This window comes from Lithobates pipiens, unplaced genomic scaffold (genome assembly GCF_037356315.1).
Source record: "Lithobates pipiens isolate NorthernLeopardFrog02 unplaced genomic scaffold, aLitPip1_a1.2 Scaffold_22, whole genome shotgun sequence".
Classification (NCBI taxonomy): domain Eukaryota; kingdom Metazoa; phylum Chordata; class Amphibia; order Anura; family Ranidae; genus Lithobates; species Lithobates pipiens.
In genome coordinates, this window is record NW_027507784.1 from 166,945,896 (window position 1) to 167,234,253 (window position 288,358).

The 288,358-nt window shown below is 42.9% G+C and overlaps 3 protein-coding genes across 6 annotated transcripts; 1 reads left to right on the forward strand and 2 right to left on the reverse strand.

Moving 5' to 3' along the window:
* Positions 1 to 4,887: 4,887 nt before the first annotated feature.
* CARF (calcium responsive transcription factor) lies at positions 4,888 to 93,795 on the reverse strand. Of its 3 annotated transcripts, none has more exons than XM_077448581.1 (15): positions 93,706 to 93,795; positions 87,779 to 87,897; positions 85,301 to 85,414; positions 78,896 to 78,992; positions 70,066 to 70,171; positions 66,179 to 66,263; positions 59,483 to 59,672; positions 46,947 to 47,055; positions 34,091 to 34,234; positions 29,230 to 29,460; positions 28,180 to 28,342; positions 24,267 to 24,342; positions 10,652 to 10,755; positions 9,543 to 10,023; positions 4,888 to 7,900 (listed from the first exon to the last, which is right to left on the reverse strand). In XM_077448581.1, the coding sequence occupies exons 2-15, from the start codon at positions 87,884 to 87,886 to the stop codon at positions 7,782 to 7,784; spliced, it is 2,127 nt and encodes a 708-aa protein (XP_077304707.1). In that variant the 5' UTR covers positions 87,887 to 87,897; positions 93,706 to 93,795; the 3' UTR covers positions 4,888 to 7,781. The 3 variants fall into 3 exon arrangements, with proteins under 3 accessions (XP_077304707.1, XP_077304705.1, XP_077304706.1); XM_077448579.1 differs by having other exon boundaries at positions 28,171 to 28,342; XM_077448580.1 differs by lacking the exon at positions 93,706 to 93,795 and adding an exon at positions 89,834 to 91,362 and having other exon boundaries at positions 28,171 to 28,342.
* Positions 93,796 to 94,103: 308 nt separating this feature from the next.
* Positions 94,104 to 135,938, forward strand: WDR12 (WD repeat domain 12). Its single transcript, XM_077448582.1, has 13 exons — positions 94,104 to 94,294; positions 95,660 to 95,754; positions 95,849 to 95,943; positions 102,027 to 102,133; positions 102,225 to 102,340; positions 102,462 to 102,616; positions 115,035 to 115,080; positions 118,619 to 118,704; positions 118,901 to 119,041; positions 128,457 to 128,562; positions 132,413 to 132,545; positions 133,449 to 133,521; positions 135,686 to 135,938. The coding sequence occupies exons 1-13, from the start codon at positions 94,254 to 94,256 to the stop codon at positions 135,761 to 135,763; spliced, it is 1,272 nt and encodes a 423-aa protein (XP_077304708.1). The 5' UTR covers positions 94,104 to 94,253; the 3' UTR covers positions 135,764 to 135,938.
* A 35,519-nt stretch (positions 135,939 to 171,457) lies between these two features.
* On the reverse strand, positions 171,458 to 251,569 carry MPP4 (MAGUK p55 scaffold protein 4). Of its 2 annotated transcripts, XM_077448583.1 has the most exons (23): positions 251,431 to 251,569; positions 236,646 to 236,755; positions 232,280 to 232,401; positions 231,307 to 231,384; positions 228,524 to 228,604; positions 228,269 to 228,400; positions 216,303 to 216,384; positions 215,949 to 216,034; positions 212,402 to 212,473; positions 211,119 to 211,292; positions 210,772 to 210,968; positions 210,556 to 210,620; positions 204,521 to 204,538; positions 204,346 to 204,384; positions 201,336 to 201,356; positions 198,746 to 198,760; positions 190,129 to 190,167; positions 186,642 to 186,812; positions 182,532 to 182,612; positions 178,970 to 179,063; positions 173,885 to 173,993; positions 173,568 to 173,702; positions 171,458 to 172,679 (listed from the first exon to the last, which is right to left on the reverse strand). In XM_077448583.1, exons 2-23 carry the CDS (start codon positions 236,725 to 236,727, stop codon positions 172,494 to 172,496), a joined length of 2,079 nt encoding a protein of 692 aa, XP_077304709.1. In that variant the 5' UTR covers positions 236,728 to 236,755; positions 251,431 to 251,569; the 3' UTR covers positions 171,458 to 172,493. The 2 variants fall into 2 exon arrangements, with proteins under 2 accessions (XP_077304709.1, XP_077304710.1); XM_077448584.1 differs by lacking the exon at positions 211,119 to 211,292.
* Positions 251,570 to 288,358: the final 36,789 nt, after the last annotated feature.

Here is a 288,358-nt window from a genome sequence, read left to right on the forward strand (position 1 = left end):
TGTATATTGAGCCATTGGTGACCCTGCAAGCATCACTCAACTTGACAAAAATCAATCAAAAAATTGAGCAGGTGGAAAATTAGCCAAACAGTGGCTGCATCAGATGCAGTCAACGTTCGACGATGCAGTTATATTCAGGCAGCCAACAGAAATACAAAAGCCATGTGTGATCAAGCCAATAAAAGTGCCAAACAAAAGCCTTTGAATCCAAAATTCTTTTATTGGAAAGATCCAAATCCAAAAATATTGCCCCATGACAACAAAGTGTTGTGGACTATCTTGGTACCCAGGGATTTGGACACGGTAGATACAAAAATATAAAATTTATTAAAGAAAAGACATCACTAAAAACCATTAAGTGCAACAGTACATAGAATAATTATTGCATACAGTTGCAGGTGGTTCAGAAAAGAACAGGTAAACCCCACTGGTAAATGGGGAGTAAAGATGTAGGTCCAGCCGTAATCCTCTACATGTTTTGTGACACAAGATGCTTCTTCAGGAGGAACTGTAAACATCTATAGAAAAACAGTCTCATAGTTACATAATCACAAATATTAAAAACAATACCAGACGGCACAATTAGAGTCACCCTAAAAAAAAAGGAGGGAGGATGGGGGAAAAAAAAGGGGAGGGAAGAAGGGGAAGGGGGGCAGGGTTGGAAAGGAAGGGAGGAAAAAAAAAGGGGGGAGGGAAGGGGGAAAAGTATAGGAAGGGAGGGAGGGGAGGAAGAGGAAGGGAAGAAAGCGGGGAAAAAAAAACAGGAAAAACATTGATCCAATCAAAAAACTAACCCACCCAACAGATAGCATGTAAGTAGTGTAAAACCTGGGGGTCAAGGCAGGAATCAAACCACAGCCATATTCCAAAGGCACAGGCAGGTAGACTTGTATGTAAGAAGCGATGTTCAGTGAGTCGGCATGGCAGTTATAGGTCCCCTGAAGCAGTTAGGCCAAAGAAACAAGTATGGCAAGTACATATGAAGATATGAACCGTTGGTCCACATCATAGGCCACATAAAATATCAGCAGGTGCCCAAGCCAGTGGCTTCCTGTCATAAAAACACAGGTGCCACTGGCTGATCTAAGTGGCAGCCGGAGCGATCACGCATTGGGATGACAAAGCTGAACAAATCCATCTTACCTTGAGATGCATGTGAAAGAGTCTATCCCCAAGTGGCAGCCATCTGAATGAGGGCCGCCCAGAGCACCCTATTAGAGCCTCCAAACCGGCCCAGGCCAAGACGCACCGTCTGACATCACCGGGTCCATCTCGCCCACTGTGCATGCGCAAGATGCGTACACGTGTGAGCCTCACATGCAGAACACCTAAAGGCCGTCATCAAAAGAAGAAGGGGAGGACAATCACAGATTGGGGGCCCTCTTCTTAATGGAGAGATGCATGTCCACCACTGGGAGTGTAACACCTCAGGCCGCTGTTAATCCCATGGCAAGTCATGCCTGACAATGTGATATGCAACACAAGGAAACAATTTAAACAAATATTGAGGCAGTGTGTGTGTCAGTACAGAGACCCCAGTGTTGATTACATCCCGGTCGAGGACATGGCACACCCATATGCCAAAAGTTAAACATAAATTATTGATAATGAAACTGATTAGTCTCCAGTCATAATCTCACCACAGAGATCACAAATGATTTCATATGGATCCTAAAATTGAAAGAAAAGTATTTATGGAATATGTCGTTAAACCCAAACACAATCAAAGCTCATCATAATTGTCAACGGCACAGATAAGTGGTAAACTGCCACTTTACCTGTTCTTTTCTGAACCACCTATAACTGTATGCAATAATCATTCTATGTACTGTTGTACTTAATGGTTTTTATTGATGCCTTTTCTTTAATAAATTTATATTTGTGTATCTACCTTGTCCAAATCCCTGGGTACCGAGATAGTCCACAACACTTTGTTGTCGTAGGGAAATATTTTGGGAGTAGCCCCTGACACACCCCTTTCCACTATCCTAACGTTAAGGATGATGGTACCCGCCCCTACTTTCTTAACTACCTAAATTGAGGCATTATTCTACAAATTCTTTTATTGAATAAACCAGTAACAACAAAAAGCAAAAGGCAGCAAACATTTTGGAGCCAAAAAATCACCTTCGTTTTGGCTTAAGAGAAATATCAGAGTGTTTAAAAGACTTAAAGTAGAACTCTAGGCAAAACTTTTTTTTTTGGATAGAGTAAGGGAGGGTTATAACCCTTTTCACCATCTGTGTCCTATTGCAGAGATTTGCCTTCACTTCCTGTCTAATAGCCAAACAGGTGGTGGGAGAAAGTACCTCCAAAATCTCATTGGTTAGCCCAAAAATGATCCTCTGTGTGTTAGTCTGATCTTGGTTTCACATTTTGAATAATGGATCAAAACACCTAGTTTAAGAGCTAAGTTCTGATCTTTTGAGCTACACCCCACCCTCTGTTCAGTGAGACTGCATCAGAGACTGCATCAGTGGACCCTTATTAAGGCTGGGTTCACACTGCATCATGGAGCAGCTAACAGCAGGGGTCTGTTGCGTCCCTGTTCACTGTTTCAGGTCCGATTTCAGCCCGATTTTTTGTCCGAATTCAGACCTGAAACGGACCAGAAAGCACACAGGACTCCTGTGCAATTCGCACTGGAGCTGCTCCAGAGATATATGAACCTGCTCCATAGAGAGTCGGTCACGATCTCCTGACAGGCAAATTGGAAGTAGGGAAACCCGCATTCAATTCACAATAGTGTGAACCCAGCCTTAAAAGTTGTCTGGGTCTGTGTGAGGGCAGTACTTAACACCAAAGTAAGGGAAGCTGAGCTTTTAGAGAAGCAGAGCAAGAGCCGAGAGGAGCAAGAATTAAAAAAGGAATCAAAATAATATCAAGTCTGGTAACATCCACAGATAATACAAAGTAAGCTTGCAAACACAGTTTGCAAAACAAGGTGATAACCAGTTTAGCCAGTTCCTCTAGAGAAATTCTTCACATAACAGTTAAGATAATGAATTCTACAAGTAAGTTAATATCTAGCCTGTGCTATTAAAGTTATAGGCCACACTTCTCCAGACATTGCAGATGGCTGGCTACGTACTTAAAGAGGAGCTACAGTCTCCAATTGAAAATGTAACTAAAAACACATTCTGGAGTCTTACAAAGCACCTCATCTACTTTGCCTGCTGTCTGATATGTGTGTGCAATTTTTTTTACATTTTTACTTAGCCAAATTGAGAGGGAGCTTCTTGTGAATTTCTGGCAGCGACCATTGCTTGTGTAAGCATCTGAACCCGGCGTCCATATACTTCCTTGTTTTTGAGCAGCTGGCTACCCAGCACACACCTCCTGTTCTCACCCATACGCATAAAAATATACTATGAGGTGCACATAATGTGAGCCAGAAACAGAGGATGCCCATTGGCTCCTGGGATTGAGGACACCGATATTCCATAAGTCAATGGGACATTGTTGATGATGTAAATGCAGAAGTGGCGGCAATTTTAAAAGAAAAAAGGTACTTAAAAAAAAAAAAATTATAATAAAGCAATATCAAAACAGTAAATACTGAGGTATGAGCAATTAAATGGGACAAACTTGAAACTCTGCTTTAAAGAAACACTGCCATGGACATATTGACCTAAAGAAAGTATGCACCAAGATAGGTCAGAAATTCTGATCAGTACACTTGTTCCAGGTTAGAAACACAGAAAGAATGAACTTATTGAATAAGCATAACCATGCCTTTTCAGGAAAAAAAAAAAAGAGGCTAGCAATGGCAGCACATATTTTTCTCTCAGGCCATGTTTCCATTCAAGGTTTTAAGTTGTACACATTGTTCAAGATAACTGCTAAAGAAAATTTAGAAAGATTTGAAAGGGATGGCCAGATACTACAAAAATTATTGCATGAAGCCCATATTGGAAGGATAGATTCTAGTTTATCTAAGCCTTTATTATATAGATGGGAACATGTTTCCACTACTAGAGGGATTGGCCACTCACCTTCCACTTAAGTCTTGTATGACCCCTTTCAATAAAACTAACCAAATGTGCATTTTCCAGGCATACCATTAAGTCTATTATTTTTCAACATACCGTATTTATCGGCGTATAACATGCACTTTTTTCCCTTTAAAATCAGGGGAAAATTGCGGGTGCGTGTTATACGCCGATCCACCATTTTGGAGCCTCTGGGTGGCTTTTAGCCGCCTTCGGCCCTTCTCGGCAGCTTTCGCCCGCTTTCGGCTTCTCAGTGGGTTTTGGCCCTTCTTGGTGGCCGAAAACTGCATAGAACAGCCGAAAGCTGACGAGAAGGGCCGAAAGCTACCGAGCGCCTACGAGATACACAGGACATCTCGGCGGCACCATTTTTAAAAATAAAAGCTGAAAATAAAACTGACAAGGGGACAAGGCTGCAATGATGGACAAGGCTGCGTGACAAGGTTGCATATGACACTGACAAGGCTTCAGATGGACACTGATAAGGCTGCATTGATGAGCATTTAAATGTACGTTTTTTTTCCTTAAACTTCCCTCCTAAAAGTTTTTTTTTCTTAAAATTCCCTCCTAAACTTGGGGTGCGTGTTATACGCCGATAAATACGGTAACCTGTCTCAAGTATTTTTCACTGCTTTCAGGTAAAACATTAAAAACATACTTATACATTTTTATAAATATGTTAAAACAAATGTAACACAAAAAAGTTACTTTTTCCTGCCTTATACGCAGACAATCTTTGCGCTAGTATAAAGTGGCAAACTTTTTTTTATAATCTAATATCCTATTATTAAACAAGTGCTATCTTACATTCACAGAAATTGTTAAATGTACATAACCCTCAAGAATGAAGGGAATAGGAGAGAAGAATGTGGCGGTATGAAAATATAGACTGATGTCTTATTTTAAAAATTTATTTTTTTAACAGGCAGGTTTAAACAAGGGATCGTGGACATAACACCTAACCTGACTCACAGTGAAATGATAGAGTTATAGAACTTTCCTGAATGCTAAACTTTAGAAAAAGAGTAACTTACATTTTCCATGCAGTTCATTTATATTAAATCGCCATTTATGGATGAGGTTAAAGTGTCCCCTGTGCTAAACAGACAAGTGACTAAGACAATTCCTGTTATATCACTGGTACTCAAACCCACTGAGCAAGTCTCTTTGCCATATCAACAAAATTGTATAATAATATAAACAAATAATTTGGACACGTAACTGAATTTATCCCCCTCATTGGTGATCTCGAACACACTGTTAAAGTGGTTCTAAAGGCTCAAGGTTTTTTTACCTTAATGCATTAAGGTAAAAAAAAAAAAACCTTCTGGGCCCGGCCCCCCTTACACTTACTGAAGCCCCATCTTAATCTAGCAATATGCACGAGAGCAGCAGCTATCGCAGGTCTCTCTCTCCTCATTGGCTTCTGTTGCTTGTAGTCACAGCCAGTGAGCCAATGAGGAGAGAGTGTGAGGTGGGGCCAAGTCATGCTGTGTGTGTGAAAGGAGACAGAGAGCGCAGCTTGCTCGAGTGTCCCCATAGCAAGACACTTGCTATTGGGGTCACTCGGCAGGGTGGAGGAGCCAGGACTGCAGATGAGGGACCCAAAAAGAAGAATGTGGGCTGCTCTGTGCAAATCCATTACACAGACCGGCAAGCATAACACGTTTGCTAATTTTTTAGTCTTTCCTTTAGAATCACTTTAACTAGACATGTTTTGTAATTTTTGCCTTCATATTGCAAGAACAAAACTATATTAACATCCGCAAAATAAAAAACGTATCCACCTGGTTTGTGTACTTGTATTGTTTGTGTATCCTTCCCTTTCAAACATTTAATTCACAAATGTAAACCTATCCTGTTATGGCAATGCTATAACTGCCCTCAGGCACGCCATGGACTGTGAAGGTTTACTGAGCAACACAAACAGAAAACCTGATCCAAACAATAATTATTAGCTTTAACATTCTTCTGGATATCATGTGGCATTTAATAAATAATACAGTTCAACTGAACTTTCAGTTAAATATAGTTAAATATATTCCAGGTGCATATAAACACTTGGAATATATTTAACCTGGAAAAGGTGTTTAACGTTTTACCCATTTGTTTTCTTTTTTTCAGCCTGAGTATAAAAGCCTGTCCCCTGCCAGCTTGCTGCAGAGTAGGACTCTTGCTATTGTGGGAAAGCAGTAGTCTTTCTGCAGAGGTATGATACGCCCCCTATGGTGTCACCTAGAACTCTGCAGTCATCAAACCTCATGCTTCTTGCTAATTGGGGAGATTTGTCTGTGACTTAAGCCCAGTACACATGGGCCGAATGTAGGGAGACAACGGGCGGTTAAAAAAACGGCCAACATTCGGCTTGTGTGTATGTCGGTCTGTCCGACAGAAGTCGGCCCGTTCCACCGGCTTATGTCCGACGTGCATGCTGGAAACCAGTTTCTGCCCGATTCCCGATCAGCGATCTCAGCCAATGGCAGAGAGTGCTGATTGGAGTGTACTGGTGGGAAGGGGTCATTCCTCTGTCACAACACAACAGCTCAGTGAGGGAGATCATTGAACTAATCTCTCATGGTTAGTACAGCAGCTCCAACCAGAGCCAACAGTTTTTTTTTTCGTTCAAGCATGTGGTTGAATAGTGTGTATCCGGCTTTAGCAGGGGGCACGTCTGGACCTCTGCAAAGAGATTTTGCTTCTCTGAAGAGAGCAATGGTCGGACACTGCAGCATTCATGCAGAGAACAAGCTTTTCTACTGTGGTAGTGGCTGTTTTTTTACACCTTTTCCTTAGATAAACATGGATTGTATTTAAACAATTTAAATTAAACATTTTAATAGGCTTTAACATTAACTAGCATTAACCTTCTACCATTCACACAAGGATACAAATTAAAATTAAACTGCAGTATAAACAGTAATGTCATCATATTAAGAAATGGGTTAGTAAAATTGACTTGATTTTCACAATGAGCTTTTCTACTTTCATCAAGAATGAAACCTTGTCAAGTGAAGTTAGTTGGAGTAATGGCAACCCCTTGCAAAGTCTTAGGTTCACTTCACCAGAAAGCCTGAACTGGTTTGGTATTTTATTCCAGCACAAGGCCTTAGAAACCCATTGACATCGAGGTATTTGTAGCTGCCCTAAAGCACAATAACTCTTTTTCGCTTGGTCTTACCGGTCTTTACCTTGTTGTATGGCTGCAGACTTCCTGTCAACCTCATCACTTGTTTATGTGATACAAGTACTTGTATGTGTCCGTATAAAAACGATGCAACACAATTCTCAAGGGGATATAATAATAATAATAGTAATACAAAGTATACAGAGACCATTAGGGCAATTGTAGTCCATGGGATGTTCATTATGGCATGCTCTAACCAGACATATACTGTGATAGTCCTGCCCTCAAATGTGTAGAATATACAATATGATGCAATTGCCTGTACATTAGGGGTTCACATATTAGTCCAGAACACCCATTTATGTTACCATTGTGTTTGCTTCAAATAATTTAAGAACATCCAATATTTGCACCAATGTCCTATGACTAAAAAGACATAAAGCACCCAGTGCCTGTACAGATATCCTGGTTTAAACCCTTCATTTCTAGAAGCATTTTTTAGCAGAAATGATGTGCATTGATATAAGCAAAATATCCAAATTTTGGATCAGTATTGACTATTGTCCATATGTTTCCTCTCAATATGAGAGTTATTAAATTCTACTGCAGAAAATGCATTACAAGTAATAAGAAAAAGAGATCATGTCATATTTTTTTTTTTTTGCTCAAGCAGAGTCTTGACAATCCATAGTTTCAACTACATCTTCATGTGACTGTGCTTCAGGTTGCTCTTTCCTAGCTTCAATTTGCTCCGTACAAAATGCATCAACTGGACTGACTTCAACTACAAAAAAAAAAAAGAAAAGAAAAAAAAAAAAAAAAAACAGAAAAGAAGCAATCAATCCATGTCTCCTAGGAAGATGAACTCAAAATAATCCCTGAATTTATAATACTGTCAGTAAAACACTGGTTGAAAATGGAAATACAGGAAGATTATACTATCAAACTATAAGGTTTGTGAACACGGGTGGCTTTTATAGTCATTACATGTGCCTAGTGTAATTTCTCTGCACTTTCTGAAGCTGTGCTATTTACAGCCTGACATACCAGTGAATGGCTGTACATGGACCTGCTTTTGTGCATTGGAGTTTGGTTGCACGTGTCCAATGTATTTTCTGAACCCAGAACTTTCAGGTGCAGAGCTTTTTAGAGCATGACCGTGTACATCCATTTATTTGTATGGCAGACTGTACACAGCATGTCCAGCTTCCGATGGAAATTACACTAGGTATATGATATGCCTATAAAAGCCCTGTGCTAACGTGGATGAAATCTGTGATTCCTAGTTGGAACTGTCCCCAGACTTACTTCAAGACTAAATTATTTTATTCACTTTAGGTCATTAAATAAATATTTCTTTTGGTATTTTTGTAAACTGAAAGTGACAAATGTTTTACCTTTTACCATAATTGTCTGTGACCAGACCTTTCTCTTCTGTTTTCACCAATGTAACACTATTAATGTTTACATATTATTATATCTCCATTTTCTTTTTACTGCGACTCCTCTTAGGGGTATTTATAATGATATTTCCATTGTATTATGGTTTGTAATAAAACTTTTCATTGGAAAAAATAAATAAAAATAAAAGCGTGACCATGAACCCATACGATACTGCAAAGGACCATATTTGTGAAGCTTCAGTGCAAATACTGAGTATATGACTCGTCAGTGTTTTTATTGAGTATTCAGGGTAAGAAGAAGCAGCAAAACTTTATTCCTTGGACCAAGAGAAAGTAGCATGTAATGCATAATAAAGAAAGGTAACAATGATAACTACATGGTACTCTTAAAATGCACTTGGGACATGGTCACAGCTACAGATTTAGGTGCAATGATCATCCGGTTATCCTGTTATGCATACATGCACATCCAGGTGCATGGCCCACCTCCCTTTGTACAGGTGTTTTCTATCTGAGGTCTGGCTTTAGTTATCATCCTAAGCAGTAAAATGCTAGTAAAACATGAAAAGTATCTTGTGGGGTTCCAGTGGCGAGCACAACTGCCTAAGGTATGGTGGAAGGTAGGAGCGCAGATTATTTTGTTTATATATGATCAATATAAACCCAATATAAATGCCCACCTAAAAAGAACTGAAGTGAGGTAGAATTCCCCTGTAACCCTTCATTAATGCAAGATATAGTTATAGCACTTTCTATGCACAAATCGCTGCTCAGAATCCCATGATGGTCGATTTTGCCTAGACACTTGGCCATCTGATTTCTTCCATACGCCACAATCAGAGTTCAGGCAGTCTATGGATTCATGCCTATAACCTTTTTATGATTTTATTGTGCGACTTGGATAGAGTAGCAAAGGAGTCCAATTTTGTTAAAGCTCTACTTTTAAGTTGGAACTGCACAAGCAATAAATAAGTGGCTCTACTAGTGTTATCCTAAGGTGTACTATAAAAAAAATACACTCACCAATTGTTGGCTGGTTGTCTATAATCCTGATAGGAATTGGGTGTATCTCCCCCAGTAGGATCTGGTGCACCTCTCCCGACATGCCAGAAGCATCCTCCACAGTCACTAGCTGTCCCATACTCACTATGTTGTGACCAGATGCAGGCAAAGTAGTGACAGAAGACATAGAGGAGTCACATGGTTGACTGTGTAAGTGACTTAGCACAAGTGGCTGATTACTTGCTTCAGCATTCAAGAGAGTTGATGGGCTTACTGTGATAAGGGAAGTAGTTCCATCAGCAGATGTGAATGTCTGAGGCTGGTGATTTAATGTAATAAGTGCTGTTGTCCCATCAGAAGATGTATATGATGGAGTTTCAGTGTTCACTGTAATTAGAGCTGTTGTTTCATCAGGAGAGGCAAATGTGGAAGATGGCCGATTCACTGCAATGAGGGCAGTAGTTCCATCAGAAGATGTGAAAGAGGGCTGAAGCTGAAGTCCCTTGAGAAAACAACAAGCCATGCACAAGCATTACTGAAATGAGTCAATCATATGTATTTAAGACATTTTAAAGAAGGTTGCTACTTCCTACCCTTTTCATTTTATGATGCTGATCTAATTTGTATAAATAAATGTCGTATGCCCTAATGACATTATCAGATATCACAGTACTAGTGAACAAAATCCATGAAAGAAATCGTTAATCTAATTTTTAATGGCACACGGCCTGAAAATAAATCCTCTAATTCAAGCCTCTACAGATAAATTGATGATGTTAATGTGTTTAAAGAAAGATCTTGAAATCGGGCAACCTTTTCATTCTGTGGATCGGAGGAGGAAGGTTTCAGCTAACGCAGGAGCCATCAGCGCAGGGTCACATCCTATTGACTATAAGTAATGTCCTTTACACTGATTTTTGTTTTTTCATCTGTGACTAAACTTAGGCTTTCTTTTTTAGTCCAAGGACTGAATACATAGTCTTAGCATAAAAATTATTCATCTCATTGCCGTGTTTGATTCTGAATATATTGCTTTGAGTATTCAATAAAATATTCAAGATAAGCAGGTTTTATCTGGTTCTATTCATGTTGTTGTACTTCTTTAAAACACTTTTGTAAAATTCACGAACCTGTAGCTGTGCAAATATTTTTGGTTGAAGAGAGGTAAGTGAGGAGATCAGCTGAGCTGTATCTTGACAGAGGTCTTCATTGGGCGAATTCTCCTCTTCTTGCTCTGTGAAACAGCAAAACATTTACAAAGTTATATGTATCATTGATGAGCTTGCATTACTGATGTTTACGGGGAGGGGCTGGGGAGAATTTGTTCTTAGAGCCATTCTAAAGCAGATGTATCAGTTTTTGGCAGATAAAGGACAGGGTTTTATTCTGTAAGACTCTTGTGTCTCTTAGGAACTCCAGTGGTTATATTGCTAGGTCTGTAACCATGTTGCAGCAACTACAATAGAATCCCATGTTTCCTGTTAAATTTCTAATGCATTTAAAACTACACAGAATGCAACAGGTGGATTGGGGAAAAAAAAAAATTTGTACTCACTATAAGGACCCCTTGTCAACAGACTATTGTTCGCTTCAAGTGTGTTTTGCATCCCCATACAAGTCTATAGAAATGCAAAACCTGCTTGAAGGAAGTTAAAGTAATTATAAAGGAAAACATTAATACAAAAAAACATAAAACAAACATCTCTATACTTGCCTGCTCTGTGCCATGTAATCATTGTATCTAATAACCTACTTCTACCAGACTGAGGGTGGCTACTTTTTTTTTCAAACTCCCCAAACTCATTAAAATGCAGTGGCAAAACAGTCAAGTCACCTCTATAGATGCAATCCTCAATCTTAAGTGCATCCCTGACTGATTTTATCAGATTCTTCTGAAGCAGAGTTCAGGTGGTTGCCTACCAACACTCCCAGGGGAGGTATGTTTTACATCTGAATTCTCAATAGGCCCCACCCATACCCTGAGTATTTTTTCTCCTCTGAGCACTCAGAACACAGGAGGGGGTGGGCATCTATTGCCTAACGTTGAGATACAGCAAAATAGTGCAGGGGTGATAATGGCCCTAGGATCACTGAAGCTGGCATGGGGAACCAGAGGATAGGGAGGATGTTGATGAGACTGAGGACCGCTTACAGAAATTGCAAAAATTTGTTTTTGTACTTGGCATAAAATTCATTTCTTGCAGTTCATGAACTCAGAGGGTGTTGTGTACTGCTGCCTATAGGAGGTGGTCTCTTGAAAGCCATGAGAACTAAATTTAGATCCTATGGAGTCACGGGGGAACAAAGAGGCAACATGGTTTCCTTCTGAGGATTGAAGTACATCACTGCCTGCACCACAGCCAGATAGCCAGTAGTTTTAGGATGTTGATCAGGAGTCAAGATTCCACCAATGTCCAAATCCCTGAACAGACGGGGTGTACATGACTTCTCCGTAGCCTGACAGGCTGGTATCCGTCATGATGATCTTCCACAAGATCGGAATAAAGGGCTTCCTTGACTCCAGAGCAGGATTCCCAAGCCAAAAGGTCAGGGACAACCAGGTCCTTAGTGCCAAGGACTGGATTAACTTGCTCCACTGTGTAAAGATGTTGTGTTGTAGGGATCTGTAGTGGAACTGGGTAAATAGGAATCAAAAGAGGCTACCCATCAGCACCAGCAATCTCATGCACAAGCAAAGAGTTGTGTGACTCCTGGACTGAAGATTCTGAGTCTGGGAGCAGTTTGTAGTTTCTCCAGGGGAAGAAAAACCCTGGGTTGAGCTTTAACTTGGATAAGATCCAGATTTCTAGTCAGTGAGTCAGTTCTAGTGCCGACTTCTGAAAGTTCAGGGCCCAATGCAACCTTCGCAGTGTCTAGATGATTCGAGCTACACTATCTGCCAGAATCTGGGCGTGCAGTGAGGCCAGCACAAGAGTCAACACCTTGTGAAACTGAAAATGTTGGGGACCCACAGTAAAACAAAGTAATCACTGATGGCCTTGGAAAATTAGGGACATGCAGGTACGCATCCTTGATGTTCACAGGCTAGAAAAGTCTCCCTGACAGAGAGAGGCTATGAAAAACCTGGTGGATTGCATGTGGAATTTCTGGGCCTGAATTAAGGCATTTCAGATTTTGAGATCCAACATGTGGTGGATGCCTTCTTTTGATTTGAGCACTGAGAACATGTTGGAGTAAAACCCCTGGATGTAGACTGAATCCTTAACTGGATTACATATAGTGTGCTAAAAGAATGTCTATCAAACAATTGGCATGTGAAATAAGATTTTTTACACTCACCATAAAGTTATTTTCTTTGAAGGATACAGCAGAGATCCTGAATCTCTGATCACTGGGCCACCTTCAGGAGTATATTTCTAGGCAGAAAAAAAAAAAGCAAAGCCTAGGGGTGGCTCCTAAAGTTAGCCCAACCCTCCAACTTATAGAGGCAGCTAAGTTGGACACAAAGCAGTACATAGAGCAGTGATGGCGAACCTTGGCACTCCAGATGTTTTGCAACTACATTTCCCATGATGCTCATGCACTCTGCAGTGTAGCCGAGCATCCTGGGAAATGTAGTTCCAAAACACCTAGGGTGCCAAGGTTTGCCATCACTGACATAGAGCAACAGGTCACAGGCATAATAACCAAAAGGTTGGTTACTCTGTCCCTTAATGAACGCAGAGAAAATCATTTTACGGCAAGTACAAAAATAATTATATTTTTCTCTTCTGTTCACTGATTGACACAGCGAAGAACTTGAATCACTGACTATTGGACCCTGCCAAACCAGTATCTACCAAAGGGTGGGGAAATCTAAAGCCACTGCCCTAAAGCAGAAACAGTACAATGAAACCTGATGAGGAAACCTGACTCATGAGCTGCAAATAGGATATGGAACCTCCCCATATGAAAGGTCCCCTGATCGAGTAATGCACATAAGCCAATTCCAAAAAAGTAAATGGCTGGCAGGCTTCCTCTAGAAAACTTGGAGAGAGACAGACTAACAAACGAAAGCAGAGGCTGTGAAGCAAGCTCAAAAAGTTTAACTACATTTAGATATTAGAAAGAATAGCTTACTAGCGCACTGAAACCGGACAGAAGAACAATGTTCTGGTTGAGAAGAAAATATATAACGAAACTCCCCTATGAAGGAAGAAGGCTTTGGGCTGCAACCCCAAGTGAAAGCACCAGGAAAACAACCTTATGAGCAAACTGAAATTATCCAACAGGTCCAAAAAGCGGAAGAACTTCACAAAGCAAACTAAGCTGCAAAAAGCTGTATAGGGGAAGCTACATAGGACACACTCTATAAAAATTTAAATCAGGGAAAGGGAGGCTAGTGATTTTCGGAGCAAAATCATAAATGCAGAGAATTATCCCTTGATGGTACGCAGGTCCAAACTTAGATGCAGACCTGATTGCATAACTAAAAAGGTCAGGTTTTGTTCCATGGAGCATTTTCTGGGGTGACAGCTACTATCCCTGCCAAAATCATGTCGTCCATGTGTGAAGGTAGACCTTAAGGGAAGTAGACTACATAACTGTTAGCAGTGGAGAATCCCCAAAGCAGACAAAGAGTTGCAAGGGAGGAAAGATGTAAATCAAAAGAGACAAGTTGTCCAACATGGCACTGAGCCTAGAAGAAGGTCCACATCAGGTCCACATCAGATGTCTCCCACCACCTCCAGGTTTAGGGCCCATTCCCTCAAAGACAAGCTCTGACAACATAGCAGTCTTGCATACTTGTCAAGCTCTGTAATTTGACTGGCGGACAAGGCTCTAATGCAAAGTCTTTCCAGGACAGAATCTCATTCTACAACCATCTGTGACTATGAACAGGTGTGGCAGAATTTAAGTAGACTCTAATGGTCCAACCTATGTCCAAAAAATGAAAGTCTTACTAAACTCACAACAGTAAAAACAGTCTGTATATACAGTAAAGCACTCGTTATGCTCACTGTGGAACCTAAGGGGTTAATCCTGTGCATTGTGTAAAAAGACTGTTTCTGATCCTACCCTTCTTTTACTGTCCCCAATCCATCTCCTGACAGTACAGCACTCCTTGGGGGCACTCTGCACATGCTCAGTTTGGTGTATATTGCTAGACTGTTTTTTCTTGGGAGGGTGTATGCGATCGTCAGAGAGCCAATCAGCACTGTCCAGACATAAGGTCAGGGGTCTTGCAGCCTCGTAGGACAGTCAGAGTAGAATGAAATATCCTCCTACAAGCTTTAACCAGACACTGATAGACGTCATAAGACTGCTGTATATGGCTAATGAGAAAAGGTATTTAGCAGTTTATATAAAAAAAAAATAATAATAATTAAATAAAACATAAAACGTTTTATTAAATGTTAGCACAAGTAGTACATACAGCACATGGCAGTGAAAAAAAAACAATTATAAAGCAAAATACAATAAACAGCTTCAGAAGGCACAAAAAGTCCAGCATAAGAGCATGTTACTAATATACTTTGGTCAATTCCGGCCAGCACAGCCTACACACAATCAACATGGAGTGAACATTAATAGGTTAAATGTTCAACACATCTACCATCAGGGTAGTTAAACTAGAGACCATTATTGAATATGAACCAGATCTCTTATTAACGCAGAGTTTGAGAAGTGAAAAGAAGAGGGAGTGGGTCAGGGAGGAAAATTGAGTGAGCAGAAGGCGAGAAGAGGTAAGGATTGGCAAAAGGAAGGAGGAGAATCTAGGTGGGGGTGGGGAACAAGGGGGAAAGGGGGAGAGGGAGAGAGGAAAAGGCACCAGAAGTATCAGGTTCTCAAACTCCATCCTAATCGTTTTGTCCATATGCATCTATCCAGGTAGACCACATCTTGTCAAATTTCCGAGGACAGTTCCTACTTTCATTGGCGATTTTGTATAGGGGGAGCACTGAATTAATGGTCTTTTTGTCCAGGCATGTACCGTGAAGGGTGCAGGAGACTGGCACTGCAGAAGGATCTCCTGTCTAACATAGAAACAGGCATAACTAAGAAAAGTTTAGTGTATCTATTCACCTCCAAATGGCTCAACAGGAGAAAAAGTGGGTCAGGACATAACGGGATATCACACAATTGACTCAGTATTTGGGATAACGATTCCCGGAAGGGAGTAATGACATGACAAGACCAAACCATATGCAAAAAAGTACCAGTGGAGACTGCACACCTCCTACACATCAGGTCAGCCTGGGGGTAAATGCTAGCGAGACATTCAGGAGTGTAATAGACACTGTATAGGAGCTTAAGCTCGTATAAACAGATTTGGTATCATAGGCCAGGGACAAGCAAAGATAAAGGGAGGACAGGGGCTTTTAGATCACTCGGGGAAGCAAGACAGCGTTCAATCAGGTCAGGATGGGTTCAGGAAATTGCATTCCAAGTGCATGGTTCAATTGCCAATATCTAAACCCCATGCATCTTGGCAGGGAATGCTCCTGAATCAAGCCAGCAAAGGGCACTACCCCCCTCAAACTAGCAATAACATACTTTAATGTCAGCACCCCATAATGCAGCCACAGCTGCAGATCCAGTATCAAATAAAGAGGGTCCACAGAAAGCAATTAAGGGATGGGTCAACAATGGTATAATTGTACAAAAGATAAGGATTTATTGATGAATCACACAAATAAATGGAAAAAGTCCAACCAATTTGGTACAACGACCGTACTGATGGACCTCGTGCCTACAAAGTACACAGTGACCAAAAAAAAAATGACTGCAGTAATAGACAACATTGCCATTAAAACCCGGATGACCCTGAATCCCCCACTACCCGCACCAGGAAAGTTCTTATATCCAACATGTGGACAAAAGATGGTGCTACACTTTAACCTGCTCCTTTTGGGGAAACCCCCAGTATTGACTCCACCCTTAGATTATTTGATTAGTCCTTAGGACAAATCCCTTTGTCCATTTGAAAAGGCTTATGCTAGTATAACAGCAACAGGTGGTGGAAAGCAAATGGTTTGGAAGTTCATGACAAACCTGCCTATAATTTGGTTGGAGAAAAATTTCTAACGTTTATCAAATGACAGGTTCCAGCAAAAGTAGGCATCCTTGAATTATTGCTCAGACACAACGAAGGCAGCAATATCAATTCTACACCGATTGATATTAACAGTGTATATCTTTATAGAGAGCTGCCCATTGATCGTGGTGACAGTATGAAGTACAAAGCGTTCAACACAGTTCAAGTTTCAGTCTTTAAATGATCACCAGAGTGACACCCTATAGGGAAGTGGCATATACAAAAAGTTCGTCCTACATGGGCACTTATCCCTCCTGTATTCGGCCAATTATACTGCAGTTACTGCCATTCAATGTATCTTCTATAGGGGCGATCATATAGTGTGGTTGTGAAGCCGCTTTACTGAGTTCCTGCCGCTTGCAACGAGTGGTGGAAAAGGAATGGTTTGGGAGTTCATAACATCCTTGCCTGTAGTTCGGCTGGAGAGAAATTTTTTCTTTTTTCCAATTGTTTAACTCCGCAAATCACAGGTGCCGACGGAAATACTCAGTGTTGAATCATTGCCCTATCACAGCAAAGGCAGCAATGTCATTTCTACACTGATTGATATTAACAGTATATATCTGTGTAGAGGGCTGCATATTGATCGTGGTGGGCAGAATAAGAGTACAAAATGTTCACGGTTCAGATTTCAGTCTTTGATTTATCGCCAAAATGACAGAGGCGATCGTGTAGTATGGCTGTGGGACCACTTTACTAAGTTTCCACCACTTGCAGAGGCTGAACTCGGGGATTGTTTCCTCCATGTGGTTAATGCATAGGGCTTCCTGGTTCAAGTGTCTGGAGTACTGCAGAGAACACAGCTACGGTGGCTGGGATGAACCACTCAAGAGTGCGGAAGTAGGCTTATCCAAAGTATATTAATGAAAAATCAACTTCCATTCATGGATGAAGAGCCATAGTGGGGTGCGGGGAGAGGGGTGCAGCGCCAGAAACGTTGACGTGCTTCATGCACTAAACCGTACACTTCGCACTTGGAGGGTTTTCCGTATACACCGAGCTTGATCCCACACATGCAGAGGTACCTGCAAAGATCCTGTCACGGACAGATGCGCCCTTGGGCCTCTCAAAACTAGATTACTCAGGGCCACATATGAGCCCAATACGGCCGCCTCCAGTGTCACCGCTGTATTATGTCTACGCTGGTAGGACCACCACTGGACTGTTACCAGCACAGCTGACTCAATAATACAGCTGGAAGTTGTGCAAAGCCAGACCACCCTGTGATAAGGGCATGTGCAAGGTTGGTTTGGCCAACTGAGGGGTTCGCCCAGCCCAGACAAAAAGACACTACCAATCCGTCTAGCCCCCAAAAAAATGATTTGGGTAGGACACCTAGGGTATTGAGGAAAAAAATACAGAAATTTCAGTAGGTAGATCATTTTCAATAAATATAGCTGACCAGTGGGGGTCAGAGGGAGCGTCTACCAGGAGGTACATTTGCATGCAAACTGGGAAATGAGAGGGGATATGTTATTCTCAAAGTAGTTAGTCACATTAGCCCCCACCCAAATCCTCAGGTAGGTAAACCCGTCCACCCAGCGTAACCAAGTTTGACTAGTGACACGAGGGACAGAGGGGTGCAGTAGAAAAAGTACCGACTTGTCCCAATGAATGTGAATCCCTGAAAAATTACCGAAACGATCGATTATAGCAAGAGCCGCACAAAGAGACAAGGTCGCATCCGCCAGATACAGCAGAGCGTCTTTGGCGTGCAAGGAGAGCTAGCTATTCCACTACAGAGCCCATGGGAACACCCCGCACAGCAGAATCTGCACGAAGAAGGATAGCCAGAGGTTCCATCTCCAGCGCAAAAAAGTCCTTGTGCATCACCCTGCCCAATGGAAAGAATTCTGATAGAGTGTCATTCATTCTGATTCTAGCTCTAGGGTGGTCAAACAGCAAGCACAACGAAGATAAAAAACAGGGACTGAAGCCAAAGCCAAATCAGAACTGCCCAGATGTATTCCCACTCATTTCAATCAAATGCTTTTTCAGCATCTAAGGATGCCACTACCCCAGATGGTCCAGAGCAGCACAGGCCATGTGCGTGTGAAGACGTTGGATGTTAATATTTGTGCTGATGTACCAGCGATGTAATCACTGTTTTGAGGTGGCTGGCTTAAACTTTAGCATTTAACAATGAGATGGGGCGATACAATGAGCACAGATCTAGTTCCTTCCCTGGCTTTGGGAGCACAACAATCACAGCTTTGCTCAGTCAGGAAGCAAAGCAGACTTTGTCACTCCTGCAAACAGGGAATGGAGGCGAGGGCGCAACTCCTCAGCATACGATTTGTAGAATTCTACAAGAAGCCCGTCAGGGCCAGGAGTCTTACCCGACTGAAGTGCACCCAGTGCCCTTTGCACCTCCTTCAAGGTAATAGGCGAATCCAACCTGTCCCTGTAGGCTGAGGTAAGGACAGGAAAGTCTATCTCAACTAGGTAGGACTGAAGGTCCTCAGCAACATAGGTTACACAAATGTTATATAAGGATTGGTAATACGTTGCAAAGCATGCATTGATCTCCATGGGATCAGTTAGTATTGTGCCTGGAGAGTCACGAATTTGAGGGATACTGGCAGTAGCTATTTGTTCTTTGGCCAACCAGGCTAGTAGCTTCCCATTTCTCTCACCTTGTTCAAAAAGTTGCTGTGATTGATGTAAAAGTTTATTTTTTGTCAGGGAGGTGCAAAGTAGTAGTATGTTCCTAGCAAGGGACTACAATTTCTGATCATCTCAGGGATCTCATTTATACATATTGCCGCTCCTGCACAGTGGCGGCAGCTTCTTCCTGGGTTAAGTCAGCTTTCCTAGATTTGCTGACCCGACCAATAACTGAGGCATACTGTCCCCTGGTAGAAGCCTTAAAGGCGCCCCACACACAAAGTTGGAGGCAGATCCCACATTAGCAACCCAGAAATCAGCAAGATGTCTCAAAGTTGGAGTCCACCTCGGCATCAGTGACCCAAAATCTGGAGAGTCTCCACAAGCAGATTGAGGGACGTCACTTGGAATTGTAATAGGGGTGCATGATCAGAAATCCCCCACGGCAGTATGAAAACCTCCACAACCCTAGGCAGGACAGCCCCCCTACAAAGGCAAAATCAATGCGAGAAAACATTTTGTGAGAGTAATAGGATGTCTCTGCCTCCAAACGCCAGCCAGCCCAAATGCCTCTGCCCATGGCCAGGAGATCATCATTGGATTGGCCTTTCGAGGACAACCTATCCATACCTGGGTCAGGGACCATATTAAAATTGCCCATATTTAGAAGGTTATCTATTGCATGTTAAGCTACCAACGTCACCAACCTATGCAGAAACCTGACTAAGGCAGGGGTACGTAAACACTTACAATAGTAGTTTCAAAGAACTCAATCGACACATGCATTATGACATAATATCTATTCAGGTCTGGGTCAAGATGCAACAGTTTAAATGGTAAAGAATTCCTAACTAGAATACTCACACCTCAAGCAAAGTTAAAATATGTGGAGTGGTAATGATAGCCGACCCATGGGTTTTTAAGGTGCAGGGTTCTGCTGCCAAGAAGATTTGTTTCCTGAAGTATGCATACATGTGGGTTGTAAGCCCTCAAAAATTGGAATACCAGGGAGCGTTTAATTGAGGAAAGCCAGGCCCCTTGTATTCCAAGAGAGTTTGTTTCCAATTCCAAGAGTTTGTACTCAGAGGACTGCCCTAAAGTAATGACTGAGTACATCCAAATAGACCAACAGCAGCCCCAAGTAGAAAACAAATAAACTGACGATAATGTGTCAAAAAGAAAAGGTTCGAAGCATTAAGGTGGATGTAAACCTAATTCATGAAATTTGAGCTGGGCACATATAACTAGTGTTTTCTTCTCTCTCTCCAAAGCACTGAGTCCTGTGTGTTTCTTCTGTCCTGTAGCTCTATTTTCAGCCTGATAACTTCTGACAACTTCTGACAAGTTCTGACACAAGAGATGAAAGCAGCCTGAAGTTTGTGTCCTGGGAGGTTGCTATAGATAGATTAGCAGAGTGCTGCTTGATTCAGAACAGAGCTCTACACATTACTTCCTTCCCTCCAAACAGCTGTCTTGGCTGTATGCCAATAAACCACTCCCAGTGCTGAACAGGGAGAAAAAAATAATCTGTAACACAATGTGCACTTTCTAAAGAATATATAAGGATGAAGGCAGCAGATATACAAGTAAAATTTATGTGGGGAGATTTGTTTCATCCCTGTGTATCATCTGAGGCTGTTCACTTCACTGGGTACATGTGAGGGTTTACAGTCCCTTTAAGTATACCATGAGCTGCACAAGAGCTAACCCATAGCAAACAAATCCCCCACTCTCCCCCCCCCACCCTGCCCACCCCCGCAGAATTGAGGAAGGCTTCCATCCCAAACCAACGGGCACACAGGTCACTGAAAGGGGGTGCAATGAGCCATGATGCGCAAACTATAGTACCCTCAGGAAATAAGTCACCAAAGTTGTTCTGGCTGATAAATGTGGTGGAAGTCTCCTGGAAAACCGGGGGCACATTACTTAACGTTGCAGTTAAACATAACTTAGAGAACAGGAGAAACCTCCAACTAGGAAACAAGAAGTCTGAGCAATCTAGGCCAGAAGGCCATGGCAGCCTGAGAGCATCCAGAGAGAGAGTTAGCGAAGGTAATACAAATACGGTAGGCCCAGAATCTCTCAACAAGGTTCAGCAGGGTTTAACATGAGAACAGCAGCAGAAGACCACATCCTGGTCCCTAAAGTGTAGCAGTTTAAATATAAATGTGTGGGGTGGAGAGCCCTTGCCAGGGAGAAGTTAGCTTGTGGGAGAAGCGATTGCAGCAAGGTTTCTGTGAAGAAAGTCGCATCCGCGCCCCCCCCGAACCCCCTGGGAGCCCAATCTTATGCAGATTATTTTAATGATTTCGGTTCTTGCCATATTCTGCTCTTGCTTCCAGATGCTTAACTTGTGGAGGTCTGCACGGTGGTCATGCAGAACGTCTTCCAGGAAGGACACACCGATCAAACTCCATGACCCGTTCCTGAAATCGATTCATGTCCCTGCATATCAATCTGATCTCAGTGTGTAAATGGTCAATTCTGGCTGTCAGGGCTACTTGACAGCCGATGATGGCTTACATAAGTGAGTCTAATTTGGCAAAATCTGAAGCAGGCGCCTCGGGATAGTTGGTCAAGTTGCCTTTTGGCAGGCTGTAGAGTAGGATGCCTGGTCCTCAGTACTCACAGGATCGTTGAGCTGGACCGATGCTTCTCCCTCTGGTCATCATCCGCACGGGTGGCACTGATGTGGGGAGCTGGCACTCCAAGTTTAAGGCAGTTTGCACCAATATAGGAAGCAGGATAAGGGCTGGAATCGAGAGCCTCAAGACTACATGTCTGCTCTTAGTGCCATCTCAGACATGACCCCCCCTTAGCAGTTTATATTTACTAAAATTATTGCATTTTCATGTTCTATGTACTGTGGGAGATCAGATATAGTGAATGCAGAGTCCTGGGTTTAGTAACACTTGAAGAGTTACTTCCTTAGGGTGGGAAGGATTTGGACTAGGAGAATGTAAAACGATGTCTTAATTTAAATGAAAACACTAAGGTCTAGTGGGGGAACCACCCAAGATGGATGAAGGCATGAACCAAGGAAAGTGAGAAGTCAAAGGGCACTGGAAGAGTACAGCCAAGGGAGAAATCTGATGCTTCACTATACATAGGGCCATATGGTGGTCCACATCCTGTTGAAGGCCAAAATATGAGCTACGGAAAACCTGTGGAGCTGAAACTAAAGCGATTTTGCTTCATGTGCAACAGGCCTTTCAGGTATGATAATAAATAAAACAAGAGGTGGACTTTGCGAGACTGAAGCTTTGTGGAGTTGACAGCAGAATAAAGGCCCTGTCCTTCAGCACCTGGCTTTCGTCAGCCATGCCAATAAAGCCAACAACTGTAAAGCATGGTGGAAGAGTGGCCCTTGGGAGAAGGTCTGGGTGTAGCGGAAGACACCATGTTATGTTGGCAACGAATCAGACAATTTCCGAGAGCCAGGTGTGCAGTGGCCAGCCAGAATCACCTGAATGCCCTCCCACTCTATTTTTTCACAAGAGTCGGGGGGGGTAGAAACTTTAGAGGAGGTAAGGCATAAATCATAGATTACCTGCCTCACGGAGCTACCAGTGTGTTTAATACATTAGTGCATGGATCTCTTGTCCTGGCCACGAACCTGGAAACGTTTTGATTGAGTCTGGGTGGCAGGAGGTCAACAGCCAACGTGTCCCTGTTGAGACAAAGTTGGCTGAAAGATGTCTAGGTGGAGGGCCACTTCCCTAGTCCAGATGATGACGAATGAGATAATCTACCTGAAACGCCAAGGATGTGAACAGAAAACAAGGCCGAGACATGAAGTTCTGCCAAATCCACCTCCATCGCAGCTGCTGAGCTCTTTGTACTCTTCAAGGCAACTAAAGTAAGCCACAACCAAGTCAATGACTGACCTGCCCCTGATTGGGCAACCCTCAAGAAGAATCCTCCAATAAGAGCGAGAGATTAATGTTCTGAAATTCAGGGCGTTTTAATGGAGAGCCTGATCTCCTACTGGGCTTATTGGCCCTGAACTGACAGCTGACCCAGCAATTTCCCTCCAGCCAGATCAGGTTGACATTCATTATGATGATCTTCTAATAAGAAGGAAGGACTTTTTCAAGGTAGCAAAAGGGAAGAATGAATCCACCAAGACAGGGACACCTTTGTCAGGTGAAAAACAAATAGTCCTGTCCATTGACTCTGGAACCTTGTTTTACTTTTCCAGAATCTCCAACTGCAGAGCTCTGGTGTGATGTTGCACATAAGCAATCGCTTTGAACAAAGTGAACATGAGGCCTGAAACCCTCATGCACCCCAATAATAAACATAAAAACAACAATTTATACTGTGCACTTCTGCTAAAGCTTTAAAACTGGTTAGAACACTTATCTTGCATTTTAGTTCAGTTCTGTAGTAGCCTTTAAACCAGGGGTGTCCAACCTGCGGCCTAAGATGGCTATGAATGCGGCCCAATCAAAATTGTAAACTTACTTAAAGACATGGATTTTTGGGTATTTTCTTTCGTAAAAATGCATTTATACTTAGCGAACATATGCGGCCAAAGAAAAATTGGATAGTGGCTCTTTACTGGACTATTATAACTTTTATCTTCTTTAAAAAAAAATATATCACACTCTTCACAATAGTGCTATTCATATCATCAGTTTTCAGCAGCATCTATCTTTGTGAGCAACTATTTTCAAGCACTGGAAGGGCAAAATTAGAACCAAAATATCTGATGAGCACATTGAGAATTCACTGAGAATTGCTACTACATCCAAATTAAATACTGATGCGTTTATCAAAAACCATGAAATATATGGCACTAGTTTTATGTTGCCGTCTTTTATTTTTATAAAGAAATAAATAAAAATTAAGTTTTATTACTCAGGTACATTATCTATATCAATGATTGTTACCCTCTACCAGACTTTTTCTGCTCATGCGCTATCATTGTTAGTGTACTTTATGTGTGGCCCAAAAACGTTCCTCTTCTTTCAGTGCGGCCCAGGAAGTTCAAAAGGTTGGACACCCCTGCTCTAAACAATACTGGGGGAAGGAACTGATGTGAATACGATGTCAGTGCTATGTAATAAATGAAAGATAAGAAAATAAACATTTACCTTCTTGAGATGCCGCTTCAAATGTAACTGTAACCATTTCGTTGAGAACACTGCCATTATCAGAGTTCCACTGCAACTAAACAAATATATAAATATATTTTAATACTAGAAAAAACATCACAACATCACATTTCAATAGAGGTCTGTTCACTGCAGCAGCATTGCAAAAAATGGTTAGAAATGGCAAGCTGTGGTGTGAACTGACAGGACAGAAAGCAAAGTATTTTGCCTTGTCAAAAGATAAATAAGATTGCGCTATGGACAAATTCCACCCGTTCGCCACACAGGCAAGGGGAAAAAAGAATATATATATAATGTAATATAGTGAAATAAAGATAAATTAAAGATAAATTAAAGAATGAACTTAAGGGGTTAAAGCTGCCTGTGCTTGAGACCTGTCCCTAAGAATAGGAATAGGTTAGAAATCTAAAATATAAATTAAGCTTTGGCGCTAAAACCTTTTTGTGCACTGTGAATACTAAAATCATATATAAGTGTGAGATGATCTATTATCTCTGCTGGTGCTCTGGAGAATATTAAAACAAATTGCGGTGGAAACCTCTTAAAACCACTGTATACGTGATATTAAAATGCGTGAAAAAAGAAAAGAGGATGTATGTCTGTTGATTTACACCTCAAAGAATGCACATATATATTGGAAAAGTGGTGAATCAATCACATAAAAACAATTTAGAATACTACTGTGCTCGATAAACATACATAAACCAATATCTGAAAAATCCTATGCAAATATGTTCAAAGTGATAATCAAAAAGCGTTTTGTGAAAGTACCCAAAAAAAAAAATAATAATAATAGTGACAAAAAATCTTATAATGTCCAACGGAAATTTTCAAAGTCGCATCAACTAGTTGCTGGAAAAACGCATGGAACTTTCATCAAATGAGGAAGGTAGAGTAAAGTGACTAGTGCAGAAGGGTTAAATACATTCCTCTCCGGTGCGCCACTCTGTGTTAGGCAAAAGGTATGTATATGTGCTCACCAGACAAAAAACCCTCAATGGGTTAATCGAGCAGCCACAGTATGAGCCACTGTGCAGCTTTCTTTGGGCTCTGCTTCTGCTATGCTGGGGAGATGCTTTACACTTTTCCTTCCACAAGTAGTCCGTTTAGCAATTATGCATGAAGGGAAACAGAAGTACAAACATAGTGCAATACTGTTGTTTGAACGTTTTTTTGTTTATTAAGAAGTCAGGTTACTCACAATATCCAAAGAGACAAAATCGCTTTCAAATTAGCCGCGCCGGCGTTGCTGCTTGTATGCCAGTGTAAGGTGCACGTTCTAGGCCACGCCCTACGCGTTTCGTCAGAGCGACGTCATCTGGAGCCATGACGTCGCTCTGACGAAACGCGTAGGGCGTGGCCTAGAACGTGCACCTTACACTGGCATACAAGCAGCAACGCCGGCGCGGCTAATTTGAAAGCGATTTTGTCTCTTTGGATATTGTGAGTAACCTGACTTCTTAATAAACAAAAAAACGTTCAAACAACAGTATTGCACTATGTTTGTACTTCTGTTTCCCTTCATGCATAATTGCTAAACGGACTACTTGTGGAAGGAAAAGTGTAAAGCATCTCCCCAGCATAGCAGAAGCAGAGCCCAAAGAAAGCTGCACAGTGGCTCATACTGTGGCTGCTCGATTAACCCATTGAGGGTTTTTTGTCTGGTGAGCACATATACATACCTTTTGCCTAACACAGAGTGGCGCACCGGAGAGGAATGTATTTAACCCTTCTGCACTAGTCACTTTACTCTACCTTCCTCATTTGATGAAAGTTCCATGCGTTTTTCCAGCAACTAGTTGATGCGACTTTGAAAATTTCCGTTGGACATTATAAGATTTTTTGTCACTATTATTATTATTTTTTTTTTTGGGTACTTTCACAAAACGCTTTTTGATTATCACTTTGAACATATTTGCATAGGATTTTTCAGATATTGGTTTATGTATGTTTATCGAGCACAGTAGTATTCTAAATTGTTTTTATGTGATTGATTCACCACTTTTCCAATATATATGTGCATTCTTTGAGGTGTAAATCAACAGACATACATCCTCTTTTCTTTTTTCACGCATTTTAATATCACGTATACAGTGGTTTTAAGAGGTTTCCACCGCAATTTGTTTTAATATTCTCCAGAGCACCAGCAGAGATAATAGATCATCTCACACTTATATATGATTTTAGTATTCACAGTGCACAAAAAGGTTTTAGCGCCAAAGCTTAATTTATATTTTAGATTTTGCCTTGTCCATGCGTTAGGGATGTGCTGGAAATAGCTGCCAGCATTTCCCAACTGCATCTGGTGTGAATGGGCCCTTAAAGCGGTAGTAAACCACACCTATTTTTTTTTCTTCTTTTAACAGGAGCTTCCATCTTCACCTGGTCTTCCTTCCGGGTTTGTGTCCTCTGGCTGTCTGATTGCCCACGCAGCGAAGACATCACTCCTGTGATGTCACTCACCGGACATCACCGGCTACATGCAGTGTAAATGTCTTCTAAACCGTGCAGGAGGAGATATTCACTGTACCCACTACTGTCCTACCATATAGAAGATATACATTGTACCTACAGATAAGCCTTATTATAGGCTTAACAGTAGATCACTTTAGGCCTCATGCACACTGGACGTGAAAATAACATAAAAACGTCAGTAGCTTTGCAGTGAGTTTTTCAACTTTTTTTTAAAGTTTTTGTAATAGCATGGAAAAGATTTGGGGGGAGGTTAGGGACTTTCAGGAGGCCATGGCCTGGTGAGGTCATGTATTTCCATCCCTAGGGACTCGTTTTTGCAATAGCATTTTTATTTATTTATTTTTTTTAACAATGGATCAAAAACGTTAAAAAATGCTGGTAAGTGACATTTTTGAGCGTTTACCAATGTTTATCAGCTTTTAAGCATTTTTACAGCTGAAAAACATCTCTCAGAACCGACTAGTTTTTTTGTTTTGTTTTTACTGCTCAAAAACCTTACTGCCCAAAACTGCTGATAACAGCCTATGTGTGCATGGACACATAGGATAACATGGAGAGTTTACGGACTGTAGAAAAAAACATTTACTGCCAAATACAGCTGTTGTAAAAACGTCCAAAAATGTCCAGTGTGCATGAAGCAAGAAGAAAATGTGTATATTGTATTCTTTGTATCCTAAGCTTTGTGATTTGTTTTTTCTTGGAGCTAAAACATTATTAATCCGATTTCTAATAAATAAATTTGTTCTAAAATCTCTGCATATAGCAGGGAAAGGCTGAAATGAATTTTCTATTTTTGCCCTCTGTGTCCCATTGGGGAGATTTCACTTTGCTTCCTGTCATGTAGTCACAACAGGAAGTAAAGGAAATCCTCATTTAGAGGAATGTCATGGGAACAAGCTTTTACATTGGAAAATTTTGAATTTTACTTCACTTTCAGATAAGGTGACAACAGTCAGTGGTACAAACAGAAAAGTTGTATTTCACCACAGAGAAAAAAGACAGCAATACGTAACTGAAAGCAGTTTCCTATGTTAGCAAAAATGAAACATTTTGGATTTAGATAGACTTTAAGACCTGTATTCCAGGCAACTTTTCACTACCTATGTACTATTCTGCTGCAACATCCACATTTTTTACACCTACTTTGGTCTCTCTTCTCAACATCAAAATTACACCCAGGCATGAATTGCACATCACTTGCATAGAATATGCTAGGAAAAGGTTATGTACAAAATTCAGTACTAGCTGTAAAATAGCTGGAAGACTTTTGTTGAATTCTGTTGTACAACAGCTCTATACACATATCAGTATTTTTGTGTGTCTGATCAGCCAGTAGATTAGTAACAGCACAGCACTTATCAGCGAATAACTTCCTTAAAAACCTCATGTACATGACCTCAACAGTCACCTCTCTCACCGATCCTGGAACAGTCTCCTGATCGTAGATGAGATCGCCATTCCCCAGGGCTTTCTGTGCCTCATGGATCTGGTTCTTTAGATCATTCACAGTTGGGAAGTAAGACAGGTTATGCCGTTCAGGAATTTCATCAGGTTTAAAAAGCTCTCGCTCCACATATTTTCTAATCAGTCAAGGGAAAAAAAAAACAATTAACAGCCAAACTCTGTTACAATTTTTTTTTATGTTTTAGTGGTTGATAATCCTGCTTTTGAGCAGCAGGGTTGTATATATTTATATTTTCATAAGAAAATGTGCTACACATGAGATAACCTATTTGGCAAAAAAATATGAATACTTGCTTTTTGTGCTTTGATTTTTGATACACAAATCAGAATATCCATATGAAATTTTGTAATGCATTTGGGAATTAAAAAAAATGGAAATATCTGAGTAAGATGACACTGCATGCAAGAGGTACCAATGTATCCAAAGTTGTGGCAAAAATGTAATGTGGACCTGAACTCAAAAAGTGAAGGTTTGCTATAGGGAACATTTAGAAATGTTCATTGTCCCTGAGCAGTACCCTGGAAAACATACACTTTGTTTTGAATGTCTCTGAAAAAATAGCAGAGCATTTCCTGGTATATGAGGGTGCCTAAGTACTTCTGTGACTACAGTTTTATAGGTGTGCATCCGCAGTGTGAGATCCAAGGCACTGCTGCCTCTGACTGCAAGGCTCGGATTTGTAGTGATATTTGGTAGTGTCCTTACTGTGCTGCTCATCTCGCTAAAAGCACTAACATGAGAAAGAAAAAATCTGCCTCTGCCAAGATGGCTGCCACCACACAGAGGCCTAGTGTAGAGGAAGCCAAAATTAGTAAGTAATAGAGAAAGAAAATTATGCATTTCAAGCAATAACAGATTGGAATAGCACCAATTGATGTATCTGATAATATCAGTGGGCTACCTGGGCTTCAAATATTTAAAAAAAAAATAGGAATACCAAATGTCCTTACACAGAGGGGGATTATTTGGTTTACTTCATGATCAGGGATTTTTTTTTTTTACCTTAACTGTTTCCTCACAGCATAAACCTCATCAAACCCTTTGGACACAAGCTCCCGAATTTTTTCTGTTATGCAGGGGTGCAGCCGAGAGGGTAGAGCAGTGTTCTCATCACAGACCACTTCCTCTTCTTCCTCATTAGATGGTTGAAATGAGGTAGGTGATGGCGAGAAACAGCCTGCATCTAGACTGTGATACTGATGCGCTTCCTGGTCAGGTAACTGCACATACCATCTGTGATAATCCATCAAAAGAGAGAATTAGTCATGCATACATATCATGAGTAAGAGCTATATGTTGAACACACAAGTGTGCAAAAGCACAGTGTTACCTTGGACAGTCTTAAAACTGCAGTATATAAACTAAAATTTTGTAAGCAGACAGTAAGGAAGTGATTTACATTAACAGGGAGCATAAATGAAAAAAAAAAAAAAATATTATAATTATATATATATATATATATATATATATATATATATATATATATATATATATATATCAGGATAAATGTTACTTGGAAAATCAATTTGCTAACATAACAAAGGTAGTGATTTCAGATCGCAGGCTTGCTTCCTGTTTTGGTAACCTCTGTCTCTGCAGTAAACCTTTCCTTATTATCCAAGACTAAAAAGTTTGGCTGGAGTTAGGCTTTAACATCATTTCAAATGAAAATAGAAGTTAAAGTTGATGTAACCCCCCAAAAAATAAAAAAATAAATTATGTCATAATGTAGAGTATAAGATTTCCGATCAGTTGAGCCCAGTCTTGCCACAAAGAGTTAATCCAGCTCTGAGCAATCCTCTTTTATTGTTCAGGGAGATAAATCTTGACAAACAGAGAACAACTTTGTCAAATCCTCCCCCTTGCTGTGAGTGGCAGGTGATTTACATATCTCATGCACTAGCCTAAGAGACATGCACTATTTTTTAATTCACTCCCACTCCTTTCTTCTGCTGCTCTGCCAGAATTGGATGTTCCACACCTCAGCATGATTGGGCATGGTGAAGTCATGTGGTTACTTTCCTGTCTTTTCACTGGATGTTAGAGATCATAGCAGAAGTTCAGTCTAAGAAATACACAGGAGAATATGCATATTGACAAGGGGAGTGTAGAGGTGGGCGGGGAGTCTATTGACATCACAACTCCACCCACCGAGCTCCAGACAGACCCACCCACAGACTATGCAGTTTTTCGGGTCTCATAACAGACAGAGGGGAGACATTTGACAGGTAAAAATACATGCAGGATGCATGCATATTCTTATAGATAACCCCTATGGTAGTAGTTTAGAAAGGATGACATTGGGTTTACATCCACTTTAAGATAGTTAAATATTTTTGGTCATGCCCTGTTAACCACCCGTCCTCAGAAAGGTTTACCCCCCTTCATTGCTAGGCCATTTTTTCTGATACAGCACTACGTTACTTTAACTGATAATTGCGTGGACGTGTGACACTACCCAAATAAAATTGAAGTCCTTTTTTCCTGACAATCAGAGATTTCTTTTGATTGTGTTTTTATTTTTGGTGCTATAAACAAAAAACTGTCAATTTTGGAAAAAAAAAACAATATTTTTTGCTTTCTGCTATAAAACACATCCAATAAAAAAATAAAAAAATATATAAAATTTCTTGTGAAATTTAGGCCAATATGTATTCTGCTACATATTTTTGTCAAAAAAAAATCCCAATAAGTGTATATTGAATGGTTTGTGCAAAAGTTATAGTGTCTACAAACTGTGGGATATTTCTATTTATTTTCTATTACTAGTAATGGCAGGGATCAGCATCTTATAGAGGGACTATGATATTGCGGCAGATAGTTGGACACCAACTGACACTTTTTGGGGACCCGCGACACTGATACAGTGATCATTGCTAAAAAAAAAATATGCTCTGTTTCTGTACTAATAACACTGGCTGGGAAGGGGTTAAAATCAGGGGCGATCAAATGGTAACTGTGTGCCTAGCTAGTGTTTTAGTGTAGTGTGGGAGGTGCTTTAACTAGGGGAAGGCATGTATTTATGTCCCTGCTTTGCAGTAACACAGGGTCCATGCCTTTGCTACTGACAGAACTGTGATCTGCCTTGTTTACATATGCAGACCGCTGTTCTCCCTCTGTACCGAAAGATCAGCGGGTGCCAGTGGACATAGAGTCCGCGTTACCCACCTATCAGCTCCCGCTGTGTATAATCACAGTGGGAACGGGCCGGCGGCGGTGCGCATGTGCACTCCCTACCCGGAAGTGTCGGATTCCCCTACCGTATATGTAAGTTATATGGTCGGCAAGTGGTTAAAACATAGAATAATACCAACAATAAAGCAATGAGGTGCTTTTTTTTTTTAAACTATGAAAAATAAATAAAATAAAGTAAAATAAAGAAAAAAAAAAAAAACAAGCTTGCGCGCAGAAGCGAACACATACGTGAGTAGCGCCTGCATATGAAAATGGTAGTCAAACCACACATGTGAGGTATCGCCGCAATCGTTAGAGCGAGAGCAATAATTCTAGCCCTAGACCTCCTCTAAGTCAAAACAAGCAACCTGTAGAATTTTTTAAACGTCGCCTATGGAGTGTTAAGGGTAAAAGTTCCACGAGCGGGCGCAATTTTGAAGCATGACATATTGGGTATCAATTTACTGGGCCTAACATTATCTTTCACAATATAAACAAATTGGGCTAACTTTACTGTTGTCTTATTTTTTTCAAAAAAGTGAATTTTTTCCCCACAAAGTGCGCTTGTAAGACCACTGCGCAAATACGGTGTGTCAAAAAGTATTGCAATGACCGCCATTTTATTCTCTAGGGTGTTAGAAAAAAAATATTTGGGGGGTCTAAGTAATTTTCTATCAAAAAAATGTTTTTTAACTTGTAAACACCGAGTCTGAAAAAGAGGCCTGGTCTTTAAGTGGTTAAAGAATACAACGGGTAGCTGTGAGTGAAGCTTGAGAAGTCCAGCAGGTAGATGGGAGCTAAGCTTGAGGATCTACAGTGTGATACTGTGAGCTGAGCTCGAGGATCTACAGTGGGATACTGCAAGTGAAGTTGTTGCTATAGGAGGCAGCAGTTGCTGTTAAGAGAAATAAAACTCTCTTTGTTAATTTTTAAAAGTGACTGGCGCCCATCTTTCCTCCTTGCACAACACCCACCATGCCTAGTAATCTGCACCCTGAGGAGGAATGTCAGTTCTCCCTGACTCTGGGGGTCACCACTAGGCTTCTGGGGGCCGGGGAGACCGCTACATGTGTATATTAAAAAAATATATTCAATATATATATATATATATATATATATATATATATATATATATATATATTAGAATAAACTAGTGTAAGTGCCTGAATTTAACTTGGTATTAGCCCCTTGCAATTCACCGTACAGCAGAGGTCAGGTTGGAAGAGAAAGAAGCAGCACAAGGAGCTGATCAGGTGCTCTGCAGTGCCTATTGTATGTGCGAATGAGAAGCATGTTGATAGGAGTGACAGGTAGATGAACTCATCAGTCTGTTGCTGCTTCTTCACTGTCCAATCAGAGGCTAGAGAATGCACAAGACCTAGCTGTATAACTTAAAATCAGGTATCCAGGCTGTTTGTGTTGTCTGACAGGGCTGTGTAAATCCCAGGAACCATTGGACAGAAATACAAATTTTTGGCAGGTAAAAATAACACTCATATCGAGTATTTTATCTGGGAATTTACTCATTTGCATAGAGTCTGGCTTTAAATGCCTTGTCATCTTTTACATATGCTACCTTTTCACATAAAAGAAATTAGAATGATAGTCTGCTATACAGAAGAGGATTCCACAGATCTGCTCAGGGCCATGGATAAGGGGGTACCATCAGTCCACCTGTATGGGGCCCAGGCCAGCACCCTGCCTGGGTGAATCAGATGTGGGCAGGGAGGGTGATCGGCACGGTGGGGGGGTTGGGGAATTACTGTAACCGACCCCCTGTATGGCAGCAGCTAAAAGCTGTATTTTTCCTCTCTCCCTCCCCTTGTCAGCTGCTGCAGAGCCATACGGGGGATAGGTTCCAGCAATTGCCCCCCTGACACAGATTACTCTCCGTGTACACCATATGTTTCCCTATACTGCCCAAGTCCCCCTTTGTGCCCCCACCCTGCAATGCTGTTGGCTTCCCTTCTCTCCTTCTCACCCACAGCTGCAAGCACAGAATAGGATCCTTCAGGATGGAGAGTGAGGGAAGGGTCCGGTAAATATGTCACATTTACTGGCCCTTCCCTTTCCTGACCAAACACAATAAGTGATCGGTACTGATCACTCACTGTGTTCATTATTAACTGAAGCATAATAAACCATGTTTATTTGGGGGGGGGGGGAATCCTGTCAGGTTGGCTGTACGGGGCCTCGTGGTTTCTAACAGCAGCCCTAGTTCTTGTAAAAATTTTAGGAGCCATTATTGTGACAAGTTGGTATTTAAATTGATACGGTCACATTCTTATTGACATGTTCCACTGCTCTAGGGTTAAATGGACCCTATCTATATCTTAGGTGAAAGTTAGGGAAGCTAAATTAGGAGTTGCAGTCAGAGTTCACTGGACATATGATGTTTAAAACCAAAATGTAAAGAGGGTCTCTACAGCACTAACATGCAAGTTAACAGCAAAAAGACTCAAGCACAAAGAAAAATGCTCATAAATACACACGCTAACAAATGTTTAATGAACCAATGAAACACACCATCGTTCTGGAAAATAATGTTCAAGACTTTATCCACCAGGAATTCAATGTTACTCTAGAATTAAAATATCTAGATACCTGTACAAACACCTACATAGTTTAGTACATTTGGGACACTATATGCAAACAGCCTACACCAAAAATGGCAAAAATATATTCTTACCTTAAAATACCTTCTGTACTCTCCAAATCCTTTTTTAGTAAGTTGAAAGCTTTTTCTTGCTCCATCTTAATCAGTTTTTTATCAATCTTCGGATCTGTAGGAACTCTGTATTTTGGAAACTTCTTTACCTTTTTTATGTATATCCTTAAGGAATAAAAAGAAAAACTGGTTTTGATGTGCTAGAAAATCTTAAGGAGTCATACTTTCAGCTTAAATAGCAGCTTTAGGTGTTGACTTACAGTGACTTTGCCTCATTTATTATTCATGTTAAAGTGGTTATAAAGGCTTACTTTTTTTTACGTTTTGACGGCGGACCTCAACGGGCGCTCCATGCTAGTCTATGGAGCGACCGATATCAGCGGTGACATGTCTGCTGACATCCGACCTGGTCTGATCCGCTAAAAGCAGACGGATGGCCCTATGTTCAGATCTGCCGCTGGCCGATCGGATCAGGTGAGATCTGAAGAAAACAGACATGCTGTCCGTTTTCATCTGATTTCTCCATAGAAACCAGTGGTGCTCGACAAGCCCATCTCCACTCAGTGAGCAGAGAGGGACCTTTCATTCGCTGGCTCAGCGGAGATCAACGGAGAGATCTCTCGCTGAGCTGGCGAACAGATGCAGACTCTGTGGAAACAGATCCGCCTCGTGAGAATGAGGTCTTATGCATTCTATGCACAAAGGTAAAAAACTATCTCTGTGCAGCAGCCCCCCCAAATCCCTCCTTAAATACTTACCTGAGCCTGATCTTCCTCCAGCACTGTGCACAAGAGCTTCGGCTTCCCGCTGACTCTCTCTTCCCATTGACTGAGACAGCAGTGGGAGCCATTGGCTCCCACAGCCAGTGAGCCAATGAGGAGAGAGAGGGGCAGGGCCAAGCCGTGGCTCTGTGTGTAAATGTACATTCCGGGCAATGGCTGGGGAGCAAGTCTGCCTGGGTGCTCTCATAGAAAGCTGCTTTGTTATGGTGGCACTTGGCAGAAGGGAGGGCCCAGGAGTGCCAGCAGGGGACCCGAGGAGGGTCAGGGCTGCTCTGTGCAAAACCATTGCACAGAGCATGCAAGTAGGACATGTTTATTATTTTCATGTAAAAAAAAATCAAAAGCTTTAATATCACTTTAAAGCAATTCTTTGTTAATATAAATGTTCGGGAGCCAAGGGATTTCGGAAGTCAAGACACAGACAGACACAGTCCTCCTCTGCTGCTGTGCCTCTGACACTATAAACAAACGGAGTGGCAGCTGCCTGCTGATGCTGGGACTTAGGTGCTTGCTGCAGAGAGAAGAGAGTAGGAACACCAGTGCCCAGGCACCCTAGGCAGCAGGGTGCCCTAGTTTGCCTAGTGGTAGCACCAGCCATGTGGACACTTATATGAAGGGGAAACTGATGTGAAGTGGGGAACTGATGTGAAGTGGGGAACTGATGTGAAGTGGGGAACTGATGTGAAGTGGGGAACTGATGTGAAGTGGGGAACTGATGTGAAGTGGGGAACTGTGATGTGCGGGGGACTGAGGACACTAATGTAAAAACGGGATTGTGATATAAAATGAGGGCAATGTGATAGAAAGGATATTAGATATCGCACAAACACGCGATTCGGACCACTGCTGAAAAAAAATAAAAAAATAAAAGAGGATTGGACCACCATGAATTTTAACCACTTTCAGACCGGACCATTTTGCTGGTAAATGACCAGAGGTCTTTTTACACTTTGGCACTGCGCTGCTTTAACTGGTAATTGCGCGGTCATGCAATGTTGTACCCAAACAAAATTTGCGTCCTTTTCTTCCCACAAATAGAGCTTTCTTTTGATGGTATTTGATTGCCTCTGCGATTTTTATTTTTTGCGATATAAACGTAAAAAGACCGCAAATTTTGAAAAAAAATGATATTTTCTACTTTTTGTTATTAGAAAAATCCAATAAACTCAATTTTAGTCATACATTTAGGCCAAAATGTATTCAGCCACATGTCTTTGGTAAAAAAAAAGTCAATAATTGTATATTTATTGGTTTGCGCAAAAGTTGTCACATCTACAAACTAAGGTACGTTTTCTGGAATTTACGCAGCTTTTAGTTTACGACTGCCTATCTCATTTCTTGAGGTGCTAAAATGACAGGGCAGTACAAAACCCCCCCAAATGACCCCATTTTGGAAAGTAGACCCCCTAAGGAAATTGATAAGAGGCATGTTGAGCCCATTGAATATTTTATTTTTTTGCCTCAAGCGATTGAATAATGACAAAAAAAAAATTTTTTTTTTTTTTTTACACAAAGTTGTCACTAAATGATATATTGCTCACACATGCTATGGGCGTATGTGAAATGACACCCCAAAATAAATTCTGCTGCTTCTCCTGAGTACGGGGATACCACATATGTGGGACTTTTTGGGAGCCTAGCCGCGTACAGGGCCCCGAAAACCAAGCACCGCCTTCAGGCTTTCTAAGGGCGTAAATTTTTGATTTCACGCCTCACTACCTATTACAGTTTTGAAGGCCATAAAATGCCAAGATGGCACAAAACCCCCACAAATGACCCCATTTTAGAAAGTAGACACCCCAAGCTATTTGCTGAGAGGCATGTTGAGTCCATGGAATATTTTATATTTTGCCACAAGTTGCGGGAAAATTACAAACTTTTTTTTTTTTTTTTTTTTTTCACAAAGTTGTCACTAAATGATATATTGCTCATGCATGCCATGGGCATATGTGAAATGACACCCCAAAATAAATTCTGCTGCTTCTCCTGAGTACGGGGATACCACATATGTGGGACTTTTTGGGAGCCTAGCCGCGTACGGGGCCCCGAAAACCAAGCACCGCCTTCAGGCTTTCTAAGGGCGTAATTTTTTGAGTTCACTTCTCACTACCTATTACAGTTTTGAAGGCCATAAAATGCCAAGATGGCACAAAACCCCCACAAATGACCCCATTTTAGAAAGTAGACACCCCAAGCTATTTGCTGAGAGGCATGTTGAGTCCATGGAATATTTTATATTTTGCCACAAGTTGCGGGAAAATTACAAACTTTTTTTTTTTTTCACAAAGTTGTCACTAAATGATATATTGCTCACACATGCCATGGGCATATGTGAAATGACACCCCAAAATAAATTCTGCTGCTTCTCCTGAGTACGGGGATACCACATATGTGGGACTTTTTGGGAGCCTAGCCGCGTACGGGGCCCCAAAAACCAAGCACCGCCTTCAGGCTTTCTAAGGGCGTTACAGTTTTGAAGGCCATAAAATGCCAAGATGGCACAAACCCCCCCCCCCAAATGACCCCATTTTAGAAAGTAGACACCCCTAAATTTAGGGGTACACTAGTGAGACTAGGTAATAAATGGCGGGTGCCCTGAAACTATAAAAAAATAACTAACCAACCAGCGTCACCTGTAACAGTTATATGGTGATCACTGGTGAAAGGGTTAACTAGGGGGCAATCAGGGGGCTTTATGCGGTAGTATATGGGGGTCCCTGGCGCTATAAAAAGCTGCGGCGAACCTAAATACCTACCTGCCTAACTAGCGTCACCTGTGACACTAATACAGCGATCAGAAAAACGATCGCTTATTAGGCTGGGTTCACACTGGAGCGATGCGGGAACGCCACGAATGCGCGGCGGGTTCCCGCATCGCATGCCTCCCGGCGGCAGTTCACACTGCCCTATGCGAACTGCTGGGAGTGTCAGTGAAATGTTAATGACACCCCCAGATCAGTTCGCATATCGCAGTGCGATCTGCAAACTTGGATCGCATGGTGTGAACACCCATGCGATCCGATTCTGCTGCGGACCAAAAAAAGGGTCCCGTGCGAGTTTGCGGCGGGTGCGGCGGGTGCGACACGAATTCAGCCATACTATCTGTATAGCTGAACTCGAATCGCACAGAGATCGGATGTGATTTGCACTGCAGTGCGGTGCGAATCACATCCGTTCTCATAAACCGCTGCAATGTGAACCCAGCCTTAGTGACACTGGCGACGGGGGGTGATCACGGGGTTAAACCTTTATTGGGGGGGTTAGGGGGGTACCTTAGAACTAAAGGGGGCTAACCCTAACTGCCCTAACAGTTATTAGTCACAAATGACACCTGCCGGGTGATCAGGGGGTTAAACCTTTATTAGGTAATAAATGGCGGGTGCCCTGAAACTATAAAAAAATAACTAACCAACCAGCGTCACCTGTAACAGTTATATGGTGATCACTGGTGAAAGGGTTAACTAGGGGGCAATCAGGGGGCTTTATGCGGTAGTATATGGGGGTCCCTAGCGCTATAAAAAGCTGCGGCGAACCTAAATACCTACCTGCCTAACTAGCGTCACCTGTGACACTAATACGGCGATCAGAAAAATGATCGCTTATTAGGCTGGGTTCACACTGGAGCGATGCGGAAACGCCGCGAATCCGCGGCGGGTTCCCGCATCGCATGCCTCCCGGCGGCAGTTCACACTGCCCTATGCGAACTGCTGGGAGTGTCAGTGAAATGTTACTGACACCCCCAGATCAGTTCGCATATCGCAGTGCGATCTGCAAACTCGGATCGCATGGTGTGAACACCCATGCGATCCGATTCTGCTGCGGGCCAAAAAAAGGGTCCCGTGCGAATTTGCGGCGGGTGCGGCGGGTGTGGCGGGTGCGGCGGGTGCGGCGAATGGCTGAACTCGAATCGCACAGAGATCGGATGTGATTTGCACTGCAGTGCGGTGCGAATCACATTCGTTCTCATAAACCGCTGCAATGTGAACCCAGCCTTAGTGACACTGGCGACGGGGGGTGATCACGGGGTTAAACCTTTATTGGGGGGGTTAGGGGGGTACATTAGAACTAAAGGGGGCTAACCCTAACTGCCCTAACAGTTATTACAGTCACAAATGACACCAATGCAAAAAAAAAAAAAAATAAAAAAAAAATGACATTGGTGTCACTGTGACTGGGGGGCAGGGGTAATTGGGGGGGTGATCGGGGGGTAAAGGGGGGGTGTGAGTGTGCCTGGCATGTTCTACTGTGTGTGGGATGTGTTGGTGCAACTCACTGATCCGCTCTCCTCCGTGTCGGAACGAAAAATACCGACACGGAGGAGAGAATACATCACTTCCTCTCCTGTGTTTACATTACAGGAGAGGAAGTGATGTCACCGGGGATTTCCATTCGTCGGGAGCGATCGCGAGGGGGTGGCCATGAATGAATGGCCGTCCCCTCGTCCGGGATCGCTCCCGAACGAAAACCGACCGCCGCAGGCACCGGGCGGGGGCCCGATCGGGCCCCCGACCCGCGGGAGGCAAATCACGTACATGTATGTGCTTATGCCTGCCCGTGCCATTCTGCCGACGTACATCGGCGTGCGGCGGTCGGCAAGTGGTTAATATAATAACCCTGGTCTAGGCCCATGCAGAGCAGAGCAATGAGGATCATCAGAATGTCCTCCATCTTGAACCTGCAAAGCAGAAGAGGAAGAAGATTCAGAGGGGGAAGGGCATGGATTAGGGTGTTGATACCAATAAGTCACCAGAGCATTCACTGCTTGTGCTAGAGGATATCTATACCTGGAGACAATTATGGTAGAAATACTAATGCGCAAACAAAAAATATTATATTAAGAGTGAGTGGCTGCCAACACGAAAGAGTCTTCCCACACAACTATAAAATTGATAACTAAATAAATGTGGAGCTTACTCAATAATCGAGTAAGCGCCATATTTATTTCGTTATCAATATACCTGGAGACAAACCTGTCCAATTTCTTGTTATATCTGAAGGCCAGGAGGTCCACATCATCATACCCTCGCCTGTGCCACAGGTTTTGGAGCATCTCAAAGTATAGGGACCACTTCCCTGGGTGTAGACATTAAGGAAATCTGCCAGCCAATCGTCTATGCCTAAGATGTACATGGAGACAAGACTGGAACTTGAAGTTCTGCCCAGGACCTCTGGTTCCTCCCTGATGGTTGACGTATGCCAGCACCATGGTGCTATTTGACTGAATTTGGATTGGTTGATCCTTCAAAAGGATGGTTCAATGCTGCAGGGGCAGCCAAATCGCCTGAAAATCCAGGATGTTGACTGGGAGATGAGACTGACAATCACCAAGGCCCCTGACCAAAAGTGTGCCGAGGACTCCTCTCCAGCCCAACAGTCTGGCATTAGTTATAAGGATCTTACAAAAGAGACAGACTTCCCTAAACTTCTCTGGCACCAGAGCTGGATTCCAGAGCCACCAAATCAGGTACAATCTAGTCCTTAGTGCCACACAAAGAGGTCTGTTCGAGAACTGTGCTGACTCATCCCACAATGACAGAATGTTGCTTTGTGAAGGTCTAGAGTGAAACTGGGCAAACTAAACTGCTAAAAAAAGGTTACCATCAGATTCAAGACTCATGCAAAAGTGATTATACTTTAAGCCCCCACTTATCTAAGGCGGTGGAGGCAGTAGGCTCCCTACTTCTAACAAGAACTATAACTGTAAAATGCACAATTAATAACTGCTTGTAAATTGTACCTTGCACCAGACTGAAGGATATTTGTTGTAACCCCTTATTGGGGCGAGACCTGCCTTTTGCCTCTATGCTATGTAATTTTTATCAATCTCTTTCTATTAGTGTGTGTAAGTTGAAATACTTCATAAGCTTTATTCAAGTCCAAATGAAAAGACCAGCCAGAAAAACTCCCAAGGCTCGATAGATTCTCAGGGAAACATCATGAAGGAGAAAGTAGAGGGAGCAAGCAGAACCCCTAACATAGAGAGGCTAGGTAGCACCAAGTGTACCTTACAACCCAAACAGTGTATCACCACACCCTGCCAGAAGCATGAGCAGAAATCCTTCCACCAGCCAACAAGACTGAGAAGTCAAAGCCTTTTCAGCAGAAGAACCAGAGTGGTCAGCAGAAACACAGGTGATAGTTTCCATGGGAGGACTCCCAAACTTTCTTTGAGGAGAAGATTCTGTATTACTCAGCAGATGTGTTACAGAGGCCAGTTCAATACACTGACGTATGCAAGGTTAAACTGGTGAGACCGGAACATCCTGTCCTGGGGAACTAGAGGAAATTTCCGGGTCTGGAGATATATGTTACAAAAAAATATTCTCAGGGTCATAGGAAAGCACTACTCCAACCCCCTATCCAGAGTCAGCAAAGTAGCATCCAAAACAGATTAATCCAAAGGGATCATTCGGTTTTTTCTCTTCTTAAGCCCAGACACTCTGATGCTGAAGGATAGCCCACAAAAGAAGGGGAGACCAAAATATAAGGGAAATCCCTAGACACCCCCTCAGCCCCAAAGTGGGAGGAGGGAAAGGGTAATATCCATGACAAGTAGGGAAGAGAGTTTTTGATCATCAGAAAGGGATGTTTATGTTGAAAGCCTGAAACCCCTTTCCCTCTGGTGAACCAAATGCCCAAAAGAGGTCATCTTTAGGTGAGGTTTGCAGGCATAAGTTAGGAGGAACTCGGATGAGAGTTCAGAAAAAAAATCCTCTTCAGAGGGAGTCCGAGTGTTATACAATGGGGATGCCAGGAACAAATACTATGATGGAAGAAAGGAGAGCTGCTTATAGCAGGCACTTATGGGGAATGCTGAATAGGCAGAACCTCATCAGTAAAAGAGCCAGTTAGAGCTACTTCCTGTCAACCTTTTAGGTCAAATGATCCATTGGAAGATGGATAGGACTAATAGGTTGTAATGGTGGGGTTAAGGAGGGGGTTCAAGGTCAAGAAGGGATATACATAGTTATATAGTTAGTCAGGTTGAAAAAAGACACAAGTACATCTAGTTCAACCACAAAAAATAAAATAAAATAATAATAACAATAATAATATCATACAATCCCATATACCCAATTCTATACCCCCAGTTGATCCAGAGGAAGGAAAAAAAAAACAGCAGAGCATGATCCAATTTGCTAAAGCAGGGGAAAAAATTCCTTCCCGATTCCCCCGAGAGGCAATCGGATTTTCCCCGGATCAACTTTACCTATAAATGTTAGTACCCAGTTATATTATGAACACTTAAGAAATAATCCAGGCCAGGCCTAAAGCAATCCACTGAGCTGGCCAGAACCACCTCTGCAGTCTATTCCACATTTTCACAGCTCTTACTGTGAAGAGACGTTTCCGTATTTGGAGATGAAATCTCTTCTCCTCTAGACGTAAAGAGTGCCCCCTTGTCCTCTTTGTTGACTGTAAAGTGAATAACTCGACACCAAGTTCACTATATATACCCCTTATATAAATATATTTGTACATGTTGATCATATCCCCCCTTAATCTCCTCTTATCAAGAGTGAATAAATTCAGTTCCTTTAATCTTTCCTCATAGCCGAGTTCCTCCATGCCTCTCATCAATTTGGTTGCCCTTCTCTGCACTTTATCCAGTTCCCCGATATCCTTTTTGAGAACTGGTGCCTAAAACTGAACTGCATATTCCAGATGAGCTCTTACTAATGATTTGTACAGGGGCAAAATTATATCTCTCTCTCTGGAGTCCATACCTCTCTTAATACAGGAAAGGACTTTGCTCGCTTTGGAAACCGCAGCTTGGCATTGCATGCTATTATTGAGCTTATGACCTACCAAAACCCCCAGATCCTTCTCCACTATGGATTCCCTAGTTGTACCCCCCCTCCCCAAAATGTATGATGCATGCATATTCTTAGCCTCCAAGTGCATAACTTTACATTTCTCAACATTAAACCTCATCTGTCACATAGTCGCCCAATCAGACAGAGCATTGAGGTTGGCTTGTAAATTGCAGACATCCTGTAAGGACGTTATTCCACTGCATAGCTTGGTGTCATCTGCAAAGATGGAAATGTTACTTTTGATCCCAGACCCAATATCATTTATAAAAATATTAAAAAGTAAAGGGTCCCAGCAATGAACCTTGGGGTACACCACTGATAACCTTAGGCCATTCAGAGTAAGAATCATTAGCCACTACTCTCTGAATTCTGTCTGTCTTTTAGCCAGTTTTCTATCCATTTACAAACTGATATTTCCAAACCTGTAGACTTTACCTTATACATGAGCCGTGTGTGCGGAACTGTATTGAACGCTTTTGCAAAATCCAAGTATACCACGTCCACCGCCACCCAAGGTTTTACTTACCACCTCATAAAAAAGAAATCAGGTTTGTCTGACAACTTCTGTCTTTCATGAATCCATGCTGTCTGTTGCTAAAAATATGCTTAAAATATTTTTTTCCTGCAAGAACTCGTCTATGTGGTCTTTTATTAATCCCTCCAGTATCTTCCCATCTATAGAAGTTAAACTAACAGGTATATAGTTACTTGGTAAAGACGTTGTTCCCTTTTTAAATATAGGCACCACATTGGCCCTGCACCAATCCAGTGGTACTATTCCTGTCATTAATGAGTCCCTAAAAATGAGATACAATGGCTTTGAAATTACAGAGCTCAATTCTTTTAGGAATCCGTGGGTGGATGCCATCAGGTCCAGGTGCTTTATCCACCTTTATTCTGTCCAAATATTTCTGGGTCATATCACTTTTGAGCCATTGTGGATTTGGGGCTGTGTCACTACCACCCCCATTATGGACATGAGCTCCCCCATGCTCCTTTGTATACACAGAGCTAAAGAAAGTATTTAATAAGTTAGCCTTCTCTTTGTCCCCAGTAACCCACTCTAGATTATTTTGTAAAGGGCCTACATGCTCAGACTTGACCTTTTTACTATTAATATATTTGAAGAATTTTTGGAGGTTTGTCCTACTATCTTTTGCAATCTGTCTTTCATTTTGAATTTTTGCATCCTTGATTTCCTTTTTACATATTCGGTTATATTCTTTGTAACATTTAAATGACACTAGTGTTCCTTCATTTTTATATTTTTTAAAAGCTCTTTTTTTACTTTGGCCATGAGCCACATAGGTTTTATTTTTAGCCTTTTAAACTTATTGCCCATAGGAATATACTTTGCAGTGAGATCACAAACAGTCTTTTTGAAGAATTCCCATTTCTGTTCTGTGCCCATTGATGCCAATATTCTCTCCCAGTCTAGGTCCTGGAGAGCAGCCCTCGTCCTTGGAAAATTTGCGGTCTTGAAATTAAGTGTTTTTTATCTTTCCCGTATGTGATTTTTGCTTACAGCTAACATCAAATGAAATCATGTTATGGTCACTGCTACCCAGGTGTTCCTTTATCTGAACATTAGTAATACGTTCTGCATGGTTTGAGATTACCAGTTCCAACAGAGCATCATTCCTAGTTGGGGCCATAAAATTTTCCTGTAATAGGTTTATACATTTTTGCCCTTTAACTGTCCCAGCAGTGCCATTACTCCAGTCATTGCGTAGTCTATAACAAACTCCAATAATTAACTTTGAACTACGCACATCTGTATGCAGTTCCACCCATAATGCTTCAGACTCATCACACTCTCCGTCCACCAGGTCCTCTTTCTCACTCGCTTTGAGATCACTTCTCACCTACAGACAGACCCCTCCACCTTTCCTTTTTATATAGTTCTTGACAGTAAGCGCCTGCCAAGGGAGGAACCAGATTGTGAAGAACAAAGTATCCCAAAACCAAAATGGGAAAATATTTGCAGATTGCTAATCCTTTTTGGGATTTGAAAGGATCAGAGACAAATTCTGCCAGCAATGGAGCCAGGGCGCCCTTAAAACCTCTACAGCAGGTTGCTTGGATTCCATATTCTTGCAAGCATTGGCTCCCTCTGGGAATAACAGATAAAAGTCTCTGGAATCACTAGGAGGGTATAGGCTGAGGTCACCAGTGACAGCAGGAAAGTCCTCTATGTATCTTAAGGAAGACATGTTCCACCCACCCAGCAGTAAAGCAACTAGAACCAGAGTGAGGCAAGGCCTTAATATTTACAGACCTACAGTAAGTAGCAGGTGCCGGCAAGGGTTTCAGATGATCAGGGAAGTTCACAGAGTGAAGAGAGCATGGACTTTATAGGCATAAATAAAACTTTTATATAGATTTTTTACTTTAGGCTCCACAATCCAGCCGGACATACTATACCCATGGCAGTACAATACTGACCCCCATGAAGGCAGGGCTATTCACTTCTATCTTCCTCCCATCTGGCTACTTCAAATCCTGTTGCACCCTATTTTGAAGTTTGTTCATGTCTCCTTTAACTTTCATAACCCTTGTATGATATCTTCCTGGATTACACATATTATGGACCACCTATTTGGAAAGCTCACTTTTATAACCTTTAATACATCCATTGATGTCTGCTATCTGCGCCCCCATATCTACTCTTGATTTGCCTGGTACCCCATTGTGCTCGTGTCTGCATAACCATACTGCCTTACTGGCGCTTCACGACCACCAATTTTATATGACTATCTCCTGAAGAAGCACGTCTGATGCGCAAAACTAGTCAAACGAGCATACATCGAACCACCACTGAACAGTTATTTCACACCTTGAGCTGACTGAGCTGATCCCCACAGTAATTGTGTTAGGATACATCTATCCAGGTTGTTTACTGTGTTATTGTACTATACGATGCTAGTGGGGTATCAAGCATTCTAAAGGAGATCATTAACTTTTGTTTATAGCTTAGCTCTTTCTGTATCCAGTATACACTACCAATCATTGGCTAGTGGGATTTTTAATCCACTATTCATGATGTTATGTGTTTTTATAATTGTCTAATATATTATATGTTTTGCTAAAGTCGGGAGTGCGCCATAGATGTGGTTCCATTGGCTCCTGTAGGGCCAAGGAGCTTCCCCAATACAGGAACTGGGGACAGAATACAAAACAACTATAGCCCTTAAAAAGACTTAAAAAGAAAACACAAAGCAAACCCGATAAGTGCTGATATTCGCAGCACTGTAATGCCCCATACACACGGTCGGATTTTCCGACGGAAAATGTTTGATGGGAGCCTTAAGGTCGGAAATTCCAACAGTGTGTAGGCTCCATCTGACATTTTCCATTGGAATTCCTGACACACAAAATTTGAGATCTGGATCTTTAAATTCACAGACAACAAAATCTGTTGTCGGAAATTCCGATCGTGTGTATACAATTCCAACGCACAGTTCCACGAAGAACCGCACTGGCTATTGAACTTCAATTTCCTTGGCTCGTCGCAAGTCACTGCGTTCTTGACGTTCGGAATTTCCAACAACATTGTGTGACCCTGTGTATGCAAGACAAGTTTGAGCCAACATCCGTCAGAAAAAATCCCATGGATTTTGTTGTCGGAATGTCCGATCTTGTGTACGCGGCATTAGAGTTTTACATATGAAGGTGTATTTATTTATTTATTTATTTTTATTTTTTGCCACGTCAGCGAATCTTCACCTGAGACTATGAATCAACTTAACGTTCATTATTGTCTCTTAAAATTAATCTTCACATCATTGTGGCTGTTTTCTTATTACTTTAGAATTCATATTCTTAAAACTATTCTTGCATCTTACTCCCCATTTTTCACTAAAGTTATACTACCCCCCCCCCCCCCTCCTCCCATTATCCCCATGTCAGTAGTGTCCCTTCTCCTAATAACCTAGTCTTTATGGTCTTAATTGTGCGGAGTAACTCCAGTCTCGCTTAAATTGTTTCCAACCTCTCCATTTTTTTTAAAACGTTACCCTTTCCTCTTCTTCTCTCAGACTCAGGCTTTCCATATTATATATTTCCTCAACCGCATCTATACATATGAAGGTTTAAAAACACCTTTTTTACTGCTCCATTGATGTACTTCAAGTTTAATATGACGCTAGGACAACATAGAACTGGTCATTAAAAGCACTTTTAGTTTATGAAAACTGCTTTGGGTCTACAGTTCTCACCTCCAGCTGGGAAGGGAGTTTTATGTCTCAGCAAAAAGATATTTAGATGAGAAGCACCCACCTTGCAGGACATGTTGCTTTGTATGATTGGTCTCCCTCCCCACTTCTCTTGGGCTGTGAACCTTTTCTTCTTGGCCCATACTGACATTCCATCACAATTGCTCTGCTTCCTATAATAGCCAAATTAAGATTTTATTATAAGAAGAAAAAGTCTGTATATCTTTCAGATTTCTGATGCATGCACATCAAAGGATGAAAACAACAAGCAAGAACAAAAATAGGCTGGCAACTTTTGCACATGAAGGACATATTTTGCTAAAATATTGTGATTTTAGAATTTCAAACTGATTTTCCCATATAGCCCTGCTAAGCAATAATGACAAAAGCCAGGATAATATTTAAAATAAGTACATATGTTTAAGTTTAATACAAATAAAATAGCTCCAGATCTTTTTATTTAAATGTGTTCTGATGGTGCCAGTGAGCAATGCTAAATAAAAGTGCAGCAGCTTTGGGCACACTAGCAACATTGCAAGTTCGGTCTCCAGCTTCTAACAAAAGTATTATGTTTGTTTTCAAGCTGGACCAATGTACAGTGCATTGAAAAAGTAATCAGACCTCTTGAAATTTTCCACATTTTGTCATGTTACAATCAAAAACATGAATGTGTTTTTTTGGGATTTTATGCGACCAAAACAAAGTGGCACATAATTGTGAAGTGAAAGGAAAATGATAAATGGTTTTCCAAATAAAATATCTGAAAAGTGTGGCGTTCATTTGTATTTAGCCCCCTTTACTCTTATTCTCCTAACTAAAATCTAGTGGAACCAATTGCCTTCAGAAAGCACCTAATTAGTAAATAGAGTTGACCTGGGTGTGTAATTTCATCTCAGTATAAATACAGCTGCTCTGTGAAGCCCTCAGAGGTTTGTTAGAGAACCTCCGTGAACAAACAGCATCATGAAGGCCAAGGAACACAGCAGACAGGTCAGGAATAAATTAAGTGTTAATAGTGTCGTGAAGACTGAATAGTGCAAATAAATATATTCATCAAATATTGTGTTTTATAGTGTGTGTCAGTCAAAAAATAATAATGTTAAGCCATAACCATATACAGTAGTTCACAAAGTGTAGTCCATAATACAAGTGTATATTCAACTTAAATAATATAAAATATAGAATAGTTTGTTCCTCCAGTGGCAATATATCAAATACAGTGTTCTCCCATGAAAGTGCCGTTATCGTGCATATATAAAACCAAACGGTGCGATTTAAATGTCTCCTGCCACCACTATGCTCTCGGAACTCGCACCTTAAAAAGGCAATAATCAATCTGATTTGGCTGTTTTAGGTGTTCCTGGAATCTCTAGGTAATGCTAGGTAGTGGTTCCTTTAAGGTTCGATATCTCCCATGGTAACTGGCCAGGGTTTGGCTCACTGGCTGTGGGAGCCAATGTCTCTCACTGCTGTCTCAGCCAATGGGAATGGAGAGTGCGTGGGAAGCCGAAGCTCTTGTGCACAGCGCTGGAGGAAGATCAGGCTCAGGTAAGTACTAGGGGGGGCTGCTGCACAGAGATAGTTTTTTTACCTTTGTACATAGAATGCATAAGGCCTCATTCTCACGAGGTGTATCTGCTTCCATGGAGTCCGCATCTGTTCGCCAGCTCAGTGGGAGATCTCTCCGTTGATCTCTGCTGAGCTGGCGAATGACAGGTCCCTCTGCGCTCACTGAGCGGTGGGGGGGGGGGCTCTTTTTTTCAATGCGTTTTATCTATGTTGCCGAGACTCGACAAATCATTACACACAATTTTTCCTTTAGAAATTTCATTTTGCTGTGGTACTGTTCTAAACACTGGAAAAATGTGTCACTTTACAGGCATATTATAGACACTCTATTTAAAAGGCATATTTCATTTTAATGTTTCACTTTAAGCATAAAAAAAAAAAATTACGTTTTGAAATTTTTTTTTGCATTGATACATGTCCCCTGGGGCAGGACCCAGGTCCCCAAACACTTTTTATGACAATAACTTGCATATAAGCCTTTAAAATGGACACTTGATTTTTCATGTTCTTGACCCATAGACTTTAACGGTGTTCTGGCGGCTTTTGAATTTTCCCTGAACACCGCATATTGTTTGGTGTTCACCAGAACATCCAAACAACCAAAGTTTGGGCTGAATTTATGCTCGGGCTTAACCGTTCGCCCATCCCTAGTTCTCAGTACAGGTCTCTGACGTAACTGGTTTTTAGGACCCCAGACGTCCTAACAATCAACGACGCCAGGTGTGTAGTGCCCCCAGCATCAGATGAGGTTAGCGATAAGACTTCCTCTGTCCAGACCTGCAGCCTGCTTTGCTGATCTGAGTTAGAAGGGTATAGGAACTGGGGCTCATCTGGGGTATAAAGGTGCAGGAACTGGGCCTTCTCTAAGGTCTAAAAGTACAAAGATTGGAGCTGGTCTAATATCTGAAGGTGCAGGAATTGGGGCTGATCTGAGGTGTAAAGATGCAGGAATTATAGCTGCTTTTAGGTCTGAAGGTGCAGGATATGGAGCTGATCTGAGGTGTGAACATGCAGGAATTGAGGCTGATCTGAAGTGTGATATAGGGCAGGAACTAAGGCAGATCTTAAAGTGGATGTAAACCCTCTCCTATACACAGCGAAGTGAAAAGCCTCAGATGATACACAGAGATTAAACAAATCTCCCTACATAAGTTTTATTTTTATATCTGCTGTGTTCAGCTTTATACATGGTTTAGAAAGTGAACCGCCCTTCCACATAGGCAGAGGAGCGAAGATACAGTGCATCCAGAAAGTATTCACAGCACTTCACTTTTTCCACATTTTGTTACGTTACAGCCTTATTCCAAAATGGATTAAAAAATCGGGAGTCCGCCGTTTTTTTTTTTTTTTTAAAGCCAGCAGCTACAAATACTGCAGCTGGTGACTTTTAAAATAATGACACTTACCCGCCCAGCGTGCCCGCGATGTCGGCACCGGAAGCCCGTCTCTCGGGTGCTGCCGCCGCCATCTTGGGTATGGGAATCAGGAAGTGAAGCCTTTCGGCTTCATTTCCCGGTTCCCTACTGCGCATGCGCGAGTCGCGCTGCGCAATAAGGATGGTCCCCGCTGTCTCTGGGATCCGTGTGTTTCCCAGCAGGCAGCGGGGGACCTTCGGAAAGGGGCGTAGATTCTGCAGAAAGGGGCGTACCTTCTGCAGAATCTACGCCGGAAGTGGGTGCAGATACCTGTACTGTAGAGGTACCTGCACCCCCCTCCCCCCTGAAAGGTGCCAATTGTGGCGTCGGAGGGGGGGGAGGGTTCCAATAAACGGAAGGTCCACTTTAGGGTGGACCTCCGCTTTAAATTAATTATTTTCCTCAAAATTCTACAAACAATACCCCATGACGGCAATGTGAAAGAAGTTTGTTTGAAACCTTTGTAAAGATATTAAAAATGAAAAAAGAAAAAAAATCACATGTACATAAGTATTTACACAGACTTTGCTCAATACTTTGTTGAAGCACCTTTGGCACCAATTATAGCCTCAAGTCTTTTTGAGTATGATGCTACAAGCTTGGCACACCTATTTTTGGGCAGTTTCTCCCATTCTTCTTTACGGGACCTCTTAAGCTCCATCAGGTTGGATGGGGAGCATAGGTGCAAAGCCATTTTCAGATCTCTCCAGAAATGTTCAATTTGGTTTTAAGTGTCACTAAACCTAAAAAGGTTTTGTGCCTTAATGCATTGTTTCCTGAAGGGGAAGAGATGGGAGAAGAAATCAGCGCTGTGCAGGGCTGCATCCTTTCCCCCTTACTTCCTCTTTACACAGCATTCAAGCAGTAGCAGGAGCCATTGGCTCTTGCTGCCATCAATCAGCTGCAGTGAGGAGGAGGTGGGGGCGGGCCCAAGTCCCTATGTGTAAGTCTATGGAGCGTGGCTCCGTAGACACCCGGATCAGAAACGCAGGAACTATTGCTCTCCCCATAGCCAGCGGCTGGCTATGGTGGTTCCTCAAAAGAAGCCAAGATCAGCGTTGGGGTCCCCAGTAGAGGAAAATCCACACTATGCAATTCCACAGTCTGGGCCACTCAAGGACATTCACAGAGTTGTCCTGTGGCCACTCCTTTGTCATCTTGGACGTGTGCTTAGGGTCGTTGTCTTGTTGGAAGATGAACCTTCACCCCATTCTAAGGCCCAGAGTGCTCTGGAGCAGGTTTTCATAAAGGATGTCTCTGTGCATTGCTGCAATCTTCTCTACCTCAACCCTGACTAGTCTTCCAGTTCAGTCTCCCAGTTCCTGCCACTGATAAACATACCAACAGCATGAGGCTGCCACCACCATGCTTCACTGTAAGGATGGTATTGGTCAGGTGATGAGTGGTGCCTGGTTTCCTCCAGACATGACACTTGCCATTCAGGCCAGAGTTCAATCTGTGTTTCATCAGACCAAAGAATTTTGTTTCTCATGGTCTGGGAGTCCTTCAGGTGCCTTGTGGCAAACTCCAGATGGGCTGTCATGTGCCTTTTACTGAGGAGTAGCTTCTGCCTGGCCACTCTACCATACAGGCCTTATTGGTGGAATGCTGCAGGGATGTTGTTTTTCTGGAAGGTCCTCTTTTCTCCACAGAGAAATGCTGGAGCTCTGTCAGAGTGACCATTGGGTTCTTGTTCACCTCCTAAGGCCCTTCTGCCCCGATCGCTCAGTTTGGTCAGGCGGCCCACTCTAGGAAGAGTCCTGGTGGTTCAAAACTTTTTCCATTTACGGTAGGAGGCCACTGTGCTCATTGGGACCTTCAATGCTACAGAAATTTTTCTGTACCCTTCCCCAGATCTGTGCCTCGATACAATCCTGTCTCAGAGGTCTACAGACATTTCCTTGGACTTCATGGGTTGGTTTATCCTCTGACAACTGTGGGACCTTATATAGACAGGTGTGTGCCTTTCCAAATCATGCCCAATCAACTGAATTTACCACAGATTCCATACAGGACTCCAATCAAGTTGCGGAAACATCTCAAGGATGGTCAATGGAAACAGGATGCACCTGAGCTCAATGTTGAGTGTCATGGCAAAGGCTGTGAATACTTATGTACATGCGATTTTTTTTTTTAAATAAATTTGCAAAGACTTCAAACAAACTTCTTTCATGTTGTCATTATAGGGTATTGTTTGTAGAATTTTGAGGAAAAAGTAAGTTATTACCCGTTAACTTAATTTCCAGGAATCTTCCAGTGTGGCCTTATAAGAGTGGCTCCTCCCACCTAGCACAGGAAACACAAATCCACATTAGTATAAAATGACAGGTACTATGCATGGTCCCTCAGTAATAACAAATAACCAAAGGCCTATAACATACACCCCTAATAATCATCATCACAAATACATAATCATAGGGTGGGAACAGTGCTGTCCTGGAAGATTCCTGGAAATCAAGTTAACAGGTAATAACTTAGTTTTCCCATATCATCTTCCAGGACGGCCTTATGAGATCGACATCATAGAAATAATACCTGTTAGGGAGGGACTATTGCCTGTAGCACTTTTCTCCCAAAGGCCTGGTCGGTAGATGAAAGAAGTTCCAGATGGCAGTGTCTTACAAAAGTCTGAAAACTCGACCAGGTGGCTTGCTTTGCAGATCTGGACCGGGGTAGCCCCTGCTTCCTTTGCCCAGGAAATGGCCAAAGCTCTGGTGGAATGCGCTTTGGAGTTGTTTTTGGTGCTTGCAGGCCTTCTATGGAATAGGCTTCCTCAAAAGCGTATCTCATTCACCTATTCATAGTGGTTTTTGAGGCTCCTTGTAATTTTCTGGAATCATACAAACAGATTTGGTACAGATCTTCATTGTTTTGTTCTTTCTATGTAGCATAACAGGCATCTCCTGACATTCAATTTGTGAAAATGTTTTTTTTAAATTGCGTGCTTGCCCGCAGAAAGACGTAATTACTGTGTCCTGAGACCTGTGGAAATTGGTGGATACTTTTGGTAGGAAACCTGGATCCATGGACAAAATGATTTTCGGAAAAAATGAGGCAATAAGGTTCAGCATTGGATAATGCTTGTAATTCGCTAACCCTCCTGGCTGACACCAAGGCTCCCAGGAGTACTGTTTTGTATGTTAGGAGTTTTATAGAGCTTTCTTCTAGGGGTTCAAATGGTTCATGTATAAAACTCTGCAGTACTGCCGATAGATCCCAATGGGAAAATCTCCTTTGTTGAGGAGGCCTTTTCCTAGAGACTGCCTTGATGAACATTTCTATCAAAGTGTTGTCTGCTAATCTCACATCTAAATAGTTGCCGCCACTTGCAGTTTAAAGAGTATTGGGCGCAAGGCCTAAATTGTGTACCGTCCTGTAAAAAAATAAAAGTACGACTGGGATCATGGAACTGAAGATCCTGCTTTTATCCTTTCGCCAGTTGCAGAATTTCTTCCAAATTTTGGAGTAAATTAGATTATTGAACCTTTTCCTACTATCTCATATAGTACAAATCCCATTCTTTGGCAATTGTTCCTCAGAAGCCAAGCGGTCAGAGAAAACTGGCCCGGTAGGAGATGAAACAATTTCCCTGTACTAGTAAATACTCCCCCAGTGGAAGTTTCCAGGGGTCTGCGATCAAGAGATTCTGAAGAGCAGGAAACCATGCTCACTTCGGCCAGAACCGAGCGGTCATTATGACCTTTGCTTTTGTCGTTTGGATCTTCAATAAGACTTTCGGAATGAGCCTGAAAGGGGGAGGGGTGGGGGGGGTAAGCATACAATAGCTTCCCTGACCAGAGGTGGGTGAAAGCATCCAACCCTAAACTGCTCGGATTCCTGTTTTTTCGAGAAGGGTGTCCCTACTTTCCCGTTTTTTGAAAAAGCAAAAAAGGTCCATCTCTGGATTTGAGAGAATAGCGAGAACACATCTTGGTTTAGACTCCATTCTGTGTGTTCGATCTGTTCTCTGCTTAGAAAATCTGCTAATGAATTTAACTTCCCCTTGATGTATATTGCTGCAAGGGAAAGAACAATCTCCTCTGCCCACGCAAATAATAACTCTGCTATTTCTCAGAGAATTGTTGAGAACGTGCCACCTTGTTTGTTGATCTAGGATACTGCAGCGATATTGTCTTTCCTTTATAATGCATGCAAAGTTTCTTAGTGCTTCCCAAATGGCCCTCAGTTCTCTTGCATAAGAAGACTTCTTGGCCCTGAACTGATCCCATTTTCCTTGCGCTGTCTGGTGGTCCATGTGAGCTCCCCAGCCCCATGCGCTTGTGTCTGTTGTAATTCTTAAGGAGTCTACCTGTGTCCAGCAGCGCCCCAGCATCAGATTTTTTTTTTGCAGCCACCACTGTAAGGATTCCTTTACTTGACTCAGTAGTTCCACCAGATTGTTCAGTGACTGTTGGTGGCTGTCCCATACTGACAACATGAACCCCTGAAGAGCTCTCATGCGAGACTGGGCCAAGTCACTGCTGGAATCGCAGCTGTCATCAATCCCAATAACCTCATTATCTTCCTGATGGATGTTGTGGGGATCAGCATGAGCCTGTCAGTTTCTGTCATCAGCATCACTCTTTTTTCTCTTGGCAAAAAGATTTTTGCCACAAGGGAATCCACTATGTATCCCAGAAAAGTAACTCTTTGTGCTGGGAGAAAATTAGATTTTTCTATATTCAAAATTCCCCCCAGATTCTGAAGGTGGTTTTGCGTTATGTTTAAAGACCTTTCCAATTCCACCGTCCTTTTTGCGAACAAGATTAGGTCATCCAGGTAAGATCCCCTCTGTCCTTAAAGACTGAAGCGCTTCTGCTAACACCTTTGTGAATATTTTCAGAGCTGATGCTAGTTCGAAAGATAAGGCGTTAAACTGGAAGTAATTTGTCTGTTTTGGGCCTTTTACTGCAAACCCCCTCTGCTTTCTCTTTATGAAAGGAGGACTCCTTGATCTGTCATTTCTTGGAAAAGGTCTGTCATGGCAGCCGCCATGTCTGCATTTCTTGGTATATGGGTTACAAAAAAAAGTGTTCTGGGGGGACCCAACTTCTATGAGGTAACCTCTGGCGATTAGGTCTAAAACGTATGAATTGCTTGAGGTGGCTTGCCACTGAGATAGGAAGGCCCCCAGCCTCCCTCCTATCTTGCAAAGGGAGTCATTACCATTTTTCTTTAGGCTGTGTGTGGTTAAACAGAAACCCCCCTTTTCCCTTTTGTTTTCTATTTTGCCATGGCTTTTTCTGAGCTTGCTTGCGACCCTCCTTCAGACCCATTTTCCTGAAAGGCCAAAACCATTTTTGTATTGCTGTTTTTTTGGGACGGAAATCCTTGTTTCTTGTCCGACGAACGTTTCAATACAGAATCTAAATCTTCTCCAAAGATTAAGGAATTTCTAAATGAGACTCTTTCTTCCTTGAGTTCTCCCTCTTCATGGCTAGATTCCTCACTGGACCCTTTTTCCATCTCCTCCAGCATCCCCTGCCCCCCCCCTCTACAGTTGCAGGTATGGGAATCAGAGTTGCTGAGGTAGAACCAAAAGTACTGTGTATAGCAGTATCTGGAGGTCCTGAATCTTGAAGAGAGCATCTGAAGGATTCAAATGTTTTAATAATTTCTGTCTTCATTGTGTCTAGAAATTCCTTGAAAATAGAGCTAGTTTCTTTTTTGGCTAAAGCGTCTATGCAGTCCTGACATAACAATTACTTCCATGAGGATGACAACTTATGTTTACAAGAGGTGCATCTCTTTTTAGGGCCTTCAGCAGGCCCTGCTCCATCTTTATCTTCCCAACTCTTCCCCTAGGGAGGCACAAAAAAGATAAAGGAGCCATTTAAGAGAGCTGACAAGTGTAAGAAAAAAACACTAAGAATAAGGAAGGAAAACAAAAACCACCAGTGTCTGCTACCTGACATTGACCAGGAAAGAAAGCAAAAAACACCCCACTCAAGCGCCCCTCTACCGAGAGGCAGGTAAGGATGAGATGATGCAAAGCCATCACTGTCCTACCTTTGGGCTTGGATTCTCCTGCATCCCTCAATCCTCCTCCTCTGCAGCAGTTACCTCCATGATGCCCTGCAGGGAACAATAAGCACAGGTTCCTTAAGTAGGCTGGCTTGCCCAGTTTAGCCCACGTCCTCCCTGAGGATCCTGGCCTGGCATTAGTAGATTGGCATGCCTAGGCAATCCGTATCCCCCCTTCTGTCCCGCTGGAGAGCTCCAGGACTCAATTCCGGCGTTTCCCCTCTCCAAGATGGCTGCCGGGCATCCCCACTGCATCACTTCAGGCAGAAACAACACCCAGACTGACCTCAGCATGTCTCCGTCAGCTTCCTCAGACTGAATCGATCTGGAAGGAAGCCATGGCCAACTGCCCAGTACTCGTGGTGGCAGGGGGCAATGGAGTAACAGGTTAGTGCACTGCACCACATCACACAGGGATAGGGTTTAGCCTCCTACCTTGGCTGCCCTTTAGGACTAAAAAAATAAAGAAGGGAGAGAGGGTCCCCAGCCTCCCTTGGATTATACCCAGGGGAGCCCAGACTATTCCATTTGTATATTCAGGAAAACCTGCTCCAGGGAACAGACTTGCAGCCTTGAAGGGCACTGCCATCTAGCACAAAGGCCTGACAGAAAAAAAGAAACCAAAAAGTTGGTTAACCTGTCTAGCCGGAATAAACACAGTAACTGAGGGACCATGCATAATACCTGTCATTTTATACTAATGTGGATTTGTTTAATGTGCTAGGTGGGAGGAGCCACTCTCTAAGGCATCCTGGAAAATGACCTGGTAAAGAATGAATAAATCCATTTTGGAATAAGGCTGTAACATAACAAAATGTGGAAAAAGTGAAGCGCTGTGAATACTTTCTGGATGTACTGTATTTGCAGAGCTGTCCTGTGAATGGACCAGCTCTCTGCTAATCTATATATAGCACCCACCCGACACAAACTTTCCAGCTGCTTTTAACTCCCATCTCTGAGAACTTGTCAGAAGTTATCCTGCTGATAACAGAAGAAAACAGCATGAACACATGGGACTTAGGGACTTTTAGAGATAAGTAAACACTACAGATATATGGGCCCAGGTTAGATTTCACAAATCTGGTTTCCATCCATTTTAAGGTGCAGGACTCTAGGCTGATCTAAGGGTGCAGGAAATTGGGCTGATCTAGGGGTAGGAGTTGGGGCTGGTCTGAGGTCAATATAAACATGCTTTCTGTGTGCACCAGTAAAATAATATAATATTAAGTAATGAGTTAAAGCTGTAGTAAACACTACTTGGACACTTGTACCTACAAGTAAGCGTATAATAAAGCTTACCTGAAGGTACAATGAATATCTAAGTATGCACCATTTAGGAGATATTCACAAATTTCTGCAGGCGGTGATGTCACAGGCACATGCGCACTGCACTCTAAATTGAGGATATGCTGAGAAATACAGGCAGATAATTATCCATCATGCCATACCATCAGGGAGGCGTGTGATTGGCCCCAAATTTATTCTGCAGCAGGACAACAGTCCCTAACACACAGCCAATGTCATTAAGAGCCATCTTCAGTGTATAGAACAACAAGTCCTGGAAGTGATAGTTGGGCCCTCACAGTGCCCTGATCTCAACATCTTCAAATCTGCCTGGGATTACATGAAGAGACAGAATGATCTAAAGCAGCCTACATCCAAAGATCTGTGGTTAGTTCTCCAAGAGGCCTAAAACAACCTACCCGCCAGTTCCTTTAAAAACTGTGTGCACAAGCACTGTGTGCACCTAGAACTGATACTGGTTTGAAGCCAAAGGGTAGTCACAACAAATACTGATTTGGATCTTTTTTTCTGTTCATTTACTTTCCATTTTGTTAATGGATAACAATAAATGATTAAACACTTCTATTTCTGATAGCAATTTTAATTTACACAACATTTTTCACACCTGCCAAAAACCTTTTCACAGTACTGTATTTTAACCACTACAATACAGGGCACTTTCACCCCCTTCCTTCCCAGCCCAATTTTCAGCTTTCAGCGCTCTAGCGCTTTCAGTGACAATTGCGCGGTCATGCTACACTGTACCCAAATTAAATTGTTATCATTTTGTTCGCACAAATAGAGCTTTATTTTGGTGGTATTTATTCACGACTCCGTTTTTTTTTTGCGATATAAGCGCAAAAAAAGCGGAAATTTGGGAAAAAAACAATATTTTCTTTTTTCTATTTGAAAAGAAATCCAATAAAATCAAATTTTGTCATAAATTTAAGCCAAAATGTATTCTGCTACATGTTTTTGGTAAAAAAAATTCCGTTAAGTGTATAATAATTGGTTTGTGTGATCACGGACATATGTACGCAAATGATCATGTACATATGTGTGCAGGTGATCACGTACATATGTGTGCAGATAATCATTGGGACATGTGATTTTAGTGGGACATATGTGGGGGACATGTTTTTATTATTAGGGACATGTGTTTTTATTATTTGGGGACATGTATGTTTTGGGACATGTGTGTTTTGGGGACATATGTGGGGACTGTGTTTGTACTGTGTGGTGTGTTGTGTGTTGACACTACACTGATGATCAGTGAGTAAAAAGCTGTGAAAAGCAGCCCATACTCACTGATCATCAGCCGGCTGCAGCGATCCGCTCTCCTCTCCTCTGCGATGACTTCCGTGTGAGGAGAGGAGAGCCGATTGCCTAGCAACCGGCTGTTTGTTTACATCACATGACGGCCGTGATTGGACACGGCCGTCATGTGATCAGGAGGGCCAATCACAGAGCCCTCCTGCCGATCTGAGATGTGCCGTGTCCGGGTGACACGAGCACATCGGGATCGCGCCGCTGCGCGGGCGCGCGCGATCCCGCTACTCCTGAAGGACGTTCCTGAACGTCCTATCAGGAGCAGGCGGCTCCCACCCGGCCGTATATATACATTGGCCGGGTGGGAAGTGGTTAACTATATGTATTTAGCGACCTGCCTTCCAGGTTAGTTTAAGTGCATAAGGCCCCTTTCGCATGGGACGGATCAGTAATGATCCACCCTGTGATGATCCGCTTGCTCAGCGGGGATCGCTCCGTTGTCCCCGCTGAGCCGGCGGCAGACAGGGCGGTCTCTGCACACTGTGCAGGGACCGCCCTATCAGCTCTCCGCTCCCCTCTATGGGGATAGGATGAGCACGGACCGTCTGTCCGTGTTCATCCGATCCGCTCTGCAGACGGATAGAAAAATAGGATTTTCCTCCCTCTGCAGAATCGGACAATTGCGGAGGCGGACAATAGCGGGTGTCTGCGGATGTTCATCTGCAGACACCCGCTATCCCATAGGAATACATGTATGTCCGTATTTTATCTGCAAACGGATGGATGAAATACGAACATACTGTCCGCATGTGTGAAAGGGGCCTTACTTTTCTAAATGAACAGCTACATTAGAAAAGGATTATGAACCTGATTACCCAAGAAACCCACAAGAGGGTTATGAGCTATAGTGGAAGGTATGCATTTATTAAATACTCTCCTGTATGTCATTTATTACCATGTCAGATCACAATAGTTATGTACAATCATTACACCAGGAGACAATTATTATTTTACCTTAATCATAACATACTGGTTTTACCTGCATTTACAAATGGGATTCCATCGTAAGGAACATATTGTGATTTCCACATTAAGCGAGTGGCAGGTTTCGCTGGGCTTGGAGATTGGCGTGTTCCCCAAACACTCATTGTTTGCTGCTTATGTAGGCCTAAAATGTTCATGAGCTCAGCCTCGCTCAAACAGTACCCACGGTAAGAGTCTCCAATTTTCTGTAAATATAATAAAGAATGCTTATAAACCAAAATATTCTGTTTTTGTTTTTGCTTAGTTTGTCATAACCAAAGTAAATCGAACTTGCCTGACCACCAATATTTGATCACCAAGCACTTTCAATGAGTGCTCACTAAACTTTATAATCTGTGCATTTGTTCCTGGTCAGTGACTCAGAATGTATTGAATCCAGAGACAGCCAGGCAACTAATATTCTTACAAGGAGGGCAGCAAAAGCACACATTTATCTCAGTACAGGTTTCCTTGGCATTGTCAAAAATTCTGTGTTTACCAATGAGGCCGATTTCTTTTTGTCTATATTTACATGGGCTTCAAGCCATATTAAAGCTTTTTTTTTTTTTCAAGTAACAAACATAATATACTCAACCGATCTGTGCAATGGTTTTACACTAAGCAGCCCTGATCCTCTTTCTCTGAGCTCCTCCAATCTTTGCGGTGGTATCTTCCTCAAGAGTCACCCCCGCTTCCCTGCTGGGTCCCTAGGTTGGCACTCCAGATGCTTTTCAAGCTTCACTCCTGCTGGCCTGCTCGGCCCCTGACTAGACTCACAAGGCTGCTCTGCAAGCGTCACCTCTGCTGGCTGAGTCCCTGACTTGATCACTGCCTGAAGTTCCCAGATTCTCCACCGTGCCCGTTCAGTGAGAATGCTGCTCCAGTACTTGCTTCAGTTACTCACTGTGGCCCCTGGTAATAAGGTGATTGCTCCCTTAGTGGCGACCGCTTCCATTCTATCTCCGACCACTGACAGGTTCTCTGACTGGCAGAACTGTCACTTCTGGTTGGACTGCTTCTGAATAGGCCCTCAGACAGCCTAGCAGCCAGATGCCCCCATGATAGGCCCAATCTCCGGCCTAGCAGCCCGGGGCACACAACAGCCATCCATATAGCCATCCAGGTGGCACAGAACATAGATTACCTGACTCCGCCTGAAAATACATGCTGTCCCAGCAAGGCCAAGGGATTAAAAAAAACCCTGCCCATTGGCTGAGAGAGCCCACATACCCATAACCTGACCTTCGGTTGCCCTTCTCATATCTAGTACCACCAAGTACCCGGCCACCTAGTGGTAGAACAGAAATGTGCAACAAGGCCAAAGAAATCAATAGATCTCTATCAACAAGGATAACTACTCCTGGCAAGTAAATTTGTGAGGATCTCCCTGCCTAAACCCCAGGGTGCTACATCACTGTAAGATTTGCCATTAGTTACTTGTTTTAATGACTGTACAGTAAGTCACTGTATAATTTCAAATGATGACAATGAACTACAAGCTTCATAAAAGAACTCAGAAATATGTCATCACTATGTACAGCAAATGTATGCAACAGAAATTGTCATATGAGGCGAAGTTATGACTGTCTTTATGGGAGTCCACATCAGACTGAACTTGTGGTTTAAAAAAAAAAAAAAAAAGGCGGCTTGAAAGCACTGCACCAGCAGATCGCTGATGCCATATAGGTCTTCTGCACACTGTCAGTGTATCGGCTTAACCGTACATCCTGTACAGGTAAGCAGACACTCCCTGATAGGAAAACGCAATAAACTAAGCGCTCCACAGCACTGTACATTGCTGCATTTATCTTTCCCTCGATCCAGACTAGTCTCCCAGTTCCTGCCGCTGAAAAACATCCCCACAGCTGATGCTGCTACCACCATGCTACACTGTAGGGATGGTATTGGCCAGATGAGTGGTGCCTGCTTTCCTCCAGACATGATGCTTGCCATTCAGGCCAAAGATTTCAATCTTTGTTTCATTAGACCAGAGAATTTTGTTTCTCATGTTCTGAGAGTTCTTCAGGTGCCTTTTGGCAAACTCCAAGCAGGCTTTCATGTGTCTTTTACTGATACAGGCCTGATTGGTAGAGTGCTGCAGAGATAGTTGTTCTTTTGGAAAGTTCTCTATTAACAGAGAAATGCTGGAGCTCTGCCAGAGTGACTATCGTGTTCTTGGTCACCTCCCTGACTAAGGCCCTTCTCCCCCGATCGCTCAGTTTGCCTGGGTGGCCCGCTCTAGGAAGAGTCCTGGTGGTTCCAAACTTCTTCCATTTACAGATGATGAAGGCCACTGTGCTCATTGGGACCTTCAATGCTACAGACATTTTTCTGTACCCTTCGCCGAATCTGTGCCTCAATACCTCTTGTCTCAGAGGTCTACAGACAATTCCTTGGACTTCATGGCTTTTTTTTTTTTTTTTTAAACAGTTAATCATACAGTACATCAGGGGTTGCATTCAACAATTATAGGTTAACAAACACAGATTCATTTCAGTAGCATTACAGATATCACTTCCCCCTTATTGTGCCATTCAGGTCATCAACCCTACACTTTATTGCCATATACGTGCTTTCCCCCCCTTTTTTTTTCCATCCAAGAAATAGAAAACAACCAAAGACCCGGGATGTCAGCTTTCAAAGGTTAAGTTTAATAAGAGACACAAGAAATTTAGCCAGTCTACAGTGAAAGGAGCAGGTCAGCCACGTTCCCCCAGCCTTGAATTACATAGCAGCAACAAATCTTACCCATCTAAAGGTCTATGCCCCTTCCTCCTCCAGTGTATTCTCCGAGTCCACCCACCGGTTCACATGCATTGTTAAGAGCTCGTTCACACAGGGGCCACTCAGTATCCGACTTCATGTCGCCCCTAGTCGCGCTACATGTAAAAATCAATGAAAGCCGTCTTAATGCACACTACTGAAGTCGCTTTGACTTCACAAAAGATTCCTTTACTACTTCTAGGCGACTGGTACCCATTGATTTCAATGTAAGTCGCCTCCAAGTCGGATCTCCATCTATATTGAGGCGACCATGTCGCCTCTTATCAGCTCTCGAGAGGGAACTCCATGCCAAATTTGAAATAAAAAACCGGCATGGGTCCCCCCCCCCAAAATCCATACCAGACCCTTATCCAAGCACGCAGCCTGGCCGGTCAGGAAGGGGGTGGGGACGAGCAAGCACGTGCACCCCCCCGGACCATACCAGGCCGCGTGCCCTCAACATGGGGGGGTTGGTGCTTTGGGGAAGGGGGCGCCCTGCGGCCCCCCCCACCACAAAGCACCTTGTCCCCATATTGATGAGGACAAGGGCCTCTTCCCGACAACCCTGGCCATTGGTTGTCAGGGTCTGTGGGGGGCTTATCGGAATTCGGGAGCCCCCTTTAATAAGGGGCCCCCAGATCCCGGCCCCCCACCCTATGTGAATGAGTAAGGGGTACATCGTACCCCTACCCATTCACCTGGGGAAAAAGGGTCAATAAAAAAAAAAAACACAACACAAGTTTTTAAAGTAATTTATTAATCAATAAATGGCCTCTTCTCCCACTCTCCAGCGTCATCTCCCGGGCTCCTTCGCGGTCTTCTTGGAGCTCTTTTACTAGCGGAGGAGCCCGGTCTCCTCCGTCCTCCTTCCCTCTTCTTCCGATGTTGACACGGCGCTTTCTTCCACTGTACTGGCTTGTGCGTCGTGCGCGGTAACTTATATAGGTATAGGGCGTGGTCGACTTATATAGGTATAGGGCGTGGTAAGCACGCCTTATACCTATATAAGTCACAGCGCATGTCGCACAAGCCAGTACAGCGGAAGAGAGCGCCGTGTCAACATCGGAAGAAGAGATAAGCTAGTAAAAGAGCTCCAAGAAGACAGCAGAGGAGCCCGGGAGAAGACGCCAGAGAGCGGGAGACGAGTGGGTAGGGGTACAATGTACCCCTTACTCATTCACATAGGGTGGGGGGGGGCGGGATCTGGGGGCCCCCTTATTAAAGGGGGCTCCCGGATTCCGATAAGCCCCCCGCCCGCAGACCCGACAACCAACGGCCAGGGTTGTCGGGAAGAGGCCCTTGTCCTCATCAATATGGGGACAAGGTGCTTTGGGGTGGGAGGGCCACAGGGCGGCCCCCTTCCCCAAAGCACCAACCCCCCCCATGTTGAGGGCACATGGCCTGGTGCGGTCCAGGGGGGTGTGGGGGGGCGCTCGCTCGTCCCCACCCCCTTCCTGACCGCCCAGGCTGTGTGCTTGGATAAGGGTCTGGTATGTACTTTGGGGGGACCCCCATGCCGTTTTTTCGGGGTATGGGGGGTTCCCCTTAAAGTCCATACCAGACCTAAGGGCCTGGTATGCTCCCAGAGGGGGAACCCATGCCTGTTTTTATTTAAAATTTGGCATGGAGTTCCCCCTCGAGAGCTCATTATTCTCTGATTGGCCATGGCCAAAGTCGCCTGGCCTGGGGCGACTTAAAGTCGGGTTGACAAGTAGTGTCCAAGTTGCCTCCAAAAGTCACGTTGGAAGTCGTGTTACCCCTGTGTGAACCGACTCTAACTGTGGGACCCTATATAGACAGGTGTGTGCCTTAACAAATCATGTCCACTCAACTGAATTTACCACAGGTGGACTCCAATCAAGGATGATCAGTGGAAACATGATGCGCCTGAGCTCAATTTTGAATTTCACAACAAAGGCAGTGAATACTTATGTACATGTGATATTTTATTTATTTTTTATTTTTACTAAATTTGCAAAGATTTAAAACAAATTTCTTTCACATTGTCATTATGGTATTGTTTGTAGAATTTTCAGGAAAATAATGAATTTACTCCATTTTGGAATAAGGCTGTAACAAAACAAAATGTGGAAAAAGTGAAGCTACATGAATACATTTCGGATACACTGTAAGGCCTCATATGCACACCAAAGCTGAGAAACTGACGTTAAAAGCTAGTACCAACGCCAACTTGATTTTAGCAGCGTTTTGCATTGGCGTCAATGCGCGTTTAGCCAAGTTTCTCTGCCTCTATTCAAAATCAATGGTTCCCTATGGGAGCCCATTGATTTGAACAGAAGTCACAACAGAAGTCGGATCATGATAAGACTTGTGTGCTGAGGATCTTGAAGGGGAACCCCCCAAATGAAAATGATGAGCAAGCCATACCAGGCCACATGCCCTCAAAATGGAGGGGTGGGTGCTTTGGGGCACCCCAAAACACCTTGTCCCAATGTTGATGAGGACAAAGGCCTCTTTCAGACAACCCTGGCTGGTAGTTTTCAGGGTCTGCGGGGGGCATATTGGAATCTGGAAGCCCCCTTTAACAAGGGGGCCCCCCACCCTATGTGAATGAGTATGGGGTACATTGTACCCCTACCCAATTCATCTAAAAAAAGTGTCAAAAATAAACACAGTACACAAGTATTTTATTAAGGCAGCTCTGGCATCTCTTCCGATTTCTTCTAACTCTGTCGGTCCCGCTCTTGTCACCGCTGTCTTCTCACTCTTTTGCTGGGTCTTCGCCGCTGCCTCTGTTCTTCTTCTTCCGATGTTGACTCAACATGATCTCCCAGTGTAATCCCGGGTCCGCTGTGTGCAATGACTTATATTGGCATGGGGTGGGGCCACATCATCTGGAGGCCCCGCCCCCTTGTGACTTCATTGCCTGGGGCATGATGAAGCAGTGTCACAAGGGGGTGCGGGGCCTCCGGATGACGTCAGCGGGTGGCCCCGCCTCATGCCAATATTCTTTCATAAGTCATTGCACACGGCGGACCCAGAATTACACAGGGAGATTGTGTCGAGTCAACTTCGGAAGAAGAACAGAGGGAGAAGACAGCAGCGAAGACCTGGCAATAGAGCAAAAAGACAGCGCAGAGAGGAGAAGAACCGGAGAGGGAGAAGGACCAGCAGAGGGAGAAGACATCGCCCTTCAAGATCCTCAGCACACAAGTCGCACCGCGACTATAAAAAGTGAACTTATTCTTTAAGGCTTATGCCGCCTTGGTTGCAGCATCTCCCTGCACAGGCCCATTCCTGGCCTCTAGTTAGGGGTTCTCCTGACACCCCAGGACTCTCTCCTAGTTGTCTCAGCTTTCTTAGTCTTCCAGACTCTCTCAACTGTGCCAACTCCCTCAGTCCAACGTGCCTGGAAACTCTCCCACATGGAGTACTGTCTCTTGAGTATTTCGCTTCTATCTCTAGACAGGAACCACCACCTGTATTCAGACGGGAGCCCACCTCCATCCTGGCTGGAGCCCTGAACTATTCCCAGTCCTTCATTATAAGGGCTCTGTGCACCTGGATTCACACCCTGCTGGTCTGTAACAAGATTTGAACACTGAGATTTCCTCTTCCCAGGATACTTTGAAATCTCCAAACTACAGAGCCCAATCCGGGAATACCAAAATCCGGAGAAAGCTGTCAAAACTGTTTTCTCCGCTCATAAACGTTACTCTGAAATCCTGCACTCTGCATACGTGCCAACCCTGTGTCCTTTTTCCAACTAATTCAATAGTGGCAGGGCTTCACACTGTCACAATAAATGCACATAGATTACTTATTAATTGGGAAAGAAAAGACATCAGAGCGCAAATCACTGAAGAAAAAAATCAAATTCAGAAACTGGCATGGACAAGCCATTAAGCTGTACTATGTTGGTCTACACTGAGCTTCTATCCAAATTGCAACTGAGGGTAAGGTGTGGCTTGATTGAATTTTATCTCACCTCACAGCTCCTGAGACGTCGTGCCCAAGCGGGAATGTTAAGAGGAAGAGGTTGAAGAGGTTTCTGAAAGGGTTCAACAGTCCATCTACAAAAGGACAGTTCAAAAGATTAAAATTGTTCCACACGATCATTATAGTGCTTAAAACCAGGACCTCTTAATAGGTCTTCCCAATAGCAGAATTATTAATTGTATCCAGTTACGATGAGACAAACATACATTTTAGGGTTTTAGCCATTCTATACTCTATAATGGACATATGCAGTGTGTATTTGGAAACAAATATTTGAAAATACTGTAAAGGGATTGGTGTTCTACGACCTCTAATTCAAAAAAGTTGGGGTGCTGTGTAAAATCTACATAAAAACAGAATGCAATTTCAAATCTCATAAACCCATATGTATTCACAATAGAAAATATGTTTTTAGTGAGAAAATGCACCATTTAAAAAAAAAAAATAAAGCTAATTTTGAAATTGATGGCAGCAACACATCTCAAAATTTGGAACAGGGCAACAAAACGCAGGCAAAGTAAGTGGTAGTGCTAGTAGTTTTGCAACCAATTAGGTTATTTGGCAACAGGTCAGTAACATGATTGGGTATAAAAAGAGCATCTTAGAAAGTCAGAGTGTCTCGAAAGGAAAAATGAGCAGAGGTACACCAATTTGTAAAGAGCTGTATCTAATAGTCAAACAGTTTCAGAATAAAGTTCCTCAATGTAAACTTGCAAAGACTTTAAATATATTATCATCTTCAGTACATATCAAACGAGTCTGAGAATCTGGAGAAATCTCTGTGTGCAAGGGACAAGGCCGAAACACAGTATTGGATGCCCATGATCTTCATGCCATCAGAAGGCACTTAAGGACCGGGCCTATTTTTCAGACTTGGTGTTTACAAGTTAAAATATGTTTTTTGCTCGAAAATTACTCTCAAACATTATATATTTTTTTCACCCTAGAGAATAAATTTGCGGTTGTTGCAATACTTTAGGTCACACTGTATTTGTACAGCGGTCTTATAAGCTCAATATATTTGGAAAAAATAAACTTTTTTTTAATTAAAAAAATAAGACAACAGTAATTTTAGCCCAATTTTTTTTTTATATTGTGAAAGATAATGTTACGCCGAGTAAATTGATACCCAACATGTCACGCTTCAAAATTGCACCCGCTCCTGGAATGGCGACAAACTTTGACCCTTAAAAATCTCCATAGGTTACGTTCAAAAATTTCTACAGGTTACTAGTTTTGAGTTACAGAGGAGGACTAGTCCTAGAATTATTGCTCTCACTCTAAAGATTGCGGCAATACCTCACGTGTGTGCTTTGAACACCGTATTCATATGCAGGCGCGACTTATGTATGCGGTTGCTTCTGCGTGCGAGCTTGGCGGGATGGGGTGCTTCGTATTTTACTTTTTATTTATTTTGACACTGTCCTTTTAAATAAAAATAATAATTTGGGTCACTTTTATTCTGTGGGGACCAATGTGAGTGTGCAATGTACAGGGATAGGGACAATTGTGGACACTCACTCAGGTTGAACTGGATGGACTGGTGTCTTTATTCAACCTTACTAACTATGAAAACTATGAACTATGAAACTATTCCTATTAAAAGGAATGTAAACATCCTTTGTAATAGAAAAAAAGTATGACAGGACCTCTTAAATATGAGATCTGGGGTCAAAAATACCTCAGATCTAACATTTATACTAAAATATAATAGTAATAATAATAAAAAAATAAAATAAAACGAACACACACGAAATGTCTTTTTTTTTTGTGAAAAAAAAAAAAAAAAAATCTAAATTTCCCCTTTAAGACCACTGGGCGGAAGTGACTTTTGATGTAGCTTCTGCCATCCGATGGTGTGGAGCCGAGCGGGGGCCATCTTTCCCTTCACGGGCTGGATGCCAAGTGAGGGAGAGGACCCAATTGTCTCCACTGCTACCAACGGTTTTGGTAAGCGGTGGAGACCTCTGGAATGAGGCGGGGGGCCCTCTTCCACCCTCGATAAAAAGCTGCTGCCATAACAACGGTATTCCACTTCAAACAGCCGACCCACAACTGCGGCGGGCGATCCTTAAGTAGTCCTAAAAATAGGCACAATTCTGTGATGGAGAGCACAGCATGGGATGAGGAATATTTCCAAACATCGCTGTTTGTGAACACAGTTCACTGTGCCATCCAAAAAACTTTAGAAGTTAAAGCTTATCATGCAAAGAAGAAGCCATTTATTAAAATGCTTAAAAAAAAATAAAAATAAAAAAAAAAAGGAAAAAAATACAAAACTAAATAAAAAAAACAAAAAAAAAACACTGTCCATCTTCCCTGGGCCAAAGTTCATTTAAAATGGTCTGTTGCAAAGTGGAAAAATGCTCTGTGGCCAGACTTTATTTTTTGGCAACCATGGGCACCATGTCCCCTGGACTAAAGAGCAGAGGGGCCTTTCTGCTTGTTTTCAACGCTCAGTTCAAAAATCTCTGATGGCATGAGGGTACATTAGTGCGTATGGAACGAGCAAGCTTGCACATCCAGAAAAGTACAATCAATGCTGAAAGATATATCCAGGTTTTGGAGCAGAAAATTCTCCTATCTTTTTGGGGAAGGCCTTGCATATTTCAGCAGGACAATGCTAAACCACATACTGCATTCTATGACAACAGCACGGCTTTGTAGTAGAAGAGTCCAGGTGCTTAGCTGGCCTGCTTGCTGTCCAGAGCTTTCACAAACTTAAAATATTTAGCACATCTTGAAACGAAAATTACAACAATGAAAATCCAGGACTGTTGAGCAGTTAGAATCCCCTATCAGGCAAGAAAGAGACAACATTCTTCTTCCAAAATTCCAGCAACTGGTGTTTAGAGTGTTAAAAGATGAGGGGTTGCTAAACCGTGGTAAACATGAACCTGTCCATACATTTTTTAAGATACGTTACTGCCACCAATTTTAAAATGACCTTATTTTTTCCTTAAAGTGGTACTTAACTTTGTTATATAATTTTCTTTTTGGGGTCCCCAGGTGGGTTATGTCATAATGTGCTAGTATGCACAGCATCTTAGTACATTGTGGCAGACTTACCTGTCAAATTGGGCCCTCCAGCTTTGCAGTGGGATTGATCCAGTGGGCCCTTGGCGCTTCCATATGCAATGTGATAAGGCAACCGGTTTAAATGAATGGGCTGCCAACGCACCAGACACCACCCCCCCCCCCCCCCCCCCACCTCCAAAAAAAGTGACTATTTTTGCAAAGCAGTGCACCACAATACATGGTAGTGCATTAAGATGTGCTGCAACACACATGTTCCCTTAGTGCATTAGAGTGCCACTAAAAATGGTGCTGCATGTGATCGCCATCAATGTGAATGGGCCCTAAATGTTACCATTTTCCATACAAGACTGCCTTAATGCTTTTCTGTAAAGGATATCATTATTGTCATCTGGTTATGAAAACTGCATCAGAAACCACACTTTTTATTGGGCTGTATATGCAAGGCCAAGATATGCACCTACACCCACACAATCTTGTGTGTACAACTTGATTCTAACCTTTACAGACGATATTTGGGAAATAGTGTAATATTCTAGGCATGCGTTATTTTCTATAACAATAATTAATTATCTTATGGCTAATAGAGATTGTTATTGCTTACTAAATCGAGCAAATTAAAAAGGATCTGTTGCTACCCATACCAACCAATGAGAAGCTTACTTTAATGTTCCAATCAGCAAATAATGAACTGCTTTGATTGACTTGTTAGTTTCCGTTAGGCTCAAACATACTAAATCCTATGGCAATATTATATGGAGGCCGATGGAGTTAAAATATAAAAAGCCTATGGTGCAGCAGCTGCAAGACCAACAAATAAGTAAACAAAAAAAAGTATACCTGGTGGGTGACTTATTATGCACAGTAAGTGAAGTGTTGGAGTGGATAATAAAGCTGCTGGTTTCAGTTTGCAGGTCATCACTGGCCTGGCCATGCTCTGCAGATTCTTTAAAAGGTGAAGAAAATAAACATAGTACATTCAATTTTCTTTACTTTTTTTTATATATAAACTTTATTTTTCCTTATCATTTGTACAAACAAAGAAAAAGAGAAAATAAAAGAAAAAAGGAGAAACATTCCAAAAAGAAACAAAAATACAATACATAAACCTCTACAAAAATACAAATTTTAACCTAGACTACACTACATATAGCTGCTATATGGCCTCGTGTACACTGCTGCTGGTAAATGGGTGTTTAGGAGTAGTTGGGTGTTTTTTTCCGCTGCCCCTGAACTCTCCTCTATGCTATCTTATCAGTACATGTACACAGGGTCGTTTATAGGCATTTCTAGGCAGTGGAGTTAGGAAGCATTTTTTGGAATGCAAAAAAACGCATTCAGGATGGATGTTCAGAGGTATTCGAAACGCCAAATGCCTGTAACAGTTTGTAAACGCGATAACTCGCGTTTTGGCAGCCGCATTTTGTTTACAAGCGTTTTTTCATTTTCAGCTATTTGAAAAAAAAAAAAAAAAAAAAACGTACCCCCTTCCTGACCAGAGCGATTCGGCACTGCGTCGCTTTAACTGACAATTGCGCGGTCGTGCGATATTGTACCCAAACAAAATTGACATCTTTTTTTCCCACAAATAGAGCTTTCTTTTGGTGGTAGTTAATCAACCCTGTGGTTTTTATTTTAAAGGGCAACGTACAGGTACATGATTTTGCCTACGTCTATCGTCGTGAGGCGGTCGGGAAGTGGTTAAAGTGGAGTTCCACCCAAAAGTGGATCACCCCCTCGTTTGTCTCCTCTCCCCCACAATTGCCACCTTTCGAGGGGAGGGGGTACAGGTATCCTGTTCCCACTTCCAGGAGTCCACGACATCACCGCGGGTCTCCCTCCTCCTCCCCCTGTTGCTGGCCAGTAGGAGAGAGGAGCGGGGCCTCACGCATGCGCAGTAGGGTTTTTGGTGTGAAGCGGTAAGGCTACACTGCCAGGTTCCCTTAGCCACAATGGAAACATCAGCTGCGGCGCCGACATCGCTGGACTCCTATTATTAAAAGCCAGCAGCTGCAGCATGTGTAGCTGCTGGTTTTTAATTTTTTAAATTTTTTTGTAGGCGGACCTCCGCTTTAATGCTGGCTGAAATCGGGACATTTCTGAAATATTAATTGAAAGGTTTGAGTAAAATGACAAGAGTCAGTAATCAGGGGGTACTGTTAACCCCTTAAGCTCCAGACCATTTGGCTGGCCAAAGACCAGACCATTTTTTGCGATTCGGCACTTCGTCGCTTTAACTGACAATTGCGCTGTCATGCAACGTGGCTCCAAACTAAATTGACGTCCTTTTTTTCCCACAAATAGAGCTTTCTTTTGGTGGTGTTTGATCACCTCTGCGCTTTTTATTTTTTGCGCTATAAACAAAAGAAAAGCTATAATTGTGAAAAAAAAACACATTATTTTTAACTTTTTGCTATAATAAATATCTCCAAAATATATATATAAAAAAACTTTTTTTTCCCCCTCAGTTTAGGCCGATACATATTCTTCTACATATTTTTGGTAAAAAAAAAAATGCAATAAGCGTATATTGATTGGTTTGCGCAAAAGTTATAGCATCTACAAAATAGGGGATAGTTTTATGGCATTTTTATTAATAATTTTTTTTTTTTTTTTTTTTTTTTTTTTTTTTACTAGTAATGGCTGCGATAATCGATTTTTTATCATGACTGCGACATTATGGCGGACACGTCAGACAATTTTGACACATTTTTCGGACCACTGGCATTAATACAGCGATCAGTGCGATTAAAATTGCATTGATTACTGTAAAAATGTCACTGGCAATGGGTTAACACTAGGGGGAGTGAAGGGGTTAATATGTATCCTAGGGAGTGTTCTAACTGAAGGGGGAATGGGACTGTGCAGGGAAACTAACAGATCGCTGTTCATACTCTGTATGAACAGACGATCTGTCAGTTCACTGCTCAGAGAACCGGAAACAGTGTGTTTACACACACAGCTCCCGATTCTCCATGTGCCCAAGTGCCCCCTAGTGGCCGTTTATGCTACAGACGGCGATTTGCACAGCCGAGTCATCCTGCTGCAGTAAAACTGCAGCGGCTGATCAGCTAGCGGTTAAAGCTTACTATCCTGGAGGCAACTAGCTCATATATCAGATAAATTAGTAAGCGTAAAACGTAAGAAAAAAACAATATGGGTCACTAAAGAGGTAAGTAGGATAGTAAAAGGAGAAAAAAAAAAAAATCAGGATATAGGAGATGCAAAGAAACAGGAAATGTAGCTGCTAGAGAAGTGTATACAAATAGGCAAAAGGAAGGCCAAACACATTATCAGTGCTGCCAAAGCACAGAAAAAGAGTAACAGATGGCTAAGGCCTCTTTCACACGAACGATCCGTTCAGGTCCGCCTGTCAGTTTTTTAGGCGGACCTGAACGGATGCTCCATAGAGGTCTATGGAGCGTCGGACGCCAGCGGCGACATGTCCGCTGACATCCGACACGCTCGGATCTGAAAAAGTGTGACGGAGGAAAAACCAACTTTTCCATCCGTCTGAGGATCGGATGATCCGATCCCCCATAGGGGAGAGCGGCGCTCTGGCAGGTCCATCTCTGCACAGCGTGCAGAGGCGGACCTGTCATCTTCCTGCTCAGCGGGGATCGACGGAGCAATCCCCCACTGAGCAGAGCGTGCTCCGTACACTGACTCGTCCGTGTGAAGGAGCCCTAAGTCTTAAGAAAGGAGATAAAACCTTTTTTTAGGTACATCAGCGATGGATAAAATACTATGGGATCACTAAAATGAAAACTGGGCACAACACTTATGCTGAGGGAGACTTGGATGTAGCAAATCATTTAAACAATTACTTCTGTTTGTTCTTCTCAGAAATAAATTGCACTAACAATAACAAGTTGGGGAATCATATTGGTTCTAGTAATAGATGGTTCATTTTCAGGATTTTTGGAGACAGAGGTAGCAGGGAAATTGGCTCAGTTAAAGCCTAATAAAGCAAGAGGCTCTGATGGTATTCATCCCAGAGTTCAGAGAACTTCAAGATATAGTTGTTGGACCATTAGCAGATATTTTTATTCAATATCTTCTAACAGGTTCCCCATAACTGCTGGGCAGCTAATATTGCACCTATTCACAAGAAGGGCAGAAAGGTAGAAGCTGGCAATACAGGCCAGTGAGTTTAACATCTTTTAGGCTGGGTTCACACTGCTGCGGGGGGAGATCCGGATGTGATTCTCACCGCAAATCACATCCGATCTCCGTAGCGATGCGAGTTCAGCCATACAGATAGTATGGCTGAATTCGCAGCGCTCCCGCAGCAAACTCGCACGGGACCCTTTTTTTGGTCCGCAACAGAATCGGATCGCATGGGGGTTCACACCATGCGATCCGATTCCTGTGCGAGTCGGCAGATCGCACTGCGATATGCGGACGGATCTGGGGGTGTCATTAACATATCATTGACACTCCCAGCCGTCCGCATAGGGCAGTGTGAACTGCCGGCGGGAGTAATGCGATGCGGGAAAACGCCGTGGATTCGCGGCGTTCCCGCATCGCAGCAGTGTGAACCCGGCCTTATAGTCATGTTAAGGCAGCGATTCTCAACTCCTGTCCTCAGGACCCACTAACAGGCCAGGTCTGCAAGATAACTGAAATACAGCACAGGTGATATCATTTGCTGCTTAGTGATTGCAGTATTCTGGTCTGCAATACTTAAAATTTGGCCTGTTAGTGAGTCCTCAGGACAGGAGTTGAGAACCACTGTGTTAAGGGAATCACTCCTAAAAAACGGAATCCTTGATCACTTAAAAGCACACAACTTGAAGGACACAAAGCAGCATGGCTTTACTAAGGGCAAATCATGTCAGGCTAATTTGATTTACATTTTTTACTATATCACTAATGTTTTGAACCATGGCGGTGCTGTGGACATATCTTGATTTCAGAAAAGCATTTGACACAGTTCTACATGTTGATACAATAAAAAAAAGTTGGAAGAGATAGGGCTTAACCATTGGGTGGTTCAGTGTATATGAAGTTGGCTAAAGGATAGTTACCAGAGTGTGGTTGTAAATGGGTTCACTCACAACAGAGACCAGTCACTAGTGGTGTACCACAAGGCTCTGTACTGGGTCCTCTTCTATTTAACCACCTCAATACCAGGCACTTAAACACCTCCCTGAGCTTTCTTTTGGTGGCATTTGATCACCTCTACGGTTTTGATTTTTTGCTAAACAAATAAAAAAAGACCGAAAATTTTGAAAAAAAAATTTTTTTGTTTCAGTTTCAAAACTTTGTAAATAAGTACGTTTTTCCTTCACTGATGGGCACTGATAAAGTGGCACCAATGAAGTGGCACTGATGAGGTGGCATTGATGGGCACTGATATGTGGCACTGATGGGCAACACGGATGGACACTGATAGGTGGCACAAATTGGCACTCATAGCTGGCACAGATTGGCATGGATAGGCGGCACGGGTGGACACTGATAGGCGGCACGGGTGGACACTGATAGGCGGCACGGGTGGACACTGATAGGCGGCACGGGTGGACACTGATAGGCGGCACGGGTGGACACTGATAGGCGGCACGGGTGGACACTGATAGGTGGCACGGGTGGACACTGATAGGCGCCCAGTTCTCAATGTAGAGGTGCCAGGGGACAGATGTTGCATCCACCTAGGTAAGTATGATGGGGGGAAAAAAACAAAACATACTTCTCTTTTAATCTACAGTATATGGAAGTGATATAACTAAATGTTTGTTGGGCAAGGTATGTATTTTTGCCGATACAAAAGTGTGTAATAGGGTTGATATCCCTGAAGGTGTCTGTAACATGGAACATGATTTATCATTGCTGGAAGATTGGTCAAAGCAGTTCAATGTTTCTAAATGTAAAATAATGGGGGTACAGTGTTGGCCGGCACTACAGAGAAAAAAAAGATTTGGGGGTACTTATTTCAGACGATGCAGTGTGACCAGGCAGTGGTAAAAGCGAATAGAGTTATAGAATTCTAGGATGCATCACTAGAGGGATCACCAGCAGGAGGAAGGAGGCTCTAATTCCTCTATATAAATCATTAGTAAGATCTCATTTAGAATACTGTGTCCGGTTCTGGTGACCTCACTTACAGAAAGATACTGATAAGATAGAACAAGTCCAAAAACAAGTAACAAAATGGTGAAAGGTCTGGGGGATAAAACCTCAGGAGAGACTTCAGGAACTTAATATGTACAGTCTGAAGGAAAGAAAGGAAAGGGGAGACCTGATTGAAACCCCCAAAAAGTACACACCCAAGAAAATAAAACCGTGGCAGTTTCAATTTTTAGATGTTACACAATATTACCTCAAAGGTCAAGAAAATGCAAACTTTCAGTAAAAAATACACTAAAGTTACTTTTAGGGCACACAAATGCAATAAAGTATCCAGTTTTTGGTAAAATATAAAAGATGGGGTTGCCCCAAGTAAATAGATACCAAACATGTCAAACCTAAAATTGTGTGTGCCTGTGAAATGGTGACAGACTTCAGTATCCTATATTTTTCATACGCAACACTTTAACTGGCTCCCATCTGGTCATAGTACATGAATGGCCGGACAGGAGGAGCACTGATGCAGGTGGATGTACCCATATGTCTTCCTGCATCACTCGCTCTGGGATTGGCGACGATGTGCGCAACATGAACAGTAGTAAACAAATGTTGTCATTGTTTACTTCTGTGTGAGCTCTGTGATTGGTGACAGCGATCACATGGTACCAAGGCCAATCACAGCGACCCTGTATCATGTGATAGCTGTGACCAATAACAGCATCACACTAGTACACAAGGTTTCATGAATGAAGTCTTGGTCCATACATCATTCGGAGCTGGCAGCAAAAGGGTTAAATATACTGGGGGGGTTAAGGGGTTAAGGTTCTTGAGGGCAGTATTTTCAATATGAAGCCAAGATCAAGAACACAGGGACATGACTTCAAAATTAGCAGGAGGAAAGTTTAAAACGAATCTTAGAAAGTATTATTTTACCCACGTCTTGTACCTAACCTCTTACACCTTTTGATTTTACTTCTCTCTGTCTTCTCTTATCTAAACATTTTTCTTTCCCTTTACGCTTATTTTCTCTCCTTTCTCTTCCACATGCTGGTTTAACTCCTAAGCCATTGTTGGTCCTGTGTGAATTCTTTACTGTATAAAATCGGTGCAGGGCCCAGTAGAGGTTTACAGAATCTAACAGGTTGCTGTTAACTACTTGATACCACTTGAACAAATGTGATATTGTCTTCCTTTTTGTTTTTTCTTTCTTCTGACGATTGTGTCCTTGCTATTCCTAAAGTGTTTAGGTCTTATATTATCTATGGCTCAGCTACCTAACTAAATAATAGGAGGTGACCTATAGGTTGCATGTTATTTTCTGACACGTTTCTGTAACCAGTAACGTATGCTGAGACAGACCAAAGAATGGTTGTTGTACTGTATTGTTCTTTCATGTTATTTTTGATAACTTTACTAAATATCATTGAACAGAGAAAGTATTATTTTGCCAAAACAGTAGTTGATGCTTGGAACAGACTTCCAGCTGAGGTCAGTCAACAGTATGTGGCTTCAAACGTTTGGGACAAACATAGATCTATACTCCGACAACAAAGTTAACAAACAGAAAAAACAAAAAACAATACAAATGTATAAGGCTGTGGTAGAGGAGGGGTGTGTCCTTTCCTTCCACTCAGATCTCAGATTACACTCTGCTCCCTGATCTATGCTGTGCAGTGTGTTACATCAGATCTCTCCCTCCTACAGCTGAGAAATGCTGTCTAAATTTCATACTTTGAATGGCTGTAGTAGATGGAGAGCTGCAGATAAACATGTACAACCTGTTTATGAGGATTTGTTTCATTTTTGTGTGTCACCTAAGGCTAGTCACTTTAGTGGGAATTTGTAAGGGTTTACAACCACTATATATATATAAAATTATGAATGATGACACAATGATTTCATATATAACACTTGCAGCCAGGAAGTGCAAGTAAATGCAGGTTCTGCATAAGGCTGAAAGAATACTATCCAGTTCATAGCCTCTGTGATGAACATACCTAAAAGCAGAATATGAATTTACACAGTGTCAAATGAAGTGAGGAACACAACCCTTCCTTTCTGCTAGTAAAGAGAGTGCCTTTCTGGATTTGTAATCCTTTGGAGCATTCAATAGATGCTGGGACAGCATTAGGATTTCTTATTAGAAGATAACAGAAGTAACCCGTATCAAATATTTGTCTGTAAAATAAAGGTTTAGCGCAAAATATTCCCTTTAACCGCTTCAGCCCCCGGAAGGATTTGGCTCGTGATTGTGGCACGGAGAGATGCCTATGTAAACAAGGCATTTCCCTGTTCTGCCTAGCAACATGACAGGGATCTACTGCTCCCAAGGATCGGGAGCAGCGATCTGTCATGTTCTTGTGAGCCCATCCCCCTTACAGTTAGGACATACACTGAGGGAACACACTTAACCCCTTGATCGCCCCCTAGTGTTTAACCCCTTCCCTGCCAGTAACATTTACACAGTAATCAGTGCATTTTTATAGCACTGATCGCTGTATAAATGTCAATGGACCCAAAATTGTGTAAAAAGTGTCTGATCTGTCCGCCGCAATGTTGCAGTCACGATAAAAATCACCGCCATTACTAATAACAAAAAATGCATAATAAAAATGCCATAAATCTATCCCTTATTTTGTAGACGCAATAACTTTTGCTCAAACAAATCAATATACGCTTATTTTATTTATTTTTTACACCAAAAATATGTAGAAGAATACATATTGGCCTAAACTGAGGAAGAAATTCATTTTCTATTTATTTTTTTCCCCACAAATAGAGCTTTCTTTTGGTGGTATTTGAACACCTCTGCAGTTTTTATTTTTTGCACTATACACAAAAATTTAAAATAAAAAAAAGAAGAAGAAGAGCGACAATTTTGGAAAAAACAAAAAATAATTTGCTATAATATAAAAATTTTCATCAGTTTAGGCCAATGTGTATTCTACATATTTTTAGTAAATCAGCATAATCTGCGATTTGTAGCGGGACTGTGACATTGCGGCGAACACCTTTGGCACGTTTTTGGGACCGGTGACATTTATACAGCGATCAGTACTATAAAAATGCACAGATTACTGTATAAATTCCATTGGCAGGGAAAGGGTTAAAACTAGGGGCGATCAAGGGGTTAAGTGTGTCCTAGTGAGGTGTTTGACTGTGGTGGAAGTGGACTGGCAGGGAGTACAGAGAGATCGCTGTTCCTGATTACTAGGAACAGACAATCACACTGTACTCTCTTGACAGAACGGGGATCTGTTTGTGTACATTGACAGATCTCTGTTCTGCCTCTCTGTGGGGAAATTGCAGGTGGCCGGCGGACATCGAGGCCATGAGCATTGGCTCCACTGAGCACAATATATCTTAAATGAACCGCCATACCGGTGCGTTGATTCGTACAATAGAGCCGACCTGCCACCGTATGTCAGTGTAAATGGTTAAAGAGCATATATGCTTTATTAAAGCAAGCACTGAAATGAAAGAAAGGTTTAGCAGGACAAAATAGTAAAAGTATATCACTCTTTAAAAGGTATGGCTGGTGAATGTTCCAAATCTGCATTATAATGGTAATATCTTCATTATAAGGGCATCTGTATCTCACCGTTATCCTGAGGAATAATCAGCTGGGCTGTTCCAGACTGGCTAGAAGGAATGACATGGAATACCTGTCCATTTTCTGATTCACTGGTCAAGATCATCTGTAGGAAGCAATGAGAATAGTATAAATGTCTGCTTTTATTAGACCTTTAACCACTTCCCACCCGGCCAATGCATATATACGGCCGGGTGGGAGCCATCTACTTCTGATAGGACGTTCAGGAACGTCCTTCAGAAGTAGCGGGATCGCGTGCGCGCGTGCCCGCGCAGCGGCGCGATCCCGATGTGCTCGTGTCACCCGGACACGGCACATCTCAGATCGGCAGGAGGGCTCTGTGATTGGCCCTCCTGATCACATGACGGCTGTGTCCAATCATGGCCGTCATGTGATGTAAACAAACAGCCGGTTGCTAGGCAATCGGCTCTCCTCTCCTCACACGGAAGTCATCGCTGAGGAGAGGAGAGCAGAACGCTGCAGCCGGCTGATGATCAGTGAGTATGGGCTGTTTTTTACAGCTTTTTACTCACTGATCATCAGTCTAGTGTCAACACACAACACAGTGTAAACACAGTCCCCACAAATGTCCCCAAAACACACATGTCCCCAAAACATACATGTCCCCAAATAATAAAAACACATGTCCCTAATAATAAAAACATGTCCCCCACATATGTCCCACTAAAATCACATGTCCCAATGATTATCTGCACACATATGTACGTGATCACCTGCACACATATATACATGATCATTTGCGTACATATGTCCGTGATCACACAAACCAATTATTATACATTTAACGGAATTTTTTTTACCATAAACATGTAGCAGAATACATTTTGGCTTAAATTTATGACAAAATTTGATTTTATTGGATTTCTTTTAAAATAGAAAAAAGAAAATATTGCTTTTTTTCCAAATTTCCGCTTTTTTTGCGCTTATATCGCAAAAAATAAAAACCGGAGTCGTGAATAAATAACACCAAAATAAAGCTCTACTTGTGCGAACAAAATGATAACATTTTCATTTGGGTACAGTGTAGCATGACCGCGCAATTGTCACTGAAAGCGCTAGAGCAATGAAAGCTGAAAATTGGGCTGGGAAGGAAGGGGGCGAAAGTGCCCTGTATTGTAGTGGTTAAAAAACATCACATTTGGTAACATAAATAAAACAGTTATGAGAGAATTAAGGAGGCTACCACTGCCAACCCCTCCTACTGAAAATGCTAGACATCCAACTATAATGCCGACCTTCTTGTTTCATTACTTTGAGGCACTGACCCAAAACAGGTATGATCTGCTTTATGCAGGCCATACATGGTCGAATTTCAAACAAATTTTCTTTTCAAAATCAGAAAATTCAGGGTTTTTTGTGATCCCACCATTGATTTTCGAAATTCGGCCGACCAAGCCTTCAATTTCACCTCATGTTGCTACAGAAAAGAATTTACGTGGCCGGGAATCTTCTTTTCTCTCCGTAAATTTTCTTTTCTTATTACATTTCTTGCACGATTCTCCCATCATTGATTAGAAAATTGTTTGTTTTCAAAAAATTTCCAACATGTCCGATTCCTAAAATTTGATTTCCACACGAAAATCGGCTGTTGCTGCAGCCCACTAATGGTGCAAAATTCATATGAAAATTCTTAGATACGATTTTCGAAAGAAAATTCTTTTGAAATTCAAACCGTGTATGGCCGGCATTAGATTTACCAAAACCTCATAATAGGAGGATACACCATCTATTCAATCACTCTGTATCAAATCAGACAGGTCTTTGCACTACATTGTTGATGGTAGACCTGAAGGAGATTGCACAATCAAATTGTATTGTATAGTGAGCTTTACGGAACACAGGACATACTTCTCCTGTTTTCAATACTACAGTTCTATCCACATAGGCTACTTCTGATCGACTAGCTACTGCACACTCTGCAAAATAACGATTTATGCAAGATGAAAGCAAGGTAGAAAAAAATAGAAACATTGATGCCTGTGTATTTAGTGAAAACATTGTTTACTGATTGCATTTAAAAACATTGGTGGTAGTGATCTCCTAGAGTAGGAGGGCAGATGACGCAGGGTGTGCATTAAGGAGGTCGGCTGGTGACCTACTTTCTGTGTCTTAACAGTTTACGCGTCCAGGGGCCATACGGACAGTGAGGTGAGGGCTGTGTAGGATAAATAGAAAGTGTTTTAATTTCTGCAATATTGGTACATAGTGGAGCTTGAATCTCTATATAAAAAATAAAAAAAAGTGAACTTGGCCTTTAACCACTTAAGGACCGCCGCATGTAGATATACGTCGGCAGAGTGGCATGTACGGGCACAAGCACGTACCTGTATGTGCTTGCCTTCCTGCGGGAGGGGGGTCTGATCGGACCCCCTCCTGCTGGCTGCGGTGGTCCGTTTTGCTTCAGGAGCGATCTGGGATGAGGGGATGGCCGTTGGTTTCTGGCCATCCCCTCTCGATAGCTCATGGCAAATGAGAAGCTTCCCTCGCCTGTGTAGTGTAAACACAGGCAGGGAGGAAGTGATGTCACTCTCCTCTGGGTGGTCTTTTTGACCGGACTGCGAGGAGAGGACATAGTAACTGTGCACCAACACTACACTGACACGTAGGTACACATAGGCACACAAATTATCCCCCGATCTCCCCCAGCCCCCCCTCCCCTCCCAGTCACAGTGTCACTGATTGCAGTGATCATTTATTTACAGATCACTGCATTTAGTGTCAGTTGTGACAGTAAAAAGTGTCAGGGCAGTTAGTGTTAGGTCCAGGGTAGCCCCCTACTCCCCCCCCCCCCCCCAATAAAGGCTTAACCCCCTGATTGCCCCTAGAGTTAACCCTTTCATCCCCTTTTGCCAGTGTCACTAAGCGATCATTTTTCTGATCGCTGCATTAGTGTCACTGGTGCCGCTAGGTATCTAGCTATTTTTTTTAGGTTCACCACCAGGTTTTTATAGCATTTGGTACCCCCATATACTACCCAATAAAGGTTTTAACCCCCTGGTTGCCCCTAGAGTTAACCCTTTCACCAGTGATCACCGTATAAGTGTCACTGGTGATGCTGGATAGCCAGTTAGTTATTTAGGTTCCCCGTCAGGTTTTTATATAGCGCCAGGGACCCCCATATACTACCTAATAAAGATTTTAACCACCTGATTGCCCCTAGTTAACCCTTTCACCAGTGATCACCGTATAAGTGTTACGGGTTACTCTGGTTAGTTAGTTTGCTTTTTATAGCATCAGGGTACCCACCATTTATTACCCAATAAAGGTTTAACCCCCTGATCACCCGGCGGGTGATAACAAATAGGTTTTAGGGTCAGGGTCTGCGTCGCCCCAGGCAGCGCTAGGTTAGTGCCAGTACCGCTAACACCCACGCGCAAAGCATACATCTCCCGTAGTGGTATAGTTTCTGAACAGATCAATATCTGATCTAATCAGATCTATACTAGCGTCCCCAGCAGTTTAGGGTTCCAAAAAAACGCATTGTTAGCGGGATCAGCCCAGATATCTGCTAGCACCTGCTTTTTGCACCTCCGCCCAGCCAACCCAAGTGCAGTTTAGATCAATCACTGTCACTTACAAAAATACTAAACACATAACTGCAGCGTTCGCAGAGTCAGGCCTGATCCCTGCGATCGCTAACAGTTTTTTTTGGTAGAGTTTTATATTTAAATCCTGAAGGCGGTGCTTGGTTTTCAGGGTCCCGTACGCAGCTAGGCTCCCAAAAAGTCCCCCACATGTGGTATCCCCGTACTCGGAAGAAGCAGCAGAATTTATTTTGGGGTGTAATTTCACTTATGCCCATAGCATGTGTGAGCAATATATCATTTAGTGACAACTTTGTGCAAAAAAAAAAAGTTTGTAATATTCCCGCAACTTGTGGCAAAATATAAAATATTTCATGGACTCAACATGCCTCTCAGTAAATAGCTTGGGGTGTCTACTTTCAAAAATGGGGTCATTTGGGGGGGGGGGGGGTTGTGCTATTTTGGCATTTTATGGCCTTCGAAACTGTGATAGGTAGCGAGGAGTGAAATCAACAATTTGCACCATTAGAAATCCTGAAGGCAGTGATTGGTTTTCGGGGTGCCGTACGCGGCTAGGCTCCCAAAAAGTACTCAGAAGGAGCAGAGTATATATTCCACATATAACTATGGCATGTGTGAGCAATATATCATTTAGTGACAACTTTTTGTAAACTTTTTTTTTTTTTGTCATTATTCAATCACTTGGGACAAAAAAAAATATTCAATGGGCTCAACATGCCCCTCAGCAATTTCCTTGGGGTGTCTGCTTTCCAAAATGGGGTCATTTGTGGGGGGGGGGGGGGGGGGTTGTACTGCCCTGCCATTTTAGTACCTCAAGAAATTAAGCAGTCATAAGTTAAAAGCTGTGTAAATTCCAGAAAATGTACTCTAGTTTGTAGACGCTATAACTTTTGCGCAAACCAATAAATATACGCTTATTGACATTTCTTTTACTAAAGACATGTGGCTGAATACATTTTGGCCTAAATGTATGACTAAAATTTAGTTTATTCGATTCTTCTTATAACAAAAAGTAGAAAATATATATATATTTTTTTTTTTCAAAATTTTCAGTCTTTTTCCTTTTATATCGTAAAAAATTTAAATTGCAGAGGCAATCAAATACCATCAAAAGAAAGCTCTATTTGTGGGAAGAAAATGACGCAAATTTTGTTTGGGTACAACACTGCATGACCGCGCAATTACCAGTTAAAGCAGTGCAGTGCGAAATTGTAAAAAGACCTCTGGTCCTTAGGCTGACAATTGGTCCGGGGCTTAAGTGGTTAAGCAGTAGACCGACCCTACATACTGCAGATCTACTTGTGTAATGTACAAATGTTTTTATTGAAAGCGGACCTTCAGTAATTTTTTTCAACTTTCCAACTATTAAGTCTTCTGTGCTTGTTATTTTTTTCTGCCAGTAAATACCTTATAAAGCCCACTTCCTGTGTGTCTGGTAAAAAGCCTAGTCTTATGACATCATGCACAGCTTTCTCTCTCTCCTGAGAGTTTTCCAGGAAAGAAGAGGGGATGGAGCCATAAGAGGGCCAATGAGAGCTGCAGAGCTGGAGGTGTGTGTCTGTAAATCTAGGAAGTAAACAGGCAGCTGCCCACAGTTAAAATGGATGCAGCTAGACTTAGTGGAGGGAGATTTCTGTTGAATATTTGGTACATACATATACATACACACACACACACATATATATATATATATATATATATATATATATATATATATATGCAAAGTGGTTGGAGGGAAGTTTCAGAATGGTAAAAATGTTTTTTATTACAAATTATGTGAGCAAACTGCAGTTCCTCTTATGTGTTAAAATTTTTACTTGCAACTCTTGAATCTCTGCTGACAGAACAAAAGAAAGGAAGTCCTGTATTGTACAATCCCAAAGGCAGTAATGATGGCCTTCCTACATGCATAGATTAGCAGATGTGCAGGATAGATGAGAAAAAGTTAAAGCGGTATTGAACCCAAAAAATATAATATATTGGAGCTTGCCAATCATTAGATGTGGGGGCTGATTTCATTTTAATTTTTTTATGCTTTTTAACCCGATGTTATGGCCAGTAAGGTTGTATTTACACAGCAACGCAGGGCTGCCAGAGCGATTCTCTGTTGCTGGCTGTGTTAGGGGGCAGTGTAGTGCATAATCCAGCGCATCACACGGCTCTGCTTTTGTCTTTTCTTGCACAAACTGTATTTGAAGTGTAAAAAACATACACAATATTAGTGGCAATGTACAATGTGCTGTGTTTCTGTACATTGCTCTGTGATTCGGCACAGCGTGCTGCAATAAAATGCAGCATATCTGCATTTTAACAAAGCCCTAGGCCGTGTTGCAGTGTGAATGGGACACATAGGAAACAAATGGCATCTTTGGACAGCAGAATTGTCAGTCTGGGGTAGGGAAGTTTTAGATGTACTAGCAGATTTAAATAAACTAACGTCAAACTCCAGCTCACACTGCAATCGTATAGTTACAGCGTTTTGTTTCCTTTTTGGGATAAAGGTTTTACACAAATAAAAGCAGATCATTGTAAGCACCCCTTGTCAGTGATTAATGGTTTGTTTCAACACCCTGATACATTTACAGGAGAGCTTGTTCTGTGGAGAAACAACAGACAAATCCCCAATGAAAATAAATGAAGAAAGCCTAAAAAAGAAAATGAATGCAGCCATCACATCTAAGAATTGGTAAATGACAATATAAAAAATGTTTGGCTTTGAATTTAATACCACTTTAATTCACAGGTCTTGCCATTTGTTTCTGAAGACTGCAGGCCCCAGTTTTTTTTACAAATGCAACATATAAACTGAAACATGTTACTGCTTTACTCTCACCTAATGAAAGCTTACCATTTGAGAGCTATTGCCAGGGAGTGCCTGGATCTCATAGTGAATGGCATGCCCATTTTGATCTACAAGGTGGTACTGTTCAGCAAGGGCTGATATATGGTGGTGGGCACTGTCCTGAAATAAAGGAAACACAAACAATTAAGTGTACACATTATCCCAAATAACAAGGACAATACTTAGGCTCTTATGCATACAATGTATATGATAGAATATTGTCTTTTTTTTCTTATCATGTTTTGCTCTTTAATCCCAACAGCAACTAAGGCTGGCCATAGACCGAGAAAATTTCTTTCCTGCGACCACAGACAGTGTTGACATGGGAATCCCTCCTGCAAAGGCACTGTGTTCTCCCTGTGGCAGGGCAGGGCAAGCTGTCCCCTCTGGGAGAACACAGTGATTATTGCTATCTGCTATAACAGCCGCTAGCCATAATTGCATGTACAATCTGGCAGGCTGGTTGTACCCAAGTTGATCGATCGATCAACTTGAGTACATTCAGCCTGCCCATACACAGTTTAAATCTTGGCCGGTTCCGGCTGAACCGCCCGAGATTCAAACCATCTATGGCCAGCTTAATACCAAAATGATAATGAAACATGCAGGCTATGGCATTTTATAATTTATTAAATACCACACGGGGTATTTTATTTTAAAAGGAAGAGAAGTGTATCAAACATTTTCAAAGCAATCGTACAATAGGTAATGCACACATATCCGGCACAAATGCAAAAATAAAGCCTTCAGGGTAAACATGGCTTGGTATGCAATATTAATATCCAAATTACACAAAGTAAATGATGAAATGCAGCATAAATAAACAGCTTCAGTCAGTCAGATAAGTGCATGGAATATGTCACAGGATTCTGATTAGCATGAGGTCCAGATGTGACAAACCAGGCATAGCCAACCAGTTGTCCCACACCTTTGCAAATTTAGTGGGACATCCTCTATGTTGGAAGATAGCACGCTCAAAGAGTAGCGTGTAAACCATACGTTGGACCCATTCCCAATGGGAGGGTGGTCAGACTTCCAATATTCCACTATAAGCTTCCTAGGCTTGAACATGGCCCCTAGAAATAGCCGCTTTGGTCTGTTCTGTTGACTGGTATTGTTCTAGTACACCTAGTAGGCAGGATTCAGGGTTTTACTTGACATCAGTAGAAAAGACTGAATTTATGGACTCTAACACTCATCCAGTATCTATGACATTTTGAGCAGTGCCAGAGAATTTGGATGAGGTCGCCATGGTCCCTGCAGCATTTACTACAAACAGGCGTCTCCAGAAGTCCCATCTTTAGCAGGAGTATAATGGGCCTAAAGTAAACTATATAGCGGAGTCTTTGTGACACATATAGAGAACATTTCTGTAGGTCCTCTTATTAGGCACCTACATCTTTCTCCCACATTCACAGGGGCATTTTAAAATATTTAATGAAGTGAAATGCTTGCCAAACATTTATTTTCTATGTTTTGGATAGAAAAAAAAAAAAATGTCTGCCACCTTTTAAAATGTTTATAAAGGCAAAACTTTTTTCTTTAATTTTGCGTTATAAACCTCAAGTGCTGTCGTTGTCCCTGCGGGCAAGATTCACCCTTCTATTTGTCCTGCTGATTACTGTCACTGAGAAGAAAGTGACAGGAAATCACAAATTGTTGAAAAAATATCCCCAGTGAGACACAGACAACTAAAAATAGTGTGACAGAGGTTTTAATTCCTCCTTACTCTATCCCAGGGGTCTCCAAACTTCTCAAACAAAGGGCCACTTTATTGTCCTTCAGACTTTAGGAGGGCCGGAATTTGTGGCCAGTAGGGGCAGAAAATGTCACGGGCTCCGCATCATCTCCATTCTCCTCCCCTCTATTGATACAAGAGTATTTAGCTAGTTGTTCATCTTCCATTTGCAGATACACCACGTGCTTTCTCCTGATGAGCGTCACCAAGCCACGAAACGTGTCGAGCTAACAACTGACATATACCAATATATTACAGCTCTAACACTCTCTATTATTTATATATTCATACCATCATATTATGTGACAGGGACCAGTAAGGTCACAGACAATGCAGATGTGACCTTGCAACTGTGACATATGGTGGGCTCTGTAACGCTATCATGTTACCCATTTTTAACCATGTTATTACCAGTTACCACTGTTTTAGGAACTGATGCCACGTTTAATGTGTAATGCTATTTGTATGTATATGGAAATTATGTGTGTAATATTTACGGAATATTAAATATCTAAATTTCCACCATTGTATTAATTTCAACCACATGCTTCGTTCAAAGTCCCTCCCTCCTGCTCCTAATTTTAACAATATCATTGCCAGGGATGGAGGCACACGACCTTACCAGGCCATGGCCTCATTTAAAGCCCCAATGTTTCCCCTCTCCCTTTTCCCCAATTTTTGCTATCCAAAAAAAAATTGGTTGGAGTTCTACTTTAATCTTATTCCAATGAATATAAGTTACTGACCTCAGCTTCCAGTTCTGTTTCCTCTGCCGGAGTGTCTGCATTGGTGCAGGTGATAAGCAGCTCTGTAGGGTGTGTCACTGTGTCATATTCCAATCCACTGCTCTCCATTTCCAGGTCGTCTGGAACAAAGGATAATATATGATCAATCAATATATAATTCTTTATTTTCACATCATTCTCAATTAGTATTGGGCTGTTAGTGATTACATGTATGAGGCCCAACATGGGTGCCTGGTGATTAGCTGCCAGCACCAGCCCCATTGAAAGCAATGGAAGGCTGACAGCTCTGAAAGCTGTTTGTGTCCAGGGCTGCTCATTTCCAGGTATTCACTCCTTCAGCAATTACATACAAACCACTGATCAGCTGCAGGAGCTGTAATCCTCTCATTGCTTTTAATGTTGCTTCTGCCTACAGCTAATTGCTGGAAACCCCTGCTGTGTCTCAAAGCTGCAGTATGCGATCCAAGGCACTGTGCTTCTGATTGTCAGTCTTATGAGATGTGGTGGTGTCACTACTGTGTTGCTCGCTAAGAATGAGCTCAAGTCCAGGTTGAATTCAACTCAACCCAAACCCAATTCAGCCTGAACCAATAGGAAACTGTCACATGACTGCAAGCCACCTGCCCAGTCAGCTGTAGCTGTGGAATTACTTGCCTCAAAGTTGTGCTTAACAAAGGTGCAGGGATGCTGGTGACATCAATGACCTAATATTGCCACATGGCCATATTTGGTCAATTATAGTGTCCAAATATAGATACGTGGCTATATCTGGTCAACTAGATTGTCCATTTTTGGCCATATTAGGTCAATTATTTTACCAGTATCCCCATCTCTTTGTTGCAAGGTGGAAAATTCCAATGGCATAAGTGGCAGTTTTCCTGAGTTCACCCTTAGTGAGCAACGCAGTAGTGACTTCACCAAATTGGCCCAAACCTTTGCTTATCCTTTTGCTCACTGTTATCCTTGCTGGAGCTCTGACATAAACAAATCCTTGCCTTTACCAAGATAGCCACTTCCACACAGAAACACAGTGAAGAGCAAGGCATGGTAAGTCATTAATACAATACTGATGATTAGTCCTTTGTCCTCTCCCTGTCCAGTTCTACTTTAAATATATATCAACTTTAAACAGAACTGTGGCCTGCTAGGCTGTTGGAAAGATTCGGTCTCAGGAGGAGCGAAACCAAATTAATTTTGCCTAGGACAAAAATAACTCCACTTTTGCTCCGTTTGCTCCACTATGTCCTTTGGATACTGATTCTGCGTGGGAGTGGCTGGTTTGTGACTGGGAGTGATCAATTGGTGTTGGGATGAGAAAAGTTAGAGTGTTTGTGTCCCTTTGGAAGTACTTAACCTTTGTAGAGAATTTTACCAAAACTGACATTTCAATTTCTGGGGATGCCTAAAATTTGAATTGTATCTTAATGCAGATTTCTTGAAAAATCAGTGAGCCAATCACTGAAGCAGGATATTATATTTCTGGGGTCGTCCTGTAGACCAACTGTTCACAGAACACCTTCAGGTTGCCATACTGCATTGAATTTTTCAGCGGCTGCAGATTGAAGAGCTAAGGTAAATATTTAACAATAAATGTAAATTATGACTTGTGTAGTATTTGCATATTCTATTTATTTATTTTTTCTACAAAAGTGGCCTTACCCTTTATGGATGACCCTGGGTGGGGACATTATGAATGTAGCTGTACTAGACTAGTAACAGATGTGCCTATAAAAAGAGCATTTATTGGAGTGCGTTTTATTTTATTTTTTCCATCTGTACATTTCAATAGAGAGCAAACACAGGCTTTTTCAGCCAGCACTCTGCTTGTCCGTTGATGATGGCGAGAGGCATAATTCTGGAGCGGTGCCATGGATTTGGGATGTCTTAATCAGCAGTTATCCTTCATTCTAAACTAATAGCAAGTAAATGCTACTTAGTTGCTTTAGGTTACTTATCTTTCCCCTCCTATATATAGGCAATGTGTTTATGTATGTGTCACATCTATTGTAAGTATACAAGCAGTCTTAGAGCAGACAAAGGAATTGGGTTGTATACCTGTTACTGTCTAAAGGCATGTGTCAGCTGGATGTCATATGTTACCTAAATGGAAGATGAACAAGGAAAACATTTGAAGAGGTTATGAAAAACTAAAAAGAATGGAAGGATGGCTTCTCTAAATTACAGGTCCACTGGTAGTATTTCTGCATGTTTTCCACACAGTATGCCGTTCCGTGGTGTCTGTGGGATTCAGGATGTAATTTGGATTGCCATATTTAGAAGAAGTTTGCTTCTTTTTTAGACATAATTAGCCAGAAATGTCTGCAGGGAATTTACTAAACTGGAGAAGACAAACCCTGGAGCATCTGTACATAGTAACCAATGAGCTTCTAGTCTCAGGTTGTCCAGCTAAAGTGGCCCTGTATCTATTTTTCATGAAACAGTTTCTGGTGCCCTGCACACACGGTCGGACATTCCGACCACAAAATCGGTTGGATTTTAGACGAAACTTGTGTTGCATACACACGGTCGGACAAAGTTGTCGAAAAATCTGATCGTTCGGAACGAGGTGACGTATGTTGCAAACAACGGGATTACGTAGAGGCTATTAGCCAAAAGCTTTGGTCTCGTAATTTAATCTGAGCATGCGTGGCACTTTGTCCGTCGGAATTCTCTACAAACGATCGGAAAAAGACCGATCGGATTTTGTTGACGGAAAATTTTAGATCCAGCTCTCAAACTTTTTCTGTCGGAATTTCCAACAACATAATCCGATCTGACCTTTTCCTTCGGAATTTCCGACCGTGTGTACAGGGCATTAGTGTTTTTCTGCCTCCTTGTAAAGTTTTCCATGAGCTCCTGGAACTCTCCTTTTCCCCCCTTAAACAAGCAGTGCCACGCAAATTGTGGTCATATGCATTCTACACATCCCATAGTCCATCTTGGGAGAAAGCAAGGGAGGGGGCTATACTCCTGCTTACAGTGGGACCATATAGAACAATTGTAGCCACCCTCTAACAGGAAGGCAGATCACAGCAAAAAAATAAGAAATTTGGAAGTTTGAAGGAGGCTGAAAGCCATAGGAAACACTTTTTTGGGGTTAGAAAAACATATTTGAATAGAATCTATTTTTTAAACCAGCGTTTAATGTCACGTTTAAGTTTTAGAAATAAAAGCTAGAAGCTGATTGGTTGTCAAGTGCAGATTTTGTCTGCTCCAGGTCTTAGTAAGTTCCTTCACTAGTTTATTCTGCCTTTCTCTGGATTCAAAGAGCAGCAACTCTTTAAAGTGATTGTTAACTCACTTATAGAAAATCATCCTATCTGCGCTCTAATATATCAATAAACGTGCCTGCGTTATGTAAAAAATATGCTTATCTGTATCATTATCATGGTGGCGCCCCTCACTTTTCAGCAAACCATATTGGTCGACCTCTAATTACTAGTATAAGAATTTTTTATTTTTTTTATTTCAGGATCTATTCAATAGTTTGGAGCTGCTATAAGGTTTTCGTAAACCAATCAATATACGCTTATTGGGATTTTTTTGTAAAAAAAAAACATGTAGCAGATTACATATTGGCCTAAATTTAGGACGTTTGATTTAAAAAAAAAAAATGGATAGGTTTAATAGCAGAAAGTAAAAAAAATTATTTCCCCCCCCAAAAAATAAATTTTTTTGTTTATATAAAAAAAAAAAAAAAAAAAAAAAAAACAGAGAGGTGATCAAATGTCACCAAAAGAAAGCTCTATTTGTGAGGAAAAAATTACAAATTTTGAGTGGTTAATGCCACTTTAATGTCTATAGGGAAATCCACCTTCCCTATTTGTCCCAAGAACCGTTATCACTGAGGGTTTGGCCCCGCTTACACCAGTGCGACTTGTAATGTGATTTGGACTTGTCAAATCACATAACTACTTAAGCCCCGGATCATTTTGCAGGCCAAAGACCAGAGCACTTTTTGCGATTTGGCACTGCGTCGCTTTAACTGACAATTGCATGGTTGTGCGGCATGGCTCCCAAACAAAATTGGCGTCCTTTTTTTCCCCACAAATAGAGCTTTCTTTTGGTGGTATTTGATCACCCCATGCGGTTTTTATTTTTTGCGCTATAAATAAAAAAAGCGACAATTTTGAAAAAAACACTAGTAAGAAGAGCCGGCAACACTGTAATCCTTGAAGTGTCGTTTATTGGTACATCAGAGTGATGTACCTTTCTTCTTTTCCAATTAAAAAAAAAAAAAAAAAAAAAAAACGCATTATTTTTTACATTTTGCTATAATAAATATCCCCCAAAAATATATAAAAAAACATTTTTTTTTCTTCAGTTTAGGCCGATACGTATTCTTCTACATATTTTTGTTAAAAAATAATCGCAATAAGCGATTATTGATTGGTTTGCGCAAAAGTTATAGCGTTTACAAAAAAAGAGGATAGTTTTATGGCATTTTTATTAATATTTTTTTTCGTTACTGCAACATTATGGTGGACACATCGGACATTTTTGGGACCAGTGTCATTTATACAGCAATCAGTGCTATACAAATGCACTGATTCCTGTGTAAATGACACGGCTAGCTGTTTTTGACACATCACTGATCTCTGCTCTAATCACAGGAAGCGGAGATCAGTGACACTGTCACTAGGAAGAACAGGGAGATGCTTGTTTACATTAGCATCTCCCTGTAGGACGATTGTGGGTATCCCCGCGGCGATCGAGTCTGTGGGACCTGCGATTGGACTCATGGCGGTCCCGACCGGTGCGCACGCGATGGCACGACGGCAAATTTAAAGGGACGTACCTGTACACCCATTTGCCTGTCCGTGCCATTCCGCCAACGTATATCGGCGTGCGCCAGTCGCCATGTGGTTAACAAGTTGCACCCTATTGTTGGCAATGGAACTGTTCAAATTGGTGTGATGCCGGCTTCTCCTGCACTATTTTTGGCGATTTTAGGTGTGACTTGCTTAGACATCTGTGCATGAAGTCTCACGGATGTCTGCCAAGTCACACCTGAACATGTGGCTTTGAAATCTTGCAACTTCAAGCAAAGCCACACAATTTCTAAGTCGGATTTGAATACTGTAGCTGCTGACTTTTAATATTAGGACAGTCTCCTTCCAAGAATCCAGCAGTGTCTTCACCGGAGCCAATATTTCTGTTGGCTATCAGGTACTGCAAAACATGATGCGTCTCTATTTGGGTTGGCTTTGGGGGGGAGGAGAAGGGGTCTCAGCAAGAAATTTGCCACATGTACCCATTCCCCCTAAAAAGGTGTCAAATGTGGCAGCAGGGAGAAGTCAGATAAATGGAGCTTCCCCTTTTGGGTGGAGCTCTGCTTTAAATGAAATTGTAGGCAGTTTCTAAACCAGGAACAGAGGGGAAACCTTCCAATGGGGACACTAGCAGTTGTGACTACCAAGGATTTTCCATCACTTCCTGTTTTGGTTATGAGACAGGAAGTGATGAGTAATCTCCCCAATGGGGTTCAGATAGCAACAAAATCACAGGGTTACCCATGCCTTACTCTATCCAAAATATAGAAATAGCTTGGGCTTCACTGCTACTTTAGGAGTAATCTATTGCGGTCAGATCTGTTCAGATTGTTACCCATGTGGCACAGTGGCCATAAATGCAAGTTTATTAACACGAGATGAGGAAGTCTCCATGCAGCGAGTGTCTGACTGATTTCCATGTAGAAGGCAAAGGACTTCCTGGCCACCCAGCACACACCCTACACCCAGTCCCATAAGCATCCCTTGCACCCAGCACACCGCCATGTTTGATGACTACTGAACAATAACACATGTACACCGACGACCCCCACACAGCACTCAGGCCGACCTCCACCCGGCCCCACAGCGATATAAAGGGGGAGGGGAGTCATCCAGTCACCCAAGGAGAAAAAATTCAAAACGAGTCTACTCAACCTCGTCTTGGCTTTCGCAGGCACCACCATGGAGACCAGGACACGCCCGCATGCGTAGAAGGAGCAGAGCCAGGCGGCGCCTTCACTTCCGGCCGCCATATCGCCGTGGAACGCAATCCGGAAGTATGTGTCAGCTGGGCTGTAACACACAATGCAACCCCAAAAAACAAAGGAAAGGCTCCACATGGGGCTTTACAACATGTTTATTTATGTATATTTTTCATTATGGGTGTTCTTTAAATCTGAAGTTGAATTAAACTAGTTGAACATTTTACGTGCTAAAATATGTTACTAACGATACAAGAAGTTAGTGCCTACAATGGTAATCCTGTGTAATATATATAATCCTAGCTAAACGCAAAAGGAAAATTTGGTGATGCAGGATGTTCGTGTTGTGGTCCTTTAAGGTCAGACCAGACGAGTTGCTGCAGATCGATGTTTTCGGCTGACAGGCATGCTCCGTGTAACACGTGGTTGACTGCAGCTGTCTGATCGAGCAGGAGGAGGAAAGATCTATAGCCGCTGCTTGATCATTTGGAATTCCCGGCAATGGCGCAGATCCAGGCTCGATTCTTCACCCAGAATAAGAAGTGAGTTCGGAATTTGTGTACATTTATTATGACATTTTATATGAATGTGTGTCACGGCCCAGGTACATGGATGCTGCTACTGATACGTTTTTTTCCTTTTCGTTCCAAGATCCGATAACAAAAAAATAAAAGTTTATATGGAAGAGAGTCCATTTAAAGATGTTTTCTGAGCTTAATGTATTTATTTTATTATATTCTGTAAGCGATGCAACCCACTTGAGCACTGTTTTTGTAATCATTGGGCTGTGTAGGTTTAAAGTAAACCATTTTGGAGGGTGTATGAAGGGAACCCTGTCAGTTTTTGCCACCTGGGTCCCGTTGGGGAGACTTTCCTTCACTTCCTGTTCAAAGCAAAAACAGGAAGTGAGAGAATTCCTCCCAAGTGACGAAGGCGTTCATCACCAAAACTATTGTCCCCATTGGTAGATTTCACATCTGTTCTGGTGACAACTTGCAAAATGTGTGATTTTTTTTCTCTTGCGTTTGTTGATAACCATGACAAATAGAGGGCAAATCTGCCTGACAGGGAAACGTACAACATTTAATGTGGAACCCAAAGGTGGAACTTCTGCTTATCCACATAGCACCCCCCACATCCGGTGCCACAATTGGCAGCTTTCGTGGGGGGAGAAACAGGTACCGGTCTTTGTCATGGAAACCATTCCCCACTTCCAAGAGGTAGGGCACCATCTCTCAGAAGTACGGCCCCTCTGCTGCCGGACCAATTAGAAATTGCAGCGTGCTTCGCGCATGCACAGTAGGGAACCAGCTGTGAAGCTAAAAGGCTTCACTGCTGGGTTCCCTGAACTGGAATGGTGGCGGATGCATTTGACAGCAGATCCAAAGATCGGTTTGGGTGCCAACATCGTGGGCTCCCTAGACAGGTAAGTGTCCATATATTAAAAGTCAGCAGCTACAGTATTGGTTCAGGTGGTGTCAAGCATGAGGATGGGAGTGTCATGGTCTGGGCCGCAGGGCAATAGTCCAACATAACGACCCCAAACACCCCTCCAAGGCAACCCCTGCCTTGCTAAAGAAGGTGATGAACTTGCCAAGCATGTCAAACCCTATTGAGCATCTGTGGGGCATCCTCAAATGGAAGTTATTTTGAGGAGACAGCAAATTTACACAGTTATACAAACTGTACACTCCCTTTACATTGTAGCAAAGTGTAATTTCTTCAGTGTTGTCACATGAAAAGATATCGCAAAATATTTACAAAAATGTCGAGTGTACTCTTGTGAGATACTGTGTGTGTGTGTGTGTGTGTATGTATGTATATGTGTAAAATATATTATACTTTTTTTTTTTTTTTTTCTCTTTTGCAATAAACTGATATTGTTATCCTCTCTCCTTTTATTTTAGGTATGAAATCGATGATGTCCCATTTTCTATTCCAGCTTCCTCTGAGATTATAGACCTAAGCAATGTTGTCAATAAAGTACTTGAAAGCAAAAATGGTATGTTATGCTTCACCTTTTTGATTTATCAAATTTGAGATAACTTGTAAGCATATTGTATATCAATAATGATTTATCTGTTGTGCTGTTACAGAAGATCACAAACATGTGGAGTTTGACTTCCTGGTCAAGAGCCAATTCTTGCGGCTCCCACTTATCAAGCATATGGATTCAGAGGGCATGTCTACAGTGAGTAATTGCATCCTAGTCTTGATATGGGTTGAGTGTACTTACAAATAGAATTTTAGGGCAATCTTGTTGTTCAGCTTGCTTGTGAACACTGATGCTTGAAAGTTATGGCTTTCGCTTGTAGACACCACTGTAGTCTGTAGAATGTTGTCTTCATCTGTTTAATACTGTAATCGTATGATAGTTAAGGTTGAACTGGATGGACTTGTGTCTTTTTTCAACCTGGCTAACTATGTAACTATGTATTATAGTGTTAAAAAAGTAATTGCACCGGGACAAATGCTGCATTCATGTAGTGTACTGTTTTTGTCTTTCCCATGTTTTTGTCTTTCCCATGTGTGATTGTATAAGGTTCCACTTATACTTAAGTGGTAGATCTTACATTACCAGTTCAGCCCCGGAAGGATTTGCCCCCTTAATGACCAGGCCATTTTTTTGCAATACGGCACTGCATAGTTTTAATTCACAATTGCGCGGTCTACATATTTTTGTTAAAAAAAAATCGCAATAGGCGTATATTGATTGTAGACACGACAACTTTTGCGTAAACCAAACTACCGGCTAGGTTTAGAGAAGTTTATTTGTTTTTTTAAATAATTTTTGCCAGTAATGGTGGGGCTGTGACATTGCCGCGGACAAGTCTGACCGCAATTAACACTTTTTGGGGACCAGTGACATTATTACATTGATCAGTAAAAATGACACTGACAGGTAAGGGGTTAACACTAGGGAGCGATCAAGGGGTTAGGTGTGTTCTAAATGTAGATTGGATGGGCTACTAGGAACATGATGGAGATCGCTATTCCTGATCACTAAGAACAAAATATCTCTGACATGTCATTAGGCAGAACATGAAATAACCTTGTTAACATAGGCTATTCCCCAAAAAAGAAAAAAGAAAGGGCCAAAAAGGGGCTGGGGAATCGCCAACCCCTGGGACTTTTAGGGTATCAAAACATTAACAAAAGGTTAAAATAATATAACTTTATTAATATTATGCAAAAAGATTTTTTTTTTTGTTGGATATAGATTAAACATTCATAAAAACAATAATTTTGCCTATTGGTGCATGAACAGGCGTGTTAACAAAATTGACCAAGATTTCAATTAACCATACAGGAAAAATGAAGAGGAGAGCTGCAATCATTCAACATGTTTCGCCCGGATTGGGCTTCTTCAGGAAAATTATTTGAGCAGCCAGAGAATTGGCACAAAGTTGCGAGAGACTCCATGTGTCAGTAACCAATTTTCATAATATCAGTTAGAAAAGTTGAAGTACAGCATGGGATCTGTATTCGCTCATAGTTGAGGTAAAAAAATTAGGAGAAATATATGTCGCTTATTTTGGGTCTGGGTAATTTCATTGAATCAATAGGGTTAGCAAAAAAGTTCTGAAAAGCTTCAGTGATATGTCAGGATCATCCAAGAAAAAGGATGTTTTTAGTAGCAGATTTGAGAATTAATACTTTTTATTGCAAAGGGGTTCACATAAAAAATAAACGTTCAGTCCCATCAATTGCCAGGTTGGTGGTCTAGCTGTGCACTAGGGGTTGGTAAATAACGTTGAGGGCCCTAGGAGAGTTTAATCTTTTTCTCATCGCAGGAAAAAGTGTTGGGAAAGTCCAAGCATTCAAATCCACCAAGTCAGAGGAAATGTCCCTCCTGCAAGAACCCCCTTAGAGATTCATGGCAGAAGGCAATGTGCAGGTCCTGTATTAAGGACTTGGTTGAAGCGGAAACTGCCCAGCAATACAAGGACTTGTTCTCTTCAGTGAAGAAATATACAAGCTCACTGAGTTCAGTCAAGTCCGTGCTGGTACAGAGCCCGGTAGTCCAGGTTGAGCCCCAGCATCCACCATCCAGCCCAACGGCATCCTCTTCCAAAGCAGTGAAGGTTGTGGACTCAGGGCATGAGGCAGCAAGTACTCTTCCCTCCCTCAGGGATTCAGAGGAGGAGGAGGAAGACGATAGCTTAGCCTCTAGGTACAAGCGATCTTTGGAGGAAGTGGACGACCTTTTGAGAGCGATCTACGCTACCCTCGAAATCCAGGAGGAGAAGGTGCAACTGTCGGTTAATGATAAAATGTACCAGGGACTGGATGACACCAAACGGAGTATTCCCAGTCCCATAGAATCCTCTTGGAGACCGGAAAGGAATAAAAGGACTCTGAGTGAGGCCCCTTCTTTTCCAAGACCCTTAGAAGGTTTCCCTTCGAGGATGAGGAGTCCGATGTATGGAATAAGAAGCCACGGGTAGATGCTGCATTCTTGCAGGTATCCTGACGCACAGACCTAGCATTCAAGGACATGGGGGTGCTGAAGGATGCAATGGATAAAAGAGCAGACTCCCTCCTGAAAAAACGCATGGGATTCCACATCAGCCAGGCTCAAACCCGCTATGGCTGCCACGGTTGTCGCAAGGAACCTTGAATGCTGGGTAGAGAAGTTGAAAAGCCACGTAGAGGCAAGCATATCACGGAAAAAACTTTTGGAGTCCTTTCCATTGATACTGAAGGCAATAAAGTACATGACTGATGCATCTGCTGAATCAGTTAAGATGTGAGCAAGATTGTCAGTGCTGGTTAATTCAGCCAGATGTGCTGTCTGGCTAAAATCTTGGTCTGGTTAAGCTGTACGGCTTGCCCTCCTCATCCTCGGGAAGAGCAGGTGTTCTCTTCAGATCTGCCCCAGACCAGCCCCCTAAAAACAAATGACTTTTACCCCAGTAGGGGGAAGATTGTCTGTCTGCCTTTCACCTACAGTGGAATAAAACAACTACAAGCCTGTTTGTGAAAAACGTCATCTCCAAGGGATGCAGTCTGGAGTTATCAGAGACACCCCCGAGCAGATTCTATGTTATGGCCCTGCCAAGGGATCAGGAAAAAGCTTCTGCAATGATGAACCTGCTGCAGGATCTGATTCAACAATAAGTGATTATCCATGTTCCAAAAAGTCAGGAAGGCCGAGGCTCCTATTCCCATATCTTCCTGGTAAAGAAACCTTCAGGGAAGTATCTGTTGATTCTGAACTTAAAGATCCTGACCAGATTGATCAGCTACAAACATTTCAGGATGGACACGATCTATTCAATCATGAAATTACTGACTACAGACTGTTTCATGGCATCCCTAGATCTAAGGGACACCTATTTACATGTCCCCATAACTCCAGGTTTTTCAATGCTTTCTACGCCTGGCCCTCAATTTGGGGAACTCAGTCTGGTACCTCCAATTCAGAGCTCTGCCATTTGGACTTTCGTCCTCCCCCTTACTCTTTACAAAGATAATGGCGGAACCTCTGAAGCTGAGAGGGATTTCAGTCATCCCATATCTGGACGACCTGTTTTTTTTTTTTGTTTTTTGCAGACTCCAAAGAACAAGTCTTGACAAATCTCCAGGTGTCTCAGCTCAAGGACTTGGGGTGGCTCTTGAATCTCGAAAAAGCAAATCTAGAGCCCACACAGGAGATGAAGTTCTTAGGCTATACCATAAACTCTGTGCTTCAAAAAGTTTTTCTGCCACAGGAGAAGAGGAAGTAGATCCAATCTGCGGTGAGACAGGTTCAGACGAAGCCTTCTCACGGCATTGTTGCCTGTTATTCAGTGGGCCAGATTACATTCTAAGCCCCTCCCAGATGAATAGCTTATAAAGATGGTCACACCAGCAGCTGCTAGAAAAACCGATCAAATTTACTTCAAACGTAAAGCGGGCACTCTGGAAGTAGAGGAATTCAACCAACCTGGCAAAAGGTCTTTCCCCTAGACAAACGTCTAGCAGATGCGAGCTCTTGGCTGGGGAGCCCATCTGGATGGTCAAACCTCTCAGGGGACCTGGTCCAAAGCGGAAGCCCCAAAGTCCTCAAATTGGCGGGAACTGAAGATGATCTTTCTCGGTCTCCTATCCTTTCAACATGTAGTAAGGGGACAACACATTCAGACCTACTAAGCAGGAGACTGGTAGAAGCAGAGTGGAGCCTGAACCAAGAAGTTTTCTTGATGATCTCTGAAGCTTGGGGACAACCTCAAATAGATCTGTTCACCAGCCAACACAACTCGCAAGTACACAAGTTCTTTCTCCACTGAGAAGACCAGGCAGGCATAGATGCTCTCGCTCCTCTGTGGCATTACCAGTTGTGCTACGCGCCCCCCCCTTTCCCCTGATACCACTAGTTCTAAGGAAATTCAGGGAGGAAAATAGCAATCTGATCCTGGTCACTCCCTTCTGGCCAAAAAGGCCCTGGTTCGTGACACTACCAAACCTGGCCACAGAACCTCCATGGAAGCTGCTGCCCATGAAGGACCTGCTAACGGGGTCGGTGAACCGTCCAGAAGCAGACCAACTACATCTAACTGCTTGGTTTCTGAGGAAGACTTCCTGAAAGCCAAGGGACTGTCGGATACATTTAGTGAAGACCCTACTTTCCAGTAGAATAGAGGTAACTCGGGCCATATACCTGAAAGTTTGGGGGAAAAAAAATGATTTCCTGGTGCACTTCTAAGGGCCTCCAGGTCAAAAGTTTAGTGTCAGTCTTAAAATTTCTCCATGATGGAATGGAGAAGGGGCCGGCACCCAGAAAACCCAGGTGGTGGCTTTTTTTTTTTTTTTTTTTTGGGTACTTGCACAAAGTAGGCCAGTAGCCCTCAGTTTTTTTTTTTTGTTTGTTTGTTTTTTTCCAGTTGGGATTTGTCTGTTTTATAGGGTCTCGCGGGAGCTCTGTTTGATCCCTTTACAGGAAGCATCCTTACAGAACTTGGTTCTTAAAAAAACTTCTGGTAGCCATCACGTCTGCAAGAAGAGTCAGCGAGCTTCTGGCCCTGGCAGTCATCCCTTTTTTCTGAAGTTCTTTTCAGACAGATTAATTCTTCGAAAAGACCCAGCGTTCCTACCCGAGGTTTCTTCGACCTTTCACCCCTCACAAATAGTCCTGCCCACTTTCTCTTCAGCTCCTGCCAATTCAGGAGAAGAAGCTTTTCACACACTGGACGGGAGGAGATGTTTGTTACACTTTCTAACAGTCATTAAGAATTCAGTAGGTCGAACGCTCTTTGTGATTATTTTCAGGCTCGCGTAAAGGGGAGAGCTTCCAAAAGCGTGCTGGGCAGATGGCTTAGATTGGCAATCACGGAGACCTACAAGGCCAAGGGAGAATTGCCTCTCGGGTATTGCTGCTTATTCTACGAGATCATCTGCAGTTTCCTGGGCTGAAAGGGCCAGTGCTACGCCTGAACAAATTTGCAAGGCTATCACTTGGTCCAATTACTCAACATTTCTCCGACTTTATAGGTTGGACTTGCCTTTAAACTAAAATGATATAGCAGAGTTTACTACCGCTTTAAGAAAAGACCAGCAGTTAGACCACTATGACCTTGTTCTGCTTTTTTTTACAAATGTTATTGCTTTACCAGCACAGATCAATGATCTCAATGTAAAACTGGTCCTTTCCTGAAGCCTGGGGTTTTGAGGATGAGCAAAGAAGCAGACTTATTAATTTATTTATTTTTAATCCTTACAGAACTCGGATAGGTTTTTTTTTTTTGTGGTAGGGAGAGGGTTTTTAAGTAGTTCTAGGGGCAGAAAGTGGTGTGTGTCAAGCCCACCGGTGTGGGGGGCGGGGCCAAGCCATGCTCTGTGTGTCTATGGACACACAGAGCTGGCTTGGGAGCGAGCTCACACAAGTGCCCCATAGCAAGTGGTTTCAAGCCAGGAGCACTGGTGGGGGACCCCAGAAGAGGATTGGGGCTCCTCTGTGCATTGCACAGTGCAGGTGTGTTTTATTTTAAAAAAAATAAAGCGATTGTAAAGGATTACACTTTAAGTTATGCACACGAAAGTTGCTTGCAACTACAAATGAGGAAGCCTATCTGTAGTGAATACAATTAGGATATGATATTGCTATATTTGCCCACTGTTTTTAAAGAAGTCAGAGATGATCAATTCGCAAATATTTAACACAAGGATATGGCTCTTTATTTCAGCCATGTAACTGACAATTTTTAAATCTCAGCGGACTCTGCTAAAAACAAAACAAAAAAAACAACCCTTTTCCTGGTACTTCATATTAATTTTAATTTTCTTTCACAATAGGAAGATGTTGTTGAAATTGAATATGTAGAAAAGATCACGGCCCCCCAACCTGAAGAATGCATGCTTCATGATGATTGGGTCAGCTCTATTGCTGGAAGTGAAGAGTGGTATGTCAGTTTATCATCTCTTTTCAATGGTTATGTATAGTGACATTTCACTATATCTCATATACATTGATTCTGTTTTTTTACTGTTTAGGATTCTAACTGGCTCATATGACAAGACCAGTAGGATTTGGTCAGTAGAGGGAAAGCCACTTATGACAATTGCAGGCCACAGTGAAGTTGTGAAGGATGTGGCTTGGATCAAAAAAGGTATTTTTCTATTTATTATTAGATGAGCTATTCAATTAGACTTAACCTGTGCACACATTTGTGGTTTTATCACACTTTTTTAGTTCTTTAGATGAACTTGACAGTTATTTGTATTTGACAGATGGCCTGACCTGCTTGCTTCTGAGTGCTTCAATGGACCAGACCATACTCCTATGGGAATGGAATGCAGAGCGGAACAAAGTGAAGGCGCTTCATTGCTGCCGAGGTCATGCTGGTAGTGTAGACTCCATAGCTGTGGATGGATCAGGAACCAAGGTGTGTGTTATTAGTGTTTTTAATCTTGGATTGTCTGGTTCTGTTTCATTTTTGTGTGTGTGTCTTCTATATTATAAACTTTACATATACCCTAGATAACTAAAATTTCACTGCTTCTGCATTTTTAAAGTGAATGTATGATACCTAGGTTCTGCCCATTTGTCATCACTGTAAAAATGTAGGTAAGCTTTATGACTCTACAGATTATGTGTACTGCTGGTCAACTTTTTTAAAATGCCCTATTTTCTATTGAATCCTAAACCGTTTAAGTCTAGTGAGTACTGAACCTAAATTGGTGCAATAACATGTAAAACAATTGAGAGGCCAAAAAAAAAAACCAAAGAATTTAGAACACCAAGGATGGATAGTTGCACCAAAAAAATCTTCCAATACAACTTTTATATGTACATTTTATGTCTTTTGTGCATGTTCTTTACCAGTGAAAGCCTTCCTTGTGTAGACCATCAAGAGCTCAGACTGTTGCTTGGTACTGCTATTTTGGATGTGACGTCGGAACCCTTTCAGGCTCACAGCTGACACGCTAGTATTTCCCTATACTCCTTCCCCCTAAAAGGTAATACAGGGAGAAGCAGAGGTGCTTCCAGGCACAGATTATTTAGACCTTTCCATAGAGGACTTATAAGTAATGCAGAGAGTTATGGGGTTAGGAAAAAAGCAGCAGAGTTTACAGGTCAGGAATAAGTTTATGGATAAGGTCAGAAGTAGGTTAATAACAGATTGCACCTTGTTCGTCAGTCCCAGGGGCCAGTAGAATCTTCTCAGGAGCTGGGCAGTATAAACTATGCAATGTGAAGGCCTCAACTTCTCATGGTGTGCACTGCAAGTGCCATCAATCCCAAAATGGCGCAGCTGGAGCGGTCTTTGAAAGTACTTTTTTTTTGTTTTATAAATAATAATAATCTTTTGCATGGGGAAGAAAATTTGTATTTATTAATTTCTTGGCGCCTGTAAAGCATGGTGCTATGCAGGTCTCCAGCAGATCTGATAGTGAATCTGCTCCCCCCTCGTACTTTCAAAAGGGCAAGCAGATACAATCTGACAGGAAGTGAGAATGAACAACTACGACGCTCCACGGTAGTTCATTGAAAACCTATAAGCCGACAGCTGCAAAGGCTGTCGGACCTTGTAGTTTTTCTATTAACCAAACACTGAATGGATGCTGCAGCCGGATGGGCGGAGCCCCACACGGGCGCCTTCGTTGCAGAATGTGACAGCTAGCTTTGGGGGGGACAAGATCTCCCCCCCCCACTAGCTTTCAGAATGGGGGGCCAGTGCATCTATAACGTGTTACACCCTGAATGTGGGTATAACATGTTACAAAAGGTGATCCTTTAATCTTTGTGGCACCGTGTGTGTGGTGTGGTGGTTTTTTTTTTTTTTTTTTTTTTTTTTTTGTTTTTTTTTTGCAGTGGAAGTAAATTATATCATAAATATTGAGGGCCTGTTTCAATGTAATTGCTGCGTTGTATTAACTTACGTGTGGCTTAAAACAACTAATTTATTTGAATAAGCTATCAAACAAAATGCAGCCAAAGTTGGACCTGTGCCATTTTTATTAGATACCCCACACTGCAATGCATGTGCATTGGGGGTGCATCAAATTAGTGTGTTTGGGTGCTATAGAAAATGAATGGTGCTGAAATGGACCACACTATAGTATCTGCATGTTAAAATGTGGGTTATTGTATTAAATAGATTTTCATGGGTCCACTGCCATGAACACTGTTGCAAACAACTTCTACAGGTATTCCAAGTTTTGCTGCTTTGATTATTTACAAAGCCTCTGGAGTTGTTTTGCTAAAACTGAAGAGTGCAAAATCTGGTGCAGCTCTGCATATAACCCAAATTTTCTGTCAAAGGTTAATTGAACAAGCTGAAGTTAGAAGCTGATTGGCTACCATATCCAGCTGCATCAGATTTTTCATTCTCCAGTTTCAGTAACTCCATCCCACTGTCTGTATAAAATCAATGTTGTAACAAACTGTTTGTAGACACTGTGTCGCAGTATTAAGTGGGCAATATTGCACTACAGGGAGTAGTGTGTGTGTGTGTGTGTGTGTGTGTGTGTGTATATATGTGTATATGTATAATAATCTCTCAAGTGCCAAAGAAAAACAGAGACAAACTCTTGATTTCTTCAGCCCCCCCCCCCCTCAAATGTTTGCCTGTACCTCTTTTTAGAGGAATTGCAAATGAAACCAAGGTGTTGGTGAATTCAGTTTCCTACACCATTAAAGGGCACCTTGTTTAGCTGGTCTAACTACAAAATGTACCTATTGAACTGAGGCACTTCCATCTTCACCCGGTCTTCATTCTGGGCATGCGCGTGGGAGCCACCGTTTACAACATGGGTATGCCGTTCTTTCAGAGTGTATGTGCCGGCAATGTCATTGGCTGCATATACAGTAAATATCTCCTAAACTGTGCTTGTTTAGGAGTTATTTCTCTAGTCGTCTGTCCAGGACAGCACTAGAGAGATGGGCTCCACCTGCAGAGGCAGGAAACGCATCATAGATCTTTAAAGGGCGGGTTCCGTCCTTTCCCCTTCAGTCTTTGTGTTTACTCCACCGGAGGAGGAGGCTGGATTGGAGCTCTCCTTCCCGTGAAACTGGGAGAGCCCATGAGAGAAGGGGAAGGAGGTCTGTGTACCTGGGCTTCAGGATGGCGAACATCTGGGATCCCCCGGTCAGGCTGAGCCCAGATGTGAACCTCCTAGGTAGCCCGGGGAGGGCTGGCGTTTCCTGCCTGATGATCGGATTCAGATTTGGCGTAGGTCAGACGGGTGGGGGCTGGGGGCAGGCACAGGCAGCGAGTTCCAGCCTGTGGACCGTAGGAGGAGGGCGGGGACTTCCGGCAAACCACTTCCAGGTCGCGCGGCGAGCATGGTGGGGGGAACCAGGGCAGCTTATTTATAAAGTGCCCTCCACAAGACACTGTGCTGCACCTCAGGAAAGCCGTCAGGCAACTTCCGAACGGATGGATGCCGTGGATTGTGGACCCGAACCAGCTCAGGTAGGCAAACACAAGGGTGTCTTGTACCTACAGGGGTGGGGGCGGGGCGGGGCGGGGCGGTGATGGACTGGTTGGTGCAAAGGCGTTTGGAAATAGTCAATTTTTTTGTCCCCCTTCCCCTCCCTATTTAAACAGGATCCGAACTAACCTGTCTTGCGAATCCTGTTAGTGGCTGGTGGCGTGCACATAGGTGTTTGGTGAAGGCATCCTATTGTGTTAAGGTTACACTGATATTATCTTGTCTGATTCCCTTCCTTGTCTTCTCTCCTGCTCTTGTCTTAGGCTCTGCCCAAAGAACCAGAGAGGTCAGGGGGGGGTAGAAGAAATGTCCATCGTGTATGAACAAATTTAATGAGGGATGGGTTAAGCCCCTCTGTAAACCCTGAATAGATAAAATGGTCTATAAGGGGGCTATGGGGTCCTATAAGGAACTGATTTCTGGGCTACAGAAAGAAATGCAGTCCATCAAGACAATGCTAGCGAACCTTGAGACCCCAAAACCAGCCGCAATTCCCCCTGCTTCCACCCCAGAGCAGGGTGACAATTCGGGGGAAGATTCTCTGGATGGCCTAAGTGAGGCGGCATCATCCAGAGATATTCTGATTCAAGGGACAAGCTCTCACTCGAGAAGGTTAATGCCTTATTGGGGGTTATTTATGAGACGCTCAAATTTAAAGAGCAGGTCTCTGTCCTTGCATGACTGGATGTATCAAACCCTGAAAGAAGATTCAGCCAGGGTTTTCCTGGTTCACGGCGCACTGGTGGACTCTATTAAAAAAGAGTGGATGGAACCAGAGAAAAAACTATTTTCCCAAGTGTTCTTCCAGGACAGCCCTTGAGAGATGGAGCTCCTCCCATCGACACAGGAAACACATTGCCACAGTTCAAAAGGCGGTCCCTCAGGTCCCTGGTCAGTCATTTGTGTTTCCTCCGTCGGAGGAACATGTTGCCAGGAACCTGGAGGCCCCTCTCAGGGGCTGCCTGAGAACCTGCAAGCCTAAGGGACCGGGTCCTGGTTTATGGCTGCAGTTTGGGTCCATACCTTTTTTTCTTTGGCTCGGGTACCGTCCAGCTGAACCGGAGCAGACCCGTTACCCTCCTCTTTCCAGTGCCGAGGTGGCCAGGGGCAGAATGACGCCGGTTTCCCCCAGGAGTGGTGAGTGGAACCTTCCATCTTCCCTCCTCGTTGCAGGGGGTCGGAGACGCCGAGCGTTCACTTCCGGCGGAACCGCGTCATCACTGCGTGCCGAGACTTCCGGTTCCGGGTCTCTAAGGGTACAAGGAGGAGAGGGAGAGCCAGTGCTGTGCCTGTAAAGCCCGACCAGCGTCCAGCTATACCGGATTAGCGGCGGGATTCGGAGCGTCAGAGGGGGACCATGGAGGCTATTCCCCAGGATACTCCGGCGGAGACAGGCACCAGCCAAACCCAGGTAGGCTGCTGGGCATGCTATTACTCTGGTGGAGTGGTGGTGTTTGTAGGCTGGGCCCTGTAGTACCCCACGGTGGCGGTTTACTCACAGTGAGGTTGTTTGTTAGTGGTGATTCTAAGAGGGACATGGTGCTGACGCTAAGAAATCCTTTGTCTTCTTATTTTCAGGCTAAAGAGATGCCAAGGGAAGACAAGACAGGCCGCAAAAAGTGTCCTAATTGTGGGAATAGGTTGTCCTCTGGCTCTAACAAAGCCCTATGCAAGCAATGCATTGCAAGCTTGCTTAAATCTGAGGCAGATTCCCCTTTAGCAAGTTTTTGGGCTCCTTTAAAGAGGAAATGGCGTCGACCTTTAAGTCCCTCCGGGAGTTAATCACTGACGTGGGATCAGCTGCAGCTGCCTCCACGAGTAAAACAACTATAATCTCATCACCATGCCTTACAACACCCAGCTCAGGGGAGCCCCGTATGGTCAGGGAGCCTAGCCCCACGTTGATTAGCCCCGAATCCTCTGACACTGACTCGGGTCAGGAAGAGGATCAAGCAGCATCTAAAGCCTCAAAATATAGATTATCTCTCGAGGAAGTAGATGAGCTAATGGGGGCTATCTATGATACGCTGGAAATTGAGGAGGAAGAAACTCAGTTATCCAGACATGATCAAATGTATGAGGCTCTGGGGAAAAAGAAAGCAAGGGTTTTTCCTATACATAAGGTGCTTTCTGACCTTGTCCTTAAGGAGTGGTCTGAACCAGACAAGAAGGTTTTCTTTCCTAAATCCCTTAAGAGAAGGTTCCCTTTTGATGAGAGCCCAGAGGCGGTCTGGAATAAAAATCCAAAACTAGACGCCCCTCTGTCCAAAATCTCAAAGCAGGCTGATCTGGCCTTTGGGGTTCCTGTGGGAGGAAGATTAAGCAAATTTCTTCCTCAATGGGAAGAGACAACCTCGAACGAGTTTGTCTTAAACATAATAAAAAGGGGTCATGCGCTGGAATTTCACAGCAACCCTCCTTCCAAGTTTCTGGTGACAAAGCTTCCAAGTCACTCAGAAAAGGCCAGGGCCTTACCTTTACTAATAGGGGAAATGGTAGATCAAGAAGTATTGACACCAGTCCCTATTCAGGAACAAGGGGACGGTTTTTACTCGCACATCTTTGTGGTAAGAAAACCGTCAGGGAGATTCAGACTAATTATGAACCTCCGTCCACTGAATCGCTCCATCCGTTACAAGAGATTTCGGATGGAGTCCATTTATTCCATAAAGAATCTCCTGCAGAAAGAGACATTTATGGCAACCCTGGACCTAAGGGATGCTTATCTGCACATTCCAATAAGGGAGGAATGCCAGAAATTCCTTCGGATGGCAGTGCAGATAGACACAAAGGTTTACCACTTTCAGTGCAGAGCACTTCCCTTCGGTCTATCATCCTCTCCGAGAATCTTTACCAAGGTTCTCGGAGAGGCTTTAGTTCCTCTGAGGCTTCAATCAGTCTCAATTATCCCCTACCTAGACGATCTGCTCCTAACAGCCCACTCAGAGAGTCGTCTTTCTCAGGACCTAGAATTGACTCAACTCAGTCTGAGTCGATTAGGGTGGATTGTCAGTCAGGAGAAATCCAAGACAACCCAAACACAGGAGATCCTGTATCTGGGGTACTGGATCAAGTCTGTAGATCAGAAAATTATACTGCCGGAAGAAAAGATTTTGAATCTGTGGCAGAGAATATCTTTTCTTCAATGCAGCCCCAAGTGTACGGTGAGGGAAGTAATGTCGGTCTTAGGTCTTATGACGGCAGCCATTCCAGCCGTACAATGGGCCAGGTTCCATCAAAGAGAACTTCAGGGTTTTCTGTTAGAACAATTAAAAGGCAGAGATCTGGAGGAGGAGGTATCGATCCCCTCAAGGGTAAAACGCTCCCTCTGGTGGTGGAAGGACAGGGAGAACCTAAACAAAGGGGTTCATTGGGTCCTTCCTATCACTTCAACACTAACAACGGATGCGAGCAGTTGGGGCTGGGGAGCCCACCTAGGCTCAAGCTGGGTCCAGGACAAGTGGACCCCGGAGGAGAAATGTTTCTCTTCCAATTGGAAAGAACTAACAGCAATCCTGAGAGCTGTTCTAGCTTTCCACCCCGCAATACAGGGTCACCATCTACAAGTCCGTTCAGACAATACGACGGCTGTAGCATACATAAACAAACAAGGAGGAACCAGAAGTCCTCGTTTGATGTTGGTAGCCAGACGCATTCTCCAGTGGGCAGAAGCCAATCTGGAATCCATTTCTGCAGTTCACCTGAAAGGGGAGTTGAACAACAAGGCGGACTTCTTGAGTCGACAGAGGATTTCGAACCAAGAATGGTCCTTACACCCAGAGGCATTCAATCTCATAACAGCTCACTGGGGAGAACCAGAGGTAGACCTTTTTGCGAGCAGGAAAAATGCAAAGGTTCCCAATTTTTTCTCGCTAAACCCAGGAGATCAACCCCTGGCGGTAGATGCCTTGCAAACTCCATGGACTTTCAGTCTGGCGTATGCATTTCCCCCTCTTCATCTCATTCCGAGGGTCCTAGCAAGATTCCTCAAGGAAAAAACCTGTTTGATTCTAGTAGCACCTTTTTTGGCCCAGGAGACCGTGGTTCACAACGTTGCTACAATTGACAGACTGTCCGCCTCTAAGACTTCCCTACAGACAGGACCTCCTGTCGCAGGGACCTCTTTACCATCCGCAGGTCGCCACACTGAAGCTGTCAGCGTGGTTACTGAGGAGGAAATCTTAAGGAGTAAGGGCCTGTCAGACGAGGTAATTGCGACCTTACTACAGAGTCGCAAACCAGTCACGAGAGCTATTTACAAAAAAGTCTGGAAAAAATTCAATAGCTGGCTGAATGGCCGGGACATAAATACGGCTAATATTCTACAGTTTTTACAGGAAGGTGTAAACAAGGGTTTAACCCTAAGTACTATTAAAGTACAGATAGCTGCCTTAAGTGTATACCTAGATGAACGCTTACAGGAAAATCCTTTTGTCGCTAGATTCTGTAAGGCAGTCGCTAGACGCAAGCCAGTCAGAATCACAAAAGTCCCATCCTGGGATTTAGCAGTTGTGCTAAAAGCTTTCTTGGGGTCACCCTTTGAGCCTATCTCAGAGGCCTCCCTAAGGCTTATTACCTTTAAGACAGTTCTCCTGGTGGCAATCACTTCAGCCCGTAGGGTCAGTGAAATCCAAGCACTTTCCATCAGGGAACCATTCCTACAGATCCTAGAAGACAGAGTCATTCTAAAGACAGACCCTGGGTTCTTACCAAAGGTAGCATCTAGTTTCCATAGGTCCCAAGATATTGTCCTCCCTTCATTTTGTCAAAATGCAGCAAATGAGAAAGAGGAACGTTTTCATTTATTGGATGTGAGGAGGTGTATTCTAGAATATCTTAAAATAACAAATCCATTCAGAATCTCAGACTCCCTTTTTGTCCTTTTTTCCGGACAGCGTAGGGGACAGAAAGCTTCAAAAGTAACCATAGCTAGATGGATTAGGCTAGCTATAACAGAGGGGTATAAGGCCTTGAATAGAGATCCTCCTGAGGGTGTTAAAGCTCACTCAACAAGAGCGTTGTCTGCATCCTGGGCAGAAAGAGCTGGTGCCACCCCGGAGCAGGTATGTAAAGCAGCCACATGGTCAAGCTTTTCCACCTTTACAAGGCATTACCGACTGGACTTAATGTCTAGTCAGGATCAGGCCTTTGGGAGGAAAGTCCTCCAGGCCGTGGTCCCCCCTAATCTGGTAAGTACTTGGGGATCCTCTCAAGGGCTGTCCTGGAAGAACACTTGGGAAAACTGGAGTTAGTACTTACCGGTAACTCCTTTTCCGGTGGTCTTCCAGGACAGCACGATCCCACCCTTTATTTGATTGTAGTGATGTACTAATGTTATTACCTGTTATGGTTTATATGTTTTTCAGTTCCATCCTTCGGTTCTTGGTGAATGACTGACCAGGGACCTGAGGGACCGCCTTTTGAACTGTGGCAATGTGTTTCCTGTGTCGATGGGAGGAGCTCCATCTCTCAAGGGCTGTCCTGGAAGACCACCGGAAAAGGAGTTACCGGTAAGTACTAACTCCAGTTTTTTCCCAAAAGTATGAAGAGGAGACTTCCCTTCAGTGAGGATCCCACCTGCGTCTGGAACAAAGTACCTAAGGTAGACGCAGCCTTCTCCCAGTGTGCAAAATCAACAGACCTCGCCTATGAGGACATGGGTGCCCTCAGGGAACCCATGGACAAAAGAATGGAGGTGCTGTTAAAAAGGTCATGGGAAGTAGCCATGACCAATTTAAAACCTGCAATGGCCACAACAATAGTGGCTCGCAACCTGTAGGTCTGGCTAGAGCAATTGCACGGGCATTTAGAAAGTGGGACCTCTAGGAAGGAAATCTTGGGTTCCCTTTCTATGCTGCACAAAGCAGCAGGTTACATGGCAGACGCATTTGCAGAGTCGGTTAAGCTTTCAGCAAGGACAACTGCTCTGGTGAATTCGTCTTGCAGGGTACTATGGCTAAAATCCTGGTCAGGGGACCCAGCTTCAAAGGTGAGGCTATGTGGTATCCCCTTTTGAAGGAGACCTGTTTGGGCAGGATCTAGAAAAGGTTCTGGATCGTACTGCGGACAAGAAGGCCTTCCCTGTTAAAACTAAAAAGGCACCAGGAAAATGATTTTTTTTTCGTCCCCAAAGGCAGGGACAGTTGCAAGGACAGACTCATTAGGATTCGTGTGCATTTATATATTGCATCCATATACTTAGTGAATTATTAATTTCACCTGTTTTTGTAGTTTTTTTTTATTTTTATTTTTTTACATAATTTTTTACTCACCTTTGCACATTTCTCCACATGTGTGTCTTATAGGATTGGTTTTACTACCATCTTTCTAAATATAGCTTTAGATTCTTACACTAATTGATTTACTAGCGCTACACTAATTTCTGCCTAAAACTAAAAAGGCACCAGGAAAATGCGCTTTTTTTTTCGTCCCCAAAGGCAGGGATAGTCGCAAGGACAGACCGCTAAAGGGTCAACTCCTAAGAAACAGTGGATGGGGGGGGGGGGGGGAACGGGCAATCTGTTTTCCTCTTCTAAGAAAACCACTAAGTCCCAGTGACTTGGTTCCCGTGGGGGGAAGATTGGGGCAGCTCCTCCCACAGTGGGAAAGAATTGGCCCAAATTCTTTATATCCTGAGGATAATCAGGGTTATCAAATACAGTTCAAGCACACTCCGCCTACGAGGATGTGTGTGACCAAACCTCCCAAAGATCCTCAGAAGGTGACGGCCTTGCTGTTGCAAATTGGCGATTTTGTAGACCAGAGGGTTCTAGTTCCAGTGCCAAGACAGGAGGTAAACCACAGTTTCTACTCACATGTGTTTTGTAGTGAGGAAACTGTCGGGCAAATTCCAGTTAATTTAGAATTTTAAGGTTACTAAACGAGTGGGTAACATACTGTAAAAATAGTTTCCATCTGGAATTTTTTGTAAGGACAATCCTTCCCCCATCTCCCTCCAGGTTGTTTCATGGCCTCCCTCGATCTGAGGGATGCCTTCCTGCACGTCCCCATTCACGAGGACTCTCAAAAATATTTGAGAATAGCGATTCAGTGGGGAAGGCAGACCTGACACTTTCAGTTCAGAGCCCTGCCATTCGGCCTATCATCCTCCCCCAGGATATTTTACAAAAGTTCTGGCGGAAACATTGGCTCCCCTGAGGCTGAAAGGAATCGCCGTCGTACTGTACTTGGACGACCTTTTATTCTTCGTCTCCTCAAAACTCCAACTTCAGGGAGACCTGAGGGTTATATCCACAGCTAGATGTATTAGCGAGCTTCAGGCACTTTCTATAAAAGAGGCATTTTTGAAGACAGGCTGGTGCTACGCACAGACTCTGGATTTTTGCCCACAGTGGTGACAAAATTCCATAGAACCCAGGAAATTATTTTGCCTTCATTCTGTGGGTCCCCCACCAATCCAAGGTAGAATTCCACCAACTGGATGTGAGAGCCTGTGTCTTACAGTATCTGGAGATGTCGAAAAGCATTAGGAAATCCAATGCACTTTTTGTTTTGCATGCGAGTAAAAAACCGGGGTCCCAAGCTTCAAAGAACACAATTGAAAGATGGATCAAACAGGCCTATTGTGGAAGCTTACAAAATTATGAAAATGGAATCACTCCACACGGGCACTATCGGCCTCCTGGGCAGAGCAAGCTGGAGCGACACCAGAACAAATCTGTTGAGCAGCATGGTCAAACTACTCGACTTTCATGAAGCACTATAGATGGGACCTTATCTCAGCGCAAGACCAAGCATTTGGGAGAAAGGTCTTCCAAGCATGCGCCGTAGACAGCGGTGCCTGTCATTTGTAAATAACTGTGTAGGTTTGAGATATTTCTTGGACCTTAATCTAGGCTTACCTGTAAGTCAAAGTGGTCTGTAAAGGGTTTACAACCACTTTAAGAAGGCATATGTGCACCTCGTATAAAGGCAAATGCACCAAAAAGAAAGCTGCACTTACCCTATGTACATCAACGTGTAAACAATAATATCTCAACTTGGTGTAATAATATCAATAAACTGAATTATGGTGTCCTGTGTTTTTTAAACCTACAGTGCACGGAAAATTTGATATTATTGATGCACATAGGGTAAGCTCAGCTTTCTTTTTGGTACACTGTCTACTACCTTGAGTCAAACATTTAGATACATTTTTCAAAAAATTCTTTCTTTCTTTTTTTTTTTTCTCAGGGTTTTTTTATTTATTTATTTTTTTTTTTATTTGTACTGTGTTTTTTCTGTTTTTCAGTAAAATTTGGGGAAAAGGAAATGTTCTAAAAATTTTGACCAGCCATCTGTGTACAGTAATCTTTTTAAATTTGCAATGATTTTCATTTAACAATACACATTTAATACATGGCTTACCTGTGACACTAATGTCGGAAAACATTTTATGATATTTCCGAAAAGGGCAAAACTGAATGAAACGTCAGAGAAAATCCTCTGAACAAATATGTTAGTGGTTGTAAACCCTTACAAACCACTTTTGACCTACAGGTAAGCCTAGATTAAGGCTTACCTGTAGGTCCAAGCAATATCTCCTAAACCTATATGGTTTAGGAGATATTTGCTCGAAAACGGGCACCGCTGTCTACGGCGCATGCGCCGTAGACAGGGGCGCGCAGGCGCACTGAGCGCGGCATTCTCCGCGACGGAGCTGCCGCGCGTGTCGGCTCCCGTGCGCATGCGCGGGAGTGACGTCATCGCGGCTTCGCCGAATGACAGCGGCACAGCTGCGAGACCCCACCAAGAAGATGGATGCGGCAGACTACAGGGAACAGCGGCGACTGCGCTGTCTCCTGTGTCAGGTAAGTGACACATAATGGGCTACTATGCGATGCATAGTAGTCCATTATGCTTTGCCTTTGCAGGGAATGAAAGAGGAAGTAAACCCATCAGGGTTTACTTCCTCTTTAAGAATGAGTTGATGCTCAGCAGACACCTTGAGAACATGTGAAAAGTAGCCTTGAGCGCCGCCTTGTGGCTGAAAATTGAAATGTAAAAATGTAATATTCATGAACAACTTGCACACAAAATTATATAGTCGTCCTATACAAAAGCACTATACATATTGCTATGTAGGTTAAGTAAACCTTTCCTCAGAGAATCAAAGGCTCCCTTTGCTACCTCTCTGGCTTCAATACTTAAGTTTCTAACCCAGTACAAATATGCTGATAAGGCATACTTTAATTTACTCCTTACTTTTCTAACATGCTTATGCTAGTGTCTTGGAAAGTAATTGAAGTCAGTGGATCAGTATTATAGCCAAATAAGTAGCATTTTTCAGGAGGCGATCAGGTTTTAGGAAGTAAAATTGCATGTTGCATTTCAGCACAGGCATGTGGCTAATTTTGTTTGTTTTAGTTTTGCAGTGGTTCATGGGACAAGATGCTGAAGATTTGGTCAGCAGGTTAGTATAACCCATTTTCTGTCATTTAACAAGCTTATAATGAACTCCTGACATACCAAGAGACCATTAAAGGAAACTTTATTTTTTTTGATGGAACACTGTAGACTGTCATTGGTTACCTGTAAGAGTGCTGATGGTGATTTGTATGGCTTTACTTACCCAATACCGCCATTCAGGGTGAAGTACAAACTGCATACCTGTTCAAGTTATTAAACCATTGGAGCAACTTGACAGTTGGGCAACTATAATTTTCAGAACAAGATATCAGAATTGGTGACCTACAAGGTTTTCTAGTATTCCTTGTAATTAATATATTAAAAACGTAATGTTTTTACTAAGTTTGAGTTTCTTGCATGTTGTCTTTTTGATGCTATAGTCTGCTACAGGAATTTGTGTGTGGGGGGTGAGTGAGTGTGTTTTGTTTGTTTGTTTTTTTTTTTTTTTGTTTTTTTTCCCCCTCCGTACCATGCTTGCTATGTTGCTTCCTTTATTTATCTTTGCTGCACTATTTGGTTACCCATTGTGTAGTAGCCTGTATGTACCCTGCTAATGGTTAGTTACTTGCAGACTTTGCCTCATCTTCTTTTTTTACTCACTGCTCAAAAAATAAAAAAAACTTTCCTTCAAGGCTTCAAAAAGATAGTTTTCCCATAAAGCCTATTCGAATGCAAAACTTACTTGTAGCAGGTCAAAAGCCTAAAGTCTTAATGATCACAAAAGCATGTCAAACTGATGCCATTGACGCAAGCACAAGCCCATTGTCACAGGGCCTTGTTCATTTGGCTGTTTATGTGGAAATTAAAGTGGATATAAGACTCATATCTGGTACAGCAGAGTATGTAATTTCATCTGTGCACAGTCTTGCAACGAAGAGTTAATTCAGCTCTGAGCAATCCTCATATCTATCTTCAGTAAGATAAAAATGGACACAAAGAGAAATAGGTGTCTGTTTCTTCCCCCTTGCTGTGATTGACAGGTGATTTCCTCATCTCATTCACTAGTGTGAGAGGCATTCTGTGTACTTCACATCCCCCTCCTTTGTTCTCCAGCTCTCCCGGGATTGGCTGCTCTATACCTCAGCATGATTGGGCATGCTGCAGTCATGTGGTGACTTTCCTGAGTTTTGACTGAATGTTAGTGATTATGGGGCATAATCCACAAGACCAGCAGAAGTTCAGTGTAAGAAATATTGATGCCTGTCCAAGGGGAGTGTAGAGATGACACCACTGATTACTGCCTTCATCTTCCACTTCATCTGCTTTGTTGTCTTCTTCTCCTTTCTAAATGTATGGCAAATGCAAGAGTCACATTGGTAAAAACACATACTGTATGACTTAAACGGTTTCTTTGATTAGTACAGTAGTGCCCTGCCCCGAGATGGACTTTTCCCACCCTTTCCATCCCTTTACTACAGATTTGATTCATATTTTGACCCCCTCGTTTTGTTTTTGTTAAGTTTTATGAAAGTTTAACTTGGGGAAAATAACACATTGTGTGGATTAATTTGTTATATCGTAGAGTAAGACTGCCGTTTAGGGGGTACAACAACGTCCATCGAGTGACACTTTCATCAAGTTGATCTGGATTGTGTTTTTTATTTCTTCTTTCTTCTTATTGGACCTGTTCATACTGCCTGGCCTGTCAGCTGCGTTGCATGAGATGTTGCTCTGAAGTCCTGTTTTTAGAATGTCTTGTCTTACATAATTCCTTTTTTAAAGCCCCTTTTTTCACACAGGCTGTCCAGTCAGGTCCACCTGTCATTTTTTTTCAGGTGGACCTGATCGGATCCAACAGTCTCTCTTCTATGGAGCTGCGGATGTCAGCAGACACGCATTCGGTGACGCCCGCCGCCATCCGATCTGATCCTGTCTGCCAAAAACAGACGGCTGGGGGTCCTATTTCCCATCCATCCGGTGGATCGGATGGTAACGGACAGGCTTTTTGTTTCCATCAGATTGCCCCATAAAGGAGAGCGGGACTGCATTGCGGAGCGGACTCAGTCCTATCATCCGCCTGCTCAGCGGGGATCAGCATAGAGATCCCCCACTGAGCAAGGGAGGTGCCTGTGTGAAAAGGGAACTTGCACCGAAAATTTATGTCCGGAGTGTTAGCACCTGTATTGTAATTCCACGGGCTAAATTTAAAAAAAATTGGTGTGTATGTGTGTGTGTGTGTGTGTGTGTGTGTGTGTGTGTGTGTGTGTGTGTGTGTGTGTGTGTGTGTGTATATATGTATGTATGTATGTATGTGTGTGTGTGTGTGTGTGTGTGTGTGTGTGTGTGTATATGTATATATGTATATGTATGTGTATATGTATATGTATGTGTGTGTATATATATATATATATATATATATATATATATATATATATATATATATATATATATATATATATATAATTTGGGTTCTCTAAATGCTTATGTAGCACTGACCCCCGAAGGAGCTGCTGATTTTGTTGGGCGGCTTACCATGCTACCTTCTTGACCTCATGTATGTCTAGGGGTTTCCTGAGGTTGATGGCCCAGAGAGTTGTAGAAACTGACACTGTATCCAATGGATTTTTATTCGCAGAAAGAATAGACAAAACCGTTTCTCAATGAGGGTTAGAGGGTTTTAGGTCGAAAAATTCAGGTACTCTTGGAACTAATCAAAATAGGAAGCCTCTCGCTATAGAAATCCAGAGAGCAGCCACTCGCAACTGGATCCTCACTGCTACCGGATAGACCTCCTCTCGCTAGGCCTAGCAGCCAATAGTGTTCAGATAAAACAAAGCCTCTGCCACAGACTTGCATATAGAACGTTGGAATAAAGTCTCTACCACAGACTTGTAGAACACTTGTAGTAAACTGAAGGATGTAGTCAAATATTAGAGAGCCCTCATACGGTACCAGTATCTTGCAGCCAGTCTGGCGATACCCCACGAATGTCGATTCGCTTGGTGTCTTTCAACTAAGCCTCCAGGCTCTTTCTGAGAAGCCAGCCTTCAGCGCGGCCTTCTCCCGAAGAGTCCTCCCCTGATTGCTTCCTCAGTTGCTGGGCCTCTCCACAGATGAGACAGCATCGGACCACCTCCAAATCCTCCCTCCAGTTACTTTGCCTTGGGCTTGCCAGCCCTGAGACTCGGAATTGGATGGATCCACACCCCAGGCCATGAGAGCCATGGGGGCTGGTCAGGAGGACCAGGACCAAACAGACAAAGGTCTTCTGGACCGGAACCCCGACGCACGTGATCTCAGTACCTTAAGTACCCTCTCGCAGGATGACGCTCCCACTGGGCTGGCTCCGAGAAAGAATGGCAATCGATGCGCTTGGCCAAACTGCGTTCTCACACTTGCCAGAAGTGACAGCAACACCCGTGGCCAAGCAGAACCCAGTTCAATCCAGCTAGACTGGTACTGAAACCATAATTTGGTATAAATGACCCCAAAACCAAACTGCGGTTCTAGGAACTTTAAATGGAGAAAAACACAGTGCATGCTCTTCAGGAGCCGACGCTACACTTACATATTCATTATTTTTATTTTTTTATAAATTACAGTGCCTACAGATGAAGAAGATGAAGCAGAGGACAACCCAAACCGTCCAAGAAAGAAGCAAAAAACTGAACAGCTTGGCCTAACAAGAGTAGGTTTATAGTGGGCAGTAATTCTAAGCGGGGAATAATGTGTTGAAAAATATAAAGTCTGTATGGATGCAATATCTTTTTGTTTTGTGCCTTTTTAAAGAGGAAAAAAAAATGTAAGGAATAATATTTTCTGAGGAAATGGACGTTTTGGTATTTATGAAACTTTTGTCACTAATCTGGGCACATTTCTTTCAGACTCCCATAGTTACCCTCTCTGGTCACAATGAAGCTGTTTCCTCTGTGTTATGGTCTGATGCTGATGAGATCTGCACTGCGTCATGGGATCACACGATGAAGGTTTGGGATGTTGAAGCTGGAGAGGCCAAAGCCACGCTGGTAAGAACAAACAGGAAGCTGCTTTAATTTCAACAGTAGCAGTAACAGTATAGACATTTTGTCATTGTTTCTTGTGGAGTCATGGAACAATTATTAGAGCTGTTTTCTAAAATAAAAAGTCCTTTGTCTTACAATTAAAGCAGCACTCCACCTAAAAGGAGGAAGCACTGCTTTTTTGCTATTTCCGGATGACCTTACCGTGGCAAGGTCCCCCGAAAGTTCGCCCTGCCACCAGTCTATTCTCAAAGCACAACATGCTGTGCATGCGCAGTAGGGAACCGTTTTTTTGCCATACAGGAAATGGCGGCAGCAGCACCTGAGAGGCGTTTGAAAAATCGGCTGGGGTGCCAACATTGCAGGATACCTGGACAGGTAAGTGTCTTAATATTAAAAGTCAGCAACTACAGTGTTTGTTGCTGCTGACTTAAAATTTTTTGATGTGGGGTGGGGGGGGGGGGTGCGGAGGGCCTGGGGCTCTGCTTTAACCCCAGCAGGATTTGGCCCCTTAATGGCCAGGCCATTTTTTGCAAAACGGCACTGCGTCACTTTAATTGATTGTGCGTCGTGCGACGACGTACCCACACAAAATTGACATCCTTCATTTCCAACAAATAGAGCTTTCTTTTGGTGGTATTTGATCACCTCTGCGGTTGTTTGATTTTTTGCACTATAAACAAAATATATATATATATATATATATATATATATATATATATATATATATATATATATATATATATATATATATATATAAAATATTATTACTTTTTGGGGACCAATGACATTATTCAGTGATAAAAAAAGTGATTGTAAAAACGATACTGGCAGCAGGGAAGGGGGTTAATACTGATAAGGGACTATATAAAAGATTTTAATAATGAGAACGATATCTTTAGCAGTAATCAGCATGGATTCATGAAGAATTGTTCTTGCCAAACCAATCTATTTAGCCTTCTATGAGGAGGTGAGTTGCCATCCAGATAAAAGGAAGGCCCATGGACGTAGTGTATCTGGATTTTGTAAAAGCATTTGACACCGTTCCCCCGCAAACGTTTACTGTACAAAATAAAGTCCATTGGCACGGACCATAGGGTCAGTACATGGATTGAAAACTGGCTACAAGGGCAAGTTCAGATGGTGGTGATAAATGGGGAGTACTTGGAATGGTCAGGGGTGGGTAGTGGGGTCCCCTAGGGTTCTGTGCTGGGACCAGGCCAGTTTAATTTATTCATAAACAACCTGGAGGATGGGGTAAACGGTTCAATCTCTGTATTTGTGGACGATACCAAGCTAAGCAAGACAATAACTTCAATGCAGGATGTGGAAACCTTGTAGGAAGACCTGAACAAATTAATGGGGTGGACAACTGCATGGCAAACGAGGTTCAATGTAGAAAAATTTTAAAATAATGCTTTTGGGTGGCAAAAATATGAATGCAATATACTCACTAGGGGGAGAACCTCTGGGGGGAATCTAGGATGGAAAAGGACCTGCGGGTCCTAGTAAATAGGCTCAGCAATGCTATGCAATGCCAAGCAGCTGCAAGCAAAGCCAAACTGAAAATTGGCATGCTTTAAAAAGGGGATTAACTCCAGAGACAAAACTAAATAATTCTCCCAATCTACAGAACTCTGGTACAGCGGCACCTGGAGTATGCTGTCCAGTTCTGGGCACTGGTCCTTGGGAATGGTGTACTGGAACTGGAGAGAGTCTAGAGAAAGGCAACAAAACTAATAAAGGGACTGGAGGACCTTCGTTATGAGGAAAGGTTGCAAGCACTGAACTTGTTCTCTCTGGAAAAGAGACGCTTGAGGGGGATATGATTTCAATGTACAAATACCGTACTGGTGACCCCACAATAGGGATAAAACTTTTCAGCGAAAGGGAATTTAATAAGAAACTTATATTCGGGGACTTTAATTTGGCCCCTAGGGATGATCTTGATAGCCTACACTCAAGATGTAGGCCCTCATTGGACCTGCAGCAGTGGGTTACCATGTTTGCACTAACCGATGTGTGGCGGCATTATCACCTTCATGACCTGGAGTACACATGCCACTCGGCTTCCCACAGGGCCCTCTCCCGAATTGACTTGGTTTATGCTTCTGCCGGGGCGCTTGTGTGGATGCAGGAGGTTCGACATTTGCCCAGGGGCATCTCTGACCACTCCCCGCTGTGCCTGGCTGTATCTCTAGATAGACCTACCGGACTGAGACTGTGGCGCTTATTGTGTTTCTGGCCAACGGATGACAGATTAAAGGATTCCATGACTGAGGCGCTCTGTCAGTATTGGACTAATCAGGGGGAGTCGGCACCTGTGCCGAGTGCCTGGGATGCCTTTAAGGCCTGGACGAAAGGGGCTTTTATTTCCCATATTTCTCACACGCAGAGGGAGGCTGAGCGGTCCTTGCGGGAGGAGGAGGCTGGGGGGCGCGAGGCGGCCTACATTCTGGACCCCAGTGACTCCAACTACCTGGCTTGGCAGAGAGCGCTGAGGGAACTTTCGTTGTATAATGTGGAGCAGACTAAAAAAAATCCATGCTGCACGCTAGACAACGGATATTTGAATTTGGTGATGGAAATGGGCGGTTGCTTGCTTGGTTGGCGAAGGGTCAGCTTGGGTCCACGCATATAGCTCAGATTTGAAATGCCAGTGGGGAACTGCTGTCCTCCCCAGCGGATATGAACCTACGGTTTCTGGAATACTTTAGAGGGGTATATGCCTCCCGCACTGGATTTGGTACAGAGGAGTTATGGAACTATCTGCGGCGGATCCCTTTCCCTATGTTGTCTCATGCGGACAGGGATATGTTAGATGGTGAAATCACATTGGAGGAGGTGCAGGCTGCGATTGGGGCCCTTCAGTCGGGTAAAAAATCCAGGCATGGATGGGCTGCCCTCCGAATTTTATGTACAAAATGTGGCGCTCCTTGCACCTAAACTCACTGCTTTGTTCGCTTGATTTGGGGCGGCTTGGGCCCTCCCTGAATCTATGGAGGAAGCAGTCATTGTCCTTATTCCCAAGCCAGGTAAGGACCCACAGGAGTGCTCTTCCTATAGTCCCATTTCTCTACTAAACGTAGACTTCAAAATTCTAGCAAAAGTTTTAGCCACTTGCCTTACGTCAGTCATTGCCACATTGATTCATGCCGACCAGACTGGCTTCATGCCTGGTAAAGGTACGGCTTTTTCTTAACTTGTCTATCACACATGACAATAGTGGCTCTAGGGTGGTGGCGTCTCTCGACGCAGAAAAGGCGTTTGACTCTGGAGTGGGGATACCTCTGGGAGGTACTCCGTCGTTTTGGGTTTGGCCCTGGGTTTCTGCGTTTGTTGCAACTGCTTTATCAGGTGCCCAAGGCTAGGGTGCGCACCAACGATAGACTCTCGGATTTGTTCCCGCTCCACAGAGGCACGCGCCAGGGATGTCCCTTGTCCCCTGGGCTGTTTGCCTTGGCAATAGAGCCCTTGGCAATTTGGGTTAGGGAGTCCCCGAGAGTACAGGGGCTGGTGGTGGGTGGAGTGGAAGAGAAGATTTCGCTATATGCGGACGATGCTCTGCTCTATTTGAGTGATGCTGGACCCTCGTTGGCAGCTGCCCTGCGAATATTTGATCAATTTGGAGCCCACTCGGTTATTCGTATAAATTGGTCTAAATCTATTCTACTCCCTGTGGATGGTGGGGACTGTGGTGAACCGACCTCTGGACCATTGTAATGGGTGTCCTCTTAAGTATTTGGGAGTGCTGGTGTCCAGAGACCCCGCCCAATACTGCCGTCTCAATGTATACCTCCTCCTCCGCTTTAAGGACTGGTTTCGTTCATGGTCTGGGCTGCCACTGAATCTGTTGGGTCGCGTTAAAATCTTTAAGATGATGGTGCTGCCCAAACTTAACTATATTTTTAGGAATAGTCCGGTGTGGGTCCCGGCCTCCTTTTTCCGCAAACTGGATGGTTACCTTACCTCCTTTTTGTGGAATGGCGCAACTCCACGCTTGGCTAGGGCTACGCTACGCCTCCCTACACATTTGGCGGCACTTGCCCTCCCTGATGTGCGGGTTTTACTGGGTAGCAATGTTAGTTACAGCTTATTGGTGGCTTGAAGGGAGTCGCTCTAATGCTGCGGTGTGTGTGTGGAGGCAGCACAGGTGGGCGGGAGACGGGACCTTCAGGATTTGGTATATAGGGGGGGGTAAGGGCGTATTCGGATCTCCCCATCCCAACGAAGGCCACATTGAAGGCGTGGGTTGTGGCTAGGCGTAGGTTCTCGGGCGACGAACGGTGGTCTCCGGCTCAGCCACTTTGGGATAACCCCAACCTACCTCATTTTCGTACGATTCCGGACCATCGGGTTTGGGTTAGATACGGGATACGGACCCTTAGGGACATCATGCCTACAGGTACACTGCTGACGTACGCACAACTAGCTGGGAGGCATGGTCTCCCGGGGTGGATGTACTTTCGCTACATACAACTGCGCCATGCGGTTAGGGCCCAGTTCCCGGTTCCCCCCCTGCTCCAATTAGACCCTGTGGAGGACCTCCTATCTGATAGTGCCTTGCGGAAGCCCCTCTCGGCCTTGTATAACACCCTTTTGCCTAAGGACATACCCAGAATGTATAGGTTGTGGGAGGAGTGGCGAAGTGACATCTTGACACTTGTTAGGGAAGATTGGGAAGAATGTTTAAATCATGGACCCAGGGTAATGATAGCAGCGGGAGATAAGCTGATTCAGATTAAATTTCTTCATAGAGTATATTTTACTCTGGTTAGACTGTCGAAAATGTATGCTGGCAGAGACCCACACTGCCCCCGCTGTAGAACACATCTTGGCACATTTCTTCACATGTTCTGGGAGGGGATCTTTGAGCATATGAATGTCCGTATGGATCTGTCGGTCCCCGGAACGCCAGAACTTGCTCTTTGGGGAATACAGGAGGACACTCGGAGACCGCACCACAGCAGGATACTCATCTCTATACTTTTTTTTTTCTACGCTAAAAGGGAGATCCTACTAAGATGGACATCCCCTGTTCCGCCTAGGGTGTCTGCATGGGAGGATAGAATAAATACTGTGTTACCCATCTACAAGTTAACATATATGAGTAGGGGATGTCCTTGGAAGTTTGACAAGGTGTGGTCCCCCTGGACTGGGTTTGCCCCTGGATAGTAGACTGGGAGAGATGTGCTGTCCTGCTTCCCCCTCCCCCCCCCCCCCCCCCCACTCTTTTTTTTTTTTTTTTTCTCGTTTCCCTTGCTGCCTTTCGTTTCTTCTCCCTCTTCTTCTTCTACCCCCCCCCCCCCCCCCCTCTCCTCTTCTCGTTTTTTCCCTCTTCCCCCTTCTATTCTCTTCTCTTTTGCTCTTCTCCCCCCCCCCCCCTTTTTTTTTTTTTTCTCTCCTCCCCTTCCCCCCCTGGTGGGCTGTATCACTGCAATTGGTATCCTTTATGCCGCGTACACACGAGCGGACTGTATGGCGTACTTAGTCCGTTGAAACACATTTCAGCGGACAATCCGCTCGTGTGTGGGCTTCAGCTGACTTTTTCAGCGTGCAGTCCGGCTTACTAAGAATTTCCGTTTTTTCGAAATTCTGTCCGTCCTACTCGCATTTCGGCGGACAATCCGGCCGTGTGTATGCCAGTCCGCCGTACTTTTGAAATGAGCGGACTTTTCCCGCTCGGAGAAAAGTCCGCTCATTTCGAGCGGGTCTCCAGGTAGGCGGGGCCCGCGAAGGAGACGTCGCTGGCCCCGCCGCCTGGTATGGACTTAAAGGGGAACCCCAACGCCGAAAAAAATCGGCGTTAGGGTCCCCCCCCCAAGTCCACAACAGACCCTTGTCCGAGCACGCTACCCGGCCGGCCAGGAAAGTGGGGGCGAGCGAGCGCCCCCCCTCCTGAGCCGTACCAGGCCGCGTGCCCTCAACATGGGGGGGGTGCCTTGGGGAAGCACCTTGTCCCCATGTTGATGAGGACAAGGGCCTCTTCCCGACAACCCTGGCCGTTGGTTGTTGGGGTCTGCGGGCGGGGGGCTTATCGGAATCCGGGAGCCCCCTTTAATAAGAAGAAGAGGGAGAAGAAACGAAAGGCAGCAAGGGAAACGAGAAAAAAAAAAAAAAAAAGAGAGTGGGGGGGGGGGGGAGGGGGAAGCAGGACAGCACATCTCTCCCAGTCTACTATCCAGGGGCAAACCCAGTCCAGGGGGACCACACCTTGTCAAACTTCCAAGGACATCCCCTACTCATATATGTTAACTTGTAGATGGGTAACACAGTATTTATTCTATCCTCCCATGCAGACACCCTAGGCGGAACAGGGGATGTCCATCTTAGTAGGATCTCCCTTTTAGCGTAGAAAAAAAAAAAGTATAGAGATGAGTATCCTGCTGTGGTGCGGTCTCCGAGTGTCCTCCTGTATTCCCCAAAGAGCAAGTTCTGGCGTTCTGGGGACCGACAGATCCATACGGACATTCATATGCTCAGTGCGTCCCTGGCATTGTGGCCGGAGAGAGCGTCGAGTCAACATCTCCTGGAGGAGGAGAAGGAGAAGGAGGAGAAGAAGGAGAAGAACGGAAGGCGGCGACAGAAGACCGGGCCACCGCCTGTAAAAGAGCTATAAGAAGGCGCGGTGGCCCGGCAGAAGAACCGAAGAGGGGGACAAGACCCCCGAAGTCGGGAGAAGAGGCCAGCGGCGAGGAAGAAAGCCAGACTCCTCCGCTAGCAAAAGAGCTACAAGAAGATAGCGGAGGAGTCCGGCGAGAAGACCCCCGAAGACGGAAGACCCCCGGAGCTGTGCAATAAAGTATTTTATCTCGTGTGTTGTGTGTTTTTTTTTTTTTTTTTTTTTTTTTTACAGGTGAATGGGTAGGGGTACATTGTACCCCATACTCATTCACATAGGGTGGGGGGGGGGCCGGTATCCGGGGGCCCCCTTATTAAAGGGGGCTCCCGGATTCCGATAAGCCCCCCCCCCCGCCCGCAGACCCCGACAACCAACGGACAGGGTTGTCGGGAAGAGGCCCTTGTCCTCATCAGCATGGGGACAAGGTGCTTTGGGGTGGGGGGGGCCGCGCGGCCCCCCCCTTCCCCAAGGCACCCCCCATGTTGAGGGCACACGGTCTGGTACGGCTCAGGAGGGGGGGCGCTCGCTCGCCCCCCTTTCCTGGCCGGCCGGGTAGCGTGCTCGGACAAGGGTCTGCTGTGGACTTGGGGGGGACCCCCACGCCGTTTTTTTTTTTTTTTTTTTTTTTGGCGTTGGGGTTCCCCTTTAAGTCCATACCAGGCGGCGGGGCCAGCGACGTCTCCTTCGCGGGCCCCGCCTACCTGGAGACCCGCTCGAAATGAGCGGACTTTTCTCCGCGTGTGTGGGCGAGTCCGTTCATTTCAAAAGTAGGGCGGATAGTACGGCGGACTTAGTACGCCGTATTAGTCCGCTCAAAAAGTGCCGTGTGTGGACAAGTAGCCCGTTCGGAAAGTCCGACGGACAGTCTGGCGGAAAGTACGCCAGACTAAGTACGCCATACAGTCCGCTCGTGTGTACGCGGCATTAGATTACTTATCTTCATGTTTCACTATGGTTGCTATACGGGCCTTGTACAATGTTAACTGTATACCTTGTATGTAGATTTTGTATTATGTTACTGTTCAATAAAGCACTCCTGATTCTTAAAAAAAAAAAAGACACTTGGCCATTTACTAAAATTAGAAGAAAAGTGGTTTAACATTAAACTGTGTAGAGGGTTCTTTACTGTAAGAGTGGTTAAGTGTGTTCTAACTGTAGAGGGGATGGGCTTACTGGGACATGATAGATCACTGGGAACAGAAGATCTGTCATAACAAATCTGCTTGTTAACACTGGCAGATCCCCGTTCTGCCTCTTTACTAGGCGATCACCGGTCACTGGCGGACATAGAGCCCGCCCGACCTGCGGGCACGCTTTGGCATCGAGAGCTCACTGCCCGCAACTGCACAAGCTGCCGTACAGGTACGGTGATTCGCGCAGGAGAGCCAACCGGCTGCAGTATATCTGCATGAGCTGGTTGGCTAGTGGTTAAAATTGTCCTGTCAACTTTTTTAGCACCGGTGTACCTGTTTTTAAGTTGCAGGTGGAACGTGAAATAATGATGATTGTATGCTTTTAAAGCAAAACTCCAGCCAAATATAATAAAAAATTGATGAATTGCACATTAATATCTTAAAGTAATTTTGGTTGCAATACTTTCTCCCAAGATGTCCCTGCAGTAATTTTCCACTGCTAAAGGTCGTTAGTCGTCCTGGTTAAATCATGGCCACCATCATTTAACCCATTTTCTCTGAGCTTCAGTTGTCAAGGACCTACCCCAGCCTGTGACCTTGATTTAACTTTTTATATCTGTCTTTTTACTTTTTGCTCCTATCGGCATGTTCCTTGTCAGCACATGAACTGATTGACTCCTTGTGCTGCTTTTTTCTTGTCATACTCAAGCTCTGCTGTAAAGTAGAATCCAAGGTGATATAAGTGGGCCGCGGTTACGTGTCTGAATGGACACAGGGAGCTTTGGCTCGGGTCAGGTGCCCCCATAGCAAGCTGCTTGCTGTGGGGGCACTCAACAAGAGGGAGGGGCTAGGAGCACCAAAGAGGGACCCAACAAGAGGAGGATCTGGTCTGCTCTGTGCAAAACCATTACACCGGGGAAGGTAAGTATAACGTGTTTGTTATTTTTAACTGAAAATAAAGACTTTAAAATCACTTTAATGAATACAGAGCTAAGTTCTTTAAAAAATTTTGGCCATTCCTAATCCTTAGTAAATAGTGTAAAATGTATACAAACTAAACACTGTCTGCATCCCCAGGGCCCTTTTTTTTTTTTTTTTTTTTTTTTTGTGTGTGCCTTCTCATACCATAAAGGTACTGTCCACCATCCTGATTTGCCACAATAAAGTTCTGAAATAACCTGTACTTTCTGTATTGGCCATAGACATGTGCTGCCTGCCACAAGGAACTGCAGCTACATAAGGCATTGTGTTTGCATAGAATCTTCATATGTAGCACAACAGGCCTCACTGTTAAGGTTGGAGCAAGCATCTTGTGGTACCTGGACCGCTGCTGCAGATGTACCCCCCCCCCCCCCCCCCCCCAGTGTCTCTGCACGGAGAACCAAGCCACCGAACACCGCCGATGGCTTGTTTATCACTCTTCCCTGAGAAGAGCAATGCAACCAAATTTGCAGCACAATGCAGAAAATCGGCCGATATAGCAGTCGACCTCTAGTTAGAACCAATTTTGGGCTGTCTGCAGAAAAAAGTATAGAAGGGGAAATTTTCCAGTGCTGTTCCTTATTCCCAAGAAAATTTGTTTTTTATTTTTTAGTTAGCTTTTTAGACTTTTGGTACAGGAAAGTACAATTAAAGTACCATTTGTAATCTATATTCTATCTTCCAGACAGGAAATAAGGTGTTTAACTGCATCTCTTACTCGCCACTGTGTAGACGCCTTGCATCTGGAAGTACTGACAGACATATCCGACTTTGGGATCCACGGACTAAAGGTAAGCAGCCACAAAATGGGGGAAAGATTTATGTGGTATTTGTATATTATTTTTTTTATTTTTTTATGGCGTGATCAGCAGCTCTTTTTTTTGTTTTTTGTTTTTTTTCGGGACTGCAACATTATAGCGAACAGATCGGACACTTTTGATAAGTTTTTGGGACCATTGACCATTTTATACAGTGATCAGGGCTATAAACATGCATTGTGTAGAGGTCACTGGCAGGGAAGGGCTAACACTAGGGAGCGATCAAGGGGTTGGGGTTGTTCCCTAGTTTGTGTTCTAACTGTGGGGGGGAGCGGACTGACTGGAGGAAATGACAGATCGTTGTTCCTAGCTAGTAGGATCTCGTGATCTGTCTGTCCTCTCCTCCTCACAGAACAGGGATTTGTGTGCTTCCGTGTCCTGCTGCGTCCATTGACACAGACAGCAGGGCTTGGGGCCCCACCTCCCTTTTGCCACGTCATTGGATTTGATTGACAACAGAGGGAGCCAATGGCTGTGTTGCTATCAATCTATCCAATCAGGACCCACAACACCAGCTGGAGCTTTTGTGCTCGTCCCTGTCGCTGGACCGGGTTCAGGTAAGTAAAAGGGGGGGGCTCTGGGTGGCAGCATCAGCACAGGAGGTTTTTCACCTTAATGCATAGGGTTTAGAACCCCTTTTTAAGCATTTCTCTAGAATTTCGAAACTGGAGTAAAATTCTAATGAGATGTTGTTTATGGTATTAAGGTTTTTGTACATGCAATACAGACAGATTTAGCCGTTGTGATATATAACATCTTTATAAATCCATGTTTCATTACAAGAATATTGCTTTTTTGACAAACAGAAGTGCAACTTTAAAATATATTTAAAAAAAAAATCCGTTGCTGTTCTTTCATGCTGCTATATTGTGCTGTTAAGTGTTATAAGACCGCAAAACTTGCTAAGCAAATTGCTCATATCTATACACACTCTCTATGAACCTGTATCCATCTGCAAAATTATATTCAAAAGTGGTGTAGCGCTCCCTAATGCTAATGTTGGTATTCCTTTAAATCTGCGTCGCAATTTTCGAAATCAACATATTGTATACATCCTAAAAAAAACCAATGTGTTCTTTGGTATGAATTTGCTTGCATATGCTCAATCTTTCGTAAAAAACAGGCTTATGTTCACATATCCAAATGACTGCTTCCTTAATTAGTGTTCACCACTAGAGGTGCGCATCTTCACTGGTCTCACGATTCGATCAGATGTCACGATGCATCACGATTACTAAAAAATATCTATATGCTTAATTTAAAATATACAAATTAAAGTGGGGTTCCACCCTAAAGTGGAACTTCTGGTCAATGGAACCCTCCCCCCCTCCGGTGTCACAGTTGGCACCTTTCAAAGGGGGGTGCAGATACCTGTCGAAGACTGGAATTTGCACCTACTTCCCGGCAAAGACTCCTACGGGAGTCTATGCCTCTTCCTGTCCCGGCGCTCTGTCTGCTGGGACACACACGGGTCCCAGAGACAGCGCGGACCATTCCTATTGCACTGCCCGACTGACGCATGCGCAGTAGGGAACCGGGAAGTGAAGCCGCAACACTTCATTTCCTAAATCCCTCACCTAGAATGGCGGCAGCAGCCGAGAGACGATCGATCGGCCTCGGCTGCCGACATCGCTGGATCCTGTGACAGGTGAGTGTCCATTTATTAAAAGTCAGCAGCTGCAGTATTTGTAGCTGCTGGCTTTTAATATATATATATATTTTTTTTTTACAGTGAAATCCCTCTTTAACAGCGCTTATACTGACTACACAATATTCATCTGGATGTTATTCCATAAAGGGCAACTATAATTAATCAAACACTGATCAGATGATTCACTAATTAATTGAAGCACTGTGTCCTGCAGAGCTGCAGTTCATTCAGACATTGTCCAATAGTCCAACTATAAAACCAAAAAGAATAAACGAATTCTGCGTAGATGGTGAAGAAACAACACCCTTTGTCTTATTAGTAGTCCAAAGAAGAGGTGTGCAGAGAAGATATAAACGTCAGATCCCCCAGTGATGACATTCGCATGCTCCTCTAAACGCTACACCGTCACCATTCCACCTCGTGAGAGCCCCTTAGTGCTTCTGCTTACCAGAAGTTTTAATACACAGCACCTTTTTTAAGATGCCTTTCCAAACTGCCTCTCCAAATGCTTTTGACACTGTTTGGTGGGCACTTCAAAACTCCATATTGGGAACAAGGCAATGATGCGATAAATACCACGTAAAAATACAAGGGCATAGTTTTATACCTTTTTTTTTATTATATAGACAATTCCCCCCCCCCCCCCCAAATAAAATGCAGCCTACAAGGATAAAAACAAAGTCAAATATCACCAATTTGCGCCAAGCTCACCATTCGTCAGAATTCTTCCAAACAGACTGCCGGGATGTGTCTCTCTGATGGTTTGTGTGGTCACGATTTAACGCGTTTCGTGATTACGTCTTCAGGGGGCAGCATCATGATTGCTGCCCATGGTTTTCCTCAAAAAATGTAAGCAGTCAGAATCGTTCAATGCATACCCCCCCCCCCCCCCCAAACCTCAGCTGTGGTGTAGCAGGCCCTGGTTGGGACAGAGGGAATGCTGGACCTTGTAGTCCCCACAGTTGTAGTGTGTAAGGCCTTAGTCAGGACAGAGGAGAAATGCTGGGCCTTGTAGTCTCCCCAGTTGTATAGCAGGCCCTGGACAGCATACAAAGGGAAGGCTGAGCATTTTTTGCGCGCGTTTTTAGTAGGCCCTGATTAGGAGAGGAGGATTGCTGGGACCTGTAATAGTGTAGAAGGCCTTGGTTAAGATAGTGGGAATGCTGGAACCTGTAGCCCAGCCCCAGTTGCAGTGTTGTAGGCCCTGGTAAGGACAGAAAAGGAATGCTGGGCCTTGTAGTCAACTCAGTTGCAGTGTAGTAGACCCTCCTAGGAATGATGGGACTGCAGACATGATACAAGAGATCAATGCAGCCTCGCCAGTGTCCGCCAACTGCAGCTTGGCCTGTGGCCATCAGATGCAGCAGCCCGCCAGTGCCCATGAGATGCAGCCTGCCAGTGCCTGGTAGCGCAATCTCACGCTGTGTGTCAGAGCTGGATCTGAATCGCTGTGCAGCCACTGTCACAATGTCCCGCCTCCTATGATACAAGGTACAATGATTCCTGGCATTGGATCAGTGTGCAGTCTATCACAAGAGGCAGTCTAGGAGGCAGGACATCGTTACAGCGGCTGCCTGTCGATTCAGATCTGACACACAGAGTGAGATCGCGGTACCAGGCACCGGGGAGGCTGCATCTAATGACACTTGTGAGAAGAGGGGGGACTCTGACAGGAGTGTGCTAGGATGCTACATGTGCGGAACCCAGCAGGTGACCCTGTCCCTTTTTCAGCTCCATTATTGGTACTTTGATGTTTTCTGCTGGAATTTTTCTTTTCCGGATGATATGTTTGAGCTCACCACTACTTTCAGTTGTTATTGACCATTCTTCAGAAGCGTCTAATTTTTCACGTTTGTTCTTGGTGATGCATTTCCCTTTCATGGTGGCGAGAGTTGCATATCTCTCGCTTGCTGTCTTGGAAGACTCTTGAAAATGGTTACTGGGAATTTTACTTTAGCATGTGTTCTTTTAAGCTTTTCTTTTTAATACTTTATACAAATCCGGCCCCAAAAAACATAAACACATGATTTAAGAAACGGATAATATAAGCTGTGTGATTCGTTTATATGAAGATGTGTAGACCTTTGTGAAATAGGACTCGGTAGTGTGCCTATAAAGACATGATGCAGAGAATATTGACAGTGGCTCATCTATATAGTTTTCTTTTTGCAGATGGTTCTCTGGTTTTGCTCTCTCTGACATCACACACAGGGTGGGTCACTGCAGTAAAATGGTCACCAACTAATGAACAGCAACTCGTGTCTGGATCTCTTGATAACATAGTGAAACTTTGGGACACAAGAAGGTATGTTTGTATGTTTGTATGTGTGTTTGTTTGTTTGGGGGGAGGGGTGTTTGCTATACGGGGAGTCAAGCAGCCAACCTAAGAGAAGTGATGTATTACACCCTGTGGTGGTAACCAGTCAGTAGTATTTTACATGTTTGCGAAAACAATGGGTAGCTGTAGATAAACTAATTATGGATGCATGGCTGTAGTTGCATAACTTCCCTTACAAAGTCGTGTGACACCATTTCGGAACGCTAAAAGATGCCTGGGACTGACCTCCCTGTACATGACCACTGGCTGCCATGATAACGAGGTCTGCATGGAGCTGCGAGGAGGAGTGGTGAATCTTGCTGCTTACAAACACGTGTTGTCAGTATTAATAGCCAGGAACAGGACAGCCTTAGGACATTCTAAAGGGATAGATATGAGAGAGAGAGATGTATGAACTATAGTTCAATAGCCCATATACAGCCAACAATAACCAATGGTGGATGTCGGCCCCAGTACATAAAAGGGGAAATGTTGAGGCGCACCGAGGTTTTGTGACACCCAGATTTTTTTTTTTTTTAAGTCATACACCGTAATGAAAATCTGTGTGGTGTTTTTTTATTTTTTATTTTTTTTTTCCATTACTGTGTATGACTTTTTCAAAAAAATATCTGACTGTCAAAGCCCCGGTGCGATGCTCCTCACCATTTTCCCATTCCTTTATGGACTACATTGTACATAAAAGGGGCTGTTTTTTGTGTAGACATGCTTGAACAGTGATGTTGAGAGACTCCGCTGTTTTTCAAAAGGGATGTCTCAATGATGTATAACTGATATATTTGTTTTTTCGTGATATTGAAAATCCATTTACTATTGTTTTCTACAGAATCCTATTTAAAAAAAAAAGATAAATTCCCTATCTTGTTCTTTTAGTTGTAAAGCTCCACTTTATGATCTAGCTGCTCATGAAGATAAAGTTCTTAGTGTCGACTGGACAGAAACTGGGGTAAGATCAGTGCACGCTTTTTAAATTCCTTTTAGTTCATTTTCCTGTACAGTCCTTTCAGCCTTTAAAAAAAATAAATAAATTTAATTTAGTTTTAGGACTCTGTTAATGGGCGAGTAAACCTGTCCTCCGTGCAGAGCTGCAGGCAGATGTGTGTGCATCAACCTCGAATCTGCATGCAGAAAGTCCATAAAATGGATGCACGTACAGAAGCAGCACAGACCTAATCTTGTGTAGAAGTTTGACATGCGGACAAGAACAGGTGCACGGATCAGAATGCACAGCCTTTCAAACTTAGACATGTGACTGTGTCCCTGAAGCCACTTTGCGTGTATTCACTTTTTTGGGTTGCCTGCATGTAGCTACAAGGTGGATGCACATGCATCTGCCAGTGGTTCTGCTTGGAGGACAGGCTTAATCACACACTGAATGAGCCCTTATTGTAAATTTTCGGAAGAAAAGCTTGTTTGTTTGTTTTTTTTATGTTTGGAAATAATACATTTTAAAATTAACCTGTGCACACAATGAACAGTTAGCCCTGACACATTTTTAATGAACAGTAAATTATCCTTACTGACCTCTGTAGCTGTAGGCACAGTGGAAATTCAACCTCAAGTTTACAGCAGAAGCACTTAAAGTGGTAAACCCTTACAAACCACTTTTTTACTACAGGTAAGCCTATAATGAGGCTTACCTGTAGCTACCATGGATATCTCCTAAACCTGCATGGTTTAGGTGATATCCCCTGTATCAGCATTTGCCGACCTCAACAGCACATACGCACTGAAGCTGCTTCAGCTGACATGCTGTTACCGGCAGCTCCCACACACATGCGTGGGAGTGCAGTCATTGCGGCTCCGGCTAATCGCAGCGCCGGAGCCTGCGATACCCGGAAATAACTCTGGGAGACGTGTTGCCCTGCAGTGTGCCCAGAGCGCTGCGTGGGCTTCGATCTAGGGTTAGTATTTCATAATAAGCTAGTATGCAATGCATACTAGCTCATTATGCCTTTATCTTGCAGGTGTGTGGCTTTTTTTTGTATTTTTTTTTTTTTTTTCTGGGTTTACAACCACTTTAAATTGTAGCTTATCCCCCTTTCCTTTGACGGCCTTCTTTGCTGATGCTGTAAGCTCTTCAGCCTGGGACTGGAGCACCTCTTTTTAGAGTGTGAGGATTTTTCAGGATGAATTGCTTCACAGTAACTGCAGCTACAGATCATTTATTAAAATGATTGTAAAGGTTTGAATTTATTTTTTTTTAAATGAAAATAACACGTTATACTTGGGTTTTGCACACAGAAGCCTCGATCCTCCCCTTCTAGGGTGCTCCTGACTCCTCCCCTTCATCGTGTGCCCCCCCCCCCTCTTGTGTCACTGGATTTGATTGACAGCAATGGGAGCCAATACCTCCTGCTGCTATCAATCTATTCAATGAGGACAGTGGCTGGAGCCATTGGGCTTGTGCTCTGGGTTCCTTAATACATAGACTGCATTAAGGTGAAAAACCTTGAGACTTTATAATCACTTTTAAAAAAAAAAATGGGTAAATACACTAATGTTTATAGCCTGGCCACTGGTTAATTTCAATAATTGCAGAAATAAACAGAACTGCGTTGCTGGCAGTAATGACAGATAGTAAAAACATTGCTTTCTATATACTTTTGTATTAAAGGGATTGTAAAGTGAATTTTTTTTTATTTTAAAAAAATAACAAACATGTTATACTTACCTCCACTGTGCAGCTGGTTTTGCACAGAGTGGCCCCAAACCTGCTCTTCTGGGGTCCTTCGGCGGCTGTCTCTGCTTCCTCCCGCAGGTGCTTCTCACATTCATGCGAGCTCCCTCACATGGTGAGACGCATCTGCGGGCGTGCTCCCATGATACAGCCGGCGGCTATAGCCACTCGCTTTATCACACGGCCCCGCCTGTTAGTGAAAAAAACATTTACCTTTACAACCCCTTTAATATCATACTTTTCCTATATGCCTAAGATTATTAGTCAGTAAAATTTCATGTCGTAAAGGATGTGCATACTGCTGTAACCCATAGCACCCAGATTTCAGTATACTGTAGTGTGATTATTTGGTTGCTGTTTGTTACCTTGCTTTATAAGTTTTTGAGCTTACTGTGCTTAATAAAAAATGTTTGTTTTTGTTTTACCAAAGCTTATTTTAAGTGGAGGAGCAGACAACAAAGTGTACTCGTACAGATATACAGCACCACCTTCAGATGCCGGAGCCTGAACTTCTCCATCTATCTAGTCCTATACAATGGTAGCATAGGGATTTATGAATTGTACAAAATGGATGCAAATTAACTTGTTAGACTTGTTATATAACTGCATTATATTTGTACAGAACTAAATTGTATGTTTATTTGCTGCTACATTTTGTAAATTAAAATAACACTTCCTTTTTATTCCAGTTTGAATGTTGTGTTTTATTTGTTTTTTAATTGGCAGATTGTGTAAATTGCATTGTTTAAAATGTCAGTTGGGATAATGCAAAAACTGTCGTCCTAAAATACTACAGTAAACAGAATATAAATAATGTACATGTAGTATTAGTAATGTTTTCATTCAAAATGGAACGCCAGCCTCCCTTTGACTTCTTTCTTCTGTTCCTTGGCAGTGGTGTTCTCCCTTCACTAAGCTGCACTCGCATAATGACGTGTGAGCGCAACTTTCCTTCTTCCCCCTTTTTTTTTTTTTCCTCTAAACTCAAGCTTTCCTCTATACCAATATACCATTAAATTTACCTCTGGTGGGGGGAAGCAAAAGCTTTCACTATTTTTTTGGCCCTCATGCACGTTTGACATTTTTACAACTGCTCCCAAGGGTGTCAGATGTGTGGTTTTTGTTTTTATCTACAAATGGTGAAAAAAAGCCTTTGCGCTACTATTTTACAGGTAAAACTAATCTGTAGGGTGAAAATACCTCTTCATAAAAAAATCAATATAGAAAAGATACATATAATAAGTCATATACAAAAGTGCACGTGCAAATATTATAATAAGGTGCTAGAAACTGCAGCTGAACCTGATAGCATTACACAAACTATCAAACAGAAAATAAAAGTGAACAGAAGGTCCTGCGCAAATCTATCAGAAATCCTATATAAAGTGCTAAGTGCAAAAAAAAAAAATATATAAAATGTAAAATAAACACGGAACAGTTGGCTATAGCTGAGGACCCCCTGGTGGCCGGGAACGAGAATGGAGGTGGTCTGCTTTGCTTGATGTGCCTATATTTCTACATTTGGAGGTGAGAGTTCTGGGAGCCTTCAGCCCCTGTATGATTTTTTTTTTTTTAAGTACTCTTTTTATCTGCATTTTCCCAATTGGTGCCAGTGAATCAGACGGTGACATCCACCATATGGACTTTTGTATTTTGCTTGCTTTCTATATAAATTAAGTTCCGTGTTTATTTTACATTTTATATATATATTTTTTTCTTTTTGCACTTGGCACTTTATATAGGATTTCTGATAGATTTGCGCAGGACCTTCTGTTCAGTTTTATTTTGTTTTTATCTGCCTCTAAACGCCCCTGCATGTGTGTCAATGCACACGTAGGCTTTTTATCAGCGTTTAGTGACAGGGAAAAAAAAAACACTGACAGTGTGTCCAGCAGCAGTAGAGTTTGGGCAGAAAAAACGCTTGACGCTGCTAAATGAGCCTAAAAGATGGCACTTGTTCAGCACATCTCCTTCGCATAGAGTTGATCAGGTTGTTGATTGTGGCCTGTGAAATGTTGGTCCATTCCTCTTCAATGGCTGTGCAAAGTTGCTGAATATTGTCAGGAACTGGATCCCACTGTCGTATACGCCGATCCATAGCATCCCAAACATGCTCAATCTGAGACATGTCCGGTGAGTATACTGGCCATGCAAGAAGTGGGATGTTTTCAGCTTCCAGGAATTGTGTACAGATCCTTGCAACATGGGGCCGTGCATTATCATGCTGCAACATGAAGTGATGGTTGTGGATGAATGGGCCTCAGGATCTCATCACGGTATCTCTGTGCATTCAGAATTCCATCAATAAAATGCACCTGTGTTCGTTGTCCATAGCATATGTCTGCCCTTACCATAACCCCACTGGCACCATGGTCCACTCAATCAGCATCAGCAAACTGCTTACCTACATGCTGTCTACCATCTGTCCTGTACGGTGAAAACCGTGATGAGAGCGCCTCTCAAGTGCCAGGCGCCATTGAAAGTTGAAAAACAAAGAAAAAATCGCGCTACAAACTGTAAATGCAGGAAAAATTTTAAATCCTGTGAGAATGCTGCAGTTCTGTTATATAACCCAAAAAATTATATATAAAAGAATTTTTAAAACCAAAGAAGAACCGCGCTCTTAAACTACTCAAACTTCCCACGTGATCCCAATGTTCAAACACATGGACCATGTTGGATGAAAGTAAAAATATATAGAAAAAAAGAGCCCAAAGTGTTATTAAATAATCATAGTGAACAGGATTATCATTCACCAAACAATAATAATATGAATTACATTTTAAGCTTGCATATTAATAATCCCAAAAAATACATGAAAAGTTGATCAAAAAAAGTCCTCCTTAATTACTAAATATATCCTTGTGTGGTAGTCCTCAAAAAAAAAACTTGTGAAATCAATTATAAGCAGAAAAAACACCACGTGTCAGTAATAGTGTCCAAAATATTCTGAGTTCTTGCTTCATAGATCGTGGAACAAAGCGTAGTGCACCACCACCAAACATCAAAATTGGCTCCTTACCAGATGTCAAACAAATATTCGCACATCAAAAGGATTAGATCCTGCTACACATGCTCCTCAGTCCTGCAGAACTCCACCCTCTTCCAAGATCATGGTATAGAGAGGCTCCCCATATGAACAGATTACCAAATTCACCATAAAAGGGAGAAAAAAGGCGCTCCAATAGTGTAAAATTGCTTTTTTTATTATAAAACTCAAACTAAAAAGGCACACTTACAATACAGCAGTGAGATTAGGCATGAACGAGTGGAAAGCCATTGAAAGTTGGTTATGACGACGAACTGCAGTCAGGTTGAGACCTCGATGAGGATGACTATCATGCAGATGAGCTTCCCTGAGACGGTTTGACAGTGTGTGTAGAAATTTCTTGGTTATGCAAACCGAATGTTGCAGCAGCTGTCCGGGTGGCTGGTCTCAAATCTTGAAGGTGAAGATGCTGGATGTGGAGGTCATGGGCTGGTGTGGTTACACGTGGTCTGCGGTTGTCAGGCCGGTTGGATGTATTTCCAAATTCTCTGAAATGCCTTTTAGAAGACTGCTTATGGTAGAGAAATGAACATTCAATGGCAACAGCTCTGGTGGACAGTCCTGCAGTCCGCATACCAATTGCACGCTCCCTCAAAACTTGTGGCACTGTGCTGTGATGAAACTGCACATTTTACAGTGGCCTTTTAGCCTAAGGCACACCTGTACAATAATCATACTGTCTAATCAGAGAGGTGGATGGATAATCTTGGCAAAGGAGAAGTTGTGAACAATATTTGACAGAAATAGGCCTTTTGTTTACATAGAATTCAGCTCATGATAAATAGGGGTAAACACAAAAGTGTTGAGTTTTTATAATTTTCTGTGTATATGAAAAAACAAAAAATTAAATCGTATCTGTAATGGGCATATTTCAGAAGGAAAATATTACGGCTGCAACGAACGATTATTTTAATAATCGATTAGTTGGCCGATTTTATTGTTTAGATTAATCGGTTGATAACCTTAAAAAATAAAATAAAGTGGGTCATATTGACGTTTATTTTCAACCACAGTGGCGGGAAAAATTGGAAATTGAAAATTCCTTTGACCAAGAAGTTTTCTGACGGTGTATGTGGTTTTTGTTCAGAAATGAAGTGAAATTCTTCAAACAAAATTCTTTAATTCAGCGAATGTACAAAGATTTTTCATCTGAATATTCTCACCTGAAAATTGATCCGTCAGGCCAGCATAAGGCTCGGTACGCACCTATGCAGCTTTTGATCTGTTTCTGCAGTGCTTTTTGCTGTGCATTTTTGATTTTTGCGTTTAAAAACCCCTGACCCTGTCTCCTTCGTTCCCCCCTGCGGAGGGGCACCAGGCAGGGATGCCCTCTCTCCCTGGCTTTGTTTGCCCTGGCGATGGAGCCTATTGCTGAGGCCCTTCGGAGCTCCGGCGAGATCCGGGGTCTTAGGGTGGGCTGGCTGGAAGAGAGAGTGGCTCTCTACGCGGATGATCTATTGCTTTTTTTTTTTTACGACGCTGGTGACTCTCTGCGGGGTGCTCTGGAAATCATGGACGCCTTCTCCGCCTGAAGGTGAATTGGCATAAGTCTCAGCTCTTTCCGGTAGATGAGGGGGCCAGGTCCTCCTCATCCTCATCTACCCCACTTCAATGGGTTGATAAGTAAGTAAACTTGGGTATCATCATCTCAAGAGGGGATGGGGACTTTGTCTGGCTTAATCTTGAACCTGTCCTGGTAGGGATTAAGTCCAAACTGAGGGTGTGGAGCAATCTTCTCCTCTCCCTCATTGGGCGCATCAACCTTCTTAAAATGAAAGTCTTCCCCAAGCTCATGTATATATTTAGAAATTCCCCACAATGGCTTACTAAAACCTTGTTTCATTCTCTTAAACAACCCTTCCTCTTTTATTTGGGGGTCTAAATCGTCTAGATTCAAATTAACCACTCTGACTAGGCCTGTGGGTAGCGGGGGTTTGGCTCTCCCCGATTGCCACAAATATTTTTTGGCCACTCAGCTTGTAACCGCTCATTGGTGGTTGCGGCCTGACCTGACCAATTCTGCAACGGTGTTGGAGGTGGCTATAGTGGGGTCTCTGGAGGCGCTTAAGGGGGTTGATCTCAGGGGGCCAAAAACTCTCCTCATTGCCGCACACCACCATGAGGGCGTGGAAGGTGGGGGATGCGTTGAGGGCCCCCCAGCCAAATTCCTGGTCTCCTCACACCCCCAACCCCCCCCCCCCCATGGCTGAATCCTAACTAACCACAATTCAATACCATCCCGGATCCGCAGGCCTGGGCCAAACACAAAATACTGACTCTTGAGCATATTATCACTAACGGAGAGCTCACTCCCTTTAATGTATTGCGTACCAAATTTAAAATACCTGCACAGGCCTATTTTAGGTATCTCCAGATAGCACATGCTTATAGATGTCAGTTCTTAGGTCAACCAACTATACTGGAATATTCGGAGCTTGAATCCACCCTTTGGGTGAAAGATTTGGAGAAACCCATGTCTCAGGTTTACAGGTCCCTGCTGGTTGCTGCCATCTCCAAGCTGTCCTCCCTCCACAGGAAATGGGTATACCGGGGCTGGATGAAGATGATTGGAGGGGGATTTGGGATTTTCCATTCTCCCCTCTGGTCTCAGCCAGGGATAAACTGGTCCAATACAAAATTGTACACAGAGCTCACTACACACCCCATAGGCTGCACCAGATGTCGTTGGTACATTCCCCGGCGGGCTGGCGCTGCTCTTATCAGCTAGGGAACTTTTTTTTTTTCACATTTTCTGGGCTTGCCCAACAATTGTACTTTATTGGAAGGAAGTTCTCCATGTGATAGCTAGGACCTCTGGGACTAGTGTCCCTTATGACCCTAAATATTGTCTGCTGGGGCTAGTGGAGCAAATTCCAATCCCTAGAGCTAGGAAAATACTCATATCCCTATTGCTGTATTCTGCACGCAAGGCCATCACGATGAGCTGGAAACAATCATCCCCCCCCCCCCCCCTCTGTCAGGTTCTGGAAAAACCTGGTGAATGCTAGTTTACCTCTTTATAGAGCCACCTACTCGGGCAGGGGTTGCCCACGCAAATTTGAAAAGGTGTGGACCTGTTGGTTAGAAGATAATACTACAGCAACTGATGCGGTAACCAACCCTTAGATTAATATTATGGATATAGTATGATGGTATGCTAACCCAAGTATTCTTGTGTCATAAGATCCTGCCAATATACTATTGAGCACAGTTCTCCCGCACTGAACCTCTCCCCTCATTGTGGTATAGATAAGTAAGGTTGTAATTGTTGTTGGCCTGCCCTGTTGCGGTCGGTTGCGGCTTCAGAGGCAGTATGTTCTAGTTCTATGATGTGCCTGGTTGTGGTCTGCTACCGCATCAGAGATCTGCCCCTGCGTAGGCAATGTTTTGGCCCCTGTGTGGATAATTCTGTATGCTAACTAAAAACTCAAAAAAAAAAAAAAGTCCCTGACCCTTTCCAAATATGCAGCGGCTGAAAAAAAGCACAGATATGAACGTGTCCCATAGGAAATCATGTAAATGAACTGTAGTGCGTTTCTGCAAAAAGCACCAATAAACATATTGATGTGAACCAGGACTAAGACGTTTAGTAACATAATGTGGTTAAAAAGACTAAAATTAGCCCTTTATAGAACAAAAAAAGCAGATAATCACTACTGGAAGGGGTTCATTTTACAGTAGTGATTATATTTTTGTACTATAAAAGGCTCATTTTATTTATTTTTTACCCCATTATGTTACTGGCTGATCGATTATGAAAATAGTAATTGATTCATTTCATAATCGATTAGTTGTTTCAGCCCTAGAAAATATAGGGGCAAAACCCTAATACTTGCATACCCGCTCAATTTTGAAGGAGAAAGGGAAATTCTAGCAGCTCTGCGTGGGGGGGGGTTGGGGCACATCGGAGAACTTTAATCATGGGGGCTGAGTAGACGGAACCTAGGTGATCCCAACATAGGGGAGGGTGAAAGAAAAGGCGGGCCAGGCATCTACGTCCAAGTGAATTTATAAGGAAAATTGATGAGATGTTGGCTCGTCATTGTGAAAGAATAGAACTGTGGTATTGGGTATAACAGTCTGTGGGATACCACCATGAAGGGAAGGTGAAAAATTCTGAAACCAAGACAAGTATTCATAGATGCAGAAAAGTGAAAAGGTAAACCTACAGATTTTGCATGTCCAGATCCTTGATAGGAATGGAGGTTTTTCAGGTCCACCAGTCAAACAGGGTAGCATGAGATGCTCATGATATGTCACCCACACCCCAAGTCAAAGGCACAAACCGGGACCACTACTAATGCCATGCATTTATATGTGGTTAGAAGACACTCCTGGACATTTGGTGTTCTGGTTTAGGGTCACTTGGAATAATGGAAAGCCTGGAGTGTTTTATATGTCCTAGGGGCATATTTATTTGGGGAAGTTGTTGTCGTTTCCACCCCCCACCCCCCCCCCCCCCCCCCCCCCGACCTATACCTATATATTTTTCATGAATATGTCCTATGAATCAAGCAATATGGTTTACAATGAAGTGCAATGTGCACAATTTTCCCCACCGTGTCCTTTATATGAATTAAACGTTAGTGAAAACAGTGTGCCAATCAATTTTGTGAATAGTTTAAATGAAGAAAACAACGGTTACATTAAAACGGTCTCTCCACACTCATCCACCTCTGTATATTCTCAAAATCTTCGTGCTCCCTCCACCAGTTGTGTTCTCATAAGCTTTGTAAATTCACCTTTGAGAATAACCAGTCCTTTGGAATGCTCCTTTTGATATTCCTCCTCATAAACTGCCCATGAGCTCAGTTCACATTGATCACCCTTTAAAAGAGAAGTATGTTTATTTTTTTATCTGTCCCCCACTGCCTCTTCACTGAGAACCAAGCCACTAAACATCGCCGATGGCTTGGTTCTCTCACCTCCCCAAGCAGAGACCTGCTGACTGTCAATCAGCAGCTCTCCTGCTTTGCTCCTCCAAGCTCACTGGAGCGATAAGCTGTGAAGGGGCGCGGAGCTGCTGTCTCAGTGGCTCGCTGAGAGGCTGAGACTGCTATCAGTCCAGGCATCTGACAGATCCAGGCTTCCTAAATCGGGATGATGGGGTGCGTGGACCGATTCCAGTGATTTTTTTTGTTTTACCAAAAATATGTAGAAGAATACATATCGGCCTAACCTGAGGAAAAAAAACGTTTTTTTTTATACATTTTTGGGGGATATTTATTATAACAAAAAGTAAAAAATAATGCGTTTTTTTTTTCAGAATTGACACTCTATTTTTGTTAATAGTGCAAAAAATAAAAACCGCAGAGGTGATCAAATAGCACCAAAAGAAAGCTCTATTGTGGGGAAAAAAAGGACATCATTTTTGTTTGGGAGCTACCGCGCAAGTGTCAGTTGAAGCGACGCACTGCCGAATTCGCAAAAAGTGGTCTGGTCTTTAGCCAGCAAAATGGTCCGGTCTGAAAGTGGTTAAAGTTAGTTTTAATGTAGATGTTTATTTTTATTTTTTTTGGGGGGGGGGGGGGGAATTCGTTTCAGCCATTTAGATGGCCAACATGTCAAGCCATTATAATTCAAATGGCTGCAAAACTTGATTCCCAAAATGATGTCCCTAAAATTATTACTCTCACTCTTATACCACATACACACGATCGGAAATTTGGCCAGCAAAAGACAGATGAGAGCTTTTCGTTGGAAACTGCGACCATGTGTATGCTCCATTGGAATTTTGCTGGCCGAGTTTAAGCCAGCAAAAGATTGAGAGTATGTTCTCAATTTTTCTGACAGAAAAAGTTTCGATCGGAAATCCCGATCATCTGTAGCAATTCCGACGCACAAAATTCCTACGCATGCTCGGAGGCATTGAACTTAATTTTCTCGGCTCGTCGTAGTGTTTTACGTCACCGCGTTCTTGACGGATGAAAGTCCAGCAAACTTTTGTGTGACAAAGCCAATTCGAGCGGAATTCCGTCGGGAAAAACCATTATAGCTTTGTCCAATGAGAATTCCGATCGTGTGTACGTGGCATTAGAGTGTCCACATACTTTTGGCTTTACAGAGTATGTTTAAATATGCATTTACTTTATTGAAATATCTGAATATACTTCCTGAGTGCATTAGGTTACAGAGCCCTGTGAGGCACCACCATCTTGGAGATCTCTACCACCCCCAGCCTTTACATTTCTACTAGCTGTGTGCCAGAGCGCTCCTGCAAATCAGCCGACACTGTTATGCAATGTTGTGCTGGTGCTGCTCACTGGATGAGATGACATAGTTGCTGGAGAGAGAGCTCTAATGTTCCTGGAATCCAACATTTCTGGAAGTGTTTGCTTGCCATGAAAGCTACAATGTGCATTACAACAGGGGAAAAAAGCAGATTAGAGAAACAAAAGGTTCGCTCTAACAAAATGCAGATCATTTTACAAGTAATATGTAAATGCTCTTGAGGTCCCAATGCAATTCTGTCACCCCATTAAACAAAATAAAGCACAATTACCCTGTAAAAGAAGAGGATTTGATACCCTTCCAGAGAGCGGTGAGTCAAATCTTTTCTCCATTGAAAAGCTCCGGGGGCTTCTGGTATCTAGTGTACTTACAGGTGTGAGGGATATCTGGTCCCCCGATGGGTGTTGTGGTTCATGCCACTAACTGCAGTGTAGTCACATAGCAGTCAGTGGGATGAACCACAGCACCCAGCAAGGGACTCCATATCTAACTCATATCAGAATAATGTTGGATAGCAGCACCCATAGCCGGAAAAGAAAGCTTTAAAGAGGAAGTAAACGCTGCTTTTTTTTATTATTCCCCCCCCCCCCCCCCCCCACACACACACTTTTTATTTTCCTTTTTTCTGACCTGCAAGGTAATGGCATAATGTGTTAGTATGCTGGGCATACTAGCACATTATGTAAAACTTAGCTGAAAAGAAGCCTTCCTTTTCACTGCTGGAGGCCGCATCCTTCTTTACTTGTATTCCTTTTGGGTCAGCGGACTCCGGCTGTGTGACAGGCCGGGGGTCCCGTGATGTCACTCCGGCGCATGATTGTAGGAGCTGCCAGTCGTGGTTCTGAAGAAACAGCGCGGGTGGTCGTTCCTTCAGAGGGCATGCGCTAATGAAGTGATAAGTGGCATATACAGTAAATATCTCCTAAACGGTGCAAGTTTAAGAGATATTTACAGTACCTATAGGTAAGCCTTATTATAGGCTTGCCTCATAGGTACAATCCATGGAAGTTTACTTCCTCTTTAAACTTCTTTTACAGGCTGATTGTGTTTTACGTTGTCACTAGTTATAGTGAAAAGTGTGTCACCCGCAAACTGGGATAATCCATACAGAACATCCTTTTATTATAGTCATCACAAAGCAATGTCAACCTCAGGGACCCATTTTTTTTTTAGTTCATAGGGGCATACCATGTCCAATAAAACGAGCTTTATTTTAAGACATCTTGGGGCAAGAATTGGAACATCTGATAATATTCTACCACCTTCCATGTGAGGCATGTAGAGGTCTTCTCGGAAATACAGACAACAATAAAATCTGGCACAATTCGGTGTCTACTGCGCATGTGTCAGATTTCCGGCCGATGCATGCGCAGTGCGGTCTGGAAAAATCCGATATCAAATGCGCACGCGTCGGATTCCCGGCCGACGCATGCGTAGTGCGGTCTGGTAAAATCCGGTGTCTACTGCGCATGCGTCAGATTCCTGGCCGACGCATGCGTAGTGCGGTCTGGCAAAATCCGGTATCAACTGGCCATGCGTCGGATTCCCGGCCGACGCGTGCGCAGTGTGGTCTGGCAAAATCCGTTATCAAATGCGCATGCGTCGGATTCCCGGCCGACGCATGCGCAGTGCGGTCTGGCAAAATCCAGTGTCTACTGTGCATGCGTCAGATTCCCGGCCAACGCATGCGCAGTGCGGTCTGGCAAAATCCGGTGTCTACTGCGCATGCGTTGGATTTCGGACCGACGCATGCGCAGTGCGGTCTGGCAAAAATCCGATATCAAATGCGCATGCGTCGGATTCCCGTCCGACGCATGCGCAGTGCGGTCTGGCAAAATCCGGTGTCTACTGCGCATGCGTCAGATTCTTGACCGACGCATGAGCAGTACGGTCTGGCAAAATACGGTGTCTACTGCGCATGCGTCAGATTCCCAACCGACGCATGCGCAGTGCGGTCTGGCAAAATCTGGTGTCTATTGCGCATGCGTGGGATTCCCGGCCATCGCATGCGCAGTGCGGTCTGTCAAAAATCCGGTGTCTACTGCGCATGCATCGGATTCCTGCCCGACGCATGCGCAGTGCGGTCTGGCAAAATCCGGTATCAACTGCGCATGCGTCGGATTCCCGCCCGACGTATGCGCAGTGTGGTCTGGCAAAAATCGGCTGTCTACTGCGCATGTGTCGGATTCCTGGCTGACACATGCGCAGTGTGATCTGGCAAAATCCGATGTCTACTGCGCATGCGTCGGACTCCCGCCCGACGCATGCGCAGTGCGGTCTGCCTAAAATCCGGTGTCTACTGCGCATGCATCTGATTCGGCCGACGCATGCGCAGTGCGGTCTGGCAAAATCCAGTATCAACTGCCCATGCGTTGGATTCCCAGCCGACGCATGCGCAGTGCGATCTAGCAAAATCGGATGTCTACTGCGCAAGCATCGGATTTCCAGCCGACGCATGCGCAGTGCAGTCTGACAAAATCCAGTATCAACTGTGCATGCGCTGTATTTTACGGCCGACGCATGTGCAGCGCGGTCTGTAAAAATCCCGTGTCTACTGCGCATGCGTCAGATTCCCGGCCGACGCATGCGCAGTGCGGTCTCTCAAAATATGGTGTCTACTGCGCATGCGTCGGATTTCCAGAAATAAGTTCTGTTAGGGTCAGTTCACACTAGTACGGGCCGTGCGGCCTGCGTTTGATCGGACTTGGCAACAGGTCCTGCACCCGCAACCAGCCCACAGACTGTAGGCAAGTCTGAATCAAGCTTTAAAGAGGGCAGTACCAGCTTCTGAGGCCAAGGGTGCACTTACTGTTTCCACAGTGTACTATTACAACTCTTGTTATTGTTAAAAACCATTCCTTTTGTATTCATTCGAGTATATGCACTGTTTGAATGAGGATCTAATGTTTGTCTGTTCAAATATGCTGAAAAAGTCAACAGTTTCCATTGAGCGTAATTACTTTTACACACAACTGTACAAGTTTAAAGAGGTATTAAACCCAAAAGCAAACATTTATTATATTGTGGTTTACTAATTAGATGTGGTGGCTCATTGGTTTTCTTTTTGGCTTTCTTATTTTTATTTTCATCTGGTGATCTGGCCAGTAAGTCTGTTGTTTTTCAACAAGCTGTCCTACAGCTTTAGCAGTTAAAGCGGGACTGTACTGCGGAAAAAATATTAAAAGCCAGCAGCTACAAATACTACAGCTGCTGACTTTTAATAAATGGACACTCACCTGTCCCGGGTTCCAGCGATGCCGGCAGCTGAGGCCGATCGATCGCTCGGCTCTCGGCTGCTGCCGCCACCATTCTAGGTGAGGGAATCAGGAAGTGAAGCGAATCGGCTTCACTTCCCGGTTCCCTACTGTGCATGCGCGAGTCGCGCAGCGCAATAGGAATTGTCCGCGCTGTCTCTGAGACCCGTGTGTGTCCCAGCAGATAGCGCGGCAGGACAGGAAATGACATAGACTCCCACGGGAGTCTATGCCCGGAAGTGGGTGTAAATACCTGTCTTTGACAGGTATCTGCACCTCCCTCCCCCCTGAAAGGTGCCAATTGTGACACCGGAGGGGGGGAGGGTTCCGATCAGCGGAAGTTCCAATTTAGGGTGGAACCCCGCTTTAAATTGTTTGCTTCAACCCTCTAACAGAGTCAGGGGTGCTTACAATTGTCAGCTTTTATTTATTTATGTAAAACCTTTATCCCAAAAATAAAAAAAATGTTTGCTGTAACTACTTATAAAGTGTTAGCTGGAGTTCAGTTTTAATTTGTTTAGTGCATCTAAATCTGCTCATGTATCTATCACTTCCCTCCCCAAAGAGTGATAATTCTGCTGTCCAAAGGTACCCCCTTTGCTCCTTCATCCAGAGTGGAGGCCCTCTAATACAGGAGGCTTTATTGGCCAGATCACTAGGTGAAAACTGATGGGAAAAAGCCTAAAAAGAGAATGAATGCAGCCACCACATCGAATGATTGGTAAGCTGTAATATATTACATTTCTGGTTTGGGTTTATTACTTTGTTTTTTTTATGTATCCCATCCCCCTTCACTTCCTGTCCTATAGGCACAGCTGACCGCCAAAGAAAATCTCTCCAAGGTAAAGGAAATAGCCAGATAGTTGTAAGAAGAACACTTATCCCCATGGGAAATTTTCCTCTTTCTCCCTGCTTTGGGGAAAATGTTATATTTTAGACTTTCTCAGTCTCCCTTCTGGTTAATAATGGCCACCGGGACACTTAGGTCCCTTTCACACTGGGGCGGGAGTGGCGTTGTCGGTAAAACTGCACTATCTTTAGCGCCGCTTTACCGTAGTTTTAGCGGCGGTATTCGGCAGCTAGGGGGGTTTTACCCCCCCAGCTAGCGGCCGTGAAAGGGTTAAAACAACTGCAAAGGGCTGCTGCAGCAGCACTTTGCTGGCGGTATAGCAGCGCTGCCCCATTGATTTCAATGAGCAGGAGCGGTGTACACACAGTTCCTTCACCGCTCCAAAGATGCTGCTAGCAGGACTTTTTTTTAGACCCCTTTCACACTGGGTCGTTTTGCATGCGCTATTGCGCAAAAAATAGCGCCTGCAAACCGGCCTGAAACAGCCACTGCTGTCTCTCCAATGTGAGACCCCCGAGGGCTTTCACACTGGAGCGGTGCACTAGCAGGACGGTAAAAAAAAGTCCTGCTAGCAGCATCTTTGGAGCAGTGAAGGAGCGATGTGTTCACCGCTGAAATCAAATTGAAATCAATGGGGCGGCGCGGCTATAGCGCCGGCAAAGCGCTGCTGCAGCAACGCTTTGCGGTGGTTTTAACCCTTTCCGCGGCCGAATACCGTAACTAAAACAATGGTAAAGCGGCGCTAAAGATAGCGCCGTTTTACCGCCGACACCGCTCCCGCCCCAGGGTGAAAGGTCTCTTACTGTCCTGCTAGCGCACTGCTCCAATGTGAAAGTCCTCGCGGCTTTCACATTGGAGAGACAGCAGCGGCTGTTTCAGGTCGGTTTGCAGGCGCTATTTTTAGCACAATAGCGCCTGCAAAAAGACCCAGTGTGAAAGGGATCTTAGAGACGGAGAATCTCTCCAGCCAGGCCAAAGTCAGCAACAAAAGGGTTTTACCCCACGTTGAAGTCTGAAATCCAGTTCCTTCATAGTGAGAAATGTATAAAGTTCTGTAAAAGAGAATCTTTATTTATTCTGGATAACCTAACACCCAAAGTCTCAAAAGAGCAAGGTTTACATGAAACCTTATAGTATTCATTAAAGAACCAAGAATGTCGTTTTATTTTATAATGTCTGTACTGTTTGGTGTTAACCCTTTATTCATTGCTTTTGTTACTTTTAACCACTTCAGCTAAGGAAGGTTTACCCCCTCTAAGCCATATTTTGCGATACGGCACTGCGTTATTTTAACTGATAATTGCACAGTCGTGCAACGCTACACCCATATAAAATTGATGTCCTTTTTTCCCCCCACGAATTGAGATTTCTGTTGGTGGAATTCAATCACCTCTGTGGTTTTTATTTTTTGCGGTATAAACGAAAAAATAGACTGAAAAAAAACAACCCAAGTTGGGGAAAGGTGAGATCTCTGGCTCCCTCCAGACTTACTCTCATGCAGTGTTCCTGGAAGGGGAGGGGCAATTTAACCACTTGCCGACCAGCGGCGTACCTCTACATCGATGGACTTTAAATGGTTATACTGGGATGGCAGTAAGGTTTTAGAGCCAACGTTCAGCTCTCTTGTAAAAGCAATCCTAGTGGCTAACTAGCTGCTGAATTGCTTTTACAAGCAGCAGGAGGGTATGTTCCCACCCCATGCTGACACTTTCCCTGGCTTTACCAGGATCTTCTGTCCCACTGGGACTCCCAATCGACCAGCCAACACTTCCGATGGCTAATTATAGAGCCCAACAAAGATTTAATAACCTGGCAGCATTGACCTTAAATCACTTCCAGTTTAACTGGATGTAAATTTTGCAATTTTTAGAAATGAAAAGCACTTGCTGTGATCAAATGTTTTTAAGGGCCGATGAGGGATCTGGGGTCTTATAGACCCCAGATCTCCCCATGAAGAGTACTCATCTGGGTAGATCTGTGGTAGACCCATGGCATGAGAGGCTACGGAGTCCTCACATATGATGGCCCCGATCCTCACGAAAGCCCATTGACCCTCTGGCTGGACATGCTGGATACCAGCTTACGGTGAAGAGTGTAGCCAGAAAACCCCCTGCCTGTAAGACAGCATTGACTGGCCTGGTGTGAGGAAGCTGAGTCGGGATCTCTGACAGCAGTGCTGGTTGAGAAGAGGAGAGAGAGCAGAGTGGAACAGTGACCGGAGATGATGAAGCTTGGGCCAGCTGATGAGGTGGTGGAAGTGTAGTAGAAGGAGAGAGAGTGAGAGCTGAAGGATCAGAGAACACTGTAATATCTGAGCCTGCCTGTCTGCATACCTGCCTGTCAGTGAACGTGAGAGATTCGGGAGAGAGCGGTAAGTGTGGGGACAGACATGGAGCTGGAGCAGAGAGGGGGGCTATCTCTGAGTCCCGTATGTGAAAGACAGTATGCTCACACAGCTTTGCTCCCCTGAATCTTATCTGCTGGTGCCACTGCTTTTTGTTTGCCCTCCATTCCCTCTCTTTGCTTTTCCCTTAAACTTTTTCTATTTTGCCTGAAGATATTGGAGGGGGGCGAGGAGAGGCAGGAGTAACCCACAGGCATCTGGCACGCTGGAAATAAAGAAATGAGCAGAGAAGGGGTGAGTGTTAACTTGCACCTAAAGTGATCAACTTTAACGATTCATTTATAATGAACTGCCTATATAACTGCTTAGAAGGTACATCAAAGCAAAAATCACAAACAAAAAATCACAAGTAAAAAAAACACTATGAGAGGTAGAACTATAAAGGGTAATGAGCCAAAAAAAACTAAATAAAGCGCAAATACAAGTACAATCAAGAAATATATGACAAAGGACGCAAGCCCTAAGAGCTCAGGACCAGAAAAACAACAAGTGAACAAAGACAAGAAAAAAGACCCTAGTGAGACCTCTGATCAACCCAGAAAGCATATAAGCACAGAAAGCAAACTGGAGACAAGTAAAATGGATGAACGGAGTGCTGGTGCCTAAGTACCAACAAAGCTGGAAATGACAGACATGTTCGCAAGATTGGAAAACTCTATTAAATCAGAAATGTCCACATTACGGGCTGATTTGGGACAGTTGCTGACACGAGTAGACGACACAGAAGAGAAAACTGATAAGCAAGCTCAAGAATTAATAAAATTAAAAGAACAAGCTAAAGAAATGCAATTAGATCAGAGGAAAAGGTTATATAAATTAGAAGATCAGGAAAATCAAAACAGAGGACAGAATTTGAGGATCCATGCATTGGCAGAAGAAAGTAGAAAGAAAAATAATGAATAAAATATTTAACCCTCTGTTGGACAAAGCGGTGGAGGACTGTCTCAAGATTGAGAGAGTCCACCGCATCAGAAGGCTTCAAAATATGGCAGCTGATCTACCCCGAGATGTTGTGCGATTTCAACTATATGAAGAAAAAGCACAAATCTAGGGGAAATGAGAGGAAGACCACCACTAAAATATGAAGGGGTGGACCTTCAAGTTTGCCTGCCTAATAGGCCAGAATGAAGAAAAATAGGATTTTTAAAACAGCTTACCTGTAAAATCCTTTTCTTGGAGTACATCATAGGACACAGAGCTTCAAGTATTTACTTATTGGGTTATGGGCCTACCTTCAGGTGTTGACACTGGTATAACCAATACAGGAAGTTGACTCCCTTATATAACCCCTCCTCCTTCCAGGAGCACTCAGTTTTTGTAGCCAAGCAATATAAGAAATATACTCTCACAACATAAAACAGAGGGGCGGGAGCTCTGTGTTCTATGATGTACTCCAAGAAAAGGATTTTACAGGTAAGCTGTTTTAAAAATTCTATTTTCTTTATCGTACATCATAGGACATAGAGCCTCAAGTATTTACTTAGTGGGATGTCCCATAGCAATGCTACTTGAGGGGAGGGAGACACAACCTGTAGGGCAACCCCAGACCTGACCTGAGGACTTCATACTGCTGCCTGCAGCACACTGCGCCCGCAAAGGCGATATCCTCATTCCATCTTACATCCACTTGATAACATTTTGCAAATGTATGTACTGAAGACCAAGTCGTGGCCTTGCAGATCTGAAACATGGAGGCGTGGTGACGCACTGCCCAAGAAGCACCAACCGCTCTGGTAGAGTGCGCCTTAACTTTTTTTGGGGGAATCTTTCCCTTTAAATCATAAGTTTCATTTCTAACTTGCCAAATCCACTTAGCAACAGTGGATTTTGACTCTGCCTGCCTTTTTTTTAGGACCCTCTGGCAAAATCAATAAGACATCAGTCTTACGAATCTGAGCAGTTTTCTCTAAATAGATCACTCTCTCATTCACTGCTCTCACTACATCAGGACAATGTAGTGACTTTTCTTCCCTGGAATATGGTCTTGGGGAAAACGATAGCAGGACAATATCTTCATTCAGATGAAGCCTGAAACCATTTTTGGCAAAAAGGCTGGATGAGGGTGCAACACCACTCTGTCCTCAGGAATAACCAAATATGGCTCTTTACAAGAAAGAGCAGCCAATTCTGACACCCTCCTTGCTGAGGATATAGCAACCAAAAATACCAGCTTCCTTGTCAAACGGACTAAAGGAATATGCTGTAACGGTTCGAATGGCTGTTTTTGTAACACCGACAAAACTAAATTTAAGTCCCAAGGGCTTAAGGGTGATTTAACTGGCGGATTAATCCGCAGCACTCCTTGAAACCCTGGACTAAAGAATGCATAGCAAGCGGTCTTTGAAATAAAAATTGATAAGGCTGAGACTTGGCCCTTAATAGTACCTCAGGGCCAACTTGATCTCTACGCTTAATTGTAGAAAGGCAAGAATTCTGCCTATGATATATGTCCGAGGATACCAACCCTTGGATTCACACCAGGAAACAAAAGCTTTCCAGACTCTATAATATATAGCTCTAGAAGCTGGCTTCCTAGCATTAATAAAAGTAGAGATAACTGACCTGGAAAGCCCACGTTTCTTCAGAATGTCGGGCTCATTAGCCAGGCTGTTAAATTTAGCTTCCGTAAAGCAGGATGGAATATCGGCCCCTGTGATAGCAGGTCTGGCCTTAGTGGGAGGAGCCATGGACCCTCCACTGCCATCTTTATGATTTCTGCATACCATGACCTTCTGGGCCATGCTGGTGCTACCAGTATTACCGACTTTCTTTCCAGCTTGATCCTGCAAAGAAGCCGAGGCAGCAACTGAATCGGGGGAAATGCATAGATCAGTGAGAATTGATCCCATGGGGTCACCAATGCATCTGTTGCGAGTGGGTCCCTTGTCCTGGACACAAAGTTGACTACCTTTGCTTTGATTTAGGACGCTTAAAAGGTCTACGTCCGCAGTCCCCTGTCTTTGGCAAATAGCCCGAAAATTTTTTAGTATGAAGAGATTCAGGAATAACTGTTGGCAGCTTAGGTAGTCCGCCTGCCACTTCTCTACACCCGGAATGAAACTGCCGATAGGCATGACACATTCTCTTCTGCCCAAGTTAGAATCTGGTTCCCCTCTCTCTGAGCTGAGAGACTTTTGGTGCCCCCTTGGCGATTGATATAGGCCACAGCCGTGGCATTGCCGGATTGAATCCTGACAGGACAATTCTTTAACCTGGAGGTCCAGGTTCTTGATCACTGTCCCTGGACAGTCATCTTCTCTAGTACTGCCCCTCAGCCTGAAAGGCTGGCATCTGTCGTTACTACCTTCCAGATAATTGGTCTGAAGGACCTACCCTTCAGCAAGTTCCGAGCTATTAACCACCAATTGAGACTTTGGGACACTCTTGGGGACAGCTGCATTGGCAAACCCAAAGCTTGAATCTTTTTGTTATAAGCAGACAGGATACTCAAATGGAATTAGGCATAGGGAACTGCTTCAATTAAAGCTACCAACCCTTCATAACAACCTCCTACAAAGGCAAATTGAAGGATTTCTCTTCGACCTGATCATCCTCACCAGCTCTTGTTTGGAGCTGATCAACCTTTTCTGGGCTGTGTCTATGATCAGGCCCAGATACTCCAGCCTCTTTAGTGGCTTTAAGGAAAATTTCTTTAGGTTGAGAATCCAACCCAGATTCTCCAGGTAACTGCTTGTAATGGCTACACCTTGCTTCAAGTGAGCCACTGACTGGTCTATTAACAATAGATCATCAAAAGTAAGCCAAGACAGTTATGCCCTGTGCCCTTAACCTGGCTAGAGGTGGGGCTAGTACTTTTGTGAATACCTGGGGTGCTGTAGCAAGCCCGAAGGGCAAGGTTACAAACTGAAAGTGCTTTTGTTCTACTTTGAACCACAGAAACCTCTGGTGAGGAGGAAATATAGGGACGTGCAGATATACATCTCTGATGTCGATGGATGCCAGAAGTTCTCCTCCTTATAGGATGGAAACGACTGACCTGATTGACTCCAATGTGAAAGGAGTGGATCTTCAGGAACTGATTTACATTCCGTAGATCTAGAATTCATCTGACATCTCCATTTGGCTTTGGTACCGTAAACAGGTTTGAGTAAAAACCCCAAACCTTGCTTTTGTGCAGGAATCTGTATGATCACCTCTGAGCCAATAATCGGTCTAATGCTTGCAACAGGGATTGCCTTTTGCTAAACTTCTGAGTACCTCAGAAGTCTTCCCCGCACCTTGGTGAGGGGAGATGTCTCTTCATGACAAGGCCTTGGTATTCTGCTTTGCAGACTTGCGGCCCCAGGTCTTCCTTTGTGCCTGGGTTTGACCCTATGGTCTTCCACTATAGTCTGACGGTGGAAACCGTCACCCCTGCCTAGAGGTGGATGCACATGGCACGGGAGAAAAAATGCGTTTAAACGTAGGACGTTTATATTTTCTTTTGACTGTTCAAAAGAGTACTCTTCCTGCTAGAATTTGTTTGGATATATTTATCCAAACTATCGCCAAATAGTCGTTCTCCTTTAAAGGGAAGACTATTTAGAAGGTTCTTGCAAGGTGCTTCAGCTGACCAACCCTTTAACCAAAGGGTCCTTCGCATATATATTAGTACAAGCGCAGGGAGCGATGCCTGATGAATAGAATCCTTCGTAGCGTCAATGGCAAAGCATAATGCCCCTGGTAGATCGGCCAACTCCCGGGCCTGTTGTGTAGGGAGCTAGGTGGTGCATCTCTTGTGGCGGGAGGGCGTAATATGACATCCTCCCGTTTAAACAGGGAATGTGCGCGATCGTGCACGTGCATCCCTGTTCCTTTGGTGGCGGTGTGTCACGGAGACACCGCTCACCACTGAGGGGGGTGAACAGCCATTGGGTATGGCTGTTTACCACGTGATCGGCCGTGATGAAGTCACGACCGATCACAGATGGTTACACCGCCACTGTGCACGGCACGTGCGCGCGATTGCGAGCATGCTGCGTGTGCACGTCAGTGGCGGCGTGTTCCCGGGAACACTGCTCATCACAGACGCTGGTAAACAGCCATTGGCTGGCTGTTTACCCACGTGATCGGCTGTGATCATTTCACAGCCAATCACTAAATGTAAACAAACCGCGGTAACGAGATGTTACCGGGTTCTCCTCCTCACACACCAATCGTGTGTGAGGAGGAGATTGCGGTAACATCTCATTACCGCTTACAGTGTACACCAACCACACTGATTGCCCCCCCAATAAAGAGGACCTGTCACCACCCATCATAGTACCTGTCACTCACAGTCCATCAGAGTACCTGAATACCTGTCACAGCCCATCAGAGTACCCAAGTACCTGTCACAGCCCATCAGAGTACCCGAGTACCTGACACAGCCCATCAGAGTACCCGAGTACCTATAACAGCCCATCAGAGTACCCGAGTACCTGTTACAGTCCAACCGAGTACCTGAGTACCTGTCACAGCCCATCCGAGTACCTGTCACAGCCCATCAGAGTACCCGAGTACCGGTCACAGCCCATCAGAGTACCCGAGTACCGGTCACAGCCCATCAGAGTACCCAAGTACCTGTCACAGTCCATCTGAGTACCCGAGTACCTGTCACAGTCCATCCGAGTACCCGAGTACCTGTCACAGTCCATATGAGTACCTGAGTACCTATCACCGCCCTTCAGAGTACCCAAATACCTGTCACCAGGCCATCAGAGAACCTGTCACCAGGCCATCAGAGTACCAGAGTACCTGTCACCAGGGCATCAGAGTACCAGAGTACCTGTCACCAGGTCATCAGAGTACCCGAGTACCTGTCACCAGCCCATCAGAGCACTCAAGTACTTGTCACCAGGCCATCAGAGTGCTCAAGTACCTGTCACCAGCCCATCAGAGTACCAGAATACCTATCTGCAGCCCATCGGAGTACTCGAGTACCTATTTGCAGCCCATGGCTCATAGAATATACGTTGGGGTGTTTGCTTTCTAATTTGGGGTCATTTTGTGGGTAATTTCACTGTCCTGGTGCTCCAGGACCTTCAAAAGTGTGATGGGTAGGAATGAAATGAGATGTGTCATTTATGCTCCTAGAACGCCTGAAGGTACTACTTCAATGTTCGGCCTCTCTATGTGACCAGGCTGTGTAAAAGTCCTACACATGTGGTATCGACATACTTGCGAGGAGTAGCAGAATGTGTTTTGGGGTGTAATTTTTGCTATATACATGCTATGTGTTAGAAATATCTTATAAATTGACAACTTTGTGTTTTCATTTTCTTCCACATTTTCCAAAAACTTCTGGAAAAAAATGAACTGTTCAAAAGACTCATTATGCCTCGCAGATTATACGTTGGGGTGTTTGCTTTCCAAAATGGGGTCATTTTATGGGCAATTCCATTGTCCTGGTACTCCAGGGCCTTCAAAAGGTGTAATAGGTGGCTGTGAAATGAGATGTGTCATTTTTGCTCGTAGCACGTCTGAAAGTGCCACTTCAATGTTGGTGCTCTGTATGTGGCCATGCTGTGTAAAAGTCTCACACATGTGGTATCGCCATACTCGGGAAGAGTAGCAGAATGTATTTTGGGGTGTAATTTGTTGTATGCATATACTGTGTGTGAAGTATAACCTGATAATATGACAATTTTGTAAAAAAAAAAATCTTCATTTTGCAAAGTATTCACCATGCTACTTACTTAATACCTTGGAATGTCTACTTTCTAAAAAGGGGTCATTTGGGGGGTATTTGTACTTTCTTGACTTGTTAGTGTCTTAAGAAATAAGATACACCTGATGTACTGAAGGCCTGATCAGATGTGATCAATTTTCAGTGATTGGCACCATAGTTTGTAGACTCTATAACTTTCACAAAGACCAAATAATATACACTAATGTGGGTTGTTTTTACCAAAGATATGTAGCAGTATAAATTTTGGCCAAAATTTATGAAGAAAAATTACTAATTAGCTAAATTTTATGACAGCAACCAGGGTAATACCTCATCTTGTTCCCACAATCCCCTTGGACCCTCCACTACTTGTAAAGAATTTAAGGTGGGGAGGGAGATCTAGGATGCTTCCTATCCACCTGGATGGAGGATGAGATTAAAGTTCCTTCTAAATCTTGCAGGACAGAGGAAAATGCATCTTCAGTCATGTATAAAGGGGCTAAAGTGTGTGAAGCACTTGTACCACCACTAGCTTCCAATGATTCACCCTGGCATGCCATATCTGATATCTCCGGCGAGGAAGACAGTATGGCGGCATGATATATATATATTTTTTTTGCTTTGACAACAGTTTTACCAACAAAAACAATGTCACCATAAGATCAGTTTTAAAGCTGATAATAATAGTGTTTGCTGTACTGGAAATGCCTGCTTTACACTCCTTACGTGCCCAACGTTACTGTGTCTCCATAGTGTGATGTGGCTGTAGGCTGTAACAGACTCTTTCAGTTTAGCTTGTGCATACTGAGAGCGTTTGTGTTACCAGCATCAGGTGAAAACCTGATTGGTGTCCTCAGCATCTTCCGCCCTTAGCGATGTGTGCTTTCAGACTGTGAAGCTGTGTGGACATCCTTACATCCTACACACGGTACCGCCCGACTGTAGAAACATGCCCCTTAGCAAACCTGCCCCCTCCTCAGCATAACAGTCTGTGTGTGCGTGCGCGCTGTTTCTTATCTAAAAACACAGACACGAGAGGAGGAGGTGGCGTTGCCGAAGAGGGCCTGCAATGCCTCTGTATCTTTTCCCCACCAGAAAGTACTGCCTGAAACCAACAGGCTAGGGAATTAAAACCAGCAAGCTAATACATGAGGGCAAGTTTTATATATAAAAAACTGGAAATGGCCACCGCGCCTCCTGGAGGAGGAAGGGGGAGGGACAATCAGCAGTAAACTTCAATAGTTGAACTAGTGGCTTGTGGATAAAATCCCATGCCCGTCAGGGAGTCTCCCATTAGCTGCCAGAGTACTTCAACCTGTGCAATGCTGTTTCTATAACTGCTGTATCCCCTTGATTCCTCTAGAAGAGGCCGTTTGTTCACTGAGAACCCCCCTCTGGCTGCTGGGACCACACATGGGCTGTTTATAGCCAGACATAGAGCTGCTGAAGCATCGCATTAAGGTATGGGTAACTTACTCCCTCTAGGGGAGACATTTTAAAGTCATACAGTTTTAAATATATGGAAGGAAAGCATAGGCACCTTTTACAGTTCCTAGACTCTTCCCTTACCTTTTCCTCGCTGCAGGATACTGCCGATTCACAGACAGATCCAAATTTCACCCATCATGGCGGGTAGCGTAGTAAAACCTTCAAAGAACGCTTTCCTTTTTTTTTTTTTTTTTAAAGGGGTTCCACTCCTTTGGGCCTTGTATAGCACCCTTCAGGACAAATTTAGGTAATGTAGCAAGACCAAAAAGAGTCCTGGTTCCTAGGGTCCAGGTCTCAAAGAGAAGCGTTACAGGCAAAACCTCATTCTTCAATGCGAGGCCCAGGTACCATCCTATGGCAGCAGTGGCGTGGGTGGATCCGGTTGTGGAGGTTTTTTTAAATCCAGCATGGATCCCTCCTGGAGCTCCACAGAGCATATCTTCACTCGTGACCAACACCTTTGACACTGGCGAAAAAGCTGAGTGCTCCTGGAAGGAGGAGGGGTTATATAGGGGAGTCAACTTCCTGTATTGGTTATACCAGTGTCAACTCTTGAAAGTAGGCCATAACCCACTAAGTAAATACTTGAGGCTCTGTTTCCTATGATGTATGATAAAGAAAGGGGGAGGGAAGGAGAGGATACCGGAGATCCCTACCTAAGTGAGTTACATCATTCGAAATATCTTTCTTCCAGATAGGTTAAGAAGAAAGTGTGGTGATCAAAGATGACATTAATAAAATGTATATCATACAATGTTTGGGGGCTTAATACGCCAGCAAAAAGGCACAAAATCTTAAAGGAGGTTAAACAGTACAATGCTGGGGTAGTGTTTCTTCAGAAGACGCATATTTCCTATGAGGTCAATGTAAAGCTGTTCTTGAGAGATTATCCAACGTGGTTTTATGGGGTTCTACAACAAGAAGTGCAAAGGGGGTAGCCATTGGGGTGGCAAGAGGAGTATGGTTCATATTGGAGGAAAAGATGACAAACCCTGAAGGTCGATACCGCTTTCTTAAAGGGAAACTATATGAAATGGAATGTACCCTGGCAAACATCTATTGCCCCAATAAGAACCCAGCAAATTACTTGAGGCAGGTCATAGGCAAGTTAATGGACTTTAAAAAGGGGAGTGTGATTATGACAGGAGATCTAAATTTGTGCTTGGAACCAAGAATTGACAGTAAGTCACAGGCACAGGGGACTGGGAATGTACAGTTGAAAATAATAAAAAAAAACAACTGTATCAGTGTCAACTGATGGATGTATGGAGGGTGCAACATACTCAAGGATCGATTATATTTTGGTTGAACATAGGTTATGGGTGACTAAAACAAATATTGAAATAACAACCTTGTCAGACCATTCCCCGGTGAGTATGGAAATTAAGATACCAGGTGTTCAAAGACAATTCAATTCATGGAGATTAAATTAAGAACTAATACAGGGTATAAAAGAGGAAGAAAAAATAAAAGAGGAAATAGAACAATATTTCAAAATAAATTATACAAACGGAGGCCAACAACTAGAACAGGGGCATAAAAGAAGGGAGAAGGGGAGTGGCTCCAGGCACTAGTAATAAAAAGGAACAAACTAAAATACCTATTAGATCAGGAGATAAGAAGTGACTTCAATAGAATTGCAAAAGAAAGATATTTATGGGGGGCCTAAAAGGAGGAAACATCTGGCAAGAATATTGAAGAAGATTTTTTTTTAAACTAAATAGAAAAAATACAGAATAGTATGGGGGAGACAGTATACTCAACAACAGAAATAGCGAAAGTGTTCCATAATTATTATGGGTCTCTATACTCAATAAAATAAAAGGGTCAACAAGAAACAGCAAGACTGGAAAAGATAAAAGAGTTCTTAAAAAGTGCCAGACTACCTCAAGTAACCGAGAACAAGCTAATTACATTAGAAAAACACATAACAGAAGAGGAGATTAACACAGCTTTAAAAGAATCACAATATTTTAATACAAAAAATGTAAAGAAAATTTGTTACCTAAATTGTGTCCATACATGAATGGACTGGGAACAAATTATGAGATTGAAAGAGAAGCCCTGTTGGCCTCAATTACAATCATCCCAAAAGAGAGAAAAGATAGTACCTTATGTTCAAGTTACAGACCGATATTATTGTTGAATGCTGACACAAAATTATTCACAAAAGTACTAGCTACTAGAATGAAAGATCTGATGACTGATTTTGGTACATGTGGACCAGGTGGGATTCATCCCCCGCAGAGACAATGGGGTGATGGGGTAACATTGCTCTTGCTTCAGAAAATTAGAAAGGAAAATACCCCAAGTCTACTCCTATCGATTGACGCAGAAAAGGCATTTAACAGGGTAGACTGGGGATTCATGATGAATACCCTGGAAACCATCGGGATGGGTCGCAGGATGGTCAAATGGATTAAAGTATCATGTAAGCATCCTACTGCGAAGGTGAAGGTCCACGGAACTTTATCTTCTACTTTTTGTTTAACGAAACAAGACAGAGGTGTCCCCTGTCAACCCTTTTATTTCTATTATAATTAGAAACCTTGCTGGCAACAACAAGGAACAACCCAGTTGTAGGAGGGATTACAATGCCCAATCTAATTAAGAGTCTGAAATATTACGGAGAATTATCAAATTTAAAAATAAATCTTTCCAAACCAGATCTTAAATATAAACGTAAATAAACAGGAAGAACAGCGTCTACAGCAAGAATTTCAATTCACATGGAAAACTAAATGAAAATATTTAGAAGTAAGATTAACATCATCCCCAGGGAAACTATACCAGGTAAATGACATCCCATTACTAAATTAAATAAAAACGTAAATAAGAAAAATAGCAACAAGGCCCCTTTCATGGATAGGATGAATAAATAGCCTTAAGATGGTAATAGTACCGAAAGTTATGTATAAATTCCAGATGTTACCTATTTCCCTACTTCAGACTTATTTTAAAACATTAAAAAACATAACAACCAAGTTCATTTGTCAGAATAGGAAATAGGAATAGGAAACAATAAGAGATATGGGATAGAAAGCTCAATAAAACAATATAAAGAATCTGTGATCCGGCATCTGATCAATGCAGCTAAGAGTCAGATACCAAGACATTGGCAAGAAAGGGAAGGCTCCACATAAAAGGATTGGTTCGGAAGGGTGAAGGAGACATATAACATGGACTATCTGAGATACCATGGAGAGGAGGGAATTGAGGAAATGATAAATAGATGGAAAGATTGGAAGTCGTTTAAGAAAACGATAAGGTATGTGGAGGTGGTAGGTGGATAAGGCAGAATAAACTGGGAGAAAGATTAGATGAGGGATAGATAGATGAGATGCCCAACAAGGGGCCGGACACCTGAATAGGTGGCAGCAGCGGTGACAATGGATTCATGCAATGCATGAATCTATTGGTGAGAGAGGGGGCGACGCTCCTGCTCCCTCTTTGGACGCACCGCCACTGAACACTACCCTCCCCCCAGACTGACAATGGTGCTTTCTGCTGTGCCTCCTGTGCTCGTTCATCCATAGTTGTGCCTCCCTAATATGGAGGGGGGGGGGGGGTGTTACTGGCTAGATCACCAGGTTAAAACAGAGGGGGAAAAGCCAAAGAAAAGAAAACGGATGCAGCCATCTTTTAATAAGTTTGACCTGGTTGCGGATTGGCTTGCGAGTCTGACATAGATGTTTAACCTTTCTTGTAAAGGAAAGTTGATGCCATTAGAACCAGGTCTTACTGAATTCTTCAAACCTATTTTGTTGAAAATCAGTAATGTGTTATGCAATACTGCGTATAGTGAGGTTATACTGCTGTGATAGATGGCGTTCCATTGATATGTAAAGCTACAGCAATCACACTACTCTAATGATCCCAGGGAAACCAATAAAGGGACGTTTGTTTTTATTTTTTAAAACTCATAGTGAAAAATGTCTTCATCATGAGTAGGGTTTGCAACTTTTAGCCCTTGTACACACGGTCGGACATTCCGACGGAAAATGTCAGATCGGACCGTGTTGTCGGATAATCCGACCGTGTGTGGGCTTCATCTGACTTTTTACATTGGAATGTCCGACCAACAAAGTTTGAGAGCTGGATATAAAATTTTTCCGACAACATGATTCGATCTGACTTTTTCCGATCGTTTGTAGAGAATTCCGATCGGACAAAGTGCCACGCATGCTCAGATCAAATTCCGATACCAAAGCTATTGGCTACTAGCCTGAACGTAGTCCCGTCGTAACTAAATTACGTCATCACGTTACGAACGATCGGATTTTCCGACAACTTTGTCCGACCGTGTGTATGCAACACCAGTTTCGGACAAAATCCGTCGGACAAAATCCGATGGATTTTGTTGTCGGAATGTCCGACCATGTGTACAAGGGCTTAAAGTCACCTCCCAGGATCAAGGTGACTTCAATAAATGGTTTTAATTTGAGTAGGATTGATTTGTGGAAAGAGTCTAGGGAGCTGCCAATGCGGCCTTTGATAAGGACATCATCCATTCTCATCTGAGTCTAATTCCCTGTACACACGACCGGTTTTCCCATTGGAATAAACTCTGAAGGTTGTTTCGACGGAATTCCGCTCAAGCTGTCTTGCATACACACAATCACACTAAAAGTCTGACCGTTAAGAATGCAGTGACATACAACAAGTACGACGGGATTAGAAGACGGAAGCCAATAGCTTCCGTTTCGTACTTGCTTCAGAGAATGCGTCATTTTATGTCCATTGGAACAGCATACAGACGAGCGGTTTTCCCAATAGGAATTGGTTCCATCGGAAATATTTAGAACATTTCTAGGTCCGTCATCATTTTCGACGTAAAAAGTCCGATGAGGCATACACACGATAGGAATATACAATGAAAAACTCCCATCTGACTTTTTTCTGTCGGACATTCCGCTCGTTTGTACGCGGCATAAGGACATCCAGGGGAGAGAGTTTGAAATCATTATTGGGACTCCTCTAGATTTTGATTCTAGATTGGCAGTAGACATGTGCATTAATTTTCGTCCGAATGCATTTTCGTCCGAATTTCAGCTATTTTCGTTTTAGTTTTGACAAACGATAACGAAAGCACAGAATCCGAAAAACGAAAGATCCGACATAAATAAATGCTTTATTTTCGTTTTAGTTGTTACAACAGTTCGATATAGAATAGGAGATTCGACATGACTCTGACAATAACAATGTGTCTATAGAACCTGTGGTCGAATGTGCCTAACCTTACCTCTATTAGTCCAAGATTATATAGAGAAAATATTCGACAGAGAAAAAAGATTTGACAGAGAGAAAAGATTCTGCAAGTTACTGTCCTAAAAAGTGTTTGGGGACCCGGGTCCTGCCCCACAGGACATGTATCAATGCAAAAAAAAGTTTTAAAAACTCGCTTTTTACGGGAGCAATGATTTTAATAATGATTAAAGTGAAACAATAAAAGTGTAATATTCCTTTAAATTTCATGGGGGGGGGGGGGGGGGGGGTGTCTATAGTATGCCTGTGAAGGGGAGCATGTTTCTGGTGCTTAGAACTGTCCATGCACAAAGTGTCATTTATGCAGGAAAAAAAGTCGTTTAAAATCACTCGCAGCTATTATGAATTGTCATCTCTGTAATACAGAGAACACTCATTGAAAGTCATTGATAAAAATAAATAAAAATAAATAAATAAAGTGTGGGAGTCCCCCAAATTCAATTACCAGGCCCTTCAGGTCTGGTATGGATATTAAGGGGAACCCTGTGTCAAATTTAAGAAACAATTTGACGTGGGGTTCCCCCTAAATATCCATACCAGACCCTTCATGTCTGGTATGGATATTAAGGGGAACACCGCGTCAAATTGAAAAAAAAATTGACGTGGGGGTCCCCCTAAAAATCCACATCTTTAGGGGGACCCCAACGGCAATTTTTTTTTAATTTGACGCGGAGTTCCCCTTAATATCCATACCAGACCTGAAGGGTCTGGTATGGATATTTAGGGGGAACCCCACGTCAATTTTTTTTTTTATTTGACGCAGGGTTCCCCTTAATATCCATACCAGACCTGAAGGGCCTGGTAATTGAATTTGGGGGACCCCCACGCTTTTAAAAAAAAAATATTTTTTTTTATCAATGACTTTCAATGAGTGTTCTCTGTATTACGGAGCCGACAATTCATAATAGCTGCGAGTGATTTTAACCACTTGAGATCCGCGCTATAGCCAAATGACGGCTACAGCGCGGATCTCCTTTTCCGGGACGACGTCAATAGACGTCGTCCCGTGTACGAGCGGCCTGCGCGCCCCCTGAGGGGCTCTGTGATCGGCGAGCTGACAGCGCGAGGAGAAAAAAAAAAGCCGATCACCGGCGGCCGTGATCGGGACATCAGTCCCGATCACGGGCAGCCCTGCTAGCGCCCACCTGCCCCCTGCCAGTGCCCACCTGCCCCCTGCAGTGCCACACTTATTAAAAGTAAGTGCCCCCGTCAGTGCCACCCAGCAGTGCCCATAGTGCCACCCAGCAGTGCCCACAGTGCCACCCAGCAGTGCCACCCACAGTGCCACCCACAGTGCCACCCACAGTGCCCACAATCTGCCTCAAAGGTGCTGCACCCCAGTGCCACATATCCGTGCTCATCAGTGTCATCTACCAGTGCCCAGCAGTGCCGCCCATCAGTGCCCAGCAGTGCCACCTATCAGAGCCACCTATCAGTGCCACCTATCAGTGCCCATCAGTCCCATCTATCAGTGCCCATCCGTGCCACCTTATCTGTGCCCATCTTTGCCCATCAGTGCCGCCTTATCTGTGCCTATTAGTGCCGCCTTAACTATGCCTATCAGGGCCCACCAGTGCAGCCTATCAGTGCCCACCAATGCAGCCTATCAGTGCCCACCAGTGCAGTCTATCAGTGCCGCCTAATCAGCGCACTTCAATGAAGGAGAAAAATTACCCGTTTGCAAAATTTTATAACAAACTATTAAAACATGATTTTTTTTGCATCTTTTTTTGTTTGTTTAGCAAAAAATAAAACTCCGAGCTGTAACTAAATACCACCAAAAGAAAGCTCTATTTGTGGGAAAAAAATGATAAAAATTTCATTTGGGTACAGTGTTGTATGACCGCGCAATTGTCATTCAAAGTGCATCAGCGCTGAAAGCTGAAAATTGGTCTGGGACTGAGGGGGGTTTAAGTGCCCAGTAAGCAAGTGGTTAAAGGACTTTTTTTCCTGCATAAATGACACTTTGTGCAGGGACAGTTCTAAGCACCAGAAACATGCGCCCCTTCACAGGCATACTATAGACACCCCCCCTGTACGAAATTTAAAGGAATATTACACTTTTATTGTTTCACTTTAATCACTATTAAAATCATTGCTCCCGAAAAAACGTCAGTTTTTAAAACTTTTTTTTGCATTGATACATGTCCCCTGGGGCAGGACCCGGGTCCCCAAACACTTTTTAGGACAGTAACTTGCATATTAGCCTTTAAAATTAGTGCTTTAGATTTTGAACGTTGGAGTCCCATAGACTTTAATAGGGTTCTAAAGTTCACACGAAGTATGCTATATACTAGCTCCGTCGAATCTTCTTTATACATTCGACAGACACCATAAGCCTTCAAAGACAGATTCGACTGTAATTCATGTGGATTTTCGGACGAATGCAATTTTTGAACAAAAAACAAAATAAATAAAAACGAATTTCGGGAGTAACTAAATAAATAAATTTTTTGGACGAAAACGAAATTCCAAAACAAAATATTTTACTCTGCACATGTCTAATTGGCAGAATTATCAGAAATTAGATAATATCTATTACACAGTAAAGGCAATTTGTCTTTCCCAAAATGTGTTACTTGTATAAAGGTGGGCTTTCTGGTTCTAGATCAGAGAGAAGAATATTTATTTTTTCAGAGGTGTTTAACCGCTTTAATACAGGGCACTTCCCCCCTTTCTTGCCCAGACCAATTTTTAGCTTTCAGCGCTGTTGCATTTTGAATGACAATTGCACGGTCATGCAACACTGTACCCAAACTACATTTTTATTATTTTTTTCCCCCACAAATAGAGCTTTCTTTTGGTGGTATTTGATCACCAATGGTGTTGTTTTTTGCGCTACAAATAAAAAAAATGTTTTTTGAAAAAAAAAAGGTTTTCTTTTTTTCTGTTACAAAACTTTGTAAATAAGTAATTTTTAAACTTCACTGATGGGCACTGATGATGAGGCACTTATATATACCACTGATGGGCACTCACTGATCAGGAGGCACTGGCAGGCATCACTGATGGGCACTGAGTGCCATCCCTATTGGGCATTAATTGGCATCCCTGGTGGTCCTGGGTGGGCATCCTAGGGGGAGCTGCACTGATAATCAGCGCAGACCCTCCCCCTGTCAGGAGAGCAGCTGATTCGCTCTCATCAACTTGCGCCTGTCAGGCCGAGTGGAGGAAAGGCTGATAAACGGCTCCTCCAATTTAAACTGTAAAAACAAAAAAGGTTGCCCTGTTGTGACCATAAAAAACCCCAGTGAATGAGTATTAATCTCATACATAAGCTTCAGGATAAATGAAATTTTTTTTTTTTTTTAAATATTATATATCATTGGTGATCACTGTATGCCTATGGTGTTTGTTTTTTTTTTTAATGATGAATATCCAGCGGGTTTTACCTATGGCCATCTTATTTGTTTTCCTTTGAGCCATATTTGCATCAGCATTTTTTGTAATGCAATCAGTCGCTAATGGAGGATTCGAGTGGCCATAGTCCTGACCAGGGGACCCCCCCCACAGACGTGACAACCAGATCATTTCCGAATATCCAACTGAAGAAAAGGCCCTGGCTGGGTAATAGTTATCTGGCAGCTGGTAAGTGCACATTTCTTCTGGTGGTGGGATCTATCAAGCAAAGTCACTTTGATTGTGGATTTCATCATATGTTGGTCTGTCACTAAATATTGTACAGTTTTGGACACTTTCTGATCACTTTTTGTATATTTTTAGGTCACATTTTTTGGACACTAATACAGTAATATTGATCACCAATGATATATAATATTTTTCAAAAAAATAATTTTCATTTATTGTGAAATTTATGTATGAGATTAATACTCATTCACCGAGGTTTTTTAAGGTCACAAGAGCACATCCTTTTTTGTTTTTATTGTATTTTGTGTGTATCCCACTTTGTGTTGCAGCTAGTTTAGTTTATTGACCAGCGCAGTTTTTTTCTTTTGCTATTTAAACTGTGATCAGCTGTGATTGGACAGACTGACACACCACACCACCGATCGCCGCACTGTGCGCCCCCCACGGCTTATCCTGCCGGATGTCATATGATGCCCAGTCAGGATAACTGACCCACCTCCCAACCATCATTCTGCATACGGCAGGCGGGAAGTAGTTAAATTGTTTGTAGCCCTAAAAAAATAAATAAATAAAATAAATAGATCCTGTTCCTTTAAAGCATGTTATACAGCACAGTGCTTGTGCTGTGTAATTTGGCCTCCTGTATCACCTTACATACCTGGCTGATCCTGCCTGATTCTGCCCTCCCCCCTGTAAACTGACCACGTTTATTAGGAGAGAGCCGGCCGGTTATGTGAGTGCCAAGCGGCGCTCGGAAATACAGTATAGAATGGCTTATTTTTACAAAACCACATACACTGGGCACATCAGTTAATGTAATAGAGGGGATTGTAGAAATGACACTTTGTGGCTTAACAGCCACTTTAAGCCTTTACCATTCAGAGATAGGATATAGATGGAAGATTGGGACATGTTGGTAGCTATGATATGATTATTTAGAAGGGGTCAGAGGAGGAGAAGAGTGGTTGTGAAGGATGGAAGAAGATAAGGCTCAGGCGTGAGGGCGGTAAAAAAAAATGTAAGGAAAGGATAAGGCAGGGAATATAAGAAAAAGATATTAGGGTGCTAACAAGAAGGTGTTACCTTACGTGACAGCCCAGTGCATCTAAATAGAAGTTCCACAGGAATGTGGTCATTGTGGGGGAGGTAGAGGTGGTCCAGCATGTCCAGGCTCCATCTCAATGATTAAGTTAGAATTATTGATGCAGAATTTTCATGGTTAGTTATAGGAGGAGAATTCTTTGGACAGGGTATGGGGTATTGCCTGTTCAAGTTGAAATTTAGGCATTAAAATGGGGCGAAAAACATGTGCGCTTCCGGTCACATCGTTTGGTCCAAACTTTTGGTTTCCAGAGATCCAGGGGGTGGAACGCACGCCAATTCAAGCAGCGGAAGCGGCACGGCTAGGCTCCAACTCACCCGGTCTGATACGTTCGTTCCCTCTAGTGCCGAGGCATTGGCACTTTTAAAGTAAGAGGCCATTTGGCTATTTTTGTTTTTTATGTTATTTTAAATAAAACGATATTATGCCATGGTCTGGTTCACTCTATATTTTTTCTTGAAACAAAGGGGTCAAGGTGAGTCGTGAGTAGGCTACTTACCATAATTCACTGGGTGACGTGTTTGTGCATTTCTCCTAAGCGGTGACGGGGCATACAGGATTCATCCCTACTTCAGCTTCACCACTTCTCCTTTTTTTATGTACATGGACATTTTCTATAAGTTCACTGAGTTGATTTTGTATTCAATTTATATTGCAGCATGTATTGACTAATAAGATACCTGCAGTACTGTTAAGCACTAAAGCACTTTATTGCTATTATTTAAGGTTTATTAAGCACTAGAGCACTTTATTGTTGTTATTTAACATTTACTATATTCAGCACCCCCTTATCACTTACAACCCACATTGATATGTTCAGTATCTATTTACTCAATAAAAGTTCATCTTTTAACCGGTATTCCCGAGTCTGGCTCGGGGTGAAAATTTTGTACCATTAGCAGTAACCTCGAGCCAGACTTGGGACCGCATCGCTGAATCCAGGGAGAGGTTACTTACCTTGTCCCCTGGATCCAGAGATGTCCTCCCACTGTACGAGCGAGCCGTCCTCCGCTCGATCTATCACAGGGCCAAGCTCCGTTCCCTGCGAGCATTGCGACGCACGGGGACGGAGAACGGCGCCAAATTCAAAAAGTGAAACACACACATTACATACAGTATAATGTAATCTTACAGATTACATTACTGTATATAATTATTTCACATCCCTTTTGTCCCTAGTGGTCTGCCCAGTGTCCTGCATGCAGTTTTATAATATAAAAACTATTCTTTATACCTGGAAACTGGAGATTGTCCATAGCAACCAAAACTGTCCCTTTACATCAAAAATGGTTTTAGACCAGCTAGAAAACAGTGATAATAAATTGGAATCACTTGCAGAATTGAGCGATAGCGATTTGTGGGGAGATCCATCATCAAATACTGCAAAGTAATGACAGTGACAATTTTGCAACTGAGCAAATTTCAGTGTTTTTGATTTGATTACATTATTGAATATTTTTTATTATTGTTATATTATTATTTGGTATAATTATTTTTAGTTATTTATTATATTATAATTTATGATTTCATTTTTAAAATTTTATCATACCCGGGATGTCTACTAGACTCTGGTTTGGACAGATTTAAGTGAGTTATTCCTAAGAATTACAGGACTACAATATAAAACGCCATTTCCATGCAAAATAATGGTACCGCTTTCAGCACCTAAAATCTGAAATAATCATACCGCCAGGGAGGTTAAAGGATAAGTTCACCTGTTAAAAAAATGAAAAATGTATATATTTTTTTGCAGGTAAAAAAGTGTGCATTTATTTTTTTATTGGGAGCCTGTAAAGCATTGCACCCATGATAACCAGATCACGGGTGTAATGCATGATTTTTGCAGACTGTCTGTGTAAGGCAGTTACACACTGACAGAAAGTATCAATGAACTATCTAGAGCACTCAACAGTGCCCTTGTAGTTCATGGAGAACTACAAGCTGACAGCCGCCTAGTAGTTCACACATTTACAGAACTCTGTAAATAAATGACAAGGCCAGTTGGGCGGAGCCCCACATGGCCTTGTCTTTTTTTTAATTATGACAGCAGGCTCGGGGAGAAGATCCCCAGCGGGGGGGAGGGTCAGCTGCAGCAGAAATATGTTACATCCTGAATACACAACATACATACATACATGTAACATGTTATGAATGGTAAACTTACCCTTTCAATTTTACAAAAAAAAAAAGAATAATTGTGTTTGTGTGCACTACATTTTTGCAACTACTGACCTTAATTTTTCAGGTCCTCTGCTTTCGGAAAATATAGAATGCTTTAAGTAATCTTCAGGCCAAAAATGTGCATTTTTGCATGCGCAAAAATGTAAGTTAAACCCTTTATTGTTTAAGTTTTTTAATACAATATTCAAATAAACATAATACAATAATTTGCTATTATTAGTACTCATTTCATAATTATGATTGAAAAGAATTCTGGTATACACAGGAGGTAGGCATTAAAATAATTTGCCTCAGTATCAAATAGGCTAGGTGCACCACTGCTGCTGTGCTCCCTGTCCTGCTGCATTAAGAAGAGTGATGCAAACTTGAATGTCAGTCTAATAGAAAGAAAATATTGTTCAGAAACTCACCACCACCCTTTGATTAGCAGTTATCAAGTCCACAATTTGGATTTTTTTCTGAATCATACATTTTTGCAAGTCAGGCTCACTGCTGCTATGGAGTTGTTACCAGTTAAAATCCCCAGACCAACTTTATTTAAGATAATGCAATATATTTGTTTAGAGTGGCCTCTATTGCAAAAAATTATAAAATATTTTTGTGAAAGAAAAGAGGTTTATCTCTATGTAAACTGATTAGTTTTTTTTTTAAATGCCCTACCTAACGATTTAAAGCCCAACTCAGGGAATTACACAAAAATTACCCTTGCACTAGGCCTTGCACTACCCTTGTGACTTGTCCCCTGAAGCATTTTCTATAAAAGGCTCTGAGCTGTGGTCAAATGATGATGTCATCAAGTACAATCCGGGGTCAATAGCTCTGCATTGTACATGAGGAAGACAAGGGTCACCCAAGAGCTGGTCCTGAGCAGAGCACTGGAGCGAGAACAAAGGTAAGGCTCCACTGTAAATGTAGTTGTTTGGCAATTCCTGGAGTTGGGCTTTAACAAATTGATACTAAGCATACAATTGCTATTGATAACTATAATTAGGCTGGATTCACATATGAGCCGCATGCAGCTCACAGCAGTGTTCCAGTGCATCCTGGTTCACCGTTTCAGCATGAATTTTGGGCTGAAATCGCACCTGGAATGGACCAAAATATGCAAATCGCACTGGACCCACTACGGAGATATGGGAACCGGCTCCATAGAGCCTAAGTGTCCATTTTGGGGGTTTCAAGAATCGGAGCAGATCCAAGATGCTGGAATCCACTGTGGCTCATCCTGAGCACGGCGGACTATGGACAGGAGTTGGACACAAGCTGACTGCAGATCATCATTAATCAACACTTGGTCAAAATATTGTCCGAACTGCGCCTCCATTTTCTTTGCTGACTCTTCAATCTCCTGGAAATCTTCTTCCTGAAAAGGCATTTTTTTTTTGAGTAAACAAGATTAAACCAAATTGGTTAATGTTTAATTAATGGAATGTTACCTTAGAAACATAGAAGTACAGAAATGCTTAGTGTTAATATAAGTTATTGTGAACCTAAATACTGTGGTAACTTCAATGTGTTTGAAAATCCCAAATGGAGGTTTCTGCTAAATTTTACACACTGATTTTACTCTTCAGTGATATATATCTATGATAAAATATTTAATTTAGAGAGAAGTCAAAGCAGGGGCCCCTAGACCACTCAAGGCTGCATGACACAAAGTGGGGAATCAAGGCATAATGCCCCCACAAAGATCCATACCAGATGTATTTATCTATCAAAACAATCTATGAAAATACAGGGATCCAAATTGTTCAGGTATATGCACAGACAAATTTAGGGAAGGGAACTGACTCACGAGTTTGTTTTTTGTTTTTTTGTATTGTGTTCTTTTTGTAGTTGGAGAGGTGAACAGAGTATCAGTTTGACTCAATAAAAAAGGTGAAGTCCGTTGAGTAGGCATTGAAATGCCTATCTACCCATCCAAAGTTGTCTCCATTGCTCCTTCACAGAATGCAGCCACCCTAAGTCAGGAAGTGTGTTACCAGCTGGATTACCAATGGAAAATTAAGAGGGAAAAAAAAAAAGGAACCCAAGGCAGCCACCACATCTCTGCCTATTATACACTTGCATGTCCCCCTGAAGAGCAGTTGGAGGGGGTGAGGGGAATGCATCTCAACCACACATTTTTAATGCTTCCTAACCACACTGTAAAATAAGCCTTAAGGATTGTTAAACTGCAATATAAAATGTTTTTGGGCCGATTGCCACTTTAAAAAAACTATTAGCGTCAACATGGCAGCTGCGAGGTTACCTTGAACTTCATATTGACAAAATAGTCTGTGATCATGCTGGCATTTCTCCGAGTATGCCTCATGCAGTTTCTGCTTGGTGGTTTAATAAATATGACATATGGTTTAAGTTCATGTGTTCTGGCTCCAGTGATACCCTGTGACAAAGAAGAAAACATAAAATATATTTGTTACAATTTGCAAAGTGTATACTTGTGTTTATCATAAGTTTAAAATGAACTGTTACATTTTTCTTAGAAATCATTCATGACTCATTTAACCTTTAGTTTATTTCATAATGTTGTGTAGTTTAACACATATGGAAGAGTGTTAATCTCACCTGTTGTTCCAGATCAATGATGCATATTTTTCCTTTATCAAGAACATCTTTCACCATATCTGCACTTGTACCATACATATGTCCTTTGTAGTCTCCATATTCCAGAAAACTAAAAGGGAAGAGAAGAAATTATAGTGTATGTATATATATATATATATATATATATATATATATATATATATATATATATATATATTATGGAGAGTCCGCCTGGTGCAAGGTTAGGAAGGGGTTAATTAATGAGGGCAGGTACTTCCCCTTCAGACCTGCTTATTGGCAGCTGAGTTCAAAATGTCAGAGAGGAGAAGTGTGTTTGGAGAGAGATGGCTGTTGAGCTGTCAAAGCTGAGAGGAGTTTGAACTGGAAGGACCCCTGTTACCTATGACTTGATCCTGCTGGATAAGCTTGCCAGAACTGGGACTTTGCCAAGTTATATGTTGAGCATTATTTAAAAAGACTGTCTTATACTGCTAAGAAGTGTTTTTGTGTTTGAATGGCCTATAAAGACAAAGCTTGTGAATTTTCTGTTGCTTTTTGCTTAATAAAGCCTTTTAAGTTGACTGAACTGTCTGAGCCGGCTTGTGCATACATACACATACATGCATATTATATATATATACATATAAACACACACACACACTCATAAGTTTGCATACCCTGGCAGAATTTATGATTTCTTGGCCTTTTTTTAGAGAATATGAATTATAACACAAAAACTTTTCTTTCACTTATGGTTAGTGTTTGGCTGAAACCATTTATTATCAATCAACTGTGTTTACTCTTCTTAAAATCATAATGACAGCACAAACAACCCAAATGACCCTTATCAAAAGTTGACACAAATGGGTTTGAATGGCTATTAAAGGTAACCATCCTCACCTGTGATCTGTTTGCTTGTAATTAGTGTGTGTGTATAAAAGGTCAATGAGTTTCTGGACTCCTGACAGACCCTTACATCTTTCATTCAGTGCTGCACTGACGTTTCTGGATTCTGAGTCATGGGGAAAGCAAAAGAACTGTCAAAGTATCTGCGGGAAAAGGTAGTATAAAATGGGAAAGGGATATAAAAAGATATCCAAGGAATTCAGAATGCCAATCGACAGTGTTCAAACTCTAATGAAGAAGTGGAAAATGAGGGGTTCTGTTGAAACCAAACTATGGTCAGGTAGATCAACTAAAATTTCAGCCACAACTGTCTGGAAAATGGTTCGGTATGCAAATAAAAACACACAAATAACTTCTGGGGAAATACAGGATTCTCTGAAAACATGTGGTGTGGCCATTTCAAGATGTACAATAAGGAGGCACTTGAAGAAAGATGGGCTGCATGGTCAATTCGCCAGAAGAAAGCCATTACTATGCAAATGCCAGTAAGTATCCAACTTACAATACACCAAACAGCACAGAGGCAAGCCTCAAACCTTCTGGGACAGTCATTTGGAGTGATGAGCCCAAAAATTAGCTTTTTGGCCACAACCATAAAGGCTACATTTGGAGAGGAGTCAACAAGGTCTATGATGAAAGGTACACCATTCCTACTGTGAAACATGGAGGTGGATCGCTGATGTTTTGAGGATGTGTGAGCTACAAAAGGCACAGGAAATTTGGTCAAAATGGATGGCAAGATGAATGCACTGCTGTCAAAAAGTACTGGAGGAATATTTGCATTCATCAGCCAGGAAGCTGTGCATAGGACGTACTTGGACATTCCAAGATGACAATGATCCAAAAGACAAAGCCAAGTTGACCTGTAATTGGCTGCAGCACAATAAAGTGAAGGTTCTGGAGTGGCCATCTTAGTCTCCTGACCTCAATGTCATTGAGCCACTCTGGGGAGATCTCAAACATGCATTTCATGCAAGACAGCCCAAGAAGTTACAGAAACTGGAGGCTTTTTGCCAAGAGGAATGGGCAGCTTTACCATCTGAGAAGTAAAAGAGCCTCATCCACAAAATACCTCAAGCTGTCATTGATGTTAAAGGGTACATGGTATTAAGAACTGGGGTATGTAATCTTGTGATCAGGGTCATTTGGGTAGTTTCTGTTGTCATTACGATTTAAAAAGAGTAAACACCGCTGATTGATCATAAATGGCTTCTGCCAAAAACACTAACCATGAGTCAAAGAAAAGTGTTTGCATTATCATTCATATTCTCTGAAAATGGCAAAGAAATCAAATTATGCCAGGGTATGTAAACTTGTGAGTACAAGTGTATATCTCCCGAAAGTTCTTTAAATGTATTTACATGTAATATTTAATTGTATACATATTGCCTTATTTACTTTCACATTTGTTTCATAAAACACCTGTCTTGATTCTGTTATTCGCTGGCACTTCATTGTGGTCTTTGTTCACACTGCGGCATCGGATCCTATTGAAGCACTGTTGCCACCAGTATTGCGCATCCTCCTCTTTCAGTGAACAGCCAATCTGTTCAATTCCACACTTGTCTGAATCTAGTCCCCACGTGAATATGAGCCATCTATCTGGGTGTATAGACATCAATAAATTGACAAGCCCCTCCCTCTCCTCTCCATAGTGATGTCATTATAGTTTGCATCCACCATGTTAGTCAACATTTCACATTTCTATAATCGGGTCAAGGAGGAATAGGTTCATCTTTCTACTCTGATTCAGAGCATTTCAGATACTTTGATTACAGACTCTCTTCTCATGGTAGTTAGTAGCTAAAAAGATACCACCCAGATGTAAGATGCAAAATGGTCTGAAACTAGCTACTAATGTGTGGGATCTGGCTGGCTCTTTATAAGTTGCACATATCTGGACCCAATGCATATATACCTGCTGGAAAAATGTGGCCCTGATTTCATTTATTTACCCAAACAAAATGTATTATGATTTTTTCTTCACTGGGTTTTTAGTTTTTTGCTACAGTGTTGCATGACTGCACAATTGTCATTCAAAGTGTGACAGTGTGGGAAGCTGAAAATTGACCTGGGCAGGAAGGGGGTAAAAGTGGACAGAAAGCAATGGTTAAATAATGATGGCCATCAGACTGAAGACATCTAGTGGAGGGAAGCTGTTTTTTATTGTTTATCTTTTATTGGGCTGGTAATTATTACCTTGTTATTTTTAGCAGGAGTTCCCCTTAATACTCACAGCTCATATAATCAGAAGATTTTCTGAAATACATGTCAAGAGGCATATGTCACAGCTCAAAATACATGCCTGCATATTAGTTCCATAAGCACTCCAAGATTCAGACAATTCTACATATCGTTCCTCACAAAACCAAAAAAAGTATTATAACAAAAACCTCTAAACCTGATTTCTGTTTGATTTTATAACTCCCCCTGTTGTTAAACACAGAAGATCCAATAGAGAATTGGAATGTCTGAATATTTTTAAACTAAACAACTCCCTGAACAATAACCCCACTATTTTTTACATTCACGGGAAATGACTGTGCATTTATGGGAAGGAACATCAAAAAGCACTCATGTCAAACATATATTTTTCAAATGCATTTGCTGCAATAGTATACAGTGAGGAAAAAAATTATTTGATCCCCTGCAGATTTTGTAAGTTTGCTCACTTACAAAGAAATGAAGGGTCTATAATTGTTATCATAGGTGTATTTTAAATGATAGAGACAGAATATCAACCAGAAATTCAGAAAAAAAAAATCACATGATACAAATGCTGCAGTTCAGGGAGTAAAATAATTATTTGATCCCCAAGCAAAACATGATTTAGTACTTGGTGGCGAAACCCTTGTGGTAAGAGGTAAGACGTTTCTTGTAGTTGGTGACCAGGTTTACACACATCTCAGGAGGGATTTTGGTACACTCTTCTTTACAGATATTCTCTAAATCCTGAAGGCTTCTTGGCAACTCGAAGTTTCAGTTCCCTCCATACATTTTCTATAGGATTAAGATCTGGCGACTAGATAGGCCACTCCGCGACCTTAATGTGCTGCTTCTTGAGCCACTCCTTTGTCGCCTTAGTGGTATGTTTTGGGTCATTGTCGTGCTGGAAGACCCATCTTCAGTGCTCTGGCTGAGGGAAGAAGGTTATCATACAACATTTTAAAATACATGGCCCCGTCCATTGGCCCCTCAATGCAGCAAAGTCAGCCTGTACCTTTAGCAGAGAAACGGCCCCAAGCATAATGTTTCCATCTCTGTATTTCACTCTAGGGAGGATGTTCTTAGGGTCATAGTCTGCATTTCTCTTCCTCCAAACACGGTGCTTCAAGTTAATACCAAACAGCTCAATTTTGGTCTCATTTGACCACAGCACTTTCGCCCAATCCTTCTCTGAATCATTTAGATGTTCATTGGCAAACTTCAAACAGGCCGGTACATGTGCCTTCTTGAGAAGGGGGACCTTGCGAGCGCAGCAGAATTTTAATTAATGGCGGCATATTGTGTTACCAATGGTTTGTTTGGTTGCTGTGGTCCAAACTGCCTTGATATCATTAACAAGCTCCACCCATGTAGTTCTGGGCTGATCCCTCACTTTTCTTATGATCATCCTTATCCCATGAGGTGAAATCTTGCATGGAGCTACAGACTGAGGGAGATTGATGGTTATTTTGTATTTCTTCCATTTGCAAATAATCACTCCAACAGTTGTCTCCTTCTCACCAAGCTTTTTGCTGATGGTCTTGTAGCCCAATCCAGCCTTGTGCAGGTCTACAATTTTGTCCCTGATGTCCTTTGATCTTGCCCATGACTGTGAGGTTTGAATGAAAGAAAGATTCTGTGGACAAGTGTCTTTTATACACATAACGAGTTGTCGTCAGGAGCACCTTCTTAAATTAACAGGACTAATGTTTGTTCTACATGAGCACATCTGGGAGGCAGAATTATTGTTGGTTGGTAGGGGATCAAATACTTCACTGAACTGCAACTAAATTTATAACATTTGTACCATGTGTTTTTTTGGGGGGATTTTTGGTTGATATTCTATCTCTATCATTTAAAATACACCTATGATAACAATGATAGACCCTTATTTTCTTTGTAACTTACAAAATCTGCAGGGGATCAAATATTTTTTTCCATACTGTATAACAATTGAAATTTGGGTATTTAAATATTAGAAACAAATTACTATACCTGTGACTATATACCAAACTTTCAAACATCTCTTTAGATACAAAGAAATATTCACGCCCGTCCTCTTCATAACTCTTCTTAGGACGTGTAGTATCTGTTGGAACATAGATATTTTTACACTGGCTTAAAGTGTATGTAAACCCAATCTGTGAAATCTCATTTACGTTTTAACATGTTATTTCAAAAGTAATTTAGTTTTTAACCCCTTCAGCCCCGGAAGGATTTACCCCCTTCCTGACCAGAGCACATTTTGCGATACGACATTGCGTCGTTTTAACTGACAGTTCCAAACACCAGTCAATATTGGCACAAAACCTTCAGGCTTCTGCTAAAAAGCTGAACATGAAGAGGAACTTCATCTTTCAGCATAAAAATTACCCAAAGCATACATCCAAATCAAAAAAGGAAGGTCTTCAACAGAACATTAACATTTTGGAATGGCCCAGAGCCCTGACCTGAATCAGACTGAAAATCTGAGGTGATCTGAGGACTGTGCATAGAAGATGCCCTCGCAAATTGACAGATTTGGAGTGTTTTTGCAAAGAAGAGTGGGCAAATATTGCCAAGTCATGATGTGCCATGCTGATAGACTCATACCCAAAAATACTGAGTGCTGTAATAAAATCAAAAGATGCCTCAACAAAGTATTAGTTTAAGGGTGTACATACTTATGCAACCATATTATTATTATTTTATTTTTACTTCCCTCCACCTAAAAGATTTCAGTTTGTTGTTCAACTGAGTTGTACAGTTTATAGGTCACAATTAAAAGGTGGAAAAGGTTCTGAAATGATTTATCTTTGTTCCATTTTTTTACATAAAAAAACCTGATATTTTAAGAGGGGTGTGTAGACTTTTTATATCCACTGTACCCGGCAGCCTGGATTCCCTTACCTTTAGCACATCAAACAGACTATATCTTGCATATTCTCTGATGCAGAAGGTATGGCTCAAGGTTAACTATTTACAAAGGGTCACTAGTTTCACCAAGCACAGTCCTATGTGGAATAACACTGTCTACCCTTAACTGCAGACACTTGCTTATGCAGGGCTGTGGCAGAAATGAGGAATGACCCATCTCAGTCATATATTTCACACTGGAACTCTTCTTTGAGTTGTGCTCCAGATATAACTTGCCAGGCATGTCATTTTATTATACAATCAAAAGGGAAATTGCACTCAGAAGTCTTTGTAGCAATTATCACATTAATTTCCAAAACTGGAATATAAAATTATTGCAGTACTTAAAGTGAATAAAAGTGAAACAAATATGAATGCAAGAAGTAAAATGAAAATATAGAATGTATAGTCCAAAGTGTTAGCACCATAGTAATTATCCAAGAGTCCTCTTCAATATGAGAATCGCTGAATATCAGTACATAAAGCACCCACTTCTCTCATGAACCACCATGGCAAGAGGACAAATGGGCTTACCAGATTGAGTGGACTCTCATACCATAGTCAATCAAGCTTGTATGGATGTTCTATCCAAATCAGCAAAAATGATACCTCTCCTCTGAGAATGGTAAAGTTAGTAGCATATCATCAACGGCACGGTAATTGGATGACATGTATAGAACTTATAATCGGCCACAGCTTAGTATCACCAACTGTATCAATGCAACTATACATGCTAAGTCTAGTGAATACAAACCCGCATCAGTCTTATCCTAATATTACATTGGCTGTTTATTCCAACTTTGCTTTCAAGTTGTATGTATTGCTACATCATAATAGAGATAAAGTGCCCATTTAGCCATGTAACATCGCTGTAACAAGCAGGTCCAGTCTGGCTGATCCCGGTGTGGGTCTGAATGCTGAGCTGTGCCCGATTAAAAGTTCTATACATGTAACCTGATTGGAGTGCTATTGATGATATACTACTTACTTGACCATTCTCAGAGGAGAGGCTTCTTTTTTTCTGATTTGGATATAACATCCATACCAGCGTGATTGACTCCGTACCTACGGTTTGGGTGTCTGATCAATCTGGTAAGCACGTTTGCCCTCTTTCCATGGAGGTGGTTCATGAGAGGAGTGGGTGCTATATGGACTGATATATGGTGATTCTCATGTTGAAGAGACCTCTCAGATAATCACTGTGGTGCCAACGCTTTGGACTATATATTATATATTTTTTATTTTATTTCTTGCATTAAAATTAGTTTCACTTTTATGCAACTTTATTACCTTCAACTCCAACATGCTATTAGGGCTCAAGGTTTACAACAGATTGGCATCTTTCCCCTACCACAGTGTTTAATTTTGTTCAGTCTGTTGTGGTGACCAAGGGAGTCATCTCCCTCTGCTACACAATGCTACTTCTTGTACAGCTAAAGAAAAATGGGAACAGGATGTAGGAGCTTTTGAGGAAGACTAATGGGAAAGAGTCCTAGAATCTGTGCCAGCTAAACTCCACAGAATGACTTTCCCAGCTCTACATTATTCCTAATATAATATAATCCGTTGAAATAGTTTTGCCTGGGAGTTATACAATCCCCTATCTCTGCTAAATGTACAAATGCATGGGGTTGTCTCATACATTTGATATGGTGCTGCCCCAGGCTACACCACTATTGGTCTGATGTTGTAGACACTATTAACATGGTGTTTCAAACACCTATATCCTTGGACCCCAAGTGCTGTGTGCTGGGGATTCGGAATGATTATAGTGCTATGGAATCCCAACAGGCAGCCATGTACTGGCCACCGGGACTACCGGGAGTTTGCCGGTGGGCCGATGGCTCAGTGGGCCACTCTGATGTAAAGGGGCTACTGATGGGAAACTCTGATGTAAGGGGGTGCTGATGGGACACTCTGATGTAAGGGGGTGCTGATGGGACACTCTGATGTAAGGGGGCTGGTAATGGGACACTCTGATGTAATGGGGCTGGTAATGGGACACTCTGATGTAATGGGGCTGGTGATGGGACACTCTGTTGTAAGGGGGCTGGTGATGGGACACTCTGATGTAAGGGAGTGCTGATGGGACACTCAAAATGTAAGTGTTCCGGTCTGGATGAAGTCCAGGGCCAAATTTCTGTCCCAGTCCAGCCCTGCCAACAGGTAGCGATACACAGAGCATTATTTCAGGCTAGAAGGCTTATATTGCCATATTGGAAATCTGATCAGGCCCCAACCCATAGAGAATTAGTTAATCATTAGGAGGGGACACACACTAGAAAAAACGTACTTACCAGCATAGAGGTTGCCCTAGTAATTTGAAAAACTATGGCGGGAGTGGCTAGCTGTGCCAGGTTTATCACCCCTTGACCTTAATATTGACAACATTTTTAATAGGGTGTATACTACACTGTATTGCTCATCTGCACTTCTTTTGTCAGAGTTCCGCTACTCTGCAACACATACTATTTATGCGGTTAGGCGGTATCTCAGTTCTGCATACTTTTATGATGCAATGACTCTGGACGGGTTTTTTCTTTTTCTGTTCTTATCTCAGTGTGTACAATATATGTTTCTATTTTTTGTTCATTAAACTTTCTTCGTGATTTAAAAAAAAAAAAATCATCAACTTTAGATTTGGAATGAAAACATCACTTACGTGGCACTGGACTTTGAAATAAACTGGGATTTGAACGAATAAGCTGCTTTCTTAGTTCATTAACTCCAACTCCTGAAGGCCCTACATGTAAAAAAAATATATATTTAAACGCAATTTATTGCAAAACTTCATCTTTAGTGTTGGAATTAAGACTCAGATGCATTCGCATTTTGTTCATTTGAGAATATTACAACACAATTACACATCGATAAACAAAACGGGAACATGCAGCCATGTGCACATCGTCATGCAATATGGCAAAACTGAGTACTGCACATGCAAAAGCTGAATTCTGGGATATGAAAATATTGCTGAAATACAAGAGGCATGTGTATTCTTTCTTCAACCTTGGTGTGCTTTCTGTATTTATTCCAGACCAGTGCAGTAATCCAGTGTGAAACTTTGCCTCTGTACAGGAGTTTCCTATCGCCTTTATAGATATCTTCAGGCAGCCTGTAGTGGGTGGTTCTGCCAGGCCCCTCCCACAGCTCTGCCATCTGCAGAGCCTTTACAGCACAATGATGATGTCACTGCTACTTTTATATGGTAATATCTGGGTTTGCAGTGTGTTTAGTGCACACAAAGTGAATTAATATACTGTGTGGCTATATAGAAATAAAGTATATTGCCAAAAGCATTGAAACGTCTGTCTTTACATGAACAGGAACTTTTTTGGCATCCCGGTCTTAGTCTGTAGGGTTCAATATTGAGTTGGCCAACCCTTTGCAGCTATATCAGCTTCAACTTTTCTGGGAAGGCTGTCCACAAGGTTTAGGAGTGTGTTTGTCTGATTGACCATTCTTCCAGAAGCGCATTTGTGAGGCCAGGCACTAATGCTGGGCGAGAAGGCCTGGATCGCAGTTTCCGCTATAATTTTTCCCAAAGGTGTTGAGGACAGGACTCTGTGCAGGCCAGTTAAGTTCCTCTACCCCAAACTCGCTCATTCATGTCTTTATGGACCTTGCTTTGTGCACTGGTCCAAATCATTTGGTAAAGGGGGGATTATAGTATGGGGTTGTTTTCAGGGGTTGGGCTTGGCCCTTTAGTTCCAGTGAAGGGAAATATTAAGGTGTCAGCATACCAAGACATTTTGGAGAATATCAGGGCTCCCAACTTTGTTGGAACAGTTTTGGCATGGTCCCTTCCTGCTCCAACAGGACTGCGCATCAGTGCACAAAGCAAGGTCAATAAACACATAGTTTGGGGTGGAGGAACTTGACTGGCCTGTATAGAGTCCTGACCTCAACCCGATCGAACACCTTTGGGATGAATTAGTTTGGAGACTGCGAACCAGGCCTTCTCATCCAATATCAGTGGCTGACCTCACAAGGAGAATGGTCAAACATTCCCATAGACACACTCCTAAACCTTGTGGACAGTCTTCTAAGAAGAGTTGAATCTGTTATCGCTGTATTTGGTTGGGACAATTCAATATGACCCCTACGGACTAAGACTGGGATGCTATTAAAGTTCATGTGCGTGTAAAGGCAGGCGTTTCAATACTTTTCGCAATATAGTATATATAGGTTATTGTGCCCCGAATGCCACTTTAAGGACAGAGTTAGTGGGAACCAGCATTTAACTTAAAGCAGCCACGCACACAGAAAAGAGATGAAGAATGAGTGTGACGGCACCCTCGCTTAGGTGCTTCCGCCAAATAGAACCTCCTGGCCTCCAAACCCTTCCAGCAGACTGAGAGCTACAGTAATACCAGCCCTTTTCCCCCCAAGCATCATACACCAATAAGATGTTGAGGTAGAACCAAAGGAATGACTGTTTATTAAACAGAAATACAGATTTTATACACTTCAAAAGTAGGTCAGGCACCACATGAACAATAAAACCCAATATTTCCCCAAAACATCACACAACAGTTTAGATAATGAGGTAGGGCTTAACAAGGTTAATCCCATCATGTAGGAACCTCCCAAGATTTAGCCAAGTTAGTCAACAGACAGAAACAATAGGTGACACAATTAACAATGGAAATGCACACAATATGAGAGACACACTTAATAACCAGACTATAGCAGGAGAACCCAGTATCGGGTTGCTTGACCTGATTATATTAACATCTGTTCGAGTCTCTGAGTCTCACTGTCATTGCTGGTTTGGACATAAAGGCCCCAAATATATAGCTGGGTCCTTCAGTTCCCAGAGTCTGTGTGTTTTGGGGAGACATGGATTTTATTTCAAAGTAAAATTACTCCAAAGGTCCCCCTGGCACACACCTCCCAAAAAGTAGAGCCTCCCCAAATGCCAGGGCCCATAGTCAGTATCAAGAGGCTAGCCTGCTGTCCCCTCCAAAAGCCTCTGTCCCAGTTGTGTCTCTCACACAGAGTAAGGTCCCTTTCAAATGGTGTGGACTCCGCATCTAACTGCTCAGCGGGGGATCTCTGCACTGATACCTGCTGAACAGGCGGATGAAAGGTCTGTGATAGCAGAGGGGACATGGACACAGCCCCGCTGTTCTCTATGGGGTGGTCAGATGTCAACGAACCACTTGTCTGTATCCATCTGAGTGTCATCTGATCTTAGTTCCACTCTATTATATAGGGGATGGAAAGATTAGTAGTTCATGGAAGTAATATTGCAATATATTGCTGCTTACCAGTCTTTAGCTGTGGCGGCTGCATTCATTTTCTTTTTCAGGTTAAGAACATTTTCAGCAAGCACAAAAAATACATGTTGAGCTGTGTTGAAAGCAAACTTTTTGTTTTTTTTTGGGTTTAGTTACCCTTTAACCACTTGCCGCCCGCCCTATAACAAATAGACGGTGGCAAAGTGGTTGCATAATCCTGACCGGACGTCATATGACGTGATCAGGATTATGAGCTGCTGCGCGCCCCCAGGGACGCCCATCGCGGCGATCGTTGTTGCGGGGTGTCAGTCTGACACCCGGCAACTACGATCTCGGTAAAGAGTCTCCGACGGAGACTCTTTACCACGTGATCAGCCAATCACGGCTCATCACAGTGTAAATAGGAAAAGCCGGTGATCGGCTTTTCCTCACTCGCGTCTGTCAGACGCGAGTAGAGGAGAGCCAATCGGCTGCTCCTCTGACAGGGGGGGTCTGTGCTGATCGATTATCAGCACAGCCCCCCCGAGGATGCCCACACTGGACCACCAGGGACGCCACCAGACCACCAGGGATGCCCAGGACAAGGTATGCCACCCTAGACCACCAGGGATTCCAGTCAGTGCCACAATGGATGCCAATCAGTGCCCATAATGGATGCCAATCAGTGCCCACAATGGGTATCACTGATTGGCATGCATTATTGATTGGCACTGATTGGCATCCATTAGTACAATATATTAGAATACAATGCCGCCTATCAGTTCCCATCTGTGCCACCTATCAGTGCCCATCCATGCCACCTATCAGTGCCCATCCATGCCCACCTGTGCCGCCTACCCATGCTCACCTGTGCCGCCTACCCATGCCCACCTGTGCCGACTAACCCATGCCTACCTGTGCCACCTATCCATGCCCATCCATGCCAATCCGTGCCAGCTATCAGTGCCAATTTGTGCCACCTATCAGTGCCCATCCGTGTCGCCCATCAGTGCCACCCATCAGTGCCGCCTATCAGTGCCACATATCGGTGTCCATCAATGCCACCTCATCAGTGCCACTTCATTGGTGCCACCTCATCGGTGTCCATCAGTGCCGCCTTATCATTGCCCATCAGTGTAACCCCATAAGTGCCCATCAGTGAAGGAGAAAACTTACTTATTTGCAAAGTTTTGAAACTGAAACAAAAAAAAACATTTTTTTTTTCAAAATTTTCGGTATTTTTTTATTTGTTTAGCAAAAAATAAAAACCGCAGAGGTGATCAAATACCACCAAAAGAAAGCTCTATTTGTGGGAAAAAAATGATAAAAATTTCATTTGGGTACAGTGTAGCATGACCGCGCAATTGTCATTCAAAGTGCGACAGCGCTGAAAGCTCAAAATTGGTCTGGGCAGGAAGGTGTTTAAGTGCCTGGTATTGAAGTGGTTAAATAGAGCTCTTCTCTTTTATAGTATACAGTTTTTAGTGGGGAAGAATAACACAGGTGAATTAGGTACCGCATACTTGTAGTGAAAGGAAATCTTAACTAACCTAGAAGTACGATGAGTCTGTGGCGATCACAAGGCCTTCTCTGATATCTCACAACTTCCTCATAGGGTGCAGCCACAGTGTGGTAACAACTGTTGGGGCAGCGGGAGTAACAGGAGATATGAGTGTTGTGGGACTTTCTGCGGCAGAGCCTCATACTTCTCCGAAAACCAGCTGTAAAGATAAATGCCCAGTGTTAGACCAATGCACTTCAGAAATTTCAACATAATAATACAATATAAAAGCAATAGTTACAGTATATTTTTTTTTCAACTGCAGTACAAAAACACACACAGTTGTTTAAAGTCACAGCCTCCATTACCAAATCCAGATTTGATTGTTGCTGCATAATGTGCCCTTACATTACCTAGAGAGATACAGTGGGTATAGAAAAAAAATCACTCTCTAGATGTGCAAAGCTGGTAGAGACATACCCAAAAAGGCTTGCAGCTGTAATTGCAGGGAAAGGCGGTTCTACAAAGTATTGACTCAGAGGGGCTGAATACAAATGCACACCACACTATTACATTTTAGTCTCATCTGACCACCTTAAACACACCTTGGAGATTAAGTTTTAAAAATGGCAGTTTTCCCAGGAGCAGTGATTTTAATAATGCTTAAAGTGAAACAATAAACATGAAATATTCCTTTAAATATTTTGCCTGGGGGGTGTCTATAGTATGCCTGTAACGTGGTGCAGTTTACCCGTGTTTAGAACAGTACCACATCAAAATGACATTTCTAAAGGAAAAAAGTAATTTAAAACTGATCACGGCTGTAATGAATTGTCGGGTATTGGCAATGTAGATAAAACTCATTGAAAAACATGGCATGGGTTCCCCCCAGTCCATTACCAGGCCCTTTGGGTCTGGTATAAATATTAAGAGGAACCCCAAACCAATTTTTTTTTTTTAAATGTGTGGGGGTCCCCCCAAAAATCATACCAGGCCCTTCAGGTCTGGTATGGATATTAAGAGAAAACCTGTGCCAAATTGAAAAAGGGTTCCCCCCAAAATCCATATCAGACCCTTTGGCTCTGGTATGGATTTTAAGGGGAACCCTGCACCAAAATTTAAATAAAAATGGCATAGGGATCCCCAAAATCCATACCAGAGCCTTATCCAAGCACGCAACCTGGTAGGCTGCAGGAAAAGAGGGGGGACGAGAGAGTGCCCCCCCTGATACCAGGCCACATGCCCTCAACATGGGGAGGGTGCATTGGACGAGTCCCCCCAAAGCCCTAAGCAATATAACAGCTGTCATCGAGAAGAGGTGGAGCTGTTGCTGCTTTTTTTTTTCCTTTTTTCGTCGGGAGATGTATCAACATCGCAGGACTTTTTTATTTTTTAATAAAAGATCCATTTCTGGATGGTGTACTCGCTGGGCTCAGTCTTAAGATAGTTCTGGAACGCGGATAAGGAAGGAAAAAAAAACAATCACACTTGACAATGGCACTCGGATCTGGGTCCCAACGTTTTCAATCCTGCAAAGGCAAATAGCAATCATTTTTTGGGATCGCTGAACGAGATACATATTTATGTGAAAGCTGCCTTTCACTGTGGTTAGCTGATCTATGAACACAAGTTGTAAGGAGGAGGATACTGAGGATTTGCATACAAGGCTTTGATTAAGCTTCCATCTGGTAAGCGCACTCACTCCTTGGTGACAGGCACTTGTGTGCATTTTTTTGAGTGGAATCACCGTGCTGTTCTGATAAGGATCGCAACTGAGGATTTCTTATGGACTTTTGATGAACTTTGTTCGTTCCTTCCTCTCCAGTTGGGAAATCACAATATTCATTATTCTTTTTTCATTTAATGTACAGTGAATGTGATATTTATTTATAACTTTCATAATTTTTTATATTCCATTAGCGTAGCTAATATAAACTGTTTTCTTTGTTGGTGCAGCTTTTAAAATTTTATGTAATTACTGCTATCAGGGGCTCCATTAGAGAGATTTATAGGTGGACTGAGCCAGCCTCTGGCTTTTGCCATGATTGCCAATTCCAATTCCTGTTCATTTGGAAGTTGTGAAAGTTCCTGCCCACCTTTGGAGTTCCTTTATCCCTTGTTCTAATCTCTATAATATTAAATAAAGAATTCTACACTAAGGGGTCTGCTTATCAGTGTTTTCACCCAAGATTCACACATTTTTTAAATGTCATATAATAAAAATGTGTAAATCATGAGTGACATTTTATGACTCGTGAAAATATTAATCGGCAGACCCCTAAAATTGAAATCTCTCATAAATGTCAAAGAATCACAGACCCAGAAACGCACTTGCACATACCTTATGAATGGAGTCTCTGGGAGATGAAAGAAATTATCAGATGGGTTTATTATCCAGCATACGACAAAATGTGAATATACCGGTAAGTGGATCAACTAAATCTTTAAAACTAAAGTTTAATTTGCTTATAGATCGCCTTACTGTGTTCCTGCTTCCAACCTTCATGAACATGCTAATAACATAAAATTTTGAAATAAAAATTTTCCATTTTCATTACATACCTTATTTTAGACTCATAACTAGGTATTTGTGCTTCTCTATGCAATGCACAGCATGGCTGGTGGGAGGGTCAGAGAGGATGCTGTATATAGCTTCCTGAAAATATTATAGCACCCTACCTCAGAATTTTGGTGGGTGGTGTTGCCTTATGAGTTTATGTGAAATCTTCATTAATATCTGTAAAATATTGTAAGTAGAAATAGATCTGATTTGGCTGGCTATGAAAGCCAGGTAAAATGCCTCCCCCCAGATGCATTGTTCTACACCTACTCACTTCAAAGGACCCCATGCTGGGGTATGCAATGAAGGGAGGCAACCATAATCATTGCTAAGTTCCTGGGGAAATCCAATTAAACCTTCTCCCCAGGATAGTCACTAGGATTTGCATGAAAGGGGGCCGACTTATGTGGTAAGCCCTCCAATCATGATCCAAGCTAAGGCAGCCTATGGGGAATCAGCATGAAGGCATTTACTCAGAGCCAAGGGAAGGGAACCGTCTCTTTTTGGGAAGCAGTGCTCAAGAGTGGAACTCTGTAAGGATGGGTAATTATGGTTAAGGTGTTGCTTGTAACTAAATATGCTTGTATGCTTGTGACTAAATATACTGTCTTAGAGAATATACTTTGTATTCCTGCATGTAAATATTATATTTCAACCTAGTATTTTCTTCCTTGATGTAAGACCATAGATAGAGATTTGTGTGTTAGCTAGACTTTCAACTACTTTTAATAAATGGTGTTATGTTAAACCTTTCTTTCCCTTGTCAATAGAATTCTCTTTTAAACCCATATCATATCTTCTGATTAATAAATCAGAAATATAGACTTTAAAGGTTAACAGTGGGCTCTTGGGAGGAGATATATCAAAACACCCTGATGGTTAGATGTCAGTCTGCATGCTGACTGCCCTAGGTAATGCCCACATGTGATGCTGAGATTGATCCACAGTCCATTGCAATAACACATTTCATACATACCAATAACATATCCTGACCCATAACCAAATTCTTCCTCTTCTTAATGTGGAGAGCCATGTAAAAAAAAAAAAAAAGTGACAGTTAATAGAATATGAAGCAAAAGAGGTGCAAAGTCTTCCAGTTTATTTTTCTTTAGGAAGCAGCCACAGGCTGAATGGCAAAGTCTTTGCCCTGTCAGCACGCTACAGAAAACAACTCTTGCTTTCTGTATTGTAGCAGTGGTCCCTCTGCAGAGGTCTGAAACGCCCCCTGCTGATTTGAGAGCTATAGGGTTGATTCTCAGACTTTTTTTTTCCAGTGCAGGTTAGTAGGGATGGCCGAACGGTTCGCCCGGCGGTCGTTTTGCGGCGAATTTCGGCTGTTCGCCGTCCGCCCGATCGGCGGACTATTGCCGCCGTTCGCCCGGCGGACTTCCGTGTTTACTGTGTAAAAGAACTTTGACCTATGATGACACATCCATCATGAGGTACAGGACAGCCTATTGAGACATTACAGCACATGGACACTTGGACATTCCCCCTAACTTATAAATAGACCCGATCCGGCGGCCATTTTACATTCTTTCTTCTGTCACTATAGGGAGAGGTTGCTGTGTGGAGCAGGGAGAGATTGCAGTGACCCAAATCGCTAGCTATTTGGTCCACAAAAGTTCTTTTCAGGACTGGTATAGGTGTTAGGTGTAGTTCAGGATATAGGGTTGAGGCACTGCTGTGCTACTGATTGTTGCAGCAGCCTGTCTCTTGTCAGTGTAGAGAGAGGGACAGTACGCTGTGTGCTGCAGGGACAGTCAGTTTAATCATTAGCTGTTACTATTAGGTCCACAAAAGTGCTATTCAAGTTATTGTTCCAGCAGCCTCTGTTTTGTCAGTTTAAATAGGGACAGGCAGGAAGCTGTGTGTGAGGCAGTGAGGGACAGTCAGCTTAATCAGTAGCTGTTACTATTAGGTCCACAAAGGTTCTTTTCAGGACTGGTATGGTAATAGGCTTGTACACGTATAATATTCTTTCTTCCAAATATAGAAAGAATATTATACTTGACTGCTGCCCTTCTGCTGCAGTAGTCCTTTATCAGTATAGGGACTGAGGTACAGTCTGCTAATCATTCACAACCTACTTGTTCCACAAAGGTCCTTATAAGGACTGGTAAGGTCTAGGGTGCTACAGTACATAGGGTTGAGTGAGGTACAATCTGCTATTCCTTAAGGACTGGTATAGGTCCACAATACATAGGGTTGAGGTGCACTACTGCTGACTGCTGCCCTATACTGCAGCAGTCCTTTATCAGTATAGGGACTGAGAGTTTTGTCACAGGGTCATTTAAAAAATGACAGTCAGAGGAAGAGGCAGGCCCTTCCGCAGGGGTAGTAGGGGTAGGGCAGGAGCAACAGGCTTGAGCCAAAGTGGGAAGTTGCAGAAGGTGCGTTCAATTACTTTAAAGGACGCACCAGACTTGGTTGAGTGGCTCACTCAGCCTTACTCTTCTGCACCCTCCTCATCCTCTCGATCTGCACCCTCTTCTTCACTCTCTGCTATGTGCACCCCCAAAGACACTACCACCAACAACACCACCACCACCATATACCTTCCGCTTGAGTCACAGGAATTATTTTCCGATCCATATCAAGACATTTCTGATGCGCAGCCACTCTTGGTATTGGATCAGGAAGAGGAGGTAGCAACAACCGCTACTCAGCAGTCTGATGACAGTACCCAGATCAGCCCAAGGAGGAGGTTGGTCCCCGGTGTTGCTGCCTACTCCGAGATCTCTACTTATAGCGGTGGGGAAGGTGACGTCGATGATGACGTGTCTAGTGATGTCACGTGGGTGCCCACAAGAGAGGAAGAGGAGGGGAGTTCAGAGGGAGATATGGAACAGCAGATAGGGAGGAGAAGCAGGAATAACTTACATTGCACTGGAGGGACAAAGCAGACTGCAAATGTATCAGGAGCGAGTCATCGACCATGTACGGTCACATCTGGCGCTCCCAGGACACCGGCACATGGCTCCGCAGTGTGGGCTTTTTTTAACGTGTCCGCTGCTGACAATAGCGTTGCCATCTGCAATCTTTGCAGTCAACGCATTTGTTGCGGTAAGCCCAACACTCACCTAGGGACGACCGCCTTAAGAAGGCACATGAGCAGCCATCACCGAGCCAAGTGGGAGCAACGGAACACACAAAGCCACACTCCAGGCTCTCACCGTCCAGCCTCGTCTTCTACTCCTCCTTCTCCTCTCTCCTCACAATTGTCCTCCACTCCACCTTCCATCACGCCAAGCTCACGTTTTTCTGCAAAAAGGCAGGCTTCCGTGGGCCTAATGTTCGAGCGTAAAAAAATGATGACGCCGGATAACCCTCTTGCCCAACGGTTGACGGCTGGCTTGTCAGAACTGATAGCCCGCCAACTACTGCCATATAAACTGGTGGACTCGGAGGCCTTTCGAAAATTTGTGGCCATTGGAACACCACAATGGAAGGTCCCAGGAAGGAAGTATTTCTCACAGAAGGGCATCCCAGAGCTATATGGCCATGTTCAGCGGCAAGTGAATGTATCTCTGGCACACAGTGTCGGTGCCAAGATACATCTGACCACAGACACGTGGTCTAGCAAACACGGGCAGGGAAGGTATATCACTTTTACTGCCCACTGGTGAACCTTCTGACGGCCGTCAAGCATGTAACCCGTGGCACCTGTGTATATTTGGTTTTACCGCCACGCATTGCATGCAGGCCTGGCTCTTCTTCTCCTCCTCCTCCTACTCCATCCTCCTCCCTCTCCTCCTCAGCTGACTCCTCCTTTTCCGCTGCTAGCGTCTCTTCCGCTGAGCCGCCCAAGCTCCCCAGAACCTATTCGACATGCCAGGTGAGACGTTGCCATGCCGTGCTGCGTCTGTTGTGCCTGGAAGCCAAGAGCCACACTGGCCCGGCACTCCTTTCAGCTTTGCGTTCACAGGCAGATCAGTGGCTAACACCGCTCAATTTGACAGTTGGTAAAGTGGTGTGTGACAACGGTGCCAATCTGCTTAGCGCATTGAAACAGGGCAAAATGAAGTACGTGCCATGCATGGCACACGTCTTAAACTTGGTCGTGCAGCGATTCGTTGTCAAATACCCTGGGGTCCAGGACATCTTGCGGCAGGCAAGGAAAATCTCGGCCCATTTCAGATGATCTTACACGGCCATGGCTCGCCTTGCTGACATTCAGCGGCGACACAATCTGCCGGTCAGACGTCTTATTTGCGATTGCCCAACGCGATGGAACTCAACCTTCTATATGCTTGATAGGCTGCTCCGGCAGAAACGTGCAGTTGACGTCTACCTGTATGAACTCTGCGGCAGAACAGGTTCTGGGGAGCTGTTTTTTTTTTCACCGAGCCAGTGGCTGCTCATGCGTGACGCATGCAGACTTCTGCGGCCATTTGAGGAGACTGGTCAGTCGCAGCCATGGCGCCATCAGTGACATGGTACCTTATGCCTTCTTTATGGAGCGTGCATTGCGTCGTGTCATTGATCAAGCTGTGGAGGAGCAGGAGCGGGAAGATGAGGAAGTTGAAATGCTGGATGAATTCTCAGGGGGGGCTACTCTATCTGAAACAAGTCAACAACAGGAGTCTGAAGAGGAGTCAGAGGAGGATGGTGCCGGGGCGGATGAGGAGGAGCAAGAAGAGCATTCTTTAAACCTTTCTGGGATCCCTGTTGTTGTGCGTGGATGGGGAGAGGAGAATGAAGAGGACGACATTATCCTGGATGATGAGCAGGAGCCAGGCCACCACACCGCTTCCAGTTTAGTGCAAATGGGGGCCTTCATGCTCCAGTGTTTTAATAGGGACCCCCGTATAAAAAGCATAAGGGTCAAGGACCAGTACTGGGTGGCAACGTACTTAGACCCCCGTTACAAACATAAAATGGCGGAAATGTTAACGCCGTCACAGAGGGCTGTCAGAAAGGAGCACTTCCAGGCCTTGCTTCGAGAAATGCTGCATTCTGCTTTTGCGTGCGCTGGCAGAGGAGCAATTCCCACTCCCAGAGGAGTTGCGGGTACCAATCCAACAGCGCCTGCAAGAAGAGGCCGGTTTGAAGATGTGTTGGTGACTTCAGATATGAGGTCATTCTTTCAGCCGACCCATCGACAGGTGTCATCCGGATCCAACATCAGGGAACGCCTAGACCGTCAGGTGTCCGACTACATCGGGTTAACGGCCAATGTGGACGCTCTGAGGAGTGATGAACCCCTGGACTATTGGGTGGGCAGGCTTGACCTCTGGCCAGAGCTTGCCCAATTTGCAATCGAACTGTTGGCTTGCCCCTCGTCCAGTGTCCTAGCTCACGACAGTGTTAACTACCTCACATTTCTAAAAATGAATGAGGCATGGATCTCGGAGGAATTCAAAACATGTGACCAGTAGATCATGTATATGTCTATAAACAATTTTTTTAATCGAGCACACAGACCTTCTTTCTTCATTTGGCTCACTTCCTTGTCCAAAAAAAGCACACCGTACTATATGCCCGTACCCTCCTGTTTGAAGAGGTTGAGCGGTGTCATATTTCTACTGGGGCTGCTTATTATGAGGGGCTCCCACCATCCCTGTGCTGACTTCCTCCTGGGGCTGCTTATTATGAGGGGCTCCCACCATCCCTGTGCTGTGCTGACTTCCTCCTGGGGCTGTACCTCTACTGTGCATATTATGAGGGGCTCCCACCATCCCTGTGCTATGCTCATTATGAGGGGCTCCCACCATCCCTGTGCTGTGCTGACTTCCTCCTGGGGCTGTACCTCTGCTGTGCATATTATGAGGGGCTCCCACCATCCCTGTGCTATGCTCATTATGAGGGGCTCCCACCATCCCTGTGCTGTGCTGACTTCCTCCTGGGGCTGCTTATTATGAGGGGCTCCCACCATCCCTGTGCTATGCTGACATCCTCCTGGGGCTGCTTATTATGAGGGGCTCCCACCATCCCTGTGCTGTGCTGACTTCCTCCTGGGGCTGTACCTCTGCTGTGCATATTATGAGGGGCTCCCACCATCCCTGTGCTATGCTCATTATGAGGGGCTCCCACCATCCCTGTGCTGTGCTGACTTCCTCCTGGGGCTGCTTATTATGAGGGGCTCCCACCATCCCTGTGCTATGCTGACATCCTCCTGGGGCTGCTTATTATGAGGGGCTCCCACCATCCCTGTGCTGTGCTGACTTCCTCCTGGGGCTGTACCTCTGCTGTGCATATTATGAGGGGCTCCCACCATCCCTGTGCTATGCTCATTATGAGGGGCTCCCACCATCCCTGTGCTATGCTCATTATGAGGGGCTCCCACCATCCCTGTGCTATGCTGACTTCCTCCTGGGGCTGCTTACGGTGCAGGTGTCAGTGCTGTATATCACGGTGCTGGTGTCAGTGCTGTATATCACGGTGCTGGTGTCAGTGCTTTATGTCACGCTGCTGATGTCAGTGCTCTCTATCACGATGCTGGTGTCAGATCACTCTATCACGGTGCAGGTGTCATTGATGTATGTCACACTGCTGATGTCAGTGCTCTCTATCACGGTGCTGGTGTCAGTGCTTTATATCACGGTGCTGGTGTCAGTGCTTTATGTCACGCTGCTGATGTCAGTGCTCTCTATCATGGTGCTGGTGTCAGATCACTCTATCACGGTGCAGGTGTCAGATCACTCTATCACAGTGCAGGTGTCATTGCCGTATGTCACGCTGCTGATATCAGTGCTGTATATCACGGTGCTGGTGTCAGTGCTGTATATCACGGTGCTGGTGTCAGTGCTTTATGTCACGCTGCTGATATCAGTGCTCTCTATCACGGTGCTGGTGTCAGATCACTCTATCACGGTGCAGGTGTCATTGATGTATGTCACACTGCTGATGTCAGTGCTCTCTATCACGGTGCTGGTGTCAGTGCTTTATATCATGGTGCTGGTGTCAGTGCTTTATGTCACGCTGCTGATGTCCGTGCTCTCTATCACGGTGCTGGTGTCAGATCACTCTATCACGGTGCAGGTGTCAGATCACTCTATCACAGTGCAGGTGTCATTGCCGTATGTCACGCTGCTGATGTCAGTGCTGTATATCACGGTGCTGGTGTCAGTGCTTTATGTCACGCTGCTGATATCAGTGCTCTCTATCACGGTGCTGGTGTCAGATCACTCTATCACGGTGCAGGTGTCATTGCTGTATGTCACGCTGCTGGTGATCATCTCCTGCACCCTCTTCTTTGCCTACCCTGTCCTTCCCTCTCCTCCATTGCCTTCATGCGCTCCACAGTCCTGAATTGTCACAACAATTTCACATATAAAAAAAGAATGCTTGTAGTTGTCGATCCCAGATTCACCTCATACATGTGTTATGTCATTGGCCATGTGGTGGGACTATGTTTGCACAGCTAGTAATTATTTTGTGGCTGCAAATTTAACCTGTAGGTTTGCAAAGTTCGCCTCCCATTGAAGTCAATGGGGCCCGCCACGAACGTTACGGTTCGCAAACTATCAGCCACGTTCGCGGTCCTCGTTTGCTAAACGTCCCGTCGGAAGTTCATCCATCACTACAGGTCAGTGACTAGACCTGGGTCAGTAGCTCTTGCCCACCTGTGCCCCATATTGGCACTATATCTTGATTAAAGTATGCTATGAGCATGTAAGTATTTAGAATTTTTCAAAGTATAGTAGGCAGTGGCACTGGCCAGAGAGAGAAATCACTTTAACACAGTCTGATGGCCTGAACATGTATTGCAATATATGTAAGCCAAAAATCCCTTTTTAATGCAAACGTTTGCTAAAAATATGTATGGGTGCAAAGGGTTCATTCAGAATATTTAGTCTCATCTGCTGGAAAGAATTCTAATCTTGGCTAATGGAAAGAATTATTTTTATGACTTTGGAGAAAAAGAGTCATGATAAAACAAAATGACAACTGGCTCTGTTGTTAGCTTTTTTCAACATGACACTAAAGGTAATCTAAAATCTCAGTCAGGGTCAAGACCAGAAAATGCATGAAAATTGTATTTTGTCCTTCTAGTCTTAAGGCTACTTTCAGACAGGGGCGTTGTGGGCGTGGGCAGTAAAGCGGTGCTATATTTAGAGGCACTTTACTGTCCTTTTAGAGGGCGCTTTTCGCCCGCTAGCGGGGTGGTTTTAATCCCCGCTAGCGCCCGTAAAAGGGTTAAAACTGCCAGCATAGTGCCGCTATTTAGTGGCGCTGCCCCATTGTTTTCAATGGGAAGGGGCGCTTTAGGAGATGTGAATAGACCGCTCCTCGTCCTGCAAAGCACACCCCTCCAGTGTGAAAGCCCTCGGGATTTCACACTGGAAACACAGGAGAGGCTCTTTACAGGCGCTACACAGGTGCTATTTTTAGCGCTGTAGTGCCTGTAAAGCTCCTCAGTGTGAAAATAAAAAATCTGACATTATTGTAAAAAAATCAGGGCTGAAAATGCCCTTTTCTACCCTCTGTTCTCATCCTTTAATTACTTTGTACCCTTAACCACATCAGCACGGAAGATTTGGCTGCTCAATGACCAGGCCATTTTTTGCGATACGGCACTGCGTCGCTTTAACTGACAATTGCGCGGCTGTGCAACGTTGTACCCACACAAAATTAGCGCCCTTTTTTTCCCAAATAGAGATTTCATTTGGTGGCATTTGATCATCTCTGCGGTTTTTATTTTTAGCACTATAAACAAAATTTAAAAAAAACTATTTTGAAAAAAGGCACAATATTTTGTACTTTTTGCTGTAATAAATATCCCCAATTTTTTTTTTTTAAAAGCAAATTTTTCTCTCAGTTTAGGCCGATATGTATTTTTCTACATATTTTTGGTTATAAAAATCGCAATAAGCGTATATACATAGATTGGTTTGTGCAAAAGTTATATATGCAAAATAGGGGAAAGATTTATGGCATTTTTATTAATATTTTATTTTTTACTAGTAATGGAGATGATCAGCGATTTTTATCGGGACTGCGACAATATGCCGGACAGATCGGACACTTTTGACCCATTTTTGGGACCATTGACAATTATACAGCTATCAGTGCTATAAAAATTTACTAATAACTGTGTAAATGTCACTGGCAGGGAAGAGGTTAACACTAGGGATGATCAAGGGCTTAACAGTCTTCCCTAGTGTTTGTTCTAACTGTAGGGGGATGGAAGTGACTGGAGGAAATGACAGATCTTGGTTCCCAGCCAATAGGAACCCACGATCTGCCTCTCCTCACAGAACAGGAATTTGTGTGTTTACACGCACACGTCCCTGTTCTGCCTCTTGTGCCCGTGATCACGCATGGCCCGTAGTCATCGCGACCACTGGCCACGTTGCATCAGCACCTCCGCAGTACAGCAGACGGCGCATGCGTGCCTGCTATCCCGCTTAAAGGGACAGACATACAGCTACGACGGTTCATGGGATCATGCCAACCTGCCGCAGCATAATGACGGCGGCTGGTCGGCAAGCGGTTAATATGGTCACTTGGCCATAATAACAGTTCAGAGTGGTTAGCTACTAGACCCTGAATTGTGACATGATATGTGATGCATCAGTTGATATACCCGTGGAAACCTAAAAACCTTTGATAAAGATCTCACCAAAATGGGAAATGATTCATCTTACCTCCTTTTAGCTCCTCTGCAAGGTAAAGAACCAAATATACAATTGTTAGCACAATAGTATGCGTTGTACACCAACCATTTAATCATAGTTCTAGTTATATTACCACTGGGGCTTTAGATCCTGGGATATATAAGTCTGAATGCAGTGGAAGGGGTCCTCAAATTTTCTAATTAAAGGGTGAGTTCCAAGTTCATAGGACTTTAGGGTGGCCTTACTTTGGCCAGTGGGAGTAGAAAATGCCCTGGCATCAGTGGGAATAAACAATAACCCAGGCTTAGTGGGAGTAACAAAGTGCCCCAGAATTGGTGGCCAATGGGAGCAAACATTGACCTAGCACCTCTGCTTAATCGGGCTTGGGGTAATAATACCCTATTGTTGGTTTAAGTGCAAGGAATAGTGCCCCATAGTTGGTATAAGTGGCAGGAATGGTGCCCCCTAGTTGGTATCAGTGGAAGGAATATTGGCCCTTTGTGGGCATCAGTAAGAGGAAAACTGATCCCATTGTTGGTGCCAGTGCAAGGAATAGTGCCCAGTCTTTGAACACAGAGAGAGGAATAGCGCCACATTGTTGGTATCAGTAGAGGTTATAGTTGTGACAGACCTAGCCAGGACAGGGGCTTTTGGAGAGGACTGGGAGCAAGCCTCTCACCCACTGACTATGGCCCTGGTATTTAAAGGAACTCTACTCTTTGGAAGGTGTATACCGGGGGAGAGGGGATATATGGAGTGGTATTGTTACTTTGGATTCAAGTCCATGTCTCCCCAAGACACACATACTCTGGGACTCTAAGCCTGGGGTCCGTGTTAAGGGCCTAGATGCCACATTCCCAGCTAGGACTGCTCCACACCGTGGGACTCACAGCAGATGCTGATGTCATCAGCAAACCCCCTGACATAATGTGTTCATTGAAAGTAGGTCTCCTGCTATTGTCTGAAGTTGTTCTGTGTTTATACTTATGATAATGTGTATTACACTGCATGAAGCTCGGTGACAGCAAGTCTGACCTGTAGTGAAATCCTGATTAATCAAAGCATTGTCTAGGTGTGAATTCCCATTCGCCTATTGTTTCTGTCTGGGTGGGCACTGAATGCTGATGATGATCCCTAAACCTTGTATTTTCTGAAGGCCTTCTCCTTTGCTTTTATATGCATTTTTACATTGGAGTTAAGCCACCCAGGACTTTTGTTCGCTCCTTTAAATTTAATACCCAATGGGATGCACTGGCTAATGCCCTTATTTAATATGCTCTTAAAACTAACCCATCTCTCCTCCGTGTTCTTTGTTGCCAAGACTTTATTCCAATTTATACCTTCTAGCAAGGTTCGTAGTTTAGGGAAGTTGTCTCTTTTGAAATTCAGTGTCTTTGTATTCCCCTTATGTTTCCTATTTGTGTGATTTATACTGAAGCCAATTGACCTGTGATTGCTGTTTCCTAAATTGTCCTGTATTTCCACATCCGTGTCAACCTACCACTAATATCCCCAATACTACCCTCTGTAATATGTTCCGTGCTGACTAACTCTACCTCTGCAACCCCCCCGGTGCCTAAAAACCTCACTAACTTTTTGCCGATCTTTACTCCCAGCAGATCTGCACTCTCCTCATTTAGGTGCAGTCCATCCCTTCTATAGTACTGGTAACTGACTTACAAACGTAATGTAATGTTTATAGTATGTGCAGTTTGTATTGTTAGGGTAATATGATCAGGAGGGGGATGTCCTCCTGTGGTGTATATATCCTGTGTTAGTTTGCTCAAATAAATTTGTTCCAGCTTTTTGGCCAAACAAGTCATGCCTAGTTCTTGGTTGCAATATGTGGCTGTAATATCTTATATCTATCTCCAGACTGGAGGAAGTAGTATATGATGGAAGCACTCAAGTGGAGTGTGGGAAACCATTCCATTACAATAGTGACCCAGGTCTGGTATGAGTTATAGTAAGTGTCTCACCACTGCTGTATGTGGGATATATAGATAATAGTACGCCATCAATGGTGTTATTGGGAGGAATTGTGCCCTTTGATGGTTGTCAGTGGGAGAAATGATGCCCCATCATTGGTGTCAGTGTGGGAGGAGTAATGCAACATCATTGTCATTGGGAGGCAATGTGTCCGCGTGAATGGCAATCTCTGATCTGTGATGCAAACTCCTATGTCATGTGTATCACAGGTTATTATAGACCCATATACAAATAAGGTTGTTAAACATATTTTTCACTGCACGACCTGCCCAGGGTTCATGCAAGCTTTCCTTTCTGAATTACTGATTTTTACATACAGTACTCAAAGTTAGTGGTAGTCACAAGGGTACATGCATTGGACCTGAACCCAACTGGTTATTTGAAGCAAATGGAGTCCAGTTTTAAAATCAATCCTTTACTGTTTAGTTCATCAGCTCCGTAGTCCGTATGATTTTATGTGACTTCAATATATACATTAGATCCTAATTTTCACTCAGACATGTGACTGGTCAATAAAACAGATAATATTATTATTAATGATAATAATAATATTGTCACTGAATATTGAAATACTGCATCAAAAATATATGAAGCAAAATCTAAATATGTACAGCGATGTATACAGTATTACCTGACTCAAATGTTTCCTCATCTGATGTTTTATTCAGCAGTTTGCAAAATAAATACATTAGCATTAGCAGCATACCACAACTCAAAATTTAAATATTGTCACGTTTCATTTGGTATATGTAGCATCATCACATACAGGTTACGGGCTGGTTCACACCAGCCACTATGTTGCAACGCAGCTGCTGATGTACAGTTGGATGACAGTGTTAATGCGCCAATCGTGGCATATCACACCACATACTTTTTTCTTAAACAAACTTTATTGAAATGTTACACAGTGACATTTCATCAAGTTCTATTGGTCTCAGCACGATGCAAGGAGGTAGATTGCCTTGCACTGTGCTGCACTGAAAAAAAGCACTGCATGCTGTCTTGCGGTGGGACTGCTCTGGAATAGCTGCCCAACACAGTCCTACCTGGTGTGAATAACCCCTTACACAAGGCGACAAAAACAACATTTCTTTAGCCATATCTTTAAAGGGGTTGTAAACCTTTGTGGTTTTTCACCTTAATACATTCTATGCATGAGTTGAAAAACCACTTTCAGTGCAGTAGCCACCCAGTGCCCCTATTTTACTTACCTGAACTCTCTTTTTCGCATGCTGGGAATGAGCACACCAGCTCTAGCCGGTGCCTCGTGTCCTGATTGGCTAGATTGATTGACAGCAGCGGGAGCCAATGGCTGCTCTGCTATCAAAACCAATGACGCGGGCGCTGGGGGGCGGGGCCGAGTCATACATTGACGGCTATGGACGCCGAATGATGGACTCAGGAGCGCGCCCACAAGGTTTCCAACTCAGGAGAGTGCTTCCCCTAGGAGGTTATCTGCTGTGTGTGTTATGTTCCTATGATCATTCTGGCTTGTAACTAGAAATGTAATCCATTTCATCTTCATAGTCGAACAAACACATCTGATTTTGTTTCATTTTTTTAGGGCAGGTTCAAAACTGTGTGCATAAAAAAATGCAGTTACCTGCTTTTACATGCATTTTTTTATATATTTTTTTTACATATTATATTTAGCTGTGTTTTTTCAGGAAACCAGTAAGCTGTCACTGTACGAGCTAATCATCTACCAGTTTTCAATCTTTTGTTTTTTTTTAAAGCGTGACTCCACTTTTGTTGAGAAGAAAAAAAAAACATTCCCTTATGCACATTACAAGGATTTTGTGCATTTCAAGTGACCTATGTACCATACATTACAAGGATTTTAACAAACTTTGTTGCAGCTTCCTACCTTTTGTTATTCTGAAGAAATACCTGTGTGTTTGTCTGTATCCATGTGGGGAAGTGAGTCTAATGGGAATGATTTCATAATTATCAATTAGCTGTGCATCTGCAGGGCTCTAATGAGGAAAGCTGCTGGGTCTGCATCCCTATAGATGTGATTTCCTATTGGAAGGATCTCGACAAAAATGACATTTTTGTTGCAGGGGATGCCTAAAATCTTACTTGTATCTTAGGGCAGACTTCTGGGAAAATTGGTGTGCAATCACACAAACAGGAAATGATGTTCCTGGGAGGAGTACAGAACACCTCCAGGTAGCCATTTGCATTGCATTTTCAGAAAATTACAGAGCTGCAGATTGAAAAAGGAAAGGTAATTTATAATAACATTCAATTATTATATGTCTTGTATCACACTTGTATGCTCTATATTATTTTTTCTTTATTTGCTATTTTTTTCTCACCACGAAAGTGGAGTTACCCTTTAAACTTTTTTCAAGCTTATATGTCACTTGATGCTCTAACAACCAAATTGGAAAATTTAAGATGTGATGCTTTGTGTATGGAGAAAATTTATAATTTGCTATAACGTATTTCTTACATTATAGGCAAAGTTTATATATGCATACTTTTGCATAGTTGCATTGGACCAGCTTAGAGCAATGTAAGTGCATGTGCGATACCTGGCTAATCCCCATAAAAACTGGAGATCACTGTAGTCCATGACCTTTACCCTCAGCTTCTTTATCAAGGCAGTAGTCGTCTTGGAGGTATGTTTGGGGTCGTTATCATGTTGGAATACTGGCCTGCGGCCCAGTCTCCGAAGGGAGGGGGATCATGCTCTGCCTCATTTTTGCTGGGGGTAGACTTATCTTTTCTTTGTGTAGCATTCTCCTAGATAAGTTGCTAGGAAAGCAAGTAGAGTAGTTTGTGATTGCTTTGGGTTATTTTAGGCTCTGCAGGCTGCAGGTTTGTTTGTTTTCCCATCTTCTGGATGGCAAATAATCACCTTAAATATTTATGCTGTCGCAGCCAATCCTAGTCGTTGGCACAAATAATCTGGGGTCTTAGGCAGCCTGGTTCTTGTCCAGGAGGAGAAGTTCCCAGCCTGAAGGGCTGCTGTCCTTCTGGCCAGCCCCAGTTGAAATGTATCATGTGTTTATCGAGGTCCCAGCTGTGACAGAGCTGGGGGGCCTGTTCTGCTAAGAATTCCTGAAGCTGAGAAAGATATTTCACTGAGGATCCAGTCTGAAGAGTTCACTGGATACATTTATGGCTGGTATTGGAAGGAGGCATCCAAGTATCCAGGGACATTCTGAGTACAGACCTGAGTGTATGATCCTGGTGACTGTTGCAGCTGCTATCCCTTGTGCACCCAGACCAGTGCTTGCCTTGCATTTCTGAGGTTGCCCCAGTATTGTCCATTACTTCTGGGCTATTGCTATAAGGACTGTCTTAAGCAGTAGTGATAAAGTGGGGGGGGGGGGGGGTGTCCTCTGATTGCTGTTCTGTGTTCCCAGAGTATCCCATAGCTTCCTACACCCTACCAAAGTTATTTACCAATAAAAGGCAACCCATAGAGTGTTCATTGAGCCAGAAGAGAGGATGTTGCTGTGTGTCTGGCTGTTGCACATAATCGGGAAAAGAACATGAGGCATACCAGGCATACCAGGGGCGAGCGCTACATTTGCTCATTTTTGAAAAAAGTGTCACACTGTGCTCTCTCATGTAAAAGCATGTAGGCATATTATACAACACATGGGTTACACTTGTTTTGTCCTTACCAGCTTCAACACACTTCTCATCTATCTTCATATCTTCCTCTATAATTGAAAGCAGTAAAAGACGTAAATACAAGTGAAATATTTTTAGAAATCTGGGATAAATTAAAATAAACCACTCTAGACTATTATTGTAATTTAAAGAAAAACAGATAAATAAAACCTTTCATTCCCTTACCTTCCCCTATAGTGCTCACTTTTTAGGCAAAGAAATTGTAAAAAGAGAAGCGGAAGAGTGTTATGATTGAAGAAGCTGAATTATATGTACAAGCAGAAAAAAACGGCTATATACATTTCCATACATATGTGGATATTGTATATAGTTAAAGTGGCAAAATCAGAAGTAACATGTATGATGCCGTCTGTCATTTGGGTTCACACAGAAGAATTCATTTTTTTCTGACTCCCCTATATAACATAGTTTTATTACCCGTTCAGCCATTAGATCTGTTATTTTTCCACTTCCTGTAATAGGGTGACAATGCAGTTTACTTATCAGTGAAATCACAAAGCAGTGTTGTCACCCTATGCACAGGGCAGAAAAACAAATTAAAGCCCAATTTCAGGTAGCGCTTAGCAGTTACAGCAATAGGCTTTTTTTCTATTGGATACAAGGTTAAAAGCATAAGAATAAAAGCTGACCAATGTAAGCACCCTTTCTTATATGGTTTGACCTCGACCTGTAACTGTCACTTTTGCTGGAAAGCTTGACTTGTTATCGAGGGTGGAAAAATAACATATCTACTGACAGAGTCAACAGCCGATAAGCCTAAATTGCAGGCAAGGCTAAAAAAAAAAAAACTGCTATTAATGCTAGTGACAGACTTTACTGTATATGTTATTTTTCTTCCAATAGTCAAACTTTAAGGTAGAACTCCAGGAATTTACAGCATTTAAAAAAAATGTGCTCTTTTATAAGGATTTAAGTTCAATGAGGTATTGTCCGCCACGTGGACATGTCCCTTTTATTCACCAATTACATTTTACTGAGCACAGGAAGTACAGCTATAACTATAGCTAAACTTCCAATGCTGGACCTTCGGATCTCTCTTCCTGCAGCTGCAGAATCATTCGCAGCTCCTCTACCTGCCCCTCTCCTCTCATGAAAGACTTTGTATAATATGAAACCATCCAAAGTATACTGTAAATGAACAGTGGAGGTAAGGGGTGGACAATGAGGCTGCTGTGTAGCAAAGTTCATCTCTCATGTCAGAGCTCTAGGAGTATATTGATAGCTTGACTTCCAGTGCTTCATAAAAATTTAAATAGTAAATAAAACAGATAAGTCCATGAGGTATCTTGCAGCTTTTTGGATGTAACCCCTTATGAACCAGCATAATTTTAAAAGGGCTGTAATTCCTACAAATTAGCCGTAAGTGGGTAACTGTGTCAAACGCTTTTGCAAAATCCAAATATACCACGTCCACAGCCACTCCTTTGTCTAACAACAAAAAGGAGAACAGCAGTGCGAGAGCCTCGTTAGCAGGCTAAAGGTAATTTATAGCACAAACAAAAATAGCACACTTACATGATAGGTTCATGACAAGAAGCATGGGATTAGGTGGAAACACCATAGGACAGCTTGCGAATGTCAGCAGTTATGGTATTCGAACCGGCATGACACCACATTTGCTGACATTCGCAAGCTTTCCTATGGCGTTTCCACCTAATCCCGTGCTGATTGTCAAGAACCTAACATGTAAGTATGCTATTTTTGTTTGAGCAATAAATTACTTTTAATTTGCTAAAGAGGATCCCGTGCTGCTGTTCCTTTTTGTTTGAGTTTTTCGGATGTTTTGCTGAAAGCTGAAGCACAGCACGGCCATTGGTCTACATCTGCATCCCATGGATATCTTGGTGGAGGCCATTGAGGGCTGGAACTTGTGCATTTTACTGGTCTGTTTTACTTTGTACTGTACTCCTTTTTCTAAGGTTTTACTCACCTCCTCATAAAAAACGAAATCAGATTTGTGTGACAACTTCTGTCTTTCATGAATCCATGCTGTCTGTTGCTTAAAATATTTTTTTATAACAAAAACTTATCTATGTTGTTTTTTTTTAATTTAACTCTCCAGTATCTTCCCAACTATAGAAGTTAAACTAACAGGTCTATAGTTACTTGGTAAAGACTTTGATCCCTTTTTAAATATAGGCACCACATTGGCTTAACGCCAATCCAGTGGTACTATTCCAGTCATTAAAGAGTCCCTAAAAATTAGAAAGAATGGCTTTGAAATGACAGAGCACAATTCTTTTAGGATCTATGGGTGCATGTCATCTAGTCCAGGTGCTTTATTCACCTTTATTTTCTAAATATTTCTGGACCCTGCCAATTTTGAGCTATTGTGTATCATTTGGGGCTGTGGCAATATCATCCCCATTATGGTCATGAGCTCCCCCATGTTCCTTTGTATAAACAGAGCTGAAAAAGGTATTAATAAATTTGTCTTCTCTTTGTCCGCAGTCACCCACTCTAGATTGTTTTGTAAATGGCCTAGATGCTCAGACCTCACTTTTTTACTACTATTATATTTTAAGAATGTTTGGGGTTCGTCCTACTTTCTTTTGCAATCTGACGTTTTGAATTTTTGTGGCCTTGATTTTCTTTTTACATATTCGGTTATACTCTAACATTTAAACATGATAGTGTTCCTTCATGTTTATACATTTTAAAGTTTTTTTCTTTTATTGTTTATAGCTCTTTCAACTTTGGCCATGAGCCACATAGGTTTTATTTTTTGCCTTTTAAACGTATCGCCCATGGGAATATAATTTGCAGTGTGTTCACTTACAGTCTTTTTGAAGAATTCCCATTTCTGTTCTATGTTCATCGATGCCAATATTGCCTCCCAGTCTAAGACTTGGAGAGTAGCCCTCATCCTTGGAAAATTCAAATTTCTGAAAGTGAAGTGTTTTTATCTCTCCAGTATGTGCTTGTTGTTTACAGCTAACATTAAAAGAAATCATGTTATGGTTACTGCTACCCAGATTTTCTTTTATAAACTATAAAAATAAGCTCTGCATGGTTGGGGATTACCAGGTCCAGCAGAGCATCATTCCTAGTTGAGGCATCTACGAACTGTACCATAAAATTGTCTTATAATAGGTATATAAATATTTGCCCTTCAATTGTTCCTGCAGTGTCGTTACTCCGGACAATTTCAGTGTAGTTAAAATCACCATTATCACTGTCCCAGCCCTTTTTAATTTTCACATTCACTTTGAGATCACTTCTTACATACAGACTAACATCACTACCTTTCCTTTTTACCCTGTCTCTCCAAAAGAGAGCATAGCCAGGAATAGTAATAGCCCAGCCATGTGAATAATGAAGCCAAGATTCAGCAATACCAATTAAACCATAGTTCTCTTCATGCACCAAAGCTTTCAACTCACCTATTTTGCTTGTGTTTGGAGAACCAACTAATTTTGCAGATGCAGATCTTCATCCAGTTATTTATTCATTATTTGGGACTGTTTATGTTATTTTCACTTTTTTGGGACTATTATTTATATTATTTGTGCACTTTTGCAAGGACTCAGGTATATCTTAATTTATGTCACTTGAAGTATATTGTTCTAAATAGAGCTGCACTTTTGATTTATATTCGTTACACAATTTATATTGATTGGTGTGCCACCTTTTATGTTTTATTAATATACATAGAATAAAGGAAAGAACTACTACAGATCAAAAAATATTTGCATTACCTTCCTCTTCAAAGCAACCTAAAAGGATTAATAAATGTGAGATGGCAAGGAGTAATAATATAATAGCCCACATAAACCAACTGGCTTCAATCTTCATCAATAATCCTCATGCATAAAAGAGGTACATGTTCTGACCTGGAATTTTCAATGTTCTAATTGCTCCAGAACTATTTGTTCATGCCAATCACAGTGCTATTAAAACAACCTCTGGCTGCTTTAGCTTGTTGTGCATGGAGAAAGCACAAGTTTTCTTAAAGTGGGAGTAAACTCCCATCTCTGACTTGTACTTATAGGTAAGCCTATAATAAGATTTACCTATTGGTATTGTAAATATCTCCTAAATGTGCACCGTTTAGGAGATATTTATTGTATATGCAGCCAATGACATCATCTGCGCATGCTCTCTGAAGGAACGGCCACCCAGGCCGTTCCTTCAGAGTCCTGTGCCGTAAATGGTGGCTCCCCCGCGCATGTGCAGGAGTGACGTCATCACGGCTCCAGGCAGTCACACAGTTGGAGTCCGCGGACCTGGTAGGAAGACGGATGAAGATGGAAGCAGCCTCCAGCGGTGATAGCCCATCGCTGGAATAATTAATTTTCAGGAAAGTTTCACATAATATGCTAGTATGCAATACATACTATCAATTTATGCCTTTACCTTTCTTTTTTTTTTCTTTTTCTTTTTTTAAATCACTGCTTGCTACCGTTTACTACCGCTTTAAATATGAACAGTGAAAGGTGAAGCTTGTGGGCCCCTAACAATTTTACATGGATGTTGAAGTAGGAATATCAATGTACATTTTTGACTTACCTGGTTTTATTTAGGTTTACTGGGTTAATATTTTAAATCTCATCACCAGCCAAAACTTTTTTGTTTAGTATGGATAGAGTGGGGAAGGTTTTCATTGCGGTCTGATTTTATTGGGGAGCTTTCTGTCTTGGTGACAGGGGGCCTGAGGGACAAAAAGTGTCTGGAAATCTCTTCAACAGCTACAGACACAACAACAAAAAAGCAGTTTTGGCTGAAGCTTTGTCTTTATATGCTAGAAAGACATTATGCTCATTTCCGTTCACTTTACAACAGGCTCCCCTGTGAAGTGCATCAAGGGGCTGACATTAATATTTCTTTTACATTCTCATTAATTCAAAAATTACCTTGGTGACCTACTGCACTGATGAGTCCCTTTTGCCCTTTATTACAACAGCCCATGGACAGAACACATTGACACTTTTTATATCAGTTTTTTCTCTACTTAGATACCAAGGTGTAGAGCAGAAATATAGCTAGGGTTTAGCCAAAGGTTATGATTTGGAGGTCCAATAGCCAAGGGGCTACATGAACAGTAGTGGAGCACAGGAATCAGAACTTAAAATGGTTGTAAATCATCATCAGATGCTACACAGAGATGAAATATGCTCCTACTTAAGTTGTACCTGTTTATCTGCAGCTCGCTCTCTCTTCTACATCAGTTTAAAGTCCAGAATTTGTGTTAGATTGTCAGAAGGACCGAGGCACAAGGCCTGAAAAACAGTGTTATCAAAGAGAGCCAGGAGGTTGAATATGGTCTTTTTGTATTACGGTGGAAACCCCTGTGAGGGATACTGACTGCTGTGAACTTTTTCTTAAATAAAAACGGATGGATAAAGCACTGAAAAAGCATGTCTGGTGCGGGCTGAACTCTCTGGTAAGCACTACATTTGAGTTAAACAACCCCCAAGTTGTCACAACCTACTTTCAAAGAAGGGTGGATTTTACCATTATACAATGATTCTATGCAGTGGTGGATTAACTGTATCTTCAACCCCAGGCTGTTTTCTGTCCAATGGCCTGCACCATTTTAACTGGGTCATGAATAAGGGTAAGTGTACACAGATATATATATCTTCCTTCTGAAATGGGTTTGTGAGGCATATCATCATTGATACACTGAAAAAAAGTGATACACCCTTTGGAAATAGTGACATAAAATAAAACAATGATACAGGGAGTATGTACTGTATATGTATAAACTGATAATATTAAAGGAAAACTTTACTGAGAGCAATACAAGTTTGCCGCTACTTTAAAATAAAGTCTGAGGCTGGGGTTCATAATGAAGCATGCTGCGGCTCATAGCAGGATTCGGTGCGTCTCCATTCACCGTTTCAGGTCTGATTTCAGCCCGAATTTTGGCCTTAATTTTGACCTGAAAGGGACCAAAAGAGGTACAGAGCTGCTATGCAATTCTCACCAAAGCCGCTGCAGAGATGTGTGAACCGGCTCCATAGAGAGCCGGTCACAGTCTCCTGCTATGTGAATTGGATGCGGAGAAACCAATTCGCAATAGTGTGAACCCAGCCTAAAGGTTTGCAAAACTAAAATTGACATATTTTATTGAGCAATAAATTGCAGAACATTTTAGCATACCCATAATCTGAGGCCCCAGGCCAGCTCTACCTATGATTGTAGCAATCATTTATGTATGTTGGAAAGTGGCAGCCAAGAGACAGGGAGATACTCACATTGTGATGCTTTAAGACAAGTCTGAGACATGAAGGGCTGAGACCACCAAAATTCTCGTTGTTTCCTGGAACATGAATAAAGTATATTTTAAATACTCAAAATGGCTGCCTTCCTTATTATACTATTTAAATACTATTCAATAATGCTTCAAGAAAAATTGAATGCAGTGACAGATATTTTTATACTTTCCTAGCAGTAAACATGGCAACAATTACCTTTTGAGAAGGTGGTTAGATGGGATGAGGCCAGCACATCTACTAAGATCTGAAGATTTTCTAGCTTGCCACCACATGGAGTCACTCTGGTCAACTATTTGCAAGATTTCCCCTCTTTTGAAAGGTAAACCAGCATCAGCACAGGGAATAGCTGGGTCCTGCTGAGGCCAGTAATCTGCCATGGCTCGGACAAATAGCTGAAAAGAAAGAAAAGACAATACAAGTAAAACATAAATCAAAAATTTATAACAACATCTTTTTCTTAGACGATAGCTGTACCTTCATGTCAACTTTTACAAAATTTTCCCTCTTGCCCCCATTCCCTACCTTCCCAGCTGCTTACTTACTTTGGCTCTAGATCGGAGACCTCCTCTGGTGTGCAGCCTTTTGTGGCGAAAGTCTCTGTGGTGCTGACCGAGCCTGCACGCAGATCTTCCCTTGACCTCAGTAGAGCCATGTACCAAAGATCTACAGTCATGATATTGGCCAGCCAGCATTGCAGGGTTTCTTGTCAGAACATACTGTAAACAAAGGAGGAAGCCTCGGATCTGGAACTATCATAAGTAATTGGCTGGTCTGGGGGGGGGGGGGTTACTGAGCTGTGGAAGGGTTTATTTAGTGAACGTTGATAACGTTTGGGGACCCCTGACCTAGACACATGGAAATTACACCCTTCTGTACAAGTAACTTTTGTCACCACCCCTGTCAGACATTACTCCAAAAACTAAACTAAAAAGCAATTCTGGGGTCAGTTTTCGTACTTCTTTTAAATGGACCACTTGCCTATACAGTCCACTAAATAAGAGCCCGCAGAGAAAGAGAAGATGACCAAATAACTATAAATTAACTGAAGCACAGGGAGTCTTATAATGCAATTATTCTCAGCATCCCATACGCTCCTTTATTGGTCTGGATATTTCAACAGTGTCTAGGATTCCAAAATAAAAGGGAATTCAAGGAAAACAAGACAATTAAAAATGTTAAAAAGAGTATCTCAGTATAAAAAAGACCCTGGATATGAATCTAGGGTTGAATTGAGTTTTATTTTAATCCTGATAGAATACAAGCATTCTGTATTAATCTAGCTGTTGTGCAAATATTGAATGAAGTAACATATAAAATGTTCTACCCTCAAAGCAGCCATTCATTATCTGACCATTAACACTTACAGGTCAATAATCCAGGCATAGTATATCATTTAAATTTAGAATAATCTTTAGTGATTGCACCATCAGCTAATTTTTTTATAAAAACATTAGAAGCACAAGGTAATAGTATCACAAAATAAAATGTTTTCAGTTTATTTGTAGATAAATTGTTATAATCTGACTTGTGATTGGTTGCCATGATTTCTTACACATTACTGTTCTTTGTTGTGTCTAAAAATGCCCTTAGTGTAATTCTCAAAATATATTATATCCTGAAAGTATATGACAAGGTAAGCCTTAACTGTAACCCCTTAAAAAAAAGTTTTTTTGAGTTTTTCAAATATTCCTAGATATTATTAAATGCCATTATGTTGCAATATCAAAAAAAAAAACTAAATGTATCTGCTCATAGTACTTCTGGTAACACTGCTTTATTACATATATTACATTTACACCAAAGGAAGTTGAAATGTCATTCTTACCATTGTGTGACTGCTCACAGTGCGATCACCAACAGGAATGAGTTTAAATACAATTGTTCCTTCAGAATGCACCTGTAAATGACACAAACTATTTATTGCAGTTACAGTTTTTCCAACAGACAAAAAAACACAATAACTGGGGTTTAAAGAAAACTTGTGAGAAATAGGCCTCTGAGCTAATATCTCCATCCCAGAATTGTAATAATAATGCAGCCTTACATTTCAGAATTTTCCTGTCATAGGGCCAGGCTGACTGTCAAGATGTAAAACCATATTATCTACAACCTGACTTCAATGCTGACAAAAACACTTCAAAAACTGTCATATAACGAAGGAATCTTAGGGAAAATCACATTCTGATACTTGGATGACAGTTCTGCTTTAACAGGCAGCGAAACCAACGAAATATCAGAACACACCTCCATCTCTGAGAGGCAAGGCCATTCTAATAAATTAAAACATATTATTGATTATGTTAAATTGCTACAATACATTTATATAATGAATTAGAGGGGAGTTCTGTGTTGTTTCTCTTTAAAGTGGAAGTAAACTTCCATGGATGATTTTTGTGTTGTGCATGGACAAAACACAGGTTTACTTGAATATGGACTCAACTGAAACGTGAAGCTTGTGGGCCCCTAACACTTTTACACGGATTTTGAAGTAGGAATATCATATAAGTTTTTGACTTACCTGGTTTTATTTAGGTTTACTGGGTTAATATTTTTAAAGCTCATCGCCAGCCAAAACTTTTTTATTTTTGGAGAAGGTTTTCATTGCTGTCTGATTTTATTGGTCATATTTCTGGAATCTTCAGTTTATGGAAACTGTATAAAGCTGCAGAGTTTATCATCTGGCACTTCTATGCCACATCATAGGTAACTGGTCACTTTGCAGCTGAACTCCAGGCAAATCATGCTGTAGCGCCCTACTCCAGTTGGCTGCTAGGAAAATGTAGTCTTCCATTGTCGTTAATAGAGCAGTGATTGTTTTTGTCTGCCCAGGGTTACTGAGGCTGCGTGTTTGACTTCTTCCGCCTGCTTTTGGAAGAAGCTTCCAAAATATAAGGCAGGGAGAACAAGATACCCGGTATCAATATTTATCCTGATCCAGCTATTTCCTGGAGGGAGGCTTCTAGAAGGTGGATGGAGAGGTGCCAAATATCTACGAGGCCTGAGAAGAGTGTTTGTTTCACTTCAGGGAGGGTTCCAGCTTTCTTGGGGCTGTTGCACCTGGTGATAGCTTTACTGAGACAAGAAATTGCAGTCTGGGTTTCAGCAGCTACTGGACTAAGGACCTGAGGAAGATTACTGGAGGGCACTGCCTGAAAGTCCTGGTCTGGAGAAGAATCATTTAGTCACCCTCACTAAGGATGCTGGAACCAAGTGGCAGAAGTTGCTATATGGGCTGCTGCTGTAAGGTCCTAGATATACTGGCCATGCTCTGTTGCCTCCAAAAAATCTGCTATTGGAAGATTAGAGAGAGGTTTGTCCTCCTATTGTTGCTACTGATCGGTTTGGCATATCATGTGAAACCTAAACCCTCTCTCCTGTTGAAGTTCTTCAGAAATAAATACTAAAAAGGCATCCCCTAGACTAGTAGTTCTCAACTCCTGTCCTCAGGACCTACTAACAGGCCAGGTTTGCAAGAGAGCTAAAATACATCACAGGTGATATAATTTCCTGCTGTTATTGCAGTATTCTCAGGGCCGTCTTTAATATTGATTGGACCCTGGGCAAAAATTTTCTTAGGCCCCCCCCCCCCCCCATGCAATTTCGCTCTCCACCTTCTCGGAGACATACAATAAATAGCAGCTAGACTTAAAATCAGTTTACTGTATCAGATCAGGCAGCGATTGCGATTGGTTGCCAGAGGTTGCAGCATATTACTGCTTACTGACTGGTTGCTAGAGGTTACAGCACTCCTTAAGGCTCACTGATTAGTTACTAGAGGTTACAGCACATTTCTGCTTGTTGATTGGCTGCTAGAGATTACTGTACAGTAATACTGCTCACTGGTTGCGATAGGTTACAGCACATCTTCTCCTCACTGCAGGGGGGCATAATATACCTATGAATGCTGCCTTTATTTACATATCAATGCCGTTGGCCTCAGCTGTTTACATATGCATGTGACTGCTATTTACATATGAATGCCAGTATTTACATGTAAACACAGGTCTGCAGGCGAGTCATCTGTATACAACAATAGGGCAGAGCTGGGCAGCATTAGAAGCAGCCCAGGACTAAAATTTCAAGGGACAAGGGAATGTAAACTGGGATAGTTGGCCAGTATGAGGCAGCTACTTTGGGCCCCACAACAATGACAGGGCCCTGGGCAGCTGCTTCTTTTGCCCTGCCTTAAAGACAGCCCTGAGTATTCTAGTCTGCATCTCCCCAAGTTAATAATTACATTTTGGCCTGTTAGTGGGTCCTCAGGACAGGAGTTGAGAACCGTTGCCCTAGACTGAGCCTGAATTGTTGGTGTGCATGGGACTGTGCTTGTGGGACTGGTGGCCTCTGTACTATTGTTAGAGACCTGGGTACATTTTTAGTGGCCTCTTCGGGGGTGAGCGCTAAACATTCTCCAAATACAAGAGGCTTTTAAATATTTACTCAAGTCCTGGGGTTGTATGTTTCCAGATCTGTGCAGTAACCTTGCATGAGTCAACTCCTGTCCCTTGTCTCTGTGTAAGTTGTTTTTTATGCTAAAAAACAGTCACTGCTACTCCCTCTCCCTTTACAGGGTAACTGGTCTTGCATCCACCCCCTTTTAGTCTTCTTCAGGAAGCCTGTAGTGGGAGGACCTGCTGGGTCCATCCCACAATGATACTTTCTACACAGGCTATGTGTAGTCCAGTGGTAATGCTACCTCTACCTTAACAAGGTAATATATGGGTTTGCAAATGCATTTGGTGCACTCAAAGTAGATTTATATCCTTTGTGGCCATTGCCAAATATATTTAGTTTAGTTTTTGTGCCTTTATGATAGAAATGGCTAGATCAGGTTTTTAGAACTCAAAAAGTACAATAAAGTGTGGGGCACTGGTTTTCCAAAAGCAGAAGGTGTTTTCAGTCAGGTCTTAGGCAACTTAGAGGGAATGATTATCCTTAAGCTGGCCATAAATGGCTGTTTTTTTTTTGTTAAGCCAAAGGGCTGAATGAAAAAAAACTGTACCGATTTCCCCATTCATATATTAAATGTGGAAATTGGAATCCCTCCCACTTTGTCCCATCCACTGTTAGAATACACTGATCAGCACTGCCGCTAATTGATTGGTACTTTTCCAGCAGCGCCGTTCATGAACAGGAATGGCCAAAGATAGATTCCTGCTGAACCAGAGGCATTTTGATCCATGTATAGTCAGCTTCAGACAGCTGGGTGTTGGTTAAGTCCGCCGCACTTTGTGCTAAACATTCCGGCTACAGTCAGCCTTTAAAGGTTTTGCTAATTCACTGGGAAGCGCACTGGTCATCAATTAAATTACAAAAAAGCCACACAATTAAATTTTGCTATTTCTGCATGGTAAAAGAGGTTAGAACCTTACCAAAATCTGAATTACTTGTTCTGGTTCCAACCCTTCTACAGGAACACCATTTACTTCCACCAGTTTATCCCCAGCATACAATAATCCTAAAATTGAGGTATCATTTGTGAAAAATTAATAAACATTATTATATCTCATATCTTATATTTTGTTTGGCAAGATGATACAGGGTTTTTTTAAGCAATAAAACAACATGTCTTACAACAAGACTATAGTTATTTTAAAAGCCAGTACATAATTATTATTTTTTTTAAATAGCGTTGCTTCTCAAAATGCACAGATTATAGGGTACAAATATCATAGCTGTATGCATTCAAATACATAAATATGTAGATCTATAAAGACATTTCTTACCACTTCTATCAGCAAGGCCACCATGGATCACTCTGGCAACAATTATGTCTCCAGTTATTTCATGACGTTTAATTGTAGCTCCCTTAAAAAAAAAAAGAGAGAGATTTTTCTCATTTATAGTTGCTAATTTGTCTTTCTCTTGGAGAGCTTAGTAGAGTTATGCTAGTAGTTAGAGGGACAGCTAAGTTAGAATTGAAAAAAAAAGCTGTCTAGAGGCTCACAGAAAGCTGACATGAAGGTAGATGCAGGCACCTATGTAGCAGAGTGCCCATTGATTTACCATGCTTAGATGCAGGTGTAAGCACCTTTAACGCCTTTTCCATAACTCTCTTGGTTCTTTCGTAAGATAAGTTTCTCTGTTTTCCTTTAATACCAGCTCAGATAGGCCACACTTGATGAGGTAGCTGGGTAACCCGGCTACACATTACTTGCTCAGAGGTAGCTGGGCAAGTGATCTGCAGCCAGGTTAGAGGCACTCCACTGTCAGGTGCAGGCAGCTCGGAAAGAGCTTAAAGTGGTTCTACAAGCTCAAGTTTTTTTTTTATTTATTTTTTTACTGTAATACATTCTGTAACTGTCCGCCTGTCACTTTAAATCTTTGTTCAGCACTGAATGACATGTGGAACCTTTATTGCCTTTCTCTTGTTTCTCCGGGGAATGTTTTAATCACCAGAAACTTCCTGCTTCCTTTAGTTTTCCAAGGGGCTTTCTCATTCATTCAGCATCCAAGCAAGCCAGCAGTACCTTAAGGGAAGGATACAGTTTATGGAAGTTTTCTAAAGTTTAAAGTTTGCACCCCTTGACAAGCGGAGCAAGGTATGCAGTGAAGGTGCATTGTCATTATCAGTATATATGTTTTTAGGCACAAATTGAGTCCATGCTGTTACTTAAAAGATAGGCTGTAGACACACAATGTTTGAACATATAGTCATGTTTCCTTAAATGTTTAATGATAATTTAGATATATGTGTATAGATAATGGAACACCACTTTGTAAATTCAGATTTGTAATTCTGTTGTAACCCCCTTGTTGGTGATCTCTGTAAACTAATGTATTGTATGTGATTTTCCAGTTTTCACGGTGCAAATGGTGCTTATGGTACAAATGGTGCTTAAGCTGTTTAAGGAGTCAAAAAATTAACCTCTGTGGTGTTCAACCTTAATGCACACCTTTGAGACAAAAGAATAAAAGTACTGCACCTGTCAGAAGCTCTCCTCTCTTTATTTACTCAAAGCCAATGGGGCCGCTACAGTGAAGACGTATCGCTGAGGTGGAGACTCGACACCACATCTCTGTCATCACCAGCTGTTTATCAAACTGTGAGTAAGGGCTTCCCAAAGCCTCACAAGGATACGTGCAGATGCCATCTTAGCAACAGAGAATATGCCAAAAAGTAAACGTATCACATGGACATTTAAATATAGTGGGCTGCTTTATACGCGGTCTGGAAATCGCCTTTAATTAATATAGGAACCAAATAATTTATATTTTACTAAAGCAATGATTGTTATTATATTCATGCTATAGTGCCTAGTGTTTAGAGGCCTAGTATCAAATTGTAAACAACGCTATCTCCTAAGTTCCTAATCCACTAAACTGTTACTAATTACTTAAAGGGTAAATTGTCTGGTTAAAAAATATCAGCAGTATATTCTTTTAACAACATTTTGTCGTATGGTATGCATTGTTTGCTAAACTTTTGTAAGTTACAAGTGTAAATGCCTATTTCCCTTTCGTAGCCTATAGGTAGCAAGTTTGAGCCAACTCTCATTCAGATTAGGTTTCAGGCACAAACACACTTGAAAGGCAAAGGCACACTAAAACAAAATGTTGTCACCCACTAAAGAAACAGACAAACTGACTGGGTCACAACAAGTGTGGACCAGCTCCAGAGAGCAAAGATTAACAGAAAAGGGCCAAGAAATGCACAAAGAAACAGTTAAGAAAAATGAAATGGCATTCAACACGGTGTACGACTCTTGGAAGGAGCTAGCAAAAGAAATTAGGACGAAATTAAAGAACTTCTGCCTAGCCGAAGACGTTGATACAAGAATGAAGGAGATTAAAGCCAAAAAAGCGTTAGTACACCAACAGTATGAGTACATTTGCCGTAATCATTCCACTACCCCATACATTGTTAAAAGAATGGATGCATGCACCATGTTAACAGCTGAAATCTGCAACCTCACTAAAAAACTGCTAGAGAATGTGGAGGAGACCTTTAATGATCAACTTAAGAAGGAAAGAGTGAGGATGGCACTTAATAAAGAAGAGCATGAATCAGTCTTTGGAAACACGGAAACAGAAACTGTCCTCTCAGAGTCATTACCAGACTCTAGCTCAAGCTTGAGAGCCAGTTCCAGATCTTCTCGCAAACGCGCAGACGCAGAAGCCGACCTTGCAGCCAAGATAGAACAGGCAAAGGCGATGCAACAGATGCTTGAGCAACAAGTTAAGTTGAGCAAAATGGAGGCAGAAATTAAACTTAAGTTAGATGAGGAAAAGACAAGACTGCAACAGCTACAAGCAGAAAATGAAGTCAAGGTAGCTACAGCAAGAGTGAAAGCTTACAATGCCTATGATATTTTTGAATATTGTGAACAGGAGACAGACTACAAGGTACAAAACCTTTCCAAACAGAATGAACCACAAACCTCATTGAATCCAAAAGCTGTGTCTTTTCAACCTTAAAATACACCACTTGAGATGTCAAGACCACAAGAAGAAGGTAGTCTAATTCCAGAACTTGCAAGTCTGCTCATCTCCAACCATCTCCCTATACCTGAACCAACTGTATTTACAGGTGATCCTTTAAAGTTCATAGATTGGAAGATATCCTTTATGGCGCTGATTGATCAAAAACCAATCCCTGTGTGTGAAAAAATGCTGCACTTGAAGAGGTATCTCAGTGGTGAAGCTCATAAGGCAGTGGAAAGTTTCTTCTTCTGCCTGAATGGGTCGTGAGTCGATGGAGTTGTGAATGAATGAATGAAATATTTGTATAGCGCACAACGCAAACTGAATCGCCTCAAGGCGCTGTGAAGAGCTTAGTTGTCATCAACTAGAAGAGGAAGGTCTTGAGTTTTTTCCTAAAGGCCTGGTGGTTTTCTTCCAGGCGGATGTTGGTTGGTAGAGCGTTCCATAGCCGCTGTCCTTGGACAGCGAATCTCCGATCCCCCTTCGATTTGTACCGTGCTTTGGGAACGAGGAGGAGGTTTTTGTTAGATGATCGAAGACAGCGGTTTGGTGTGTAATGATTTATTTTCTCAATTAGGTATTGAGGAGCGTCTTTATGCACGCATTTGTGGGTGAGGCAGAGGGTCTTGAATGTGATCCGATTCTTTACGGTTAGCCAATGTAGGTTCCTCAGGGAAGGGGAGATCGATTCCCAGGGTTTTTTTCCTGTTATCAGCCTTGCCGCCGTGTTTTGGCTAAGTTGTAATCGCGCAAATTGATATTGGGGTAATCCTATATAAAGTGAGTTTGCGTAATCCAGTCGTGAATTAATGACTGTTAAAACTACCACTGCTTTGCCATTCTTTGGGATAAAAGGGATGAGTCTGCGTGGCAGGTGGTGAGAACCACTGACTACTGTTCCTATTTGTGCATCCATTGACATTTGTGAGTCAAAAATTACCCTGATACTCTTGGCCTTGGTCTTTGGGGAGATGGTTTGCCCAAAGATGGCGGGTGGTGTCCAGGAGGTCTTGGTTACGGAATTATGGTTTGAGTGTAGGATAAGAAACTCTGTTTTTGATTCATTGAGTTTGAGGATGTGGATGAATTAGACAAGTCTCAAGAATATAAAAAGAAAAGGGGGGCAAGTGGGACTTTAAATGAAGCATGTCAATTGAAAATATAATTAATAAATACATGTGAGTAGATGAAATGATTTAGATTTAATTTATAATCAATAACCCCTAGGGGTAGTCCATGATCTGAATGCATACAATGGTAATACAGTAATATAAATATAGATATACACTCAATATATTTTCATAATGATCAGAAAATCTGGAGTATAGACAAATCAATGGACATACATAGATGCAGTTCATCACAGAAATACATAAATTACCAATCAAAATCATAAAACCACTTGAATGAGTACAAACTCTATTAGGACAAAAATTTATATTATCAAGGATTAAAATAAGCTTAATTGGGCATCCTTAGTTTGAGAACCTGACGCGTTTCTTGGCTTTATGCCAGTCATCAGGTGTGGGATGCATGTTTTTACTAAAAAAGCAAATAAATATGGCAAATATTAATATATGTGGAACCTCAGTTAAATGGAGAGAGTATCAAATTGATCCACTTAATTGATAAAATAACTTACAATATACTCACATATAAATATGAATATAAATATAAAATGCTTAATGTGCAAACAGTATGCAATAAAGACATGCACTTATGCCCCAACTTAATCAGGTAAAACAAAAAAATTCAAAAAAATTATCTAGTGAAAGAATTAATAAAAAACAGTGTAATAAGAAAAAAGTCCAATAAAAGTAATCCACGTGAAAATAATGAATAGTGTCCAAATGAAACGGTTGATCTTCAGTGACCGTGAATCCCCCAATGTGAATGCACTCACCAGCTATTAAGCCAAACACTTTCGTGCTTGGCTAATAGAGCTTTCAATCCTCTAAACAGAGTTATAATTGCAGGATCATCAAACTTGCGAAGCCCATACACATTGGCCCCTCCTTGATGGTAAACATGTGTAAATAACCTTGCAAAAATAAAAGGAAGCCTCCAATAGCATAATACAGTTTCAACACACTCTTTAATGAAATAAAACCAATTCCAGTGCAATCACATGAACTTCATAAAAGATAAGCCAAATCAGAAATAACCACATCACGCTTGAACTTCTTAATTAAGCTTATATGCCGGGGCATTGATGGTCACGGTGGACCTCGGATTATACAAGTGATCAAGTTCCTTCTCACCCCTCCTTATTCACCGCACTCGCTCAATTTCAGCAGGTCCGTGGCAGTTGGAGCGTGCTGTAGACCTCCCTTCACTTCCTCCAGCAATCACAATACATTGCCCAGCTCTCTAGATTAATGGTACAATACGTTCGCCAGATAGCCACGCCCGTCATGTTTCGTCATCAGTCTGACTTATTCATTTCATTTTTTTTTTTGGTATATGTTTCTATGAGAGATATAATTAGATACATGGTGTGAGTTATTTGCACATTTAGCGCTACATGCTTTTTTGAATTTTCTGCTTGAGGAAAGGATTATTGCACCAACATTAACACATTTTTTGTATAAGTAGCAGCTTAGTTTATGGGGTGAGATTGCGTTTAGCGCAGTGGTGATACACGCTGTTAGAGGGAATTGGTTGTGTTGTATCAGTTTTTTTATAACTTACAATATAGCCCAAAAATTGGGCAGAACTTCCAGCAATGGGAACTGAAGTCTCAAGAATACCCAACCTTTGCTCGTTTCACAGACTTCCTGCAGAAGAAGCCAAGATAGCATGCAACCACATTGCCTACCTCTTCCTCCTCAGTACCAAGACCCCAGATGAGAGAATTCCCAAAAGAGCCAAGGCACTCAACACAAGCACACAAATGAAGCCCTCCACCTCCAGTGTTCCAGAGATCTCAGCTTCAAGGCCAAAACCACCCTGCCTAGTCTGCAAAGACAAAAACGCAGTGTCACTAAATGTCTGACTTTTGCAGCAAGGACCATCGATGAAAGAAAGGTCTTAATTTACGAAAACCACCTCTGCTTTGGTTGCTTAAAAATGGCCCATACTTCAAAAGACTGCAAGGGAAGACACACATGTAGCATATGTTGTCATCATCCAACCTGTTTGCAGATACAGAGAAGCACTGAGCCTGTCAAAACACCAAACGATGACTCAGTAGCTACAGGAGATAAGATAAACAACAACATTCCCAAAGTTATGTCCCATACATTGACAAGGCATACTCTTGCTACCTCCTGCATTGTTCCAGTTCTGTTGTCAGCTGCAGTGGAGCTTCAGAGAGAAATCCTCACTTACTTGACACGCAGAGTGATTCAACCTTTATTTTGACAGACCTGGTATCTAATCTAAGTGTGAGCACCAAGCCATTACAGCTAAAGCTCAGCACCATGACAGCCATTGATACAGTTATATCAAGCCAAATTGCTCACGGTCTGCAAGTGCGTGGTTTCAACTCTAAAGCTATAGTTCAACTCCGTCAAGCCTATACGAGAGACTTCATTCCAGTAGATAAGTCTCACATCCCCACCAAGGAGACTGCACTTCAGTGGCCACACCTCAAGCATTTGGTAACACGTTACAGCCATTTCAAAACTGCGAAGTCTGACTGCTGATCGGTTATGATTGCCCATCAGTACTGGCTCCCTTGGAGGCCATTACAGGCTCCGAAGAGGAACCCTTTGCTCAAATTTGCTCGATTGGAGCATCATAGGATCAGCAAATCCACATCTTGATAAACAGGGTAGCCAGAGCTTCGTACACAGAGTCGCAAGTAAAAGAAATACCAATGCCCCCGGTCACTGATGTATTAAAGGCTCTAGAAATGGACTTCTCTGAAAGAAATTATGAAGATAAGTATGTGTCTCAAGATGACGTACGTTTTGTGCAGCTTCTCTCTGAAAACATAATGAAAGGCAAAGATGGACACTATTTGATGCCTTTACGCTTCAAAGACAACAGTCCACCGACTTCAACATCTAAAGAAAACTCTAAAGGCCAATAAACAGTACTACGAACACTACACTGCATTCATGGAAGAGACGATCAGAAAAGGTGATGCAGAACCAGCCCTTTCATTATCAGAGGAAGAAAAAGTGTGGTACATCCCACATCACAGGGTTTATCACCCCAAGAAGCCAGACAAGTTTAGAGTCGTCCTTGATTGTTCAGCAAAGTTTCAAGGCATCTCCCTAAACGACACCTGAATGACAGATCCCGACCAGATCAATTCTCTAGTGGGAGTTCTCTGTCGCTTCAGGAAGGAAGCAGTTGCTGTGATATGCGACATTGAAAGGATGTTCCACCAGTTCTACAGTGCCCCAGAAATGTGCAATTACTGAAGGTTCCTTTGGTGGGAGAACAGCCAGTTGGAAACAGAACCAAAGGAATACAGACTGGCAGTTCACCTTTTCGATGCCAGTTCATCTTCAAGATGTGCCAACTTTGGCCTCAAGTATCTTGCACAAATAACACAAGGCAGAGTATCCTTCAGCATCAGCCTTCATTGAGAAGAACTTTTATGTCTACGACGGCCTAACCAGTGTTTAACAATCGGTGAAGTTACAAATCTAATCCTTGAAGCGAAAGGATTATGTAAAAATGCAGGCTTAAGACTGCATAAGTTCAACTCTAATAAAAGGGACGTCATGTCTTGTGTAGCTCCATCAGAAAGAGCAACAACTAGTGAACCTCTCAAACTTAACCCAGACTCAACATCAGAAGGACAAGTACTTGGCATTCAGTGGTTAATAGAAGATGACACCTTCAGTTTCAGCGATGACATAAAGGATCGACTCCCAACTCATCATGGTCAGTCGTAGCCTCTCTTTATGATCCTCTAGGCTTCATAGCTCCCTTAATACTGAGTGGCAAGTGCATTCTCCAGGAGCTTTATCACAGGGGCATCAGTTGGGATGAAGCACTTCCTGAGAGCTTAAGTCCACAGTGGGAGGCCTGGAAAAGTACTCTGCAAGCTTTAAGGAAAATCAAGATACCCAGATGCTACCATCCTGACTTCGGTAAAGTATCGAAGGTGGAACTACATCACTTTTACGATGCCAACAACGTATGATATGGTGCCTGTTCTTACCTTAGGTACAAGGGTGACAGAAGATTGCAATATAAGAAGGACTATGTATCAAAACCCTCAATTTATTGAACGTCCTATTCAAAAGCTAGTAGTTCTCATAGAAAGTAAATGAGTTGCCAGTTTAGTGATACACTAGCATACCGCCACGCAATACAGTAACCAGTCACAGAAGTACCTACAAGCTACATTGTGTAAGACTTATGTTTTTATAGCGGCCATGGTTATGTTCTGTAAATAATGTATGACTCTAAATCTTATTCGTCATAACATAATTCGGTGGTAGTGTAAATGTCCGCTTGTCACTTTAAATCTTTGTTCAGCACTGAATTAACCTTTATTGCCTTCCTCTTGTTTCTCTGGGGAATGTTTTAATCACCAGACACTTCCTACTTCCTCTAGTTTTGCAAGGGGCTTTCTCATTCATTCAGCATCCAGGCAAGCCAGCAGTACCTTGTGGGGAGGATACAGTTTATGGAAGTTTTCTAAAGTTTAAAGTTTGCACCCCTTGGCAAGCGGAACAAGGTATACTGTAAAGGTGCATTGTTATTGTCAGTATATACCCTGTTTCCCTGAAAATAAGACCTAGCGTGATTGTCGGTGATGGCTGCAATATAAGCCCTACCCCCAAATAAGCCCTAGTTAAAGTCCTTTAGGTCTTATTTTCAGGGTAGCGCTTCTTTTCGGGGAAACAGGGTAGGGCTTATTTGGAGGGTAGGGCTTATATTGCAGCCATCACCGACAATCACGCTAGGTCTTATTTTGGGGGAAACAGGGTATATACTGACAATGACAATGCACCTTTGAGACAAAAGAATAAAAGTACTGAACCCGGCAGAAGCTCTCCTCTTGTTATTTACTCAAAGCCAATGGGGCCGCTATGCATTCTATGCATTAAGGTAAAAAAAACTTCTAGGTGCAGATCCCCCAACCCCCCTTATACTTTCCTGAGCCCCATCCCGATCCAGCGATGTGCATGAGAGTAGCGACTCTCCCAAGTCTCTCTCTCCTCATTGGCTCTGGTTGCTGTCAATCACAGCCAGTGACCCAATGAGGAGAGAGTGGGGGTGGGTCCAAGCTGTGCTGTGTGTGTGAATGGACACACAGAGTATGGCACGAGAGCGACCCTGCTTGAGTGCCCCCATAGAAAGCAGCTTGCTATTGGGAGAACTCAGCATGGGGGAGGAGCCAGGACCGCCGGGGGGGAACCCAAAAAGAAGAGGATAAGGGCAGCCCTTTGCAAAATCATTGCACAAAGCAGGTAAGAATAACATGTTTTATTTTTTTTATTCTTTCCTTTAAAATCACCTTAATAGCATGCAGCTTCTCTAGAAAACCAAGTTACTGCGGGGAGTACCTCTCCAGTTGTTACCTGAATGCTCCAGTTCCAATAGGATAGCTCAGGCCTCAGGCCTTGAATCACGTCAGCTGTTTGCCTGTGTTACTAGAGCTACCCTAGACTTCACTTAGAGGGATACCGTTTATGAGGATAAGCGCAATTAGCTGTTTATGCTCTGAACCGTTTTACTGACGTAGTGTTTCTCAGATTGACTCTCCGTTGTATTAGAGTGTTTTAAAAACTATGCTATACAGCCACATGTTCCTATGTTTGAGACACAGAGATATTGCTGTAAAGAGTCCATGTTTGTGCAACTTTCAGAATCAGTTTTAAATTATTCTGCAGTGCATGCATAGTCCGTCATTCTGACCCTGCTTTGCATTTTTGATATTAACTTTGCAACTGTTTAGTAAACTGCAGATTACAGTTACTATCTGTCTGATCATTGTAACGATTACACAGCCTGTTACACATTTGAAATCTACAAACAAGACTGGCCATGCCAGACATTGGTAATGGGAGTGGCATGACAGCGGCACCTACTCTAGAGAGAAGGAGTCAACCGTTGCCGCAACCATTATTTAGGTAGCCAGGGCCAGGTTGGGGCTTGGGTGATTAAGCCAAGACATTTTGAGGCCTGACTGATCTTATCATATGGAATACTGCCCACTCAGCAGGAAGAACTGACCATTAACCCCTTGGAGGGGGAAGCAAGAAGGTAATTCTTTACCCTGCAGAAGACCAGGATTTCCTTGGCAAGATAGTCAATTGCTTAGAAGAAATGTATAGCCAAACAGTGTCCCAGCAACCAATGACACTGTACAGCCCAGCTGCCAGGTCACCATGTGTGTCAGGACCTGGATCACCTGATGGTGGCACTGTGCTTTTTAGAGGGGACATTTATAATTCCAGTGTCCACTCATTCGGGAACCCTTTCCCTTGGAAGTGGCTCAATTTTTTTGTTGCCAGGACCCTCACAGTGGTCCAGCAAGGTATGGTACTAGAGAATGAGGGGGAAGGTAGGGATTTTAACGGTGCTTTAGAAGTTCCAACAACAGTGTAATAGGAGAAAAAAAGTATTTTTTATCTAGATTTTATTAAAGTCAATGTTAAAATTGTTTATACATAAAACATGACAGTAATTTACATAGGTGGTCTTTGAGATCAAAGGTGAGTTGAACAGAGGTGTTTATTGCACATTAACCCCAACATTGTGGTGTTTCTCCTCTAGTCGGACCAAACTAACTTAACCAGGGTATGGTTCTAGGTATCGTAATAGACTCTGTATATTACACACTTGCAATATATGTATGGTCCTATAGAAGCGGGGAATTCCACAAAACGTGTAGACCAGTTACAAGTACATGTATCCATCAGATTTGCTTATTTTTGTATTTATCGCAACGTTTCTTTATGCATAGCTATATTTTTAATATTGAATTCATGACAATGTTTTATGTGTAATACATTTTTTTATATAGATTTTTTTTCTGACTTTGTTCTCATTTGGCATATTTAAAGTCCCACTACTTTTGTTTTCAAAAATACCACATTCATCTATGGTATAATGCCATTGTGAACTTGAGATTGGATTTTATGACATGTCCTCTACCTTACAACTGGTACTAGTTAAACTTTTCCACTCCACTTGATCCCCAGGACATCAGTGACGGAACTGGCCCTAATCACTGATATGATTATTCCGAAGGTGGTAAGAGTGAATATGAGTCAGTGATTGGTTGGAATGAACTGAGAGTGGGCAGGAGTGCCAATACTATCACTCCTACAACTGACCATTGAAAAACTGAAACCCACTCAGAAGCAGTAAAGCAACAGATAAGTGGTCAGAGGTGTTTTTAAATGGGGACCATGACCTAGATTCTATACATTGGATTAAACATGAGATACCCATAGGAAAGAACCTTCCTATCCAGGAGAGCTATTAGAGCAAACTTTCACACCTCTACCAACATGTCAAGCAGATTCTAGAACAGATAATGCAACAACGGATGTCTTGGAAAGGAAAAAGGATGATACACTTCTCTTTTGTGTGGACTACAGGCACCTGAATATGTAAACCTGAGGGACTCTTATCCTTTTCTACAAACTGAGGAATCCCTTTCCGCCACAGGACAGGCCAAGACGGGGGTTGACAGATTCCTGTCACCATAACAGACTGCCTGTAGACTGCTTTTAATATTCCAATTTGGTTGAGCCAGTTTTTGGGCTGAACAATGCTCCTCAATCCTGAGAAAGTAAAGGCCATACAGGAATGGAGGCCCCCAAAGAATGTGGTCAAAGTCAGAGCTTTTTTAGGGCTATTGGGATATTATTGGTGTTTCATTTATCACAGGAAACAATCCTCTTAAGTATGCAGTACAGGCTCAGCAAAGCAGGGCCTAATGAAGAGGATATGTCGTCTCTCAGTTGTCTTGCCTGTACCTGGAGCCTATTTGCTGACTTTGACGGTAATGTGCACTGTGGACAATCCACCTCCAACTGTCAGTTTATGGACAGGGATATGTTAAGAGGTTGCAAAATAGGGCAGCATTATAGGCCAATGGGTATTTAGTGGGCCCTGTGATCTCTACTTACACTTTGAAATATATATGTTAATTATGACATGTAGACTTTGGGGTCTGTTAAGCATACTCTACCAAGAAACATATTACGTGTGCTTTATGTCAGCTTCTGTAGTTTAAGTTCTTCTATACAATATGACATACAAGTGTTTTTCTATACCTTAACTACATGTTTTAAAGGCTCACCAAACAAAACGACCATCAAAATTCATAACTATAACACCTTACCAATGGTTGCTTGTTTTTCACCAGGCACACAATCCGCATAGCCTCCTCATTTTCAGGAATGTTATCTGGCAGTGGGGGAAGAATAGGTTCAAAATCTTTCTGTGCCACAATATCATGTGCCGACAAGAGAGCCTGAGGTAATAAAGGAGTAAATTGCAAGTTCCTACAGTGCAACATAAAATGTCATATACAGTAGTATATATTTCCTTTGCTATATGCATTATGTTACATTTTTTTCTCTAGAATATGGCTTGCCTTAAAGTGCGGGCCCCGCAGAAGACGTCTTAATTCACGAGAATCAGAAGAAGGTGGAGCCTCACGCAATACATCTACTACCTGCCAAATAAAAATGACTAACTATTAAATAGTCATAAAAAGTACATGTAGTCTAGAAATCAATATAAAGTATAATCAAAAATAATACCTAAAACAATTACCGGTATGTTTTTATAGCATTGACTTACTTGACACATTAAGAAAGTCTTACCATATCAAAATGAATGCAGATGAGTAGGGCTAAAGAATCTAGTTTTTGTTTTTCTGTAAACGCAGGGGCATATACTAAAAACACTGTTGCTATATTCCTAGCGAGCTATGTAAGCTTTGTTAGTTATTAAAGCACTACACTGCCTCTGAGGATCACAAACCAAAAACGCTATTTAATTAATTTTCTAATATTCAAAGCAAAATCATAAATTTACCCATGTCTTCATGCATTATTTTGCTGAGAAATCACTTTAAAATCACCCTCTAGCACTGGGGGTGGCCGTGGCCATCTTGAGTAGGGGCAGATGATTCATGTAGCATTTACTTCCTGGGATCCATCTGCCCTTAAAGCAGAGTTCCACCCATATTTTTCACTCCTCACCATGCAGCATTAATGTGCATCCTTAAAATTAATTGGCATTTTTTTTTCTGTTCACTTACCTGATTTATGCCTATATGTAATTTAATCTCCTCTTTTAGGGGCTGCGGCGTGTACATCATTTCCAGTTTTGCATGGGCTCCTGGGAGATCTTGGTCAGCTTGACATGGCACTGCTCCTGTAACATTTGACATTGGCGTCTATGGAAAATCTTGGTCAGCGTGGCATGGCACTGCTCCTGTAACATTTAACATTGGCGTCTATAGAAATTCTTGGTCAGCTTGGCATGGCCCAGCTCCAATAACATTTTACATTGGCGTCTATGAAAAATCTTGGTCAGCTTGGCATGGCTGTGCCATGTCAAGCTGACTAAGATTGCACCACACTGCAAATGCGTGAGAGTGACAGGTGCATGCTGGTTAGCCAGCATGCACGGAATGCAGGAAGAAAGAGACTGTGGCTTCAGATGCCCACACTGGAGATGGCCACGCTGTGCAGGAACTTCACAAAGGATGAAAACTATGCTACACAAATAGAAAACTGGGCATAGTTTGCAGCATACCTTTGTTACATTGCACAAGGCATGAGTATTCTATGGGTATTTATCTTAAAAGTCATATTTCGGCCGGAAGTCCGCTTTAACTCAGGCATGCATGCAGGGGAATGTGCTTAGCTGAGAACACCCTTCTTAGGCATGGAAACCAGGAAGTAAGTGAAGAAATGTAAAAAAAAAAAAAAGTTTGAAACAAGTAAATATAAGATAACTTTCTATCTATATACTAATGGTAGCAGCATAAGGATTAAAAGTAGTTGATTGTTACAGAGATGCTTTCTTTCGTTTTGGTGAGTAGTTTAATCAAATTCTTTGTTGTTTTCGAAGTGTAAATATTTCATGATCAGAGAAAATCTGTACTCTGAAATGACCATGCCAATTTATGAGTTGTCCAATCCCACTTCTGCAGGGGTTTCCCCACCACTCCCTGAAGTATTATTAGGCCCAGAAATTTCCAAATGTCATCTTTGGTCACTGGTTCCCATTTTCTGCTTCTTGGAAACTTCCGATGCATAGTAGCTAATTGTTGCTCTTTGTATTGGTTTGTCTCAGTAACTATTTTTTCAATAATCTCATCAGTCAGAAATAATTGTAAGTATGCCAAGGGGTTGTTGTGTTCAACGTTTACTTTCATACCAGATGCTCCAGTAAATGAGAATCTTGGGGGCGCTGCCTGATCCATACCACAGTCAATAGAGCACCAAGTTTTCACATCACTGAGCTCAGTTGCAGAATCGTCGCTGTCGTTACTTTCAGTGTCTGATGATGAATTTCCCCACAAATCACTATCAGTGAATTCTTCTAGCGATTCTAAATCACTATCGCTGTTTTCTAGCTGGTCTAAAACCACTTTTGACCTAAAGGGATGCTTTTTGGATGCCATGGACATTCTCAAGTTTTACGCAGAAAGAATGGTAAAAGTGCAGGCAGGGCACTGGACAAAACTGAGGTGAAATGGTTTGATACAGTAATGTAATCATGATAGATTACAATGTATTGTGTGTATGTTACGTTTTGAGTTTTATGCCCCCCTGCGTCGCAGCACTTGCAAAGAAGGGAAGACAGATGCATCAGTGGGAGGACATCGGGGATCATAGGGACAAGGTAAGTAACAGTAGAGGGATACTACGGTGTAATCCCGAGTGTGGCTCGGGGGTTACAGCTTTTGGTACTGAAAATTAACCCAGAGCCACATTCTGGATTACCACTAGGGAGGTTATTATTAGGATACCTACCGGTCCAGGGATACCACAATTTTTTAATCAACTCTCTGGTGCTGCCACCGCCATTCCTTGTAAGGGAAAGCAGCAGTGAAGCTTTGCGACTTCACAGACAGTTCTCTACTGCACATGTGCAAAGCTTGCTGCACTTTGTGAATGTCCCAGCGGCGTAGGGAGGAGGAGAGGGGCCAAACTTCCGGGGAACCTCATCGTGAGGTCTCCTGGAAGTGGGGATGGGTACCTGTTAAAACAGATATCCGCTTCCTCCCTCCCTCCGAAAGGGCAGCGGGGGGGGGGGGGGGGGGGGGGGAGCAAACAAGCGGTACTTCCCTTTTTGGGTGATAGCACTGAAAGAATGTTGGTTTGGATGACAGACGTTTGTTCAATTTTTTCAACTAACCTCACTGGATAGGGTTCGGACTTTGGGTACAACAGGCATAGGCCTTTTTCTTATGTATTGATGTAGGCAGTCATGAACCTGCAGGTAAGAACAAGTGACATTATGCACTGTATACACATTAAAAACTCAGCAAAAAAGTATAAAAGATATAAAATTGTTGGATTTTATACAGCAGGCTTTTAAAAGTGGAACCTATTGGGATTTATACCTGTAGGATTCCCCTGGAAGCTGTAAATCACTGTAGTAAACACTGATACCGCAGTGATCTCCACTAGCTTCTAAGGCCCATGCTGTTGCATGGCTTCTAGGTTCACTAGTCCACCTAGTTGGCTATCTGTGTCCTGGGTGACCAGTCCATTCAACCCCCCTAACTATCTACGATCTGCAGAGGTGTGCCTATTTGATGTAGAATGCCCTACCGACTCCTCCTCTCTGGTCTGCAGGAAAAAGGCTCTTGAAGCAGGGAGATGACTTCACTTAGACTTAAAAGAAGATTTTGTCCTACAGGAGTTACATAATTAAAATAAAAAATAATGGGGATTCTCTAGAGGGAGGAAGGTTTAGGACAAAAAGACACACTCTAAGATGGGCTATACCAATGACCTTTCCACATCAATCTGTATATAGCTATGATTTACTAAAAATGTAAACGTGGCTTCCTTGTAGCTTTGGCAGCCAGAATAATGGGTGAATTTTGTACATTGTTTGCATTCAGAACTTCCATAGGAAATGTCTTTCCCTGCTCATCCCGATCCTGTTTTTGATTACTATCTTGGCACTGATCATGTGACTATGGCCTATAAACCTATCCAATGTTAAGTTGAAATATGGGTGGACACAAAATATTTTATCTAAAATTAGCCTTTTTCTAGTGAAAGTAACCACAATGCTTTAGGGCAACCCTTATCCATGGCTTGGACATTTTAATATTTTAAATGCATCTGTATATATCTGTTGAAAAGAGAGCTTATACCTTTAGTAAAGACTGCAGCCATGGAGCCTGTAGTAAACTGTACAGTACTCCAATTCCATTGACATCTCTGTGGTAGAACAGACCCAACTCATCAAGGACCAGCGTGAGGATCTGTGACAGTCCTTGAGAAAAGAATGCAAGTGGTTAGTATATATTACCGATCACACAAACACAATCTTAATATTTCACGTATCTATGCAATTAAAAAATTCCCCCTACATCTAGACCTCAAACTACAAATGTAACATTTTATTCCCAGGTATTTAACTGATTGTAGCTGCTACATTAGATCATATGTCGAATTATTCTAATCTCCATTGGTAGAATTACAACTAATAATAATGCTGTACAGATAGGACTTTGGAGGTTTTAGGCATAGTCCGTTTTATTAAGGAAACATTTTAAATCTTTAAAGCAGAACTAAAATTGAATTACAAAAATATTAGCAGGTATAGTTTTATGGCAGAAGAGACTTTCATGTCTCTCCTGCCTTCAAACCTTTTACCCTTTGCTGCTAACGATGATTTTGAATTATACACTGACTGCATACTAGTTCAGAGTAAAATCCTGGCATCTGAAGGATGATTGAAGTAAGAACCAGTTGCAGGAGCGATGCAACTCCCTTGAGTATGGGTGACACCATCCATGGCCCACCAGTGGCTGGAGACAGAAGACTCTATACTAGAAAGAAGATTGAGTTTGCATTGGTAGCTGCAGAAGGGTGCACTAAAAAAGCAAATCTGTCATAATGTTCTATTATGTTGTGCACATTAAGAACTCATTGGCAAGAACTCTGGAGCCTCTAATTACAAATAGTTTCACTTTAAGCTTCTTTGATATACTAAAGCTGAACTCCAGGCAGAAATAAAGACATCAATAAAACAATTATGTATTAATAAATTAATATTTTAAATATGTTAACTGTAAGTACCTGATGATCTTTTTTTTTTATTTATCAGCTTTCTTTATCCTCTGTAGAGCAGACTGGAAGGTCTGCATTAGGAGCCAATCAAGCTCTGCTGCAATGCACCTACACTGACAATATACATGCTGACATGAGAAAAGAGCAGATGGTAGAAAAGGGCAGGAATGACCTCATCAAGTGCTGCTGCTCTTTATTGTCTAATCAGCAGGATTCAAGGTTTGGTGATGGACTCTGGGCACCGAGAGTCATAGGTGGCTTACACTAAAGGCCCTCTTGATAGTAAACCTCCCTGAAAAACTCACCCTCCCGCTAACCAGATCATACACCCTCAGACTGATCTGCGGGAATGGGCTAGGACAGTGCTTTCCTCAATGTTCCTGACTAATGCCGCGTACACACCATCAAACAATTGGGTGGAAAAGTCCGGCAAACTCAAGTCCGCCGGACAATCCCCCCGCGTGTAGCCTCCAGCATACTTTTTTGACCCGGAAGTACGGCGGACTTAGTAGTTTTGCACTCCAATCTTCCCGCCGGACTCGCATTTCGGCGGACAATCCGGCTGTGCGTACGCCAGTCCGCCGTACTTTTGAAATGAATGGACTTTTCCAGCCCGGAGAAAAGTCCGCTCATTTGAGCGGGTCTCCAGGTAGGCGGGGCCCGCGAAGGAGACGTCGCTGGCCCCGTCACCTGGTATGGACTTAAAGGGGAACCCCAACGCCGAAAAAATCGGCGCAGGGGTTTCCCCCAGGTCCACATCAGACCCTAGTCCGAGCACGCTACCCGGCCGGCCAGGAAAGGGGGGGACGAGCGAGCCACCCCCCCTCCTGAGCTATACCAGGCCGCGTGCCCTCAACATGGGGGGTGCCTTGGGGAAGAGGGGGCCGCGTGGCCCCCCCACCCCAAAGCACCTTGTCCCCATGTTGATGAGGACAGGGGCCTCTTCTCGACAACCCTGGCCGTTGGTTGTCGAGGTCTGCGGGCGGGGAGGCTTATCGGAATCCGGGAGCCCCTTTTAATAAGGGGGCCCCCGGATACCGGCCCCCCACCCTATGTGAATGAGTATGGGGTACAATGTACCCCTACCCATTCACCTGTGAAAAAAGTACAAAAAAAAACACAACACAGGGTAAAAATAGTTTATTGCACAGCTCCGGGGGTCTTTCGTCTTCGGGGGTCTTCTCTCCGGACTCCTCCACTATCTTCTGCTAGCTCTTTTGCTAGCAGAGGAGCCCGGCTTTCTTCCTCGCCGACGGCCTCTTCTTCCGACTTCGGGGGTCTTGTCCCCCTCTTCTGGGGTCTTGTCCCCCTCTTCGGTTCTTCTGCCGGGCCACCGCGCCTTCTTATAGCTCTTTTACAGGCGGTGGCCCGGTCTTCTGTCGCCGCTGTCGTCGCCGCCGCCGCCTTTTGGCCTTCTATTCTTCTCTTCTTCTCTTCAGATGTTGACTCGTCGCATCCTTCGCTCACAATGGCTCCGACGCGATGCGCGGCGACTTATATAGGGACATCACCGGATGATGTCCCCGCCTATTATGATGTCACAGTCCCAGCATCCTCTGGCGGGGCCAGCGACATCTCCTTCGCAGGCCCCGCCTACCTGGAGACCCGCTCGAAATGAGCGGACTTTCCTCCGCGTGTGTGGGCGAGTCCGTTCATTTCAAAAGTAGGGCGGATAGTACGGCGGACTTAGTACGCCTTATTAGTCCACTGAAAAAGTGCCGTGTGTGGGCAAGTAGCCCGTTCGGAAAGTCGGACATACAGTCTGGCGAGAATGCTGCCGGACTAAGTCCGCCGGATAGTCCGCTACGTGTGTACGCGGCATAAGCTGAACTGCTGCAGTGAGGGGGCTGTTCTGTCTAGCATGGTTGCTTAGAACACAAGACTGGTCACACAGAATTAGAAATTCTTTGACAGTTAAAATAGTTCATATGTGTGTATTTCCACTTTATTTAGCTGGTTGACTGAAGTTCCACCAAAAGTGTTGGTAGAAGAGATGTGGACTGTTTTAGGAAATGGAGTAGATGGGTATACTGGTTTTATTATTTAAAAATGTGTCCCTGTACTAAGCAGTGTACAGTTTGAATTTATTGTCACATCTCTCTAAAGGGGTGTTTCCAATGATACTGCAACCCTACTCAGTCCAACCTAGAATAAATACAGCCATTGCTATGATCAGAATTATTTTTATTTGGTTTGCGAAGAAAGTGATACCCAGCAAAACGTCTTTGCTCAGCAAACTGTACTTAACCACTTCAATACCTTCCCACAAATAGATTGGACACTGATAGGCGGCACTGGATAGGCAGCACTGATGAGGAGCTACTGACAGGCTTTACTGAGTGGCACTTGTATGGGCACTGACTGGCTTTATAGAGGGGGACAGGCTGGCAGCTGATGTACACCTTTTGATGGGGGCTGTGCTGATCATCACTGTCACAGCACTGACCCCTCCCCCCTCTGACAGGGAGAGCTGTTGATCGTCTGTTAGCGTGAACCGAGGAAAGCCGTTTACCGGCACTTTGTGGTTCACGCAATGATCAGCTGTGATTGGTCACAGCTAATCACATGGTATGAAGCCTCTGTCAGAGTCTTCATACCACGATCGGAGTTGCGGTCGTGTGCCAGCTCTGTTATCCTGATCACCTCATATGACGTCCGATCAGGATAAGTAAACCACTTTGCCGCCGTCATTTTGCTATATGGCAGGTGGCAAGTAGTTAAAGTGGATGTAAACCCGAATTTTTTTTTGTACATTGTACAGTATAGGATTGCATGTCATCTGTGCCCAGTCTTGCCACGAAGAGTCAATCCAGCTCTGAGCAGTCCTCTTATCTTTTTCAGTCAGATAAAAACGATCAGACAGAGAAATAGATGTCGATTCTCCCCCTTGCTGAAGGTGACAGGTGATTTACATATCTCATGCACTAGTGTGAGAGAGGCATTCTGTGTACATCAGATCCCCTCCTCCTTTCATCTCCAAGTCTCCTAGGATTGGCTGCTCCATACCTCAGCATGATTGGGCATGCTGAAGCCATGACATTCCTGGGTTTTGACTGGATGTTAGTGATCATGGGGCATAATCCACAAGACCAGCAGAAGTTCAGTGTAAGAAATATCGATGCCTGGCCAAGGGGAGTGCAGAGGTGGGCAGGGAGTCTACTGACATCCCAACTCCACCCACCTACAGAATATTCAGTTTTTTGGGTCTCATAACAGACAGAGGGGAGACATTTGACAGGTAAGGATACATGCAGGAGGCATGTATATCCTTATAGATAACCACTATGGCAGTAGTTTACGAAGGATAAGAGTGGGTTTACATCCACTTTAACCCCCTAAAAAAGTATACTATAATGACAACCAATAACTGTCAGTATTTTGCTTCCTTTGTCTTTATCTGCATCTCTTTTTCCTTAGCTCTTTGCATGCTTTTCAGGATCTTACCATTCTCTTGAAGGCAGCCAGGATTCATTTCCATGGTCTCCCTCATTCTGGACGTTTCTCCAGCCTTCTGTGGATGAACCATCCAACCAAACCGGTCAGCAAAAATGGTACTAAAACACAAAGGAGAATGTAATGAATCTTAAACTAAATATAAATCTAATGACAAAAAATATTTCATACCCCTGTATTTTCAATTGGTGATCCTGCCTGTAACAGTGTGCAAGAAAGACAACATTCACTCACTGTACAGTATCTATGGAGGAGCAGTGGTGTTGTCACCCTAGGAAAGAAACATTTACTTATCTCCATAACATGGTGGTGGGGGGAGTCTGTAGTTTATATAGATAATTGGGAACAAACCTAACCCATTAAATTGTGTAGGGTAGTAGGGTGACACTTTGTCCATGTTTCCCTCCTAATTGGGCGCTAAGTGTGGGTCAGATAGGAGGCCTAACCCAGGTAGGTTCTTCTGGGCTATGCTAGGCACTTTGTACAAGGTCACTGCCATACACATGGGGTACATGTCTATGCGTGCATTTCACTTCACTCTCTCTTCCGTACCTGTGTACAGGGTGAGCACCCCGGTGGTACAGATCTGCTCCCATTACTATGGGAGATGGATTGAAGGAGTGCCGACAACATCTTCCTCACTGCAAGAGGCTATCTCCCCTGCCATATGTACACGCTTAAAGTGGTGTTCCACCCCCCAAAAAAAATTAAAAGCCAGCAGCTACACATACTGCAGCTGCTGGCTTTTAACAATAGCACACTTACCTGTCCTGGAGTCAAGAGATGTCGGCACCGCAGTTGATATTTCCATGAGCTGTCGGGTGCTGCCGCCGCCATTGTAGGCAAGGGTACCTGGCAGTGTAGCCTCACGGCTTCACTCCGGGAACCCTACTGCGCATGCGCGAGGCCCTGCTCCTCTCTCCTACTGGCCCAGAGACAGGGAGAGGAGGAGGAAGGAGGAGGGTGCCCCTCGGTGATGTCATAGGCCACGGCCCAGACTCCCAAAAGTCAAGAGATGTCGGCACCGCAGTTGATGTTTCCATGAGCTGTCGGGTGCTGCCGCCGCCATTGTAGGCAAGGGTACCTGGCAGTGTAGCCTCACGGCTTCACTCCGGGAACCCTACTGCGCATGCGCGAGGCCCTGCTCCTCTCTCCTACTGGCCCGGCGGCAGGGAGAGGAGGAGGAAGGAGGAGGGTGCCCCTCGGTGATGTCATAGACCACGGCCCAGACTCCCAGAAGTGGGAACAGGATAGCTGTCAAAGACAGCTATCTTGTCCCCCCTCCTCCAGAAAGGTGCCAATTGTGGCACTGGAGGGGGAGAGGAGACAAATGAGCGGAAGTTCCCCTTTTGGGTGAAACTTCACTTTAACCCCAGGCTACTAGAGAAACCTTTGGTAACCACTTGTCTCTTCACACTGTATGAACTCCTTATACTAATGTCTTCATACCCAATATGTTTTAGTGACCCAAGCTGTAGACTATGTGTTGGTTTATTACATTGCACCCCTAACTTCACATAGCATTTATTATTGTGTTTATTACATTGCACCCCTAACTTCAGAGCAGGCCAAGGCAAAGTTTTAAACATTTTACTTGAAGAATAAGGTAACATGGTGACAGAGACAAATGATAGTCCAAGATACAGTGCAAACATTCCCTAATATCTCTAGTTACAGGTTTGGGGCATGCCTTGTTCAAGCAAAGGTCCAATATTGGTTGAGTACATGTCTGGAGTTTAGCTCGGGCTTGACACTGGCCACCCAGACTCCGGCGACAGTACCAGGCAGAGCTTCACTTCTTGCATGTGTGTAATTTCCCCCTCCAGAGCTCTCAGGATCCGGGCCCTCGTCCTTATAGCACACAGGCCCAGAGGGTCAGACAAAGGAAACCCACCAAGAAAAACCTGGAAGTGCAGTTAACCTCTAACTTCCTGCTGGAGCAGCAGTGACCTCTACCTGCTTATAAGTGTATCAGCTTACTTCATATTTATGTTCCATTTTTGACTAAACGAGAAGTTCATTATTAGTGTTTATACATACAATAAAGGAGTTAGCCCTTGTACACACGGTCGGAGAATCAGTCGGAATGTGTCCTATCGGACCGTGTCGTCGGATAATCCGACTGTGTGTGGTATGCATCGAACTGATTCAGTCGGAATATCTGTCGGACCCAATTTTCCAACATGTTGAAAATATTTCCCGACCAACTGGGCCGATCGGACATACTCCGATCACGTGTAGAGAATTTTGATCGGACCAAGTGCCACGCATGCTCAAAATCAAATTCCTACATCAAAGCTATTGGCTACTAGCCTGAATGTAGTCCCATCGTAACGAAATTACGTCATCACGTTCTGAAAGATTGGATTTTTCGCCAACTTTGTCTGACCTTGTGTATGCAACAGTTTCGGACAAGATCCGACGGGCAAAATCCGACGGATTTGGTTGTGGAAATCTCCGACCGTGTGTACAGGGGCTTAGTCTCACTGCTTACATTTACAAAGAATTATGCACATGCACTTTAATGCAGTTTTATGACACTTTTTTCTAAAATTTGCATCAGTTCCTTGGTTACGAACTTTGACAATGAATGTACAATGAAATTTACATACATTGTATCTGTACCCATATGTTTATTCATTTTTATAGCACTTTCTTTTAATGACTATTATGCCGCGTACACACGGGCGGACTGTATGGCGTACTTAGTCCGTCGAAACACATTTCAGCGGACAGTCCGCTCGTGTGTGGGCTTCAGCGGACTTTTTCAGCGTGCAGTCTGGCGTACTAAGAATTTCGGATTTTTCGAAATTCTGTCCGTCGTACTTTGGTTTCAGCGGACAATCCGCTCGTCAGTATGCTAGTTCGACGGACTAAGAATGGCGCATGCCCAGAAAGGATTTACACGGCGGAAGGGTGCTTTGCTGTGTATTGGACTTCCTATTTCTAGTCCCGTCGTACGTGCTGTACACGTCATCGCACAAGCTTTCGACGGACTGTTTGTGCATCCGTGTGTGGTCAAGTCCGTTCAGTCGAAAGTACGACGGACTGTCCGTCGGATTGTATGACGAACTAAGTACGCCATACAGTCCGCCCGTGTGTACGCGGCATTAGGGGACATTTTTATAAAGTTGCATTAAAAAATTCTTTTTTTAAAGTTCTAAATATTGACCGAGCTTTGTAGCAGAAAAATAATTTTAGTGTTTGTGTAATTGCACAAATTGCATACAATTTTCACTTTTGCAATAGGGGGTATGAAAAGGGCGAAGCTCAGTAAGGAGTAAAAGTTCTGGCATTTGACATTGAAGTGCAGGGTTGGAGTTTAGCACAGGGAAGGGGGAAAGTTTATTATCACCTTGGAAAGAGTTGAAGGATCCATGTACATCCTTTGCCTAGAATCCATAGGAACACAGGGACAAATTTAAATATGTCACAAGTACCTGCAGGCGCCCCAAAAATGACTACACTTCAGGACATTTTTGTCCAGTTCAGGTTCATTCTTAGCCCTTGTACACACGGTCGGAGATTCCGACAACCAAATCCGTCGGAGTAATTCCGACGGATTAATTCCGGAAGAGGTCCGGAAGTGATGTTGCATACACACGGTCGGACTAAGTTGTCGGAAAATCCGATTGTACATAACGTGATGAAGTTATTTTATTACGACGGGACTACCTTCAGGCTAGTAGCCAATAGCTTTGGTCTAGGAATTTAATCTGAGCATGCGTGGCACTTTGTCCGTCGGAGTAGGCTACACATGATCGGAGTATGTCCGATAGGAGCATTTTGTGGGAAAATTTTACCAGCAAGTTGGAAACAGTCCGATGCAGATCACACACAGTCGGAATATCCGACAAAACGGTCCGATAGGAAACATTCAGATGAAATCTCCGACCGCGTGTACAAGGGCTAAGGCTTGTATAAAATAGATATTACTCTTTCACAGTGCAATACTAGGCATTTGTTTTTTGTTATTTAGTTCAAATGAGAAAGGATTAAATCCTGTCAAATTTTTGTGTATTCCTTGTCTCTATTGTGGAAATTCCTCTGGACGGTGACAGGAGGTTAAAAGAATAGGAAATTAAAGTGTTACTAAACTCTAATTTTCTTAAATTAAAATAACAAGCATGTTATACTTACCTGCTCTGTTCAGTGCTATTGCACAGAGTGGCCCCAATTCTCCTCTTCTGGGGTCCCCGGCAGACATTTTGGCTCCTCCTCTTCTTTTGAGGCACTACCATAGCCAGCAACTGGCTATGGGGAGAGCGTAGTCCCCGCGCTCCTGACCTGTGTATCTACAGAGCTGCGCTCCATAGACTTACACAGTGGGACTTAGGCAAGACCCCCACTTCCCTCTCACTGCATCTGATTGACAGCAGCAAGAGCATTGGCAATGGCTCCTGCTGCTGCTCAAATTCCTGTGTAAAGAGGAAGGGGAGAAAAGATACAGCTTCTGCCCTCTCTTCCCATTTACACAGGTGGGGGGGGGGGGCACAGAGTAACTAAAAATGATTTTTTTTTACCTTAATACAAACAATGCATTAAGGTATTGTATTTGTACTGTCTACCCTCAAGTTGTAAAGCGCTACGTAAACTGTTGGCGCTATATAAATCCTGTATAACAATAATAATTAAGGTAAAAAACATTTTTAAGTTTGGAAAGACTTTAAGGAACATCTCTTCAATGGAGAATAAAACAACAATAAATAGGTTTTAGCACAGTTGGGAAGGTGTTTGTTGTTATCTCTTCTGGTGACTGCTGGTCCTCTCATGGTCTTCATTTCACAGAAATAGAAAAAGTGAGGGGAAATCTTTTAAATTGAGCTGCAAACAGCAATGCAAACTGACATAAGTTCTTAACCTTCCTTACTCTATTTAAACAGAAGTTAGAAGATACGTAAACTTGACATTTGGAATACTCTGCAGCCAACCCACAACACTGGAACTGTTAATCACTGATCCTTCTCTTCTGTAAGAAAGGGTAATCTTCTTAACATTTAATGTTATCCACAAGTTACACCAGAACACTACTGACCTTTGCAACCCCAGTCTGGACTTAGATGTAAAAAAACAACCCTTCTGTCATCATTTATCCTTTCAAAAAAGTAATTGCAAAGACAGTCCTTAGATGTGGTGGCTGCATTTGTTTCATTTTTTTCTTACCTTGTGATCCTGCCAGCACAACACTTCTTGTCCTAATATAACAATGCTCACTCCCTGAGATGTATCTATGATGAAGAAACATTGTCACCTTAGACTGCTCTCCTGAGTTGCACTACAAACCCCTTTCTGGATAGAGGGACGCATTTTGTAGCTCAAAGAATATTGATGGGCAGGATGATAACATTGTATGCAATTTTGGTTTAGTGCACTGGAAGTTATAAAGGACACAAGATTTCTTGCAGGATCGATAGGTATTTTCTGTACTTGCAGAAATGTTTTTCGTTATAAAGCCTCATACACACAGGCCCATGGTTGGACAACTGAGCGTCTGATTTTTGTCAAAAGGGCGTGTGCAGGATTTTGTCTAACATACTAACTATCCGCAAATTGTTGTTTGACAAACACGAACATAGCGACGTACTATGAGAGTATAAAGAGGAAGTTCCTTTCTCAAGTGCCACCTTAGGTCCCTTCTGCTAATTTCATGTTAGTAGAAGTTTGGTGAGCGTTGATTCGTGATTTTCAGATCGTATAAAACAAATTCCTTTTAAAATACATTAGGCATAACTACATGCAAAGCAGCTTATTATTTTTATCCCATTAAAGAAGATAAGAATTTAGACATTTCATCAATTGCCACAGTAGAACAGTAGTTTACAAGACCGAACTCTTCCCAGTCGTTCCTTGATTCCGATCATGTGTGTTTGTACTTTCAACTTTTGTGTGATGGATTTCTGTACCAATCATTCGAAAATCAGACATTGATTTCACATGAAAATTTTTATAGCCTACACATCCAGCTTTTGTCTGATGTAAAAGTCAAATAAAAAATAAATGAAAAAAGAGGTCCCGCGCTGATGGTAATAATCTTCTAATCTGATACTATTGGCTGCTGCCTCCACCGTGACACCTATGAATATGGTGGCAATGGCGCTGTCAAAGGTTAGTGTATTTATTTAAAGTGACATGTGCTGTCTAATACTCAATGTGCAAATCCCAAAGCAATAAATAAATCAATAAGTAAACCTGCTATGTAAACGTGTGCTATGGACTAGTAATGTCTTCCAATAACAAATCAAGTGTTGTGTTCTTTATAAAGGAAATATATGCTACGACCTATGCTATAAAGTGACTTAGTGCTATTCAAATTATGCCAGTGCTAATATCATACAATCAAGTGTCTACAAAATGAAAAAGTTAATTGATAATAGGGAATAATATATAAAAATATAAAAATACAAATGTACATGAAAAATTTAAAATAAATGACGGTGTCTTCAGTAAAAATCAAAAACAGTCTTTCACAATAAAACAAGTGACTTGCGACTTGTCAAAGCTGGTTTTCCTAATTGAAACTCAGATTGGGGAATTAAATTGTTATATTAGAACGTAGCAAACTAACTAAACATGGCTGTTGAAGGCATATACCATGATAGAGATTGGAATGTAACAAATGTCTACAAGAAAATGGCTAACAAAGTCACGTGGTATGGGGTTGCTAGGTTACCACGTCTTATTTAAACCATGAAGTGTAGCAATATGCCACCACTCCAATAGACGTCTTGATGAAACGCGTAGGGTGAAGCCACAGCACCATTGCGTCTCTTCCGGTATACAAATGTGGAATGCAGAGGAGACAGCACTTCCTATTTTAAACTGCGCTATTGATTTTTACACACTGTAAGTGCATATTTTTAATTTATACAAATAAAATAGTTAAAATGTTGCACTATGGAGTTTTTCATTTCTTCCTACATACACCGAGTCAAAAACCGAGGCGAAGGGGCTGCAAGGAGGCACAAGCATTTAAGGTCTGTTCCAGCTAATACAGTGAAGCTGTGAAAGGTGCAACACTCCCTAGTGGGGAGAACTCTCTGGTAAGTGTGTATACGAGAAGAGCACGGTTTGGAGCACCTGCACTTATATATTGTAATGTTCGGGTGATTAAGCACAATTGGTAGATGCACGTTTTAGTCTACATCAGGCAGGCGTTTTATGGTTAAGGGCCTGGTAGCCCACGTTTATTATAAGAAAACAAAATATCAGTTCATCCAGTAATCCCACGCAGGGGTTTAAATTCATTCAGCACACAAATGAACATACCAAGCCACCTGGCTCTCAATTGTCAACAGTTCCTCTGCTTGCTCCCAACAGATTTGTCAACTCTTTCCAGCCCCCTGGACTCACCGACTTCCTTAGTCTTCCTGACTCTCAAGGTTGTCAGCCTTTCCCAGTCCCTTACACGGACTACAGTCTCCCACAGGGCAAACCACTCTTCAGCCAGCAGCAAGCTGTTCACACTCCTCCACACCTACACCAACAGCCCTTCATTTATATGGCTTATATGCAGCTGGGCACACACCCTGCTCGTTAACATCAGCCTTCCTCTTCTTTTGGGGTCCCTGGGCTTATTCACTTTTCTTGGGGGAACTCTGCCTTCCTTGAGCCCTCCTTTCAACTTACAAATACCCATTTTACCCTTCACCATCTGTATTTCAGGTTCAAAACAGTTTCTCTTGTTACCCACTGCAACCAAATCATTGTTTACAGAACGAACTCTTAACAGATCACAGCTTTCCAATTCAGTGTTTGTTAGAAGAAGACCCGAGGAGGGACTACATCCGACGGGACCATAGCACAGCTCCACCTCACCCGTTGTCCAACACTTCATGGGTACTTGTTCTAACAACCTACTCTGACCCAAGCATAACCCATATTTTCCATGTGAACACATTACATTGTTATGGCAACCAATATTAACACTTTCTTCCATAGTGTCTCCGGGCACCTTAACTTGTACCTCTGGGCGAGTGACAGAAAGCATCTCTGCTACTGCTGAGTCCATTCTGGGCCCTTCCTTCTCATGAGGCCTAGCGGGTAAGGCAGTATCTGCGCCCTCTACTGACCACTGCTCCGCCGCACCTCGGACCACACCAGCAGAGATGTTTCTAGTCACCGCATCAGACGGAGAGACCTCTGATATCTCAAGCAGTTCTCTCGCGTGCCTTCCATACCAATCAATAACTAGAAGTATGCTCACAGAGAATCTGGAGATCCTGTGCCAAATGGGTAACCATTGGTCCCACCAATTCCACTGTTGGTCAAGGTTTCCCAGCACTGCCTGTACCACTTGGCTCCACCCATTGGTGCTACGCAGCACCACCTGGTCCAACTGCGGCGGAGATACCCAAGTATACAGTAAGTTCATCTTTACCAACTCTAGCATTTCTAGTAAAGTTTCTGTCATCTCTAAACATCCCATGTCTAAACACCAGAACTTTCTAGGGTCTTCTACCCTGTCCAAGACATGGAGGGGCTCAGCGACTGCAGGTTGAGAGGGTGAGACATTTGAAGAGACCTCATCCTCCTTGGAGGTACTCATCATCACAGACTGTTTCTCCCCTGGAGAGCTGTCAGACACCTGTCTCACACTTATCCCTTCTGCACCAGTGTTGGTGAGCCTCTGCAGGTCATTACAAGTCACACTATCACTTTGATACTCAATATCATTTAGCTGTGGAGCTGTGGACAACACATCTGCGATGCCTGTGCCCTGAACTGTTTCTTCAGAGGGGAGGGCATCAACCTTTGCAGGGACCAGGACGCCCTCAACCACCGGCGGCTCTGCGATCCCCCTGTCTGGCATAGCAGTTGTGTCCACACCCTTGTTACTTAAGCTAGCCTTATCCAGCATGGCTAACAATTGTTTGGCCCAGCTGTCCCAGTCCATTGTGGTTCCACCATGGGTGTTCCACAGCGTTGCATCACCTGCTGTAGAAAGCTGCACAGAAACCTGGGATTCATTAGCTTCAACTGTACATTCGTCATTTCTATATATATCATTTTGTAACACCATACTTTTAGCAACGTTGTATTGGGGTGATGCTTCATCACCTAAAGCTTGGTGCAGCACACCATTTTGAACACCTTTTTCTGGTGGCACTACAGACACATTCAGCTTTGTACACTCAGCTTTTGCAGGCTGAATTAACCCCTTGCCCACTGGGCTACACGTAGGGTTGTGGGGCTGCGCCCATACGCTCTCACTGTGTGAATTAGTCCCCCCTTGTTCCACCAGCATAGCACCAGAGCCATCCTGGGCAGCCTCTGACTCCAACACATGGAGACCCCATGAGACTTCCATGGAAAATCCTGTGCCTCTGCCTGTCATGGGAGATCTCCTACTCTCATCACTGGTAGTGAACACATTACCAACCTCACTCTCAGATATGACATTACAAGAAATACATGTTTCAATGTCATTACACTCATCACGTTTAGCAATAGTATCACTTTTGTTAGTACGATCATTAGCATTCTCATTACATGTAGACACAACTGCTGTTTTTGTGGTTTGTTTATGAGCCACCATAACCTCTGAGCGACTCTTCACAGCACCTGCTCTCTGTAAAGGGGCACTTTTGCCTATTTGGGCAGCTCCATAGCTGACCTGGGAAACTCTCTGCTCCAACACTGCAAGCTCCTTGGAAGTTTCCCTGGGCAACCCTGCAGCAGCTGTCACTAGGGAACATGGTACCAGCACTGTTTTGGTCACCCCTAGCTCAATTTTCCCAGCCATCTGCTGGATCATAGCAGGCATATGCAGAGTCCCCATGTCCTTTTCAGTCTTTAGCCCTGCGTCTAGTTGGGCTTTACGCTGCGCCTCCCCACTGCTCTGGGTAGCACAATGCAGAAAGTCTATGTCCATTTGTACTGCGGATCTCCCCACTGGACATACTCCCACTTCACTGGATTCAGCATCATAAACTGAAACAGTCTTACCAGTTCCTGCAGCTGATGTCATAGCCTTCACTTGAGTGCGTTGTCTCACTGGTGTGGTGTCTCCACAGGCTGACTCCCCCATGTGGCCAGGGAGCAAAACTGCAGCCTTTCTGGACCCACTGACGCCCCCTGTAGGTAACACAAGATCCTTGTTGCTAGGGGTAACTGCAGACTTGCGCTCCAAAGCTGGTTGGCTATACCTCATGCAGGATTCAGGCTGATATACTCTCCTTTCTGGACTGACCCCTTTGCCTAAGTGGCCATGACAGAAAACCTTACGTTTCTCTGGATTTCCAATTCCTAGGACTTCCGGCGACACTTCTCCCATCCTGGAGCATTGCTGGCGGCCCATGATACGATGGAACTCTCCTCTAAGAAGGATTTCCTCTTTAAACTTGCGATAGTCATCCTGGCCCCCATCCATCAAATGGTAAACCGACCGGAACTCTATCCGCAATAAGGTTTGCAGCAGTTTTGGCCACCGGTCCCTAGGCCATTTTCTCTTTACAGCAACTTTTTCAAATCTTACAAGGAAGTCTCCCACCTCCTCTGTAGGCAGCATGGGTTGCACATAGTCAGAGGCCAAGATCTCAGCCCCTTGCAGTGCATCCGACTCTTTGCGATTCCGCTGGAACCATTCATTCGCTGTCTCACATGTCACTGGCCCCTTTTTACTGGTCCCACAAGGTGGAGACATCTTCTCAGGCCATGCTGAGCTCACTTCTTGGCATCTCCTCCATGACTGGCTCTCACTCGTTGCCATTGGATACCACTTCTGAGGACACAGCTGATCACAATCATTAGTAGATGAGCTCCAGAATTCATCAACCTCCCATCCAGCTTGGTTATTCCACAAACATTCCTGTGACAAGGGGCAATGGGCAACAGCATGTCCCCACTCACTACAACGGATGCAGCGCAGAGGCCTCCTTGCGTCATGCTGTGGCACCTTTGGGCTCAGGCTGCCAGGAACAACATCCTCTTTAACTTGATTAAACATGAACTTCTTGCTTTTGACTGCCTCATCCTTGCAATCACATGCACACAGCAGCTTGTAACAGTTCTCAGCAGAGAAAGGAAAAAAAAAAAATCTGATGTTTAATTCTTCCTTCACAGGTACACAACCTGCATGCAACACAGTCCATCAAATAAACGTATACGCAATGCTGTTCGCCTGGCTGCCACACACAGCTAGCAGTAGTTCCTGATGCGACTCACCATGGAGCAAGGACCCGGATTCCACCGTCTACATGCCCGCATTCGAACACCACTTGTAACGTTCGGGTGATTAAGCACAATTGGTAGATGCACGTTTTAGTCTACATCAGGCAGGCGTTTTATGGTTAAGGGCCTGGTAGCCCACGTTTATTATAAGAAAACAAAATATCAGTTCATCCAGTAATCCCACGCAGGGGTTTAAATTCATTCAGCACACAAATGAACATACCAAGCCACCTGGCTCTCAATTGTCAACAGTTCCTCTGCTTGCTCCCAACAGATTTGTCAACTCTTTCCAGCCCCCTGGACTCACCGACTTCCTTAGTCTTCCTGACTCTCAAGGTTGTCAGCCTTTCCCAGTCCCTTACACGGACTACAGTCTCCCACAGGGCAAACCACTCTTCAGCCAGCAGCAAGCTGTTCACACTCCTCCACACCTACACCAACAGCCCTTCATTTATATGGCTTATATGCAGCTGGGCACACACCCTGCTCGTTAACATCAAGACCCAGACACAGGGCTGGAGATATGCAAACTCTGTGTCTGCGTCTCGTTTTCCTCCAATTTCATAGGGACAGAGCCTCGCTCTGTCACAATATATATATATATATATATATATATATATATTTAATCACCAGGCACAAGGAGAGAAGAAAGTCACAAGTCACTTGTTTTATTGTAAAAGACTGTTTTTGATTTTTATTGAAGACACCGTCATATATTTTTTATTTTTTATCTTAAAATTTTCATCTACATTTGTATTTTTATATATTATTCCCTATTATCAATGAACTTTTTCACTTTGTGGACACTTAATTGTATGACATTAGCACTGTCATTATTTGAATAGCACAGGTTGTACCATATATATCCTTATAAGGATAAGGAAATAAGGAACACTCTTGATGATGAAACGCGTAGGGTGGAGCCACAGCACCATTGCGTCTCTTCCGGTATACAAGTGTGGAATGCACAGGAGACAGCACTTCCATTGCTACCCTTCATGGTCAAGTGTTCCTTATGAGGACATTACTATTCCATAGCACGCATCACGTTTACACAGCAGGCTTATTTATTTATTGCTTTGAGATTTGCAAATTGAGTATTGGACAGCACATGTCACTTTAAATAAATACACTAACCTTTGGCAGCACCATTGCCACCATATTCTTATATTTTTTTCATAAAAGTAAAATTGTCTGTTGAATGCATCGTACTAACGATCCAAAAATCCGCAGACAGCTCGTCTTCAGACTTTTCCCTTCTGAGGTGTTGGCTGCAATAATACATCCTTTATTTTTGGGTTTAGATGTACTTTAACGCCCCCAGCACAACCATGCACTGTTAACTGTACCCGTATGTGGCAGCCCGGCATTAAAGCCCACCACCATATTGCTCCAAATACCTGGCACAGCAGCAAGTGATTATCATTACCTTTATGGCTTGACTTAAAAAGATTGTGTTTCTGTTCTATCATACTGTTATTCTGTTAAATCACTGTCTTATGCAGTAAGTATTATAATTAATGTATAAACATTTAAATGTAAGAATAACGTAAAAGAATAATAGGACAGGATGAGATTTGTGGCAAGTCCAGTTGGTTCAAGGTTGAAAGGCTCAGGGAATCATTGTCCGAATTCACCGGGACAGTTTAAAAACCTTAAACCATGGCCAGCAGGACCAATTGACAAGGGATTTTGATAAGCCAGCACCCTCACTATAAAAGGGGGGTTCAGGGCAGCCATAGCGTCAGTGGTTTACTGTAGGAATGGGGGCTTCTTTCTTCTGTTACAAGGTTGAAAGAAGAAGTGAAAGTACTATATTTGCCTTGGATGACCATGTCCCATCCCGTCACGGCACTTGGCTTATTAGTAGAGAGCAAATTTCTCCTGGTTCAATTCCCCCAGAGTTTATCAAATCCTGTTAGGAATTCAGGGAATCTAAATTTTGCCTCGGGTTTTCACACTGGAGACACAGGAGTGGCTCTTTACAGGTGCTATTTTTGCGATGTAGCACATGTAAAGCGCCTCAGTGTGAAAGTAGCCATATTAGAGAGTTTGATAGATATTGGCTAGTCAACCTTCAAAAACTATTGGCCTATTTCTATCCACCGGTCAAAGCAGATGTATTACCGCTTTATGAGAAAGCATGTTTGGCTGCTAACACTACCAAAAAAATGAAGCAGCCAAATATGCATTGCCAAAGTGCATGGTCTGTGGAAATTATGGTGTTCTGTAAAACCATGCACAGCTTTAGGGTACCTATAATATATAGAATTTGTGTATTTTCATGTTCTCCCTGCTGTACAGTACTTTTTTTTTTTAAACATTTTTGGCATTTGTAACCTTCTCCCATGGCAGTGCTCAGATTCATATGCTTTTTTGCCAAAAACTTGCCTATTAACCTTACAAATTGCCGAAACTTAATAAACAGGATTTGTGCGATTTGTGGCAAAATTTTGATTCCCTGAATTTCTAACAGGATTTAATAAACTCCGGGGGAATTGAACCAGGAGAGATTTGCTCTTTACTAATAAGTCAAGTGCCGTGATGGGACTGGACATGATCATCCAGCACCCAGGGCAAAGATAATGCTGTCACTACTTCTTTCAGCCTTGCAACAGAAGAACCCCCATTCCTACAGTAAACCATTGCACCCAGGACAGCAGGCCCTCCCGCCCACCCCTTGTCCCTTCCCTGGTCAAGGGTACAAACATGTCCTTGGTCCACTATGTTATAAAAGAGACATTTATTTATTTGACTTTTAAAACTCAGCACTTTCTATGTTTTTGCCCAGATCATAAAAAATAATGTGACAGTTATTAAGTATTGCATTGGGCCCAATAAAAAAGTGACCCCAGAAGGTTACCATTAACCATATTAGAAACACAAACGGGTATGGAATATGAGAAAAGTCCAAAATACAAATAATTGGTACACATCAGCTACTGATATATCATTTCATAAAATGCTTTAGATGATAATTAAGCTGGCATTACAGTCTGATTGTATTGTCTCTTTATAGTTGCTGTTAAATGTAACAACAATGCTAGACCCCATTCAATTTATATTTAGTCAGGGAAGCCCATGCACTACATTGATGCTAAATGAAAAGCCATCCATAATCTGATCGTACAATCTCTATTAGATCTACCAACTATGTATTGCTGTGACTTATCAGAAAATTTACTACATTATACATTTTCAGATAGGTAAACAGAAATTTAGAACAGTTTGATGTTTTTCAATTTAATGCGTCACCATTGTGGCTGACCTCACTTAGCAATGCATGAGACCGTACAAATTGTATAAGCCATAAATGATAAATTCATGTTAAGACACACATTTCCCATTGTGCATGCTAATAGGATTTCCATAAGAACCTTTTGAGGTTTCACACTGCTGTCAATAACATTTTGATAGGCGCTAATTAGGCTCTCCTGCCGACAACAGAAATATGTTGTGCTACTACTGTCTGTGTATACAAAGTTAAAGATTCAGTGACTTCAGATGAGTCTCTACTTTCATCAATTTACTGTATTTGTGGGCATTGCAGACTAGCACATTTAGGCCTTATATGCTGTAAATAATTGATCATTGTTTATATTCTCACCTGGATGTACAGCAAGATGAAGCAGCGTGTCACTCCATCTTCATACAGACCTTTGTAAAACGTGTTAGCAGCAGCAGCAACCTGGCTAATCCCATCACATCCTCTTCTACCAAGAACTATGCAGGGAAGACTTAATCAGCTTTGTTTAAAGCCCCAGTGCCACATTTTTAAAAGGCCAGCCAGCTTATGGCAGAAGCATAGTAGGTGTAATTCTCTGAAAAGGTCATTTACACATTCATCTTCTTTTCTTAAAGAACTGATGTCCCACTGGCAGCCCTTACAGCCTCCTGGGCCCTCAGGGTAGAAATGTATATTTTATATTCATCAGTCACCAGTGTCACACAGTGGGTATGAGAATGATGTCAACAAAGCTGCAATTTTATTACTGGTATATCCAGTCCCCAAAACTCTTAGGCTGTGAAACCGAAACAGCTACAAGGCATGGTTAAATAACTTTGGAATATATTGAAGCAGGGTGCACATTCTGTATTGAGGAGGCGGGGCGCTGCCATTGCTGAATTAACTTTCTGAAATTATCATACCGGTCTAATGGCTTCAGTAGTTTCTTGTCCACTTACCCTGAACAAGTAAGCAAATCAGTTCCGACTTTCCTGATGTGGGGTCAGTGCAGGTCAGTGACTCAGGGTATTGAAATCATTGTATCAGTGTGACAGCCTCTATATTTTAAGCTTATGCCAGCGAAAGAGCAACAGTTTTGGCATCTTACGTAATTCTTTAACTCTTTAGTAATGAGACTTTGAGATGCTCTCCATTGTTTTGTATTTGAACACCATTCCCTATAAAACTTTCTCTTTCAGTTTTGGCTAGAGTGGTCAGCATAGTCTTAAAGACTTAAAAAAATAAAAAATAAAAATTAACTGCACATGTACAAAGCACAGTGACAAGCTTTATAAATGTACATTGTGCTCTACAAAAGTTGGGAGGAGAACCTGAGCATTTGACTTGTGAAAGGTATTTGACTAGCTAAAGAACTCTGTGAAGTACTCTGGTTTTAATTTTAAGGATGGGGCAAAATGCAGGCTCCAGTATCTGTTTTCTAGTATAAATGAATCCTTCTGAGAGGTGAACCCTTCTCAGATTCAACCTTCCATCAGGCATGTTTTTTTTTAAAATGAAACCCCATATCATCTCTCCATTAAAAGATAGGTAAAAATAAAACATTGTTGCAGGAAGGACTGAAAAACTGTAGTGGAAAACCTTTCAAAACAGGGAAAAAAAACACCCTCAGTTGGTGGGTTCCTCTGGCTTCCTTCAGGTGACCACCATGGGTTCTTTAGGACATAGGCAGCTGACAGGGACGCTGGTTGATATAATCTTCTTGAGGAGGGGTGACTGCTCTAATTGGGAGATTTAAGGGAGCATTTTGGGAGCTTTCCCATGGATCACTGGAAATAAGGACAGTTACAACACTTTTCTCTCTCAGTAGTCCTCTCAATATGGTCCATATCATCCTTGTCCCAGGTTGAGCATCTTCTTACTAGATCCCTGGCACTTAACCTATCCGCACCACAAATGGTCCAGCTGACCCTTTGATAGTCTCCAAAACACAAAAAAACTGCTATAAACTTTCTACTCACTGGTTCAGGGTTCCAGCTAAACAGGTTGCAAATTTTCTGGCTACAAATTTTAATTTATAAATATCCATACAGATAAATTTACAAAAAAAGTGCTTGCAGAAAAAAAAAATACACCATATGAAGTACCCACATATTGTGTCTAGTGATCGAATAATTAAAAATCATATATTGAGCATCTTCCAAATCATTCTCCAACCATCCACCGGGAAACCAATGCACTTTGGTGTGGGATGATGAAACACCTTGGGCCCTTCACCAAGTATTATAGGAGAAAAACAAGGTGCGCCAAAAACTAAGTGGAGCAGGAGATGCAAGGAATGCTATATTTAATTAAAATCAGCCAAATGGATACTCACACATTTATAAAGATCAATAGGCATATAACTGTATAATACTGTAGTCACTCCAGTGGATGGTGGTATGTAGATGTCAACACGAGAGGAGAGGAACAACTGGACCGACATCCATCTTGTCATCTCAGAACCAGCATGGAACACACTTGGAGTTGCATTGGAAGTGACGTCAGAACATGGAGATGAAGTTTCAAAGCATCCGCTTCTACATCAGATCAAAATGGCTATTGATCAATAGCCAGTTCGATCTGATGAAGAAGCAGATGCTTTGAAACGATATCGCCATGTTCTGACGTCACATCCGATGCGACTCTGAGTGTGTTCCATGCTGGTTTCCGAGATGACAAGACAGATATCCGGCTGCTGAATTACTACAGTATTATACTGTTATATACCTATTGATCTTTAGGAAAGTGTGAGTAGCCATTTGGCTACTTTTAATTAAATATACCATTCATTGCATCTCCTGCTGCAGTTCGTTTTTGGCGCACCTTGTTTTGCTCCCATTGTTCTTCCAGAGACTGCTTCACTCTCAAGGGAGATGCCACTAATGCTGCATATGTATATTTCCTGGACTTTATAGACTTTTAGTTGTGTTATCAGTGTGTTTTGGTAACCTCTCATGCACCATTCTGTTTTTTGTCTTTTTTTTGCCTTCACCAAATATTCAAGAGTCACTTACCAGTGTTTATCCCTTGTATAAAAGAGATCAATACAGCATGTTATGAGCCATGCCATAACTTAAAGTGGTGTTTCCACCAAAAAAAAAAGTAAAATAGCTTAAAATTCATAAAACAAAAAAAATAATTGGACAAAAATTTGTTTTACTCACCTCTAAATGCCTGTTGCTAGGGGATCCCTCGTAGTCTGCCTCCTTCAGTGCCCGGCCACTGACATCACTTCCCCTCTGCGCCGCACAGTCACCTGGGACCTGTCACGTGTCCCAGATGACTGTGTGGCAGCACACGGCGCCATTCGCGCATGCACAGTGGGTGCCTGGCTGTGAAGGCACAGCCGGGTGCCCACAGTAAGAATGCCGGCGCCACGAGCGGAGCGGGGAACGAGGGGGGCTTCGTTATCCCGCATCGCTGGACCCTGGGACAGGTAAGTGTCCAATTATTAAAAGTCAGCAGCTGCAGTATTTGTACCTGCTGACTTTTAATTTTTTTTTTTAGGGGGCACCCCACTTTAAGCAGTATCCCAAAACAAGCAGCCCGATGTCAAATGCAGCCCCCTTTAACCTTTCTGACTACATCATTGCTTTGCTGGAGGGGCTGTGGCCAGGTCGGAACTATGATGCATATCTGGTGGGAGTGCCCCCAGATTTGTTCTTTTTGGCAAGACATTGGCCTACAAATTAAAAAGATATAGATCAATTAAAAAGTTTTTTATATATAGATTTGCCCTACCACTTTAACGCTGCCAAACGCCTACTCTTTCTATTCTGTAGACTGGCTAGGGTTCTATCAACAGTGGATAAAAAAAAATGATGAAAGCTGATTGATTGGTGGCAACTTGTAGCGATCAATACAGGAAATTTTATAATGTTTGGCCATCCTAGATGCATCAGAACACATCTGGACCTGATTTGGGGTTGTGAACCTTCTCCTGCCAATGCCATTTGTTATTGCTATTGCTCCATTTTATAAAGAAAATTGAAAAAATATAAAAAAAAAATATTTTTAAAACAGCTTACCTGTAAAATCCTTTTCTTTGAAGTGCATCATGGGACACAGAACCATAGTAGTTACTATGTGGGTTATAGGCCATCTTCAGGTGATGGACACTGGCACGCCCTAAGACAAAAAGTCCACTCCCTATATAACCCCTCCCACTGCTGGGAGTACCTCAGTTTTGTAGCAAAGCAATACACGTCTATACCAAAAGAAGGGAGGGACCCATATGTCCCGTGATGTACTTCAAAGAAAAGGATTTTACAGGTAAACTGTTTTAAAAACCCCATTTTCTTATCATACATCACAGGACACAGAGCCACAGTAGTTACTATGTGGGATGTCCCATAGCAATGCCAACTGAAGGGAGGGAGACACAACAAAGGTAGGGTACTAAGAGACTAGAGGATTTATACTGCAGCCTGCAGTACACTGCACCCAAAGGCGATATACTCATGACCTTTTACATCTATTTGATAGAATCTGGTAAATGTATGGACTGAAGACCAAGTCGCGGGCTTGCAGATTTGAGCCATGGAGTCTTGGTGAGGCACTGCCCAGGTGGAGTGGGCTTTAAAATTAAAGTATAATTTTCCTCTTTAAACCATAAGCTTGAACAATCACTTGACAAATCCATTTAGAAATAGTAGACTTTGATGCTGCCTGTCCTCTCTTAGGACCTTCTGGCAACACAAGTGGTCAAATAGACCTTGACTGCTCTTACCATATCAAGAGAATGTAGTGACCTTTCTCCCGCAGAATGAGGTTCTGGAAAAAATGAAAGCAGAACAATTTCCTGTGTGACAGCAGACAGGTAAAATCACCTGGTTGCATCCAGGATGGAAAATATGTATGCCCTAGATTCAGGCTTTATGTCGATTTATACCACTAGAGGGAGGGCTGGGAGTCCTACAGGGGAAGAGTTAATGAGCCCAGCTGAAGTAAGAGGGCTCATTAAGACCTCTACAAAAAAAAACACCAGCATGCTTAGGGAGATGCTCCATCCTGGAACCAGTTCTGTGTTTGTGTAGACTAGGGAGTGTGGAATCTGTTCTGTTCTGTTCTGTGCGGTGAGGTGAGTCAACGCCTGTGTGGCAAACTTTTAAAAACAGGGAGATAGGGAATGAGGCAGCACAAGGCTGCACCTAGTTGTTAGATAGGGAATCTAGGTGTGTAGTAAGCAGTCAAGCTGACCAGGATTTCTTTCCATGTTTCTTTTTGTTTTGCTCTTATATTTTTCACTGCATATAGTATAAATAAACCGCACCTTGTTTATTTTTTCACCTACAATGCAGTCTGCTGTGCCTGATTTTGTGTGGTGAACCCATCCAGGGGGACACACACACCTGCTGCTGAGCTAACACCTTCACAGTTGGTGGAGAATGCAGGTACAGTTTTTTTTTTTTTTAAGGCCAGCATGGAAGAGATACTGAGACAGCTGGCTCTAGCAAATGCAAATCAGCAGCAAACAAAGGCGGCTTTGCAAAAGAGCCTTGCAGCTCAACAGCAAGCTCACCAGTCCGCTTCATAGACCTGTTACAGAAGCAAGAGCAGAGTCTCCAACACATGGAGACATTAATGCAGCAACGTCCGCAGACCAGGGAGGCAAGTGGTTCTATTAATACCGTGTCCTTTGGTGTGAGCCATTTACTGACAAAAATGACTAGAGAGGATGATCTGGAAGTATTTTTGACCACATTGTCACGACCGCTCGGGCACCACGGTCGAATGCAAGAGACTTACCCGTAGAGTCCCGTCGTGGAGAGGCCGTCGTTTCCCTTTGACGCGCGCTAAAGCCAACGAACGCACTCGCGTCAACCCGAACGAACGCGCACGTGGGTCACGAACGGGAGCACGTTCCCTTGCGAGGACGCGCTGACCCGTCGTACGTCGGTTTGGCGCCCTAAGGCCTTCTTTAGTCACTGGCTCCCTTCCACCCGTGCTGTCCAGTCTACAGCGTGTCCGTGATCTTGTTGTCTGAATCTGTACCCGTTACTCTGGTTTCCTGATATCCGGCCTGTTCCTTGACTCCGATCCATTGCTGCCTGCCTACGACCTCTGCTTGTCTGACCACGTCTCTGCCTCATCCCTTGTACCTCGCTGACCGATTCCTGCTGACCCGGCCTGTACCCGATACTCTCGTTTCTGCTTACCCATTGGGTTCCTGGTGCCTCCTGACGACCACCTGCCCAGCAGTCCATCCACGGGTGCCTGCCCGCTACAGTTCAGTCCTACCAGCTCTACCTACTCGCTGTCGGTGCCCAGCTGCTCATCTGGACCAGTCTCCATCTGCCAGGCACTTGTGCCCCCTGAACTTTTGAATACCTGTTCCCCATCTCCAGGGGTTCATTAGCCAGGGGGATACGAGGGGCCGATCCCTGCATTCCAGGCTCAACAACTAGGTACGTGACACACATTTGAAAGGACTGCTGAAAGGGAAAAGTGGCCTAACGAGCAGTGGGCTGGACTGGTGGCCCCTCTTAACTGGGGAATCACGTAAAGCTTATTATGACCTAGAGCCTCCCCAAGCAAAAGACTATGTGTTGCTAAAAACTGAAATATTGGCATGGCTGGGTGTCACCCTGGCTGTCCGGGCTCAGCGTGTATATAACTGGACTTTCCAGCTGGGAAAACCCCCCCAGGTCTCAAATGTATTATCTCATTCACCTGAGCAGGAAGTGGCTGCAGCCAGAGACTTTGACTGCACCAAAGATTGTGGAACGTGTTGTTATGGATTGTTTTCTGAGAGCTCATCCTTCTGCCATCCAAAAGTGGGTAAGCCATGGAGACCCAGAAACTGCAGATAAGCTTGTGGATCTGATTGAGAGGTACTTGGCTACAGAGAACCTGACCGCCTCTTCCAGGGACTCACAGACTTTCCACCCTAAGATCAGACCCCAGTGGCGGGTAAGATGACTCCAAGGGGTGAGGGTGGAGAGAGTGAGAGGATGGGAGTTCTACCTAATGTCTGGCAGAAGCAACCGGGGAAGCCAAGGCCGCAAGAGGCAGCAAAAAATATTATTTGCTACTGTTGCCGGCAAGAGGGACATATTGCAGCCAATTGCCCAGTTGTGAATAAATCTATGCAATGTGACTTTATAAGGGACAGATGTCAGTCGCTGTTTGCAACAGCTACATGCACTGCCATTAGGGGACCTGAGAAACATTTATGTAAAATGTGTATTAATGGTATAAATGTGGTTGTTTTGCTGGATTCTGGTAGCCTGGTGACATTGATAAAAGCTGAATTAGTTACTACAGAGGTCTCTGGGAATAACAAGGTGGCTGTTATTTGTGTGCATGTGGACACTTGAGAGTATCCTGTGACTACAGTGGTTTTTGAGACCCTCAAAGATAACCTCTCTCATCAGGTGGGGTTAGTGTCTCACTTTCCACATGATGCCATTGTGGGAAGGGATTTTCCAAAGTTCTGGGAACTCTGGGATTGTCCTGAGCCCCCCACTGGTGCCCCTATAGACCAGTAAGGTGATGACCTTGTCGGTATTGGCGGGGGAAACTCGAGAAACTGGGGAGGAGCCAGCATCCTCAAATGAAAACATGCCGTCTGTGGAGTTTTCGGATCTCAAGGTTCACAGGGAAAATTTTGCCACAGAACAGTTAAAAGACCTCACCCTAATAAAGGCTTGCGAAAATGTGGTGAAAATAAATGGCGAGTTAGTGAACCCAGATAAGACTTGCACTTACCCGTACTTCACTGTGGAAAGGGACCTGCTGTATCAAGTGGCTCAAAGGGCAGAAGAAACCATTGAACAACTTGTGGTGCCCAAACCTTACAGGAAGTTGGTGTTAGAATTGGCCCATGGGCACATTCTTGGAGGTCATCTGGGGACAGAGAAAACCAGAGAAGAGAGAGAGAGTATTGCAGAGATTCTATTGGCCTGGGGTCATGAAGGAAACAGAAAATTATTGTTCCTCCTGCCCTGTGTGTGAGAAGTCAGCACCTATGCCACATTTCCGTAACCCGCTGGTACCTCGTCCTATCATTGAGGTCCCCTTTGAGAGGATCACAATGGATTTGGTAGGTCCAATAATGAAGTCCGCTAGGGGGCACCAGTACATTTTGGTTATATTGGACTATGCCACCTGTTATCCAGAAGCGATTGCTCTTCGAAATACCTTGGCCAAAACCATAGCCAAAGAGCTATCTCTTGTTTTTAGCCACGTGGGTATTTTTAAGGAACTGCTTACAAACCAAGGTACACCCTTTATGTCCTGGGTTATGAAAGAACTATGCAAGTTGTTCAAAGTGACACAATTACGTACATCTGCGTATCACTGCCCAAACAGATTGGAAAGATTCAACAAAACCCTAAAATAAACCTTAAAGAAGGTAGTTGATAGAGATGGAAAGAATTGTGACTGTCTAATACCCTATTTGATGTTTGCCATTAGAAAGGTACCCCGATCCTCTATGGGTTTCTCACCCTTCGAGTTATTCTATGGGAGACACCCAAGAGAGCTGCTGGAAATATGGGAAAATTAGAGTTCTCCCCACTGGAGTGTGATTGAGCATGTTGCCCTGATGCAAGATAGAATGGCACAGGTAATGCCAATCATAAAGGAACATTTGGCTTAAGCGCAGTTAGCACAGCAGAGAGTGTACAACCGTGGGACCAAGACTCATACTTTTTCCCTGGGGCATAAGGTATTGGTGCTAGTCCCTACGGTTGAAAGCAGATTCCTGGCCAAATGGCAAGGTCCATACGAAATAATTGAAAAAGTGAGTGAGGTGAACTACATGGTCAGACAGGCAAGAAGGCAAAAGCCGGAACAGGTATATCACGTCAATCTGCTGAAAGCCTGGAGGGATAGGGATTGGGAATCCCTAGTCACAGAGACTGTAACTGGCCCAGTCTGATTGCTTAGTTCCTGAGGTTGGAATTGCAGTCACCTTATCAAAACCCCAACAGGAGGTTAAAGAGTTTGTTCCTAGCAACAAAGAGATTTTTTCTGAGCTGCTGGGACAAACATCTGGCATAGAGCATGACATCACCCCGCCAGGAGAAAGGGTAAAACGAAAACCTTATAGAATACCAGAGGCCCCATGGGAGGCAATACGTGGGGAGGTTCAAAGGATGCTGGAATTGGGTGTGATAGAGAAGTCCCAGTGTGACTAGTCCAGTCCTATCGTACTAGTAGGAAAAATATTAAGCCACGCTAAGTGCACTACAACATATTAAAGTGGCAATGTAGAGACAATATTGTTCTGCCCCCAACCAGTGGGAGAACAAACAATATAAATATTATTCCCAGCTACACCTTTAAGTGGGCAGGTCACAGCTTAGTGTACAAAAATTATATAAATCAGGTGATCACATCAAAAAACACCCGTGAACTGAAAGTCTCTAGACACACCCAAAATGATAAGCAAATAAATAAATGAAGAAAAAAGTCCAGCTGTAATGGATTAAATACAAATAGAATCCTCCATATACGAAAAGTGTTCAATCCACCACCAAGTATCTGAAGTTACTTCTTACCGGAACTTCATGATCCCCCACTACAGAGGATCACGGTGAGCATATGAATATAAGGTTGTCCCCCACTTCAAAGGAATGCTTCCTGTTCGCCTTTACACCACCCTTTCCATGTACGAATAGCTGGATGCGTTTTTCATGGGATACTTCTACCAAAAGTATGCTGCAGCTTACCTGGATGATGTGATTATCCATAGCACAGATTGGGTCTCACATCTGCCAAAAGTGCAAGCAGTCTTAGCCCCCGTACACACGGTTGGAGATTCAGACAACCAAATCCGTCAGAGTTATTCCGACGGATTAATTCCGGAAGAGGTGCAGAAGTGATGTTGCATACACATGGTTGGACTCAGTTGTCGGAATTTTCGGTTGCCAAGAACGTGGTGACGTAAAAGAAAAAGGAAGTTCAGCACCCTTTGGGCTCCTTCTGCTGATCTCGTGCCTATCGCGTGTTAGTAGAAGTTATGTGAGAGATGATTCACGCTTTTCAGATTTGTGATTCAGTTCGCTACTGCTCTTCAGTTTCTGCTTGTCTTTGCGTATCTGATTATCAGTGCGTGTAGTCAGTAAGCATTTGTTTCTCATTGTGGACTATATCTTGGTATAGTACGCTTTGATTTGCATTGCTTATTGTCTGCTTGTTTCTGCTATTCAGGTCGTTCTTTCAGGCATTGCTGTTTATCAGTGCTTTCTGTTGTCCGTTCTGACCAGCCAACCATTTTCAAACTATGTTTCGTGTACATACTCGTCGTAGAGTTTGTGCTGTGCAGGGACTTCCTGTTGGGGTTCTTACTTTGACACAAGCCCGGTCTAAGAACAGGGAGGGGAGGCGTTTGTGGACCAAGAATTGGTTGCGCCAGCGTGACCAGTTCTCGCACATGCCTTTGCTCCGTGAGAATAATCCTGATGATTTCAGGAATTATCTCCGGGTGACGGACCCCGTTTTTTACCGTCTGCTAGCTTTGCTGACCCCTTATATCAGCAGGCAGGATACCTGCATGCGGCAAGCCATCACTCCGGAGCAGAGGCTCATCGCCACGTTGCGCTACTTGGTGACAGGGAGAAGCCTTCAGGATCTCAAGTTCTCCACAGGCATCTCCCCCCAGGCTCTGGGGATCATTATTCCAGAGACCTGTTCTGCCATCATTCAGGTCCTGCAGAAGGACTATATGAAGGTAAGTTTTATCCTTTAACATCACATTCTATGTATTTAATGATTGCTAATGTCTTGCATTTCTTTCCTCATTCCCCAATTACCATGATTGCAATATGCTTTAATTCATATGCTCTGCCCCTTTGTCCTCATGCATATTTGCCTCACTAACTTCCCCACCATGCTCTTCTTGGCCCATAAAACAATAGTCTAGTCACTTACCAATGTCTTTTGTCATCTCCATAGTATTGCTTTCCCCTAAACACCCCCTAAAATGTCTACAAACGTTATGTGTGTGCTTCAATTCATGCAGAGTGACTTTTTTTTGGGGTTATGCCAAACTCATTAGGAACCCCCCTCCCCCCAACTGCTAGGTCAGCTGATAGTAATCCTCTATCTGCTGACTTTACCAAAACCAATACACACTCTACCTACCTTTTTGATGGTCACATTTATGGAGGAGTTCACCAAAGCATGTAGTGCAAGGGCCTGCCTCAATACTTTCAAATGCTATAATTCCACCCCCCCCCCCCCATTATTATCTTGATAAGTAATAGCAGAATGTCAAAATGTGCTTCCATTTTTTTAAATTTTTGGTATTATGACACTTCTTACCTGTCCGGTGGGTTGCCAATAGTGTAAGTAAGGAGGGGCTTCGCAAAGTATCACACATTATTTAGGCATTCAGCTCTCAATCAAGTGGAGAGGGTTACCTGTCCAAAACACCCCCCCTCATTTTTTGCAAGGGCCCATCAGATGGGGGGGATGGGGGGTGGGGGAGGGATGAGGGGGTGATGACTCTGATAAGGGGACCTTATACTTTAGGCTTTAAATACTAATTTCCCAAATGTTATAATGATCTTGGCCAAAAATGTTGGTGTCTAATCTGCTTGCAATGTTGATGTGCAAAATTACACATTTTTTGTCTTGTTTCACTCCACAGTTTCCTTCAACGCCACAGGAATGGCAGACTGTGGCCTCCCACTTTGCCAGTCGTTGGGACTTTTCCAATTGTGGAGATGCAATTGATGGGAAACACATCCGCATCGTCCCACCCCCCAACTCGGGGTCGTACTATTATAATTACAAGGGGTTTAATAGTATCGTGATGTTGGCGGTGGTGTCAGCGACCTATGACTTCTTGTATGTGGACGTGGGGCAAAATGGCCGGATGTCAGATGGTGGAGTGTTCGCACGGACGGAATTCTACTGGCGTCTCCAGAGTGGCAGTCTGGGCTTGCCACCCCCAGAGGAGAAACAGGAAGGACTCCCATTAGTCTTAGTCATGGATGAGGCGTTTTCCCTGGCAAACCATCTGATGAGGACCCTCACCCCAGACCAGAGGATTTTTAATTTCCGGCTTGCCAGAGCCAGAAGAGTGATGGAGAACACTTTTGGAATACTGGCCAGCCGGTTCCGCCTTTTTTTAACGCCTATCCACATGGCGGAATATAAAATAAATCACATAGTGCTTGCCTGCTGTGTTCTGCACAATTTCTTAAAAAGACATTCAGCAAACTGTGGTCTCAGTTGGCCAAGATGCAGACTTGCTTGAAAATGAGAACCTCACGTCCCTTGAAGCTGCTCATCCTGGCTTGCCTCTCCAAAGCGCCCGTGAGGTCCGAACCCAATACATGGAGTACTTTGTGGGTAGGGGGGCCATTGATATGCCATACAATGTCTGAGAGGCATTTTTTAATAAATTTTTCTTTGAAACTACAATAATCTTTGTTTTCATTTACTGATTGGCTTGGTTTTAGGTGTCTCCTAGGTAAATTTATGATTTTTGTTGTTGTGTCTTTTTCTACAACAGTGCAAACCCAAGTTCTGAGCGAGATGAGGTGACAGTCTTTTCTTCAGATAATCTTATTATGTTGTGGGTCTGCTACACACACACACCTTGTTTTTGTTAACTAATGTATGTAGTGCATTACTGACCAAAATCTTGCTCATTTTCAGCACCATGGCAGAAATATGTGGGGTCATGAAAATGGCATGATTGTGAAAATTAACACATCACTGTGGGTGTTATTTACTAAAGGCACATCCACTATGCACTACAAGTGCACTGCAAAAGTGCACCTGAAACTGCACTTGGAGTGCAAAGTGGAGTTGCCTTTAGTAAATAACACCCATTGTCACCGAAAACAACAATTTTACTACAAATACTGCTTTTGCGCATTGAAAAAGGAAGCCACACATTGTTAATAATTTAACTTTTTAATCAAAGCACATTCACATGTGCGTTTAGAAAAGGGTTTTACGACAAACCAACATATTGGGTGTATCAAAAACATTATTTAAGGTCATTTTTGGGTAACTTGGTGTTTTGGTGTAAACAGGCATGTATCAAAGCGTAACATACAGAACACAGGAACTTACAAAGTTCAACTTTGAAAAGTGAAGACAGTATCAGACATGAGTATGTACAAACTGGGCTGATATTGCCTTCATCACATGGGGTGTCACCCCTGGAAAAGCCACATTTGGAAGATGCACACAGTGTGTCAACATGTGCTATCTCCCATCATGGGGGATCAATGTAGATATTTTGGGGCTGCAACCCCCTCAACTCAGCCACTTTCCACAAAACACGTACATTGATCCCCCCATAATGGGAGATAGCACATGTTGACACACTCTGTGCATCTTCCAAATTTAGCTTTTTGTAAAATACAAAAGTTGTTGTTTCAAAACAAAAAAAGAAAACCCTAGCTAGTCTGGGGTGTTTCACACTCTCCCCAAAACATCAAGGATGTTCTTCATTTTATTTTGAACATCATTGATCTTTTGCTGTATATTTTAGAAATCCCGATTGCACCCCATTATCTCCCCAATCAGGATCTGGGCAACTTCACTGGTAAAATGTGATTCTTCTTCCACATCACCTACAAAAAAAAGCAAAAAAAACACACCATGTATTATAAATATGCCGACATACATTGATGAGCTTACCGGAAGCTATGGTCTCCGACACTCACCTGTTGTGGTGACAATTTGTCCAACTTCAACGATCTCTCCTTCCTCCTCCTCTGCTTCTGGTGTTGGAATTTCGCCTTCTTTGGGAGGGGTGGGGTCCCTGGTGTCCTCAGATTTCCAGAGTCTTCTCTCCCCTATGAGAATGTAAAAAAGGAATACTTAGCACACAGAGGGCAGAAATAGGAATATGAAACATTGCTTGGAAGTGTTGTACAATTGTGTTTTTGGGCCGAGTTCAAAGGTGAGAACATTATTGTGGACACTTTGTTAAGCTGGAATACTTACCTGCAGAACGATGTTTCCTACGAACGATTGAACCCATGAACTTGAAAGTGGGCATTTTAAACTGTACAGCATGAAATCAAAGTACATGGAGCAGTATGCAAGCAAGAATAATCATATGAACACACGACAACTACTTACTTTTTTGAAGAACACGCTTGATCCTTCTGTACTGATCGTGTTCCCTCAGTTTCAGGTCTGACCAGCGTTTTCTCAGTTGATCCTTGGATCGTCGTACCCCAAAATTCTTCTAAAGACTCTTCATAACTTTAGTCATGATCTTGGCCAATCTGATATTTGGGTTTGGGTAAGGTCCATACTTCCCTCCATAGTCGGTCCTCTTGAATATGTCCACCATCTCCAACATCTCTCCAAAATACATATTTGAGGCCTTAAATCTTCTCTTCCTGGATCGGGACGTTTCAGGCTCCGGGCTTTCCTCGCCCTCCTCCTCGTTAGTGGAGCTCTGATTGTGCACCTGCGTTCTCTCCGTCATGTGCTCTCCCCACTGAGCCGAGTTTCACGCATGCGCACTGTATATAAAATGCAACACGCGTGTGTCGTACATACGATCTGTGAACAGAGGGAGAATCTGACGTGACGATCGTGCAAACGAAGGTAAAATTTTGAACTTGGTACATCACTAGCCTATAATGCTTCTAGATTGAGGCCTGCATTAGTGGAGTTTAGCCTGACATTAGGGTTTGTCTTGTGTTGTAGAAATGCAGAAATTATGGACGGTGTCACGATCTGGAGTCAGGCTCAGAGACCAATAGCTATAGCAGCAGAGCAGATATTCACACAGGTCACCCTGGCTGATGGCACGGGTTCACCTGAGGTGCGGGGTCTAAGCACTAACCGGTATTCACCAGAGCTCCCAAAGGTGGAGATGGGCTTGGCTGCGTGTTAGTGCCAGGTCGCGGTCCTCAGGATAGCCCCACCAGGAGGTGAGCAAGCCGGGGGTCTGGTAGCAGATATAGCAGGTAGAGATCAAGCAGAAGCGTAGTTGAGAAACAAGCCAAAAGTCGGTAACCAATAGCTGCAGGTTGGGATTCAGCAGAAGCGTAGTCCAGGAGCAAGCCAAATGTCGGTAACGAAAGGTAGCAAGGATACGGTCGGCAGCAGGAGAGATAGAAGCAAGATATTGGCTGGTAAAGGCACAATATTCTGGCAAGGAGGAAGTGCAGAGACATGGCTTATATAGGAAGTTCATGGGAGGAGCAAAGGGTTCAAGGTTCAAGGCAAACAAGATTCAAGACATGATCACTAAAGGAATTGTCCAAGGAGCTGTCCAAGGAGCTGTCCAAGGAGCTGTCCAAGGAGCTGTCCAAGGAGCTGTCCAGCATTCCAGGTGGCTCAGCAAGCAGAGTCACTGCCAGACACACCAGGGGTCCCAGGTTCAAGCCCAGGTCCTAACAGACGGTTTCAATGATCACAGTTTCCTCCCTCTGTTCATCGATAAATACAGGGAGCTACCCTGCCTGTGACAATCGACCCACCCTCATTACAGTAACAAACTAAAGAGGCAGGCAGCGATGGAGAAACTGGTTGAGTTTGTGAAGCCGGTGGTCCCCAGGGCAAACATCAACTATTTAAAAGTGTAAATAAAGGGTACTAGTGGGATAAACACATCAGGAAGTCAAGAGCTTGGATCTTTTTGTTCCAAGTTGACAGAATACTGTTTTGCAGCAGTCTGAAACTGCGCATAAGGAACGGCCTCGAATGAAGCTACCATCTTTCCCAACAATCTCATGCAAAGTTGAATAGAAGGATTCTTCTTTGCTTTGACCACCTAAATCAGTTCCCTTATGGAACTGATCTTTGCCTGGGGTAAGAACACCCTCTTCTGAGCTGTATCGATGATCAGGCCCAAGTACTGCAAGCTCCTTGATGGTTTTAATGAAGATTTCTCTAGGTTGAGAATACAACCTAGGTATTCCAGGAAGGTAACCCTGGTGACCAAACTCTGGTTTAGGCGAGCTACCGACTAATCAAGAGTAGGATTGTCTAATTAAGCTAGAATCACTATCCCCTGAGCCCTTAATCTGGCTAAAGGGGGGGGGGGGGGCAGAACCTTTGTAAACACTCGAGGTGCAGTAGCTAGACTGAAAGGCAGAGCTAAAAAAAAAAAAGGAAATTAAAAATGTTTCTATTTCGAAGTGCAGATATTTCTGGTGAGCGGGGAAAATAGGTACATGTAGATAAGGATCCTTGATTTCGATAGACGCTAGCAGTTCTCCACGTTATAGAAAGGAGACCACGGATCGGATTGACTCAATGAGAAAAGAGCGGATTTAAAAAAAACGATTTAGATCTTTGAGATCTAAAATGGGTCCAACATCCCCATTTGGTTTTGATACAGTGAAAAGGTTTGAATAAAACCACAACCCTCACTCCATGGGGACCACTGATATCACTTTTTGAGACAAGAGATGATCCAAAGCCAGAAAGTCAGACTTCTTTTTTTCCTGGGTCCCTGAGAACATTTGATCTGAGAAAACGGGGAGATGGGAACTCTCGGAACTCTATTCTGTAACCTAGAGATATTGAGGAAGCCACCCATTTGTCTCAACACTGTTCCTGCCAGACCCTTGAGGACTGCAGAAGTCTTCCCCCCACTTGAGCGAGCGGAGGCTCCCCTTCATAAGGAGGTTTTAGTATTTTGTTTAGCGGGCTTTCTCCCCCAGGGCCTCTTTTCACCCTGGGGTTGACCCTAAGGTTTACCTCTTGAACTTGACGGTGGAGGCCATTGAGACTGCCTGGAGGCAGATGCTCCTGGCACTGGAGAAGAAGCTCCTTTGAAAGAAAAACACAAACTTCTTACCTGGCAAAACTGAACTTTTTCCATTTGAAATCATTTGGATGTTATGACTGATTTCTGATTGGGACTCTAAAACAAAGTTAATACTGCAGCTGCAGGAACAGATTCACAGGACTCAATCACTGTGTTTAAAATGTCCGTTCAGTGACAAAATTTATTATTACATGTTATTTTATACATAGATAAGAAAGGGGTGGTGTGAGATGTTATTAAAAACTAACAAATAGAAATATGTTATTAAGAGCTAAACAAATAGAAATATATTATTAAGAGCTAGCGAATAGAACAATTGCAAAAGTAAAACATTGAGAAGGGAGGGGGGAGTAGAGAGTGTTTAGTAGGAGAGGTTTCTGTGTGTTAGGTGAAGGTTACGGAACACTAAAGCAAAGGAGGACAAAATGGAGTCTCTTGTGCTTAAATGAACAGTACAGTGAATGTCCATGTCATTTCCCTCCTTTTGTTTATTTGACACCATTCTTCTCCGCGTTACCTTCAGCCGATTGCTGGTAACTCCTGTTACATTGGCGCAGAGAGACGGCGTCCTGTTCAGCTCTCTCCTAACTTTCTCACAATAATGGGTTCATCAGGGCTGGTGGACCATTTGTCAGTACAGCGGGTAGTCACACGGAGGCACAGCCTGATGAGGAAGTAAATGACAAATATGAGAAATAGGAACATCGCAATGTAAGCGCCTAGTTTCAGTAACCATGTTGCTATACCATATAAAAAGTCACCAAAACCTCCTAAAGCCTTAAAGGGGTTCCATCCATCTTTAGCAATATCTCTGGCCTTATTCTGTAGTTCTCTTATCTTAGCAAGATGTCCTTTTATAATGTCCTCATTATCAGAAATGTATATACAACAGTCGGTGCAAAATAACTTACACATCCCACCTTGAGCTGCAGTGAGAAAATTCAGCGTTAATCTGTGCTCTAATACTACTTTTTTAATCTGAGCCATTTCTTCACTTAATAAACCTATATCAGTGGTAGTAAGGTTAATAATCTCATCTACAATTCTAGTGTAATTATTTATTCTTTTCATTGCTTCAATTCCCCATCCTGTCCAGGAAGGGAACCATGACCATGCCATGTCGCCTTCAGTGAACAGCTCTCTTTTGAACACTAAAGGGTATTCTGGACTTTGATCTGCTCGCACTGTATCTTTGCGAACAGCCAAAGCAGGTGCTAACTTCCCAATATAACATGTACCTGTAACATTAGCAGGAAGCCAGGCGTAAGCTTTATTTCCACATATATAATATAACCCTCTACGTATGGACGGTATGCCTGCGCCTAAGAAACTGGAAGCAATAACATGGAATCTCAGGTAACCGATATTTTCACATATTGGGAACTGTGAACAATTTGTACTATAAAGGGTTCTATTTAGTTCTGGATCTGGAATATAATAATATTGACCATGGTTTCCTCCATAAACTGTAATCTTTGCCCTGGTGCAATCTGAATTGCCCAACCGTGTACATTTAGTGTTAAACGGCATGTAATGTTTAAACAAATCTGTGGAGTGTCTATCTGTTTCGAAACCATCAAAGTTACTGATCTGTGCTCATTAGCTGTGGAGACGATGTATGAGCCATTTATTCTGGTCCTGTTTAGATCAGTGAATTTGAGAGGCATTGCTATCATGGGTATTGTTCCTGTTTGGGGATGTAAGTGAGAACACACCCAGCAGTCACTAGCGTTGCTATGGGTTGCATACAATTTTAACATTTGTATGAAAGGGTTATGTTTCCATGTCTCAGTTCCCACAAACAACAAAAAGAAAAAGAACAACATCATCATTTTTTCAAAGGATATCATCACTTCAGGATTTTCTTGCAGTGACTGGCGTGAATCCAGGAGGGCTTTCCTTCCAACTTGACTGCGGAACCGGTTGTCAAAAGCACCAAATGTGGTCCGTCAAATTTTGGTTCTAGCGGCTTTCTGACGTGTCGCTTGACCACCACCCAGTCACCTGGTTGGATTCTGTGAATACCTGAAACAGAATCTGGGTCGGGGATAGATTTATAAACACCTTCATGTATTTTATTCAAAGTTCTTTGCAAAATCTGAACATATTCTAACAGACTAGAGTGAGAAGCCTGCAACTGTTGGGGAAAATATAGCCCTGTTTTGGGTGGCCCTCCAAATAAAATCTCATAGGGGGACAGCCCATGTGGTTGTTTAGGGGTAGTTCGTACAGAATATAGGGCTAATGGCAAAGCTTCCACCCATCCTTTTCCTGTATCTGCTTTAATTTTTGCACATCTGTTTTTCAAAATTCCATTAAGTCTCTCAACTTTGCCACTACTTTGTGGATGATAAGGTGTATGGAAAGCTTGCTGTATGTGAAGGGCTCCCATTACCTCTTTCATTACTTCCCCAGTAAAATGGGTTCCTCTGTCACTCTCAATAGTTTCAGGAACTCCATATCTACAAACTACTTCATTCAAAATTTTCTTTGCTGTTGTTTTTGCATTTGCTTTGGCTACCGGCCAGCACTCTGGCCAGCTTGAAAACATGTCAATACAAACTAAAGCGTACTCATAGGTGCCTATTCTGGGCATCTGAATGTAGTCTATTTGAATTCTTTGGAAAGGGAAATCTGGCCTAGGAGAATGCTTTTGGGGAACATGGACAGGCCTCCCTGCATTGTACAGAGCACAAGTGAGACATGAAGCACAAAACCTGGCTGCAAATGCACTAAATCCAGGTGCTATCCAATAGCAGTCAGTAAGTGCCACCATCGCGCCCTTAGCAAGATGACTGACGCCATGTGCCAGTTGTGCTAAAACTGGGTACAAACACCTGGGTAGACACCACCTGTTGTCAGCGCTCCACAGGCCCTGCTGATTTTGGGTAGCATTACATTTGTTCCACTTATCCTTCTCTTCATCAGGGGCCTGGTTCTGCAACTGAATTAGAGTTTCTACATCCCACTGCTCTTGATGAGGGGAATCTGTCCCCGCTACCTGGGCAACCCCTACAGTGGGTGTGACTCCCAATGCCATAAGGGCAGCATCCTTTGCTGCTTGGTCCGCTAAAGCGTTTCCTCTGGCTGTCATGTCATTTCCCCTTGCATGCCCTTTTACCTTCAAGATGGCAACTTCTGCTGGTTTCTGAAAGGCCTCAAATAGCCGCTCTATGAGTTTTGCATGTCTCACTGGCTTCCCTGCACTAGTCAGGAAATTCCGTGCTTTCCAAATAGGCCCAAAATCGTGAGCGATTCCAAACGCATATCTGCTGTCAGTGTAAATGTTTCCCCTTTGATTCTCTAGGAGATGACATGCTTTGACTACAGCACACAACTCCGCTTCCTGTGCTGACATCTGGGGTGCCAATGCCTCCTGGTGTAAAATGGTGTCTGTAGTAGTTACAGCAAAACCTGTGTGTGGCTGACCATCATCGGTGTAAAATCTGGAACCATCTACAAATAAGTGTGTGTCACAATCTGATAAAGGCTCATCTTTTGCTGGTGTGACAGAGGCCCTTTCTACCTCCATCAGAGCCATACAATCATGAGAAAAACTCTCTGATTCTACATCAGTACCATTTGTTGCATCTTCCTCATCAATTATAGGAAGAAGAGTAGCCGGATTTAAAGTAACACACCGTTTGATTGTTAAATTCGATGGAGCAAAAAGAGCAGACTGGTACTTGTCAAATCTACTGGCAGACACATGTCTGGTATTTACTTGATTCATGATTTCCTGTACTGCATGTGGCACATACAGGATCAGAGCAGAATCTAGTACAAGCTCAGTTACTTTGTCTAGCAGCAAAATGCAGGCTGCTATGGCTCGCATACAACTGGGGGAGCCTTTAATGACAGGGTCTAATGAGGCTGATACATACATCACAGGCCTCTGTTTGTCTCCATGTAGCTGGGTGAGTATACCTGCAGCAAATCCATTGACTTCATGACAGAACAACGAGAAAGTCTTATTATAGTCAGGAAGTCCAATGGCGGGAGCTTCAGACAAAATCTTAATAAGCTCCTTCATCTGCAATTCATTTTCCCATGTGAGGTCGAAAGGGTTTCTAGTGGTAGCCTCATATAGAGGAGCCATAAGTTCTGATGCATTTGGAATCCAGTCCCTACAATATCCCACTAACCCCAGGAAGGCACGTAGTTGCCGTACATTTCTTGGCTTTTCAAATTTTTGTAGAGTTTTAACTCTATCTGGGGTTAGGTGACGGATTCCATGTGAAATGCAGTGACCCAGGAAGATCACTTTCTTTTGGCAGTATTGTAGCTTATCTTTGCTAACTTTGTTGTTACTGTTATAGAGAAACATGAGAAGGCTTACGGTTTCTCTGCTACAAATGTCTTTTGTATCAGAACAAATAAGAAAATCGTCTATGTACTGAAGCAAGACTGTGTTTGGGTGTGAGGGGGACCATTGGTCCAATACCTGCTTTAACGCAGTATTATATTCAGAGGGGCTACTCACACAGCCTTGGGGCAATCTTGTCCATGCTAATTTTTGGGCGTCATTGGTAAACGAAAAAATATGCCAGCAATCTGGGTGCAGAGGCACCGAAAAGAAAGCATTTGCAAGATCAATCACTGTAAAGCAGGTGCTGGAGGCAGGTATTCCACTTAGTAAAGTGTGGGGATTGGGCACAATCGGGGTATCTGCCTCAATTATTTTGTTAATGGCTCTCAAATCATGCACCATGCGGTATGTCACCTGCCCACCCTTCTTGTCTGGCTTCTTTGCAATTGGGAACAGGGGTGTATTGACTTGGGACTTAATTGGTACAACAACCCCTGCTGCTTTCAGCTGAGTGATTTGATCCTTTATCCCCTCAATCTGAGCAATACTCAGTGGGTACTGTTTAATCTGTGGGAGATGGGCTCCTGGTTTAATTTTTATCATGACTGGGGTGCAATCCAGCAGACCTACATCATATTTGCTGGTGGCCCATAATTCAGCAGGAATCACTTTCAATTCTGGTGGAAATGGCGGAGTGGAGTCTTGAATTAAAAATACTCCACACGCAGTATTTAAAACTTCTCCTGACAGACTACTGACCACTTGGACTCCTGTAGGAGTGTAGTCTATGTTTGCTAAAATTTGATTCAAAATGTCAGCTCCCAAAAGATTGGTAGGAACTGTGTCTGAAACTAACACTTTAGTGACAATTTCTGTTTGCTGTCCTAGCCTGAGTTTAAGTGGCTTGGACTCAACCAAATCAGTAGAGGTCCCGGTTAGGCCAACACCAGAGATAACATTTGTAGATAATAATCCTGGAGGTAAGTCCTCTTTATTAAAAACACTTCGGCTTGCACCAGTATCTATTAAACAGGTTAATTCTGTTTCTCCTCCAGGATAGGGGAGTTCTCGTAAAAATACTTTTACTCTGGCCTCGGGACCATTGTCTCCCCTATTTAACATGATTGATACTGGCATGCCATTTTCCTATGCCCGATCCACTGCTTTTGGCAGAGAACTGGGATCAGCATGAGGTGCCTCTGAGCTCTTTTCCAGTCTACGGTCAGGAAGATGGCAGTATTTGGCTATGTGTCCTTCCCCATCACAATTGTAGCATATGATTGGTCCCCGATTGCCACGATTTCTGACATTGCCTTTACCTCTTCCTCTACCTCTCTGCTTCCCCACATACATAACCTTGGGTTTGCTGTCTTTTTGGTTAATCCTGTTTTCTATGGATAACAGGATAGGCAGGACGTCTCGAATAGACATATTGCCTGCCTCAGGCCTTGCTGTGAACAACTTTTCTTTCAACTGGGGTATTAAACCATCAAGAAACCTTTGTTTCACCAGTTGTGTAGATGGACTTGCAGTTTCTCCCGCCTTCTCTTCCTCTATTTTAATGCCTGCTTCCTCAGCCATATCACTTAACCTCCTCCAATAAGCCCCTGATGCCTCCTCTTTCCCTTGCTTGGCATTCATAAATTCAGCATGTCTGGTTTGTCCATATATTTGGGGCAATTTTTCCTTCAATTTCTCACAAACCTCCCGTCCACTAACCATCTTACCTAGATTTTTGATGTCTACACCACATTCTTTAAGTATATAACCAGACATGTTGCTTCCCACTGCTTTAATAAGAAGCTGATGAATGTCAGTAGCAGAAGCCTCATATGCTTCCTGTGCAGCGCTAAGTTTGTTTGCAAACCCAATTGGATTCTTTCTAGGGTCTCCCAATCCCCCTAATATGGATCTCATATCTTGGGGACTAAAAGGTACATGCCATTTAATTTGAGACTTACTGTCAACAGCATTACCTTCAAAAACTAATTGGGTTCTGACAGGATAAACTGCAACAGATTGATCTATGACCGGGGCAGAAGGGGCGGCATCTCCCTTCTTTCTCTCTTCATCTTGCTGCCACAATTTGGAAATTATGGTTTGCTCCGGAAGTTCAGACTCTATCTCTCTTTGTCTGGCCAAAGCCTTAAGTTCAGAGAGATCTAGTTTTGCATATGTGCCTTTGGATTTATGCCAATCATCTGTTTCTAAGATTCGAGCCAAATCCCTCTTTGTAGGTTGATATGGGGCTGTTAAACCTCTGCTCTCTACTATATTGCCCAGCTCATCTTTTGTATGTTCCATGTAATCTAATTCTTTTGCTTTTGTGCGTGGACCCCTTAAAGCCAAACTGGCAGCCACATAAGGTGGGGGGTCCTCCTCTACAGAGTCTTCTGGCCAAACGTAGTAAATTTGGGCAGTACTTTTATTAAACATCTCCATCAAGCCAGTTTGATTTGCTACTTTAGCTTCTGTCCCCCATGTGCAAGCTATTCTCCACGTTCCTTCACTGCACAGTAGTGGGCCATAATCGTGCAGAAAAGTTTGCCATACTTGTAAATCAAAAGTCCCTTCAGATTTTAAAGGTTTAGCTGTTCCTTTTGTCCATTCTACCCATTTATCTAGGGGCTCAGTATAGGCGGAACCGTACCTTCGGTTCATATATTCTCTAGCGCTCATCTTGTGCTGGGCATTTTCTGAAGGCTTCTCTCCCTTCATTCTCTTACTTAAATTAATGCCCATAATGACTGGCCAGTCTTCTCTATCTGTGCCTATACACTCTTGCCTCTAAAACAAATAGTACAGCAAATCTGTAGATTTACAAGAAAAGTCTCCACTTATCTACGTGGATAGAAGGGGTTTATGACAATAGACAAAACACTCATTAAGAGACCCTCCTCGTCTCTTCTCTTCTCTGAGTTTTATCTGACCCTACCATGCGCCTCTGACCCAGGTCGCCCACAAGGAGTCAACGCAGGGAACTGCAGAGGATTCTCCCTATCCACACACAGTCCAGCCCGTGAAGGGGGACACAAACACATTCACACACACACGTTACCCAACCAGAAAGGTCCGAGAGTGGTCTGGTTTCCTTGAGAACCGACAGATAGGATACATAGGAAAGGCAGAAATATAGCAAGCTTAAAGACAGCTTACCTAGCCGGCATTTAGATGTCTGCGTTCCCGATGATCCAGATCAAAGCGCGGTTCCTTCTGGAAACTCTGCCAATCTCCTGGTATTCTGACTCGCCAAAACTGTTATGACTGATTTCTGATTGGGACTCTAAAACAAAGTTAATACTGCAGCTGCAGGAACAGATTCACAGGACTCAATCACTGTGTTTAAAATGTCCGTTCAGTAACAAAATTTATTATTACATGTTATTTTATACATAGATAAGAAAGGGGTGGTGTGAGATGTTATTAAAAACTAACAAATAGAAATATGTTATTAAGAGCTAAACAAAAAGAAATATATTATTAAGAGCTAGCGAATAGAACAATTGCAAAAGTAAAACATTGAGAAGGGAGGGGGGAGTAGAGAGTGTTTAGTAGGAGAGGTTTCTGTGTGTTAGGTGAAGGTTACAGAACACTAAAGCAAAGGAGGACAAAATGGAGTCTCTTGTGCTTAAATGAACAGTACAGTGAATGTCCATGTCAGATATATTTATCCAAATCATCTCCAAACAACCATTCACCATGAAACGGAAAACTAGCCAAGAGCTTTTTGCATGGCGCTTTGGCGCATAAGCCGTGAGGCTTGGAGAATAGAATCTTTCATAGCGTCTACTGTAAAACATAACGCCTCTGATATCCCAGCCAAATCTTGGGCCTGTTTATCAGGAATAATCTTGAGCACCTCTTTAAACTGGTCTTTGAAGGACTGACATACTCCGATCGCTGTTAGTGCAGGCTGAACCACTGAACCTGCCAGAGAAATATTGTTTTTAAATAAGAATTCCAACTTCTTATCTGTTGGATCCTTCAGCATTTGAGCATTGTCTAAAGGACAAGTCAAGCTCTTGTTCACAGAGGATACAGCAGCGTCAATTGCTGGAATCCCCCCATTTCTTATTAAGCTCTTCCTCCATAGGATAAAGTGTTGAAAACTTTTTTGGAGGAAGCAACTGTTTATCTCGGTGCTCCCACTCAGAATACATAAGCTTTTTCAGTAATGAATGGATAGGAAAAGCATGAACAGCTTGGGGAGGCTTTAGCAATAGCAAACCCAAACAAGAAGTGGGCTCATCGTTTGACTCTGCTACTGGTAGCAAAAATGTGGAGTGAACCAATTCAATGAGAGATTGTACCAACAACCTTTCCCGTGAACCTGACCCATCCATATTAGACTCTTCACAAGAGGAGTCATCAGCCTCTTCCTGGTCCCCTGAGAGAAAAGCGTAATCTCTTGCCCCCTGTTTCTCAGTTTGAGGGTCCTGTGTAATGGATGGGGACCTGTTACGCTTAGTCCCACTCTGGGATGCGATTAAGGCGTCAATTTTTTGTTCCAAGCATAAAATAGTAAGGGAAAAAACCTCTTCAGTAATATATACAGGGGCTGCAGTGCCCCTGATGGCTCACTCTGATCGGCCAAATGGCATCCTCTGGGGAGGATATTTTCTTAAAGATGTTTTTAGGCTTCCTAGTGGCTGTAGAAGTCTTTCTAGAGGCCTTTTTTTTGGTGCTTTTACCCTCCCTTCTGACCATAGCCCGATGCACAAAGCAGAGATACTACCAGAAGGAACGCATCCACTGCTTGAGCAGTAGTCCAGCCCTGCAGCTGCTATTAATGCTCAGCCTGATGCAATAGTAAATGTGTCAAAAGGAATGCCTGTGTCACAAACCTTTCATACCCCTCTTGCTCGTGTCCCTTTGCAGCTTGCAGCTGTATCAATGGTGCTTTAAAAAACACACTTTCCTGCACTGGACGTTGGAGGATGCCAACACAGCCCTAAGCCCCGCCCCTCCTCAGTCGCTTACGCCCACTCCTCTCTTTTAAAAAAAGATCTTTGCCGTGCAACTGCCTCTTATCCTCTGGGAACACTTTTCTGAGGGGGAAAAATGGCAAGGAGGGAGCCTGGAAGCCGCCGAGTAGGGCAGCGTGCCGTTGTTTTTTTTTCTTCTTCCTTGTGAAGAGGGGGAGAAAACTGCACAGGTGGGGGCGGCTGGTGAGGAGGAAATCCCCCCCAGACTTACCAGAGGTCTGCTGCTGGCTGGAGGAAAGGAAGCTGCTGTTCCAGACAACATTGTGAGCTCTCTGAGGAAGCGTGAGAAGGTATGTGCCCCCAGTGTTGACACCTAGGTATGACAACATTCACTAAATTAAAGGAGACATTCATAAGAAAATTCAAAAATTTATTCGAAAAACTCCACTTACCTTTCCCGCCACAAGGTTTTCTGTGGCAAAACCAGACCCAATCTTCACGGTGGGTTCCATTAACAAACCTTCAGGAGCTGGGGACCCTCGGGGAAACCCACAATCCTGGACCTGTAATAGCACAGTCGCTAGTAAAACTTTATGACCTTAATACCAAAAGTACTGGATCCTGGGGTCTAGCTCTCTAAAAAGAGAAGCGTTTACAGGCGGAACCTAGCTTCTTCAGATACGAGGCCCGGGTGCCATTCAATTCGGCCAATAAGACACTTTGAATAGATCCGACTGCATGGAGATATATAGTTATTCCTGCGCTACCATATACAAGAGGAAGATAATGGAACTGCTGCATGCATCGAATAAGGGTCAGGCCATACCCATAAATGAACAGAATTAGAAAAGGGGGGGGGGGTGGTGCTGCGCTGTTCCCAACAGAATGGAAACCTTTCTGCTACAGGTAATTTCAATGACAATAAATCAATAATAAAAATGATGATCAACAAAAAACTAAAAACTAATATCAAACGGTGCAAGGTGCATAAATAAATTACTAGTAACACTATGGAGAAACTGTTCACTATACAGTATGTGCAATAATCAGCAACAAAAAAACTTTGTGCAATGTCCAAGTAACTTGTGCAAAGATGCAGAAAAACACAAAATGAGATCTTCACTAGTGCCAGCTGCAGTTATATATAAAATCCAGTCTAGTCCCAAAAGTGCAAAAATTGCAAACCAATAATAAAATCAATTGTTTTCTTCCTTGTTCAAATAAGCATGCCAATGTGCAAATAGTAAAACGTGCTGATAGTAGACCGTGCTGAAAGAATACACCTCTCCTCTTCGTGCAAAGATACACACCAATAGAAGTGGTCTCTTACCTTGCGGCAATGACTTAACCGCATATATATATATACACCTGGGATGGCTGCTTCCTGGACCAATATAGTTTTGTATTTGTCTTTATCTCTCATAGATGCAAAGGAAATTTATAAGAAAAAGGGGGATTCCGGATAGTGTAGTAATTTTTTAAACCATTAATAGTATTTATTTGAGCAACAATAGGGTACTCACAAAGCATATAATAAAAATGAACTTATCTCCACGAGCAGCGAGCTCGTTAGCCTACATCAGAGTGCCTTTCTGTTCCCTACATGTGGCGTCACGATCACATGACTTCATCAGGGGATAATCATTATCCCCTGATGAAGTCACGTGATCGAGACACCACATTATTGAGTAAAAAAAAAGGCAAACATACAAAACAGTGAACAGACGCCAAGGCCAGCGACTGAAATTAGTTTGAAATTGGAAGCGTACATACCACATACAATAGGCCTCTTATATGTTATAAACAATAACAGATAAAGAGACAGGTTAACAAGCTTTCAACCTTGTAGTAAATGCCCTGTATGTCGGGCATAATAACAAAAACATTTTTGTCTGACGTAACTAAGCAGGTTTATAACATCAAATAGAGATTTCACGCTGAGGAAACACATTGTGTTTTTGAGATTAAAGCACACAGTCCATTAGGGTTAAACATGGAATGGGACATAAATTGTTTTATAAATAATAGTTAAGAACTTAATTTATATTTTATTGTATTCCATTTTAACATATTGGTACATTCATTTATTTGATAGTATGCCCTTAGGCTTTTATTGTATGTGAACTATGCCTCAAATAAGTTCAGAAATTGTCAGAAACCATGAATCACACAGACAGAAGTACAGTTAAATCTCACTTGTTTAATAATAATAGAAAAAGGTAAACAGAAAAAAGGTAAACATAGTCAAAACATAGCCAGAGTTCAGGAACTGGAACAGATAGTCAGACAAGTCAAAATGGCATGGAGCCAGAGATGAGTGTAGTAGAACAGCAAGCCGGATCTTGAGCCATAAGGAATGTCAGCCAAACAAGTCTTTAACAGGAACAAAGGAAAGCATCTCTAGAGATGTGGCCAAGGTGAAGGCAGAGATCATCTGGGACGGCTTAACCACTTATGGACCGCCCGCCGCAGTTTTACGTCGGCTGTTTGAAGGAGGCTATCGTTGTTATGGCAGCAGCTAGCTGCCATAACCCCGGTATGCCCTTTTTCAGCGGGCAGTCCGTTACAAGATAAAAGTGGTCTCTACGGCGGATTCGGGGCCTGCCGCGATCTGGTGCCCTCCGCCGCTTACTGGAGCCATTGGCAGCAGCGGAGGCGATCCCGTCCTGTTGCTAGCTGGGTATGGAGATGCTCTATTTTTAGAAAAAAATATATAATGTTTGGGAGTTCTAAGTAATTTTCTAGCAAAAAAAAAAACTGTTTTTAGCTTGTAAACAACAAATCTCAGAAAAAGGTTTGGTCCTTAGGTGGTTAAGTAGGCAGGACTGGCGAGCAGGATATCATCAACAGATGAGTCACTGTGGAGAGATAGGAGCTGGCAATCAGCCAACACCTGAGCGGCCAGCTCGGAGAAGGAAGAGCCCAGCCCTGACAGAAATTAAGACATGTGTAATAAAATGGAATGACACAGGGAAAAGTTTTGAACAAGCCAACTTTGTACAAAACCATTTGTTGGTAATGACAGCTTCAAGACGCCTCCTGTATGGAGAAACTAGTCGCACGCATTGCTCGGGTGTGGTTTTGGCCAATTCTTCCACACAGTCTTCAAATCTTAAAGGTTCCGTGACAGCCACCTCTGGGTAATGAGTCTCCTAGCCTGGAAAAGGCATCTCAGCATTGCTAACTCGATATCTCTCGGTTTACCCTCTCCCTCTATCCACCCCAATACACACAATATGGGATCCATATCTATTCGAATTTTAAACACTCGAACAATAGTATCCACTACCTCCTGCCAATATCGGAATAGTTTTGGACATCTCCAAAACATATGCATAAGATCCCCCCCCCCCCCCTATTCTTCCGCATCTTGGGCAAGTGTCATCTTTCCTCTGACCAAACCAAAAAAGTTTTTTGTGGCGTAAAACAAACCCTGTACAGCAAGAAAAGGTGTGACATATTTTGGGGTGGGGAGAGCGATACCCATGGAGCTAATTCAAGAATCCTTTCCCATTGCAATTCCGATATGTCTCCAACGTCCTTCTCCCATTTCCTTCTATAGGGCCTTATCTGCAGCCCTTCCCGGTTTCCTTTATGAATACGTGGATATATTTTAGATATTAGACCCTTGCACGTATTAGCCTTAATAATCTTCTGTAATACAGGTATAGTACTCCATTCTATCGTCCTCCCTTTAAACTGTTATGTCAAAGCATGCCTCACCTCTAAATACTTGAAGAATGACTGCTTAGGGAGTGCAAATTGGTCTCGCATATCTTGAAAAGATCTCAGCTTTCCCTCATGAAAAATCTGTGAAAGAAACTTTAAACCTCGTCTTTCCCATTCTCTAATTGGACCCAATTTCTGCACCTCACCCAGCTTATTATTATCCCACAAGGGGGAGTACTCAGAGAATCCTCTATAGCCCAGAGTTTTCTTTCCCACTTCCCAAACTCTTGCCATCAACTCGAAGGTAGGGGGCCCCCTCAGGAATGTCCCTGCCTCCAATACTTTGATCAAAGATTTATGCATCAATTTACTAGAAAGAGTCTTCATACCACACCCTTTGCTCCCTTTTTCACATCCCCCCATATGTTGTAGCTGAGCCGCCAGGAAGTAGCTAAAAAAGTGTGGAAGGGCTACCCCTCCCTCGCTGTTTGGGAGTTGCAGTGTACTAAGGCCAATACGCGATGGCCCTCCCCTCCAAATGAATTCCCTCAAAATACAGTCTACCTTGTGAAACCATATTTTATAAATCCATATTGGAGAATTATGTAGAAGGTAAAGAAGTTGTGGCAGGAGTCATTTTTATTAAACTACAGCGACCTCCCGCAGATAGTGGTAGTTTTTTCCAAATTTTACTTTTAGCTTTAAATCTATTTAACAATGGAACAAGGTTATTGACTATGAATTGTTTAGGGTCTATAGAAATAATTATATCCAAATACTTTATTTGATTGGCTATTTGTAGTCAGTCTACTTCTTCTCCCTCAGTGAATTCGGTGTATCACTAAGCAATAGTAAAGCCCCGTACACACTATCAGATTGTCTGCTGAGTTTTTCTTTCAGATTTACCAAAACCATGTAGTAGAAGGGCCTGCCTGATTGCATACACATTGAAACTCCTAAGGTTTGACCTCATATTATATGGTTTCGGTAAATCTGAAGGAAAAACTCAGCAGACAATCTGATAGTGTGTATGGGGCTTAAGAGATCATGGATGGGGGAAGCCCTCCCTTCGCTGCTGAGACGTTCGGGGTGGAGCACCTCACCATAATGACGGTAGATTTTGATAGGGAGACCATCCGGGCCCGGGGACTTCGAGCCCGCCATCTCCCATATGGTCTGCTGTAGCTCCTCGAGGGTGACCGGGCTGTCGAGAGCAGCCCTGTCCTCCTCCGAGAGACAGGGGATCCCCAAATTATGAAAAAACATATTAATTTCTTTGTTTTCATTCTGATTGGACCGATAAAGATCCTCATAATATATTTTAAATGTATCCACTATCTCCGGTGTATATGAGGATGTCCTACCCTCGCTGATAGCAATCATCGGTACAACTGATGATGGTGCATTAGATCTGGCCAAGTGGGCCAACATTCTGCCTATACTTTCCCCCTCCCCAAAGGCTATTTGCTTCTGGAAAATGTGTTTGTTCTCGGCTTTGCCTAGTACTATTAAATTATAAGTCTGTTGTGCCTCCATCCAGACCCTAAAGTTCCCAGGTGTCGGATCACTTATATATTGTTCCTCTAGAAGTGCGACCTTACCTGCTGCCATTTCCTCCCTTTTCCTTGAATGTTTTTTGATTTTTGCTGGATCAATAGACCACGGAGAAAGGCCTTAGTTGTATTCCACACTACCCCCTGGGGGGCTAAGCCCATATTAAAATCTATATATTCTTTTAAGGCCCTTAATACCTCTTGGGGTTCACCCATGAGTTCCAGCCAAGCAGGACTAATTCTCTATAGTTACTACATGCCCCAACCTCCAGTGAAGCTATTAATGGTGAGTGGTCCGAAAGCCCTCTTGGCATATATCTAAGATTGTTTATCATAGGGATGATCTTATCATTGCCAAGCATCATATCGATCCTCGACAATGTAGAATGTGTACTGGAAAAGTCCTTCAGACCCATTTCACCCATAAATTGGGGTAGTCGACCTTCCGTTATCCATCTCTGATGGCTCCCTGGTGGGAGTCTACCTAGTGATTGGTCAACAACCGCGTTAAAATCTTCCACTACCAAGACAGGGACTCCTGGTTTGTCCAGCACAAACTCCACTAGATCAAAAAGAATCTCTGTGTCAAAGGGGGGAGGGAGGGGGGATATACATGTTTGCCAACAAAACTGTTCTATTTTCTACCTTACAATATAAGAAGACATACCGCCCCTGGTCATCAATCTTGCTTTGAATACAGTTAAACGTACACCCTGATCTAATAAAAATACTCACTCCTCTAGAGAAAGACGTATGAGTCGAATGGAACTGCTAAGGAAACTCTCCCCATCCCAGATGAGGGATGGACACCTTAGTAAAATGGGTCTCCTGTAGGCATAAGATTGTGGCTCCATAAATTTTAGCCATTGACAATACTGCAGCTTTTTTCCCTGAGTCTCTCAGTCCCCGAATGTTACAAGAACATATAAAAATTCTCTTTTTGTTAACCAGTGTTTCTCTATTCATAATGGTTCTAAATTTTAATTAGATCTGTGACTTTTGTGCGCTATACCTTTACTCATTAGTGCATCTTTCTTCCTTTTACTGCTAATACCAATTTGTGCTTCCTTAGTAATCAAACATAAATTGTGGAAATACATTTTATATTGAGTGTGAAACTTACAATCCTCCCTACGCCATACATACATACTATACCTTACTTCCCTTGCAAGCATACCCCAACCGTTACATCCTCCTCCAGCCATAACTCCATCTCTCATTGCCTCACTCGGGTTAACCGGGAGCCTTCTATTGTGACCTACCTATACACACCATATTTGAAATATTACCTTTGTGACTATGTTTACTGTACTACCCTCACCCTCCCTACGCCCAAGAAATCAAGAGAATACCATCCCCCACCCCCAAAAAGGAAAAAAAGAGAGGAAAAAAAAGAGAGAAAAAAAAAAAAAACTAACAAAACACATAATCGAAGAGAAAACCTTGCTGCACCCCCCCCCCCCCAAGCAGGGGGTACCATGCCTTTTGCTCTCCTCCTTCCATACTCCTCACTCACACCCCTACCCCCCCTAGCGGGGGGAGAGGGACACAGCAAACTGAGGGGAGAGGAAAAAAAAAAAAAGAGGGAAAAAATAAATAAAAAAACCCTCGCCTGCCATCTCCCTCTCCCCCCCCTAGTGATAGAACACAACACGTATTAATTTGCCATGACCCCAGGAAAACCCTAATTAGGACAATGCCGCAGTCCTACTCTTCTAATGTCTCTCATTATGGGTTGACAACCATGCCTCCACCCCCTCAGGGGTATCAAAAAATATAGTTCTTTCAGAAGAAGTTAGTCTTAATTTTGCTGGATATAGTAGCGCATATGTCAAATTGGCTTGGCGTAGCCTACGTTTTACTTCCCCAAATTTGGCTCTCTTCCTCTGGAGGTCTGGTGAGTAGTCTGGGTAAATAGACACCCTGATACCATTGTACAACAGGTTACCCAATTCCCTTGCTTTCCGCGTTATAGTCACTTTATCCTTATAACTCAATAGTTTTGCCAGAAGGGGTCTTGGAGAAGCTCCAGAATGGGAAAGCCTAGCAGGAACCCTATGAGCTCTCTCGATTACAAAAAGTGGTGTGAATGAATCCTGGCCAAATAACTCACAGAGCCATTTTTCCAAAAACGCAACAGGGTTTGATCCCTCGCAATGTTCTGGGAGACCCAGTATACAAACGTTTTTCCTTCTCATCCTATTCTCCATTTCATCCATTTTATTTGCTTGTTTGACCAGTTGTTCTTTAACCTCCCTGGCGGTATGATTAGTTCTGGTTTTAGGTGCTGAAAGCGGTACAATTATTTTGCATGGAAATTTGGCGTTTTATATTGTAGTCCTGTAATTCTTAGAAATAACTCTCTTAAATCTGTTCAAACCAGAGTCTAGCAGACATCCCGGGTATGATAAAGTTTATAATATAATAAATAATAATAAAAATTATTCAATAATGTAATCAAATCCAAAAACACTGAAATTTGCTCATTTGCAGAATTGTTGCTGTCATTAGATTTAGTGTTTGATGACGAATTTCCCCACCAATCGCTATCGCTCAATTCTGCAAGTGATTATAATTTATTATCGCTGTTTTCTAGTTGGTCTAAAATCACTTTTGACATAAAGGGACACTTTTTGGTTGCTATGGGCAATCTCCAAATTCCAGGCAGGAAAAACAGTATTTATAATATAAAAGTGCATGCAGGGCACTGCACAGACCACTAGGGACAAAGGGGGGTGTGTAATTTTTTTTATACAGTACTGTAGACTGTAAGATTGTGTTTCGTGTGTTGTTACTTTTTTGAATTTGGCACTGATCTCCGTTCCCGTGCGCCATAACGTCGCAGGGAATGGAGCTCTGTGGCATTCGGGCGTTGTGTGAATCGAGCGGAGGACAGCTCGATCACACAGCATGGAGGATATCGCTGGATCCAGGGGACAAGGTAAGTAAACTCTCCCTGTATCCAGCGATGCGATCCTGAGTCTGGCTCGGGGTTACCGCTTATGGAACTAAAATCCCAACACGAGCCAGACTCGGGATTACCGCTAGGGAGGTTAATAACGCTCATCTCACGTTTAAGGGGAGCTAAATCATCCTCCACCACTCACTCTACCCTCCAGGGCTGTAGTCCTCTCCTGTATTTTTTGTAAGTCATGTCTGACAAACGAAAGATCTTCTTGAATAGTTTTCAATTGGTTGTTCATTTCGAACAAGGAAGTTCTACAGGAATTAATCACCTCAAATACCTCCTTAAGAGTAGGTTCTGAGTTTTCTTCATCAAGTCCTACCACTAATCCCAAAGCCCCTTCTGTTAGTTGGCCCTGGGACCTCCCCACAGGATCTCCTACTTCCCCCTGCGATGGTTGATGACTCTGCCCTTGACTTTTCCTACCCCCTACAGCCTCAGACTGTCTATTATGATGGACCTGTTGATTTTGTGAGGTAGATTTAGGGGATATCTGACCCGATGCCTGACCTGGAGTGTGAGCAAATTTCCCAAGCTTTGCTGCTGCTTGACTAGTCTTTGTGGTGCGTTGCGACGGCATAGTTTTAACACAACGAGCTTCCAGATACAAGATGTACAACTGATAAGGGGGAATATTAATGTGTAAATAGGTTCTAGTGCACAAAAGTTCTTAGGGAGAACAAAGAAGAAAAAAAAAAAAAGCAGGGGAAGTTCACATAGCAGTTCAAATAGCAACAGAAACCATCAGACCCACTTCTTTCCTTCTGAAATGTCCCCGAACTAGCAAGCACAGTTCTTATCACTTTTACTTTCTCATGTAATGTGAAGAAAAAGGGGTTAAAAAAACGTCTAAAAAAAAGGAAAAAGAGAAAGCAAGCAAAAAAAAGTTCTGGGCATTTCTCCCCACTCCAGGTGCTGCATTTAGTGGGTTGCTGTAAACGGCTTCAGGCGTCCTATGTTATGTTGCTTTTCAAATGTTATCCGGGCACAAAGGGACACTCGCAACCCCTCTGACGCTGGGACTTATTGATTTAGGGGGCAACCCCTCAAGGTTCTACTTGTGTCACTGCTGCTATGAATAAGGGGAACCCTCTCCCTCTAGTTAGGCACGCTGAACAGAGGCTGAGTTAATTCGCTACTAGCCGCTCTCCCTAGCGGCATGCTCATCCATCTGGGGGGGAGGGAGGGGAGGTAGCCTCTTACTTCTCTTGCTCCCTCTGCAACCTCGCACCCGACTGATGTCTGGTCCTCGTCCTCTGCTTGCGCTACATTCACTGGGCGCAATGCCTGTGTCCCGCCCGTCAGTCGGCTCACTTGCAGCCCCGTCTGCAGCACGGCTCCCCCTGCTCACACAACGAGACAGCTAAGCGAGTGGCCAAATGGGCTACGGGTGTCATCAATTCACCGGGAGTGGGGGGGAGGGAGGTGAGGACACCAAACTCACTCCTCACTCACTCTCACCAACCCCTGCATCCGGTCATGCCCCCCCCGTGTATGCACAGCTAACTTTAAACAAGTTTCAACAATATCTTTCTTCAGTAATGGAGTCTTGTGTTTTTTTTTAAACAATTGTACCTGCTAATTCCAGGTCTTTCTGAAGCTCTCCACAAGTGCGCCCTGGCTCTTGGACAACTGTTTCGATAATTCTTTTCATGCTTCGGTCATAAATCTTGCGAGGAGCACCCGGTTATTACCCGTTTATGGTGAAATTATGTTCTTTCAACTTCCGGATTATGGCCCCAACAGCGTTCACTGGAACATTCAGAAGTTTAGAAATCCTTCTGTCATCAGTATGTTTTGCAACAATAAGTTTGCGAAGGTCTTGAGAGCTCTTTGTCTTTACCCATAATGAGATGTTTCTTGTGCGACACCTTGGCCTATAAAAATGTGTCTTATTACCATCAGTTGAGACTGAACCAGCTGATATTCATTTGCACTGGCAGGATTGCTTTCTAATTACCGATATAGTTCAGCTGGTGTTTTGGCTTTCCATGCCTTTTTTTGCACCTCCCTTACTGAAGCGTTCAACACTTTTTCCCCGTCATTCCATTTTATTACACATAACTTAATGTCTGAACGTATTTGTTTTGATTTCTTTGTATGTATGGGTTGCAATCAATGGGGTGAAAAAAAAAAATGGTGACATGTTCAATACTCATTTTAGTGAGGACCCCAGGGATGGACTCCTCCTACAGCAGTCAATGATAAGAGTCCAAGTCACCAAGAAGCAAGTTTAGGTAGAAAATCACTTTTTTTCTAGCACTGAAGAGGTTGGAGGTCATCATGGAAACGAGCTTTAAGTTGTTTAAACCAATAGATGTATAATGTTCTCCCAGTTTCATATGGAGTATTGAAATGCAATGGGTGACCACATTTTTTTTTTTTTTTTTTTTTTAGATTTGCTAAAAGCACAATATATTTATACAGACAATGCATTTAAACATAAACATTTAGGGAAAATATATACATATTTATGTATACATGTACAAGGACTATAATACAAAAAAAAAAAAAAAAAAAAAAAAAGGTTGTTCTCTGTAAATTCCCAGACACAATATGCACCAAGTAACAGTTCATAAAAAAAAATAAAAATAATAATTCGCATGAACATTTCATATAAATACAATTGCATGGGCATACTTGGTCATACTCTGAAATGTTTACATAGATATCTATTAGGGGTAGTTATGTTTCCTCATTACAAGCCCAGGCTCTAAATCCTGTATATGTTTTTTACAGTTGAGCTACGCTGTTCTTTCTTGCATGTAAAGTCTGTAAAGAGTGTCATAAAACTCAGTCACTTCTTTGCAAAACAAATCTCGAAAACAGGTATCTGAATTGGTCACATAGAATGGGTAACACTGAGGCTGAAGTGTCCATACCGCAGATGCTCCATCCCCAATGCGTGTTCAGCCACTTGCTAGTTGGGACACATAGCAATCGATGACTCATCCCTGGCCCCATTCACTGACACTCAAGAGATTTCCAAGGTGACAGCTAGAAATAAACTCCTTATCCAAAATGTGCCATTTGCTGTTCATGGATAATGACATCAGACAGCATCATGACCACTTCCCAGCACAAAATGCCCCCATCTGAACACTGTTGTCTCTCTGTTCACCAACTCAGAGTTGGTCTTGAATATCGTTAATCTGCTAACTGGTAGTAATTATTTTA

Coding starts and splice junctions, on each gene's coding strand:
- WDR12 (XM_077448582.1), top strand. CDS start 94,254: ATGGCGCAGATCCAGGCTCGATTCTTCACCCAGAATAAGAA. Junction 102,134..102,224: donor ATTGCTGGAAGTGAAGAGTG/GTATGTCAGTTT, acceptor TTTACTGTTTAG/GATTCTAACTGGCTCATATG. Junction 128,563..132,412: donor TTGGGATCCACGGACTAAAG/GTAAGCAGCCAC, acceptor TTCTTTTTGCAG/ATGGTTCTCTGGTTTTGCTC.
- CARF (XM_077448579.1), bottom strand. CDS start 87,886: ATGGAGAGCAGTGGATTGGAATATGACACAGTGACACACCCTACAGAG. Junction 70,172..78,895: donor GATTATTCCTCAGGATAACG/GTGAGATACAGA, acceptor CACCTTTTAAAG/AATCTGCAGAGCATGGCCAG. Junction 59,673..66,178: donor GACGTCTCAGGAGCTGTGAG/GTGAGATAAAAT, acceptor TTATATTTACAG/AAAATTGGAGACTCTTACCG.
- MPP4 (XM_077448583.1), bottom strand. CDS start 236,727: ATGGTTCATCCACAGAAGGCTGGAGAAACGTCCAGAATGAGGGAGACC. Junction 231,385..232,279: donor GGCTGCAGTCTTTACTAAAG/GTATAAGCTCTC, acceptor TCTTACCTGCAG/GTTCATGACTGCCTACATCA. Junction 173,994..178,969: donor AGTTTGGTATATAGTCACAG/GTATAGTAATTT, acceptor CTTCCCTTTTAG/TTTTCTGGAATATGGAGACT.